We start from the raw sequence: 288,358 nt of genomic DNA, 5'->3' as shown, positions 1-288,358 counted from the left end.
GGATGATGGCGATGCCTCCTCCGGTCTGATTGCCGCGGTCCCTCCGGGTGATCTTGTATCTGTCCGGGATGGCGATGGCGATGTCGGGTGCTGAGGAGGCGTTCATCCATGTTTCCGTGAGGAAGGCGACGTCTGGTGCTGTTGTGTCGAGCAGGTTCCAGAGCTCTATGGCGTGTCTGTGGACGGAGCGGGTGTTGAGCAGGATGCACTTCAGGTGGTTGCTGCTGGTGCTCGGTTTGGTGGGTGCTGGTGCAGTGCAGGACCGGAAGCAGGTGAACTTGCAGGAGTGGCAGCTGAAGGGTCTGTGGGTGCGTCTCGGGGTGGCTCGGTAGCATCCAGGGATCCGGCCGGCGTTGAGTGCGTTGAGTTCGGTGGCGTCGTAAGTCCGGCGGGTGGGCTGGTGTCTTCGGGGGCCAGGGGTACGGGCGCTGGGCGTGGTACAGGCGCGGACGGGAGCAGACGGGCTTACCTTTAGCGCGCTTAGGGCGCGCCCGCTGCGCGTCAACGCTGCGCGTTTGCCACTCTGCCATATGAGAAGAGTGGGGGGGCCGAGCGAGGGAGGAGCAGCCGGGATACGGGAGCGGGGCGTCGAATGGGAAGGGAGTGAGAGGGAAGGGGGCGGGGCCGCAGGGGGGCAGCGGCGGGGAGCGGGCGGGAAACGCGACCGGGGCTGGGCACACCAGAGGGGGAACAAAAACGAAAATCAGAGGGCAGGAGCACAACAAGCGGACAGCAGAGAAAAATACAATACAATGATACTTAGAACAGGGAACAACGCAGTGACAAAATGATAGAAATTACAACGGGGAACAGCGCAGAGACAAAGTGATATAAATTACAACAGGGAACAACGCAGAGACAAAGCGATATAAATTACAACAGGAGCACAGCTGCGGGCAGCGACGGCATTCCGCGGGATCGGGGGCAGCCTGGGCTCACTCGCAGAGAGTGTGCGCGGTGCGTGGGGTGACCGGCCCAGAGGGTCAGAGGTCACTGCCCACCACTGCGTGCCCTCTGCAATATATCGCCCAGTGGGAGAGAGGAGCAGCTGGGAGGCGGGAGCGGGGCGGCGAATGGGAAGGGAGTGAGAGGGAAGGGGGCGGGGCCGCAGGGGGGCAGCGGCGGGGAGCGGGCGGGAAACGTGACCGGGGCTGGGCACACCAGAGGGGGAACAAAAACGAAAATCAGAGGGCAGGGGCACAACAAGCGGACAGCAGAGAAAAATACAATACAATACAATGATACTTAGAACAGGGAACAACGCAGTGACAAAACGATAGAAATTACAACGGGGAACAGCGCAGAGACAAAGCGATATAAATTACAACAGGGAACAACGCAGAGACAAAGCGATATAAATTACAACAGGAGCACAGCTGCGGGCAGCGGCGGCACTCGGCGGGATCGGGGGCAGCCTGGGCTCACTCGCAGAGAGTGTGCGTGGTGCGTGGGGTGACCGGCCCAGAGGGTCAGAGGTCACCCCACGCACCACGAATTGTGTGATCACTGCACGACAGTGGGTTTCAACCAGTGGAATACCAAGCGTGTGGAGCAACGGTCGTGTGATTAACTCTATCTGTTATACTTGAGCTCGTATGTGTATAGAGAAAAAGGACAACCATGAACAAAAAACAAACCTCCCCACCACCCCCTCCCTGCTCCCCTGCCAGACGGATCCCAAACTACCCACCACCCCAACAGTGCAGAGTGCTTCATTCCCATTAAACAGTACTTGCGTGTGAGGGGAGAAAGTCCGGGAGGCGCCTCGGTCATTCCCTTACTCGAAGACAAACATTAAACTACACATTTTGGCTTGTTAGAGCAGTTCCAGAGTCATGTTGTGCTGCTTCAGGTTGGTGTTCTGGACGACTTGGTTGACCGGGTCATCCGACTCCCTTAGAGTAAACATCCCTCTTCGTGGCATCTGCTGCACGCATGCCTTCGCGTCGGGGCCAGACCCAACCATGTGATGCTGCCTAAGTTTCACACTCCCGCCTCTATCTGTGAGGAGGCCCCTTCTTCGCCTTCGCATCTGCGGTCCCGAGCGTCGTCTTCTTCACTGAGCCCCTGTCGAAATCTCCCTGTCTGGTGTGAACCTCCTGCGTGTCTCCAGCCCTCGAGCCACTCCTGGGCCTCCTCCGGTGTGTCAAAAAACACGTTTTCCCATCTGCCACCACACGTAGTTTAGCTGAAAACAGCATGGAGAAGGGTAGCTCTCTGCTTCTGAGTTCCTTTTTTACCTCGAGGAAGCTCCGTCGTCTCTTTGTAACTGCCGCCGTGCAATCTGGAAACAATGAGACCACAGAATTTTGTATACGTAGTGGAGGTGCCACCCATGCCGTTTGCAGTATAGCGTCTCGATCTCGTAAATTAAAGATGCGGGCCAGGATGGGCCTGCGGGGGCTCCGGGCTTAGGCCTGCCTCCGGGTATCCTGTGTGCTCTCTCCACTGAGAAAAAGGATGAGAGCCCCCTGGGTTAAAGCCTAGATTTTATGAGGTCTTCAATATAGAGATCCATTGCTGTGCCTCCTTTGCTGGAACACCAGTAATTCTTGCGTTATTGCGCCGGGAGCGCCCCTCCTGATCGTCGAGCTTGGCCGCCATGAGCTTGTTCTCGGCTTCTAGTTGACTGACCTTCTTTAGCAGGGTGGTAGTGTCTTTAGTGAGGGACTTTGTCACCTTCTCAACCTCCGTGACCCTGGTGGCCATTTTTTGACAGTCTGCCCTCAGGAAAGAAACATCAGAAGAGATTGACCCCACCGTTGTTTGGACCTTATTAAGGGCAGACATGATATCCTCCAGTGTGATCTTGGCAGGTTCCTCCAGTGGCGGGGTTTTGTCAGATGGGGCTTGTTGTTCTGGTAGAGCTGGGAAGTCTTTAGAGTAAGGATACAAAGTGAGGGACTAGAGAGGCTGTTTTCCACTCACGAGTGAGTGGGAGGTCCAGTAGGAACAAGGCCCCTGGTACAGAGATAACAACAAGTGTTCCTATAGTTCCTCAAAAAGGAAGAATGGTGTCAACAAGAAGGCTGACATAACCTAGAAGCACCGTGTAGACCTAATTGGAAAATCCATATGTCGGATTTGAATGCCCTCACACACCCTTGCAGGTGTCATGCTTCATCATTTGGGCTGCTCCTCGTCGGGCCGGCGGTGCAATGCCCGACGGGCTCCCTCGAAGGGGCACTTTAGCGGAGATCTTTTATCCGACTGCCGTATTGGTGAAGTGCGGGTGTGGGGCCTCGTATTTGTAGATATGGGGTAGTGTTGTTAAAAAGAGGTAAGGAGTGCCAGGTGAAAACTAATTTTATTCTGGTGGCCTCCTACCTAGGATTAAAAAAGTGTGTACATAGCACTCATACGGGTGTAATGTCCCTAATTAAAGTGGCATGTAGCTGTCAGGAGTTGGTCAACATGTTTCTCGCAGTGAGTATCTCTACTCGCGATTCTTCAGGACTTTAAAAAAATATATATTATATCTACAATGTATGGACCTATTCAGGTTGGGGTTGTAAATTATCTACAAATTTAGACTCAATACCTGTTGATGTCAGGAACTACCCTAATCGGTCATTAACCTGTCATCATCAGTACTCGGTGGACTGTACAAGGGAAAGAATTCCTCAAAGTCATAGGAATCTCTGCTTCCCAAGTAGCGTACGTTCACCTACCTGGTGTAGACGGATTGTATACCGGATTATTGGGGGAACTCGTGCCGTCTCCGGAGCTCCTCTAAGCCGTGGCCATTACGATCGGCTGCAAGCCACACCCAGAATTGAATATCTTAGTATTTGGTTTTCACCTACTATTTCTAATATTATATACATAATTTTGATGTTCTAAAACTTAAAATGCAAGCATTACTTTCATCATGGTCCCCTTTACATTTATAATGGTGGGGTAGATTGGATACTCTTTAAATCATGACTGTACCATTTATTCTATGGACTTTATCCATGTTACCATTTAAGATTCCCAGTTATTATTTCTCACAAATCAATTCTATTTGTACAAAATTTCTCTAGAATAACAAACATCCACGTATTGCTCTATCTAAATTACAAGGTCCAAAGAATGAAGGTGGTGTTATTTTCCCAGATTTTAACCTGTATCATTCTGATTTTTTAATTAGACAATTTTTGCCTTAATAAATGATTTCATGATTCTCCCATACCAAGTTGGATTATACATGAAAGGTTCTTTTAAAAAGATTTTTCTTTCAAGGATGTAATCCATATATCTAATAGTACTTTTATTTCCAAACACCCTATTATGAAATATTCACAATTTATTTTACATACTGTGTGTACAGCCCGATATGATTTTCAGCAACGCTTTTTATCTTCCTCACTATGGTAAAATAAGTTTCTCAAAACTAGGTATAAATCTTTTTATTTCAAACATAGGAAAGAAAAGGGTATTATGTTTGTTTACCAACCAATAAAGGGTGATCCCATTACACCATTTACACAGTTGCAAGCACAATATAATTTACCAATTACTTTTTCCAAAGAATATAATTTGATTTCTTCTGCTATTCATTCCTTTTTTACTTCTCATAACCTCCAACCTCTCTCAGTTTCACCCCTGCCCTTGACACTGATTGATACCATTCAACATGACTCTACTTCTAAAGCTGCCTACTATCCTGTTGGAAAGACGCTTCTAAGTTATCTGAGTTAACATGGTGGAATTTTATCTGTGATGAACATAGAATATCTACAGTTTCTTCACTGACATTTCATCATAAAATTAAATCGAATTTATATTGGTTACCTTTTACTACTTATCTATACTTGCAGTCACCTTTTCCTTAACTTGGATTGTTTCTTTCTTTTTCTAAATTCCCTCTCATTTATTTCCCCCATCTCTTCTTACTACCTTCTCTCTTTTTCTCACTTCTTTATTTTTCTAATTTCTTTTTAAAAATACTCTCCTTTCTTATTTCATAGTTTTTATTGTTCTTTCCATGTTTTACAATTTGCAATACCTCCGATTTGTTAGTATAGTATTCTTGGTTGATATATCTTCAATAAAAACTATTTAACAAACAAAAGAGATAGATAGGGTTGATAAGATAGATAGATAGATAGATAGATAGATAGATAGATAGATAGATAGATAGATAGATAGATAGATAGATAGATAGATAGATAGATACTGACCAACAGGTAGAAAGTCTGACACGGAGACAAATCAAGAGATAGATAGACAGGTTGGTAGAGAGGTAAATAGAGGGCATGTAGATAGTAATAGTTAGATAGGCAGACAGGCTGATACCTAGACAGACATGTAAGTAGACAGGAAGATAGATAGATCAGACTGGTAGATAGGTAGGTGGACAGGCAGATAGGTAGGGTTGTTAGGATAGATAGATAGATAGATAGATAGATAGATAGATAGATAGATAGATAGATAGATAGATAGATAGATAGATAGATAGATAGATAGATAGATAGATAGATAGATAGAGATAGGATTGCTTAGTTACAAAGACAGATATACAGACTAACAGAGCTCTGAAGATAGGTAGATAGGTAGATAGGTAGACAGACAGGTAAACAGATAGGTAGGTAGACAGTCCCACAGGTTGATAGGTAGGTAGACAGACCAACAGGTAGATAGACAGGTTGGTAGACAATCAGAGATAGACAAACCAATAGATAGTCGAACCAATGTATAGATAGACTGATAGATAGATAGATGGACCAATAGATAGACTGATAGATAGATAGACCAATAGAAAGGTCAATAGTTCTGCAAAGATTGACAGATAGCTGGGCAGACAGGTAGACAGATAGCTATGTAAGTAGACAGACCAACAGGTAGATAGACAGATAGATAGACATGTAGGTAGACTGACAGGTAGACAGACAGGCACACAAATAAAGCTGCGAATATAGGTAGGTATACAGACAGGTAAACAGATAGGCAGGTAAGTAGGCAGGCTGACAGGTAGATAGACAGGAAGATAGTGTGAAAGAGCAAAATGCAGTCACTAAAAGTGCAGATAATCAGAGGCTGAAGTAGGCTGACCCACTGCTGTGTGCTGTATGCTGTATGGACAGAAGCAAAATGTGAATGACACAACAGACCAAGGGATGAAGAGAGCTGACTGAAAGCCCCTTTAAGTAAGTATATTATACTTACAATCATTTTAGTAAAATCTAAAAGTCGTGGCTAATGCCAGGCCTAAAAAGGAGGGGAGAGTTTGAAAAGGATGTTTGGCGGGGTTCATATGATATTAAAAGGTTTGGGATGAGTCGGAGAGAGAAGGGATGGGACAATGGTTGAAAAGAGGGATTTGTTTGATCAAAACTGAAATTAACGTAGACAGGTACATATGCACATGACACTTTGTATGGTTGTACTGGCTGGAGAAAACTGCTTTACATAAAATACGCATATGTGCACAAAAGCAGTAATATTTAATACAGTCTGGTGTTCACAGTTATCTTATGGATATGTATGCACATTTTATCATGACATTTCTTGAGAGTTTTAGTAGCAGGCATAAACTTTTCTATAAATGTACCTATATGTACACAGAAGCTGGAATTATGACATTGTCTGATATACACAAGTTTCTTGTTGTGTACTATACCTGTTTTCTCTTTATATGAATGTATGTGCTTATAACAGGAAGCACAGTTCAATGTGCTATGACACATGTATAACAACAACTTCATCTCATGCCATGCAACGCTTAGTTGGGCATGTCTGAGTATACTGTAGTGGTACTGTTGTATTGTGAGTATAGTTGTCATGTGAGGAAAAGCCAACTCTTGAGTAATTTTCTGAAGCTAAGATGGCTATCAGTGGATCTTATGTATGTGGGTAGTTAATTCAATATTTTGGCAGCATTAACAGAAAAAAATGTTCCACCCATTTTTTTTCTTGTATGTTGGAATGTTGAGGCGGAGAGCCATTCTGGAGTGTGGGTTCCTTTGTTGTATGTATTTGTTGATTTTCTTCCTGATGAACAATGGTCCTTTGCCACATATTACTTTGTGATACAAAGCAACTTGAAGGTGGATCTTCTGGCAACAGATAGCCAATGTCGGGTCCTCAATGCAGGGAATGTGTGATTGTGGCTTTACATGTAGGAGTAGTTTAGCGGCAGTGTTCTTAATCTCTGTAATCTGCCCACAATTGACAAAGGTGATCCATGATACAAACCATTATCGTAATCCAGTTTAGATAAGACAAGTCAGATGGTAGCTTGAACCTTTTGAGGGAATCCTTAAATGTAGGACGATGCCTTGCAGTGTTTTCAATGTGAGAAGCTTGATTTGGCTACCTTATCCACTTATGCATTAATTAATAGCTTGGTGTCCATTGTAATTTTGAGATTTCTTACCTCCCTAGATATTTTTGTTGGTGGTCCTAGATCATCAGGTCAGGCACAGAGAGGGTCATAGTCCAATCTCCACAGTTGAGTATTTCGGTTTTTGATGCATTCAATTTGAGGTGGCTCCATGTCATTCATTGGTCAGCTGTTCGGAGACAATCGAAGACTTTTGATGTTCCAATATTCTTTGGAATTTACAATTCCAGAAGTATCTGAAATTCATGTGCGTAGTTATAGCAGGTGAAGTCAAACCTTGTCTTGAGGGTCTCCTGCTTTAATTCTGATGGTTTAGAAGAGAAAATAGTACTATGTATAATATGTGACCAATTGTGTAGGTATGATGTGATCCAAGTGAGTGCTGTGCTCTCTATTCTGGCTTCCTCGAGTCTTTGGATTAGTGTGTCACGATCCCTTGTGCCAAAGGCTACTGAAAGGTCCAAGAAAGAAGAAGGTCAGCAGCTCCGTTCTGGTGTACCGTGTTTTTGAGGTCATCCCAGATTGAGATAAAGGCCGATTCAGTGCTGCTTCCTGAACTGAATTCCATTTGGAAGTCTGAAAGTATGTTTTTTTCTTCAAAGAATTGTGGCATCTGGGCAAAAGCTGCTCTTTCTATAAGTTTTCCCAGGAATGGTCCTTTTGCAGTGAGTCTGTAGCTGTCGGGGTCTTGATTGTCCAGGTAGGATTTTTAAATAAAAGGCATAAGTATGTCTTTTTTAAGTCTACTAAGAAGAAATCTGTTGTTAAGGAGTTGTTGATGATTGTTCTAGCTGGGATTGCCGCAGAAGTTGATGTAGAATGTTTTTGAAGATTAGAGGTGGACACGGGTCAGAGTGGCAGTCTGCAAGCTTCCTTGCTTTGATAAGATCCTGAAATTCAGTCGGTGATAGTTCTTTGAAGAAATGTAGAGACAGTGCTTGTCTTTACCTGGTATGTTTTGTAGGAAATAGGTTGTGGCTGTTGTTTTTGTTGTTGTTGCTTAAATAGGAATTCAGCAGGTTTGCTCTGGTTGAAATTCTTGACAAATGGTGTACGTAGTTTCTGTACATTTTGGCTTACAGAATTCTGTGGGTATTTTAAAGAATTCTTTATTAACACACATTGCATTGTGGATAAGGTTGGAATTATATTGTTTTTTAGCCTTTGTCGTTGTAGACTTGTGCATTCTGTGTGAGGGTATAGGCACATCTTGTCTAGAGAGTTGTTTATTTTGATCCAGTTGCATTGAAGTGTAGCAATTTGTTTCTTTATCTGTTTAAACTCAGCATTCATCTAAGGGGTGTCTTTTCTTTTGTTATGTGTAGATATTTTTTTACGGAATTAGGATATCAAAAGCTTTTTGGAGCCTTTCATAGAGTGTTTGTACAGAGTAGATTTTGACAAGGTCTGTGTTTGAGGTAAGCAGGCTTTCTAGTTGCTGCAAATTTAGCTTGTTCCGAAGTAAATATGTAGTTGAGGGAAAGATGAATTTAGCTTAGATGAGGTATGGTGTCTTGTGGTGTGATCCTTGTGATATAAAATAAAACCCTAGGATCACACAAATTGGTCAAGCAGGAAAGCGGGTATTAATTACAGGATTTTTTTCACATTGTACAATTCAGCCACAATATGTATATGTCTTTCGCTTTCCTTTTGGCATCAAAGCTTTGTAATTTTTGGTGCATGAGGTTTGAGCGTGGGTGGCAGGCAAAAGCTTCACAAAAGTTCCTCTTGGATTTCTGAAAGATTAATTCAGTTAGCTCAAGTCTTGAAAATGTTTAAATGCAAACTGAAATGCTGAGAGGAAAGAAAATATGACATTTCGAAAATCCTAGTGACATATAAGTATTTAGCTCCCCTCCATTACTTTTTCATGTACTAAAAAGGAGAAATTGTTGGGTTCCGCTATTCACAAACTTCTGAAAGTCTCTGGTGAGGAAAAGTCTTTGTGAGCTCCACCTCTCAGCCTAGGAATTCGATCTTGTTTAAAATATAACATGTTTTTGGTCTAAGATGCTAAATGTCAATTTTGACTTCTTAATTGATCTAGGGATGACCTGAAAACACCCAAAAAAATCCTCTAAAAGATATTGGATGCCACTAAAGCTTTTCAGATTGGAGCTGTCAGATGAAGATAGTTTTTTTTTTTTTTTTTTTTTTTTTTTTAAAAACCTTTATTTGTGCATATTAAAAGAACAAATACGGGCCTACAACCATCAGGCCGGCCACAAAACGGTTAAGCACTGAGACAAACATTACATCCCCTGTGCATCAATGGTCAAGATTAGCAACGATTCAGGAGTTATACACTGGAGAGATCCTTGACACCAGGGGAAGGAGAAGTGAAGGTTAATTTTAAGGTTTTCAAAATAATTTTATCGAGGAAAAAGTCAGTAGAGGATAGAACCAAGGAGATTCGAGTCCGCAAGATGGCTTCATCACACGGGAGAGCAGCAGCATCATTAAAAACGGCCATAGAAAATCTCAGACAGTGAGGCGATGCAGTTATATAACAGGATAGTCACATGAGTAAATACGCACCCCTCCAAAGCCGCCCCCACTCAATCCACCCCACACCCGGACCCCGAATCGGAAACAAGGAGAGCGCAGAGACATAGAAGAAAAAGGCCCATAGAACTAAAAAGAAACAGTAAATTACCCCCCCACCCTACACCAATGCGGAGGCTACGGCCTGCCCCCCCCCCCAGCATAGTGCCTGTCGCCCAATGAACCCGAAATATAGACAAGAGAGAAAGTAGGAATAAAGGAAAGAAAATAAGAAAACAAAGAAGAAAGCGGGGAGGAGCCCACGTAACCTCGGAGCGCCCGAAACCACCGGCCAACTACGTCTCCACACACTGAGAACCCACTACACACAAAGGCGGTCGTGTGAAGATAACGTGTCACAACAATATAATGAAGGCAGACAATTCGCGACGAGTGCGCACAACATATGCAGACAGTTCCAGTCCCAGTCCAGCCCATCCGTGAAACCATGGTGATAGAAATCAATCTAGCCCTGGCCCGATCGCGGGCGTAAGATTAGACTAGCCCCCACATGAAGGCCCCGCAGCCCGTGCAGACAAAGACAATATGGCCGCTGGGGAGAAGATGGAGAAGTAGAGTCACAAAATGGCCGCCGATCATCTATTGAGGTCCCCTTGTGCACCATATAAAATCCAGACCTGGCCTGTAAAGTACAGGAGTTCCACATAAAAGAAGCGGTAGGCCACCGTGAACGGTTCCTCGAGGACGTCAGGTGTCGCTCAGCTGGATACTCTTGCGGGCGCGGTGAGGCAGGCAACAACAAAGCAGGCAGCAATGAACGGGGAAACAAAGTGTCCACAATTGAGCAGGAGATCGATTGATCCTGGGTGCCGGGAAAGCCAGATGCAGACACCAGTGTAGCACGGTTATACCCAGTCGTTGCGTCCCCGCAAGAGGACAGAAGCACTGGCAGACCCACGTCTTGTTGAGAACAAACGGGGCGCTCACGACCCGCAGCCGACAGTATGGAGTCGAACCGCTCACTCAGCGTTTGCAAGCCAACACACAATTGCAGACGAAAGTCCCGCAGGGCAGCCAGAACGGAGCCGCATGTCAGCGGAAGCTGCGCCCCCACATCGGCAGCAATCCGGGACGGCACTGTGGAGCTGGAGTCTGGTAGAGGGAGGGCGAAGCGGGCAGCGGGCGAGACCGGAGCATCACCCCCCAGCAGCGAGCAGGCAATCAACGCCATGTTTTACCGCTGAACGGTACAGTGGCCAGGGGGGGGATCGTAACAAGGAGGCAATTCCCCGCAGGTCTGCGCCGCAACAGGTGAAAGCCAACAGTCGCTTCCCCTCCCTCGGACTATCTTTGCAGCCGACTAGGCAATAGAAGAAGGGGGTCTGCAGCCTTCCACAGCGCGGGCCACAGAGCGGGGCAGGAGACCCGCCACACCGGGGCTTACCCTATAGCTCCAGCCCGTCAGGTGAAAGGTGAAGGAGGTGTCCGGGCGTCTGTCCCCCGGCTCGTCTGGCGACAGTCCGTGGTGTGAGGCGGGATCGGGGCCGCGGGGCTCAGATTTGCGCCGGGGGTCCAGTGACTGCGGAGCTTCCAGGGGGCCGGCCAAGGCCACAATGGAGCAGGGGTCCAGCGCGGAGAACAAAGGCACCAAGAGCTCCGGCATCCGGGCGGGCTCAGACTCCGGGAAAGCGGCGGCGCGGTCAGCGCGTCGTCGCGCACGTTGCACCTCGAAAATCGGCGAGGATAGGAATCAGGATGATAGTCCGAGGCCAAGGGCCGGCGGAGCCGGGCGCTCAAGCGTCTGCTCCGGTCGCCATCTTGGCTCCTCCCAGGTTTTGAACATATAACCTTGACTGTGGTCTAACACATGTTCTATGAATTTGGACGTGCATTCATCAAGCTTATCTGGTGGGTTTTGGGAGCACAAATAATAATCTCTAAAGCATTGATTACCCTAAATTAGGATCAGGGTTACTAGATTGACACTATTCTGTGGCTGTGTCATTTTCTGCATAATTGTAGATTTTACCACACTTGCATATATTACAGCATATTTTGTAGATTTCAAGAAATAAAGACAAATGCATCAAAACTACTAAAAAAAGCCACAATTAGTTACCCACAGTGGCTGCCCTTTGCAAAGGTCAAGTGGTCATCTTTCTACTGCTTATTGCTGAAAACCTCAGACTTGATATGATGTTTAAAATAGATCTACCCACAAACCCTCAGAAATCACTATTATGATGAGCAATAATAAGGGCAATGAGGATCATTTTGGGAATAGGGTAGATGATAGAATCCCTAAAATAGAATCGCTAAAATGGATGAATGGATTATTGACTTGTGTTCCTAAGCACCACTTGACAAGCTTTTGTAAACAAAGGGGGCACAAGCTGGATATTTGATAAGATATGGAAACAATTTCTTGAAACATGTATATAGAATGAATTGCACATTATTGCAAATCTTAGACTAGATTTGTGAATTGATGCTACAATATACATACCTTTTGCAATTTTCAAAGGACCTTGACATTTATCATTTTCACATTTACATGGAAGCTGTTTTTAATTTATCTGAAACCATAAATAAAAGGTTTATAAAAAATAAAATATTCAAATTACAACCTATTATTAATAAATAGGATTAGCTTAGTTGGTACATTTCATAAATGGCCATTTTCAGTGAGTAAAACAAATGATTTTCATGTAATATTTAAACGCTTTGGTATTAACTGTCTGATAAGTGAGAGATGGCTGCCAATTGCAGCTTTAAGTGTGTCACCCACTCCCCCAGCCCTATTTTCTAAATATGTCCTGCTAGTGCTCCCTTTTCCTGTGCTCCCTTTTCCTGTGCTCCCTTTTCCTGTGCTGGTACACAAACAGGCTGCTTTTCACACACCTTTCGGTCATCATCGTACAAAGGTGTGTGCATGATGTCTGGCATAGGTTTTGTACTGTAGGTATTCCATTTCAGTACATAATCTTATGCCTAGAGAATTTTTAAAACATTTCACACATTGGATGCATGCTGTACAGTGCAGCACACATGCAATGTGTGAACTATTTTCAGAAAAAGATATATTTCTGCCTTGTACCTGCCTTATGAAGGTGTTATTTTTGGATGCAAAGCCCTGTCTAACAATTTTAGTTGATAGGCCTATGCGTCACAAACCATGAGTGCTTGCAAAGGAATGGCCAAGTTCCAACAATGTGGCCCAAAGGAGCAGAAAAAGGGTCACTTTTGCAGCCCCAAAACGTTTTGCACTGAAAAGTAAATACCTGCTCAAAACTTAGCGCTGCTTTGAATGACTTTGCACAAAGTCTTGCAAAATCTTTACCTCAATGTCCATCTTTGATAGTTGTGTGCCCTCCAATCTTCCTTATAGTAGCTTGATCATCTCATAAAACAATGAGGCCAATGTGCAGTCTTCCTCCCTTTAATGAGTTCCTCCACATGTTTAACAATTGGCAAATCAACCTGAATGTTTCTTGGGTACCAGGCTCAGATTGGATACTTTGAATGCTGAAATACCCCCTTGAACATTGGGGGTCAGGTTTTGTAAAATATAATGCAATGCAGCACAGCGCAGCCATACAAAATCACATGTCTAGACAATTTATAAAATATTTCACACTTTTGTTGTGTGCTGTGTGCTGTATGGTGCTACACACATGCAATGTCTGAACTATTTGGAGAACTTAATATATTTCTTCATCCAAGAGCGTTATTTTGGACACAAAGCCTGGTCTAACATCTTAGTACATTTGGCTGTTCGTCTAAATCCATGGGTGGTAACGTTGTATGCCCAAGTTCCACACATGGACCGTCTCTTGAAGCAAAGTAGCGTAAGACGCTATTTGCACAACTCAAAGGGCAACTTTACAGTGCAAAATGGTTTGCACTGAAAAGTAAGTGCTAAGGGCCTCATTTATCAGAAGCGACGCATCGCTGCGTGAAATCAGCGATGCGTCACTTCTCAGTGCGCCCTCCTTGCGACATGATTGATGCGTCATATTTACTGTATGACGCATCATGTCGCAAGGAGTTACAGATACGTCAGTATTTCTGACGTATCTGTAGGCGCAAAAGTGACGCATTGCTGGAGTGTGTCACAAAAGTGACGCAACTCCAGCAATGTGGCAGGCGTAAGATATTGCTGCATTTGCACCCTAGAAGTGGCGCTGTGAGATCTCGTAGATTTCACTGCATCACTTCTACGAGGCTTACATATGTGGGAACGCCCACCCTGCATACATTATACCTGATGCAGGTATAATGTAGCGCTGGGGTTTACAAAGTGACACTTCTGCTTAGATGCGTCACTTTGTAACTAGGGCGCAACAGGAGGCATGTTTTACGCCACCAATACGTCACAAAAAGTGACACAACGGAAACGCAAAACTGTCGCAAGTCCTCATAAATAAGGCCCTAAGTTTAAGACTTTGCACCACTTTGCATGACTTTGCAGCGAGGCAAAGTCTTGATAAATCTACTCATAAGTATTTACTGTGATGGTTTCAAGTTGCCCAGTGCCACCTCCTAAGGGACACCGAAAGCTTCTGCAAAATACTGCTGCTAAAAGACTGCCACTTTGTCTTCAAACCCTCCATTGTCTTTTCCAGCTCCCCAGTCCTGAATGGTGACGAAAGGAAGCCACTTGACCCTGCCCTGTCTCCTTTTAATTTGTCCCAAGTCTGGCTGCTCATACAACCCCAACCCAGGTCCGTAGCCATGGGGGGGGGGCAGTTGAGGGCCAGGCCAGCCCAAATTAATCTTTGCCCCACTAAATGACCGAGGCAACTGGCACAGTATAAAGGTGTGGGATTTCAGAAGCTGAATGAGCAATAAAAATGTCTTTACATTTTGTTTTTATCTAGCTACTTTTGCTGCATGTTTCCAAAACAGGTTAAAGGTCAGGCTATGCCTTCTGAAATAATGCTGCTTATTCTTTGAAGTGGAAATGTTGTTTACTTTTCTTTCTTTGACTGCAAAGTGAAAGGATTTTGTAAATTGAACTGTGTGACAATCTCATTGGGGTGCAGCTGGGATAGAGACAGGGCCATTGACATTATGTGGCGGGGGACTAAAGTATGCAGTAATGTTGGCTAAATTATGTGACATGAACATATTATGCATCTTAGTGTGGAACATTTTGTGCTAGTATCACTTCATTTTTTTGTCATTTGTAGACATGTTAGTGCTGCCGGGGCAATATTTTCGGTTTATTAGTACCAGTTCCACATCCAAATACAAAAATAAGTAACTAAAACATGACTAGTCAACCTTGCAAAGGACCTTCCACTGTGCTCCATAGACTACCACCCCAGAACTTCTCTGGGACCTTTTGCACTCTTAAATCCACTTCATTGGTCTGCAAACCTCTTGTCCACGTCATCACCTACAACATAACTGGGCACCAAATCTTTGGGTATCCTGCCTTTGACTGATGTGAAGACACTGCAGGTATGCTGTCACCATTACATTTGCTGGAGCCCACTTGTAGTGCTCAAATATCCATTTCAATGAGATTGAACACCCCTTTGTAAGTTTCATTTCTTCCAGAGCCATCCTTCTCTCGTCCAGAGCTTTGCTGTTTTCCAACTTTTGCTTTACAAGCTCCAGTTTGAACTTTCTTTCCTCCCTCCAGTTCTGCTGGGGACAGGTTCCTGGAGGAGGCACTGCTCCCTGCTCTGGGAACCCCTTCTGCTCCTGGCAAATTGTGACCCCCTCCCCAAGCAGGTCTAGAGCCACCTCAGACTCCAAAATCAGGTCATCCTCGTCCTCAGGAATTTCTGGCTTATCCTCCTATAGCCCTTCCTCCCCTGCAACCTGGACCTCTTCCCATGCTCTCAAGCCTCCTGAAGCTCCACATTTCTATTGAAGCCTTACGTGGAGACTTTAAATTCCCTGCAATAGCTCTTCTTCTGAGGCACAGTATAAGACTCTAACTGGGACAGCTCGAACTACTCTACTGGAGGTGCAGGTAGTGTGGCTACTTCCCTAGAGGTAGACATTCTAAAGTGTAAAAATTATAAGGGTCAAATCAGGGTGAATTGAAAACAATTGCAATGAGTTACTGAATGAAATTGCACAAATACAAGTCCTGTCCTCACTAATGTTAGACATGGGGTGTCTGGTTGGCTAAGGTAGGCAACCAAGTCAGGCAAAATGAACCATTCTAGTCAGGGTAAGCAAAATACACAACTGAGATAACCTGAGCTCACCCTCTGGTAGCTTGGTGCAGAGCTGGGAGGCTTACTATATAAAGAGGCAATATGTAAAGTATTTGTGCAACACACACACACACAGTAACACAATGGATAAAACACAGAAAGACTCCACACCGGTTTATATAAATGGATATTGTACTATCTCTATAAATGAGACCAAAGCGATAAAATCTGATGAATACTTCTCAAGTTATTACACACAGTGCACAAGGGAATCACAGTGCAAAACTATGCATGTGCTACTATTACTTTCCTTACGGTAGTGCAAATGCGAATTTCAAATGCTATCGATCCCAAAAAGGGATTACTCAATGCACACGGGCACCTGTCGTATCCAAGCGGCACTCGTCGATGGGTCTGCACAGGTCCTACTGGACCGGTGGCAGCAGAAGAGCAAGTGGCCTGCAAGTGTACGGGCAGGTGTAAGGACCTCTCAGTTGGAATCTCAGTAAATTTCTTGAGTAGCTGGGGCTCGCATTGCTTTCAACACACAGTGCCGGAGCTCCTCCCGGGGGTGGGCAGTGCTGACACACTGACTGTCATCGTCCAGGAAATCTGGAGGGGCTGCAAAGCAAAGGCTTCTCTCTTTGCTGTGGCATAGGGTAAAAGACGCTGGAAGTGTTACAGCGGTTGTGCACTCAATCTTTCAGTTGCGCTGCATTGCAGCAGAGTTGTTTAAGCTTGATCCCAGCGAAGCGCTAGGAGTTAAGCCACGCAAGCTGGCAAACCAGCTCTGGAGAGTTGTAGATGCAGGGTTAAATGCCTTACTCCTCGTAGAGCAGAGCCCCACAGCATGAATTCGATATCTTTGAAGGCCCTGAGACTTCAGGGAGCAGGGGCACGCCAACAAGCCCTTGGAAAGCACTTTGGAAGGTAGCACAGCAAAAGGTAGCAGGTAGCAGTCCAGCCCAGCAAGTTCAGTCAGAAAGTGGCAGCCTCTCCTGCAGCTCAGCAAGCAGCAGGCCAACATAGCAGAGCAGTTAGCAAACGCCGCAGCGAGACTAGTCCTCGATATCCCCCGGTGCAGCCACATCACGCAATACCTCCAACAACTCCACTGGCTCCCAGTCAACAAGAGAATCACCTTTAAGCTCCTCACACATGCATACAAAGCTCTCCACGAAGGACCAGCATACCTGAACCACTGCCTCGCATTCCACGTACCTTCCAGACAACTCCGTTCCATCCAACTCGCCCTTGCCTCCGTCCTCAGGACCCACAAGACCAGAACCGGTGGAAGTACATTCTTTTACCTCGCTGCCAAGACCTGGAACACCCTGCCCCTCCACCTTAGGCAATCTGTGTCGCTGATGCAATTCAAGAAGGACCTTAAGACCTGGCTCTTCGAATGAGCCTATACCCAGAGGGACCAGCAGTCCCGCCCCCCAGCACCTTGAGACCCTCACAGGTGAGTGGCCGTGCTTCACAAGCCCCTGATTGATTGACAGATTGAATGAATGTTTGAATGAATGAATGAATGAATGAATGAATGAATTTATGAATGAACCCGATTTGTAGAGCGCACGGCTACTCAGCAAGAGTGTCCCGGCACTAAAGTCTCACACTAACAGAAACCTGACCCACAGACCTAGCATTGAAAGAGCCAGGTTTTGAGTTGTTTCTTAAAAACGTTCAGGTCAGCCGTAGATCTGAGAAAAGCCAGTAATTTGTTCCACGCTTGAGCTCCCAGCAGCCCGAAAGATCTGCCCCCCACCCGGGCAAGGCATACTCTGGGAACGCAGGCCAAGCGCATGGAGGTTGACCTCAGGGATCTGGCAGGCAAGTAGTGGCTGACTCTTGCCCTGAGGTAGCAGGTTCCCCTACTTAGAAGGGCTTTGGAAAACATTACCAGGGTCTTAAACTTGATCCTTTTACTCAGCGGGAGCCAGTGTAATGCCTTAAGATGAGGGGCCATGTGGGACCTGGGCGTAAGCCTAGGGATCAGTCTAGCTGCAGCATTCTGAACAGCTTGGAGGCGCTGGAGGAGATACCCTCGAAGGCCCAGGTACAGAATGTTCGCGTAGTCCAGAGCCTGGACCATGGTTTTCCTGGTGTCAAGTGAGAGAAGGGGATGGAACTTTCTTAGCATGTTATTTAGCATTTCTAACGTGCACAGATACTAAGAGTGTCCCGGTGCGAGCCTTGAGAGAGAGATGAAGCGCCAAGAGCCAAGATTAGGGAATTACGCGGCCTGCCATAGCAGATGCCCACTAAGGACTGGACTTGGGGTCTCATAGAGAGTGCGCGGTCAATGTGGATGCCAAGGTTCTTAACCGTAGATTGGGCTGAGAGGGGCGGAGACATCTCCTCCAGCCACCAGAGTCTCCAGTCGACGAAAGATGGAGAGTCAAAAAAGACAATTTCCGATTTCTCTGAATTACATTTAAGTTGCTTCCTATTGAGCCAGTTAAACACCTTCGTGAGGCATGATCTGATCCTTTCACCATCAAAATCAGCTCCCTTCTCGCAGGTGAAGATCAACTGTGTATCATCGGCCTTAGAAATTATTTTGGCCCCACAGGCTTCCACCAGAGATGCGAGGGGCGGCATGTAAAGGTTGAAGAGAGTAGGGCTTAGTACGTAGCCCCTAGGTACCCCCACTTTCAGGGTGGGCATGGGGGAAGCAAAAGGGGCGCACAGATTTTCTGGCTTCTATCCTCAAGAAAGGAGGTTAGCCATGCGAGCATAGATCCACTGATGCCAATATCACCCAACATCTCCAGGAGCCTGTCATGTGGGACCATGTCGAAGGCCACCGATAGGTCAAATAAAATAAGGATAGCTCCGCCACCTTGGTCAAGCTTTTCCTTGAAGTGCTCCGTCACCTCCAACAGAGACGTTTCCATACTATAATTAGCCCTGAAGCCAGATTGAGTGCAGGAGGTTATGACTCTCAGCGTAGTCTGAAATAGCTCTGTTCACATGCTTCTCCAGCACCTTAGAGAGAGAAGGGAGATGAGAGATGGGCCTGTAGTTACCAGGCACCTTCGGATCAGCAGATAGTTTTTTGAGGAGTGGAAGACTTTTTGCATGCTTTCCAATAGAAGGCATGAGGCCCATTGAAAGAGGTGAATTCATCACCTTATTTACCACAGGGTTAACGACCGAGGGCACAGAGGCTAGCAATTTTGCTGGACAAGCATCCACGGACGAGCCAGACTTAAGACCCTTAACAATCTCAAAAGATGTCTCAGCCTGCAGAAAAGGTATCTGCAGTATCGCAGGGGGGTGCCGGGAGACACCCCCCCCCCACCCCAGTAGGGTCAGGACCAGGAGCTGGGTCCTCCGTAATCCCCTCTGTAAAGGATTTTTGGATCCTGACAATCTTATCATGTAGGAACGATGCCAACTGGCTAGTCCATTCAGCAGACTGCAGAGACTCCTTAGTGGCAGCCTTAGGGGTCATGAACAAATTCACAATATTAAAAATCTCCTTTCCCATATTGTTAGCGGTCAAGATCTTATTCTGCAGATAGCTCTTCTTGGCAGCTTTAACCTTACAACAATGAGATTTCAAAGCCTCCTTAAAAGCCAGTTTGTCCTCAGGTTTATAGGCTTTCCGCCACTTCCTCTCCAAGCGTTTACATTTGCTTTTACTATTTCTCAAAGACTCCTTAAACCGAGGAGCAGAAGGGCTGGCCTTCTTGGAACTACGAGTTGTCAGAGGGGCTAAAGTATTGACATTAAGCATTAAGCTTTAGCCAACATTCAAGAGCAAATGTGTCTACTTTCGGGGTTTTTGTGTAGTGAGGGAGCCAACACTACATGTCGTCTTCCAGGGCTGGGAGAGAGGTCTTATGCAGGGCTCTGTACCTGTGTTCCACCCTTTTCATTGAAAACTGGGCTTTGGCCCCTGTACTGGGAACCCTGAAATTAATAAGGCAGTGGTCCGACCAGGTCAAGGGAAGCGGCCGGTCACCCTCTAGTTCAGCATTAGAAAAGATTTGGTTAGGGTATGGCCAGGGCTTTAAGTGAGATGAAAAAACTGGGGGGGTCTCTCAAATGGGCGCGGCCAATGTAATTAAGGGCATGACATAAAACCACATAAGCTAAAAATCTGTGCTTAGCATAGTGTGCTACCTGACTTTTATTTTGCTGTTTCTGTCATTGCATCCAGACATATGATACAGCAAGTAACATCATACCTACAACAAGTCAGGACTATTGGCTTTGTCAATTGTTGTTAGGTGCATAAGATAAATAAGCAACAACTATGGCTAGTATATAATATTGAAAAAGCTTCCACTTAAAGCCTTGGTGACACCACGACAATGTTGCTGCTCCTGAGTTTCAAAAAGAGAAGGGAATTCCAAAGATAAAATGAGTCTCTTTAAAGGATTTCCCTTTCCCTTCACCTACAATGCGCACCTAGCATGATGTCATGCCATAACTTATCCACTAGTGAGAAGTGAGCAGTGTGAGCACGTGCACATCGATGTGACTGCTGTCACTGCAGTCCAGAATAAAACGGACCGCCTGTGCCAGGGCACAAAACAGAGCCCGAAAGAGACCCATTTTGAGGCCCCCTTTAAAAAACTGCCGGTGCTCAGCACCGGTGAGATCCGGCCCACCTAAAGCCCTGGGTATGGCCAAGGCTGGGCATGGGAAAGGAAACAAAAGGGGCAAGGTTAAGTGCTGTCATCGTTTCAGACAGGGAGATGACATTAGGTTCCATGGGTTTATCCATGTATTTATTAAAATAACCTAAAACCAGAAGATGGTTGTATCAAAGGGCAAGGGGGGGCATAGCCTCATTAAGTGACTTAGAAAGGGGCCAGGCAGACCAGGGGGGCTATAGATTAAGACCCCAGCAAGGCATTCATGGGGGGATAGAATGCAAAGGAAACCAAGACATTCTGCACCTTCAACGAGATCCATTGGGATGGAAATGCAATCAAACTCCTGTTTGAACACAATGGTGACACCTCTCACCTTCCCTGCCACATGGTCTTTCCTAAGCACTTTGTACCCGGGCGGGATAGCCGAAGCAATAGTGGGGTTAGAGGAGTTGGGCAGCCATGTTTCAGTAAGAGACAGAAAATCCAGGAGGGAGTCTGAAAGAAGGTCATAAATCTGAGCTACGTGCTTCTGGAGAGAACGAGTGTTAAGCAGCGTTGCCTTAAAGGGCCTCACCCGCCTCTCTGTGTTATGACCCACCGTTCTAAGACCTGACATCTCAGAGGAGCCCTCCACAACATGGGGAAAGGCCCAGTTGCAAAGAGCGCAGCGAAAAACAACTCAATCATCACTGCTAGCCACTTTGCCCTGACAGGAGCAATAAGTGCCGAGGCTGCGCAGCTGTTCTCTCCCATACTGGATTCTCGGTCTCAGGTCCAGGGACCGACAAACAGCGTGGCCGTCGCCGGTCGCCTCCGGGACGCAGACATGCGCAGACGGGCTTGCCTTTGGCACACCAGCGTCTCCGCTTTTAAGCATAAGAGACTAGAGCGTACACCTCCCCAAAATGGCGGCACGCTCGGTCTCGCTCGAGTAGGGAAAACCAAGCCTGCTCGGGAAAGCCCGCCCCCTCAGTCCCCGGTGACAGCGGATTCAAATGTGGCACCAACACAGTAGATTTAAAAGACAGTCATTTTTAAAATACAGTCATTTTAAATGAAAAACACAGTCTTTAAAAAGTGAGCACAAACTTTAGCGCAGTCTTTAAAAAGTGAGTGAAACAGGAGTTCAACGCGTAGGGGATGCGGTCAGCAGTGAGCTTGAGACCAACTGCGGCCGTGTAGCATCTCCGCTTTTAAGCATAATGATTGATTGATTGATTGAAAGTGGCAGTCGCTCCTGCCGGCACAGCAGTCCTTCTGGCAATGTGCAGATGTATAGCCAACAATGTTTGGATTCAGGTCCAAAAAAGTCTGATTAGAAGGGGTCAGATACAAATCACTTATAACCAAAAGTGCCTTTAAGGAATGACTTCAAAATAACTCTCTGAAGTACACAGGCCCCCTTTCAGCCCAGTCCTATCTGCTAGCCTAGCTATGGGGGGGTACATCCGCCCTTTGTGGGGAGACAGAACACTACCTATTCAAGTGAAGTGTTAACTCCTCTCCTCCCTCATGCCCACGATGACCCATCATTATGCAGATAAATGCAGATGCAGTTGTGTTTCCTGTGCTGTGGTAGTCTAGAGGGAATGCACAAACGTAGCTGTCACACATCTCAGCCCAGATGTGTATTGGAGACAGGCTGTCAGGCACACAGAGTAGTAAGTGCAGAGAATTGTCCATTTTCTAATAGTGGCATTTTTAAAATAGTAAAGTTAAATCCATCCTCACCAGTAAGTAGGATTTATCAATACCATTCCAAACATATGTAACCTCAAAAGCTACTTTTCTCTGATCAGGAATCACAACTTAAAAGATTATTAAGGAAGTCTTAATGCTATCCTATGAGAGGGGTAGGCCTCACAGTAGTGATAAACTAAATAAGCTGTTTGTCACTACCAGGACATGCAGAACATAAAGGTGCATGTCCAACCTTTTACCTACATAGTCCTTAGGGCCACCTAGGGCCTACCTTAGGGGTGACACATATGCACTAAAAGGAGAGCTTAAGGCTTGGCAAGTAGGTTTTAAATGGCAAGTCGAAATGGCAGTAAACTGCGCACAGAGGTCCTGCAATGCAGTGGCAGTTGCTATTATTGCTTAGGGTTGAGACGGAGGGGCGACGGGGGGGACAATTACAACCAAAAACAAAACACATAAAATAATTAAAATCCCTCTTACCTGTCGATCCAATGGCCATCGACGTCCTTCTCTCCTCCGATCCTGGAGTCCAACTACGCAGGCTTCTAGATGCAAAATCCCAGCTCTTCTCTCATGCTGGGAATACTATTTCCAGCATGAGAGAAGCGCTGGGATTGGTCTGAGTAGCTTTGCTTGCCGCTCAGACAGTGCATATAGCCTGGGGTGTTTTTCCAACCTGGCTGTGCAACACAGACGGGTTGGAAAAACTTAAGTGTTCTTGTGTGTTTGGCCAGCCTAGGATGGCCGGCCAAAGAAACAAGTGCACTTAGAAGTGCTCACCGCTCCTCCCCCTGCCATGCCCGTATGACTGGATTGCCTGGCCCCGCCCCACTGAAGACTCCTTCGTCAGCAGTTGGGCAAAAATAAAATGATAATAAAATGCTTTTATTATCAAATAGGAAGGGGGTGGGCACACACTGCCTCACACTCCAGCACTCAGTTTGCCCCGATGCATCATAATAAATGCAGTGCAGAATAACACTTTCTTCGATGTCAGGCTTTCGTTTTTCACCCTTGTTGGTGCAGCCAGTGCTGTGTATCTCTAGACACGTGTTTCAGGATAATTGTCCTTCTTCAGTAGAGAGCAACACTTTTTTTGGGGGTGCTGGAGATGCTGCCCAAAGTCTTCTCAGGTCTCAGTACCGATCGCTGGGCACAGGTGCATCAACCAGAGCTCGTCAGCTCGTTAGCTCAAGGAAGCCTTTTCAAATAGGAGGGGGGTGGGCGCACACTGCCACACACTCCCGCACTCAACCTTTCAAAAATGATAAACCTGCCAAGCTCAATATGCTGAGGATTCATCGCCTTGATTCAAATACTGTAATTATTCTAATTGCATTCATATAGCGCTTAGTACCCCTGATAAGGAGTCTAACCATTTTTCGGTCACACTCCGGAACCCAAAAAGGATTAGAGGTGAATTAGTATATGGAAATATGACATAAGTTTGATGGGTGGACATGTGAGTCTGTTATTTGGGTTGAAAAAGGATAGTGGAGGGATAGAAGAGAGAAAGGTTTGCATTTATATAGCGCTTGTTACACCATATGAGGCATCAAAGCACTTTTCCGCAAGTAGCATGCTACTCCGGAACCAAAAAAGGATTAGGGGTGAATTAGTATAGGGCAATATGAAATTAATTTGAGCAGTGGACATGTGAGTCTGTTATTTGGATTGACAAATTGTGTAACCATATTCAGGGCATCTGAGGCTGAAAGCGTTTTTATTATATTTGACCTCTCTACACATCTCTGCAGATGATCGACTAACTTTTTCTGAGTTTGAATATTGTAATGTAAGATGTGTGTAGTATGAATTTTTTTATTCCTTTGTGATTCTGCTTTACCTTTGTCTAATTTATGATTATAGCAAATACATTTCTGTTATGAGGTCCTGTGTAATTAATGTACTACATGCATTATGATTGGTGATCGTTTGGGGTAGTGTTTTTATTAAAGGAAGTGAGGGATCACTGGTTGAATTTTAAGGACCCTCACAGATTCTGTATTTATTCTAAACAGATATAAGTGGAAAATCTGAGATCTAGCTAAAGCTTGGTGTTTGCAAGGCATTCTGCAAAAGAAAAGGTATTTCTATCCATGGAACCTACACCACCACAAACTAACCTAGGTACCTTGTTTTGAGAAATGTCTGGCCGAGGTGTTTCACCTGAGTGATGACCAAGCACTGGCCTAAATACCACAGCTACCCAAATCGCCAGAATTGGTCAATATGCAAGGTATAATCTCGATGTTTCCTTGTGTGTTAGGAGACTTAGGAGCCTTTACTCTGATGGGCGATAACTCAGTCACACAGGTGGGGTACTACTGTTATCCGGAGGAGTGTAGGACTGCTCTGTGGTAGGACATTGTGGCTCCCCGCAGATTCAGTTAGCATAGTCTACTTTCACTTTTGTTTTACTGTGTAATGTCAGTGCAGAGATCATGCTATGCTATACAGCAAAAACAAAAAAGTCCAACTTGGGACTCATGGGAAGAATTTCCCTTACATGCCAACTTTGATTTTGGAAAAGAAAATATTTCTGGTGTTTTTACCAGAAACATCTTCTTTTTCAGTACTATGAATGACCTGTTGAAGTCTACCACACTGTGAAGGTAGTGTGCGGATGTCAACAGGTCATCGTCTGACCTAAAACAGTAACAAGCATTTGCAATGCAATAGGTCTCGCATTTATAGGAGTTTGAGCTATTGGCATTGTAAATGACAATGCTTTTTATTTAAGTTTGTTTTTTTTAAAACATAAATAAAAGGCACTGTCATTTATAATGCCAATAGCTCAAACTCGTATAACTGCGAGACCTATTGCATTGCAAATGCTTGTTTTCCAAAGCATTCTGGGAAAGATGCCAACTAGAGCAAACTGTTAAAGAACACAGAGTGTAGAGGGACGCGAAAGAAGGATTGCAGGCTTTGAGGAAGAGGAGGGCCACGGACAGAGATCATGCGGTGAGAAACAGGAGGGGCAAAGGCAGATATGGAAGACGACGATCCACGGAGGAGGTCAAGCCGTGGGGAGGCGGGGAGGCACAGGCAGAGAGCAGACACAGAGCAAGGGGAGAGCAGGCGACAGGCAGCCAGAAACAGGAGGGGCACAGACAGCGTGAAGGGCAGAGGGAGCTAGATTGTAGGCGCTATGAAAGAAGGAGACGAGTTCAAACATTGGGAGACTGTGGAGAGAGGCACTGTTCAGGGCAAAGATATGTATTTAAAGGAGACACAGGCAGAAAGAGGTGAAACCGGGAAGAGGCCGAGGACAGATAGGGGGAAGGGGACAGGAAGTGTGAAAACAGAGTGTGGAAGGGGCAAAGATGCACGGGCAGGGAGAAGAGTGGCAGAGGCGGTGAGAAAAGGGGAACAGGTAAGAGAAAGGCAAAAACAAAGTGTGCGGGGAGGGGGAAGGGAAACATGCATGTCCAGGACAAGCAGGGTTGTGCAGAAAGTGCTGATTCTGCGTGACAGGCACCGCCACAGCTCCGCCCCTCAGGCTCCGGCTCACATTTCACTTTAGTTCCTGTCCAAGCGATTCAGTTATAGCTAAAAAAACAAGCATTGGCCGGGATGCCTTTTGTTCCCGTCCATGTGCAGTACACGTCATGGCAAAAGTTCCGTATGCGTGTACGGTCTGCGGTAAAAACAAGGCAGTGCGTGATTGGCTAAAATGCAGACAGAAAAACAGTATTTGCAGGGATCACTTGATCGCTGTGCAGGCTAACGCTTTGAAATATAATTCAAATCAATATTTTCGGAAAAATCTTTGCATATAAAAATGGTGTATAGCAGCTAGCCAGTGTATAAACCACGGTCAAAGATCTGCAAAATATGCAGCTAACAGACAACCAAACTTTAGAAATGGACACATCACAAAGCACCCTGCACCACACACGCACCACACACACCACCCACCCCTCGGTGATCCGCAACGGTTACGCCTCACCTCCATGCGCGGCTAGCCGAAATAAACAACAAGCAGGTGAGCTTAACTAGCCCAGGTGCAGTAGTCACTGCACCTAAAACGCAAAGTGGATAGGTGTACAACCACAGTATCACGACACTATACTGGTGTACACCTCGTGAAGTAGATGCGCGGAAATGACTGCGGTCTGGTGGAGGCGGGAGTCTCCTATATGACGTGGTTGTGATGTAATTGCGCACTGCGTCCTCTGCCATAGGTCGACTCTCAAATGTCGTGCTCCAATTATCGTTCTCTTGCAGTCACTGCTATCCGATCCAAATAACTACTGGCAGGTGGGTTTATGCGAGGTAGTCGATGATGGCAACATCCTCACAGGTTTTTAACAGGTTTATAACAAGCCCGGCGGAGCGTGGCGCGCGCGCGCGCTTGGGGGCGGGGGAGCGGACCCTTTGAAGTGCTCCCAAAAGGCGGATTGCATGGCGGCACGATGCGCGGGATTGTGCGCGTGCTAGCCATGCAATCCGCTTTTTGGGAGCACTTTTGAAACCCGTATTCTATAGTCTCGCTGTGCGATCGCTTACGCGATAGCAAGGCGAGACCTAAAAAGCCACCAAATCCATGCAGCCTGATGTCTTCTCCAACAAGAATTGACAACAAGCTGCAGGGATATGATGGCCACATTACACTAACTTATTTGTACCATGAGCGTAGACAACGGTGGTTTTTTCATGAGGGCGGGTGACCATCGCCCCCTCCCCTGCAAGCTGTGAGCTGACTGTTAAAAATAAAATGACAATGAAATGATTTCATAGCAATTTTATTTTTCACAAAGGCGAGCCGAAGCCATCAGCCTTCCCTCGAGCCGTGAGAAATTGGGGCATGTCCTCTGTTGCTGATTGGGAGCATAGAGGACTGAGGCAGTGACTTTACTGGACACTTCATAGTGCGCATGTCACTTTGGCTGACAGCCTTGCACCGGCTAAAGTGGCATGCACACTTTGAAGCTTTCCACTCAGTTATCTTAGACAGCTGGGTGGAGACCTAGCACAAGCCCACAGGGCATGAAGGAGCGTCTAGTCAGCCCACTCCATGCAATCCTGTCATTGCTCTCATGCTTTATTAACGCATAAGAGCAGCGTCTGGATTGCTTAGGGAAGTTAGCTCTTTGACTCATGCTCGGAGCCAGAAACTGGAAAGGACGCAAAGGACGCAGCCCGGGTAAGTAATATTTATTTTATTCGTAATGTTTCTGAAATGCATGCCAGTCATTTTGAGTTTATTTATTGTGCATTTTTGTTTTATTTATGCCTTTTGGGAAGTGGTGGCGCTCTTAGCTCTCCCCACCATTAGGGGACTTCTGCAGTTTCATGAGACCCCCAGAATGGTAGGCTTCTGAGATTGGGGAACAGCAAAAAGCACAGTGGTCAAGGAAAAGTGGCAGGTACTGCTAATGGCCATGCACAGCCAAGAGAAAGCTTCAGTTGCCATACATGGTCTATGGAGAAGAGGGCTAGAGAGGGGTGGTCAGGGCACAAACACACATATAAGCACTCACATTAAAAATATAAACATACTTACCTGCTTTGCCACTGAGATGCCACGAGGGTTGGAACTGCTACCTTCTCTCATTGGCTGACCTTATATCAGCCAACGAGGGAAGGCAGCAGTCCCTCAATCGTCACAGAGTGGGATGGGGTCAGTGAGATGGCTGACCCCACCCCACTCTGTGACAAGGTATCAGTGATTGACACTCAGCCCTGGGCACTTCGGGGCTTAGAACTGAAGCACCCAGGTCCGAGGCAATCATTAACACTCCCCTTCATCACAAGGGGGAGGGCCTTGAGTTGCTTTGCCAGGTGAAAGATGCAATGCCCACAGGAGCTGTGACCTCTTCAGCCCTGCAAAGTTTAGCTCAGGCTGCTTGACCAGAAAATTAAGCATATCTGTCAGGCTGACCTTTGCTCAGCCTGATAGCAATGGATAGATATTGACCAAAAGGTGAGGGGTCATTGCTCCTCAGTCCATTGGGATGGGCTGCGGCTGATAACAAATATTGAGAAGATAGAGAGAACAGGATCTAGAAAAGGGGAGAAGATTGAGAGAGAGAAAGTAGAGTAAATAAAAAATCAGAGAGAGAGAAGAAAATACAGGAATGGGAAGACAGATGCAGCAGTAAACCGGAGGCGATAGTGGAGAAAAGGTCGAGAGAGGCAGTGGGGACAGCGAACAGGAGATTGAGAGAGAATAGAAAGTGTAAGAGCATGATTAAAGGAGTAAAATGAGAGATAGGTACATGTAGAAAAATGGTGATTGGAGATTTTAAGTGGAATATATAGCTTATCATATTTTGTCCAATACACCTGGCCCAATGTGATTTCAAAGCTCTTTTTTGCATTTTATTTTCTAAAAGAAATCTTAGTGTAGGATCTAAAAATCACCTTACATAGTGGTCTTTAAAATCCTTGTAAGGTCTAACTATTTTTCTTGATCCTCATTGCTTTTTTAAAATTGCTTAACAATGGCACACCCTTCTTATGTTAGTATATACTGTTGGTGAGAAGTATTGATGCCTCCTCTTTTAATGCATATCAGCCATGTCTACATTTTCTGGTATAGTCGCTGGAAAGAACAACCTACTTGCTGAGAAGTCCAGGTTCTATTAAGCAGGTGATCTGGCTTTTTATTGTACATTTAAATATGCCAGTCTCTTAACTGTTTCATAATATGAAGCTTGACTTCTATGTGCACCTTTAATTATGCCTAAAAATACTTTTCTGATACACATGGCAGGCTTCCATGCATTCTACAATCACCAGTCAGAAAAGTGCATGCTCGCCAAAGTAATGTGAGCCACATAGAGGGCGCCACCTTGAGGATTCTATGCAAAACGTTTACTGCATGTTGAAGAGTAGAGAATGCTCATAATTCTGGAAGAGGACAACTCTATAACATACAAATGGGAGGTAGCATGCAATCAGCATCACACAGAGATGTTATCATAAAGCAGGATCCTAGATGCAAACCCTGAAACCACTACGCAGAGCCTTAGAAGCAATGCTGCGCTCTGCCCATCTATGGCTCCTCTCACTGGCAGTAGTGTTCTCAGCCAGGCACAGGCTGCAAATGAACCCATCCTGGGGACTCGCAATAACCTATCCTTTACCTTGCCTACCTGTCTTTTTGGTCGATGTCTAACAAAGGTCTCCTTTTGTACAACACCTTTTGCACAACCATGATGTAACTATGAGGGGTGTGTGCGATGTAAGAAATTGTTTCAAGTACATGTAGTTTTGAATGGTGCTTTGATCAAATGTAATTGAACTATCCATCTTTTGTCACAACCTTATAGTGAAATTCATTGTGGGACCTTCCTAACTTTCCCAGAAAAATGACACTTAAATTCTATTTAGTTTTCACCTTCGTTGCAGCCCTTAAATGTTTAAAACATACAATTTGCGACTAATTTCACAAAATGTTCTAGATGAATATGCTCCAATCTCTTTGAAAAGTTATTTTAAATTAGTGCCAATTTAAATTAAAACTTCACCCACAAAATTGGTTAGAATTAGGAAACCCCACACTTTAAAAAACAGATGAAATTTCCAATATTTGCGTTAGGTAGGGTTAATCCTTTCGGACCTTCTAGGTGTGATGATTTCTTGATATATATTATCACAGAGAAGACATCCTAAAGCAAAACAAAATTGAGTGCGGAGGCTGGACATCCTCCACCTAAGCTCAGAGATATGGGGGGAGCTGTGAGCTGGAACCGGCTTATTTTCTTATAAAATACCTTGATAAACTTTGAATTTGCAGAGCTTGAACATCTAATTGATAGTATTTATAGGTGTATTGTGAACAATTGTGTGTGCTTTAATATGTACCTGAAAAAAATCCACATATTCCTTCACATAGTGTGCACCTGAATATTGAAACCAGAATATCGCTGTAACAGAATATTGAGTGCAGAATATCAAATCCAAAATATCAACAGCTAAGCAAGTATAGTTGTTCTATACCTTACTCCACTTATGTACCTACATGATACATACATCTTCAAGGTATGCATATGTGGAGTTAGGAGTAGTAAAGCTATACTACCCTATATTGTATGTATTGTATTGTAATTGCATTTATATAGCACTTACTACCCCTGACGAGGTATCGAAGCGCTATTTTGGCGAGCAGCACGCTACTCCGGAACTCATAAAGGATTAGTGTTGAATTAGTATAGTGAAATATGAAAGTATTTTGAGTGGTGGATAGATTAGTCAGTTATTTGGATTCAGAAGGATAGCGGAAGGATAGAAGGGATAAAAAGGTTTGTATTTATATAGCGCTTGTTACCCCTGATGGGGTGGTGAAATACTTTTTTTGGCGAGTAGCATGCAACTCCGGAAACCCATAAAGGCTTAGTGTTGAATTAGAATAGTGAAATATGAACTCAATTTGAGTGGTGGATATGTTAGTCAGTTATTTGGATTGAGGAGGGTAAGGGAGGATTGGAGAGGGAAAAAGGTTTGCATTTCTATAGCGCTTGTTACCCCTTATGGGGTGTTGAAGCGCTTTTTTTACGTGTAGCAGGCTACTCATGAACCCATATAGGATTAGTGTTGAAAATTTGTATAGTGAAATATGAAAGTAATTTGAGTGGTGGAAATGTTATTCAATTATTTGTATAGAGAAGGATAGAAGGGGGATAGAAGAGGTAAAGGGGTTTGCATTTATAAAGCGCTTACTACCCCTGATGGTGTGTTAAAGCGCTTTTTTGGCGAGTAGCGCGCTACTCTGGAACCCATAAAGGATTAGTGTTGAATTAGTATAGTGAAATATGAAAGTAATTTGAGTGGTGGATATGTTAGGCAGTTATTTGGATTGAGAAGGGTAGAGGAGGGATAGAAGAGGGGAAAAGGTTTGCATTTATATAGCGCTTGTTACCCCTGATAGGGTATTGAAGAGCTTTTTTGGCGAGTAGCACGCTACTCCGGAACCCATAAACGATTAGTGTTGAAAGTAGTATAATGAAATATGAAAGTAATTTGAGTGGTGGATATGTTATTCAGTTATGTGGATAGAGAAGGGTAGCAAAGGGATAGAAGAGGGAAAAAGGTTTGTATTTATGTAGTGCTTGCTACCCCTGCTGAGGTGTTAGAGTGCTTTTTCGGCGAGTAGCGCTACTCTGGAACCCATGAAGGATTAGTGGTAAATGAGTATAGTGAAATATGAAATTTGAGAAGTGGACATGTTAGTCTGTTATTTTGATTGAAAAGGAAAGTGGAGGGACAGAAGAGTGAAGGATTTGGACCTTTTTTGTTTGTTTGTTTGTTTGTTTTGGAGGTCATTACCTTTGGATATTCCATCCTCGACATTCTTCTAGACAATATTTTACTACTCGTACAACCAGTACTTGGGAAATAATGCACCTATAGTGCACAGCTTTAATGTTTGGTCATAGCTAAGGGCCATGTCGCACAAAAACTAAACTTCTGGCTATGCCTGCACCCACCTGTGTTTTTTATTCCAAATTAGCATGGATGAACTGCTAGCTCTGTGTCTAAGCACAACCCAGAGTAGGATCCAACTCCCCAAATGCTTAACCCACACAAGGTGAGAGGCTGTTGTAGTATTGTGCCTCATTTCCTTTAGCATCTTTTGGTAAGTATAGAGTTAAAGTTGGAGCTTTACATGTGGCTCTAGAGTTATAGAATTGTAGGATGCATTTTGGGTTCTCTATGTGGGGTCAAAACTGCTGGGAGACCATTTGTGCCGGATGTGTCCTTTCCAGCAGGGGTTGGAATAAAGGAAACCAGTTCTTAATTACATCATGTTTGCTGCCTTTATTCGGAAGACACTACATTGTTTTGGAGAAGATTGATGGTCCAACACCTGCCCGCAAGACCTCTGTTTCCACCCTATGCGTGCAGTTTGGAGCCTCCTACTATTTTATTCACACTTCTTCAGCAAGGAAAAAAAGGAGGATTACTGCGAGGGAACTCAGCCTGCGGTGTGTGAGTCAAGAACTCCCTTTTACCTACAGCGCTTGCTACTTTGGTCGCTATTTACCTTTGAATTGTCTTTGGCTGTTGCATTCCTCACCGTTCTCCCTGGAACATGAAGACTTTACTGCATCGCGAGCGCTCCTCGTAAGTTCCATGCTCCAACATGCGCATCTCACATCAGACTCCTTCCCTAACTCTGACATGCACCAGGACGTATGAGGTTACCCCTCGCAACCTTACGTGCGACCATCTTGAATTTTGTTTTTCACAATCTCTTCAGTTCATTTCAGGTAGTTACTGATCGCTCTGTCCAATGCTTGTGTCAGCTGCAGTGGGAGAAAAACTTGGTCTAAACGGAGCAGAGCATCATTCACCATGGAATTCCATGTACTGTAGTAGGAAGTTTTCAAAAATAAATACTGTATTTTTTTTCACACCTTATTTTCTCCTTACCTTTACTGCATTATATCTTTGACTGTAGCTGCATTTTATCATTGGCTGTATGTGTCTCTCTCAAAACCTGGAATGGAGGGAAATTCTGCCAGTACATCCTCAGTTGCAGTGAATCCCACTCCTGCTATAAATGTCAGCATTAATCTTAATACTCCCATGGAATTTTTAACTAATCCTGGGGAACCTACTGTAAAATGGCAAGAGTGAAAGGAGTATTTTGTTAATTATATCGCTACCTTGGAGGACAATGGTTGTGTCATGTCACCTGAAAGGAAAAAAATAATTTGAATACATTGTTTAGGACCTGAAGGCCTCAGCGTATATACCCAAATGCAAAAAGTCGAAAGAAGTGGTGATTTTGACATATTTAAATGTTCTATTGCAGATGTTGATGACCATTATTTGCCGGTTGTGTGTGTAGCTGTATCCAGACGTGCATTTTACAAACACAAACAAGACTGTAACGAGTCTATTGAAGACTATGTTTCGGCACTTTAAAATTTGGCCATCAAATGTATATTCAGATCTGTACACGATGATATGATCAGGGACCAGATTGTTATGTGTACAAAGAATAAAAACATTCAGGACAGGTTGTGGATTGAAGGTCAGGTAAGCCTCAAGGATATCATTACTTTAGTCAAAAAGGCAGAACTTTCTGAGAGATGAGCTAAAGCGGTAACTCCGACAAATAACTCCTTGTCTGTCAACAAGACAAATGGCATTAAAAGAGGGAAGACCACTCCATCCAAATTTCAAAAAACATATCAAAAGTTCAACTCCAAGAAAGAAGAGAACACTTTAGGAAATAATACTGGTTTTGTGTGTTTTCGATGTGGAAGTACCTCACACACTGCCAGGTTTGATAGGTGTCCTGCAAAAACAGCTAAGTGCTTAGAGTGTGGAATTATAGGACATTTGGCAAATGTATGTAAAAAGAACGTAATAAGAGTCGCGTAGAATGTGTAACAGAGAACAGTTCAGACATGTCGGGTAATGACTCTGATGAGTCTCCTGAGAATCATAATACCATTTCCACAGGTGTAAAGAAAAATGTTGGTTTGAATGTAAATGGAGATAATAGCAATAAACATGTGAGCGTGATCTCCTTCGGTGGCATAGTTGAACAAGTTGCAGCAGACTCTGGTTCACCATTCACTATTATTGTACATTTATGAATACTATAGGTCCTTATTTGTAACAAACTGATGAAAATTCAGAAAGTTTCACTGGAGAAAAAATTGAACTGTTGGGGTGCAGAACTCTTGTTTTCGAGTTCAAAGGCAGAAGAGCAATGTGTAAGCTATATGTGGCTGCTGATGGACCTTCTGTATTAGGATGGAAGGATAAACGTTCATTGAATATCATTCTTCATCCAAATAGTCCTGAACAAGTGCTGGTCATGTGTGATGCTGAGGAAACAAAAAAATGGGTCTTAAAATAATTTAAAAGTGTTTTTAGTGGTGAAATTAGAAAACTGGAAGGATTTACACACATGATTCATATTAGGTCGGGTCCTAGGGCAAGGTCGAGGCCGGTCCAGAGGCTGCCGTCGCTCGCAACAACAAGTACACTGGAGCTCCCCGATCACCCAGCGGAACACGAGGAGCATGACCAAGACCAACCAACAAGCAGGACCGAGCTGGGACCCAGCCTGATTGTCAAATTGAGCAAGCGGGTTCTCACACATGAAGAAACGACAATACTCAATCGAGGCCTAGGTTTTGTACCAACAAATAATGGTGACCCCTTCCGATTTGGTACACCAATTTTTCAGAAAAGTGAGACTACACTTTTTCTTCACAGACAAAGACCAGCAGACTAATAGTCAACAGACTACTAACACAAATTTACGCCCCAAGTCAAAATTCAACCCCCTGATTGGCATTGTCCCATCTGAAGTGGCAATGTTGGAGAAGGCTGTCCTCAAGGACCTGACCACTGGACTATCCACACCACCGAGGACCTTCAATAACATTTCAAAAAGAGAACTAGCAGCACTAGGTACCCTGAACACGGACAAAACTATTACCATCAAAGCTGCCGACAAGGGCGGAGCAACTGTAATATTGGACACAGACACCTATAGGGCCGAATGTCTTAGACAACTTAACGACAACACCGTTTATCAACGACTGGCTCAAGACCCTACAGAAAGGATCACGGACACCATCTCTATCCTAACCAAGGAAGCTCACGACAATTTCTGTAAAACGCAGAAAGAGGTGAAATTCCTCTGTACCAAGGCACCTACAACCCCCTATTTATATGTATTGCCAAAGATACATAAGCCACAGAGGCCTCCACCAGGGAGACCCATCATTTCAGGGACAGGGTCCGCCCTGGAACATTGTCACAGTTCGTTGACTTTTTTCTCCGCCCCTGTTCAGCCAAATGCCCACGTATCTCAAAGATACAACCGATATGCTGCGCCTGCTGGATGATGCGATCTTTGACCCCCTAACCGACTATCTGGTCTCGTTCGACGTGGAGTCGCTGTATACTTGTATACCTCAGGACCAAACCTTGGATACAATCGAACTACTACTGACAGAACATCCACCTGACACGATCACACCGATTTCATTCATAATGCAGTGCGCACGAATGGCCAGGAAAGAAAAAAATTCAATTTCGAGACGGAGCTATACCTACAAACCTCTGGTACTTCCATGGGCAGCACCTTCGTGCCGAGTCTAGCGAACCTCTACATGCATGTGTTCGAAGAAGGTGTTGTCCTGGGAGGCCAGAACCCATTTCTCACACACATACTCCTATGGAAGAGATATATAGATTACAATTTTGTCATCTGGGGAGGAGATGATATCACCATCAACCACATTCACAACTGGTTAAACAACAGCAATGAACATCTTTGCTTCACCTGTGAGTATAGTAAAGAGAAACTGGCTTTCCTTGACCTCCTGATATATCTAGCAGGGGGCACTCTGGAAACTGAACTTTATCAAAAGCCAATGGCCCACAATGCACTCCTCCAATATGAGAGTTATCACCCTAAGTCATTGCGGGACAACCTACCATACGGACAGTTCTTGCGAGTCCGCCGCAACTGCTCCACAACAGAGAAATACAACACACATGCAGAGAAACTCAGAAGTAACCTATTGGACAGACACTACCCTAAAAAACTGGTGAAGAAATCAGCCAAACGGGCACTCAACACCAATCGGGAGGCCCTCCTAGATCAGCCCTCTGTCAAACCAACACCATCACAACTTGTCTGTGTTAACACCTACAGCTCCATGTCCAATGTAGTCAAAAAATCCATACTACACAATTGGGACATTTTGAACAAAGGAAAACTGACCCTTGAAAAACCTCTTTTTGCATTCAAAAGAGGCCGCAATTTAAAAGAAACTCTGATCCACACAAGACCCTCTGTGCCAGAAATAACTAGACAAAACACACTTTGGAACTTACCTCCTGTCCAAGGGCATTACCCCTGTGGGTCATGCACAGTCTGTGCCCTAACCAGTATGACCAAAAGCATTGACATAGGAACCGCCAGACCTTGGATTTTACAAAAACACACCAACTGTAACAGCGAACGGGTGGTCTACCTTATCACTTGCCCTTGTGGCTTGAGATATGTTGGCATGACCACCAGGAAAGTATGCACCAGGATTTTAGAACACAAAAGTACCATTAGGTGTGCAAAACAAATGACTAAGATGACTAAACACTTCTTTGACATGAAACATAGCCAAGACTCTTTGAGCTGGACGGTCCTAGCCAAACCAAACCTGAATACGAACACTCCCGATCTCACGACTAAACTTCTCAGACTGGAACAGAGACGGGTGTATAGGTTGGGAACCTCAGTAACGGGCCTCAACGACGAGATTCCTTGGTTGGCACTCTCTTGAATCCCTGATCGCGCTTCCAGGACAGGTCTTCAGCAACGTGCAACGCCCTGGTCGCCTGCTACTCACCGACCCAGGCCGTACTCCAACACACCTGGACGCCCCTCCCAGGCCATCCCAATCCAGCGGCTGGCACCCGGGTCACTTTTACCTTCTCCTCCTCCCCCCTCTACTGTTCTGAGCACATTTACTGCAGCTATGCTTACCAGGGGCACAAACTTTTTGCCCGCTCCCCTGTGGATCACACCATTACACACGCTGCAGCGCCAGCTGTTTAATTCCCATCTTGCGTGGTTGCAACAGTTCCACACCCTCCTGGGTTTTCCACTCTTTTGATACTCCATGGGCATGTGCCACAGCTTGCTCTGGTTGCTCGAGCCGAGCACACCTCTTGGCACGTGCATCCCCCCCCTACTGGGCGTGTTCAACCACATTGCCCGTCCTGTCTGCCGGCAGTCCTAGTTCCCGATTAACTCCCTCCCTACCAGCCAATCACTTTTGGCATCAAGCGCCGTAGCACCAATGCCACGACACGACCCTGACCATATTATTAGGCACATTCGACAGTGCAGCTACCAAGCCAATCCGTATTGCATCACGGTTTTGCCTGGCTTTAGTCACCATCCCCGCTTTACGTAAAGAAACCACAATTCCCATAAGGCGCCCACTTCCGGATACGTGCCTTCCATCTCGGCTGCTCTGAGTTTCCGAATCACACCAGGTGTATTAATACGAGAGCCGTCCCAGCACTGATTCTCCTGCCCCCGATGTGTTGACCGGCGAGATTCCTTGAACTCCTGGTAAGGTTTATGGCACCCCTGACTGCACTACTGAGGCACTTAGCCTCCACTACCGCTCAGGATACGCCGTGTTGAGCACCCCCGCTCTGCAGCTTCCATAGCTTCACGTGCCGATCCTGGCTTTTCCAGATCCGAGGCGCCCTCCTTATACTGCCAGATAGGAGACACCGCGTAATACACCGGTCTTATCCCTCCGCCCACCCGCTGCCCCCTTCCCAGGCACTTAGGGTTACACCCACCATGCCTGATGGGACACCCCTTGTAGGCTTCCCACAGGCACACCCTGTAGGCACCATGGTTTCCTACCCAGGCGCGCATCACCATTACCACCTCACCTGTAGTACTTAACATGGCAGGCCACCACCAGGTACTTTTGCCTCGCTATCCAGGCTCTTACATTTACAGCGCCCTGCCCACCGTTTCCGGTGGCTGTGTTACCGAGCCCGCCGTTTCCGCAGGCTGAGATACCGAGGACACACGTGCCTCGCCACACACCATCTAGTCACGCTCACCACAGACACTTGCTGTGCACACACCCATGCCATCGCGCTATCAGCCATGGCACGCGGCACCAGCAAGTACCATGGATTAAGGGGACACCCTTCCATCCACAGTCCCGGAAAGCAGATCCACCTACTGCCTGTCAGTGACTGGCTAGCCCCCCTCTCTCTGCCCCACGTGGGCATTGAAATACCACCCAACCCCCTGTGCCTCCACCAGGTCCACGTATGGCACACGCCTGGGGGCCCAGACCTGTGCTCCACTCATTGTTAAGCCCTTTGGCTCCAGTCTATGAACCAAGCCAATTTTTTGGCACACACCTAGGGCTTTTTCTGCTCACACTCTAGTCTGAGCTTTTACCTACACCTGTGACCCTTGGTGATAGCCATTCCACATCAGAAATCCTTCCTCTGAAGTCCACACACAGGCCATCTGACAAAATCTAAGTCACACTTATGCTCTAGCTTTAAATCCCTCCCTCGGGTTCGCTTGTTTTTAATTACATATACCTCTTTTGGCAGGTCTTGGTGCACATATCACATGGCTCATATGCCGGGACAGACGTTGTGAATTGCACAACCCACTGTGGTGAGTCACACGTCCTTGTTAACTACACATTGATCTAAGTTGTGTATGTGTTACAAGAAATAGTTTTATTCAGGAGGCTAGAAACTGTTTGTTTGACTCATGCTATGTATAAATACACTATATATGTATTTGGTGACAACATGCTCTTTTTTTCTCTAATATAGGTTGTATGCAGTACATACTGAACAGTCAATACTACTGGTTCAGTATTATACTTTTGATTTACCCACGTGTTTTTCATGTTTTTTCACGTATTTACACTTTATCTCTGCAGTAGCTGAATAATCTGACCCTGAAGAAGGCCGTGACACTATCTAGGTCCTTCTGGCCGAAACATGTTGGTCTAGAGATCTACACATTTGTCTCTAATGACGGCACTTGTGTTACCAGCTCCTCACTGTTTTTAATCCTCATCACACCTGGTAGCTGAATAAAGTTACAAGATAGCTAACCCTGTAGCCAGTCTTAAACTTTCACATCACAGCACTGCACTCTCTTTTTAGACACACGCCAAGCTCACAGAGGGGTTTAGTACACCCTGCCTGACTCAACAAAAAACATCCCAGAGCTCCTCCCTCTTAGAGAGGGGGTTGTTTTACGCCCACACCAAGACTAGGTCTTTCATGTGAGGGGGCACCCCCATGATGAAGCATGACACCTCTGTTGTGTGCGGGGAACCGTCCTGAAAAGGGCTACCCCCGTCCTGCATGACAGATCACATTCAAATAGTTTAACTAACCTCCTCCTGATCTGGACCCGTGGCTCTTTTCTTGTGTGATATTAGTTTGGTGGGGAGTCAGCTCACGCAGGTCCTTAAATCTCCTCACGCAGGTACTTAAATCTCCTCAAGCCCTCAAGTGTATTTAAAGTCGGGTGCTGGTCCCAAAATCCATAAAGTATGTCATATTCCCCTCATTGTACGAGATGAAGTTAAGAAAGAACTTAAAAATTACAAGGTGCACGCATTATTAAACCTTTTGAAGCCTCTGAATGGGTTCCCCCATTGTTATTGCTAGACATTCCAATGGCAAAATTCGAATGTGCATTGATTTGAGGTATTTGAACGATAACATCATAGTAGATCAATTTCCATTACCCAGAATTGATGAGATGCTGTCCCTAACGAAAGGCGCTAAATGGTTTTCAACCATTGGCTTATCCTATGTATATCATCAGATTTCTCTACATCCATCTAGAAGACAATTTACTGCTTTTTGCAGACACTTTGGTTGAATTCAATTTCTCTGCATGCCACTGGTTTAGCATCTGCGGCGGCAGTATTCCAAAGGTTGATGTTTGAGTTATTTGGTGATATGCAAGAAGTGGTGTTCGTCCAGAATGATATTTTGATAATGGGAGGCAATAAGAAAATCCACGACGAACGATTAAGGAAGGTGATGAATATCCTGCGAAATAAGGGCGTGACAGCAGAAATTTCTAATTGTAATTTTCCAGAAAAGAAAGTTACTTATCTTGGTCATGAGATTAGTTCTTTTAGGTATTAGACCAAAAACTAGCTTAGTGAAAGCTATCACTGATGCCCCTGCTCTTAAGTCTAACGACGATCTCAGATCCTTCTTAGGACTTGCATAATTTTATGCAAAGTTTGTAAGAATGTTTTCCAAGAAAGCCCATACCATGAGATCATTACTAAAGAACAAAGTGCAATTTAACTGGTGTGATGTTTGTCAAAGATCGTTTGGAGAAATTAAAAAGGCAATTGCCCTGGCACCTAATTTACAAGGTTTTGATCCTTTTGCTGATTCCATTGTCACCACGGAAGCTAGCAGCAAAGGATTGGGTAGTGTCCATACCCAACTGGATGGTAATAACAAAGAAACAGTAATTGCCTTTGCATCTCGTTCACTTACTCCTACTGAGGATAGGTATTCGGTGATTGATCGAGAGACATTAACATCTGTATGGGCACTGGAGCATTTCAGGAAGTTCCTATGGGGCAAGAAATTCACCCTGCGTTGTGACCACAAACCCCTTACTAAATTTTTAACCACTGAAGGGTTGACTAATGCCACTGCAGGAATTGCAAGACTCTCCATGAGATTAAAAGACTTCTTGTACAACATACAATATGTACCAGGTGTAAAAAATGTCACTGCTGACTTTTTTAGCAGAATGTCCTTACCATTGACTGAGGTAGACAATGATTCTTGGAACTAACTTTCTATTGCTAATGTGTCATTTGATAGAGCTCAAGGCAGTTTTAGTAAGGAAGAATGGATTGAAGCTGAGGGTTCTGACCACATATTACTTGAACTTAAGGAACTGTTTGTAAATGGTTGGTATGGTATGGATAAGAAATTGGTAAAAGATGAGCTCAGGGGGTTCTGGGAGGTGCGCAATGAACTTATCATGAGTGATTCATTGGTTTTACGAGGGGATAAAGTAGTTCCTCCTAAAAATCAACAAGAAAAAATCATTAACTTGTGTCATGAAGGCCATTCTGGCATTACGCGCACTAAACTCTGACTGAAAGAACTGTATTGGTGGCCCGAGGTTGATATGGACATTGACACATGTGTTAGGTCGTGTGTCAAATGTAAAGTATCTGCTAAGACACTGAAAACATTTAATCTACCTTTAGTATCTCCGGGTTGTCCAAAACTTCCATGGGAGTTAGTTGCATTGGATTTCATGCGGCCCGTCTCATGGCAAGATGGTTCACAGAAATACATCATAGTTCTTGTAGCTACTTCTTCCAGGTGGCTGGAAGTTCGTGTTTAGAAGCAATCAGCACAAGAACGGTAATCATATTTTTGGATGACATATTATTGAGGGAAGGGTTCCCAGCCGCTATCCTTTCTGATAATGGGGTGCAATTCAAATCCTCTGAAATGAAATATTATTTGTCTGTTTCAGGAATTCAGCAAATATTCACTGCCCTGTATCATCGGAGCGGAAATGGCATTGTTGAGAGGGTCAACCGTAGCATTAAGGGTGTACTCCAGTTGGCTAATTAAGGTGGTGTGTCCTGGGATGATGAACTGAAGAAAATGATTTGGGCCTATAGAAGCACAATCCATGGCAAAGTTGGTAAAAGCCCATTTTCATGTATGAGAGGCAGAATACCTCATTCCAAAGTAATTCCTGGCTGGTTGAATAGAAGTGAGATGATTGATTGGGACACGAGTGAGGTAAGAAAGTGTATCAATGAGTCTCAAATGAAAAACATTATGATCATAAACATGGTACCAAGCAAGTTCATCTGCCTGAGGGGCAATGGGTACGAATTAAAAGTGTCAAGAAAATTGCCAAAGGTGAAAGCAAATTCAGTGAACCTAAAAGAGTTGTTAAAGTTATGAACAGCACAGCCTTGTTACAAAATGGTGAGGTTTGGCATTTTAGTCATTTGGCTCCGGTTAACTCAAGTGTGAATGGAAAAGAACAATGAAAGCAACACTAGAAATATTTGGTGGTTGAAAGTTTCTGATTTGTCCCAGGATAATTTTGTAAGTCAAGATACTGATGTCAATGATTTGGATGGTTGTGATCCCATTCCTTCGTACATTGAGAAGAATGGCACTCAGAATAATTTATCAATGTCGAAAGCAACTCCTTATGAGAATCTACAGTGTTCCTCTGACACCAATGTACTTACCTGTGACACCAACGTAATCAAAACATCAAAAAGAATTGTAAAAAAAAAACTAAGGGGCTTATTTACAAGCCCCTTGCGCCACTTTTGCGTCACTTTTCACATGTTAAAAGTGGCGCAAGGGGCTTGTAAATCTGCCACCAAGTGTTTAGTAATGCTTGATTGTAGTTAAGTTGTTTTTTGGTTTTTTTAAGGGGGGGGGGGGTTGTGTAGTATTGTGCCTCATGTCCTTTAGCAACTTTTGGTAAGTATAGAGTTAAAGGGGTCGATTCCGATCCTGGAGAAACCGGGTACGAACCGTCAGTCGGAGCGTTTTCTCCGTCCGACTCGTACCGGGTAAAAACAACATACAAACATGCAAGTACGATTCGTACGGAAACACCATTTCCGTACAATTCGTACAAAACACCGACCGACACAAAAACACAGACAAATGTGATCCGGGACGGCGCGTACGCGACATGCGGACGGAGTTAGGCAGCTTTTTACGTACCAGCAAGTACGATTCGTACCCACAGCACTCCGGACGGCTATATTTTTACGGCACACAAAAAGTGCCGGTAAAGCTAAGTACGCCGCGAAGCATGAGGAAAAGGGGGCCCGGTACGCGTGAACACCCCCCCCAGGCCCCCCGTATGTCCGCGCCGTACCCCCAGCCCCCGTATGTCCGCGCCGTACCCCCAGCCCCCCGTATGTCTGCGCCGTACCCCCAGCCTCCCGTATGTCTGCGCCGTACCCCCACCCCACCCCCGTATGTACGGTGCGCACCCCCACCGCCGTATGTACGGTGCGGACCCCCACCCCCGTATGTACGGTGCGGACCCCCACCCCCCCCGTATGTACGGTGCGGACCCCCACCCCCGTATGAATGGTGCGGACCCCCAGCGCGTCCGCACCGTACATACGGGGGGGTGGGGGTCCGCACCGTACATACGGGGGTGGGGTGGGGGGACGTCGCGGACATACGGGGGGGCTGGGGGTACGGCGCGGACATAGGGGGGGGCTGGGGGTACGGCACGGACATACGGGGGGGCTGGGGGTACGGCGCGGACATGGGGGGGTTGTTCGGCGCGTATGCGGGCACATGTTTGGACGTCTCCATGGTTGCTGTGGAGGTTCGCTCCGTACGGTGTTTTTACCATACGGTTGTGGATTCGGACGGACGGGACGGATCGTACTTGCGCGTTCGGACATTGGTTTACCGAGTCGTACGTAAAAACGTCCGGGGATGTGTCGGACACTTTTTCCGACCCGAGGACGTGTCGGGGTATATTCCCAATGCGATTCGTATGGTGTTTTTTACATACGAATCATACTTGCCAGTTTGTACGGGACTTGTACGATTCGTACGTAAAAAAAATCCGGATACGATTCGTACGTGGAATATTGCTCCAGGATCGGAATCGACCCCAGAGTTGGAACTTTACATGTGGCTCTAGAATTATAGAATTGTAGGATGTATTAGTGTTCTCTATGTGGGGTCGGGACTGCAGGGAGACCATTTGTGCCAGATGTGTCCTTTCCAGCAGGGGTTGGAATAAAGGAAACCAGTTCTTAATTACATTGTGTTTGCTGCCTTTATTTGGAAGACACTGCAGTTGTGGCCTTAGGGCCAGAGCTGCTGACTTTGGAGCTGGGGACCAGGTTCGAGGCTCAGCTTCCTGTGATTCTGGGCAAGTCACTAAACCTCCCAGTGCCCACAAAAAAAACAAGCATTTGCAATGCAATAGGTCTCGCATTTACACAAGTTTAAGCTATTGGTATTGGAAATGACAATGACAGCAGATTGGTTTGAATGCACTTTGAACCTGACAGGCAGTATAAAAGAGGATGATCGCTTCCAACTACGATCAGGAAGCACCGGGTGCAACCAAGGGAACGAAAGGCTCAAAATGAGGATAGCTGTGACATGGGGGCCTGAGTGCTGCTTCACTGTGAAGCTGGTTTCAGCAGCGTATTAGCGTAACAAATATACAAAGGGCCTATTGAAAACAAGGGAACACTTGTTCTTTTTTTTAAAGGCACAGAGTAATTAAGTGATTTGCCAGAATCACAGGATGTTGAGACGATGCTGAGAATCAAACATGGTTCCCCAGTCCCTTAATTGCGAACTCTGATCATTATGCCACATCCTCTCCCAGCAAAGGAAGCCTCCGGATCAAACATGCCAATCTGCAGCAGCAGCTGTCCATGCCTCGAGGGCAAAAGTAACAGCCCTTTGATTGAGAAAATACTGCCCGGATGTTGGTGTGGAGAACTCGGAGGCGGGAGGACGCAATTAAAAGCCGCAATATAGAACAAGTTTTAACTGCTTAACAGAAATAGTAGAAATTATTCCTGAAAGGAAAGGAGGTAAGGAGGTAAGCCTGCACACAGGGATTGGGGCAGGTTACCTAAGGTAGATGGGTTTCCCAATATTGAATGGGTGGCATGCTAACGTGCAGCAACACAGAGAGGTACACAGGCACATATCAAAAACATTGAACATGTGTAATGAACGCCCTTCAGCATGGCGGATGCCAACATCAATTATCTGCTCAGCCGGACTAATATCATTTTTTAAAAGATGCGGATGCAAATTACGAAATTACACCTAAGTCGACCACCTAACCTAACATGAAAAAGAATTTAATCTCCACCGTGTATACAAAATAAATGACCTTTTGTAATGCAACTGATGTTCATGTAAAGTGCTCTGATACCTACTTTGCGCTTTACCAATGTACATTAAATAAACGGTTGGGAGAAAAAGGAGGGATGCAGAGAGGGAGGGAGCGAGAGGGCAAAAATAGGAGGGGAATACAAGGAGAAAAATGAAAAAGAAGGAGTAATACGAAGTGGCAGGGATAAGAGAGCAATATGGATTCGGGTAGGGGTTTCACAGAAGCACGCAGCAGTACTGGGAGGGAAAACAAGGAAGCAGACTGCAATGAAAAATAACGCAGGCCAAAACCGCCACATTTAATCTCCTATAAGCAGCTAAACTGCTTTTCAGAGGGAGTTGGTCTACCATTAACCACACTCCAATGTCCAGCACTGGTAGGAGTTCTAAAACAAGCAGGCTCTCTCTCACTCTCCACACAAATGCACGCATGCACACACACTCTTTCTTTCTCTCTCTACACACACACACACACACACTGTCTCTCTCTATCAGATATGAAGGGACAAAATAATAAATACATTTAAAGACTATAAAAATCAACACGTTTTAGAATTAAAAGGAAGGGTCTAGAACATAACGGTGTGGGAAGAGATAAGAGGAAATAGAAAGTTTAAAGAGTGTGTGGATTAAGGCATTGATACTGGATTGCAGAAGGCCAACTGTACATAGATGAAGGCGGACGTAAAGAAAGGAGTGATATGTAGAAAAAGATAAGCTGGAGTCTCGGGATTCGATCGGAAGAAAGTCAAGCAAAAGAAAGTTCCAAGTTTGGCAAGGGTGAGAAACAGAGAAAGTGTGTGGTGAGGAAGATATGGATGTGCAAAAGATTATGTCAGGACAATGACCTTCAAGGCTTTGGTCCTGGACGGCTCAGCTGAGCAGCCAATGAACGTTCAATAAAGATACGACATTTACATCAAATCGTGAAATTTTTGCTGTGTTTTAGCATTTGGCAGCAAATACAATCGGACAAACACGACCATCGAGACACAGTAGAAAAACACGAAAAAATAAAATTAAGAAAAATGCATCACATTGGAAAGAACCGAGAAAACGTTGAAAATTAAATCCCAAAAATATCAATCATTAAAATAACAAGTAATGGACGACTGTAAGCCTCAGCAGTAACAAAACATCAGTGCGCGCCTAGCGCTGAAAGTAAAAAGCAGCAGTGTGAGGGGATAGAGGAGGGAGCCTGGGCCTGTTTCCCTTGTGGGAGCAAGCGAGTTAATTACTAACATATGGTTTGAAAGCTCGCTCCCGCAAGGGAATCGCCAAACGTACACACGTTGCTATTCAAAGCAATGCAACGCGTGCACGTTTTTGCCGCAAATCTGTGCTGATTACTAAAGGTCTTTTTCCTATGCAGCGAATGCGCGTTGCGTAGGCGAGACCAAATGAACGTGTCCTTGTGTAACGTAACTGGTGCCTCATGTAAAGAGCTTCAAGAACTTCAGGTCGAGTTGGCGCAATATAAAATCTGCAGGGAAAAAATAGGACTATATTATGATGCCAGTACGGCCTCGGAAAGTCTTCCCCTCGCTAATCGTTTCTCCCTATCTCGAACAGATGGTTTGTCTTCGAAGGCCGGCTTGGTCCTGCCCCTCGCGCTCATCCAGTACACCTGGTGACTTTTCCCCAGATGACTGCTAGTTTCGCTTCCTTGTTGCTATTGTAAGCCCTCGACCTTTCACCGTGGACACGCCAGCGTCTTCGCCTCCTCAAATCGTCCCTGCAGATAAGGCGTTTCCTCTGGAAGGATGCACTTCTTGATTGGCAGCCAATACGTCCTGTTCAAGCACTCCCTCCCTACACACCTGCTTCCTTGAAGGTCTTTCCACGCGACCAATCAAGTGTCAATACACAGAGTAGCGCATGCACGACTTCTCTCGCTGACCCAGGCAATATTGCAAATATGTGACAAAGTTCACTTCTCTTTTCCCTCTACTCGTGCAATTTATTTTAATTTTTTTTTGCATAATAATATAGCGCGAACTCGACCCGAAAGTATTGGAGCGCTTTACACGAGCACTGTATTTACATTACACATTCAGGCACGGGGAGATTAAATAACTTGCCCAGAGTCACAGAATGTGGACGCGACCCCGAGGCTCGAACCCTGGTTTGCAGCACCAAGGTCGGCAGTTTAGCCGACGGACCACATCCTCCCCCCAATACTCCCCGGCTGTGTCCCAGTCACGGTCAACCCAGCACAATCACCTCTTCAGCCGCTTGCCAAACTGAAATCCCACGCAGGCAAACTCCCTCAATCTGACCCTCGTCTGGTGGGCGAAATTCATGGAATTTGCTTGTGTATAATTTAACAAAGGGGCATATCAACAAGGGCTTTATCTCTGCTTTTTTGGCTTTAAAAGCCAAAAAAGCAGAGATAAAACTAGCGCCCTATCAACAACAGGGTGCTAACACGCAAATTTGCATGTTAGCACCCTTTTACTCTACGCTTCCCCTTACATCTCTAATGAGATGCAAAGGGGGCGTTCCAGAGTAAAATAATAGAAGAAATGTCGCTAAGCGACATTTCTCCTATTATCAAGAATGTCGCTAACCCTGTTAGAGACAAAAAAAGCAGCGCTAACCGCGGTTAACGCTGCTTTTTTACGTCTGCTAATTTTCAGACTTAGCCATGATATCCTATGGAAGGAGGATATCATGGCTAAGTTTGCCTGTCCCTATCAACAAGGTAACGTGTGATTATCGCTGGGTTTCCAGCGATAATCTCACGTTAGCCTGTTAGCGTGTAGATTTTTATCGCTATTGAGATAAGCGTTGCTAATAGCACGCTATCTCAGCGATAAAAATTCACGCTAGCCGGCGATAATTATCCTCACGCTAAGAGCGCTGAGCGATAATTATCGCCGGTTGTTGTTGATATGCCCCTAAGTTTTGTAACGATTCAAAACGATGCGTTGTTACACAAAATGTAAAACCAGTATATGGCTCTATATTTTACTCCATTTTACACACAAAGACGCAAAAAAAAAAAAAAAAAAAAAAAGCCAAGTGCCTCAAAGCAGCAGTCGCTCGCATACTGGTTATTCACGTTGTTCCCGTGTTTTTGCGCTATCTTTTTGTTGCAAATGGTGGAGGTAATTACATAACGTGGCATAATCGGGTAATTTCAGGAATATTTCATCAAAACTGTAACAAAATTACTAAAATGATTACAGTGTCACGGAAATTTCACCCGGGCTTTCGCTTCCCTTGCCATGTTGCACCATTTTCCCTTCCTCTGTCGTCAACTGTATTTTGAGTCATTGCTACTACTCAGCCTACCGATGTACCTTGACCCTTCACCCCCTTTCAGCTCTAATATTTCCTGTCTTAACTTTCACTGTCAGTACAGTGATGTAAGCATCATCGTCATATCTTATTTCCAAACTCATCTCTCGCTCTTCTTCCAGCTCTGAAGAAAGGACTGTCGGAGCCCAAAGAATCAAGGGGCATATCAACAAGGCCTTTATCTCTGCTTTTTTGGCTTTAAAAGCCAAAAAAGCAGAGATAAAACTAGCGCCCTATCAACAACAGGGTGCTAACACGCAAATTTGCATGTTAGCACCCTTTTACTCTACGCTTCCCCTTGCATCTCTAATGAGATGCAAAGGGGGCGTTCCAGAGTAAAATAATAGGAGAAATGTCGCTAAGCGACATTTCTCCTATTATCAAGAATGTCGCTAACCCTGTTAGAGACAAAAAAAGCAGCGCTAACCGCGGTTAACGCTGCTTTTTTCCGTCTGCTAATTTTCAGACTTAGCCATGATATCCTATGGAAGGAGGATATCATGGCTAAGTTTGCCTGTCCCTATCAACAAGGTAATGTGTGATTATCGCTGGCTTTCCAGCGATAATCTCACGTTAGCCTGTTAGCGTGTAGATTTTTATCGCTATTGAGATAAGCGTTGCTAATAGCACGCTATCTCAGCGATAAAAATTCATGCTAGCCGGCGATAATTATCCTCGCGCTAAGAGCGCTGAGCGATAATTATCGCCGGTTGTTGTTGATATGCCCCTAAGGGGCATATCAACAAAGGCTTTATCTCTGCTTTTTTGGCTTTAAAAGCCAAAAAAGGAGAGATAAAACTAGCGCCCTATCAACAACAGGGTGCTAACATGCCAATTTGCATGTTAGCACCCTTTTACTCTACGCTTCTCCTTGCATCTCTAATGAGATGCAAAGGGGGCGTTCCAGAGTAAAATAATAGGAGAAATGTCGCTTATTATCAAGAATATCGCTAACCCTGTTAGAGACAAAAAAAAGCAGCGCTAACCGCGGTTAACGCTGCTTTTTTACGTCTGGTATTTTTCTGACTTAGCCATGATATCCTATGGAAGGAGGATATCATGGCTAAATTTGCCTGTCCCTATCAACAAGGTAACGTGAGATTATCGCTGGGTTTCCAGCGATAATCTCACGTTAGCCACTTAGCGTGAGGATTTTTATCGCTATTGAGATAAGCGTTGCTAATAGCACGCTATCTCAGCGATAAAAATTCACGCTAGCTGGCGATAATTATCCTAGCGCTAAGTGCGCTTAGAGATAATTATCGCCGGTTGTTGTTGATATGCCCCATAGGGGCATATTTACAACAAGGGGATACAAAATTATCGCCGCTTTAGTGGCCCTTTTCGGCCGAAAAGCGGCGATAATTTTATCGCTATATTAGCAAGGCCACGCTAACGCGTGAAACCTTGCTTTAGCGTGGGGATGTCTAACGCCCAGCTTTGCATCTCTAATGAGATGCAAAGTGGGCGTTCCTGACCTGACATGTTAGGAGAAATGTCGCTATCATCAAGCCCCACGCTATGAAGCATAGCGTCAGGAAAAGTAGCGATAACACCTGTTATCGCTAATTTCCTAACACCTGCTTCAGGACTGACTTAGCCATGATATCCTATGAAAGGTGGATATCATGGCTAAGTTTGTGAGTCCCTATCAACTAGCTAACGTGAGATTATCGCTGGGTTTCCAGCGATAATCACACATTAGCCAGTTAGCGCTAGGATTTTTATCGCTGATGGGATAAGCGTTGCTAATAGCACGCTATCTCAGCGATAAAAATCGGCGCTAGCCGGCGATAATTATCCGAGCGCTAAGTGCGCTCAGCGATAATTATCGCTGGTTGTTGTTGATATGCCCCATAGGGGCATATTATCAAGAAACAGCGTTAAAATTATCACCGTTTTAGCGGCAGAAAACTGCCGCTAAAGCGGCGATAATGGGCTTGATAATATGCCCTTGAGAATTCCCATAGAAGCCCATGTTCTGGTGTCAACATGGGATTCTATTGGAATTCTCACGGGCATATTATCAAGCCCATTATCGCCGCTTTAGCAAAGCGGCGATAATTTTAACGCCATGCTTGATAATATGCCCCATGGTGCTTTGCTTTTTAGCACTCTCACTCCCCAGGTATCAAATCCGTTTTTAATTGACATTTAATGCAATCTGCTTCTCTCCTGTGGTCTCCTCTGATGGTGCTTCCTGGTTTAAATATAGCGTTTGACCGACAACATTCGCTTTCCTTCACTACGGCTGTATTTTTCCCCTCTCTCCCTTCGTGCGCCCTCCTACCTCTTTACTTGTCTGTATATCATATCTTCTCATGTATCCTTGCTCCTTTTGCCCATTTACCACCTTCACCCAGCGGTGGCCAACAAGGATCGGAGGTAATATAGGGGCGGCGGTAGAGGGGGAGGTCGCGGGGAAAGCGGGCAGCAGAAGAAAAAAAACGTACCTTCTCAATGCTTCCTCGCCGCGTCTCTCCTCTGTAGTCCTCCCTCGCTGACAATTGGTTTGGATGAGAGTCAATAACAGCAAGAGTAATCAAACATACAGTAATATATCAACAAAGAACATTTCGCATATGTGGGTTTTCTGGTCTTTTATTTTCTTGTTGCACTTCATATAAAAACAGCCAGCCTCCCTCGCTGACCCAAACAACAGGAAGCACACCCAGGTTCCCAGCCAGCCAATCACAACGATGCCTTAGCAGCGTTGTGATTGGTCTGAGCGCCGTGTTTCGGTGCTCAGACGCTGACGGGGAGCCTGGGCATGTTGTCCTCGGAGCCTGCTTGGAGAACATGTGAAGTGCGCAAGACTGTTTTGGGCGAGTTATTATCATTTTATTTTCTCTTTATTTCACTGCTAAAAAGCAGTGGGGCGACGCTCCTCCGCCTTAGCGGAGGAGCTGCCACTGCCACTGCCTTCACCTGACCCTATGAAAATGTATTTTTCCCTTCGCTTTAGCCCTACCCATTTCGCTTGCTTTTTATCTCTTTCTATGCCTATTTCTAGTCTTCTCCTCTACCCTGTCTACTAACTTTTTACAGGTCACTCACCCAACTTTCTATCACCTGACATGTCTTTGCTATGTAACACAAATTCCATCCTCTCATTTGAGGCCCTCTTGCCTCCCCACACACCAATCCCACGTAATCTTACTCAATAAAAACCCCTCCTTTAGCCAGGGTCGGATTGGTAAGGCGGGCACTAGGGCAATGGCCGAGGGGTCTGTATCCGAGATCCAGCTGTGAGCCCCTTATTTGGGCAGCCTAGGGCTGTCTTTGCTGTTTGGATGCTGCCTGCGGCCCAGTGGGTGCCTTAGTGGCCTTTCTGGAGGCAGATTAGCGTCCATTACCTCCCTTTTATCAATGGACAGAGGTGTCACTCCCTTTCTCTCTCTGGGCCGGACCATTCATGTATGCATATTGAGCTGGGGCAGGGGGCCTGAGCATAAGTGGTCTCACTTGTTTTTCAGGTGTGTTTCACCAGTGTGAACTAATCAGTGCACTTTTTTACTATAAATAAAGTTAAGAAAACATGCCTCTGTCAGAGACTCCACCCCCCCCCCCTTCTTTTTAGAAAACGTTATCGAAGCAGTGCTTTGCGGAAAGGCAATATGCAAATGTGTGTCACTTTTTTAAATGTGCCCGTGCCCATTTTTAATCCCAATCCAACTCTGCCTTCCGCCACACCACCTGTCATTAATGAGCACCAACTAACAACATTTGTTAGTTGTATATAGGGAGGGTAGGAGGGACTATGGCTTCAAGCGAGGGAATTGGAGTCAGAGTAATTTAATTACCGATAAATAACTTAGACCTTCCCTCATGAACCTCCAACAATTCCTCAGATGGAATTTCAATGAGATAAGCAATAAATGTGAATGATTGAATGATTTTAAACCTCTGGTACTCTGGCTGCTTTCCATTCGAGTCCATCGTATTTTTTCTTATTGTGCCACAGCGGAGAGTTACCATTAACAAATCAGTCTGGGTCTTGCCCCAAAAGGGATAGTCCAGCCGGAGACCATGGTAAAGAGGAAAGGATTATGAGAGTGCAGGTTGTGAGGCGTTGTGAGGGGCCGACAAATGTTAAAATCCTCATGCGGTATTCAGGAATCAGCAAGCCTAAAAATCAATGGAAAATAATCTTGCAGCAAAGACCTCTGTCTTCTATGCAGGTTTCTCTTGTATCCTCTCTGTACTTGAAGTGGGTGACCACATTGAGGAACCTGCAATACGTCCTGTTGCCCAAGAGATATTCATCCTGACGAATCAGTTACGAAAATGACAAAGAATATTGCATTCAGCTAAAGCAGTACAAAGCGTTCCCTGAAGGCATAGATTTTAAAACCCATGTGCCCCATTTACAATTTCAATTAGAACACCGGGTGAGACAATGTATTCTTCTTTTACGTATGGGAATACTCCCAATAGCAACATACCTAGCCAGTTGGGGCGGTATAAATAACAATAAAGGCATATGTGAATTGTGTAAAGGAGGACGGCAAGATTTATTTCATGTTTTACTAATTTGTCCAAACCCGAGAATTGTAGAGGCTCGACGACGATTTTAAAACCTATCCAATTAAAGCATAAAGTGACTCTAGCTCATGACTTAATTATGCTGTGTAACTCTCCAGCCAATGAATTAGTTTGTCATAACTTGTTTAAATTAGTTAACAGTTTTTTTTAATTGTTTTAAAGTAGAGCACATAATCCTAATATTTTTATTCAATAGAATGTTGCACAAGTGGATTTTAAAGCATTTTTATTGTTCTATTTTTATAATGAATTTTAAAAGTTTTGTGACTGTATCTTAATAAGGATGAGTTCATGTGCATGTATTTGTTGATCTCAGTAGAGGTCTGAATCAAATCAAATATGGTATTGTATTGTATTGTCATCCTGACGAAGAACCAGATTCAAGTTTATGTGTGGGGTTGAAACATATTGATGCATACCATACAACACTTGTGGATTTATCATATGTTATCTGAAGAAATGTATTAACTGAGGCACTCATGACTATGCTAATATGAGGCCACACATTTACGGATTACCACTCAACATGTATATTGTGTTGAGCCACTTTTTAATAGTACTATTATGTAAATCATTGTTATGAGCAGGAGTTGATGAGTACACCATTAGGACAATGTATTTATAAATAGGCCACTTGTTTCAGAAGGTTAAATTTGTTCCATGTTGTAATTTAATTAATTTCTTTATATTTTCAAAACTATCAAAGTAAGTATTTTGGTATCAAATATATCACTTTAAATTCATTTTGAAGGAAATAGCAAAACATCTTTGACTATAAGGTAGTGCAAAGAATGTAGTGTCTGTATGGGACGCAACTGAGGCATTGCAGCCATAGCACCAAATGTTTTTCACTTCAGAAGAGTCAAGCATATTAGCCAGCGGTACTGTTATCATCGGTGCAGATGTTCAGAAGCCATGCCAGATTTTAGGAAATCCCTCTGAGATAAATGATCATAGAATTAAACTGTACCTCAATTCTATATTAACTTTTCATGACATGTCAGTATAGAAAATCAATACAGATTGTGCACACAGTGTAGGGTACAATAGGAAATAATGATATAACGTATTTAAAACTGCATAACTTACACTAACACCAATATAGAAAAGCTTCCCTTTAATCCCCTTTTCCATAACCCACAATTATACAGTTGAGAAAATACAGCAACCCAGCAATGCCTATTGGTCATTTGCTTTCATTCAACATCATCACATGTGGATTCTCCAGAAGAAAAAGGAGCTTAGGAGGAGAGGAAGGGGAATCATTGTGCAAGATCAACATCCTACCGTCGGGGTTAGTTAATCCGTCCTCAATGTATTTTAGATTTATTCCCAACACCCATTCCACTCCTGGACACACCCACAAGATATATACGACATCATTGTCCCTCGCCACACATCCCCAACCTAAAGATTTGGGCGAATCTTTGCACTTTGTCACCAGGCCGGGCTCCAATGCCAATGTTGAGAATTCTAAAAGTAGCTGCATTTCAATGGTGCCTCCCTCAGCCCCTATCATGTTTCTTTCATGGATTCACCCAATCTTCATCCCAAAATTGCGCCTGTAAGTATGCTTCCCATCAGGTTCGGAGGCTATAGGGACTCCCTTGTGAACAAAAGTGTGTCGATTAGAACAGAATACATGCTCAATACCGCCCCCATACTCTTTCCATGCGAGTTAGATAATGAAACTTGGGGGAATCTCGTTAGAGAAGTGTGTACGTTACCTAGTTTATTTTTTTTAGGGCTTGAGATAATTGAGTATAAATCCGAGGCTGTGTTTGTGGGATGTTGTATTCCTGTCTCATCTCCAGGAACGTTTTTAGTGAGCCGCTTTTAAACATATCATCTAAGCAATGTATCTTATATTTTGTCCATAAGGACTTGCTAATTTCTGCTCCCCCTATACTAATATCTGTATTCCGCCACAGTACTGCTTTAGAATGTAAACATTCTGGGATTTTTATCAGCTTATGTGCTGATGCATATTGGGAGGAGTGTGTTATAGGGTTCTCTTTTGGATTCCTTTGGGGTTGGCGAGTATAATAAGTTGCCAACTCCCCAGTTGCTCTCAAAATGTACCACTATAGGAGGACCCACATTGATGTCTCCCTATGCATTTTTTTATACTAAATTTTACTGGGTTTTCAACTAAATGTCCACTCAGTCATCACATGAATGTATGACATATTTTCCGTATAGGTCATCTTTCACTGCATCTATTACATTACAATACATCGCAGACCATCTTACACATCCAGGCCCCTCCAGTGCATCCTTAGCCCAACAGGCCCAACCACTTGCACCAAACCTTCTTGTGTTTATTCAGACCACCCCGGGCTTCATACACTGGATGCTCTTGTGCAGCGCACCAGTCCAGTCCCCTTCGCTATTGGGAGATCGTAGGTGGACGAGGGCTCTCCACGTAGCGGCAATGCTTCTCTTTGCCACCATACTGGCCGTACACAAGAAGGCCTTGTCTGCTCTTGTTCCTCCCGTGCCTCCCATCACCCCCAGGAGTAAGGTTCGGGGCATAAGGGGACCCCCACCCCAGTACCACAGTCAACTCGGCAACCACTTGCCTCCAGTATCTCGCTATGACCTTACATGTCCATGCCATATGATAAACGTCTGCGGGTGTATCTGCGCAGAGTGGGCAGTTGGGACTCTGTAGGTGCCCTGCTCGATGAAGTCTATTAGAAGTAAGGTACGCACAGCGAACATAGTAAAAGTGAATTAAGCGCAATCTCCATGAGATGGTGATTACTCGGGGGGCCATAATGGCATCCCACCAATCTTCGTCCGTCAGGGGACCCATCCATCCCTCTCATGGGGACCGCAGGTGGTCCAGAGTATTGGGTGAGGTATTAAATAAGGATCTGTATATCTGGGAGACTCCTCCTCTCCTCAGGGATCCCAATAAGGAGTTTAGCTTTAAGGGGGCGAAGATGCAGGTACTTGTAAAATTGTGTATGATTGAGGGAGTATATATCTTTTAGATCTTGAAAGGTCTGAACTTGCCCCCACCATACATCTCCTAGTTTGGAGATGCCAATGAGGTCCCATTTTTTAAACCCCTCTAGGGCCGCCACATCCCCAATCCAAGTACCTTGCCACAATGGGGTCTGGAGTGTAAGCTTGGCTTCCCAGTGAGTGTATTGGAGTGCTGCCCGCCAGGCCAGGCCAGAACCGTTCTGGTAAGTGTTAAGATCGCATGGGAGATGGGTGATCCATAAAGCATCGCCTAAACCTGTGGGAACCCCAACTAGTTAAGTTCTAGCTGATATGCCGGGTCCGACCATCCCCTTGTGAGCCAATATTTGATTATCAGAAGCCGCGTCGCAATGTGATATAGATAAAGATTTGTCGGGCCTAATCCACCATCATATGGTGCCCCTTGGCAGCGGGCCAATGCCACCCATGGCCTGGATTGACCCCAGAGGAACGACTTCAGCAACGCGTCCATGGATCAAAACATTGGCGCTGGAGTTGAAGCGGGAGGTTTTACATTACATAAAGGAAGCGCAGAATTATCATCATTTTATACAGTGCCGATTTTCCCATCAAATGTAGCGGCAGGGTTTGCCATTTTTTTAAATCCTCTTTAGTCTTCTTCACTAGGGGAGTATGATTGAGGGCCCAGGTCAATTCTGGAAGAAGCACTACCCAGATTCCCAGATAAAGGAAGCTAAGAAGTCTGATGGGGAGGTTGGTTTGCCAGTAAATGAGTTCTCTGGAACTGTGAAGGGGCATCAATAACGATTTGGCCGGGTTGAGTCTTAGGCCCGATGCCTCCCCAGAAAGCTCCAGAAGCCGGAGACATATGGGCCCGGTTTGAGCTTGGTCCGCCAAGAGCAGGAGTACGTCCTCCACGTACAGGGCAATGAGATCACTGTGGGAAGTGTTCCACCTCCAGCCCTGGATCTGGGCATCCCCCTAATGAGGCGAGCAAAGGGTTCAATCGCTAGGGCGAAGAGTAGGGAGGACAAGGGACACCCCTGCCTCGTCCCTTGCTGAATCGAGAACTCCTGTGAGAGGGTCCCATTGATCAGCACCGAGCCGATGGGTTACAGTATAGCATTATCACCAGCCTTCTAAAGTACAGTCCGATCCCTGCTTGGTGTAGCACCTCCTGCAGGTAATGCCAGTCCACCGTATCAAAGGCCTTCTTGAAATCTATCAAGAGGAGAGCCAAATCTGGAAACAAGAGATGTTGATGGGCTAGCGCCACATGCAACTGCCTGAGGCAATGTCTTGTGCTACAAGGGAGCATGAAGCCACATTGGTCGGGGTGTATCAGCGAAGCAAGCACCTGCTTGAGGCGGACAACAAGATTCGTGGCATATATTTTGATTTCCATATAAATTAGGGGAATTGGTCTGTAATCCGAACAGGAAGTAGAGGGTGGTTTTGCTTTAGGTATGACCACGATCATGGCCATATCAATGCCTCGCGGGAAGCCTCCGACTCTATCTCTACTGCCTACAGGGTTTGGAGGTGTGGAACCAGAATCTTTCAATATGTCGAGCAGTATTCCGCCGGGAAGCCATCCGGCCTCGAGTTTTACTAGGGGCTAGTGTTAGTATGGCCTGTTCCACCTCTTCCTTTGTGATAGGCTGATCAAGGGCCTGGGCGTCCGCCTCCGATTGTCTTGGGTGTGGGATGCCTCGTATGAAGGCAGTGGCTCCTGGATCCTCTTCTGCCGGACCAGGGCCTCACCTTCTCGCAGCGGAGCCGAGCGGCTCGAGTCACATTGCCTCCACCAGTTTTCTTCTGGGCGATTAGACCGGGGCCACCACACTGTCTGCCGCCCCAGTGTCTGCTGTGGTCTCAAGGCCCCATGGGGGGACATCCCACTGAAGCCCAGGGCAGCAGCAGGTCGCTTCGTCCGGCGTCCGTGAGCGTGGGCGCGCAGGACAGGCTGCCATTGATGGTCTTGGCCACGCCCTCCATCCCTATGCATTTTAATCATTGTTGCAAAGTCATCCTGTGCCCTGGGCACCCCCCAACTTTTTGCTGGCTGGTACTGGTGGTAACAGACTCTGACTGACCCTGGTCTCTGCCTAACCAGGCCCAGGGCCAGTGCCAAGCTGAAAGGAACACATTAGAATACAGTTAAAACACCTAACACTGGGGTACACTGGATGTATGACGTTACAACGCACACTTTTACAACGCATGCACTTACAACGCATTTTTTACAACGCATAATCCATTACAACGCATGACATTACAACGCATGACACTACAACGCATTTTTAAAAACTACCTTTACAACGCATTTCCATTACAACGCATACTACCTTTACAACGCATACCATTACAACGCATAATATTAAATTGCATTTAAGGTAAGTATTAGATAGTATAGGGGTAAAAGTTACTTTTCTAACTCCAGGGGGTGCAACAGTAGGGTAAGTGTTGGATAGTATAGGGGTAAAAATTACTATTCTAACTCCAGGGGGTGCAACAGTAGGGTAAGTGTTGGATAGTATAGGGGTAAAAATTACTATTCTAACTCCAGGGGGTGAAACAGTAGGGTAAGTGTTGGATAGTATAGGGGTAAAAATTACTATTCTAACTCCAGGGGGTGCATCAGTAGGGTAAGTGTTGGATAGTATAGGGGTAAAAATTACTATTCTAACTCCAGGGGGTGCAACAGTAGGGTAAGTGTTGGATAGTATAGGGGTAAAAATTACTATTCTAACTCCAGGGGGTGCAACAGTAGGGTAAGTGTTGGATAGTATAGGGGTAAAAATTACTATTCTAACTCCAGGGGGTGCAACAGTAGGGTAAGTGTTGGATAGAATAGGGGTAAAAATTACTATTCTAACTCCAGGGTGTGCAACAGTAGGGTAAGTGTTGGATAGTATAGGGGTAAAAATTACTATTCTAACTCCAGGGGGTGCAACAGTAGGGTAAGTGTTGGATAGTGTAGTGTAATATTATGCGTTGTAATGGTATGCGTTGTAATGGTAGTATGCGTTGTAATGGAATGCGTTGTAAAGGTAGTTTTTAAAAACGCGTTGTAGTGTCATGCGTTGTAATGTCATGCGTTGTAATGGATTATGCGTTGTAAAAAATGTGTTGTAAAGGTAGTGCGTTGTAAAAGTTGCGTTGTAAAGGTTGTTCCCCGGGTACACTATGGTACGGTGTGGTACCCTTGTAATGGGCATGACCTACCCCATAAGTTCCTAGTATATAATAGGGCAGGGGATTGAAACTATCTAGAAGTCCCCTGTACTCTGGGGCAGGGCAGTTTAGAGGCCAGCAGCCTTTTTCTGCACTTGCATGTGTGCACTGCTGAAGCCTGAGGTCAGTTTAAAAGCAGCACTGGGTGCCAGGACTGCTTTTATAAAGTAAATTGTGCCCAAAATCGACTTTGGTGGTAGGGGCACTTAAAAATGGATAACCTACAATGTTTGGCATATTAGAGACCCCCAGGGTCTCCCATAGGTATCCCAGGGGTGGGAGGGTCAGGTATTTATAAGGTGTGCCCTTATAAAATTAGTTTTTATATGCTTGGGTTAAGTGAACTTTCACAGTTCACTCTCCACATTGTGTTGAAGTGCTGCTCAAATTCGACTTTGATGCTAGGAGCCCTGTGGAAGGAGGATCTGCATTATTTCTGCAGATTCAGAACCCCTAAAGTCTCCCCTAGTTGCAGAGGGGGTGGGGGTCCTGTAACAATTAGGGAAATACTTATAAAATATGTTTTTATAAGCCCTGGTGCCAGAAAACTGGCACAAGTCATTTTCCCCATTGCAAATCCTATGCCCTATAGGTTAACATTGGAGGAAGTTATTAAATAATAACTCCTGATAGGAATGAGATAGAGCTACCGTTCAAAGAATTCTCAGAATGGTATTGCTAAATCCAACAATATCATATTGTTGAATTTCTCCTAAAGTGTACATAGAAGAAGTTATTAAACTTTCTTGTTTGTAAGTCCAAATTCAGCCTTCCAGTGGTCTGCCCTGATTGGTCAGAGTTAAGTGGATTAGCCAGGCTGCCTTGAAGAGGTGATAAAGAGTCCCTGGGTTTAACTAGCTCTGCTGGGAGGGCAGTGTGCTGTTCCATAGGGAAGCCAGGCCAGGGGGAGGAGTCGTAAACCATGGTCTTCAAAGGCAGAGGGATGGCCACAGTGTCAGTTTCCACTTTACACTTTTGACTCCCACCAGACCTAGGATTAGGGAAGGTATGTGCAGATGGTAGGGGGAGAGTCTATGGAAATAGGCCATCCTAGGGGGTGTGTTTAGCCAGCTCTTACCTCCTTGCTGGAAAATCAGCCATTATGGATTTGGAAGATTTGATGTACTCTGGGGCAAAATAATGCCACACTATACAGGATGTGGTCATAACTATGAGGAGTTACCCTGCTCCCATTGGTCAGGAGTGACCTGCTGCTTGACCCAGAGAATTTTGAATAAGTATCTGAGAGGGGCAGAGCCCTCCAGATCTGCTGCTTGAAACTGAAGAGAATCAAAGGGTCTGTCTGCGCTGGAGATTTTGAAGTGCATTTCCAAAGGCCAGGACTCTGAGTTTGCGCCTTTTTGCACCATTGGAAACTACAGCCCTATGGATCAAACCTGCTTCAAAAGGACTAAAGAGTGAACTCCCTGCAAGCTACAGGTTAATAGAGCTCACCTGGACATCCCCACAAAGAATTCCCAGCCTGGAGTACCAGTGGATGTGTAAGGGTTTTGTTTAAGTGGATTGCGGAATTGAAGTTTCACACTTTCAAGGACCCTCTTGGAGATTCCAGAACCTTGGACTGTGTGTTGGATACTTTGGGACCCGCAAGCAGAACTTCAGGAAGGAGTTCTAACTGGACCCCGCCTGCTGTAGAAGGCGGCACAAGACAGTGGTGAGATTCTCCAGAACAATTTCTAAAGGAGTCCATGTCAGAGAAAACTAAATGACTAAAAGGGGCACTGTTGGTTTCTAAGCACTAGAAAGTGACTAATCTTTAAATATTCATATCTCTGGTTCCCTACAGTGGATTTTTTTTCGTTTTGGTGTCATTTAAAAAATAAAATATTACCTATTTTTATAAATTGGTGTTGGATTTTTATTTTGTGTTGTAAATGTATGTATGTGTCTTGTAAAGCGCACTGCTGCCCTGAGGCGTCGTGGCGCTGTAGACCGCTGGGGAACCCGTCCTGGCTATCCCTGTGAGATGGTCCCTCCTGGGTATCTCCAAGGTGAAACCAGGCATCCCCGGCGAATGTGGGGGGCCGTTGTGGAGATGAGGCAAGCTAATGCCCAGAGTTGCCGAGTGTGTTCCTGGTTAGAGTAGGTACCGAGGCGAGAATTATCGTCTTAATTATGTGTCTTAATTATTTACTGAAATGGTGTTTTTAAATGCTTTACATACCTGTCTTTGAAATTAAGCCTGTCTGCTCGCTGCCAAGCTACCAAGGGTTGAGGATAGGAATAATTTTCTATGACCTATGCTGAGTCCTACCATGTGTTAGTGGCCTTATTGCCAGTGGCAGACCTACATTTACCCCTACCAATAATCCACTTTCCAACAATCATATACATGGAGTGGGCTAATTGATGCACTTACCAATAACACTCTATGTGTGGTAGTCTTAAGCCACTAGCCTTTGTGTAGTCTTGCAATTTCGAGATGTTCAGTCGGGGTCTTTCACCACCCCATATGAAATCCTTATTGTCTGTCTCTATACCCTGAGGTATGAGCTTCAAAATCTTTAGCAGTAACACTCCGAATAACATTTTGATAATATCATACCGGAGTGAGGTTCATCAGTAGGGGTATCAACTTCTACAGTCCGTTTGCCATAATTATTGCCAAGATTTTCACCTCGATCTTAATGAGTATATGGGTCTATAATTTGAGCAGTCTTGTAGGTATCTCTCCAGTTTAGGAATTAACAATATCCTAGCTCTTGTAAATTTGTCCGATAGTCAACCTTTTGCCAAAGCTTCTCGGAAAACAGTGACATATGGAGGAACAATCAGTTGCTTAGTGATCTTATAAAATTCTATGGAGAATCACTCTTCTTACTAGCAGTCATATCATCTATTGCGTTTGCCACTTCCTCTTTGGAGATATCTGTACCCATCAGTTCTGATTGCCCAGCAACCAATCTTATTTTCACACGGCCATTGAAAACTTCCATTGGAGCAGGTTAACAAAGGAGACACAGAAGATGAGCTACACTCCTGGGATCGGGTACATGTTATCTCTGCCTCAAGGTTACTCTGTCCATGTCTACCACTATAAACATGAGAACAGGCCTATCTAACTAGGAAGGTATACAAAGGCACATTCATGTATTCATTAAGACAACGAAGCTGAACCTTGGAGAGATACAAAAAAAAATCGAAGCTGCTTTCTGTTGAGGCAGACAAAATGAGACAGAAGTTAATTTCCATCATTATACAAAATGGCGGCTGAATGCAAAATGGTGCCGTGAATGCTAACTTAAGCATAATGCTAACAGGAAAAGTCGACTGGAAGTATTTTCTAGTCCAACAGCTTGCACTGTGTACATCACATTCAAGTCATACTTGGCTTTACTAAGCAATCTCAGATTGTCTGGGGTGGGCGACTTAGTATACTTTGAAGGTAGAATGCAAATGGAAGTTTCAATTTGTATTTAAGGTTTTTTGATTTCCTTTTCACAATCACTGAATCCCTCATTATGTGCCCTCTATTGCATGCTTTCCCAGCCCACCCTGGTGTATATTCCAAGACCACTGCACCATCATTGTCATTCGAAGCCCTTTGTACATGGCTGGCAGCGTAGTCGCTCTTTGCCCAATGGTTCCATAAATTCAGATATGTTCATTTGCCATGGTCCTCATGGCTGTGCAAGTGTGTTCAAATACAGTCTCAGTCCTTTTAGGTCAAGGTCAGACACCCTCCTTCACCAGCTGGTATTGTAGAGGCTTCCAGCAGCTGTCTTGTTATGACAGACAATGTCAGAAAAGAATCTATCTGGGTTCAGGAGCCGTCTTCCCCCAGAGCTGGAGAGCAAGACGTAAATGTAGAGTCCTGTTCTCATAGATTTAGCAGTCGCAAGGACTCTACCAAGGCATTATCCAAGATTATGTCACGGAAATACACCTGTCTGTGTTATGCTGTTAGTCTAGTTTTACTGATCTATGTAGGATTGGGTCTATTGTCACATTCTAGTCACCACCTATCAGTACTTTTGTTATGCCATAATAGGTGAGTAGTCAAGCCAACTGCGAGAAACGAACTGTCTTGCCATCAACTAGGGCTCCTATTGACCCAACAATTATGTAAATGTTTTGTATTTGAAGCTCGGCCAAGATATAGCTGCCTGCAGCAACTAGCCAAATACTTGTTACGGATAATGATATCTGCAACAATTTTGTGACTCCGCTTTCCTGTCGCTCATTGGAGGGTCTTGAAGAGTGTCCACATCTGGTGAAGTCCATTCATAATATGTTTGTCCTAGTCAGTCTCTTTGTTACTTATTCCACTCCTTTTTTTGTCAGACGAGTTTCTAGACCAGAGGTATATCTGCCCGTCCATTTCCTTAGAATGCAAATATTTTCTTGCTCCTTATATAATGTGTTAGTCAATTAAAGTTGAGGGAGACCACTGTCAGAGATTGAGTAGCATTCAAAGTTATGTGTCACTGTACGCGGGTTATTTCCCCTGCCTATTCCCTTTGTAGTAAATTTTCTGGTGTAGATTGTGACGGGTGCAGATGTCCCCTTTTGACTGTACCGTGATGCGTTTTATGTGATTGTGGTATACTGTCAGCATGTGTCAAATATGCTCTCTTCCCATCCTGGTGCTCCAATCCCTTATGCTATCTAGCATAAATATGTATGAAATGGGTAAAGATCCTGTGCTAATGCTATAGCTGAATACCAATGATATTAACCTAGTACGCTAAACCATAAACTGAGAAGTGGAGGCTAGTGGTGATGTCTCCACCTATGATGCCAGAGTCCCCAAACCATATCGCACATTACATAATATCAAGGCTGAGTTCTAGAGTGAAATATTGTGGGTTCTGGTTACCCACATCATAACTATTAAGGACCTCTCGCGAGACTTCCATAATACTCATCTGGCTAAATGGTAACCTTCGTATGCACATATAGAAAACTATATGCGTCCCCTTAAGCACTACTTCAGGTACTGCAGGGAGTCTCCACTCTTAATCAATATTATCATAGTTCCATTCTATCCATCTTGATAACCAAAAAGTTCCAGTTTTCATGAATCGATCCTTTTATTAGTGTTTCGTTTCAACAGTGTACCCAACTTCCAGGTGTGTAACCACTTCATTTCCTAATTTCCATCATTAACAGATGGCTTTACAATCCCATTCTCCCCCGATCCCCAATGCATTCCAGGACTGGGAGGCCTTTCATAGGGGAGAAGTGTACTAAAATCAGAAGAAAACAATAACACAATTAAATATCTTGTATGTAGTACATTTCAGAAATAATTTTCAATCGTAAGTTTAGATTAACACTTAACAAATTCAATCACAAACTACATTTTGTATCAAAAGCATAAGCTTATTTCTTGCACATCAGCATTATTTATAATCATCAATTTAAATCAATCAGACACAAATCAATATATGCTTAAATCAAATGCTATCCTACAACCTAAAGTATGTGTCCATAAGATTGACTAATGTCCCAACAGCGTATTAATAGAAGCCATTTTTTATATTTTTAACTGCGTGTTAATTAATTATGAAACATTCTAAAAACATGGTACTCATTAAACCTTGAGTGAGCACTATGATCCTTCATTCACAAATACCAGACTATTTGATGGATGTAAACTCATACAGAAAAACATATCTACTAATGGCTAGAACAAAATCAGCCCCCAGTAGCCCGCATCCTATGTCACCACTAAGCCTGACTACTCAGAGCTTAAGTGGTGATCTGGATTTGTCTCTTGCGATTGATTGCTTCTATTGTCTCCGTTTATATCCCTGTAACAATTTCTGCATCACTATGTCCCACCTAAATCTTTCCTCCAAGACACCACCATCTTTGGATTCAGAACTTTCTACAGATTTCTCCTAATAGTCTGTGCCTGTCTCTGACGTCTCCATATCTGTTTTATCAGCTTTGTCTAAGAACTTAGGGGCATATCAGCAAGGCGAGGCGATAGAATCATCGCCGCTTTTGCGGCCGTTTTCGGCCAAAAAGCAGCGATAATTTTATTGCCTAATTAGCAAGCTCTTGCTAACGCGTGAAAACTTGCGTTAGCGTAGGAATTCCTAACACCCAGCTTTGCATCTCTAATGAGATGCAAAGTGGGCGTTCCTGACCTGACATGACAGGAGAAATGTCGCTAAGCGACATTTCTCCTATCATCAAGCCCCACGCTATGAAGCATAGCGGCAAGAAAAGTAGCGATAACCCATGTTATCGCTACTTTCCTTACGCCTGCTTCAGGACTGACTTAGCCATGATATCCTATGGAAGGTGGATATCATGGCTAAGTTTGTGAGTCCCTATCATCAAGCTAACGCCACATTGCGTGAGATTATCGCTGGGTTTCCAGCAATAATCTCACGTTAGGCAGTTAGCGTGAGGATTTTTATCGCTTTTGAGATAAGCGTTGCTAATAGCACGCTATCTCAGCGATAAAAATCCACGCTAACCGGCGATAATTATCCTAGCGCTAAGTGCGCTTAGCGATAATTATCGCCGGTTGTTGCTGATATGCCCCTTTGCTTCTTCCTTTTCGATTGTTCTTTCATCTATTGTAAATAGCATTGCTGCTGGCTATGGCAGACTGTTCTTGATTTCCACCTTCTGTAATCCTGGTCTGAGTGCAAAGAATCTTTTCCTCTTTGCGCTGGTTTCAAAGGAGAGGTCCGCAGAAAAACACTCATGGCTGTTTTCAAATAGATGTGGACTATGTTTCTTTTCCTCCATGATTATTTGCCTTGCTTTCTGATGTCTCAGACTGCAAGCCAATACCTGGTGTGGGTTGATCTTATTGCTGTTGTTATGGAATCTCACTTTAATATGTAGTGAATTTAGAATGAGCACCCCCTGTGAATGCTTCTATATCTTCGTTCTCAGTCTGTTCCGGAATTCCAGAGATTTGCACATTGTTCTGGTAGCTTCCGTCTTCCACTTCAATAGTTTTTCTCTGGAATGATTACAAGTCTAGTCACCAGTCTGTTTGACAGTCCAGACTTTTCTTCACATCCATAGGTCTGGCTTCTACCACCAGAGTTGTTTTTGGAAAGAAGTAATCTCTCCTATTAGAGATTGCACTTATGTAGTTGTGGAAGCCGCTGGTGATTTCACCGAAACAATGGAAACTTTAATATTCTCAAGTTCTTTTAACAACATGGTGAGCACCGATATCGATACGCTGAGCTGTCTGACATTTCAGTCAGTGAGATTTTTATCTGTTGTTTCCTGGCTACTGCTTCAGAAAAGAGAAGTTGCCTAATGGGTTTTAGATTCGACATCTGAGACTAAAAGGCATGTTTGGAGTTCAGCAATGAGAACAATATCATAGAAAGGTCTTTCCCTCGCTGCCAGGTAATAAAGCAGTGTTGTTTTGCCTGTGCTCTTATCAAGAGCGTGAAACATTGTGTCTTTTGTCACTGAAATAATGGGCTTTGGGGGCAGCTCACCAACGAGTAGTTTGGGGCAATGGTACAGCCCCTTACCACATTGGGCGGTGCATCTTTGGGCTTCATGCCCAATATTTAACCAGCCATTTCAGGTTGGCGGCCACCATTTTGGTATGTGACACGTTGGCCGCCAAGTTTTAGTCAGGTGAAAAGTTTTTGAGCTGTTTTACTGCGTACTATGCTTTATTATGGAGGATAGAACGGTCCAAGATGCCATGCGCCTGCTTGCTGAGGCAGCGCACATGGACCTACTTACCCTGGGCGCACAGATCGTTGCGTGCCCTACGAGGAGTGCAGCAGGCGGTGGGGTGGCTGTGATCCTTGCGTGCTCGCCACCATGTCGTGGTCGTGCTGGGAGCAGTGGTGCACAGGTAAGCTCCAGGGGACACTTGGTTACCAAGAGAGTGACCCGAGAGGAGCACATGGTGAACACGCTACAAGAGACCCAGTGCGTTGGCCTGCACTCGTATTTATGGGCGGGGTAGAGGGTGAAGCTCTGTCCCGCAAGCAAAGGTATGTCCTGAAGTGTGCTGGGAAACTGCTGCGGTGCCGCTGACGAATGCAGCCTGTGTCAGTTTTGAAGGAAGCTCAGCGGAAGGGGAGTGGGGCAAGCCTTTAAGAACATGAGGGAGGCGGGAGGGGAGAAGGAAAGCGATGAGCTATCTGCCAAAGGGCAGCAGACTGGGAGGGTGGAGGGGAGAGGCGAAGGGTATGACTCCATGTTATTCCAGGAGATAGAGGGTGGGGCGAGTGAAGGGGTGGATGGGGCAAAGGGGGCTGTGAAGAGTGGGGCAAAGCTACCCCAGGTTTCTTTAGCAGCAGGGGGTGGCTGGAGAGGGCCCCCAAAGCATTACAGGGCTTTTGGTGTGAGAACGGGGGTTGGAGCAGTGGTAGTACAAAAGAGTTGGTGTGAAGCAAGGAGGAGGCAGGGGAGAGTTGCCACAGGGTGGGTTCCCTGCAATATGTGCGAGGGCCTGGGGCCATGTTGGAGTGGACAATGAGGAAGCCTTTGGGGTAGAGGAGGAATCAGGGGTCTGGGTGGGAGGGTTCCATGGTAGTGTGGTGCCCCACGGAGGAATTACGCATCGCACAATATTTGTAAGGAAGCAGGTCCGTCCAGGAAGGGGGTGGAAGGGCAGGGACAAGATAGCGGATCGGTGGAGGGGAATTGAGGGGAGCCGTGGGGGGATAGTTGGTGGTGGTCACCAGACCTGAGTAAGGAGCAGGGAGAGAGGGACATTAATGGTGGCATGCTTGACCTGCCTTTTCTTTTTCAGGGCCAAAGTCAAGGATAACATGCAGACGTCGGAGAGTCATACTCTGCTCACAGACCCCGATGGGAAAAGACGGTAGTAGAGTCTAGGGTGGCCAGCCAGATATCAACATGGGACGGCAAGAACACTAACACACGAAGTTCTGGCATGGCCTCAGTAGTGCAAAGCCCTGGACGGGTCAATGTGGCCTCTCTCAGTCAGCGAGCAGCAGCCTCAAACTGCGTCAATCGGGGGTTGAGGCAGTCCCTGTCTGTACCCTGTCCCTTCTTCGAGAGGGACGTCTGTGTGACAGAAAAGGTGGACAATAGGTTTGCTGAAAGGGCCACGGTACCATCAGGGATGGATTATTTTGGTGACGAGCAGGAACACTTAGATTATGACAAAATGAGAGTGGAAACAGTAGAGGAGCTGCAGGGGAATGAGGACAGCTGGTGGTCGAGGAGTGCGCAGGACGGCTCTCATAATGCACTTGTTTGTAGCTCATTGCAGGATTGTCACAATGGAATGGGGACACGTCGGAAAGAAGCGGCTAGTGGAGTCCCTTCACAGCTGGTTGGTCGACTGGATCTATGGAGGAGGCCGACCTTGATACCAGATAAGGATGCCAGGGGTACGGGCATTACACTGCACACAGAAAAGTTCTCTGTAGGGGTTAATGCAGGGATGATAGAGAGAATAGGGACACCCCTTTGAGGAAAGATCAGTATGTTAAGGACACGGGATAGGCGTGGAAGTGAAGGTTGATGATGCTAAAGATGGGGGCAAGCCCCGTGTGGAAGGTCAGGATGCGAAGGCAGTAGACACGACGGGGAAGGGACCGCAGGAAGCCCAGCAAAGGACGGCAGAAATGAAGGATTCAACGGAGACGGCAGTGGAGGACACCAAGGCTAAAGAGAGTAAAAAGATAACGCTTAAGAGACTACTGTATATGGGGATATCCAAGCCACTGAGAGCCCATTTGATGATGGTGGCTAAAGAAAAAGTATGGAAAGGGAAATATGTGGAGTTGTGCAAGCTCCTTCACAGAGAGTTGCGGGCCAAAGAGGGGTCAAAGGAAGAAGAAATAGTGTTGTCAAGAAGGTCAGGAAACTGGACGGTGGCCTTTCTGATTTTCGCAAGTCTATATGGTAAAATATATCCAGAGCTATGTGTCTTATTATTTAAATACATGGATGTAATATGCAGGGCACACATTACGTATGGAGTGTATGCCTGGGCACATTATGACGAGAAGTTCAGGGCTACAATGGCATGGGACACGAAGGCCAAGTGGGGGGAGACTGATACCGACATGTATCAACAGACAATGGAGTCAGCCATGTTCTGCAAGAAGATGTACACAGCAAGCGGATTGCTGTTGGTATATCGGCCCTGTCAGCCCCACCCATATGGAGGTAGGGTCTGCGGCTAAGGTGCAGGGTGGAACATTGAGGAGGAGTTGGTGTTTCAGTAAAGGGTTTTGTACCAGAGACTACTGTAAGTGCCACCACGAATGTTTAACGTGTTCAAGAAAACACTCATTCATAAAGTTTTATGGGGTTGGAGGTAATGCGCAGGGGACACAGGCAGGACAGTGGAACCAACACCACGGGGTTACAACAGACAGCGGGGCAACCAGCAGAGGTGGACAGGGGTACATGGCAATATTGGAAAAGGCTCATATGCCAGTTAAGGCCGACAGCCTTGATGACTGGTTAAGTAATTTTCAGGACAGACGAGTTGCGAAGTTGTTGAGCAATGGTTATATGGAGGGGTTTCATTGGGGATACAGGGGCCCCAGGGTTACTAGATGGGCAGACAATTTGAAAGCAGTGGTAGCACATAAACAAGTCGTGAGGGAAGTCAATAGGGCAGGATGGCTGGACCATTTGAGCAATAGCCCATGCCCAATTTGATTGTGTCACCAATTGGTCTGTAACCAAAGAAAGAACAAGGTCAATTATACAGCACTTGTCATGACAGAGTTCAGGAGAGCGTTGAAGACCTGGTTATTCAAACAAGCGCATGGTTAGAGCATTATTCCATCTGCCTTTTTACTCACCATCTACTATCTGTTTCCTCAGCGCCATGAAACCTCTGGGTGACCGTGCGCTTAACAAATTCCGTATAAGATAAGATAAGATATAAGATGGCCGGAAGGGATCTCAGTGAGTGATTTTATCTTTGAGGAGGATATGTTGGTGTTGTATTCCTCAGTGGATGTGGGCATGACACTTGTGGAACAGATTGGAAGGGCATAGTCATGGCAAAGTGTGGCATTAAGTGAGGCTTCCAGGTGTTACCAGTTCATCCGGATGATTTTCAGTTGCTAGGCATACAGTTCGTGGAACAGTGGTACGTTGATTAGGCTTTACCTATGGGCTGTGAAATAATTTGTGCCCTGTTTAAGCATTTTAGCTCCTTCCTAGGGTGGGTTTTTACATCACACACAGGGAAGAGGATGGTTACACACTACCTGGAAGATTTTTTTTTTGGAAGCATGCCCGGTTCTGTGGACTGTCAGCAGCAGTTGACAAGTTTTCAAGAGCTCATGGGCGACATAGGGGTACCACTGGCTCCGGAGAAATGATGGAGCCAGAAACTGTGCTTTCATTCTTAGGTATTGAGCTTGATTCTGTATCCATGGAGGCACCCCTCCCTGTTGAAAAGGTGAAAATGCAACTAAAGGTGACCGTCAAGGAGGTACGGGTCTTGCTGGGACATTTGAACTTTACATGTAGAGTAGTCAGGATGGGGAGGACTTTCTGCAGGCATTTGGGCACGTCCTTACCAGGGTTGTCACTGCTGCATCATCACATGCGTCTGTCAGCAGGTACAAGGGAAGACCTGTGAATGTGGTGCAGGTTTTTGGATGAGTTCAATGTAATTCCAATGATCACAACCAGAGAATGCGAGTGGGACGTCCAGGTATACTTGTTTGCGCCTGGGGGTTTAGTCTTTGGTCTTTACTGGCAAGGGAGATGATGTGCGGAACACTCGCCGGTGGCCTAGAAGCACGTAGGAGCACGCCTTCCTGGAATTCACCTTCCCTTTAGTTGTAGCTGTGACATTGTGGGGGCAGGAGCTTGCTCATTGGAAGGTTTTATTCAGAGTAGATAATATGTCATTGGTGCATGTAGTGAACAGGCAGTTAGCAGGAGATGAACAGGTCTGTAAACTGCTGCTGGTTTGCCGTGATGTGTTGTTTGAAACATGATGTGGCCTGTAAGGCTAAGCATGTGCCAGGTGTGGACAATGACATTGCAGACGCTGTGTCTCGTTCACAGTGGGAGAGGTTCATTCTATGGGCTGGCCAAGGAGGCCAACAAAATAAAGGAGATGGTACCTGCACACATGTGGCGCATAGGAGAAGGAGGATGCCGCAGTTGGTGATAGGGTTGCTAGCTGTATCCACCAGGAAAGCATAGGCGTTGGTCTGGGAAGAGTTTGAGGCAGGAGGGGCCAAGTGGAGGTTAGAGCAGTGGGACAGGGAAGGGGATGTAGTTCAGCACATCCTCAGGCTGATAGCCAAGGGTCTCTCGGGGATCACCATAGCCGGAAAACAGGCTGGATTGCCTTTATGGGCAAGCTTTTATGGGGATACCCACCTTCAGCTGGGGAACTAGGTAGGAGATTGTTGGAAGGGTGGCCTGTGGAAAGGGATTGGCGGCCTCAGCTGTGAAAGCCTTTATAATGGAGGTTGCTCGGGAAAATAATAGCAGTGCTGCCAGACATGTGCAGTGACTGGGGAGAAGGAGCGCTGTTTTTTACTCTAATGTCATGGATGCTAATTGGGGCTCTCCAGTTCTTGGAGCTGCAGGCTAGGAAGGGGATCCCGAGCCTGGAGTGGGTGGACATAGTGCATGTGGTAAGTGTTTTAGAGCTGTGAATCGAACAATCCAAGACAGATCAAAGGGCACTGGGAAAGACAGTTCAGCTCCCGGTGCTCTCGGTGTTCCAGGCCCGGGACGCGTGCCCAGTGCAGTGGGGTGCAGAATGGAGGGACGTGAGGGGGTTTGAAAGGGGGGAAGTTTTCAGTCATGTACATGGGGCGCTGGTGATTGCTTATCAGTTGCTTTGGGTCTTGCAAAAGGCATTGGCAAGCATCAGGGAACACCCAGGGGACTTTGGAGCACATTCTTTGAATTGGTGCAGCTGTGCAGAGGTTGTGCAGAGGGGTTCTGGTAGGGAGAGCATTATGACGTTGGGACGCTGGTCGTCAGACTGCTACCTGCCTTGTGTGCAGAATGGTGTCAGTGCGGTATCTCACATTTGTGTGCTTTACAAGTGCAGAAGCTGGACTGGAAGCAATTAATTTGTTGATATGGATCATGGGACATTCATTTATAAAATGGGCTGAAAGACATGTGCTACAGAAGGGCCATGACGGAAACCCTGGGCTGGATAGCAGGCTGTTTACAGTAAAGTGGCATGGAAAATTGTATGAAGTGGAGGAATTGTTACCATGTTTGAACAAACTTATGCGTAGGCGCAAATGTCTTGACATTCTTGTGTTACATCTAGGTGATAATGACTTAGTGATTTGTGGGGGCCTTGTCCTGCTAAAGGAGATGAAGAGGGACATGTTGGACATTAGGAGGCCGCGGGCAGGCACATTTGTGAAATGGACAGAATGTGTTCTTCTGCAACACTGGAGGGGGGTGGCTAAGCCAGCCGCCAACGGCAAAGTCCGCCGAGAGATCCACATGGATATGAGGGGTTTTTGCGGAGAGGAATGGTTTGACAGGGTGGAGCATCCTGAGCTGAGACTCGATGCACTATATTTTTTCAGAGGGGATGGGGTCCATTTATCAAAGTATGGGATGCAGCTCTACCTGGTTCAGATCAGAGAAGCGCTTGAGTCAGCGCAGACGGGGAATGGAGTAAAGGGAGGTTCCCAGAGGGGGCGATCAGAAAAGGAGGCGTATGAGATAGGCCTTTTCTGAGTGGCTGGGCAGTGTCACTTGCCATGGTTATACATTAAGATGATGGTGGCGAACAGAGAGGAGCAGGACAATGGCGGGTGGTACTGAAGTTAAACCTGGAGGAAGAAAAGGTAAAGTTGAGAGTTAGGACACGTAGATAGTTAGGTGATAGGAGATGTAGATTAAAGTGTTTGTCGGTGTAAAGGTTGACGTTCAATGTCATGGGAGGACTTGCAATTGCAAGATAAGGATGTTAAGGAGGGGCGGGAAATTTAGGGGTCGGGGGAGGTTTGGTGAAGTACTGTATAGTGAGGCCTAGTTTTGTGAGGCTAAGGTCAAGGGTGAATTTATTGTGATGTGCACCTGTCTTCAATAAAGTGGCGTTTTTCGCACTAAGAAGCGAGTATATGGTCGGTACTCTCCCTTTTGACACAAGATGTGAAGCCCGACACATCAGATAGTCCTGGCTCTATGTACCCAGACAGTAGGATGTAGAAGTAAGGATATGGGGTTGGTCACCAGTCTGATTTTCTGGGGACAAAGACCTGTCTCCCCAGAAGTGTCATAGTATTCATCTCGTCTGTGCCACTTTGTCCCTGCGTTTTAAGGTTATCTAGTTCATATAGTCTGTCTGTGTGGTGCCAGCAGGAAATGGAGTGTGGAGTATGCAGTCCTCCTTCCAGGGGCGTCGGCACGCTATAATACTTGTCGCACGTACTTAGCCCTTTCCAAGTTGGCGCCATGTTGGCGGCTGGTAAGAGCTCTATATTTTCATGACAGCTGCCCCGTGCTCTCCGGCCGACCCAATCTGACCACCTACTGGTGGCCTGCTCGTGCCTTCCCGCCGGAGCCTCCCTCATACCCAGGAGGCAGCCAATGATTGCAGACAGGCTCACGACTGGTCTCAGTCCCCCTGGACTATACTAGAGCTCCCCCCGGGGGCATTTGCTTGCGGTGAAGAGGCTGCGGGTGGCAAGTGTATGCTCAAACCAGTGGCGTAACTGGGGAGTTGAGGTAGGGTGATCTGCCGCGGGCAGCACTCTTTTTGGGGGCGGCAAGTCATGTCCATTGACTACCACCATCCCCACGAGAACAAATCATCCATCGGCCGCCAACCCCCCCACCCACCACAAGTCGTCCGTTGTCCGTCGGCTGTGACCACCTCTCCCCAGCTCTTGCCCTGCACCGGGTGGCAAACTTACAGGCCGCCCAGGGTGGCAGGAGGTCTAGCTACGCCAATGGCTCAAAGCAGCCCTGCACTTTTCATCTCCATGCTCTGTCTGTCTCTTTCTATCCTCAGTCTCTCTCTCTTAACCCTGTCTGATCTCTCACTCTCTTCTCATCCCACTCTTCTGATCTCTCTCTTGAAGCCTTCTGCACTTACCCCGGGGAGGGAGCTGGGAAAGCGACAGAGAAACAAGCAGCGTCTGAGCATCCAAAGCCAGCCTCCACTGGTTCCACCTCAAACCCCCTCCCCACCCCCACACACACACAATACCCCCATACTCCCCCTTCAATGCCCCACTACACCCATGGTAACTTAAAGGCCTGTCCCGGCCCTGAGCCCTGCAAGGCAGACTAAGAATTCCATCCTTACGAGTTGGATAAATAGGTTAACTGTGAAATATGTTATTTACAGCGCTTAGACATGGCAGAAGTGCGGTATTTAGCACTGTATGAAAAACATCTTAGAATTATTATTATAGGTCGGGTAATGATTGGGGCGGAGCCTAGACTGATCGCAGGAGCCTGGAGCTCATTGGCAGGTGTATGCTTTCCTGTTATGGGCCGGCACAAAACGAACGTGTCAACCCCAGGCGGGCTGGTAGACAGCGGGATCACGTCCTGGCATCCCTCGCTCGCAGGGTGCCTAGAGTTGGTCAATTACAAGTTTGAGGACTTGGGCACTGAGGCGTTTTTCCAGAAGGATGCGGTTCCTCAGAATGGTTTGTAAAATGTAAATGTAAATGTGCAGGAATTTATATAGCGCAAATCACCAAGCGGTCTCTAAGCGCTTGCTTAGGGAACCCGTCCTGGTACCCCTGTGAGATAACCCGGCGGGGCATCCGCAAGGTGAAAGCCAAGCATCCCGCCGCGAGGGGCCCATGTGGAGATTAAGCAAGCTATTGCCCAGAGTCGCAGAGTGTGACCCATGAATCGAGTATGCACTGGAGCGAGAATTATCGAGTCCAAGGACATTTATGGACTCAAGACCCAGCCGAGCCGGGAATTGAACCCTGGTCCCGGGCTGACCTCTGCTTCCAGGTCTGCCTCCTCTAACCAGTGAGCCACACTTCTCCTGCTGTCATTGCTGCTGACGAGTCTCTCGCCTAAACTTACTCACTCTCAGGGCAGAGCCATCCGTCTCCAAGGTCTCGAAATTTCTGATATTTTTAGGTCGAATTGCCCCGCTCCTTCGCCCCGGGTTTTTGGTGCGTGTAAGATTTGTAAGAGTTTTTAATTGATAGGTTTTTGATATTGCCGAACGTGCCTCCAGCCTCTCTCTTTTACCTGAGCTCATGATCTGTATATCAATGTATCATTTTTTACTTTGACAGACAACGAACGATGTTTAAAATACCAGTGGTGATAAAATATATATTGTACTGGCCAGTGCTGGGACTATGCCTGTCAGAGGCGCTTTCCTCTAGCTCACGGAAGCCACGGCACACTGTCTTTCGCTCACTGTATCTCTATGTGCGCCATCTGGGCCACAGCACGGAATGGTTACATCTAGCGTGCTACTCGCCAAGAAAGTGCTTCAACACCCCATTGGCGGTAACAAGCGCTATATAAATGCAAACCTTTTTTCGCTCTTCTATCCCTCCACTATCCTTCTCAATCCAAATACCTGACTAACCTATCCACCACTCAAATTACTTTCATAGTTCACTATACTAATTCACCACTAATCCTTTATGGGTTCGGGAGTAGCGTGCTACTCGCCAAAAAAGCGCTTTAATACCCCATCAGGGGTAACAAGTGCTATATAAATGCAAACCTTTTTCCCTCTTCTATCACTCCGCTATCCTCCTCAATCCACATAACTGAATAACATATCCGCCACTCAAATGACTTTCATATTTCTCTATACTAACTCAACACTAGTCTTTATGGGTTCGGAGTAACGTGCTACTCGCCGAAAAAGCGCTTCTTCACCTCATAAGGGGTAGTAAGCGCTATATCAATGCAAATACAATACAACAGAGGGACCTTCCAGTGGATGATGTCTCAATAGGTCTCAGCTGACGTCATCAAATAAAGGAACGTTCGAGAATGCTTATATTTGGGGCTTGTTAGTGAGCCGGGGTTCGGTAAAGAGAAAGGCTTTTTCTGCCCTGGCTGGCCCCCCTATTCGAAAAAAATAATTAACCTGTATCAAACCAACAGAAAAAAACTGTTTCGGTTTCTTTTTAACCGGTATGGCAAAAAAGATGTATCTGCTGAGGCTACAAGAAATCAGACTGTGAGAAGACTTGAGATTAGGCATCCATTCATAAAAACCTCGCTACAATATGATCCTTTCGTAAAAATCTCAACCGTGCTATGAAAGTGTCGGTATGAGATTGTGAAAAAATGTGAGTTATTTTACGGGGAGCAGGCAAGTTTCGTTATAATAAAACTTATGGCGCTCAGGAAACTAATGCCAATCAGAGCGCTACAGAACCTCGCCAGGGCTTTGAAGCGCTATAAAAAGAATACAGTCGGGCCGCCCAGAAACAGCTCCGGAGCTCGCAGGGGACAAGAAATTACATTACAAATATAATCTGTCAGATACATGGCAGAGGGAGGCTGAATAAATGGCTCACTCTCCCTTTGACAACAAAACCGTGTGATTCTGGGCAAATCGTTTTATCTCCCTGTTCATCCAATTGTAAGTATGAGCCACAACAAGAAAAAGTGTGCAAATATACAATAAACCCGTTTGTAGATGTGTGTCGCATAAATTGTAGCTCTAACGAGCACTGTAGGCGCTCCCGGCTACCCCCTGCCATCGCATCCTGTGCTCTGAGTTCTGGGGTCAGCCGGACCCTGCACACAATACTGTTCTCCTATTTAAAGGGGCCATCCATTGACGAGTAAATAGTTCTCTTGACCCCTCCCTAACAATCACCAACAATAGGCGTTTCTTTGATAGATGCGGTTTGCTTGATTTTGGGGTGTATGGGACTCCATTCTGTGAATGCCCCCACGGGTGAAAATGCCACAGTTAAATGTTCTTCTGCACTTTGTGTCCATCCAGTTTCTGATATTTCAAATATCTTAACTAACTAGACACCCTCCGCGGAGGAACGCGAGCGCAAACATTCCGAGGGTGAAATCATTATAAGGAAGGGCGGCTATCAACTGGGCCGCAGGGGACCCTCCTATCCGGGTGACCCCCCCGCAGGTCTCCCTCTCGCCAGTGGCGTAACGAACATGGGTGGGGGGGGGGAGGGCCCCCCCCCCCCCCCCCCCCCCACGCTCCGGGCCCAAACAGGAGCTCTCAGGCTAGTCCCTGCGCAGTGCTGGAAGGGGCCCTCTGGAGCTCGCCCCCTCCCGTCCCGCGGGGGCTATTGTTACGCCACTTCTCCCCCAGCTCCAAAGGAACTCAGACGGACACCGCGGTTCCACCCTGACCATCGACTCACTGAGCTGCCTGAGCCTGCCTCCATTTCCAAGCACGGTTCCTAACACTTACAAATGATATTTTATTTAGGTAGAGACAACCCCAGTCACAATTGATTACCAGAAAAGTCGTTGATATTAATATGAATGTCTAAATAATGAGGTATTTTTATATACTGCGTCGTGCAACCGTTCTGCCTCTTCTAGGTGCCGGATCTTATTTCATGACACCCAAATTATCGACCTCAGAAGGATGGAAGGCTGAGTTGGTTTTCACAGTGTTCGAACTCATCTCCTGCAGCAACTAGAGTTTAACTCGCTGAGCCATTCTGAGAATTTAGATTCCAGTCAGCCATAAGGTTTGGAAGCTTATAGCGACCACCTACCCCTTATAAGGTATAAACCGAGCAGGTTAGTAGTATCATGTTTAATTCACAGCGCTACGAAGCGCTTGAAGCTGTGTGACAGCAAAGTGGAGACGCGAACGATGTAGAAACGAACATTTACGTAACTCCAAGGAGGGATCCAGCTTTTATTAGTAGTAGTACAAAAGTCACCCAGGGTCTTGGGAGCCCAGATAAGTTCCTAATGGTGCTGTCTCAGGCGAGACGCCTGGGATGTCGTATTTCGGTCTTTGAACCATGAAGGTGGCAGAGATCTCTCCCGGCGCTGGCAAGTACAGTACAAGGCTGACAGGGCACGAGGTGACAGCGCCCTGGTAGATTTATTTATACGTGCTTATCGGAAGTGAAAGGAATGCGAGCGACACTCGATGTGCTGCCCCTTGAGAGATGTTCCCACCGGACACCGGCCGTGGGGGGGCTGGAGGCCTCGCCGCGGGGGGAGGAAATAGCCGCTACTGGAGGAGGAGCTCACCTTGACATCTAGCAGGGCCGCCCGAGCCCTTATAAAAAAGTCAGCCGAGAGGGCTCGCGCACCACACTCAGCGCGTCATTGAACCTGCTCCCTGCACTGACAAGCCTCAGGTACACTGGTGATGAAAGCCCCGGCGCTCCTCCTGGTGCTGCTCTGCAGCCTGTGCTCTGCGGCAGACAGCGAGGAAGGTAAGACGCGCGCGGCGCTCTGTAGTTTGAACCCTTAGAAATTAAGTGACAGAATCTAGGCGCTATAATTTTAGTTCGTCTTTCCCCTTATCCCGCGCCACCTGGCCATGACTCCAATAGTCGGCTTTCTTTCAGAAGTTTATAGGGCATCACGTTTGACAGAAGTTGGCGAGTGCTGCTACCGAGACCACGTTGCCTCTCTTCCAAAGAAGTCATGTCATAATGGAATTCAGTCATGAGGTCAGTTATCGATCTGGTCAAGAAGAAATAATTCAAACAATTTTAAATGAGAACGGCAAATTCCAGGCCACAGACAGGTATCCGCGGCAGGTGCACTGTCGCTATAAGGTATCTTACTAGAGTTTCCTGTCTCAGACGGCGCGCGCCGCACAGGTTCAGTAATAACGGTATTTCTTCTGCCCAAAATAACCCGCGCTCATTTTATTGATCAGGCTGGTTGCACCCACCCGATGGTTGGCACAGTTCTGTGCCTGTGGCAGTTTCTGTAACCCAACAGGCTATCTTGCTATAGTTAGAGTGATAGAATGTACACCACATTTCTCATCTTTTAATTGCGTACTTTGTACAGTTTTCATGTTGAGGTTCCTATAAAAATCTAGCACCCCGCGGCTCTGTAAACAGCGCGTGCCGCTAATACACACTTCATGGTACTCTCTTTATCGACTTTAGAAATGAGGGCGGGGTTTAGGTGCTGGGAATTTATCCAGATACTCTCAGGGCGCACAGAGGGCATTGCACAAAGTTCGTAGACACAGGTGCAATAACTCGCTAATAGACTTACCAGCGGGTTCATTTTGTGGTCATGAATTTTAATTATGTTACAAGCAGAAATAAGGGGGCAAATGGGGGGAGGGGGGGGCATTACCTGTTTCAAGGCACCCGCTTCCTTCTGTTAACAATATTGCACATTGGTGTAGAAAAGGTGCCGTGGGACTAGATGCAACAAATGAGATTGGGACCCCACAACCTGGTTAGATAATGATAAGCCACCAGTTTATGAAGTGGGCCCTGGTGCCACTGCACCTGTTGCACTATTGATAGCTACGCCTGTTGTTGCACGACTGTTGTGAAGCATTATCACCCTATCATAGAACGTAGAGCCTGCACTCTTCTGTTGAAGGGATATCAGCCCCGATGAAGAGTACAGATACTCCTGTATTAAAGGCGTACAAGTCCTGCTGATAAGTCCTGGTGTTCTCGTATTACGTCACAGTCCTGATGGGTAATGCGAGTGCTCGCCTATTGAAGGCGTACCAGGCCTGCTGAATAGTACAGGTGCTCCTACATTACAGGTGCACCAGCCCTGCTGAGAAGCAGTGGTACTCTCATATTAAATTGCAGCCCTGATGAATGGTGCTAGTACTGAAAGGGAGAGGGACCCTGCTGAGGGGTACAGTCGCTCTCATATTACTGGTACAGGAGCTCTGCTGAGAAGTGCTGTTTATTTTGTATTAGAGGTATGCAAGATGTGCTTAGAAGTGCAGGCACTCTCCCATTCAATGAATGGCAGCTCTATGGGAGATGCAGGGACTCACTCCTTTAAAGTATTTCAGTCTCACTGATGTGTGATGGTTTTGTCCCATTACAAGTCCAGTACCTCAGTTTCTCATTTCAAGTACAGCAGTCCTGCTGTGAAGTGCTAACACTCGTCTATTAAAGGTATTGCACTACTGCTGAGAAATGCTGGTTTCTCATATTAAATAGCAGTCCTGCTAAGAAGTTCCAGTCCTCTGCAATTAAAGGTATAGCAGTGCTGCTGACTAGTTAGAAGTGCAGGTACTCACTCCTTAAAAGTATTTCAGTCCCACTGGCACGTGATGATGCTGCGCCATTAAATATACACTGATTGTTTCTTATTCCAAGTATAGCAGCCATGCTGTGAAGTGCTGACACTTTTCTAGTAAAAGTATAGAAGCCAAGTTGAGAAATGCTGGTACTCTTGTATTAAATAGCAGTCCTGCTGAGAAATGTGGGTATTCGTCTATTAAAGATATAGCAGCCTTGCTGAGACATGCAGAGGCTTACTCCGTAAAAGTACTGGAGTCACACTGACATGTGAGGTTACTGTCCATTTACATGCATAACAGCTCTGTTACTCAATACAAGAAAATCAAGAGGGCAAAAGCCGACTTCTTCAGATCTCAACTTAATCGAGTCATAAATCGTCCCAAGAAACATTAAAAATTTGTTAATCAACAATCGATCAAATCACCCATCCACCCTGACCCTGACGAAGGCACTCTTACTTGCGACCCCTCCCACCCCCAGCCTAGACCCAAGAACAATGCCTCTTGGCACACCTTTACACCCCTCAGTGAAAATGACATCTACAACACTCTTCTTGCGATCAAACCATCCAACCACTTTAATGACTCTCTACCTTCTCCCATATTCAAAGAAATTAAGGCTGCCATCCTCCCCATTTGGGCAACAATTGTTAACGCTTCACTGTTGCAAGGCATGATACCCGGCTGCCAAAAAGCAGAGCAAGTATCCCCCATGCTAAAAAAAACAAACGCGGACAGTTCTGATCTGAATAACTTCTGTCCTATCTCCAACATCCCCACGCTGGCGAAACTTTTAGAAAAGTATGTGCAATCTCAACTCTGTGTTCACAATGAGAAATTCCAACTGATGAATCAACATTAATCAGGCTTTAGGAGTGGCCACAGCACAGAATCTGCACTCACTCACATCTTGGATGACATTTTAAAGTTGCTAGACCAAAATGAAGCCTGCCTCCTAATTCTCCTTGACCTATCTTCTGCCTTTGACACTGTTAACCACAGAAAATTACTCTCCACCCTAGAACACAGGACGGGTCTATCAGGTGTGGTTTTGGAATGGTTCTCTTCCTTTCTCCACACCGATCTCAAAAAATCCAAGTGAATCAATCCCTATCCCAGCCGTCTACAGTCTTGATGGGGGTTCCTCAAGAATCTGCCCCCCCATACTCTTCAATTTATTCTTAGAACCTTTATCTAATGCCCTGAACTCAGCGAACATTCTCTTTCACATGTACGCGGATGACACCCAACTTTATTTGAAAGTCTCCTCCCCGGAAGACTTCATTTAACTCAAATCCATCTTGATGAACACCCAAAACTGGTTCACTGAAAACTACCTCATGCTCAACATCTCCAAAACAGGATTCCTTCTCATTGCTTCCCCTAACCACGCCCCCAAGATTGACCTCTGGATGCATCATCTTTCAGCCTTCAACTGCTCCCCACACATTATCGAGTCTGCGAAATCTCTAGGAATTACCCTAGACAGGCACCTGAACATGCAGAATCATATTAGAAATGCAACCAAGGGAGCTAAACACCAGATGAGGCTACTAAGGAATCTCAAACCATTCCTCCCACAGGAAGACTCAAATGGGCGGGGCAAGCTCTAGTATTGCAAAGGCTAGACTACGGTAGTTCCACGCTTTGTGGTCTCCCCAAAAAAAGCTTGGCTCCACTTATGGCTTCCATTAATGCTGGAGCCAGATTGATTACTGGTACAAAAAGAAAGGATCACATATCCCCAGCCTTAAAATCCCTCAATTGGCTGCCTTACGAAGCTAGAATACAACTAAAGATCACTTGCTTGACTCACAAAGCACTTTACTTCAAGACCCCCATTTATCTGGCTCACAAATTAGAATTATCAGGGGGTGGCCCTCTGTCTCGAAGTGCAAACTCACTTCTCCTAAAACCTCAAGTCTTCACCAAAAAGAGAACGAGTAACAGAGCATTCTCTGGCATGGCCCCCAAAGATCTGGAACTCCCTTCCACCGGAAGTCCGTCAAATCCCATCCACCGCTTCCTTCAAAAAAGAAGTGAAAAAAATCCTAATGCTGAAGCTCCGTCCCTGAAGTCCTTGGCTCAGCTGCTTCAAAACTGCCCCCTTCTCTGATGCTCTGACTGTCCTTTACACGGTTGTACTCCTGGGATTAACAGTGTGAGCAGGCCACTGCACATCCCTGTATGTTATTTATGGATTTTTTTCTCCCTTTACCTGATTGTTGCCTTTTACATTTGTGTAATCCAGTGATTAATAGTATTGGCAAGCTATGATCGTACTGGTACTGTGTACATTGCCTGTTCTTCTCTATTATTGGATCCGTCCGGACTTATTTTTAAATGATCTGAATCACGCCAATATCGTGCTCTCGTCTTGAACTTAATGGTAGCGATTGCTCTTGTCCCACTGTTTGAATCCTACTTACCCCAAATGTGAAGCGCTCTAATACCCTCCTGGGTCATGTTCGCGCTCAACAAAACTTTATAAATATATAAATACATAAATAAATACAAGTATAGCAGCTCTGCTGTGAAGTGCTGGTACTCTCCTAACAAAGTGATAGTATTCCTGCTGAGTAGTGCTAGTACTCTCCTAGCAAAGTGATAGCAGCCCTGCTGAGTAGTGCTGGTACCCTCCTAGCTAAGTGACAGAAGGTCTGCAGAGTACTGCTGATACTCTGCTTTTAAAGTAATAGTAGCCCTGCCGAGTAGGGCTGGTACTCTCCTTTGAAAGTGATAGTAGCCCTGCCGAGTAGGGCTGGTACTCTCCTTTTAAAGTGATAGTATCCCTGCCGAGTGCGGCTGGTACTCTGCTTTTAAAGTAATAGTAGCCCTGCCGAGTAGGGCTGGTACTCTCCTTTGAAAGTGATAGTAGCCCTGCCGAGTAGGGCTGGTACTCTCCTTTTAAAGTGATAGTATCCCTGCCGAGTATGGCTGGTACTCTCCTTTTAAAGTGATAGTAGCCCTGCCGAGTAGGGCTGGTACTCTCCTTTTAAAGTGATAGTAGCCCTGCCGAGTAGGGCTGGTACTCTCCTTTTAAAGTGATAGTAGCCCTGCCGAGTAGGGCTGGTACTCTCCTTTTATAGTGATAGTATCCCTGCCGAGTAGGGCTGGTACTCTCCTTTTATAGTGATAGTATCCCTGCCGAGTACGGCTGGTACTCTCCTTTTATAGTGATAGTAGCCCTGCCGAGTAGTGCTGATGCTCTCTTTTTAAAGTGATAGTAGCCCTGCCGAGTAGTGCTGATGCTCTCTTTTTAAAGTGATAGTAGCCCTGCCGAGTAGTGCTGATGCTCTCCTTTTAAGGTGATAGTGCCCTGCCGAGTAGTGCTGGTACTCTCCTAGCTAAGTGACAGAAGGTCTGCAGAGTACTGCGGATACTCTGCTTTTAAAGTGATAGTATCCCTGCCAAATAGGGCTGGCACTCTCCTTTTATAGTGATAGTAGCCCTGCCGAGTAGGGCTGGTACTCTCCTTTTAAAGTGATAGTAGCCCTGCCGAGTAGGGCTGGTACTCTCCTTTGAAAGTGATAGTAGCCCTGCCGAGTAGGGCTGGTACTCTCCTTTTAAAGTGATAGTATCCCTGCCGAGTAGGGCTGGTACTCTCCTTTTATAGTGATAGTATCCCTGCCGAGTACGGCTGGTACTCTCCTTTTATAGTGATAGTAGCCCTGCCGAGTAGGGCTGGTACTCTCCTTTTATAGTGATAGTATCCCTGCCGAGTACGGCTGGTACTCTCCTTTTATAGTGATAGTATCCCTGCTGAGTACTGCTGATACTCTCTTTTTAAAGTGATAGTTTCCCTGCCGAGTAGTGCTGGTACTCTCCTTTTAAAGTGATAGTATCCCTGCTGAGTACTGCTGATACTCTGCTTTTAAAGTGATAGTATCCCTACTGAGTAGTGCTAGTACTCTCCTAGCAAAGTGACAGAAGTTCTGCTGAGTTGTGCTAGTACTCTCATTTTAAAGTGATAGTAGCCCCGCTGAGTAGTGCTGGTACTCCCCTAGCAAAGTGATAGTAGTTCTGTGAGTAGTGTTGGTACTATCTTATTAAAGGTATACCAGCCCTGTTGAGAAGTACTCAAACTCTTGTATTTAATAGTAGTCCTGCTGAATTGTGCTGGTACTCTCCTATTAAACAATCAGCAGTGCTGCTGATCAGCGGTGATACCCTTTTAGTAAATATGTACCAGTTCTTTAAAGTAGTTCAGTCTCTCTGGTGTGCGATGGCCCTGTCCCAGTACATGTGCAGCACCTCTCCTCTGTTACTCAAAGCAAGTATGTCAGTCCTGCTGTGAAGTGCTTGGGCTCTCCTATGTAAGGCACTTTTCAGCAGGGCTAGTATGCCATTAAGCATTTCACTGCTTCAAAGTGCCACTTACATGTAGCAGTACTGTCCCATTAAATATAGCGTAGTATACTTTTTAGGAGTACTGGCACTGTAACATTAAAATGTTTAATTTTTGCTAAGCTGTGCTAGCCATATCATATGAATAGCACAGCTGCCCTGTTGACGCGTCCTAGTGTCTACCATTAAAAAAGTTGCAGCCATGTCGAGGTGTGTCGCTACTCCCTCAAGAAATGTAATACAGGCTGCAGAGAAGTGCTGGAAGTATAGCGGCCACACACAAAAGTGCTGGTACTTTCAGTCCAAAGTACTGGACTCCAGCTTCATCTTAGAATCACTGTAGTTCTTCCAAGATGTTACAATACTTTCCCATTCAAAGGATTGCACTCATGCTGAGAAGTGCTGGTACTCTTCCATTAAAAGTACAGCAGATACACAGAGAAGTGCTGATATTTTCCATTAGAAGTAGTTGAATCCTGCTGATAAAATCTGGTACTGTCATTTTAAAAGTATTGTAGACCTTATGACAAATGATGGTACCTTCCCGTTACAAGTATTGCAGTCATGCTAAGTGTCGGTACTCTCCCATAACAAGTATAGCAGCCAAGCACAGAAGTGCTAGTACCGTCCATTAAAAGTACTCACATCCTGCTGTAAGTTCTAGTACTGTCATGTTAAAAATATTGTAGTTCCTCTGAGAAATGATGGTACTTTGTCATTAAAGTATTGCACTCATGCTTAGAAATGTTGGGACTCTCCTATTCAAATATTTGCAGCAGTGCCTAGAATTGCTGGTGGTTTGTCATTAAAAGCAGTGGAGTCCTACTACGAAGTGCTGACACTTTCCGACCGAGTGTACTATAGTACTGCTGAGACTGTGAGAGAAGTCTTTTAAAATGTGCAGCTCTTTCACAAGGGCTAGTATTCGAATTTTAAAATCGTTGTAGCTCTGCTTAGAAGCGTTACAACTGAGACATTGCAAGGAAGCAGTCCTGTTAAAAATGTTATTACTGTTTTGGGCAGTGCTTAATTTGAACTGGTGGGGGGGGGGGATGACTCACCGACACTCCTTTTTGGGGAATGGCACTTATTTTGATGTGGGGCCAGAGAGAGTAAAACTGAAAAGGGGGAAAAGGATGAAAAAAAAGACGAAAAAGTGTGGCAAAGAGAGAATGTAGGGATGACAAAGAACCTGAAAACGTGAGATAGGGAGGCAGGGAGTATCTGGTGGTGAAATAAATAGGAATGAGGTGAAATCAAGACTGCACAGCCTTGGTATTAACTACTGATCCCACCACCCTTCTGAAGTTCAATAGCACATTTGATAGCACTAGCTGAGGGCTTCTGATCAAAACTTGGGGCCCGGCAGTTAATGTTTTATAAATTAAACACTGTTTTTTGCGAAAACAATAGTATTCTTGTTAAGATGTTTTAAAACTATGTTAGTAAAAAATATATCAGCCATGTTGAGAAATGATGATATTGTGTCATTAAAATAGACCAGCTATGCTAGAAAGGATTAGGTCGCTTCCATTAAATGTATGGAGATTCTAATGAGAAGCAACCCAACCCCGCCTGGTGCTGGCATCACCCCGCTGCACCCAGCTCCCCTCTGGCGGCCAACTCTTCACTGTGCATGACCACGCTTCATGAGAGATGTGTGTCTGCGGCAGGGATGGCTGCTGGGCCTCCGTCCAGGCCTCACACCCAGCCCCCCAAATGGCCAACACCCTGCTGCGCACAGCTGGCCTTTTTGGCTGTTCGCAGAAGAGGAACTGCTGCAAGTCCTGGCCTCTGGCCAGGCAATGTGTCCAACACTCAACAGCCAGCCAACCATCATGGATACCCAACCCACATTTGGTTTTATTATTTTTTTCTAACTTTTTTGAGATAGTGGAAGCTTCACAGTACTATAGGGTGAAGCTTGAGCGGTTGCCCTCACAGGAGAGCAGCACAGGGCCCCGCGGTGGTTTGAATATTTTTGTAAAACTTTTGGTCTCTTGGGGATTCCTCTGGGTCCACATCATGAGTTCTTGGGCATCTTGGTATTTCTACCCTGACCTTTACACAATTATTTTTTCAAGAAACGAGGACATAGTCCTGTAATGGTGGCTGCAAAACTTTCTTCCACGTTGCGCTTGCCCAATCAGATCACGAGGTACTGCGGTACCAGAAATGCCAATGCGAGAAAAAGCCACCTCTGCAAATCAGAGAGTTTTATTTTCTTAATTTCCAGTACTACTGGACTTCCGCAGACCAACCATTTGGCTATATCTATTTTTTCAACCCTTTTATTGGCACCTTGAGCACCTTTTTAATACAGAATATTGGCCAAGCAGATTCACACCAAATAATGAAAACACACTTTCTGAGTAAAGATGAAACTTTTAGCAAAATTTGGTATAGTTCTATTTAAAAACTCTTTAGGTTTTACAGCATGCATGTGTTGTCGGTAAAATATTTTGTTAACAAAAAAAAGCTGAAACAAGCTAAGAGCACGCCCATTACTTACCATTGGTTGACTTCATTGTCACTTTTGTTTCCTTGCGTCTTATTGGTTGGCGCCTCCTGTTATCCTCCTGCTACTTCCTGTCAGAACCACCTTCTAACAGATAGCACTGCAGAAGTCCTGAAGTGAAGGGCTGAGTTGGGGATGTGTGAAGAAGTGCATCCCCTGGAGGTGAAGTGGTGTAATTGCACCGAAATGCATTTACTAGTGGTTATTTCTTTTTAGGTGGACTGAAAGTCACATGTGTAAAGTAAAGTACCTGTGTAAGGTGATGTTAAGCTAAATGGAGTTATGTTGCTGGACCTTCCTTCTAGGGGGTCTGGCTGTATTTACGTAATCCCATGCTTTTACCTGTGATTCCTTTTAAAGTGAAGAGGCGCACTGCAGGAGAAGTGTAGTTGCCAGGAGTACTTCTTTTGAAGGGACTGTAAGTCACATGTGTAAGGAGATGTCATAAGCCAAGTGGGGTTATGTTGCCAGACAGTCCTGCTAGGGTGTCTGGCTGTATATGCGCAATCCTGTGATTTCATCTGTGATGCCTTTAGGGGCTGTAATTGCAATGCATTCAAATGATCAACCAAGGTGATGAGTACTGTCATTCTAAAGTGTGCGTAAACATGGATTCTTGCTGCTGCGCTTAGGTGAAGACCCCAGACTGCTAGCCCTTAAGATATAGAGGTGCATACATTATGGTCAGTAGGAGATGCTCAGTCAGGGTCATGGGTCACCAAGGCAGGTTTACCCCTTTTTAATGCTTGTTGAGGTAATGGGGTGGGTCGCCACTGGGATGGTACCAGTGCGCAGGGCCCTCGCTCCAGGTTATGTTCAACTATCTGCACTGGGGGCAAGTAGATGTGCATACATGGGAGTGGTGGTACTAGACCCCACCCCCCCCCTTGTGGGAGGGGTGGAGATGTTATGCAATGTCACAAAGTAATTCCAACAGCTTATGTATACTTGTAAATTGGTGCATAGTATTGAGTAGTGTGTGTATTTAATAAATATACTCTTACTTTTATAAAGCAAAGTACAGACTGGACAATCAATTATTGAGTGTTATTTTTGTGCACCTGCAAATGGCGATTACTAGCCCACACCACCTACCTTGAGTAAGCCTCAGACTGCTCTGCAACGCTACCCTCTGAGAGTCAGGCACTACAATTGGGTGTTTGGTTCCCAGTGAAGGACAAATGCAGTCATGTTATTTGTGCAGGCCTCACAGATGCTGCCTCGTTTTCCAACAAAAGGCTGCTACAAAATGTGTAAACAAGTTTAAGATAAAAATGTGCCTCCAAAATATAGATTTTAGGAATACCAAGACTGTATGAAGTGCACTTGTTTATAAATGTCTTTTGAAAGCACACACTTTACAGCTCAACTGGTAACTCCCTTGAAATACCAACAAAAAAAATAAATCTGTGTTATCAGAAAGCTTCAAGTGATTCCATCAATTAAAGCCAACACCGGCTTCCAAGCACTCTTTACATTTGCAGAATGACCATTATCTACATTTACATTTCTTTCAGGCGGCCGCACCCGGGAAAAGAAGGCTTTTTTTATCTCTCTGCTCCTTCCTCCGTTTCACAACACAGGAGACTCCTTGCCTTACACTTCAGCTGAAGCATTTTAACTGTCAGTGTTAATCATCCAAGAATGACTGTCTTTTCACAAAAAGAAGGGGGACTGTTTTTCTTAAATTTAAAAAGTATAGGTAAGTCGTGCCCCTCAGATCCCGCTCATTTCAAACACTGGTGTACGGTCATAAAATTACATGTACAAAATTACAATTGGCAAAACCTATATACAAAACTTCCTAAAACAGCATAACAAAGATTCTACAAGTGAAAATCATTAACCCAAGGGTTTATCACAGGGTTAACCAACACCAAAACCCTTCAGTCATGTGGTAATTTGTGCGACTACATGTACCAAAATACATGCCTACAAGCTTTACCAAAGTTCAGCCATCCTGAAATGCCTGTTGGCTTTAACGTGCTTTTCACAATAAATAAGTCAGGCCTACTGCCTCTGTCCTAACTTTACATAATAAACAGATCAGACCATTAGTTGTGATAATTAGCTTATCACCATATTCAGCTCAGCCCTTCTGCGTTGAGCATAAGCTTCCCACCACGCCAGAACTGCAATACAAGCAAGGGAGTAGCCAAATAATTGCAACACCTCCAAATTTGGACCATACCCCAAATGGCACCAGGTCAGCGAAGCCCAACCCTCCCTATAAGAGTCTCTTCCACCATTCCGTCCTTCCATCCAACCATTTACCCTTCCCTTCACACTTCCATTCACCAACCCATTCACACACTCATCCATCCAGGATTCTGTCCATACACCTATTCTTTCATCTAGCAATCCTTCCATGTTTTAAATCCATCCATTCACTCATCCATCCTTGCAGCCCTCCCTACAATCGCCCTTCCAGCCATTATTTCACCCTTCTGACAATCACTCATGTATCTAGCCATCTATTCATACTTTCACATTTCCATCCATCCATCCATCCGTTTATCCATCCATCCGTTTATCCATTCACCCACGTTTTCTCCCTAACCAGTCCATTCTGTCTCTTCAACGGTTGGGCAGAGTCAAGGCCCCTCTCTTAGCAGTGCTTCCTAAACCCCTTTATTCGGTTGAACACATAAGGCCTCCAGCATCTGCGCAGTCAAGCCGAACCTAACGGAGTTGCTCCATTTCTCCGTCTGTCGGTGTCAGCAGCTACAAAGGGAGCCCAGACGGCTTTGCTTCATCCTCGAAGTGAAGGTTTATGATTCCTGACCCGGCTAAGTTCGAAAAAGATAGTAAGAGCCATTCCAAGCTGCAGGGAAAGGGCAAAAGGAATTTGCTCCACTGTGATTCTGGCAAAAATGATATGAACCGTGTCTTTCTCCATTTCATGTTAGATAGACGGTACCAGAGGCCTGAACACGTGTTTCGTGTTTGCAAGCTGGGTTGTTTAACATTGGGCCTCGGCCCTGGGCGTCCCCCTACCACGCGCGCAGTGGACGTCAGAGCGGCACGAGGGGACACCTGCACTGCAGGATTCAGCGCGAGCTAATGATTAGCAACATCTCATTAAGGATATCTGCAGGGAAAAATGCGTCCTTGAGCCTGCTCCGGAGCCTGCCTGTGAAGTATCCGACAAGGCCCCGCGCGCTCCGGGGCGGTCCCGCTCCCCAAGGCCCTGCACATCACCCACTGCGGGGCAGTGGGTCTGGGCTCCTGTCTAAGAGCGCGCCGTGTGTTCTGTCGGAAAGGTAGTTGGCCGAGTTAATGTCCCTGCTGCGGCTGAGCTCTGCGCCCGCCGTGCAAGTCACCTGTTTGATTAGTGAGGCCGACATAGCCTTTCAACTTTCTGATGTGATAAAATGAGTTTCCTTGCGTTCATTGACACCTGAGTTTTACAGCCCTATAAAGATGCAAGGCTACGATAGTTAGCGCTATTTGAAACTTTAAATCGGCTGGTGAAGGGTGCACTTCTGCCTTATTGCTTTCATTTGCGTGCTTTCAGTGTCGTATTGTGCTTTAGTATTGTGTCGCGTGACTGACTCACTGTAAAGCCTGCTGGGGCCGATGGGATGAAGGCTTCAGCCTCTACGGTCTTAATTATTTTACTGGGGAAATTGAACTGTCGCTTGTGAGAGTCGTCTACCTCCTTCAGACCATAAATTGAATTATATTTTAAATAATTGGAAATATAGTAACTCCAGTGTTAGATTGTATCAGTCGTAGCAGAATGATGAGACACCCCTGGCGACATTCCAGTCCGTGATCTGCAAGTTACATGCATGTCGCTACAGCAAGCGCTCAACCCACTGTACTGTTCCACCAGCTGTCTATGCAAGCACATCCCAAGCATGCACCGCACTGGACTCGCGGGGACTGGACTCGACAGATAAGACTTTCCCTTCCGTCAATGAACGGCAAAATTGCCAAATCACTGTTGTTTTTGGCGCTGCGCCATAAGATAGAAACTGTTTGCTTGGAGGAGCGGTGAATATTTACTGTACTTCTCTGCTCTCGGACCTCCGTTTGCTTTTCCTCATCATCGTGTCGTGGTGGTGGACTTTCGAGGCTTCACTCGTTAAAAGGGCCAGTGCCTTTTAGTGACAAAGATATAAGCACGGCCATTCGAATTATGCGGCCGGGAAGGATCACATTATGCGACAAAGTTGACTAAATCACGTGATGAGAAAAGGTAAATCACGTGGTGTAATGCAGCATATGTTGAAGCAGTATTACTTCACTATGTTGTCATTTTTATACATGCTTATGCTGTGACTGTGGGCAGAAGTTTCACCTCACCAGTATCTTTAAGACCTAAATATAGTATTAGTAATCAGATTCTGAAAAGTGACCTGTCTCTGTGCAACAACAAACCTTCCACTGCTCAGCAACACCTGTCTTAGCATTTTTAGTAACTGTTGTTCCGGTTGAGCTAGAAACAATTATCTTTTGTTAAAATCTGCAAATTATGGGAAAGATGATAAATTATGTGGTAAATGCATGAGATCTATAATTATGTGGGAAACGCCACAGTCGTAGAATAGCATAATTCTACTGGCCCTGGATATAAATCTCCTCTTCAATGAGAGGTAGAACTAAGCCATTAACCTGTACCAGCTGCACACATGAATATGTGCTTAAAACCAAGTGGAAGACAAGCACAAAGCTATATATACATGTACATTTCGTTTTTAAATTTGTGGCCCAGGGGCAAATGCCCAATTACCCCAAGACAAGCACACCATCTTCTCTGTCCCGTTCCTACCCCAATCCGTCCCCTCTCCCTATGTGGGAACACAGAGGTATGTTTTGCTACAAAAAATGATTGTCTGATGCAATGTTTGTTGAACTGAAGGCGGAGGTCCTTCAGTCTTACCTTTAGGACAGTGTGCACACAATGAAGAATGTCTTTTTGTAGTCATCTCTCCCCTCTCCGCCCCCATCTCCAAAAATGCTCCTGATTAGCTTTTGCAGAGCAGAATACTGTCGAGGCCTCCTCACAAAGTCACCTTGTAACCTTGCTTTCTGATTGGCCATTACTCACTCATGATGTCACTAAGCTGTCTGCATAGAATGGGGCCCAGACAATCAGGCCCTGCTGCACCCTCCTTGTGAGGGCCCCAGGGAGGAGGCAGACACCAAAGTGTGACTGCAAACCCTGCAAGGAGAGTGATGGGAGGGCAGACAGAACAGGGACAGAGCCGAGGACAAGGAAGGGGGGGGGGGGTGAGGGAGGGGTGATGGGTACCATTCTCACCTCTCTCATTGGTCTCTCATTGGTCAAGGTCAGGGACCAGAGTCACTTTGGGAACCAAGATCAGACCTGTCAGAAGTTATTTTCAGACGATGCCCAGATGGCACAGTGATGTAGAGGGGTGCCATGAGCCCTTATGTAAACATAAATAGACACCAGGATCCTGGGTGCGACTTAAAAGACAGCCATAATTGGGATGCAGTGGACCACTCACACCCCGATGTCACCGCTTCTGCTGCACCAATGATAGCTACAACCCTGAGATTGCACCATACATGAATAGCCTGCAAATAAAACTGTGGGGAGGGGGGTATCTGCAATGAAGTGGCGGAGCGTGTCGCTAGCCTCCTGGGCTTAACGACACGCTCCGCCACTTCGAAAACGCAAGGCTGCACCGTATTTACAAGAATGTGGTGCAGCCTTGCATTTCCCACTTCAATGGCGCTAACTTTATATATTAGAATCCTAATGAAGTGATTTTTACAAAGACAGATGTTCCACAAAAAACTCAGTGATTATATCAAAGAAATAATTACTCAATCTTAAAGCCTTGAGAAAGCCCTGCCGGGTGAAACGTGCGTCGGCTGCTGTGTGCATTTGGAATAAAGATTGATTACTGAAATCGTGACATGGATTTGGATCACTTTGCGGAGTTTTCTGTGTCATATGTGAATGTGTTGCATTGATAATGATAGAACTGTTCAAGTAACTTGTACAGTGACTTTACTCTGGTGTGCTACAGTGCTTATGAGGTGGGTGTGGATTGGCTATGTGTAGGTTATGTGTAGGAAGGTGCCCCTTCCTGCACATAAACAATCCTAAAATGCCATTTTGTAACTTTCATGTATGCTGCTTCATGCAGCACACATGAAAGTTACAAAAATTGATTATTTTTAAAAGGTTTGTTTACGTACAGGAAGGGACACCTTCCTGTTCATAAACAAACCATGGCATTTTGCTTTTTCCATGTGTGCTGCACAAGGCAGCACACATGGAAAATGCAAAAACGAGGAGAAATAATTCATTTCTCCTTGTTTTGCCAATTTAAGACTAGGATTTTCCTGGTCTTAATTTTGGCGCTGCCTCCTATGTATGCCACCCTTGTACATAGGGGGTAGTTCCAAATACAATGGGTGTTGCGGTGGAACGCCCACCGCAACATAGCATGAAAGGGTGCCTTATGTACAAGGCAGCGTTAAGCCACGTTAACGCTGCCTTGTACATAGGGCAAGACCCTATCGCCATGGGAAAATGTCACAAAAAGTGACGTTCTTGTGGCGATATGAGCTTGCACATATGCCCCTGAGTTTAATGAAGTGTTATGACCCCCCTCCCCCCCCCCCCCGAATTGTTTTCAAACCGAGGTCAACCACTTTTTTCTTCTCAACTTATCTACTATGTTGCCTAAAAGATCACAGTATTTAGAGATTGTTAAGACAGGGACTGATGAAATATTCAAATGAGTCAAGATCTGCAATATTTCTCTGAAGTACAACATCATGTATGTGCACATAAAGTCAATGTGTTCCAGGGACAAATAATGCTAGACATGCTGCAAGCACAGTGCCACAAAATGCAATGCCTGCTTGACACAGTGCATTTCACTGGATGAATGCAGACACAAACTCACAAGCTGACACCAATAACAGCAGGTTGCTCAAGTATACCAAGGAGTTTCTGAGAATGGAAGCCCGGCAGGGCTGATCACAGGTGCTCGCAAAGGGCACTGCTGCTCCCTGTGAGAGGAGAACACTCACCGTGTCAGGGCAGGGGCTGCTCTGGGTGCCAGGGTTGTCGTTCAGGGTACTGGGACTGGCTCTTTGGTATAGGCCCAGACATTAGACTTATTGTTTATGTCACAGGTACTGCAGTGGTAGTAGTGTCCACCGCCCCAAAATGTAAGGCACACGTAGCCAGAGCAGTTCCAGTATGGAATGTGCTACTGCCATGCCAGAAGTCATATCATGGGCACATGTAATGCAAGAAACTACATTGACTTGGTATGTCAGAATCCACCGTGCTAGGTATGTACACATGTATTTGTAAAGCTCACATTCAGCCCTTTAGTGCATCTTGGCGCTGAGTAACGGGCGTCTGCTGTGTTTTTTTGGCTGGGTCTGGTGGCTCAGCGGACTAGTGCATTTTTCTCTATTGACTTCTGTTTAACCTCATTGCCACAGGTTCATATCCTAGCAGGTCTGCTCAACCTTTCACCCTGCAGAAGTCGATATAAGGGGCACTGAGATGCCTAACAGTACACAACAATCTACATCATCATTGTAACGTTAGAAACACAATTGCCACAGTGTGTAAAGCTTCATTGCTTTGGTGTGTGCAGCAACATTTGCAACATAGCCTGACTATATTTTGATCAGGTGTCGACAAAACCACTGTCCTGCGGAATCCAAGACACTCGTATGCGAAGAGCACTAGTTTCATGCCAGAAACCAACCTGCCTTTTTGGGCAAAGCCTCTTTTTAGCACAAGCACCAGTGTCAACTTGCTAGCCAGCCCAAGCCCCAGCCCCTTGCTGCTCGCCTCCTCTCCTCCCCAGGTGCCAGGGGCTGGTGGCCTGGAGCTCCGCACACTTGAAACCGAGGGGATCTGCACTTGACTGGACTTAATAGAAACTGGCTTGAAGCTGAAGCTGGGTAAAGGCGGACTCCTATGGTGCGCCCTGGCATGGGGGGCGTCGGGATCTGGTGGGCAGTGGTCTGGAGGATAAACAGACTTGCCAGGAAGAGATACAGGTTGGCACTGGGACTTGGTTAGCCAGGGAACACCTAGGAAACAAAGACCCAGCGATTGTCCAAACTGATCTTAGAGTTGCAGGGGTCGGTTTGGTGTTCCTTACTTTGCGTTAAGAGGACAGGGGAGCTTCACAGACTTCAAATTTTCTATTTTGAAAATATGAACCCCTGACTATTTAATCCAGAACTGTAGTCAATACCCAAACACGGGCCCTATTACAAATTGGTCGCACTTTCCCTGTTTGCGCCATGGCCCACCTTTAATCTGGTGCGCTGGGTGCAAAAGTGTGCACTATGATGAAGAATGCGCTGCCCTCAGGGCAGCGACAAACTGGCGCTGCCCCAGGGCAGCGCATTCAAGAAAAACACGGAGCAGTAGTTTAAAAGCTGCTCAGTGTTTCTCTGTGCAGGCGGCATCCGGCCTTCACTTTTAAGAGGGATTACAGATCCCCTTGCAGGCGGGTGTCTTGGGGGGTCCATGGGACCCTCTTTTATCCCTAGGAGGTGCACTGAAAGTGTTCTATCTTTTTGTGGCACACTTTCAGTGCGCCTCCTAAAGGTATGTTTGCCTCTGCCCCCATGTCGGTAATAGAGGTAGAGGTAAAGAGATTCCTTCATGTGCATGGGGAAACCCCCAGGCAAATGATGGAAAGCCCTATAATGATAGCACTGCCGATGAATGTGCGCCAGCGCTATCAGTATTACAGAAGGGGACGCACAAGCACTTACGGCCCCTTCCGTAAAACCAAAGTGCTTCGAGGGCACACAAAGGGGGTTCAAATGTCTGTTGCTCCCCCATGGCAATTCTGTAATGTGGCCCATGTATTGAGCTATTTCACTTCAGGATCAATGCGTTGGATGAAGCAAGAGGTAGGCACACACTCAGAGGAGCAACTACTTTTTGTCTCTCCGACTGCCACCGGAGCTCAGGTTAACATCGTAGTCTAAAGTACTAGAGGGTGAAGTGCTGAGCTGCCCTTGTGTAGTCAGGTATATTCCTGGAAATGTAGTTCCTTTGGGCAACCTGAAGTTTCCCGTGTGTGACTGACTACGCCATAGACCTGGCTAAGTCCTACCAGCCTGTCTGTACAGTGGATTCTGGCTACAGGATGTCCCATAGGTGGGACATTCTGGACAAACCAATTCAGAGAAAGGTACTCCAACCCCGCTCCGCACAGCTAAGACACCTTTGGAGGTGGAAGTGGATAGGGTGCCCACCTCACTCCAGGTCATTACAGAGACTGTCTCCAGTCCTGAAGTTTCCACCACAGATCATTGATTTCAGGTGTGTTTGCAGTGGCATAGGAACCCCCACTCTAGCAGCTTAAGCAGTGCTGAAAGGTATCAGAATGCATGGAACCCTATCTAAATCCAAGTGAAAAGATGGAGCAGAGGGAGCTGGGACAAAGAAGGTAGACAAGTATATAAAGAGACAATACCAACTTCAGGAGACTCGCGGTTACCACAGGAAATCACTGCAACCACAGATTTCAAGTTGGCGATATTACCACTCAGAAAGTAGCTAAACGTGTGCAAACTGTTGCAGTATAACACCAGTTTTACCAATTATCTTTCACTGACCACGAGGCAATTCATAAAGGCCGTGGGTGGTATGTGTTCACTCCTCAGATGCAGTAGCATTGGTAGCACGCTGGGATATTTTACGTGATAATAGCCAGAATTTAAAATATTCCTCCACCCTGTAGCTCCCGCCTATAACTCGAGAAGGGGGTCTTCAGCAATAGCTATAGCCCTCCGCAGCAGGCTTTAATGCTACATTGTAAAAAAAGTTTTTTCAAAGGGGTGCAGTGGGCCCTAATGCAAGCAAGATAAAGGGTCTCCCGGAGTGGTGGATTTAAACAACCACGAGGCAGCGAGGCATCAAGACTCGGAGGCATTAAGTTCTGTTCTTGATCCCACTCTACCATAGTCATCTCTTTACGTAAAATGTCAACCGAGCATACTGTCTCGCTTACAGGTGATCTTTTGTGCTCCTTCAAGGTCCTAAGATGTCTTCCGGAAATTGATCTGGGCATATCACAACTATAACTGGTCCAACTCTCTTGGCCGGTACCCAACATACTGAAACCAAGGCACAGCAGAGATTTCCTGAAGAAAGAAGGCAGACACTAGTGCACAAACCTCAGCAAAAACAAGGCTACCTAGCAAAAACATTGTGCTATTGTAGCAGGAAGGCAATGAAGACCTAAAAAAAAATAGAAAGCTACAAGTGGCTGCAGTTAATTGAAGTATTCCAGCCATCACTTATTGAGTCGTCCATAGGATTATAGGAAATCATGGGGAAACATTTGATTACGGCAGGTCTAGATCTAACCTTTGCCTGCCCAAAAACCTAATCCACTAATTGCAAAACTCTCCAAACTTTGCAGCCAGAGCTGTAAAAGGCAGTCCCTTGTCCAGTCCTACTCCGACCCTTTGGGAAGTTGAATGAAGGATCAAGTTAAAAAAGAAGCGCCGGTATGCTCACAAAATTAATAATGACACCAAGGGCATTTAGAGGTGAGTTTGGTGGATGTGGGACATCCAAGAGTAATTTGCAGATGTCCCAACCACCCTATTCAGAGTATATACACCTCACTATAAATTATAAATAATATAAAACATATATCAACCACCGCCTGAGTTTCCACCAACCCTCCAGACTTCTGCGCTATGCCGCCCTCCCTCTCACTCACACCCCCAGCATTCGCCAAAGCAACAGTGGAGGATGCGCCTTCTACTACCTCAACCGAAGTCCTGAAACAGCCTCCTCCTCCATCTCTGGAACCCACCCTCTCTTTAAGAATTCAAAGGAGCACTGAAGACCTGGCTATTCAACCGATGCCACCCGAGCAGCTTGGCTCTCAGCCTCTGAATACTCTCGACAAGGATTAGATGCGCTTTATAAATCCTGTTTGATGTGAATCCTGTTTGATAAATAGGGCGGATGCAAAATCCACTGTTTTTGGAGGAACGTCTGCTTCCGCCAGACTCTAAATAACCCCCAAAGGTATAAATCTAAGCGCAACAGCTTGGCAACATTGTGTAGGAAACAAACCATAGGTGGGCTAAAATTCTAAAGTTTCTTTGTCTTAACAGCATTTAGGCAGGAACTTGACTTTCTGTCGGGGACGGTATGAGGACTTCTGCAGTGCTATCTGTTAGAAGGTGGTTCTGACACTATGGGCCGCCCGGATTTTTCGCTTTTTGAGCACCTAATTGTTGAGCTTTTACTGTGGGGGAGCCTCATAGGTTGGGACTCACCCACAGTGAACTCAGGATGTAAGAGACTGCATGGGGATTTTACTGGTGTTCCCCTGGCTTGACCAGGCCACTGCGCAGCAGCTGGAGTAAAGGACACCAGGCTGGTTACATGCATGTGCACACATGTACGGGCTGCGCAGGGGAGATTCCTAGCGTGCGCAGTCCAGGAGCAGCTACAAAGTGAATAGTGTGGTAGGACTTATGCAGTATTGGGTGGTGACATGGAATAGGCTTTATACAGTGGAAAGAAACATGCCAGGGAAAGTCAGTGTGTTTTACTGTGTTTTCACTTCATTATTCCCCTATGGGGATGTGGGGCCCATGGCTAGATTAACTTCCATTAGGCCTTCAGATTCCAGACACGCACTTAAGTCCAATGTAGCGGATGTGAAAATAAGTATTCTGCAGAGTCGAAAGTCATATTTGTACTGCTTTTGGGTCATCCAGAACTGTCATATTTCTCTAAGCCAACCATGACCAGACCCAGGCTGAGGGCTGACCTCAGCTGGATGGATTGATAACCTTTCTTCCACAAGCTAGGGCCTCCTCTCCACGAAGAGAAGATGGGTGGGGCTACAGGCCAATCCATCAACCGCTGTCGATGGGTGCCAGGCACCAGGCTGCACCAAGGAGGGAAGGCAGCGTGGGAGGAAGGGGCTTCCGAGATATGTGGCCAGAGACACTGGACGACGCCATTTTGAACAAACCCAGAGGCTGGACAAGAAGGAGGGAGCAGGGGCAGGGAAGTGATGTGTCGCTGTTTGATAGGACCAACAGAGACTTCCTGCCAGCCCCCTACTCAGCTTTTAAAAAGTGCTTGCACAGGAAGAGAAGCTCTCTCTGGGGTGTGGTCTGCAGAGGCTGAAGGTGCTGGAGCCTGGCGCAATGGGCAGTTGGAAGGAGAGACCCCCTGACTGACCCTAACAGCACCAGAGGAAGAGCCCAGGACCAGTGCGCAGGAGCAGTGGCCTCTGCGCAGGGAGAAGAGAGGCCAAGGAGGAGAGCCAGGTGAAAGGCTGGTGCAGGGAGCCAGTGAAGACAGCTCCCTGCTGAATCCACCCTCTCAGAGACCCCGAGGGCGGAGGAGAAGAAGAGCCCAGGACCAGTGCGCAGGAGCAGTGGCCTCTGCACAGGGAGAAGAGAGGTCAAGGAGGAGAGCCAGGCGAAAGGCTGGCGCAGGGAGCCAGTGAAGACAGCTCCCTGCTGAATCCACCCTCTCAGAGACCCCGAGGGCAGAGGAGAGTGTTCCCAGTGGCTGCGGCTGGTAAAGAGGAGCATGAAGCGCCCCATAATGCCTCGCCAGGCATTTGGAAATCTGCCGTTTTGGTGCTTTGTGGCCCCCAGAGGAGGGGGGTCACCCTCACTTGTGAAAAGGTGCTGGGGGGAGCTGCTGGAGAAGCGCAGTCTTCCCCCCCAGCACGAAGAAAAGTCCCACCCTCAGTGTCATGGGGACCTAAAGGAAACTACCCCTCAAGGGCTTAGCTAGCGTTTAAACACCTTCTAGGCTGGAACTTTTGTTCTACAGCTGAGGGTGTGTGGAGAAGTGCATCATGAAGTGAAGGGCTGAGTTGGGGATGTGTGGAGAAGTGCATCCCCTGGAGGTGAAGTGGTGTAATTGCACCGAAATGCTTTTACTAGTGGTTATTTCTTTTTAGATGGACTGAAAGTCACATGTGTAAAGTGAAGTACCTATGTAAGGTGATGTTAAGCTAAATGGACTTATGTTGCTGGACCTTCCTGCTAGGGGTCTGGCTGTATTTACGTAATCCCATGCTTTTACCTGTGATTCCTTTTAAAGTGAAGAGGTGCACTGTAGGAGAAGTGTAGTTGCCAGGAGTACTTCTTTTGAAGGGACTGTAAGTCACAAGTGTAAGGAGATGTCATAAGCCAAGTGGGGTTATGTTGCCAGACAGTCCTGCTAGGGTGTCTGGCTTTATATGCGTAATCCAGTTATTTCATCTGTGATGCCTTTAGGGGCTGTAATTGCAATGCATTCAAATGATCAACAAATGTGATGAGTACTGTCAGTCTAAAGTGTGCGTAAACATGGATTCTTGCTGCTGCGCTTATGTGAAGACCCCAGACTGCTAGCCCTTAAGATATAGAGGTGCATACTTTATGGTCAGTAGGAGATGTTCAGTCACGGTCATGTGTCACCAAGGCAGGTTTACCCCTTTTTAATGCTTGTTGAGGTAATGGGGTGGGTCGCCACTGGGATGGTGCCAGTGCGCAGGGCCCTCGCTCTTGGTTATGTTCAACTAACTGCATTGGGGCAAGTTGATGTGCATACATGGGAGTGGTGGTACTAGACCCCACCCCCCCTGCGGGAGGGGTGGAGATGTTATGCAATGTCACAAAGTAATTCCAACAGCTTATGTATATTTGTAAATTGGTGCATAGTATTGAGTAGTGTGTGTGTTTAATAAATGTACTCTTACTTTTATAAAGCAAAGTACAGACTGGACAATCAATTATTGAGTGTTAATTTTGCGCACCTGCAAATGGCGATTACTAGCCCACACCACCTCCCTTAAGTAAGCCTCAGACTGCTCTGCAACGCTACCCTCTGAGAGTCAGGCGCTACAATTGGGTGTTTGGTTCCCAGTGAAGGACAAATGTAGTCATGTTATTTGTGCAGGGCTCACAGATGCTGCCTCGTTTTCCAACACTATCATAATGCCACAATTGGGAATACAAAAGACACACAGATGATGGACGGAATGCAGAGCAAATCAAACATTCACCCCAGTCAAAAGATCTGCGCTAAATCCGTTGTTCTTTTGCTCACCATGCCAACCCAGTTTGGACCCAGCTAAATGCAAATCAGTCTTGACCCTGTGCCACATGGTAACAGTCCAGCCCAAACTGCCAAGCCAGGTCCGCTTTGGCAGTTTGGGCTGGACTGTTCCCATGAGGCACAGGGTAAAGACTGATTTGCAGATAGCTGGGTCCGAACTGGGGTGACGAAGTGAGCTAAAGAACGATGATGCATTCAACCCAGATCTGTGACTGGGGGGGTGTGTCTGAAAAGTTTTGGTGCTCCGTCCATCATCTCCTTATGTTTGCTTTGTTCACCCTGAGTTGGCAGGGTATGCCCAGACGTGGGCCCCTTGCTCACTTTGCCACTGGGTTCAAGCTAGCCTGGCTGATGAGGGGTGTTGCCCAGAAACCAGTCTCAGGATGCTTATTTCTGGTCCAGGGAAGGCCTGGCTTGGCAGTTCGGGCTGGACTGTTCCCATGAGGCACAGGGCCAAGACTGATTTGCATATAGCTGGGTCTGGACTGGGATGGCGAAGTGAGCTAAAGAATGATGATGGATTCAACCAAGATCTGTGACTTGGGGTGAGTGTCTGAAAAGTTTCTACATTTGGGAATACTTCATTGTTTTCCAGAACCAGGCTCACCAAGTCAAACCTGGAGGGCTTGGTGCTCTGAAAAAGGCCTGAAATCACTGATTCACGTGCATGTGGCACCAGTTTCCGTGTGTTATGTTCCATTCAATAAGGGTCCCTAGGAGTACAACATGTGACTCCCCTAGTCCTACCACGAACTTGATTTGTGGAATCGCCATTGGAAAGGGCCTCATTAATACAGACATACTCATTTCATTGATCATTATAGTATGAAGAAGGGATACACACCTTTTGTGAGCTTCCAGTTGCACGCAGATGTCTTCTAGAAATAAGTTAAGCCACTGAACTATCTTAACCCATAAGGGTTACGCTAGACCCCTTAATCTTCATGTTCAATTGTCACGGTGCCGTAAAACGTGGAATATTCAGACACAAGGGATGCAAGAAAAGCTCACAGTGCACCCAACACACTAAGGGGATTATTTACAAGCCCCTTGCGCTGCCGGTACGTCACTTTTTCCCATATTTAAAAGTGACGCACCAGTGGCGCAAGGGACGTGTAAATAAGCCCCTAAGCTATTTCATAGCTTAAGTCTACATTACTCCTGGTTATACAGGAGTAAATTACAACTAAATCAGACTTAGCTATTCAAAATAAAATATTTGTGACCTGGATACTGGATCCCTCACAATGTGAGGACCAGCGGCGGGCGCTCCATTAGGGCTGAGCAGCGCCACCCCCCCTGCCACCACCAGTACATAAAACAATAATAAAACGGATTATAAACCCGTTTTATTTTGATCCCATGGACCTGTGGATCCAGGGGATGACACTGCTGGTGGGGGAGTGGTGGGCACTCCCTTCACTGCGAATTAGGTGTTTGGCCGGCCGTCATAGGCTGCCCAAACCCCTCATGCGCAGTGAGCTCTCTCCAGCCTCAGCTGCATTGCTGGGGCTGGAGAGAGCAGGCACAGGCTCCCAGTCTCAAATACAACATAGGGCCTGGCATTTAAGAGGGTAAACAGATTTTTTCAGAGGAAAGGCTTATGACGTGAGGATATCTACCTCCAACTAATCTCTGGCAATATGTCCAGTATAGACCAGTCCTAGAGCCCTCGACCATTTAATTTTCCTAAAAATGAACTGCATTCAGTCAATCCGCCACAACAAACCCTTAACCCCAGCGTGTGAGTAAAGGACACTTATAAAAATAATAAGTGAAAAAGTGAGTAGGCACCTCACGTACACAACACCAGGGAGGCTACCGACAGGTTCTTACCAGCATGCCCACGTTTGTCATCATTGGTTGCTTACTCACAGAAAAAACAGAATCGTGTCCATCAAGAAGATAGAAAGAGTAGAAGAGAGAATTTTAACTAACTCCAAAACAGAAACCCTGTGATGCGTAAAGGATAATGTGCTCCTTCAATTAAAATTGAGGCATGACTCACAGTTAGATGTGCCCTCTTTATTCATAGTCGTGAGCTTGCTCAAATTAAAAGCAGTACATGTTGCAAACCTTGTCAAAGTAGGCCAACATGTTTCATTGCCTTTGCTAAGTCGTGGCAAATTCGTCAGGGCGCGAGGTTTGTTATCCGCCTTACTAGACAGTAAACCTTGTGATGCGGATTGGCTGATAAAACCACTATTATTAAAAACTGACCACCCAGACACAGTATCCATCAATAAATTTCATGTGTAACACACAGCCTCGATCAAGTTCAATCTGTAATTACCATGTGGGAGCCAAGGGCATTTGTACCAGCTGCCAACATACCACAAGGGGTTGTATTTATCGAAGATTCCCCTATTTTAAAGCACTTCTGTTGCTTTTTGTTGTATCTGTGGAGACATATATCGTGATTACATGTATGATTGCTACAAATTCTCAATATCAAAAATGAGTCCCATGCCTCATAAGATGTTTTCGTGTTAGGAGGTTTATTACACTCCTCATTCATACCTTTGGTCGTGCCATCATATATTCATTCATGCTTTAGCTACCGGAGCCCCCGTTTCCTATTTAAATCTCATATCATCTTGAATCATTACAGTACCCCTTATTGTCATACCGGGTACTCTACGGGATACCACATGAGGTATCACATTACCGTTTCAACTCCTTAGCCAAGGTGAGGTATATCGTGCAGCGCCTCAATTTCCCAACAGTGTACCATATTACAGTTAAGAGCAAAAATACGCAACAATACGTCCGGTATCTCACTGCCGTTTCTAAATCCCGTCACCATAAAGAAGCCTGGGTCCACGCTCTTACCGCGTATTTGAGCTTCGTGAGCGTTGTCTCGTACCAGCTTCACCTTGCCGAAATGTCAGAGAAATTTTAAACGGAACGGAAAGCTCTCTGCATGCATCACATCACCAACGTGATTAGACATTCTAGACCGGTCGGTTCTCCACCCCACAGCGGGCACCATCTTGGAATGTGCTTTAATATCATTAGCTGCTTATTATACACTATAATACTGCACAATCCATCATACTCCAACCCCTAAGTTGGCCTTTAAATGTATTCTTTTATCTTTGTGTTTGTTTTTCCATGTATAAGCAGTCATGATGGGTTCAAACATGTATATTCAAGACTGAATATTTAGACGTGTATGTTTAAAACATTCCTCATGTCTACTCCAGCTGGCGGGTGCCATCTTTAAATGTGCACCTCTAATTATGACAGCTCCTACATAGTCCACTCTCTTATGTTCTTAATTTTCAATTATTGAGTTTATAAGGAAATCTTATGTCATCTGGTGAAGTAAATCACTTCTCTCAAGCGAATCCTTGATATTTCATTTCGGCACCCTCCAAACTCATATCCACAAGCCTGGACAGCAACCATCACTGAGACCAAGGAACGTACCTCTTAGTTCCTGTATACATAGAGACAGAATTCTTTATATCTCTATCTGCTGACTTTAATCCACTCAATAAAGTCATTTACACCCAGTTGGTCTGCCCTCTCAGAGAAAATCCAGCGTGCTTACTTTTGATGCCACTATCCTGTCCACACAATCAATGCCAGCTGTTACCCTCTCTAAAATCACCCACTTTAGTGCTCTTAAATCATGTTTTTGTTCGCAAAAATTCTACACTAAACGTGTTGTCAGTTTGCCTGTTTTAATAATTGCTCAGGTGCTCTCGGATGCGAACCTTGATCTTACGTGACGTCAAGTCAATATAATGAAGTCCGCATTGACATGTGAGTCGGTATATTACATTCACTGTGTTACAGTTGGAGAACTTATTTAAGTGCCACATCTTACCACTCCTCAACTGCACAGTACTAGTTTGCATGGGACACGAAGTTGTCGACGCTCAGGCCAATCCTGAAGTTGCTCTCATTTGAGAGCAACTCCAGGATTGGCTGCAGGGCAGGCTGGGAGCCTGCGCCCAGCCCCAGAGTCAGAAGCAGGAAGATCCGATGCACGGGAGACGGCGGCAGGAGCATTATGTTAAGTTTATTTAGTTATTTTATTTTGGGATTTTTTTGTGCCCAAACCCTCCCCACCTCCTTCCTCTGGCCCGTGCCCACACTTTGGCAGGGAACGGGCCGCTACTAGTGAGGACTTTATTTCTAAACGCACACAATGTGGTGGGAGTCGCTCTGGGAAATCGATAATGCACAAAATAAGGCCACAGTCATAGTTAATCATTATTTTGTCCTATCACAACCCACAGGCCATTTTAGTAAAGCTAATAAGTGTGCATAGCTCTAGGTCGTAGTTAGTGTGATACATATACAGGGCTGGACTGGGATAGCAACTAAGCCTAGGCACTAAAATAAATGTGGCCCCCATTAGTGAACCAGGCAGGTAAAATATTGTCCCACATTTGCAAATCAGGGAATTTTTGAATTTGTAAAGACAAGCTGTATACGTATTTTGCAAGATATGTACATCTGCATACATTTGCGCTTTCTGACGGCAATGTTTGTGGCAATGCCATAAACAAATTAGCCCACGAGACCATGAAACAGGCCCACAAACAGCATAAAACTGGCCCACACATCGACCAGTCAGACCAACCCTTCGGTCACTGCCAGATTGCCCTATAGGCCAGTCCGAACCTGTATATATATATATATATATATATATATATATATATATATATATATATATATATATATATATATATATATATATATACAACAGTACCACGACGAACAGGCACACATGCATGAGAAAGGCTTCAAAAAGCTCTCATGGGGGAAATGTGTGGCTCTTATTTGGAGTTCTTTCTAAAAGAAGTGGAATAAGGAGGGCCTTTTTAATAAACGGAGTGTGAATGTGGTCACTCTAGGTGGAACACATTTACAATTGGAAACTCTAAACCCTGACCTCTAAAACCACTCACCGCCACTAAAGTCCACCCATTCCTGAATCCTAAAAACCCTTCATCGCTTCTAAACTCTACTCATCACTAAACCATAAAAACCCTCCTCAGCCTTAAATATCGCACATCTGTGATCTAAAAAAACATTGCAAATCCCGACATTCCCCCATCCCTGAACCCTGAAACCCCTCACAACCCCTAAACTGTTAACCCTCAAAACTTTAAAAAAAGATTTCTTTACCGTAGCTTTCCTTTCGCTGCCTCGGTGCGCTCCCATCAGTCCCTGGGAAAGCAGGCTCCCTATCCAATCCAGACCCTGCTCTCATGCTATGAGAGCAGCTCCGGGACTGGTCTGATGTGCTAGGTCTTCTGATCATACAGTCTCTGGGAGCCTGCGGCTTTCCTCCAACCTAGCTGTAAATACAGCTGGGTTGGAGAAATAGAAACGCGCATGTCCGTTTAGCCGGCCTTAGATGGCCGACAAAACTTACATGTGCACTTCTAAGTGCCCACCACTCCTCCCAGCCCTGCCACACCCTACATGCATGCCTAAGACAGTCACAGAAAAATAAAATTATGTTTTATTATAATTTTTTTTTTCTGTGACAGACGAGTTGCACAACGCTTCTCCGCCCTTGCGAAGGAGCTGCCCCTGCACACAACCCAATGACTCCACCCATCCTTCAACATAAAAACCCTTTCCTATATGTGAACTCCCCTCATCCCTGACCCCTATAAGCCCTCATCACTCCTAAACATTACCCATCCCTGAACAAAAAAACCCTCAATACCACTAAACTCAACCTACGTTTATTATAATTTTGGATTTTTCCTTGAAATTATATTTATTTTAAAATGTTCCCTTTATTTTTCAGTTTAAGATAGCTATGTGGGTTGAGTAGCTGCTCCAGAGATTTAAGGGGCATATTTACAAGACTCTATCGCCACAGGAACGTTACTTTTAAAGATGTTCCTCTGGCAATACTGGCTTTGCACTATTTATAAAGCCTTGTAAATAAGGCACCCTTTCACACTCCACTTAGAGTGAAAAGGGAGGGCAATGGGCGACGCTGCCCCATATCTACGAGGGTGGCGTAAATATAGGACAGCGCCAAAATTAATAAAAAAGAACCCTGGTCTTAGCATGGCACAACGAGGAGAAATGACTTATTTCTCCGCATTTTTGCTGGGGTTTTTTTTAAAACATATTTATTGACATTTTATGAGTTTAATATATTTACACAAGCAGTATTTGCAAAAATGTTTGGTATAATTCTCATTTATCACTTAGACAGGGTTACATACATACCAATCCTGGGGCAGTGCATAGTGTCACATATCTTGCATGTAAGCTTACTGACCACTAATCCTTACGTGCCCACCAGCCCCCGCCTCATTTTGCTGGCGATTTCCGTAACCCCCATCTACCGCTTTTTCCCTGCCCTGTCTCGGTGGGTGGTTTCGGCCGGCGACCAGGATTTAGGTATTGTCCTAATCAATGTTACCCGTATTATGCAGCACACATAGAAACAGCAAAACGCCATGTATGATTGTTTATATGCAGGAAGGTGTCACTTCCTGCACATAAACAATCATTTTCAAAAGATGAATCGCAACTTCTATGTGTGTTGCACAAAGCAGCACACATAGAAGTTAGAAATCTCCATTTAAGATTGTTTATGTGCAGGAAGGGACACCTTCCTGCACATAAACAATCATTCCCACAACGCAGGCACCCTTGCACTGTGCTTCAAGGGTGCCTTCGTTGGCGCTAGGCAGCAGTCATAAGCGCCAGCACAGGGGGAAACGCAGAGCTGAACCACATTTGCAGTAAATACAGTGCAACCCTGCATTTCCAAAGTGGCGGAGTGCGGCGTTAAGCCAAGAAGCCTAACGCTGTGCTCCGCCACTTCTCTTATAAATTATACCCCTAAGTGTCTTTGTGGATGCCGAGCAGGAGAGATTATTGAATGGTTCCTGTAATGATGGGTTGACACGAATAATTTTTTTTATGAGTCAATTCACATTTCATCTTGGGCTGTGCGCTATGTAAAGGATCACACGATAAATGGTGTTTCAGTTATCCAGATCTAATTTAGGATTTCACTGAGAGAGGAACCCAGTCGACGTCTGGCTCATGTCACATGACGTAACCCAACACAATTTTTTTTTAATGTTTACTAAGCCATGCAAACCTGATTTGCGTAAATTTACGCGGCTCAAAAAAGTAAAACATAAGGCCTTGTGATTATTGTACCTATCATCCCTATGACAGTACTTTTGTGCGTTATATGTCACCCAAGTGACTAAGTCTGTGCCCCCTTGGCAGCAGTCTGGACGGGCGCGTGATACCGGCCGTGCCCAGGTGGAACAGCGGAAGTCGCAGCAATGGCGCGCAACATAATTCTACTTTGGCAATAGTGCTCCCCTATCATTACTATAAATTACAAACCAGGGGTGAGGCGGCCAGCCAATCAGAAGCGAGCTGCTGAAGGTTCAAACAAATGAACGGACTCGTTGAATCGTCGGAGCAGCCGGGCGAAGAGAACAGCAAACAGACCCCTGCTGCCTATTACTGTGAAAGCACATAACGCTTTGTTGTTTTATAAAGGGTGTTTGTCGCTGTGCTGGGCTAAGAAAGGAGACTTGATGTTTGTTGTTGTACGTTTTGTCGGGGCAACAAGTGAGATACAGAGTGCCTAGAAAGGACCCCCGTGTCCCTGAGGGCTGTTGGACTAGTCCACTGTGTGCTTCCGTTCCGTTGTTGCATATTTATATAGCGCGAACCAGGCCCGGCTCCAGGAATTTTTGTTTGGGTGGGCCAAGTGGGCATTTGGGTGGGCCACTACTGGCCCAATTTGTTGCTTCAGGAGGTAGTCTACAAGCCATAGATTACATCATATCTACTTGCAAACAGTCACTATGATAAAAGGATTGCTTGTGTGTGGATACAGAGCATGTGGAGAGTTATTTATTGGCGTCCCACCACTGACCTCTTTCTCTGTAGATACCTTCACTACCACCCTCCAGCAGTGCCCCTCATCTCTCCGTATCTCCCACCCTGCCCCCATGACCTCCTCCTCGGATTCCCTCACTACCACCCTCCACCAGTGCCCCTCATCGCTCCATAGCCTCTCCCCATATTGACCTCCTCCTCGGATTCCCTCATTGCCACCAGTGCCCCTCATCCCTCCGTAGCCTTTCCCTCAATGAGCTCCTTCTCAGATTCCCTCACTACCACCCTCCACCAGTGCACCTCATCTCTCCGTATCCCCCACCCTCCCCCATGACCTCCTCCTCGGATTCCCTCATTGCCACCAGTGCCCCTCATCCCTCCGTAGCCCTTCCCTCAATGAGCTCTTTCTCAGATTCCCTCACTACCACCCTCCACCAGTGCACCTCATCTCTCCATATCCCCCACCCTCCCCCATGACCTCCTCCTCGGATTTCCTGATTGCCATGCTCCACCAGTGTGCCTCATCGCTCCACAGCCTCTCCCCCTATTAACCTCCTCCTCAGACTCCCTCACTACCACCCTCCAACAGTGCACTTCATCTTTCCGTAGCCCCCCCATGACCTCTTCCTTGGATTCCCTCATTGCCACCCTCCACCAGCGCCCCTCATCGCTCCATAGCCTCTCCCCCCCTATTGACCCCCTCCTCAGATTCCCTCATTGCCACCCTCCAACAGGTTCCTTCATCTCTCTGTAGCCCCTCTCCAATGAACTCCTTCTCAGATTTCCTCACTGCCACCCTCCAACAGTGCCCCTCATCTCTCCATAGCCCCGCCCCTCATGACCTTCCCTCAGACTCCCTCACTACCACCCTCCACCAGTGCCCCCTATCTCTCCATAGCCTTTCCCCCTCATCACTTCCTCCTCAGACTCCCTCAATCCACCCTCCAACAGTGCACTTCATCTTTCCGTAGCCCCCCATGACCTCCTCCTTGGATTCCCTCACTGCCATCCTCCAACAGTGTTCTTCATCTCTCTGTAGCCCCTCTCTCATATTCGAATTAATTTGTTGTATAGCGCTACTCATAGTGTAGGGTGTCACAGTACTTACATCATGCACACATTATGCAGAGACAATGAATCCTACAACTATGTAAATCAGCCTATGGGGAATGTCACATAAGCCAATGAGGATTACAAGGTGTAGGAATCACATGTCATCCATACTGGTGGGCAGTATGTTTTAAGAGGGTTTGGTCTGGAGACGCACAAACGCAGGATTTAAAGCATACCTCAGTGGTTACGGGGTTGTCTTTACTGATTAAAATGTATATCTGACAAAACAAACTCTTTATAGCAACATTAGAGTAATGAAAGACTGGGAAAATTCTAACTGTATTGCAACACAAAAAAAATATGATCTAATTATACCATTCAGGTTTGTATGCAGCTCTTTGATGTCAGTTCATAGATCACTGTCCTATTTTAGGATTGTAACTTCTGTACTGCAAGTAACCCACTGAGCTATCCACATAAAATACAGTTTATCTGCATTTAAAAATTACGAACATACAAAATATTGCTCTCCAGCAGGATCATTAATCGCCAGAGTTATCTGGACATTTTAGTAGTTGTGTCTTGCATCCATCATGATAACGATACAATGATATAAATTAAATATACACGGCATACACGAAGTATGTGTCTTGCTAGGCCCTCACAGATTTTTAAAACATTAACTAATATACACACAACCTCGAAGCATAAACGAAGTATGTATCTACCTAGGCCTGTGCAAATTTAAAAAAACAGAACAATAGCCACAGCTACATTCAAACTCTGTCACAGATCTGATAAGCACCTGAGGTGGTCTGGAAAGGTGAATCAGGATCAACAAACTCCTTTTCTCCAGCTCTGAAAAGAAGGATATATCCACGCAGCAGGACGGTACGCATAGATTACAGGTACCAAAGAGGATTTCTCCTATTCCATGTCCCTGTATCTGCACCAGTGGGCGGGACACAACCACCTTTCTAAAAGGAGATGCGTGATTGGGGGTGCCTGTGAGAAAGAGCCCAGGCCCAATCACGCAGCTCCTAGAAAAATAGCGTTCAGAGGAACATTTTAAATTGCAGTGGCCATTTTCTGTTGGCCTTCCTGACGTCACTGCGAGGGCCACGGTTCATGTTTGGGAGGGCCAGGCTCATGTTTGGGTGGGCCTGGCCCACCCGGCCCACCCGCTAGAACCGGGCCTGGCGCAAACTCGACCCGAAGGTATTGGAGCGCTTTACATAGCACCGTATTTACATTACACATTTAGCACAGGGAGATTAAGTGATTTGCCCAGAATCAGAGGATGTGGACGCGACCCCGAGGCTCGAACCCTGGTTTCCAGCACCAAAATCGGCAGTTTAAGCCGACGGAGCACATCCTCTCCCTGTCGTTGGCGTTGACCCGGTCACAGGTGTCATGACTCTCAAGTAAATAATACGGTCAAGACTTTGCCAAATAATCAGTCAAGCTATTCGTTTTTCACCACCAAATTTGCGATGGTAAAGGTTAAGTTACACTTGATTCTCGTCTGTAATCACCTTTTCTCGCACCTCCCCTTAAGTATAGACGTCTTCACAGCTTCCAGCAGCACTTACCACCAGGCCCGGCTCCAGGAATTTTTATTTGGGTGGGCCAAGGGTGCATTTGGGTGGGACACTGCGGGCTCGATTTGTCGCATATATATCTGGGCAGGCCTGCTTTAGGACCACCTGTATCTCTCCTTAGTCTTACAAGGCCCAGTAAAACGCACTCTTTTCCCAGTCTCTTTCTAAATGTTATCACTCTCAAAAAGTGCTTTTCCATGTAATGTTCCTTTGATGGGAAGAGGAGGTTTCTGAGGTGGGAGTATCAGGCAAGTGACACTACTCAGGCTCCCTCTGTGGGAGCCTTCAGGGAGAATCCCTCTTCATTGCTACCTCCACCTGACCCCAGACTCTGCAACGCACTCCCTTACAGGCTCCCTCTGTGCGAGCCTGCAGGGAGAATCCCTCTTCATTACTACCTCCACCTGACCCCGGGCTCTGCAACCCATTCCCTTACAGGCTCCCTCTGTGCGAACCTATAGGGAGAATCCCTCTTCATTACTACCTCCACCTGAGCCCGGACTCTGCAACGCACTCCCTTACAGGCTTGATTATCCACTACTCCTCTCCAGTACACCTTATCTCACAGCTGACCTTGGGCCCCAGCCCCATATTAGGCACCATCGGGCTCCACTTTCCTTTTTCCCGGTAAAAACATTAGTAAAATCACCTTCAAACTTAAAACATTGAATATAGCAGTAAATATAATTAGCATGCACTTTAAAGTATGTTCCACAGTAGCCCTTATGTCCCCACTGCTAATTATATAAACAAAAACAGAAAGGCCATGACAGGGCTGGCTTTAGCGCTGATCCGAAAGTCTTTTTTGGCACCACACCAATAACCTCTTTCTCTGTAAATACCTTTACTACCACCTTCCAACAGTGCCCCTCATCCCTCCATGGCCCCCCCTATAGACCTCCTCCTCAGATTCCCTCACTGCCACATGCCACAAGTGCCCCTCATCTCCCCATAGCCCCTCCCCATCATGACCTCCTCCTCGGATTCCCTCACTGCCACCATCCACCAGTGCCCCTTATCTCTCTGTAGCCCCTCCCCCTCATGACCTCCTCCTCAGACTCCCTCACTACCACCCTCCACCAGTGCCCCTCATCTCTCCCTAGCTCCCTCTCCACCCCATGACCTCCTCTTCAGATTCCCTCACTGTCACCCAGGGCACAAGTCCTAAAAAAAGAAGTGGGGGGACCCTGCCGTCACAACAGGAAGTGACGTCACGAAAGGTGACTCGCACCATCAGACTCATTGCCTCCCCTCACTCACCCCTTAGATGCCATTGCATCAGAGAAGCCAGAGCGTGAGCAGCGTTCTGAATGAGCTCCGATCTCGCCCCAGAGAGGCCAAAGAGTTAATGGGTGGCTCCATTTGCTCCAGCTATCGAGCTCCCGGTAAAATAAGTGGGGGGACGCCGTTCACCCGCGTGGTACCCCGACTCGAGCCCTGCTGTCTCCCTCCACCAGTGCACCTCATCGCTCCACAGCCCCTCCCACTACCTCCTCCTCAGATTCCCTCACTGCCACCCTCCACCAGTGCCCCTCATCGCTCCGTAGCCCCTCTCTCATATGCATTTCATTTGTTGTATAGCGCTACACATATCAGTGTAGTGTGTGTCAGTACTTTACATCACGCACACATTATACAGAGACAATGAATCAAACAAGTATGTAAATCAGTCTACAGGGAATGTCACATAAGCCAACGAGGATTACAAGGTGTATGAATCACATGTCATCCATACTGGTGGGCAGTATATTTTGAGAGGGTTTGGTCTGGAGAAACACAACCTTAGGATTTAAAGAGTATTCCACGAGGGCCAGGGCTCCTGTTTGGGCGGGCCAGGCTCATGTTTGGGTGGGCCTGGCCCACCCGCTAGAACCGGGCCTGCTTACCACCAAATACCAGACTTGAACCCCCAACACACCACATTAAACAGAGCATATCACACACATCTCGCTTCAGACACGCTCACCATCACAATCTCGGCTGACAGCACAGACGTATTTCTGGCAATTCTGTTTGTTTGCGCGTATCCATGACTCGCTACTTGCAATCTTTCCTTTGAAAGTGATTTTTGTTAAATCAGAACCGCACCACCCTTTTTAGTAAATTCAATTAAGTGTCCACAAAGTTCTCATCAAAAAGTATTCGATGGAAGAGAGGTCACATCATCCAATCGTTGATAAACAATTTTCTTTTATTATCCAAAAAGATTTCTTCCAGCCAACGCGCTTCGTCCTACACTGCTAGGACTTCTTCAGGGCAAAAATCTTGACGATCTGTGAACCAGGTATCCACAACAGTACTACAAATCCAATTATGTCGTATTAAATAATATTCTCTGTTGGAAGGCGGACCTTGGGGAGTCGGAGAGACCACCCAGAGGGGCCCCCACACTGTACGAAGTAGCCGAGCGCTGCTGAGAAGCCTCCGGGGAGGTCCTTCTCCTATCTTGTACTAGCACAGTAACACAACCACACCGGACTCAAGGAGGTTGTCTCAAGACGAGCAATTCTTTATCAGCACTTAAAGGTTACGAGATCAATATTTACACAAGAGGGATCAAGGGATCCACAAAGTCTCAGTGTCTCTTTAAAAGGGAAGGGGTAGCGGGACAGTCTTTGGCCGGGGCTTGGTACGAGGGTACCTGGGGCCCAGTTCTTATTCTCACGCTGGAGGACCTCCGGGTCTCGGAGGGGTCGAGCCGCGACGGCGTCAGCAGGGCTCTGGCGTTCAGTTCGTGGAGAGCCGCGACCAGGTCAGCGGGACTCTCAAGATGGTTTCTGCTCAGCTCGAGCCGCGACGTCGTCAGCAGGGCTCCGAGGGAGGTTTCAGCGAGGTTGGGCCGTGACAGCGTCAGCAGGGCCCCGATGTTCCGGGGGGGCTTCAAGGTTTCAGCAAGAAGGAGCCGCGACGCAGTCTGCAGGGCTCGTGGTGGTTTCAAGCAAGAGTTCTTCTCTGTAGGTTCGTCCGCGATTCGATCAGCAGGACTCTCGACTCCGGGATACAACTGCCGGTCTGTTGCGGGGTCGCCCCAGATATAGGCCTGGAGCCCTTTGATGTCCGGACCCTTGCGCCCGGGGGGTGGAGAGGCCGGGTTGGGAGCGGCCAGACGCCCAGCAGGAGAGGCGCCCGGCCCAGGAGAGATGGAGGCCGATCGCACCTTGGTGTGTGGGGACGGTTGGGGGTCCCATCGATACCGCCCTCCGCCAGGGGCGAGGAAGTGTTCACGTGATACCCCCTGGCCAGTTCTTGGTGCCTCAATGTCTGGGCCTTGCCGGGGCCGAGGCCGGGTTGAGCGGGGTCATGTGGGCTGGTGTGCAGGGTCACGTGGCAGGCAACAAAATGGTGGAGCCCTGAGGTGTATGTGACCTCGTGCGGCTCGAACGGGTGGCCCGTGGAGGCCAGGGCGGGGAGCGGGCCCAATCCCAGGGAAGTCAGGACCACACCACGGGGCCGGGTCCAACAGGCGTCCCCCCCAGCCGAAGGCAGGGAGAGTCACCCATCTCCTTGGGGATTCTCCTCGTCAAGGCGGAAGAAGCGGGATAGGCCGTCAGCGTTGGCGTGGTCATTGCCGGGCCGGTGCTCCACAGAGAAGTCCATCCCTTGCAGGGCAATGGACCACCGCAGCAGCTTGGGATTCTCGCCTCTCATTTGCATTAACCACCGCAAGGGCCGGTGGTCGGTCTGGACCCGAAAGTGGGTACCGAAGAGATAGGGCTGGAGCTTCTTAAGGGCCCACACTACTGCGAAGGCCTCGCGCTCGATGGTGCTCCATCGTTGCTCCCGGGGCAGCAGCCGTCGGCTGATGAAGGCCACTGGTCGGTCGAGTCCCTTCTCATCAACCTGAGACAGGACGGCCCGATCCCATATTCGGAGGCGTCTGTCTGCACGATAAACTCTTTACTGTAGTCCGGGGCCTGGAGCACCGGGGCAGTGCACATCGCTGCCTTGAGAGTCTCGAAAGCTGATTGGCAGTGGGGAGTCCAGTGCACTTTCTTGGGCTGTTTCTTTGAGGTGAGCTCCGTGAGAGGCCCAACAATGCTCCCATAGTCCCGGATGAACCGCCAGTAGTATCCGGTGAGGCCCAGGAAGGCCCGTACAGCGGTCTGGGTAGTGGGGGGTTCCCATGCCTGGATGGCATCGACTTTTGGCTGGAGGGGGGCCACCTGACCGCTTCCCACCTGATGGCCCAGGTAGGTCACCGATCCTTGGCCGATCTGGCATTTGCTGGCCTTGATCGTGAGCCCGGCCCTTTGGAGGGCGGCCAGGACTGCTTTGAGGTGACCCAGGTGCTCAGCCCAGTGGTTGCTGTATACGGCAATGTCATCCAAATAGGCCGCGCTGAAGGCCTCGAGCCCGGCCAGAACCTTGTTTACGAGTCTCTGAAAGGTGGCCGGGGCGTTCTTCATGCCGAAGGGCATCACCCGAAAGTGGTAATGCCCATCAGGGGTGGAAAAGGCGGATCTTTCCTGGGCGCCGGGGGTGAGCTGGATCTGCCAGTACCCGGCGGTGAGGTCCAGTGTGCTCAGGTAGTGGGCGGACCCCAAGCGGTCGATGAGTTCGTCGGCCTGGGGTATAGGATGGGCGTCCGTCTTGGTCACAGCATTCAGAGCTCGGTAGTCTACACAAAATCGTAACTCCGGGGGATGGCCTGGTGCGGCGGCCTTCGGTACCAGGACGACAGGGCTGGCCCACGGGCTGTCGGAGGGCTCGATGACCCCGAGGGCCAACATCTTCGCTACTTCGGCCTGGATGCATGCCCGTACTCGGTCGGGTACCCTGTAGGCTCGGTGTCGCACGGAGGGACTGTCCCCGGTGTCGACGTCGTGGACGCACCAGTGGGTCACCCCCGGGGTGAGGGAGAAGAGGGCTGCGTAGTCCTGCAGCAGTTGTTGACAGTCGTTACACTGTTCCGGGGTCAGGGAGGAGGCGAGTTGGACACCCTTGATGGATCCGTCGTGGACGTCGTTCTGCAAGAGGTCGGGTAGGGGCTCGGAGTCGTCCTCGCCCCCTCGTCCGTTGCCAGTAGCAGGCTCAGTTCGGTCCGGGCAAAGTGGGGTTTGAGCCGGTTAGCGTGTAGAACCCGGAGGGGGTTCCGGGGAGACTCCAGGTCGACTAGGTAGGTGACGGGGCTCTTCTTCTCCACCACCTTGAAGGGCCCGGTCCACTTGTCCTGGAGGGCGCAGGGCTCAACAGGGGCCATGACCCAGACCCGCTGGCCTGGCTCGAACTCGATTGTAGAGGTGTTCCGATCGTACCACCGCTTCATGTCCTCCTGGCTGGCCTCGAGGTTGGCTTCGGCCAGGGCTCGGAACTTGCGGGTCTGGTTTCGTAGGGTCAGGAGGTATCGGTAGACGTCAGGAGGGGCGCCTTGGAGCTTCGTCTCCCAGCCCTCCTTGACCAGGCTGAGGGGCCCGCGGACCGGATGCCCATACAACAGTTCAAACGGGCTGAACCCCAGGGACTTCTGCGGGACCTCCTGATAGACGAACAGGAGGCATGGCAGTAGGACATCCCATCTCCGCCGGAGGGGCTCTTCCAGGCCCTGAATCATCCCCTTTAGGGTTCTGTTAAAGCGCTCTACCAGTCCGTTCCCCTGAGGGTGATAGGGGGTGGTGAATTTGTACGTGACCCCGCACTGCTGCCACAGGGACCGCATGTACTTGGAGATGAAGTTTGTGCCCCGGTCGCTCACCACTTCGTGAGGAAATCCCACTCTTGAGAAGATTCCCATTAAGGCCCGGCCCACCACGGGGGCCGTTACAGTTCTCAGAGGGACAGCCTCCGGGTACCTGGTGGCGTGGTCCATGAGGACCAGGATGAAGCGGTGGCCCAGGGCGGTCCGGGGGTCCAGGGGCCCCACAATGTCGATCCCGACCCGTTCGAACGGGGTGCTGACGGCTGGAAAGGGCTGGAGGGGGGCCTTGACCCGACCCCCCGTCTTCCCGCTGGCTTGGCAGGTCTGGCAGGACCGGCAGTGGTTGTCCACGTCTCTCCGCATCCGGGGCCAGTAGAAGTGGGTCACCAGACGGCTGTAAGTTTTGTCTTGTCCTAGGTGTCCGGCGAGGGGCACGTCATGTGCCAGGTTGAGAAGGAACTCCCGGAAGCGGAGGGGGACCACCAACACGCGGCTGGCCCCGAGTTCTGCCACTTTCTGTTCACTGTACAATAGGCCCTCGGCCCAGTAGACCCAGTGGGTGCCGGTCTGGTCACCGTTGGCTTGTGCGGACGCCTGTTGTCGGACCCCTTCGAGAGAGGGACAGGACTGCTGTTCTTGCTGGAACTGCTCTCGGGTGGGGCCCCCTTCGTGGCGCCATTGTGCAAGTTCTGGTAGGGCGCCGAGGGAAGCGATCTCTTCGGGGGAGGGTTCAGTAGGTCCAGTGTCGGTGTCCGCCTCCCCCTCGCTGCAGGCGGGGGGTGGTGCGAGCCCCGCGGGCTGGGCGGAACCGGAGGCCAGGGACGAGCGGGGGGCCTGGGCGGCCATGGACCGGGTGATGGCGCAGGCCTATTCGGATAGTCCCAGCATTCGGAGGTGCTCTCGTCGCTCCACTTGAGCCCAGGGGGAACTCTCTAGGTCGTTCCCCAGGAGGCAGTCCACTGGTGCGTCGTCGCGGACAGTCACTTTTAGTAGGCCGGTCACCCCTCCCCACTCGAAGGGGACCAGGGCCATCTGGCACAGGCTTTCACTGTTGTCGGCCGTCCGGACGGGGCACAGCACATTGGGTAGGATTTGTTCGGGGGTCACCAGGTGGCAGCGGACAGCGGTGACACTGGCACCGGTGTCGCGAAGGGCTTCGGCACGTCGTCCATTGATGGTGACCTGCTGCTGGTATTTCTGGGTATTGCTTGGGATGGGTGTGCGGGGCACCATTTCTCGGCTGCCCAGGCAGACCAGGGACATGGCCGCCGGCTCCCACTCGGTGGTTCCTCGGTCGAGGGGTTCTTCCTCTTCCTTTCCTTCCCCCAGGGCGGCGGCCGCCAGCTGTCGGGGCGGGGGCCCGCCGGCCCCGCTTCTTCGGTTCAGGGGGCAGACCGGATCGCTGGCATAGTGTCCGGTTTGTTGACAGCCGTAGCAGGTTACTGGGGACCGTGGTCTGGTTCTGGCTGGGGTCGCCCCTCTTCGGGCTAGGTTCGGGGAGAGGTGGCCCTCGAGGTGGGCTCCGGGGGGCCCCGGCGGGGGGGTCCCGGTTCCGGTTCGGCCCTCCCCCTCCACCGCGTTGGCGGGGAGGTCCGGTGGGGTTCCTCTGGTACTCCCCCATCGAGTTCCGGGGGACTCGGGTGTTGACCCATCGATCATCCTCGACGGCGAGTTTTCGGGGGTCGGTCATCTTGCTGTCGAGGAGGTGTTGCCTTAGCTCCACGAAGCAGTGGTTGGAGAGATGTTCCCAAATAATGAGGTCGACCAGCTGCCCGTAGGTGGTGACCTTGCTACCCTTGATCCACCCTTCTAGGGCCCGGCTGAAAAAGTCCACATATTCTACCCAGGTGGTACCAGGGATCTTCTTGCAGTCTCTGAACCGCTGGCGGTACATTTCCGCGGTTAGCCCGTAGCGGGTGAGCAGGGCCTCCTTCATGTGGTCGTAGGAGGTCATCACCTCTTCTGGCAGCTGGAGCAGGGTGTCTCGACCCTCACTAAGGAACCGACCCCACAGGCCGGCACCCCAGTCCTTTCGGGGCACCCGATGGGAGGTCATGGCCACCTCGTATGCTTTGAACCATTGTTGGATGTCGTCATTTTTATAGTACTCCTTGACGACATCTTTAGGGATATGTACCTTGGCTTCGGCAGGCGATAGGGGGTCTCTATTACTGGGGGTGTCGGTCCCCCCTTTCTCTGCCTTGAGCTCGAGCTCTTTGAGACTTCGCTCGTGCTCAAGGGTCAGTCTCTTTTCTTCCAACTCTTGATGCCGTCTCTTCTCTTCTATTTCCTCTTGTAGCCGTAGTTGCTCTAGGGCCAATTTCTTTTCCGCTAGCTGGAGTTCGCCGTCCAGCCGCAGTCGTGCGAGCTCTAGTTCATGGTTCCGGACCTTCTCCCGTTCTCGTATCTCCTCTTCGGAGAGGCCGGTTTCCAGGCTGTTTCTTCCTCCGGTTGCCGGAGTCGGTGCGGTTGATGTGGCCACAGTCAGGGGCAGGGGATCTTCGTCCTGGGAGGGGCCTGCCCCGGCCTCTAGCCAGGTCCTCAGGGCTCTCTGCATCTCCTCTTTGGTACCTAGGCCGGTGGTTGCAATGCCCTTGTCCTTGCAGAACTGTTTCAATTCTTTGTGCGTGTATTCCTCCAACCGTTCGGGCTGGAACTCCGTGGTCGCGTTGTTCTCTTGGGTGCTCATGACTTCCGTTTGTCTGGATGGGTTACTGGCTTGTACGTACTGCGTTCGGCTCGGATCCCGTCGCTGGCCAGCAAATGTTGGAAGGAGGACCTTGGGGAGTCGCAGAGACCACCCAGAGGGGCCCCCACACTGTACGAAGTAGCCGAGCGCTGCTGAGAAGCCTCCGGGGAGGTCCTTCTCCTATCTTGTACTAGCACAGTAACACCACCACACCGGACTCAAGGAGGTTGTCTCAAGACGAGCAATTCTTTATCAGCACTTAAAGGTTACGAGATCAATATTTACACAAGAGGGATCAAGGGATCCACAAAGTCTCAGTGTCTCTTTAAAAGGGAAGGGGTAGCGGGACAGTTTTGGCCGGGGCTTGGTACGAGGGTACCTGGGGCCCAGTTCTTATTCTCACGCTGGAGGACCTCCGGGTCTCGGAGGGGTCGAGCCGCGACGGCGTCAGCAGGGCTCTGGCGTTCAGTTCGTGGAGAGCCGCGACCAGGTCAGCGGGACTCTCAAGATGGTTTCTGCTCAGCTCGAGCCGCGACGTCGTCAGCAGGGCTCCGAGGGAGGTTTCAGCGAGGTTGGGCCGTGACAGCGTCAGCAGGGCCCCGATGTTCCGGGGGGCTTCAAGGTTTCAGCAAGAAGGAGCCACGACGCAGTCTGCAGGGCTCGTGGTGGTTTCAAGCAAGAGTTCTTCTCCGTAGGTTCGTCCGCGATTCGATCAGCAGGACTCTCGACTCCGGGATACAACTGCCGGTCTGTTGCGGGGTCGCCCCAGATATAGGCCTGGAGCCCTTTGATGTCCGGACCCTTGCGCCCGGGGGGCGGAGAGGCCGGGTTGGGAGCGGCCAGACGCCCAGCAGGAGAGGCGCCCGGCCCAGGAGAGATGGAGGCCGATCGCACCTTGGTGTGTGGGGACGGTTGGGGGTCCCATCGATACCGCCCTCCGCCAGGGGCGAGGAAGTGTTCACGTGATACCCCCTGGCCAGTTCTTGGTGCCTCAATGTCTGGGCCTTGCCGGGGCCGAGGCCGGGTTGAGCGGGGTCATGTGGGCTGGTGTGCAGGGTCACGTGGCAGGCAACAAAATGGTGGAGCCCCGAGGTGTATGTGACCTCGTGCGGCTCGAACAGGTGGCCCGTGGAGGCCAGGGCGGGGAGCGGGCCCAATCCCAGGGAAGTCAGGACCACGCCACGAGGCCGGGTCCAACATTCTCCAAATGAATAACAATTCTCAATTGCTCCACTTGTAGCCTTATTGGGAATAATAAATAAACGCAAAAGATGATTTTCTTCGAATCTCAAGCAATGTTCCAGTATGATAGCCAGATAACCAATGAAATGGATCAAAGTGCCATATTACTGTGGTCTTTTGGTGGATATTTTAGTAGCTATTCCACACCCCACCACAGATGAGTCCCATTGTGCAAACTCGTCCATGCATTCTGCTATTATTCCCGAACAGCGATAGCAACTGTCCTTTTTTTGTGTAAGACTTTCCTTTGAAAGTGCTTTGAAGCAGGCTCTGGGATTTCTTAGTGCTGCATAAAAAATAAATTATCTAAAATAAAAATCTAGCCAACAGAGCACAGCTGTGCCATAAAACAGGCTGCTGCCGGCCTCCCAACAGCAGGTACCACTAAAATACCCAGGGTCGGATTGGGATTACAATTCCGCCGTGCACTCCCAAACAAGTGGCCCACATTTTTAGATCACGCCCGTTCACGAAACAACATTTGGCTAGTCTCATCTGGCTCATGTTTAGAGAAATGTTTGATAAATTATGTATTTTAGAGCTCATAGAATCAGAAACATTGGTGAAAACTAGAAGCACTACATTTTTGCCAGGCGGGCAAACTGAAATAAAGTGTCCCAAAGGCCACAACTCCTAATATGGCTGTTTGCCACCTTTTTTTTTTTAACCAGCATTTAAATGCCCTTGCCAGTATGAAAATGAAGAAAAACACCTACAGCTGGTATTTTCTCCCCTGAGCGATATGTACTTTAAAGTTTGAACAGTACACGTAAGGTGAAAGCAGTTTTACAATGTGGTCTAAAGCTTCTTTAATGATCCGCGACTGATAGTTAAAACTAAATAAAGGAAGAAAAGCCATGTTGAGAAGGAATTCCGACTTTTTTATTTTTGAATAAAGAATCCTCTCTTATTATTAAGTTCCAGCCTTTGCCGATTCTTAAAAAATGAGCAAACAGAAGGTTATTTTTTTTTATTGTAGTGTTATATAGCGTAAACTCAGCCAAAGGGAGCAATTATATAAGCACCAGTTACATTACAGAAGATCAAATTCATTTTTATTTTAGGCCTTGCGCAATTAACTCATTTGCCCAGAATCACAGGATGTTGAGTTGAGGCTGGTACTCAAACCCATTTCCATAGTTCCACATTCGGCAGCTCTGACCCTAACATTACATTATCAAACTTTTTCCGCTCAGGGAAAGGTGCTCCACAGCTAGGTTTATGCAAAAATACACACCCTGCCCCCAAGCTCCCCCCCCCACCCCAAACCACCAAGGCCTGAAAGACACTGTATCCGAGACAGGCCCTCAGCAAGACCATTCACTTCCTCACCCCAGCCCAGCCAACTGGGTGATGGCCTGGCAGGGGTGGTGTGAAGAAGAGCACAGAGCTGCTGCTCCTGGGGAGTAGAGGTGATAATGGCCCACAGCAGGGGAGTGGGGCATTGCTTCTGGGCATCTGCACCGGCCCCATGGGTGCCAAGATAAAGTCTGCAGCGGACAGACCAATATTGGCCAAGTGAAGCCACTGAAAGCCACCCCCTCGGAGCCTCCTTGCTCCTGATGCTGCCCCCACCCCCTTACGGTGGCCTGGTGGGGAAGACAATAAGGCTCTCTGGGCCCGTTGACAAAAACCGGCCCACTGGTGACCCTTAGGCACCAGCCCATTGACCAATGCCCCACTGCCTACCTTCCCAATCCGATGCTGAAGATACCCCATACACAGTTCTAACACAGCAAACAGGTTATGCCACATCGACCCAATGACTCGCATCACATATCAGTGCAATACTAAATCACCATTTGCCAACCAACAGATTATTTTAGACTTGTCCAGATACATCCATCCATCTATCAACCCCCACACAACCTTTTATTGATGCTGTCAGGTGCACCAAGGAAATATGGTTTAATAGACATTGCCATCCAAACCTCTCACCCAGTTCAAGCACAACCACCCCCGCAGAACGAACAGAGCGGGCTTCTTGGACACATACCACTCACACGCAGAAGGCTCTGAAGCTGTATAGTAGGCAAGCCATGCCAAGCCCCAGGGGAAGCGCTTCAGGCTCGACAGTAAAACTGCTTACAGCACTCTCAGCCATCCCTAAGGTGCTCTGTAATTGCCCCTCAATATAAGTCCTGTGATCTTTACAGGTACGAAAACAATCCTAGGTAAGAGCGCCAACTAAAAAACAAACCCTGTACAAGGAGGGGGTGGGGCCTTGTGTTGAGAAGTAACTAAGAGGCACTAACTACTTGAACCCTGACACAGGATGTGATCAGTGTTTAGATGTAAACATCCAACTGTGATTTCCACACAATGATAACACAAGTGAGTTAGAACCGTTTACTCACCTGGCCAATCAGCAGGTTCGCCTTAAAACACCTGCCTTTGACTCATGACTGGTATCTGTTTTGAAAATGACTAATGCTAGGCAAAGGGAAGGCAGTTACTTTAAAGCTTTAACGTTTCACCCAGTTATTGCTTCCACTCTGCCATCTTAACACTGATTTCGGTCTGGTAAGGCCCCTCATGTGCCCACACTGAATGACGTGCTCATCGCATGCGCCAGATGGACATTCATAAACGGCCTCTGCTGGATCCAGGGCCGGTGTTTGGGTTTTAACTACTTTGGCTAACACTCCATGTGACTCCAATTGCATCTGGCACTGGCTGGTGCAGTCTGATGCCACCTGTAAGTGTTGGTTGGTAGTTTTATTTCACCAGCAAAGTCTTGTTTAGTTTTTTACAGCAGATTTGTCAGCAAATCAAAATAAGAAAAGATGATGGATGGAAAGTTTGCAAAAATGTTAGCCATTGGCAAGCGTACGAGAATGGATGGATTCCAGTCCATCTTTGTTTGCCCACTACACAACTCCAAAAAAGGAGAACCACATAAAATCAGGCTTCTTCCTGCTCCAGTGGCAACAAACCATTCCAAACTTCTAAAAAAACACGCCTCTGAATGGGAACACAGGCAACCCTGGACCGGTTTCAGGTTAGTTGGGTGTCATCAGTGAAGTGCAACTTGGATCCTATGGCACAATCAGCACGCAGCCCACATCTGGGAATTCCAGATAGACATAGGGCATTACATTAAAGCAACAACGCTAGTTGGCACGCTTGCATATGGAGCAGCCACCAGAAGATGCTCAGAGGCTGCAAATAGTCCATCATCACCTCTTGATTCTTTAGTGAGGCGTAAGGATATTAAGAGAAATGCAGAGAAGTCCGGGACATTGGATGTTGGTCCAGCCCAGAATTATAATGGACAGGTGCCTCAGAGATGCGAGTCAGATCTCACCCCAGAAAGATTCTGGTGATAATTGCACAATCCCCCCTTTTGAGCTGCTCTTAACTTCCCTTACAATGCCTGATTTAATGAGCAGCTACTTTGAATTCTCTTCACTTCTTCAATGAACATCTTCGGCCATGTCCCTTCAGCCGGCTCTGATGTCAGTGCAGCCTCCTGCACAGTGAGGTCGCTCTGTGCTTGTTAGGGATGCCTCCTTGAACAGAGCTGCTTCTGAAGGGGTCTGCGTGGCTTCAGCAACAGCTTCCTCTCCTTTATAGGGAAGCAGGTTGAACCGGAAGAAGAAGGGGACCAAGGGGGCACAGTCACCGCACAGCTCAGATAAAGATACCGTTCAGTGCCGAGCCCAGACACAGGGGGCATCTGCATTTGTTTTCAAGATTTTGCCCTTTCCACAACGCATACATTATCTGGGAAAGTCTCAGTTAGTTAGGGTGACCAGACGTCCCGGTTTTGCCCGGACGGTCCCCGTTTTTTGTGAAATGTCCCCGTGTCCCGACACTGTACTCCAATGGAGTCAAATGTCCCCGTTTTAGAACAGTGTCCGGGTTGAACATAGAAATGTCCCGGTTTTTAACTGTTCCGGTTGCGCGCATGCTCTGTTTGCACAGCTTGGTGACGTCACTGAGGTGAGCGCTGTAGCAGGAAGGGAAATCCTTTGAAGAGAGACATGTTCTCTCGGGATTTCCCTTCTCTTTGTCTACACAGCGCCACCTACGTCATCATGCAGCTGGTTAGAACCACCTGTGACCGGCATGACCCTGATTTTACAGCCTGCAGCAATCCACCGTGACCCTGCTCTGCCTTAAAGCGAGCGAGGGTCGGACAGTCTCAAACTACAGCAGAATCCAGCAGCAGCTTCGTGACGCCTCCCCAGCCCTACCAGCACCGTCGGGACACTGCCTTGCATCAGAGCTGCATCATCCAGGAATCCTTGCCCTCCCAGCCTGCAAGCCCGCAACGTGTAATTTTAACCCTGAGAGTTTTATCCGCACCAGTGCTGGCTTCCTGGGGGCGCCGTGTAGCGTTTCTTTCCCCCAGCAATTACCAGGCCTCACATAAATGTCAAGAGTGTGATTAATTATCTTCCTGGAGAGAGATCAGCATTTTGTATAGTTGAGGTTTTGACTTGGCTGAAGTTAGTGCAGAGGGTTAATATGCCTGCTGCAAAGAACGTGTACCAAGTAGATTACAGAGTGCGTATGATGTAAACAGATCAGGAGGTTACTGCTTTCCCAAAAGAGACATTTTTTTGCTACTTGCAATTTATAACTTAAAGTCCTAATATAGAATAGTGAGCTATTAACTTTCATCCTGGAACTGCATACACACTGCAAAGTATACATTATTAGAACATTGATTAATGTTTCAAAAAGGGTTAATCTGGCTAGAAATCGATTCTTAATATTAAAGAAAACTCCCAACTATGCTGTTTCTTTTTTGACTCTGTGTTTGTGCTTCTCCACACCAAGCACTCTTAAACTATACTGCCTACCAGTATGGATGACATGTGACTCCTACACTTTCAGTCCTTTGGCTTATGTAACATTTCCTATACACTGATTTACACACGTATGATTGATTGTCTCTGTGTAATGTGTGTGTGATGCAAAGTGCTTGGACACCCTACACTGGTATGAGTGGCGCTATATATAATGCATCTGATAGAGTGTGGTTATGGTGACTTGGTCACTGTTAAAGGGTGCTAGTGAGAGAATCCGTGGTGGAGGTGGTCATTGGGGGGGGCGCCAACAAACATTGTCGCACAGGGCGCCACCAGCACTAAAGCCAGCCCTGTCTTATATGTTCTAAACTATTTACTATGCTAATGTGCGTAAATGTTTCCACGTAAATAAAGCAAACATTATTTATATTTCAGTCAACTGCGCTGAACGTAGGGGGAGTGCTTTATGGGAAGGAGTATTCTACAAACAGCAGTATCTGATTTTGACGATGACAGAATGTGTGTGTGTGTATATGTGTGTGTATATATATATCTATCAAACTCGCTAGCGATGCACTCGTTCACTTCCTCGTGGCAAAAACAAGAGCACAAACTCCTCTTCGATTGTGCAATTTTCTTTATTGTTCAGTTAACAATCCCAATATATATACTTATCTAATAAGAAAACAAACTTGGACTAAAGCAAATGTTGAGGCAAAGTCTGTTTAAATGGAATTAATGCTTACTGCCGATAAAAGACCTCTGATTTGTCATCTGTAATGCTTCATCTCCGTCTTGGAGGGAGCTGTCGTAGTCCTTTTTCTATGTTTATCACAGCTGTCAAATAGTCCTACTTTTATGTCGGTGGTTACTGCAAATCGTAGTCCTACTTCTATGTCTATGACCTGTCCCCGTTTTTTGTTTTGAGAATCTGGTCACCCTACAGTTAGTGCAGGGGCCGCAGACCGCACAGCTCGGAAAGCACAGAGCGCTGATTGCCGCTCAGAGCGGGGCCGGCGCTAGGCATGGGCAGTGTGGGCAGCTGCCCAGGGCCTCGCGCTCATGCAGGGGCTTGGACATGTACGTGCTGTAGAGATGGTCATTGCGTGAAAGCAAGTGCACAGATACATAAAGACTTATTCGCACCACCATTTTGGAGGATTTAAAGCAGTGCTCGGACATGGGTTTGTGAATAGCCTGTAAAACACTTGAATGGAGATGAAATGGAAGATTCAAGAATGATACATATGCAATTAGCACAAGTATAAAGGACTGTCACTGTGACCTCATTTCACTTTTACTGATACATAGGGAGTTGGACGTTCCTCCCGGGCACATACACATAAATGCTTTTATGTATCGGCCCTAATGAGTTGGGATGGTCCGCTGCGAGGAGAGTACGTCTGCCGCGCAAGCCCCGCCCATGGACACGCCCCCTGGGCCACCTTTCTCCAAGGTCGATTTATTGAGCATAGCAGGGCAGGGTGGGCCTCTTCCTTCACTGCACTTATACATTTGGAGCAGCATGGCATTATTAGGCGGCCGCGCCGAGATTCAGACCTGTGACCCTCTGCAGCAGACACATTAACACAGTGGGGTATCTCACTGCTGATATGTAGAATACAGGAGATAAAGTGTTGCACAATATCATATGGAAACAAACATTACACTTTCTGTTTCGTGACCGAGAGCAGGTGAGTTCCTTGGATACCTAGGGGCTCGTATGTCACTTTTCCCATGTTAAAAATGACGCAAAAGTGGCGCAAGGGGCTTGTAAATAAGCCCTCTAGTGTCCTGCGCATTAACTACACAGGTTCCTCGATCCCCTGTATGGCCGTTACAGCCCGCCAGATATCTAAAAATAAACGCTTTTCATGCAGGAGAACACAGACTGGGCTACGAGAAGAACAAAGCCTCCCTTATACGTTGCTCTGCAGTAGTTGGCCTTTCCTGGGACACCTGGCCACCTGATATTACTCCGGCCTGCTGCTCCCTCGGTGGCCCAGGTGGACTCCGTCAGTTTTCCCAAACGCTCTCTCGGAATGTCTATGTGACGTCAAATACCGTGAAAGAGACACCACTGTAAAAGTTCAGTGGTGTTTTGTAGTAAATATCACAGTAACTCAATATGACTCCCCCGCACCCCCCCCCCACCCCTCCCAGGTGCCCTGCCACACGCCTCCGCCTCAGCACATGCAGAGACCAGTACTGCTGAAGCCTAGAGTCACTCTGGGCTGGATGACTCCAACTAGAGGCATCTTCTGCCGGGTTTACACAAGGTGGCCCATTCTTCCTTCAGCCCAGGGCCCTGTTGCGCTTCAGATCCCCCTTATGTGACAATAGGGTTAGAACAATGGCTAATTTCCTGGGTTAGCCATTGTTACACCAAAACCATTGTCTCGCAATCCACATATGGGGACAGAAGTGCCAGCCACTGTACAACTTACTCCTTGGTGCCATAAATGAATGTAGGGTGATTAATTTCTAATGATCATACGACTGTCTTTTTTTTTGTGCATATTTATATAGCGCGAACTCGACCCGAAGGTATTGAAGCGCTTTACATGAGCACCGTATTTACATTACACATTCAGGCACGGGGAGATTAAGTGATTTGCTCAGAATCACAGGATGTGGACGCGACCCCGAGGCTCGAACCCTGGTTTCCTGCACCAAAGTCGGCAGTCTAGCTGACGGATCACATCCTCTCCCCATGTTATGTTATGTTATGTTATGTCATATTACGACATTTTGTATAGCTCTTACTACCCTTATGTGGGGAGCTGAAGTGCTTGCCTATGTGAGTAGCATGTCACACGGTGTAGGATTTTGTGGTTGGAGGTGTGTAGTCTTTGTTTTGATCCTGTGTTGGAAGTGTTTAAGCATTGTGTCTGAGGACCACCGAGGTGAGGTTATCGTGTTGGGATGCATCGTGTGGCATATAATGTGTTTTCCCACATGTTATGTAATCACTGGAATTTTAAGCATGAAAAGGCACTTAGAATATTACATGGAGTTCTGGCTGCTGGTGGTGGCTGGGGTGGCCAAATAAACTGTACCTGAACCGTGTGTGTCCCGCTATCCCTTGATGGTTTCTTGTGAAGACACCACACATCGCGTAGCAGAGTGATTGATGAAGAAGTGTGAGAGGCAGTCTCGCAGATTATAGTTTTCAGTAATCTGGCAGCTTTGAGCAGCTCCGTAGGTCCTTTTTTGGCATTTCTTATATTCCTAATCCATTTAGCTGATTACTCCGCTAGATTGTCCATTCTGAGTTATTTTGTTTAAAGTTTATGGTCCAGAGCAGGCATATTTTAAAGGGGAAATAGTGGTGAAATCTGCTGGGATGGACTTTGTTAATATCATCACATATTTCATGCCATGAAGTGGCCTTAGGATGTAACTAGTCTGGTCCTGCAGTGCTGAACTAAATTGGAATTGTCTATTGGCCAGAGCATGTGGCAGATCCCTTACTTTATTCCACACCTCATCATATGGTAATGGGCGGTTTATTGCTGCGGACTAGTACAGTAATGGGTAAGGGCCATAACCCTTAGCTTGTTTGTTTTATGTGAGTCTAAGAGTTCAGCTTCAAGCAGTAAAAGGGAATTGTTAAGCTGCCTGTTTGCACTATAATCGGCTAACTGACTGCCAAGTGTTATCATTTTAGTTTTAGTGTAGGTTCTATAGTGTATTATAGATGTATTTATATAACACTTACTTCCCATGACAAGTCAATGTTGTGCTTTACGCTGGGTACTACGGTGCTCAGGATCCCATGGTTAGTGTTTTTTTCTAGTTATTGTTGGTTATTGGGATTAATCTTGAACTTTACATGAAACAATTCCATTCCTGTAACTCCAGGTTCTATGCAGTAGATTAAGAGAGAAGGAGTAAGGTGCGATCTTTAGTGGGAGTTTGAATTCATGCATTAGTTGGCAGTATTATTAAATGAGTTACAGGACATTTAGAGCCTGATTTAGATCCTAGCAGATGGGTTACTCCGTCACAATGGTGAAGGATATCCCGTCCACCGAAATATAAATCCCATATATAATGGGATTTATATTTCGGCAGACGGGATATCCGTCCCCGTTGTGATGGAGTAACCTGTCTGCCGAGATCTAAATCAGGCCCGGCAGTATGACTTCTAAAGAATAGGTTGTGATCTTTGAGAAAAGGTGTGGGCAATTCGTAGAGGTACAATAATAGAGATTAAGGCAAACACACATGTGACTTAGAGTAGGCTGTGCTCAGAGAACAGAGGCATGCAGAGGATGGAAAGGAAGGAGAGACTCATTTGAAAGAAAAGAAGAGTCAACAATCAGAAGGAGAGAGTTATTTGAAAGAAAAAGAGGAGTCATCAATCAGAAGGAGAGAGTCATTTGAAAGAAAAAGAGGAGTCATCAATCAGGAGAGAGTCATTTGAAAGAAAAAGGAGCGTCCGCAATCAGAAGTTTTAAGTCATGGTCAACTCTCACACAGAGTTTTTAGGAATATTGCGGAGACTGTCTGACAGCATTCAAAACTGTAGTGGGAAATAACGTTATTTGCATGTGTTACAATACTACTGTACACCATGAGAACCCCAGTGTGCACCATGTCACCATCACCCGGGGGCTAAATAGAGTTAAATAAATACGGTTTCATTTTCCATAAAATCCAATGGAGCGAACCACAAAAATAGACATGTTGTATTCTAAATATCCGTTTCCCTCAGAAGATCAGGGTGGATTAGGGCAAGTGGCGGCTGGGGTTGAGAGCGCAGAGGAGCGGTGGATAGAGAGTGGACCAGTGTTCCTGGGCGCAGTCAAGGCACAGATGGGTGAAGACATGCTTCACTTGGATGCTTTTTGCCTGCCAGCAGCACGCCCACTCTGTGGTCTGCTGCGTGTTAGTGCTATCCTTAAGTAGACCCTAGGAGGGCAGAGGAGCGCAGATGGGGGTAAGCAGTCAGAAAGATGGATGATGGGAAAAGTAGGAAACGTTATGGGAATTATGGAGCAGGGTTCACTAAATTGAAAGTCAAGAAAAGACAAATTATTCAGCACAATGTGGCACATTTTGTGTCCGTATTAAATATTTTTTCATTTTTAAACATGTTAACACTATCTGGGTAAAGGTGTCACCTCATTAGTAGCACATTAACATCCAAATATAACAATCAGTGATGAAAGGTGACTATTTAACCTTTGCAAAGACTCTTCCGCACGGCCTTCCACTGCATGGGAGCTTCATTAGCAACTTTTGATCCATTTGAGCATCATTTTTTTGTTAAGATCTGCAAATCATGCAGCAGGTGATGGATAGTGTTGCAAGTTCTGCAAGTTCCTAATTCTGTGGAAAATGCCGCAGAATCATATCATTGCAGTGGCACTAGTTATTCTTATCCAGCTTCCATGTGCAGTCACTCTTTTTTCTAAACTGCCGCTGTAACTTATGTAACTGTAGCAACACTGTTTGTCAAGATAGTAAATACAGAAATATTTTTTGTACACAATGAACGATTTCAGGGATATTTTTTCTCTAGCATTATTCTCATGTTTTCTCTCTGTTTTACCAACATGTCTTACTGGTGACTAACAGCAAGATAAAGACCTTTCCTATTTATTACTCAATAATTACTCATTTAGCTCTCTCCCTCTTCCCTCGAAGCCTCATGCTTTCTGTATACCATACCATTCTGTATACTCTATTCTGCTCCTTTGCATCTGTTTTTGCATGCAGGACCAAATTAAAGTCAGACCTGTTGACTTTGGCAGCGCCTCTCTAGCTCTCCTCCTCCATGGTCGGTCCTTTGGGCCCATCCTTGTCTAACCCGTGGCGCCATTTTCCCTGCTCTCCCTTGTTCACCGTTAGGCAGAATCTAATCTTCTTTTGTTTCAGAAAAGTGCCAAACTCATCATAAGACTTTGTACTTCTCTTCCCTCCTTCCATATTCTAGCAGCCATCAATCGTTTATCTTATCTGTTAGCCCTTGTTAAGTATTCCTCAATAGTTTTGCTTATTTGCGGATGCTTCAAACATGTCACAGTTCTCCATCTTTAAAAACGTAGCTTCTTTCACATTTCTACAAATTTCAATTTCTTTATTTCTATATAAACTCTTATTCTTACCTGTATCTTCTCTTCATTTTATTCTTTTTTCATGTTTTCAGTCGTTTTTCCTTACGGTGCCAGTGCTGCCCAAAGGGTTCTTCAGAGCTCTAGGCAGCAATGGGCAAAGTTTGCAGAATGGCTGGGTGCAACCTACAAATGATCTATTTATAGATTGGAGTATCTTCACCATACTTACAGGAGCCCATGCTGAAACTGTTGAAGAAGTTTGCCAGAGGAATCATTCAAACATTGGAGAGAGAGAGAGAGAGACAGAGTCAAGCTGATTTGTCAACCCCAGAAATAGGAGACCAATGCATTAACCCTTGCTTCTCCACTTAACCACACGGTGTTTATTAACTATTTGAACATTTTCTGTAAAGCTCTCCACTGCCCATACCTGGTCGGAAAATTCATTAGCCTGCCAGTTTACCTTCTGGCACCGGTACTTTGGAAACATCCCTCCTCCTGAGCGATGCCATTGGACCTGGAGCCTGTCACTTGCAGGTGGCACCGTTTCTGTGGCATATGCCCAACTCGCCTATCACTTGCCAAGTTTCCTTCAGCTCCTCGCATACAGCACACAGAGGCCGCGGTGTTTGGAGAGCTTTGAATGACCTCACGTGGCCCTTGCTATCCAGTGCTTTATAATCATAGCGCTTGAGCTTTGCAAATGAAACCACAATTGTGCAGCACTTCTAAAGCGAATCCGTTTAAAGCAGTTAATAACCAATGCTGTTGTCAATGGTCATCATGTATATCAACCCAGGAAGAATAGACCGTGCACTTGTCCCTTTTAAAGTTGCAGTGGAAATATTAACCTCTGAGCTACCTCACCAGGAGGATGGCGCGCTTCACCTGACATCTGAAGCAAACTGAGCCCAATGAAGTTTTTAGAGTACTTTAAGGAGTAGATTTGTTAACAAATAGCACAAGGCAGTGCGGCAACCAAAGTTGCTGCTCTGCGCTGCGTTGCACTAGGTGGACAGAGCAGCGTAGAGCACTATCTGTTAAATATGACTCTCGCGCCGCGCGGGGGCACACAGAGGCTGCCTAGTGCCCTAAACACATTGCCTGTGTGCTGTCTAGCATAGGGTTTGTGCTGTGTAGCACACATCCAATGAGGGAAATGTCAAAAGAAATTGAACATTTCTCCTACTTAACGCCTGTCTCACAAAGGCATTATGTGTTGATGCAAAGCCATGTCAGAAAATCTTTGTAGATCAGAGTTTAGCCCCCAGAACTCCCAAATAACACCCATATGATGCCCCCTTCCTTGACTCAAAGGAGAGCAATTACTTCTGGGATAACTTTCCAGCGCAAAAGTTATGAACTGCAAATTAAATGCTTTATTAAGACTTTGTGCTGCTTTGCATGGCTCAAAATCTTGATAAATGTATCCCTAAGTATCTCAGCACTGAAATCCCATAATGTACTATGAGTCTGAAGTCAACTGCTTTGTGAAAAATCTGTAGATGTGTCAGTACTGGGGCTACAGTGTATTCTGCCAGTCAGGATGGCGGTGCATCACTAGAGCTCAATGGCTTTTTCAGTGGTGGTACTGTTGCATGTGGTGTGGTGCAAGCCTGCTTAGAGGTGTATTTTGAATGCACTGTGACTCTCTCCAAACCATTTCAGCGCATGGTGCAGGTCATAGCAGAGACATAGCGTGGTGGCCCCCATGCTTAGGTGAGGTCCCAACACCTCGTCAGGAAGTCAGAAACCTTGGGGTCTGGCTTGATGCTGACCTGTCATTTGGACCCCAGATAGACCGGGTGGCGGGTGTCTGTTTTAGCGTTTTAAAAAGCCTACGGAAGGTCCTAGTTCTCCTCCCTACGTCCGCCCGTAGAACGCTGGTGCACGCCCTCGTCACATCGCGTCTAGACTACGGCAACCTATTGTACTTGGGAGCAACCTGTAAGGCAATAAATCGCCTTCAGGTGTTACAGAATGCGGCAGCCCGCCTCATTTTAAAATTCCCCAAAAGAATGGCCTCCAAGGCTGCCCTTCAGACCCTCCATTGGCTGCCAGTAAGGAGCAGAGTTGAATTTAAAGCCCTCTGTACTTGTTATCGCATCCTCACTGGGAAGGCGCCTGCACCACTCCAGAACCTAGTCACCAGGCATGTACCATCACGCGCTTTGCGCTCCTCACATGGAGGCCTATTAAAGGTCCCTAGGGTGAGAAGGGCCCGCATGGGAGGAAGATCCTTTCGCTATTTGGTGGCGAAGAGCTGGAATGCTCTACCTCTTAACCTTCCCATGGATCCATCTGAATTTAGTTTTCGGAAGAAACTAAAAACACATCTATTCTCTAGATAACCGGGCCCACTCCTCACTTCTGCTACAATCTGATCAATTCCTGTATTTACTTATGTTCTGACGCTTGTCACTATACAATAACAATATAAAGAATGCTGTTTACCTTGCACAATATTATCCAACCTTCCACTGACATCCCAAACACCTTGGTACACTTTCCCTGCCTGCACCTCAATTCAACAATATTATTTTAGTTCTGCACTCAGTTACGGTTGTCGGTAGACCTCAACCTCACCCCCCGGAAACCCTCTCATCGGCTTATCTCCCTCTGCCTCTTGTGCCATATCTGCTCAAATGGAAAGTGATGCAAACCAGGTCATATCCTCTAATGAACCCTATAGAAAGACTTGAAATTTAGATATACTAATGACAACCAAGGCTATGAACTTTGGGCTATAAGAATATTGTGGACAAAGTATCGAACGGTAAGGAAGTATCGAATTACTATTCCTAACTCCACATCTATGTACCTTGAATGTATATATATATATATTTTTTAATGGAGTTTTATATGGCACGAACTTGAACGGAAGGTATCGGGTATCAGAGCGCTTTACATAGCACCAGTTGAGTAATATGAGGACACATTCATTTTTTTGTTAGGCAAGGGGAGATTTAGTGATTTGCCCAGAATCACAGGATGTTCAGCATCATTGCCGAGACACGAACCTGGTTCCCTGGATTCGAGGTTGACCGCCCTAGCCGTTAGGCCAACTACTCTCCCCATATATATATATATGTATAATTGCTCTACTCCGGAACAAACCGGAGCACACAGCGGGTTTCTGGAGATCTGATTTATTAAGGAAGCATTACGCATTTCAGCTCCAATGCCTTTTTCAAATGCTAGTGACATAATGATATGCAAATTTGACTCTTTAAAAAGGATCTTGACGAACTTCTATTGGCAGATACATTATAGTCAGTGAAAAAGAACTGCACTTTCTCACCACTTTCAGATAGTTTTTAAAGCTGCCATCCACATGCATATTCTCAATATCTGAGTGGCGCCAGTAAAATCTGTTGGCCCATAAATCATCAACATGATGATGGCGCTTCCATTTACTTCGCTGCGCTATCTTTTAAACAAGCATTTACAATGCAATGGTTTTGGCATTGGTAAAGTTAGAGCTATTGGCATTGCTTATGACATTATTTTTGTTTAGGTTTTTGTTTTTAAAACATTTAAAGAAACGGTATTGTTATTTACAATGTCAATAGCTTAATCACTCTCAAATGCGAGACCTATTGCATTTGCACCCACACACAGAGCCACCTACACACACACTGATTAAGCTATTGACATTGTAAATAACAATGCCGTTTCTCTACATGTTTTAACCCCTTCAGTGCCCATGACGAGATGGTCTCGTCATGGAGCGCGGTTGCGCTGTGCCCATGACGAGACTATCTCGTCATGAACCCCGCCCGCTAATGAAACGCCCGGCACAGGGCGTGGAAAGGGCGGGGCACAGAAGGGGTTAAAAACAAAAACATAAACAAAAATAATGTCATAAGCAATGCCAATAGCTCTAACTTTAACAATGCCGAGACCGTTGCATTGTAAATGCTTGATACTTCTGTTCCGACATCAAACAAAATGCCTCCACTGACTTTAACTGAGTCATCAGCTTTCCAAACATATCACCCACAAAAAAAGTGTTAATTCACTCTTGACCTTTATCGGACCACCCTCAAACACTTGACTTCACCCTCATTTCTGAGGCAAGAGGTTTAAAGGTTTCACAAAGCAAATGTCTCCTATTCCAATATTGGCACCCATACAAACCTCGCCTGATCCAGTAGTTCAATCGGTTAAGCAGTTGATTCTGAGATATGTATTTATCTTGCAAGTCACACGGGCTCTCATTCCTGCCGGGCTAATTGAGCCTTTCACACCCTTCAGCATATACACCATTGGTCATTAATTATAAATATATATCCCAAACGTGTTTCTCCTTTTGGGACTGTAGGACCCGTGGAAAGAGGCGCGCGTGCCGGCAGAGCATACCGGCTTGCCATCATTATTGTAAAAGTTCAGTAAGCACGCTCTCAGAATACAGCGCAACCGAAACGTGTTGTGTGATTAAACAATTTCCTGCAATAACTGGGTCTATTTGTGCTGTATCCTGAGAGCGCGCCTACTGAACTTTTACTATATATTTCCAATGTGATTTAAAGTAAACCATTGTGCACAATTTACACACTAATCCATGGGAAAGACCGGTTTGTTAAAGCAACCTTTATACATCCGTTCAGAGAATTGCGATTGGCCGCCGGTGCTTTAAAATGGACAAATATATAATATTTTCTTGGATAGGACTAACATATGGCGTTTTATTACTGTGCAAATATGCACACTTTTTTTTTTATCACAAACGTTAACAAATATGTTATTAGAATGTATTATTTCAAAATGTTAGAATGCATAAAGTAAAAATACAGATGATTTGCTATGTTATTTTACTGCGTATATTTCATATAAATTGGTAAAAGTGTTTTTTCACTTTTTTTTCCCTAATCTGCATTGCTTCATTATTAATGTGACCTACACATTTGCTCTCCCCGATAAAGTGGTACAGTAGCCTCAGAAGTAAAATATTTCATCATAAACCTACTGCTTGTGATGACCCAGAAGTTCGTTATTTGACTTGGTTTAGTCGTTTGATACAATGAAAAAAACAATTAACAAAAAAACAGAAATAACCATCCTTGTTACCACACAGCTGTATATATATATCTCTCAGAGGCGCAACTAGAGGCAAAGTTCGGGGGGAGGGGTGTGGGGGGGGTCGCTGAATCTTTAAGCGAGAGGCAGAGTGGAGCTGCAGGGGTTCTTAGAAGGAGTGAAACAACAGCAAGGCCTCATTAACATGCAAATGGTCTTTTAAAGACCTGTGAAGTGCTCGGTGCGGCTGTGTGTGTACCCGGGAAGCTGTCTCTTCCCGGACTGCCACACACGACGGGGGGGGGAGCTGAAGCCCTTTGTGTCCATTGGGTGTTGCGCGCCTGATATATATAGATATAGTAGCCTTTTCACGCAGTGGCATGCCAGTGTGTCATATTCCCTAGAAGGAAAGCACCGTGCCCCACTGCACGCTTTGTAAACTCTGAATACAGCGACAACCATCGTTCAGTGACCACCAATACTACTGCACCTGCTCCTCCAAAGGACGGGATGTGTTAACGGCAGTGCCACCCAGATACACACTTTATTCAAAATACGAAGTGACCTCTTTCCTTCCCGCCAATTTCAATAGCTCATTAAACTAAGGGACTGTAATTTAAAGTACTCCTTCGCATCTTCAAAATAAGAGGGTCTCGCGCGCTCTCTGGAAGCCTCTGCAGTGGTCTTCGCGAAATAAACACTGTCCGTCGACCCTCTTCCGCCGACGAGCTGAGAGCGGCCGCCAGCAGTAGCGAGGTCTTTCCGGAACTAACTTCCCCCAACAAGAGGCAGGGTCGGTCCTCCGGAGACGCGCGATCCTGTTGTCCAATAACTTGCCTGAGCAGCCTAGCCATATCCAACCTAGTACGAAACACCGTGACTCACGTTTTACTGAACTAAAAACATTCAGGCGCTACTTTACGCGATTAGTCATGAAAGAGTACATTATTTTATTGCGAAAAGTCTCGAATACGATCCTATACTAAGAGTCCAATCAAAGAAAGCTTTCCTCTTCTACACTTAGCTTTGTAGGCGTCTTCACTTTTACGGACCAATCACGTGAGGCCGCACACAGGCTACTCTTGCAAGACATTGCTGATTGGTACAATTTTCAGTTAGTCCGCCTCTCTGCTATTACAGTATGTTTGTAGTTAATGCAGTAGCCATGTTGGAATGAGAAGCCTCCTGCATTCGATTTCAGGAGTAGGCAGGCTTTTTTATTGATGGAAGCTTTTTCAAATTTTAATTCAATGATGTACATGGTAATCTTGTCGCACATGATAATCTTGTTTTTCAGCATTTCTTTCGTACTTTAAAAATAATGACCTAATTGTTGTTAGCTTTTAGTCACATTCTTTTATAAAAAAAAAGTATAGCGTCGTTACGCTTTTTATAAATTACCCAATCTCAATAATAATGTCTCATGAACGCCTTTTTAAAGCACTAGAACAGATATCTTCTTCAGGCAGGTGAGCGAGCCACTGTACGGTAACGCTATTATTTTCAGATCAACCCGGAAATACATGTGGTGGAACGATGTACGGTCGGTGCAGCCGGAAGTACAACGGGAAAATCTTGCTGGGTCGGCTGATGTGATTAGAACCAGAGTTGGGTCTAAATGCAAGAAGGGTACAATATACCCGCGGAGTAGTGGCCGGCGTATCTCTAACTGTAAGGGATAACAAGGCAGAGCAAAAGGCACACCACTGCCTTTCTCCGAGGCAGAGCAGAAATGCCTCGGAGAAACGCAGCGTCCTTTTCGGATTCGGGGGCGTGTTTTGCTGTTATCTCCTCCAGCCAGTGGCTGGAGGAGATAATTAGACTTTCTGCAAAAAACACGCCCCCCGATCCGAAAAGGACGGGGCCTAATCGGAGTGACTGACCTCTTCTCCAGTGGCTGGCCAGCATTCAAGAGGCCAGCCAATGGAGAACAGGGGAGAAGAGGGGCGGGTGCAAGCCCCTCTTCTCCAAGTCATTAAATCTCGCGAGCGAGACTGCGCAAGCGCAGCCTTCGCTAGCCGAGACCTAAAAACAGTGTCACTTATTTAAAATTCATTAGTCACTGTCCACTTTTCATACAGCTGCATACTACCATCAATAGCGTATACCTGACGGCTCTAGTTTAGTGACTAATGCCACTAATACAGTCATGATCCGACTCATTGTCAGCAGGTAAGCCTTTGCTTCCTGGCTGAGGGGATTCAGCAATTTCCAACTCCTTGAACACTCCCACAGAAGGAGATATATATATATATATATATATATATATATATGTATTTATATATATATAAATATATAAATCGCATCGATCGTCACAAGACAAAAAGCTGCACGCTCAGGCTCATCGTCAATTTCAGAATTTAAATTCATGCTTCTCAAATAATGAAACTGACAAACGCGTTTCGGCCACCTGTCCTTCATCAATGCAGGACATTGACGAAGGCCAGGTGGCTGAAACGCGTTTGTCTTTTGACGATTGATGCAATATATTTCAAGAGACCGCTTTCGTGAGCTGCAGAACCCGCTGTGTGGAGAGAGACAATCTGTAGGTGGTACACGTGTTTGTAATATATATATATATATATGTATTCTCGCTCTCTCTCTCTCTCTCTCTCTCTCTCTCTCTCTCTCTGTCTCTCTCTCTATCTCTCTCTCTCTCTCTCTCTCTCTCTCCCTCCATGTAAAGCTAAGTGTATAAAATCTATACTTATCATTTATTTTATCCTCGCTAATTGTATACCTCAATAGTCCAGCTTCGATATTAAGGCGGCATGCCGCCATTTACATATATTTCCCATATGAAGCGAGGCAAATTCGTCAGTGCAGATAGGGGGAACTTTTAAAAAACATAATATTTTCAGCATTAAATAACTGAATTTATGGGTGAGAGTTAATTGTCTACAATAATACCCAAGGACAGAGAAAGTATTGACTGAAGAAGGTGAAGCTGGAAGGAGAGAAGAAGGCATGGATGGCCCAGTTTAGAAATAAAGTCGGAAAAATCTTCACTGTATGCAGATTTCCGAAATCGTACAATTCTCAAACATTTTCAGGGTTTCTACTGGAAGTCTGCAGCTGTCACAAGTTCCCAGAAAGGCAAATAGAAGTTTTTGAGAATTCCTAATCACGCTTTTAGAGCACATAGAGTGAAATTACACCTGTGAAGATGCCACGCGAGAGGGCAATTGTACTTCAAAACTCTATTTCTCCATGGAGAAAAGGTTTTCTGCCATTGAGAAAACCATTTCCCTCTCAATTTTGGGGATGCCCTATTATCACTCCCACCCTGCACACAGATTCACTCTGGCATTTCACAGGAGTAACTTCTTAATAGTTTACAGGGTGGGAATGTGGCACGAACAATTGGGTTATTTGTTACAAACAAGAATATTATGAGGTGTTCCCAAACTATCTGAGTGCTCCTGCTTCTGCTAAAAAATGTATTCACTCAGAAAAATACGCAACTGTGTGTTTTTTTAGTTTAAAACCTCTATATGTGAATAACATAAGTGGGTTTGGACTGTTTAGAGGGCTATTTTAGTGTGTAAATTGAGTTGAGTCCAAAACCAGAAATTACAAATTAGCTACAATCTGTGCGGGCCAACTCATGGCCAGATCACACAGGAAGGACCGTAGGTGCAGGATTAGTGACCCGGTGCCCAATGCTTCCATGCTCATCACCCCTATCTCTGAAAGATTACGATGGGCCTCTGTGTCACGGTGATACTAATCGTAGTGAACACAAAAAGTGCACCAGAGTGTTAGAACTGGGAGTGTAGTTAGTTTGGGCCTCTAGCACAAGAGGAAGGCAGTGCCTCTGTACAAGTAGCGAGAGAGTGAGTAAAGGAGGAAGTGTATATTTAGTGCTATAGCCTAGGAATGTACACAGAGCTCCTGTAGCATCATTGCGTTTCCCAGCTGCCTAGGTTGCAACTCACTGCTTGTCCATTTGCTACCGTGCTTAATTTGAGCTGGTGGTGTCTGGTGCTCGAAACCGGCACTTAATTGTCAACACTGGCCCTTATCACCTTGTGTCACATGGATGCATTGTCTGTCAAATTTAGAGATGAGCACAACAGTTGTGTATTAACTCAATATACATTATAAGTCACTAATACCAGCACCTCAACCCACTCGTATATCTTTGAGGGCCGGAATAGTGGTAATTGTCCCATTTGTAAGAGTGTGATGGTTAGTAGTTGTGTTACTACTGTTATTGGCAGCTCTGGCAGGGCAATGGGTGGTGCCAGCTGCAGTGGCCTCCTAACAAGGGCCCTGGCACTTATTTGTTTTACAAATGAAACACTGATTTGCTCCCAGAGGAGCATGTCTGGCCTTTTCACAAGAGCCTTACAATCCCAGTGTTCAATATTTATGCGCAGACAATTGGCAGATCACGAATTCCTATGAAATTAACACAACCACAGTTAGTGACCCCCTACAAATAACTCCAAACCTAAATAACCTGGAATTCTGTCCAAATAGAGTGAACAGTGATTAGATTCATGAAAGACTATTGACAAGATTGTCCACAAACACCTCCAAATCAAGAAGTGTGGGGCCGATATGGACTTTGACGGAAAAGGTACTTCACCACACACGTGCCGGTGGGACCTGTCCATCAAACCCTTGACCCGCCTACTCGGTTATGCTTCAGGCTCACTGTCCTCTTTCTGACTGTGGCGCCTCCACTGACTCTGCCATCAGAAAACTGACTTACTTACCTGTCATTTCAGCAAGACTTAAAGCACAGAAGGGGCAGTCGTGAGGAGGGGAAGACAGACAAGTGGAGGACTGATTCATCAATACAGTAAGCTGGAAAATGAATAGACAAGCACTGCTTATCTGTCGCCTGCATCACCGAACCATGTCGTTAACATTGAAATAGGAAGTTTCAAACCTTTTAATCATTGTAACATGATATGGGCATTTATAGGTTATAAATAATTATTTGGTTATGTTAAATGAAACGTTCTATTCTTGTGTTTATGTAGTTGTAACAATTGTAAGTAATTGAAACAAAAAACTTCAACCTCAGCTTCCTCTGTATCCGTGAACCAATGTAAGTTGCCCCATCTTGGTGGCACCAGGGGCATGAGCGAACCTCTTTTCTTGTCAGCTGTCTTTCCACCATTCCTGACTACTCTATGGCACTGGCGGCGATGGCCGCACCATTCGGACATCAGTCCTAACTATATGTTTAGGTCAATACTCGGTTCACTACAACTATTCCTGTGCATGCCCCCTGCTGTCACAGTGTAAACACCTAGACCAGCCTTGGGACCACATCCTAGGTTCAAGCAATGCCAGGGCTTTGGGCGAAGCCCTGCTGTCCATTGTGGTTTGTGTTGTTTTGAATAAATTGTCACAGAACAGGCCAGGGACAGACAATGTTTGGATGGCAGTTACCAGAGTGTGTTGCACAACTCTGAGGGATCGTGTCACTGCAGACTTCATGGGATGATCAGTGGACCTCAGTGCAGCCCTTGACTGACCCTTGCACACAGCATGCAACACCCGTACAGCTCTTGTAGTAGGAGGGTCTGGGGATCGTTTCAATGTATCTATACCTCACTCTTTTTAGGTCATTAATTGTGTAGACTTGCAACAGACAGAGCTTCTAACTGATATCAGTCAATACATGCCCCAGTTGTTTTAAATGCTGGTTAAAAATCATTCTTTCTGTACCTGAAACAGACCGATTTGATAAATTCTCACTTCCCGTCTTGCATGGGGTCTCATGAAGCACCTTCCAAGAGATTATCTGCTCGGATCATTGTCTTCTTTTGTAAGAGGGGGCAGGACACGGCCATCAAATGTTCCTTTTTATTAAGCAATTAGGTCTTGGAGGATTTTGCATACAAAAATGGAAATTATCATATGAAAAGTGATAATAGGGTCCTGGATTCCATAGAGGAAAGTATCCTAAGGGTGGCGGAAAGTGAAAGGACAGGTAGGGGTACGAAAGAGTCTCGACTGTCCTGGTATTTTCTATTCATCATAGCGCCACATCCACTCTTTAAGCCCTGACCAGTGTTACCAGCAAGAAATAGGTTCTTCTCCGTGTAGTATGTGTTTAATGCATCCGGTAGCTTGCCTGGCAGGATTTATGTGTAGGATTAATTAGGATTTTGCTGGTGGGATAGCACAGTGAACTCAAAGCTTCTCACTGACAAATGCTGCCAGGTGAAGGTGACAAGTCTGAGTTCTGGTAAGCAAGTCTCAGCTTTCCATCCCTCTGAGATCGAAACATTAAGGGCCATATGTAGGAAGCCCAATACCGGTCGGTAACGGCCGATTTTCGGTAAAAATCCCGTTACCGACCGGTATTCAGGCTTTTGGTATGTAGGGGGCACATTTCAGGATTCGGTAATTTACAGAATCGGTAAAATTACCGAATCAGTAATTTTACCGATTCGGTAAATACCGAATCCTGAAATGAGATTTAGGGGGAGTGTGTGGGTGTTGTGTGGATTCGTTATTTACCACCAACTAAAAGTTGGTGGTAAATGACGAAGGGCTTTAAAAAAGCATTTTTTTGCACTTAGAAGTGTGCAATGTGGCAGACATACATGCCCTTAGGGCATGTATGTGTGCCACATGTGCACACATGCAGGAATCAGGGGTGCAACAGGGTGTCACTGTGACACCCTGCCACCCTTGATTGTGCTCCCCCCATTACCGAATCGGTATTTACCGATTCGGTAATGGTAACTGGCTTCCCATTGATTCCTATGGGCCTCCTGGCCCATAGGAATCAATGGAAAGCCAGTTACCATTACCGAATCGGTAAATACCGATTCTAAAATACCGACCCATTCCGAATCGGTAAATATTACCGATGGATTACCTACATAGCATTTACCACTTCATAAATACCGAATCGGTAAAATTCGGTATTTATGAAGTGGTAAATGTTAGGCCACCTACATATCCATTGATATTGACTGTGCGTCGCGTCCTGTCTTACAGGAAGCAGAGGTAAATCCCAAGCATGTAAACACGGCCGCTTCTCCTGGGATTCAGATTTCACTGACAGCTCGATTCACTTTTGAGCGGGGAAATACTAATCATAAAGAAGATTTGGTGAAGTTGTCAACTGTGGAAGGAAAATAAATGAGTTTAAATCCCAGCTTCACCTCTTAGCCACACGGTGTGATCCTGGACTTTTGTGCCCTTATTCTCTCTTAGAGAAAGGTGGATGGAGCAACAGGGTAACCTCCAGTATTAAGTATTGCATAAAAAAAACACACTGAGGAAAATTACGGTCCATGCAGGGACATGGCTTATTTAAAACAAATCTGCCTATATAAGTCAAATTTAGTTTAGTAGTCGGCGTCTTATATACAAATCTTATTCATCAGTTGAATCACACTGGTGATGTCCTCATGCTATGGCAGCAATGATAGGCTGTAGAATACTCAAATATAAATGTAAAGCCAGGGCTCTTTATGTTTTGCGTATTTATTCATTCTGTCTGTTCATCTGATGGGCAATAATGTGGAATCCTCAGAAAAAGCCCACCTTGGTAACCGACTTTTTTTTAAAGCAAGGTGACGCCATGTATTTTTCCTCCAAATGTGGCTATTCTGAAATTATTTTAAACTGTGCATTCCATTACTTTTCCATTACCTTAGATGCTACTGCATTGCAGCTTTGCAGCACTTTAAGTAGCAAAATTTACTATAACCCAACTAAATTGTATATATCTCATCGACATCAGAAGGATGAAAGAGTAAGTCAGCCCCCCTGAGATTGCAAAAAGTTTTATGAAGCAGATACTTTGGCCCACTACAATCTGCTTTTTGTAATTTCAGTGAATTATTATAAATGGCCTGATGTGCAACGAGCAGGTCACAAACTGATACACTACCAATCAGTGGCACCACATAAATGCACATTTGAGAAGATCGCAAAATGTCCTACCTCATTAATATTTATGAGGCAGGAGGCATTTTAGGACCCCTATGTATGCCCTGCATTCGCGTTCTCTAGACGTCAGCATTTTTTGAAGCAGCCCCCGTCCCCTTAATGATAGAGGCTGCTTTTACAAACGTTGCTGTCCAGGGAATGACATGGGAGGAGGAGGATGACTGGTACCCCGACCTCCCACGGCCACAGATGTAATTGACAAGCGGGCAGCTTCCACTTAGTCAATCAATTACCATGCAATGTCAGGCGTTCATAGCTAATGAGCGGGTTGTGGCTGTAACTGGAGCCTCAAACCCTGGACTCGCTGCATTCCACATCACAACTAGGAAGGGGCTGCCGCTTCCACGCACCCTCTGCTGTTTGCGATCTCCAATGAGTCGCAAACAGCACTTTTCGAGTCAGAAAGACTTTCGTTTGCCAATCCCTCTGTTGCACTCACCAACACTTTGATTTTGCAATACACAGGCTTTACGATTGCAAAAGAGCTTTGTACATCTGGCCTGCCGTGCACTGCAGCAGTGACTGCTCTGGTAATCCACATGATTGTTTCATGAGTTTGTGATCTTGCACTGCCCCCGCCTCCCCCCCCCCTCCCCCCAGCCCTTCTTATAAACCTCACTCGCACTGGAAACATTGTGAGCAAAATGAATCGCTGCCAACCCACGTTTTGGTTTTTTTTCTGCACAGGTAGACGTGCGGGCCTCGTGCACAGGATTGCCAAAGAATCCCCCTCCCACCCCGGTCGCCCACTTGTTCGTGATGTTATTGTCCTGGTTTCCGCACACTCCATCCTGCAACGTATCTTTTCTCAAGTGTCCTCTCCAGCAACTGAATGAACAATGACGTTCGTTTCCAGACAAGCCACTAAATGTTCGGTTCCAACAATATTTATTTTCGTCGGTGTTTCAGCCCACCAATGGAGCCTCGTCTGTACAGCTCAGCAGGGTGCAGATGGGAAGCAGATTGATAGTTACTGAAGACCAGACAAGATATAGACTCATAAGGTGACTCTAGGATGTAGCGGCAGCTCGTTGCACAGACCAGAACCAGCCACCGGTGTCTAGCATCACCCATCATAGGGGGTCATCTTCAGTGTACCGCCATGCAGCAACGGAGGCTTGTCATGAGCTTTTGGGAGGCCCAGGAGAAAAACTACAAGCAGGACCCCACATTTCAGGATCATGTTTCAATGTAAAAAATATGTCCTAAATGCAAGAATGAAAGGCCAGAACATAGCACTTCCAAGATCTGGCGCCATCCAGTAGTAGTATCAGTTATATCTGCCATATAATTCATAAATAAGGCAGGCTTGCTTCAAAGACTATAAATAGATGGTGGACCTCTAAAAAAGATGGTGGCCTGGGGAATACTACCCCATCCACCCCTCCCAATGCGGTACTTCGGTCCTAGATACCATCAGATGCTAGACCACTTGATCTCCTCTGCAGGTGGACATGCAAGAGCCCTGTGTGGACAAGGTTTATGGGGGAGATGGTGAGGTGGGAGTCTGAAAGCGATGGTTGGATATGTTTGTAAACAGTCCTGTCCTACAAGACAATAGAGGAGGACATGTTTGTAGTTTCATCCAATTCAAACAGCGCTTTTCGGTGCAATCAGAGGCCTTTTAGACCTTAAATCCTTTTCCTGGTGCCTCCCAGTGAGTTCCCCATGAAGGCAGTCCCTTTTGTATCGCTTCTTAGTTTGTTGGGGGTTGCACCAGTTTGTTTCTCAACAGGTGTCATTATCTGCTTGTTAGCAGTATTTTTTACCAGCGACAGGCCGAGTGTTGCAGAGCACTGGGCTAGGACACGCATTGGCATGCTGCCTGCATCCACACGCTTCACATGCTCCGCAGAATCTTCAGATAGATCCCAACTAACACCAGAAAGACTGTCCCTCAGGCCCTCGTCACCAGCCGCCTCGACTACAGCAACGCTCTCTATGCCAGCATCTCCTCTGAAGACACCAGACAATATAGAACTCGGCAGCCAGACTCATCCTGAACCTCCCCAAACGAACCCACATCGCCCCCACCTGAGAGACCTCCACTGGATCCTCCTCCAGAAGAGATGCCAGTTCAAGATCCTCACTCATGCCTACAAAGCCCTCCACGACCTACGACCTGCCTACATGGACTGAACTTCCACCAACCCACTAGATCCCTATGCTCCTTCTCACTCACCCTCGCACACACCCCCTGCATCCGTCACAGCCGCAGAGGTGGCCACTCCTTCTCCTACATCGCTGCCAAGACCGGGACCGACCTTCCCCTCCAGCTCCATATGGCCCCCTCGCTGGCAGACTTTAGAAACAGATTCAAGGCCTGGCTCTTCGACAAAGACACAGCGCCCCGATACCCCTAGGGGTGACAGTGCAAATGCTGATTGGTTAGCGCAGCCTGCGCTGCCCTCGGTCGGGCGCTCTTGAGGAGTGGCGTTTTCCGTGCTGCAGTGGCAGCCTGCATGACAGTGAATTCCATAGAGTGAAGACGGCTATTTGAATGCTATGCCTCATCAGACAACTGGCCAAGATGGAGCGTTTTCCCCACCATCCAGGATGTTTCATCATGGTCGGACTGGAACAGAAAATAGGCCGGGGAACCAAAATAAATGTGGCCCCCATTAACGAATCAGATAGCTAAAAAAAAGTGGCCCACGTTTGGAAATCAAGGCAGTTTTAAGACATGCTGTATACGTGTTTTGCAAGGTATGAGAAACTGCATTCATTTATGCTTGCTGCAGGCAATGTTTGTGCTAATGTCACAGAAATCAATAGTAATCCAGCTCACAGGACCAAAATCAGGCTCATAAACAAACAAAAAACTGCCCACATGCTGATCTGTGAGACCAGCCATATTCCTGCTAGATTGCCCTGTAGGTAAGGCCACTGGAATTATGTGAAGCTGCGGCCACTCCTTGTTTTGCATAATTATGCATTTACGTCATTTGCCACATAATCTCTCATCTGCTGCATAATCTGCAGATTTTAACAAAAATACAATTTGTTTCTAGCTTAAACAGATCAAGAGTAAGAAAAATATGATGCCACATGGTCCTGCGCACTGGAAGGCCCTTCGCAAATGTTGGCTGGTCTTCTTTCAGATGCTTATTGATGTACTTGGGTGTTAAATTGGTATTAATAAGGTGAAATCTTTTCCTAGAAAGTGTCAAAATGTGTAAAAGTGACAAAAAAGGAAGTAATTCGATCACAACATATGCTACATTATGCCACATAATTTGCCTTTTCTTGCAGCATAATTTAGTTAACCACAGAATTCCCACGACCCTGCACCTAGGCCAGTCTGCCCCTGTGTTTCATCATGCTGTGCTGGGTGGATCGTGCACTGTGGCTTCTAGTGGCAACGTGCAAAGTATTCTGTCTCATCACAAATCAATGGAAATTATGAAACAACGTCACTCTGGCTGCAGGAAGAGACATCATTTGTATTACTGTGGGTCTATAGAAAGCGAACTGCAATCGGGGAGTCCTGCTGAAGGAGGGAGGGAAATATAACTCAAAATTACTGCACAGCACACGGCACAAACCGGATTTAGGTAATAATTCGTGGAGAGTTGTCTAATTGAGCACCATCTGATTTCTGTGCACGTGTCGAGGGTCTTGTTTGTGGTGCTCGAACGATTAATGTTATTATTACAAAGGCAATAATAGTGGTGGCGTGTCAGGTGAATAGAATGTTATTTCAGCGCACGCAGATTTTCACCTGTATATTTACAACGTCGACTTTTTAATTTTTTTAAACTTTCTGATGGCAAATTAAGAAACCAGTAAAGGAATATTGATTGAAGGAGTGCTGAAGTAAGAAATATCAAAAGCTGGTTGTCTGGTCTTGGTTCTGGTCCCACATAGCTCTCCGAGGAAAGCGGTGACGAAAATACAGCCCAATGGTGTGGCTTGTCTAGCGCGACCGGGTGTTCGGGTGTGCCAGGGCAGCATGGTTTTTCGTCCACTCTCCGTTAAATTGAGCACATCCCAGTTTTCATTTAGAGTCAAGTGAACACAGATGAAGGGTGGTTTTCGAGTCATCCAGGACAGAATTAGTTAACAGCCCCTAGCAGAGGACAAATTAGCATATACAGGGGCGGCTCCTCCTCTAAGGCGGAGGAGCGCCGCCCCACTACTCTCAGAGAAGGAAAAATAAAAATAAAATGATTCTAACACGGTTATTATCATTTTCTTTTTCGTAGCTACAGGGCTGGGTTAGGGCGGGGCGGGGCAGGTGTCACAGGGGGAGGCATTGTTTGTGCACAATAATTGTGCTTGACTTTTTGGCCGGCCGTCTTGGGCTGGCCAAACAGTCATGCGCTCTTTGCATATTCTCCACCGCGCTGTAATACACACGGGTAGAGAACATGCACCCACTTCTAGTCCCCATCTGAGTGCCGAACTACAGCGCTCAGACCAATCACAACGCTGCATTTCAACGCTGTGTTTGGCATAGGGGAGCCTGTGTGCTTCCTGCTTTCGGGACTCGTCAAGAAGCAAAGCAACGACAGAGGAGAGACAGCAGCCGTGAGGAGATAATTGTGTTTAAAAAAAAATATAGGGGCATATCATCAAGGCGGCGCTATAAAATTATTGCCGCTTTTGCGTCCGTTTTCGGGCGAAAGCGGCGATAATTTCATTGCCTTATCAGCAAAGACACGCTATCGCGTGTTTTGCTTACTTAGCGTCCGTTACAACAACGCCCAGCTTTGCATCGCTAATGAGATGCAAAGTGGGCGTTCCTTCCGAAAATAACTGGAGAAATGTCACTAACCGACACTTCTCCAATTATCAATCGGCACGCTAACAAGCATAGCGATAAGAAAAGTATCGCTAACCACGGTTTTCGCTACTTTCCTTACGCCTGCTTTTAGTTTGACTTAGCCATGATATCCAATGGAAGGTGGATATCATGGTTAAGTATGCCGTGCCCTATCAACAACGTAGCGCCAAACGTTGTGCGATTATCGCTGGAATCCCAGCGATAATTGCACATTTGGCAGCTAACTCGGGTATTTTTATCGCTCTGGAGATAAGCGTCGCTGATAGCGCGCTATCTCCGCGATAAAAACAAGTGATAGCCGGCGATAATCATCCTAGCGCTAAGTGCACTTAGCGATAATTATCGCCGGTTGTTGATGATATGCCCCACATTTTGTTTCCCCGCCCCCCCCGGCTCGCCACCCATGTTCACTGCCAGCCGCCACTGGTATATATGATACTGTGTGTAAAAGTTGCTTTACATTCCACTTAGTGCTTCATTGCCTATGTTTTCTATATTGCAGAGCTTTGTCAATGAAATCATTTTCTGCCCCTTGGCTGATACAAAATTGTAGTCCTCCTGCTATCTTGAAGGAATATCCCAGGTTTTGGTTTTAAAAATCGGGTCACCCCACCGATGACTCCAGTACATAATAAGTAAACGAAAGTAGGCTGGTGCCCAAAACTCTGCCCTGAAGCCTGTGGGTGCTATAAAGTGTCGGTGTCGAATCCACACTGGATGCACCGTCTGAATCCACCTCATGCCTCTTTAACCAGACACTCTCTGCCACTTTGTTTCACTCTTGCAGGTTCCTGCTTCTCCCTTTTTGACCTTTTTCTGTCTTTCTCTTTCTTCTTCATTCCCATTTGTGTGTTTTTCTCTCTCTTGCTCTGAGGAAAAGTCCAATGAGGAAAGATACGTGCTGGTCCCCAAAACTGAGTGCCAGTGAGGCCCACTGGCAACCACAGGCTCAGTTTAAGCACTGCAAGACTCACAAGTCTGAATACACGGCATAGGTGAACTTGACAGCTATGCAATAGACACCATTATCAGTTAAATGACTACAAGATCCGAATAACACAGCAGCATAGCACAGTCCGAGCATGTCTAATTTAGTCCATGTAAATACTTATCTATATGTGGATATACCATGCAATGGCTATTTTTTGGCATAACATGTTTAGCAAATGTATTTCTCCTAAGTCTGTACTGTACTCACAAAATATTACTTTTTTTCGAATTTCAGCTCACTGGTGTTATGAATCCCAAAAAACCCCGACCAACGGTTGCACAGGTAATTGACGACAATATAATCCAGTCCTGAAATCTGTCTGTGGCAAGCACATCCTTTAAGGCGCACTATGGGCGGTCTATAGGCTTACTGCTAGCAATCCAGAGCAGACCCCGCTTGATGTTTCTCTTGTGTCTTTTCGTGGTGGGTCTGTATGAAAGTTCACGTAAGCCCTGAGGTACTATTCATGGTTGTTTACAAGAGACAGTTGAGTCAGCGGAGGTAGATTTCCATCGTGTATGGTGGTAATGGTCTCTGAGAAGGTAGGTCTTGAGGTTCTGGCGAGCCTTCAGGAAGTAGGAACATTGCTGATGTTCTGGGGATGTGGTTCCAGATCCTGGGTGAAGTGCATCACGTCAAGGACTGGGTCTTTGCGGGTCTAGGTGTTGACAACATTTTGGTTGCTCTTGGCAGATTTGGGGTTGGTGATATGTATGCGCAGCAGAGAGACTCACCTATTGAGAAGATGGAAGGGTTCCAGTCAGGCACCTGCTGTGCCTGCCACGTCACCTGGTCCTCCAGCCTATCAGAGGCATTAGCTTCTAATAAGACAGGGCAGGGCAGAAGCCGATACCCCAGGCATGGTTCTTTCACAATTGCCCAATTCACAGTCGCAGAAGAGCGGGATATATAATACATTTGCACGGCAGCACCATTTGTGAACCTGGCTCAATGTTTTTTTGAAACTATGAAAATAATTGGTAGAACAGTCTAGAAAACAAAAGTGAAGAGAGGAATTAATAGTAGCATGTTAGGCTAAAGCTGAGATAAAGTGTTCTCCAATTGCAGCCAAAATTGATACAAAATCTTCTGCCGCGCAAAGTGTGTCTTGTATGAGTCCCCAAATAGGTCACCAGTAGTGTTAGTATGCTTTGTGAATGTAGGGCGTGGCACGTTGGGGTGACCACCTCCTGCCATGTCATTCCAGACCTGAGCTCTTATGGACCAGTCCTGAGCTTTTATGTGGAATGTACTCTAGAGACTGTAGTCTTGAACTGAACGAACAGAAAACTATTTGCACACCTGCTGTTTTTGTCTTTACCTAGAACCCAAGGAATGGAAAACAATATACGGAGAATGTGGAAAAAACAGCCAATCTCCTATCAACATCCTCACCAAAGACACAATGTTCAAGGAGACGTTGACACCCTTCACCTTTAATGGGTACAATGACCTGCACTTATTGACGATAAAAAATAATGGCCATTCCGGTATGTTCATCATGTCTATATTTCCATTTTTATAGTAATTTTGAATCATGTGAGAGGATGATATTGAATATAGAGTTAATTTCCTTACCTCATAACTGACTGTGGACTACTCACCAAACCTTGCTGTCATTTGATTGCCCCTACATTTTTCATGGAAATGAAAAACCATCCACGCTTCTGCGTCCATGGAGTGGGTGGGTTCTCATGACCTACCTGCTGATGGTGGTTCTAGATGATCTGAGCTATCGCCCCAGCTTCCTTACTTGACAACATTGTGTGATGCTGAGCAAATCACTTTACTTCCTCCCGTCTCTCTTCCCTGATCAGTCCAAGATGGGAATACCTCCAGAGAGGGAGAACACTAGAAGTCAACTCCATGTACTAGAGATCTAGGACATTTCTTTCATATACATTGAGCAGAGAGAATGATAAAATGTGTAAAATAGTGACAAAATATTTTAAAAAAATGTTCTCATAGGTATCTACTCTAATCAAACCCCTTTAGACGACAGAGGGACTGAGTGAAAAAAACACAATACAAGAAACATCTCTACAACATGTATGTGGACATAACAAAGCAGTAGCAGGCAGTTGATCGAATTATTGCCTTACAAAAACAAGTTATATGTAAGTGTGGATTGTTATGTATCATATGTCCAAATAGCTTCCTACATATCCCATAATTCATTGAAGTGATGTCATGCATATAATTTAGAGCATGTCTCCAACTCCCTTTATTAATCATGCAGTGTACGTCTCTGCAGATCTTTATTAATTTTATTACAGTTTTATGTCCCTTGTATTTCTGTAGTGATAAATAAAGAGCATCCCCTGGTTTAGGCGCTAACGTAGGCACATAGCGCCACCTAACAGTGATGCATTACTGAAACCGTGTATTGCTCTTTTATCTTTACTCACGCCTGAAGAAGGGAATCACTATCATAACTTGCATTAGTTGTGGACTGGCGACGAGGCCAGTGAGAGATAGCTTCACACCTGTCTGTGCCTAGCCTCCTGGGGTTTGGTTCTAGTTCCCCGTGGGTATGATCCTTGCGTGTGTGTCACCTATGCCCTCCTCGTGGTGGTAAGTAGTTCTGGTGGTTGTGTTTCTTTTTGACTGCAGCCTAATCAAGTGGGTGCAGGTTTGTGGTGCGACTAATTCCTTAAATGATCCTGACGCATTTTTGTGGTACTTTTTGACTCTGACCTGCGGTCCCAAAATATTATTTTATTTTACTACATTATGCTGTAGCTTATCTTAGTTGTTAGCACTCCTAATTTAGGGAAATGAAGTAAGGGACCCGAGGCACTAAAAGTGGAAGTGATTCTCCAAGGATAACGCAACGGCGTAAAGTGATTGAGCCAGATTAAAATACGTGTCACACAGTTACGCAGATAAGAACTCAATTAGTCATTTAATAATTTAAATAATTTTATGCGGTGCAAAAGGGAGAACAAAATCAATGTACATTTTGCTCCATATGTGATTTGATATGGGGTAAACAGAATTTGCCTCTCAGTAAAGTTTTGCATCAGAGTAAAAACTGGTGCCTAATGATTTTGAACTATTTTGCTGTATTCACTGAGTCAGAAATGGAGGGAATACATGAGTTCTTTCCGTTTCCGATCAAAGTAAGCAGATAAAATATGGCAAACCGTTCTGCACCGTTTTTAACAAAGGATTAGCTTTTCTTGGATAAAAGATATATTATTATACGTGTAAACTGCTTATTAGCATTGCATGCATCGTCTCTTCTTTTAGCAGTGGTTTCTCCATCCGAGCGGGCGTGTGAACATTCTGACAGGGTCTGGACTCCCGCTGTGTAGCGGAAAAATATACCGCGGTAGAGATATGCTTCAGAGAACAGACACCAGCAGGGGAACGCCAGACATGCTGCTTCTCGCCCAAATCCAGCATAGCAAAACAAACAAGGCCAGTATGAAGTCTCCCTCTATGCCGACCCACAGAGGATGTGTGTTACACGAAATTGAAAGCTCTGATAAAAACGTTTGTTTTGTGTCGACCTCTGCCCGACACTCAAGAGTTATAAATACACTCAAAGACAATGGAAGATCCGAACAGTTGCTTGAAAGCAGAAACCCAAAAAAACGTGTTAGAAACTTTAAAAAAAAGATTGACTCATTTGTTTACACATTGAGAGGAAGAGGCCATTTCAAGAGGTCTCTTCAATCTGGCCCTTTTGTCGCAAAAAGGCTGCTTAACGCCAACTCAGACCAAAGATTTATTATGCGAGTATTATTCTAGAAGTATAGCGCTTCCATACACCTTGTGAGGCCTAACCGCTTCACTGATGTAGGGGTAGATTTACTAACATTTTGCGCTGAGTTAGTGTCGCAAAAGCTAACCAGCACAAATCGTTTTTTTCCAAATTTACTTCCCAGTGCAAAACTTGTTAAGCACTGGAAAGTACCCTGAAAGTAAAGGAAAACAGTGCAAAGGGGGCATTACATGGGTGGTACATGGGCGTTCCCATGCTACCACCCGTGCCTTTCGAAGCAAAACCCCAGCTACAAACAATAGTAGACCGGGCTTAGCGCCACGAGTTAACGCCATTTAAAAGGAGGCGTTAAGAGGGAAAGTATTAAAGTGTGTCTACGTATAGGATTTTGTCATGCACGCACCCTAGCACTATGGTGCTAAGGTGTGGGCCTGACGCATTGCAGCTGAAACCAGCGCCGGTGCTAGGAAGAGAGGAGGAGAGGGCCATATCTCTGTAGGTATGGCGCTCTGCTCCCTCCTTGTCACGCAGCGCTGCATTTTTGACTGCTGCGTTGCGTTCTGCGACTTTTTGTGAATCTGGGCTGTAGTGTCTTACACTATTCACCTGTCCACCACAAAACGAGCTTTGGTGGAATAGAGTAAAGTATCTCCACCAAACACAAAATGCTGCAATTCTCGGAGGGACGGCCATGATAACGTGGGTGTCCAACATTAGTTCTTGGGGTGGCTCTTCCATGCCAGAGTTTCAGGATCATTGACAAAGAATGGGTCAGGCTGGCAATGCCATCTGGGCTCTAAACACGTGAAAATGGCTGTAATGTGCCTGTGAGTTATCCACAAACGAAGACATAAAGGACTTTATTCCTGCCAGCAAGGGGCAGATCCAGATGTGGTTTACATTGTGAGTTAGTGAACCCCTAAAACACAGTTGTTCTGGATAGTCACAGTCTGTCTCCTTTTCTCACCCTGGAAATGGTCAGAGAGTTGCTTCAGGAAGAGGCTAGAATACAGTGAAAAGCGTTTTCATAAAGGAACTAAAAAGAAAAAGGAAACGAGTGCAATTTCAGAGTGGGCTGATGGTCCCCAATGTAGTATAGTAATTTCAGTGCTTAATTTGTGCCAGTGGTTTCCAGCGCTCGGCACCGACACTTAATTCTCAGCACCAGCTCTAGTGACAGTCCACCACATGGTGGCGCAGTCTTTTCTTAATTTTGAGATGAGCACAGCAGCCCTGTTTATTAAGGCAATACATTGAAAATGAATAATGCTAGCCTCATGCCATTATTATCGCTGTGTGTGGCCTGAAATAGTCTGAATTAACACACTTGTAGGAAAGCCATTGTTAGGTGTTATGTTGGTACTGCCATTGTTAGCACTGGCAGGGTATGGGTGGTGCATACTGCAGTGGCCTTCCGAGAAAGGCCCTGGAACTTAATGTTTTACAAATTAAGCACCGGGTAATTTGTGTACAACTTTTCATTGGAGAAGTAGCAATGAGTAAAAAACATGTCGGATGATGTTGCCAGTCGTAGCCTGCCTCCGTTTTCTAGGCTTTCTCCTGGCAATGAATGTGATGTGGAAACAAGAGGAAATCTGCAATATTTCATGGGAAAACTTCTACAAGAGTAGACTTACTACTTTTTGTGAATTGGGCCCAATGAATCCAAATCTGAGCCCTTTACATAGTCATCATTTGCCTTTTAAATGTGCCATCAATCAAACTACCATAAACTACAATTAGAAACTGGGCATTGTAAGACTATCAAACAACGAGGTCACATCCAACTTTGGACATTAAAAAAAAAAATACCTTTGTGAGCTTCACAAAGTCTTTAGAAATAAAATGTCACATAATTATTCAGAATTCATATATTTCTTTTAAAACAGCTAATTATTTTAAAGATTGCTGTGCTTCTTTACCCTTTTTTATTAATGTATTAAATGTTTCCTTTTCATGCAAACTCATTTAATGCAAATGTTTTGATTTGCATTTTGGATTTAAATATTTTTAGAACAAAACAATGGAATATGGTGCGGAACAGGTGAATTATGGTCCTAAAATGCCATTAGTGGAAAGTTTAGGACATTATAATAAAACTTGAAGCTGAAGTCAGGAATGTGCCATCACAACCCTGAAAAGGCGGTATTGGTCCGTACGCTCTAATACGTTATGGAGCTTATTTACAAGCCCCTTGCGCCGCCGGTGCCTCACTTTTAATATTGGAAAAAGTGACTTGCCATCAGCGCACGGGGCTTATAAAAAAACCATATATGTTTTGTGTGATATGTTAAGAAAAACACAGTTTTGCCTGCCGTAATTTAAGGAAATGTAGGATTTGTGATCTTTAATTCTTTTTAATAAAATGCAACTAAACGAAGCACTGAGTTTAAAGTCATGATGCTATTAGACTTGGTCAAAAAGTGTGCATTGGTTTGTTTTTATTTTTAATAAACTCAACGATCAATTACACGTTTGTCTCTTTTTGTCTTTAGTTCAGGTTGAGCTCAGCGAGGACATGGACATTTCAGGCGGCGGCCTCTCCAAGTCGTACAGAACTGTCCAGTTCCATCTGCACTGGGGTACCAAGGAAGGAATGGGATCAGAACATTTGATTGACAGCAAGAGATACCCAGCAGAGGTGCTTGTCTCGTGCATGCTCTATGATACTCCTCACTTAAGAGGGATTGGGACATTTCCAAAGGGGCACAATAGCCTCAGCTTCCCCTGCTCATAATCAAAGCAACAAGGAGGCCTGAACCTGACAAAATTCACCTAATACCTATTCCCTATCCCTTCAATAGGGATGAAACAAGTGATCCGGTTCTTACATGGACCCTCACACACATACTAGTCGTGTGGCATGCTTCATCATCGGGTCCTCACCCGGCGAGATGCTAAAAAGTGGGCGGGCTCTTATCTACAACTTCTGTTTTTACCGTGCCACACTGTGTGAATGCCATATGGCCCACACCATGCCGCATGCTTAAAAGCCTTGGCAAACAAATTTTGTGTATTTTGCCTTAAAAATTCAACTAATTGGTAATCGCTTAACATATCTGTAGTTTTAACTCTTCTCAGCACCATTAACACGTTAAAGGCATCTAATCCAGATAAACTGTATGACATCTGTTCGTTTATCAGAATTAGCACCAGTCTTTCTAGCCATTGGAGACTCGCAATCACATACTTTGCCTCAACGAACAATGTATGTTTTGTATAAAGAAAACTAAATAAATCTTAAAATAATCTGAACAATTTCACAGGAGTGTCCGGTGCAGGTCAGTGTGGTGGGGTGGGGAGGAGTCAACAGACGACGACGAGCTAAAGTAACACTAAAAAAAAGAAACCCACTAACCTTGCACTCGCCTCATCGCCACCGCGCTTATCTGCATCGGCTGCTCCTGTAATCGCACAGCTCTCATGAAGGAGGAATGATGCTAAAATACTCCGTTCAGTGCTTACCCTATGCCTAAATAGTTTTTAAAATAAAAGAATAGTTGCTGGTGTTCAGGGTTTAGAGTGCCACAATCTAGAATACATGTTTAGTTACGATGTTCAGCCTCTGACCCTGCTTGTAGGCAGGTCGCCCCCACGCCGCTGCTCGTCACCTGACCGTCTGGTTGCTGCCTCCTTGCTGCCTCCTTGTTCCTGGGCTCTTTTTCCTTCCCCTCTGCCCTGCGCGCCAGTTCCCCCCTGCCGCTCCCGATCCGGCCCTTCCCGCCGCTGCTCCCTCGCGGCCCGCCCCCCTGCACACCCATTGGCCTCCCCGCTCCCGCCTCCCAACTGCTCTTTCCTCCCAAGCCACCTCATATGCAGGCCGAGAAGCGGCCGCGCAGCGGACATGTGCAGAGGGGGGGCCCTAAGGCAAGCCCATCTGCTCCCGTCCTCGCCTGGACCGCACCCAGCACCTGGACCCCGCGAACGCCACGACACCAGAATCCACTACGACGCAAGCACCCTCCACGCACTCAACGCCAGGCGAAACCACACCTGCTTCCAGGCTGCCCCGAAACGGATCCACGGACCCTTCTCCTGCCACACCTGCAGCTTCACCTGCGACAGAACTACCAAACCTCCAAGGACTGGACCCAACCACCTCCGCTGCATACTCCTCAACACCCGCTCCACACACAAATACTCCATCGAGCTCTGGGATCTGCTCGACACCTCCGCCCCAGACGTGGTCTTCCTGACCGAGACCTGGTGGAACAACTCCTTGGCGCCCGACATCACCATAGCCATCCCGGACGGCTACAAGATCCCCCGCAGGGATCGCGCCAACGGAATCGGAGGAGGAATAGCCATCGTCCACAAGTCCACCCTCAAGGTCGCCACCCACGCAGATGACACTCTCAACACCGCCGAACAGCTGCACTTCCGGATCCACACCGACCCCAACACCACCCTCAGAGGAACACTCATCTACGGACCCCGGGCTCAGTTCAGAGACTCCATCACTAACCTCGCCAGCACCCACGCACTCGCCTCCACGGCCTGCATCCTCCTCGGGCACCTGAACTTCCACCTCGAGAACAACAACGACGCCAACTCCGCCACCCTGATCGACAACCTCGCCAACCTCGGCCTCGGACAACTCGTCACCGCACCCACCCACACTGCCGGCCACACACTGGATCCCGTCTTCTCCACTGGCTCCCACGTCGCCATCAACCACACCACCGAACTCCACTGGACCGACCACCGCTGCATCCATTTCACCTTCAAGAAACCAACCACGCACCACCGCACCCAACAGCTACCTCGCTGCGGCTGGACCAAAGTCACCGAAGACCAACTGATCACCTCCCTCGCCAAGAACCCACCCACCGACCCCACCAACCCAGACGCTGCAGCCCGCAATCTCAGACAGTGGATCGACGACTGCGCCAACACCCTCGCCCCGCTCAAGAAACCCTCCAACAGCCACGCCAACAAGAAAGCCACCTGGTTCTCCGACGAGCTCCAGACCTCCAAACGCGCATGCCGGAAACTGGAGAAGACATGGCTCCACGAACGCACACCGGACAACCACGTAGCCCTCAAGGACGCCACCCGCAGACACCACCACCTCATCAGATTAGCCAAGACCGCCTGGATAACAATGCACACGACAGCAAAGAGCTCTTCTGCATCGTAAAGGAACTCTCCAACCCCAGCGCCAATGACATCCCGCCCTCACAAGAACTGTGCGACTCACTAGTCATCTTCTTCCACTGCAAGATCGCCGACATCCACGACAGCTTCAACACTACGACCGCCCGACTACGCCAGACTCCCCCCCCCCGTGAACACCACCAGCGCCAACCGTCTGACCTCCTGGTCCAACATCAACGACGACGAGACACGCAAGGTCATGAACTCCATCCACTCGGGATCTCCGTCTGACCCATCCCCACACCACGTTTTCAACAAATCAGACACAGCCATCACACCCCAACTATGAAAGGTCATCAACATCTCCTTCATAACAGCGACATACCCGGAAACTGGAAGCACGACGAAATCAACGCCCTCCTCAAGAAGCCCAAAGCAGACCCGAAGGACCTCAAGAACTTCCGGCCCATCTCCCTGCTCCCCTTCCTGGCAAAGGTCATCAAGAAAATCGTCAACATGCAACTGACCCGCCATCTGGAAGACAACAACATCTTGGACCCGTCCCAGTCCGGATTCAGACGAAACCACAGCACAGAGACAGCCCTCATCGCCGCCACAGACAACATCAGGTGGCAACTAGACAACAGCAAAACATCAGCCCCCATCCTCCTGGACCTGTCAGCCGCCTTCGACACGGTCTGCCATCGCACTCTAAAGACACGCCTCCTAGCAGCCGGAATCCAAGAGAAGGCTCTTGACTGGACCACGTCCTTCCTCTCCGGCAGAACCCAGAGCGTCCGCCTCCCACCCTTCCGATCCGAAGCCACCGACATCATCTGCGGCGTCCCCCAGGGATCTTCCCTCAGCCCGACGCTGTTCAACGTCTACATGGCCCCCTCGCACAAGTGGCCCGCCTTCACGACCTCAACATCATTTCCTACGCCGACGACACCCAGCTCATTCTCTCCCTCACCAAGGACCCACACACCGCCAAAACCAACCTCCACGAGGAAATGAAGGCCGTCGCAGACTGGATTAGGAGCAGCCGTCTGAGGCTGAACTCGGACAAGACGGAAGTCCTCATCCTCGGACCCACCCCCTCAGCCTGGGATGACTCCTGGTGGCCGACCACACTGGGAACAGCACCAACACCCACCGACCATGCACGCAGTCTAGGATTCATCCTCGACTCCTCCTTCTCCATGTTTAAGCAGGTCAACGCCGTCTCCTCCTCCTGCTACAACACCCTCCGCATGCTCCGCAGGATCTACAAGTGGATCCCGACCGAAACAAGAAGAACGGTGACTCAGGCCCTCGTCAGCAGCAGACTGGACTTCGGCAACGCACTCTACGCAGGAATCCCAGCCAAACACCTACGACAACTACAACGCATCCAAAACGCCTCCGCCCGACTGATCGTCAACGTCCTCCGCCGCAGCCACATCACCCCCCACCTGAGAGACCTACACTGGCTCCCCGTCAACAAGAGGATCACCTTCAAGCTCCTCACCCACGCACACAAAGCACTCCACAACACCGGACCAGCCTACCTGAACAGCAAACTCAGCTACTACACCCCCACCCGCCAGCTCCGCTCCGCCAGCCTCGCTCCGCCAGCCTCGCCGCTGTCCCCCGCATCCAACGAACGACCTCCGGTGGCAGATCCTTCTCCTACCTCGCCGCCAAGACCTGGAACACCCTACCTACTCACCTACGGCAGACCCAAGACCTACTGGCCTTCAGAAGACTCCTCAAGACCTGGCTCTTCGAGCAGTCGCAGCACCCCCCCATCCCCTCAGCTCCTTGGGACCCTCACGGGTAAGTAGCGCACTTTACAAGTACTCTGATTGATTTGAATGCCCTGCTCATCCAGTGACGTCCTAAAATGGTTGTATGACAACATTTACACAAACCAGAGGAAAGTGGAGATAAACTTTTACCTTCCCAGGTCAAAACTTGTTTCTCGCTAGAACGTTGTATTAATGTAACTGAAGTAGAGCTTTTCATTACTTTGCATCAAGGGAGAGGACATTGTAACCAGATGTAGCCATCCCTGGTTTCGCACGCAAAGCCCTATCTACTAACAGTGTTAGACTGGGCCTTGAAGCACAAAATGAACCTCCTTGAGGCAGGCGCAAAGTAAAAGGTTTTTTTCCTCAACATTGTTGCAACTTGGCATGTGTGCCACACTGTACAGTACAAATAATAAGTAAGAAGAGATTTAAAGTATTTCTGAGCATAGTATTTTGTACTGAAAGGCGTCCTTCCAATACAATCCTATGGTAGACACCACAAACATACATTTGCACCAGGAAGCAATGGTGTGTGCATGCTGCTGGGCACCTTGAAAGTACACCAGGGCTTGGGAACACAGCAGCAGCGCCACATCAAGAAAGATGGATACTGTCCCCGTGTCCCCCTCTCACGAAACGCAGCAGCTTCGCTACACTGCCTTGTGCAGAATATTAGTAAATCTACAACTGGATCTTCCTGGAGATATATCTGCTACATTGACATCACCATGCCTCTTCAATATTAGCAAAATTACGAGGAGTGCATGAGAATCAAACACACATTCAGAACTTTGAAGTTGTTGGAAGGAGACTGTGGCATCACCTCCTGACAAAACAATGCTGGCTTCCTCCAGCTTTCACCCCTCTTTCGAGCTAAATGGTGCAGCACTTTGCCCACAGTGCCTCACTGTTGTGCCTTGGTGCATGTCATAAGTAGCACATTTACAATTCACAGGGTTGGGAGCTTTGACGGAATTTCTGCAGCTTGCAGTTTCACAGCTGCATGAACTTGAACTCTTATCCCTCTCCTTCAGTATGAACTATGCGGTATTAAAACCAGACTGTCGATTTACCGCCTAGACATGCCAGCACAGTGCTCAAAGACTATGCTGCAGGCGTGTGGTGGCATCAGCGCACTCCTTCATCCTCATTACAGGCTTTTTTTTAAATTCCAATCCCTGTGCAAACTGCAGTTTGTACAGTTGCGGCTGCTACCGGACACGGGTGGTGGGGCGGGGTGGTCAAAGGACATAAGACAAAAAAAATAGTCCACTTACCTGCAACGGCCGGCCCGTCTGCCGGTCGGCCACCGCCTGCCATCTGCCTGCAGAGTCTCAGCCAGCAGCTCCCCTGAGCCAATCACAACGCTTCAAAGCAGCGCTGTGATTGGTCTGCGTGCCATGGTTGGGCGCTCAGACTGGGACAGGCAAAGTGTATATTTTTCTTCAACTTGATACCGCCCATGAAGCCCAGGAACACAGTTGTGCTCTTTGCCTATTAATTTTCTAATCTAGAACTCAGAGGATAATTTATAAAATGATGACACTATAGACCACTTTATATTTGAGATTAAAAGTTGAAGTGAGTCTAAGGACAGTTTTAAGCACTGGCCCGTGCAGGGGTTTATAGAGCTAAAACTCAAAAACGTTGACCCGAGAAATCTTGGAGCATATGTATGTTGTATGTTACAATATTGTATCCCAGTTTGCTGGTTGTTGTTATGAAGCATATCTGTGGGAAATACTTACGTGAACAATTGTATTAAGTAAAACGTTTGTGTTTTTTGCCACGCTAAAAGAGAGGGCTGTGTAGTTTGTGTATACAAAATTGAATAAACATTGCAAAAAAAGAAAGACATGAATTCACTAACCATGTATGCATTTTCTTATAGCTTCACATTGTCCATAAAATACAAGGCACTGCTGCTGCAAACGAGAAGGCCCTTGCAGTGTTAGGATTCGTTTTTGAAGTAAGTCTTTCAGATATGTTGTAGAGAACCTCAGCTGCATAGGAAAAACCACTTGGACCTGAATTTTACGATTATCCAAAATGTTGATATTATCAACAAAAACATGTATGTGAACTCTGACTGCAAACTGACTGTCATAACAGGTGATGAATTATAATTTAAGTTGAACTCTGAAATAGGTTTTCCAGATTTCTTTTTAGGGCTTTGGCTAAATAGACTTTATTCTCTGTTAATGTGATTTCCATAATAGTTGCAACACGTTTGCTCAAAGAGCTGGTTAGTGTAGTCTTTCTTTTGTTTCAATGGACATGTTTCATGTCAAGGGATACCGGCTGCTGGCATGATTTTCAATAACATCAGGCTTTGCTGTGGAGCTTTCACATTGCATGAGCACTATTGATAAGTGGACAGGGATTGATATTTCCTAGAGTTTTGTACTTACAAAATGTGCTGTAAAATGCAGATGTGAAAATAAAAATGCCTCAACACTAAATCAAAAAGAATCGCTCCATATCTGTCTAACAGCTTTACTTGTTTTCATGTAAGTTACCTTTACAAAAAACAGTAGTCATAATGTAGTTTCAGGTACATGAGAAATTGGTAATGTGCTGGTAGGCAAGAAATATGGTATTTGCTGTCTTTTTTTGTTGCTAGCATTTATTTAAATGTGATCAATGGGCAGACATAGTACAACATGTGGGTGCAGTGCACGTGAGCTGACAAAGCTTGGAAATCTGTGGCTGATGAAATATTTTCTTCACTACTTAATATTTATGAACGAGAAAGCAGCTCTTGATACAGAAGGCTTCGCAGCCATAACGCGTAGTGGTCAGTGGGAAGCAAGCGTTGCTGGGGTGGTTGTGCTGAGCCATAACGCTTAGTGGTCAGTGGGAAGCAAGCGTTGCTGGGGTGGTTGTGCTGAGCCATAACGCTTAGTGGTCAGTGGGAAGCAAGCGTTGCTGGGGTGGTTGTGCTGAGCCTTGATGGGTGTAGCCTTCAAGTAGAGGTCAGCACTAGCTTTACACTCCAGCTCTCTGCAAGGGTGACATTTCGGTGCTTTTGTGAAAAAGCAGCCACTTAATCTTGTTCCACTTGTGCCCTGCTTCAATGGCATAGTACAGGGTCCCCAAACCATCCGCATTATGTTACAGGTCTTGGCTACAGACAGCTTTAGCGGTTGACATGACCTCTTGATTGGAGGACTTTTGTTGTCTCTCTGACTTCCTTGCTTCTGATTCAATGATTTTCCTCGCTATTTCTTCCTCTTAGTGTCTCGATTGGTTGTAGTATGCTTCCGCTGCTCATGTTAGAATTAGCCTTAAAGTGCGCGTGACAGACTATTTTGCACTTCCCTCGCTCCCTGTTTTTCTTTCCACCTCTTGTTTCCACTCCCTCCCTCTCTTATTCAGCCCTTACCCCTTGTATCCCCACCTGTCCTGCTTCCCGCTCACCAGCCGTGTTCATTTTTGGCCCCTGGCAATGCTTTTGGCGAATGGCTATCTTAAAATAAGCTTCTGACCATTTCAACATGTCCGCCTGCATGCGTGCATGTATACACATCTATGACAGGCCCCTTTTACTATATATTTGTTTATTTTTACCAATCCCATTCGAGGATGGCCATCATGGAAGTGCATGCATTCGCAGCAGCCATCTTTGAGCAGGATTTGTAAACATTAAATAAAATGATTTTGAAGATAGCCAGCATGGATGCATGCTCGTACACAGTGGTCATCTTTGGCTGCATTTTATGTTTTTTAAATCCAACTAAAAATGGCTGCTGCAGATGTGTGTGTATGTGCAGCAGCATCTACCAATAATCAACATTAATTAGTAAAACCAATAGGTTTCTCAACTGAGATGCTATTTAGCTTTATGAGATTCTTAGAATTTCTCTGACACCTACAGGCTCACATTACCACAATATGATATTACCACCGAAAACAAATTTGTTGAACAATGCTCATTTACAATACAAATGGGAATTCAAATCCTGGCACATCTTTTCCCCTCACTGTGAGTTGCCTGGTATCAGCCCTGCCAAGTTTCCCAGGTTCATGGGAAATGTGCTGCTGCAGTCCAGTTTTTTTCTTTGAATTCTGGGACTTGCAGTCTTCTTTATTGCATTATAAAAAAAGGTCCCAGAATTCAAATCAATCAATCAAACACTTGTATAGTGTGACTACTTACCTGTAAGAGACTCAAGGCGCTGATCAAATTAAAAAACCTGGACTGGATTCGCACATCATGCATGGACCTGGAAAAAACAGCAGCTATGTGATATAACTGATGTGGCCAAAACTTACCTGAAATCGCCACCGTCTTTTTTTCATCCTCTGTCCCTCCGACATCTTCCTGCACTCGCGGCCAGCAGCAAGAAGCTCCAACCCTCCCCATAGCCAATCACAATGCTGCAATGCAGCGTTGTGATTGGTCTGAGCGCCTGAATGGCGTTCATACGGGGACTGGGAGGCTTTGCATGTTTCTCACCAGGCTGTCGGACATGGTGGGGGACATGCTAAGTGCGCAGGCCTGCTTGAGCTGCCTGAAACCGCCGGCCAAGCAGTCGTGCGCACTTGAGGAGTGAAAAACACTCCTCTCCCTACTCCGTCAGCCCCCCCCCCCCGAGAGCCACTGAAGTATAAAGGAAAACTAAAGTGATAATAACAATATTTCTCATTTTGTTTTTCCTTTTGTTAAGTGGGGCGACACTCCTCCACCTTAGCGGAGGAGCCGCCACTGGAAATGTGGCTGGAATGATGAGTTCAAATGCCGAAATCAGTGTGGCAACACAGATTTCTGCGTGTGTTAGAAGGTGGTTCTGACACTATGGGCCGCCCGGATTTTTTGATTTTTGAGCACCTAATTGTTGAGCTTTTACTGTGGGGGAGCCTCATAAGTTGGGACTCACCCACAGTGAACTCAGGATGTAAGAGACTGCATGGGGATTTTACCGGTGTTCCCCTGGCTTGACCAGGCCACTGCGCAGCAGCTGGAGTAAGGGACACCGGGCTGGTTACATGCAGACACATGTGTACCTGCGTGTGCACACGTGTACGGGCTGCGCAGGGGAGATTCCTAGCGTGCGCAGTCCAGGAGCAGCTACAAAGTGAATGGTGTGGCAGGATTTATGCAGTATTGGTTGGTGATATGGAATAGGCTTTATACGCTGGAAAGAAACATGCCAGGGAAAGTCAGTGTGTTTTACTGTGTTTTCACTTCATTATTTCCCTAAGGGACTGTGGGGCCCATGGCTAAATTAACTTCCACAAGGCCTACAGTTTCCAGACATGTACTAAAGCCCATTGTATTGGAGGTGAAAAGACGTATCCTGCAGAGTCCAAAGTCATATTTGTACTGCTTTTGGGTCATCCAGAACTGTCATATTTCTGTGAGCCAGCCAGGACCAGACCCAGGCTGAGGGCTGACCTCAGCTGGATGGATTGATAACCTTTCTTCCACAAGCTAGGGCCTCCTCTCCACGAAGAGAAGATGGGAGGGGATACAGGCTCATCAATTAGCAGCTGTCACGGGGTGCCAGGCACCAGGCTGCACAAGGAGGGAAGGCAGCGTGGGGGATGAGGCTTCAGACATGTGGCCAGAAACCCTGGAGGACGCCATTATTTAACACCTTCTAGGCTGGAACTTATGTTCTACAGCTGAGGGTGTACTATGAAGTGCATCACGGATTGAAGGGCTGAGTTGGGGGATGTCTGGAGAAGGGCATCCCCTGGAGGTGAAGTGGTGTAATTGCACCGAAATGCATTTACTATTGGTTATTTCTTTTTAGGTGGCCTGAAAGTCACATGTGTAAAGTGAAGTACCTGTGTAAGGTGATGTTAAGCTAAATGGAGTTATGTTGCTGGACCTTCCTGCTAGGGGGTCGGGCTGTATTTACGTAATCTCATGCTTTTACCTGGGATTCCTTTTAAAGTGAAGAGGCACACTGCAGGAGAAGTGTAGTTGCCAGGAGTACTTCTTTTGAAGGGACTGTAAGTCAAATGTGTAAGGAGATGTCATAAGCCAAGTAGGGTTATGTTGCCAGACAGTCCTGCTAGGGTGTCTGGCTGTATATGCGCAATCCTGTGATTTCATCTGTGATGCCCTTAGGGGCTGTAATTGCAATGCATTCAAGTGATCAACTAAGGTAATGAGTACTGTCATTCTAAAGTGTGCGTAAACATGGATTCTTGCTGCTGCACTTAGGTGAAGACCCCAGACTGCTAGCCCTTAAGATATAGAGGTGCATACTTTATGGTCAGTAGGAGATGCTCAGTCAGGGTCATGTGTCACCAAGGCAGGTTTACCCCTTTTTAATGCTGGTTGAGGTAATGGGGTGGGTCGCCACTGGGATGGTGCCAGTGCGCAGGGCCCTCGCTCCAGGTTATGTTCAACTAACTGCATTGGGGGCAAGTTGATGTGCATACATGGGAGTGGTGGTACTAGACCCCACCCCCCCTGCGGGAGGGGTGGAGATGTTATGCAATGTCACAAAGTAATTCCAACAGCTTATGTATATTTGTAAATTGGTGCATGGTATTGAGTAGTGTGTGTGTTTAATACATGTACTCTTACTTTTATAAAGCAAAGTACAGACTGGACAATCAATTATTGAGTGTTATTTTTGTACACCAGCAAATGGCGATTGCTAGCCCACACCACCTCCCTTGAGTAAGCCTCAGACTGCTCTGCAACGCTACCCTCTGAGAGTCAGGCGCTACAATTGGGTGTTTGGTTCCCAGTAAAGGACAAATGTAGTCATGTTATTTGTGCAGGCCTCACAGATGCTGCCTCGTTTTCCAACAGCGTGTGATCCCTCATTCCATATGGTCTTACAGAGGTTTTATCTGTGATCCCATGATTGTACCTGGACCCAGAAGCACCGATACCTTTGGTATCAGTAATGCTGAGTGCAGTATTATCACTACTCAATACCAGTTGTAGGAGAGTGGCATCGACTGCATAGTTGCCCCCAACTTTTTGCTGATGTTTTGACTGTTTTATGACTCTAGCCAGGCTGTGGCCCAGCTATCCAGGACCCCAGCCTATCTGCTTCCTCTCTAAACCAATGTGAGTACCCTAGGTACATACCAATTGGATACTGAGGACACCCTATGAGGCCCTTGTAGATGGTACCCTAGGTACCCAGGGCATGGGTCCCTCAGGGGCCTACCAGGGGCTGCAGCACTTATTGTGCCACCCCTGGGACAGCCATACAAAATGACACCACCAGACCACTACTGTAGTCTGGGTAACGTGGTGCTTGCACCCCTTACAGGGATATAGGTACCCTGTATCCCACTTAATTACAACACATATATCCTCATAGGTCACCCCTAAGGCAGGCCTTGCTAATCCTACAAGGCAGGGTGCTGAGATATGTGTGAGGGGGAACCCCTACCTGAGTAGGACCTCTCTGCAACCTTCGTTAAAACTAGTGCGAGGTTGTTTGTAGTGCAGCCATACCATATACTCTTAAGCGCATTATAAGTTATCGCGATAGCGTGATAAGTTGAGAATGGCTGCACAGAACCATGTCATGTTTGGTGTCAAACATCATGGAATCATACCCCTAAGCCAGTCATGGGAGTGAGTGCATGATTCCCCCCTGCTAGAGGGGTGATATGGTAAAAGCGGCAGATTTTAGACACCAATTTAAAAGTGCACACGTAGTACCCGCCACCCACACGACTCTGGTTGCCTGTTGCTGGGCAGAACTCCAGCCACGGCAGCTGGACAATAGGGATCTTGTTGCAGGGAGGTGCTCCCACCTCCCCAGACAGACTATGTGGATTGGAACTGGGTGGGTGCACCATAGGATGTCTTTCAAACTTGCACGTAGGCTTCTCCAGTGCCTACTTCTGCATACACCGCCTCAAACCGGTTCAGGGGCATCCTGTCCCCTGCCCAGGTGGGAAAACATACAAAGGGGAGAGGGTGTAGCCACCCTTTCCCGCCTGAACTCTCATTGGTGGGCTCTGATTTAGACACTCCCATAATGTCTGGATAAAGGTGGGTGCAGGGTCCCCAGAGCCTCAGATTAATCTTGGACTTCACAGATTTGAACCTTCGACTTGCTGCAGCACAGCTGAATGAAGAAATCTCCCTTGGGGTAAAGGAGTTACCCCCCTGCTTGGCAGGCACCTGAAACACTGTAAGTGACCCGGTTGGAACTCCGCTGCTCCTACGGACATCAAAGACATCTGCCTACCTTGACATGGGTTTCCAAGCATCCCAGAGGCCAGTGAGTGTGCACAGTAAAGCTCAGCACCGTGGACCCCGTGGGTGCCGAGATCCCCAATACCCCAGGACACCGTCCACCTCTTGCACAGCACATGAACCCGCCGAGTGGGGAAGTTGTGCTTTGGGCCATTATTGAGCCAATCTCTCAGCATCATCTGTGCCAAATATCGACACCCTAGCCCGCTCCGGCGACCCGTGGGCGCATCTTTACACACGCCAAATTGCTGCCTCCCGCGGTCCCTTGTCTCTCGACTCGTGGGCCCTAGCGGAGGTCAATCTTCACATCCAAGGGCTCCCCTGGTTGCAACAGGCCTGCTCTTCAGTCTCCTTGCTGGAGACCTCGCGGGTCTGCACCAGTAGCTGTTTCTTGATTCTTGCGTGGGTTGCAGTTGCCAGGGCTTAGTGGATCCAATCCGGACACTAACACTGCAGCGACCCTCATCCTTTGTGGGACAGTCGCCCCCCAGCAGCTGGCCTTCCTTGATGCCTCCTGGAACCCGTGGCTGTTGATCCAAGCTACTCATCTTCCACCTGGAAGCACCCGACATAGAAGGGCTCTTTCTCCTGAGCCCCCTGGTCACTGTGCATTGACCCAGACTCTGTCCCCTCTGCTTTCAGGTCCTTCTCTTCAAGATCTACATCTTCAATCTGCACATCGACAACGCTTCTTGATAGCAGCAGTTTTTCACGTTTTTCCATTGAAAACCAGATCGCGACCCGACATCGAAAACGACCTATGCACCCGGCTTCCCTGGGGCAGGTAACAGTGGTACCTCGGTACTCTCGTGGGTGTGGGCCCTTCAAAAGCTTAACTCTAAACTCTTGAACTTGAACTCCTCCTAGAAGTGTCTAGATTCTTGCAAATTCCAACTGCGACATTCCCCATAGAGTTTAATAGAGATCCCAACAGTAGTTTGTACCACTGCACGTGTCTCCCGTGGGTCCCCTTCCTCATTACCTTGGGTGATTTCGTAAGGGGCCAGCGACCCTAAGTGCCCTAGGCACTGTCTGTAGAATTGTCGTTGTTCTTATACCACTTTTTTAATATATGGTTTGGTCCCCCCGGGGCCCTACGATTCCAGTGCTATTTATTGTAACTATCAATGCTTATTTGAATTGTATCTTTACCTCCAGCCTCATAAAGAGACTAGTGGGATTATTCTTAGAATAAATACATACATTTTGAATATATACCTGTGTGGACTACTCTTTCATTTGGTCATTCAAGAGGTTATCTATGGTAAAACAATAAGCTTAACACTCCTTCAAGACTTAGCCTGAAGGCTGCTCTCCACAGCTACCACTAGGATAGCTTTCTTTAAAGGTTGTCTTTTAACCTATCACCTTAAGAGTCGAATTGGACTGGTGCAAGGCATCCCCTATAACTAGTGGACAGCATATGCCAGGCCAACTTCTCACATTGGTGTGCAGCTGTTGGATTCAAGCTTGCCATTGTTTTACCAGATAACAAATTGAATTTCTAAAGTGAAAGCCACTTTGGTACTAAAGGTACATATAAATTTAGCTTAGAATACAATAAGTTCTACTGAACTTAGGAGTTGTGTGTAGAGGGTTTAGCACACCTTGACTCTGATGAGGACCAGGAAGAGGAAAATGAACTTGACCTGGATGAACCAGACCACTCACAACATGGAGGTGATGGCCCAAGGGGCACTCCCTCCATGCCTAATGGGAGAGTGGTGGATCCAAACAGAAGGGACAGATCCCCCTCAGAGGAATCTAACCATTCTAGGAGATCCAAAAGGACCTCTGCCTCTTCTCAGAGAAGAGACTCCTCCCAAGAGAGGAAATGCAGACTGATCCAGTTTGAGCAAGCTAAGCTTCAGCTTAGGAGAGAACAGCTAGCATTAGACAGGGAGTCCCTGGAGCTTCAGAAAGCTTCAAGAAAGTGGGGTCTAGAGACCCCTGGTGGCAGTAATAATACCCCTAGAGTTAGAGAGAAAGCTCCTGACCATAGGAACCTGCATAAGATTGTGCCCCCCTATTAGTCAGGGGATGACATCCATAAATGGATCACTGCACTCGAAAGGGCCTGTAAAGTTGAAAGGGTCCCAGTAGATCAATGGGCAACACTCTTATGGCTCTCCTTTGCTGACAAAGGTAGAGACAAGCTCCTCTCTGTTAGGGAAGAGGATGCAGATGATTATTATATCTTGAGAAGTGCTTTGATAGATGGGTTTTGTCTAACCACTGATCAATACAGGTTAAAGTTCAGAGATACCCAGAAAGCACAAAATCAGGATTGGGTAGACTTTGTAGATTGTGCTACCAAGGCTCTGGAATGTTGGTTAAATGGCAGTAAAGTAAATGATTACCAAGGATTGTACAATCTCATCATGCGGGAGCAGATTCTTAATAACTGTCAGAATCAACTATTGAATCAGCACCTGGTGGACTCAGATCTGACCTCTCCCCAAGAATTGGGAAAGAAGGCAGACAAATGGGTCAGAACCAGGATCAATCAAAAGGTCCAGCCCTTGGGGGGTGCAACTAAAAAGGAAGATGCCAACAACTCTGAGAAGGGTGGGGAAAAGGGAAAAGACCAGCAGTCTTCAACAGGCCCCCAAAAAGCAGCATCTGATAATTCCCAATCCAACAAAGCTAAACAGCCAAGGAAGCCATGGTGTACAATTTGCAAGCAGAAAACACATTGGACTTCAGACTGTAATAAGGCCAGAGACTCCACAAGTACCACTACACCTGCCCCTAAGGCACCTGTTCCCCCTAGTCCAGCTATAGGTGGCAGTACACAGAACAAGGGTATAGTAGGGTTGACCCTGGGATCTGGAGAGGACTCTGGCCTAGTCAGAATGCCTACTCAGGCTGTGTTGGTTTGTGATGGGGACCTGTCCCTATTTGTGAGTCCCAGTGGTCTGGGCAAATACAAACAACAGCCTAGGATAAATGGAAGGGAGTCTCTAGCATACAGGGACACAGGGGCTAGTGTCACCATGGTGACTAAGGAACTTGTGGACCCTAGCCAGTTCATACTTGGGGAAACTTACCAAGTGACCAATGCGAGCAATGTCAGTACTAACCATGTTCTGGCAGTTGTTAACTTCTCTTGGGGAGGGGTAACTGGCCTAAAGAAGGTTGTGGTGAGTGCAGATCTACCATTAGAATGTTTGCTAGGGAATGATTTGGAGACCTCAGCATGGGCTGAGGTGGAGCTGACTACTCATGCAGCAATGCTGGGTATCCCTGCAGAAGTGTTTGCCCTGACAAGGTCAAAAGTTAAGCTGACAGAAACTGAACAGGCCTTGGATCCTGGAAAAATGGACCAAGGACCTCCCAAGAGGAGGAGTAGCAGGGGTAAGGCAGTGCCTTCCCCCCAGGATCAGTCTGAAGAGACTCTTATAGCAGAAGAGGATCTGACCCCTGAAGAAGGAACTGTCTCAGATGAACTTGAGCCTGATCAGGTTGAGTTTTTGGGGACAGGGGGACCTTCTAGAGCAGACTTGAGCCTGGAGCAGCAGAGCTTCCCCACTCTTGAACCCCTCAGACAGCAGGCTGCTGCTGAGGCTGCTGGGAATGCTGGTGGAACCCATAAGATATATTGGGATGATGGACTCCTTTACTCTGAGGGTCGAGACCCCAAGCCTGGTGCAGCCAGGAGGTTGGTCATACCTCAGAAGTTTAGGGGTTTCCTGCTCACACTAGCCCATGATATCCCCTTAGCAGGACACCTAGGCCAAAATAAGACTTGGGACAGACTTGTCCCTCACTTTCATTGGCCTCAGATGAGTGAGGACTGTAAGAGCTTTTGTAGCTCTTGCATTACCTGCCAGGCCAGTGGCAAGGCAGGTAAGTCCACAAAGGCCCCCCTGATACCACTACCTGTGGTGGGGGTTCCCTTTGAACGGGTAGGGATTTACATTGTTGGTCCCCTTGACCCACCAACAGCATCTGGGCACAGGTTTATTCTGGTGGTAGTGGATCATGCCACCAGATACCCAGAAGCTATTCCCCTTAGAACCATCACAGCACCTGTGGTGGCAAGAGCCCTCCTGGGAATCTTTTCCAGGGTGGGTTTCCCTAAGGAGGTATTGTCTGACAGAGGTACCAACTTTATGAGTAGTTACCTCAAGGCAATGTGGAAGGAGTGTGGTGTTAACTACAGGTTCACTACCCCTTCTCATCCTCAATGCAATGGGCTTGTTGAAACATTTAACAAGACCCTAAAGGGTATGATCAAAGGGCTCCCAGAAAAGCTTAGGCGAAAATGGGATGTTCTTCTGCCCTGCCTTCTCTTTGCATACAGGGAGGTGCCACAGAAGGGGGTTGGTTACAGCCCTTTTGAACTTTTGTTTGGCCACCCTGTCAGAGGGCCACTCTGTCTAGTGAAGGAGGGATGGGAGTTACCTCTCACACCCCCTAAACAGGATATTGTGGACTATGTACTTGGTCTCCGCTCCCGGATGGCTGAGTACATGAAGAAGGCAACAAAAAACCTTGAGGCAAGTCAGGAATTACAGAAAGCCTGGCATGACCAAAAAGCTGTACTGGTGGTGTACCAGCCAGGACAGAAGGTATGGGTGTTGGAGCTAGTGGCCCCAGCAGCTCTCCAAGACAAGTGGAATGGACCCCATACCATATTGGAACAGAAGGGAGAGGTCACCTACTTGGTGGACCTTGGCACTCCCAGAAGTCCCCACAGGGTACTTCACGTGAACAGACTGAAACCATATGTGGACAGGGCTGACATGGGCTTGCTCATGGCAACTGATGAGGGACAGGAGGAGGAGAGTGACCCTCTCCCAGACCTGCTCTCTCACAACCCTGATGATGGGTCAGTAGATGGTGTAGCCTTGGCAGGCAGCCTCACTGCCCAACAACAGTCGGACTGCAGACAAGTTCTCCAGTCATTCAGACATATGTTTTCACTGACTCCAAGTCAGACCACCTGGTGCACTCATGAAGTGGACACTGGGGACAGTTTGCCTGTGAAGAATAAGATCTACAGGCAACCTGACCATGTCAGGGACTGCATAAGGACAGAAGTCCAAAAGATGTTGGAATTAGGAGTTATTGAGCCCTCAGATAGCCCTTGGGCTAGCCCGGATGTATGACGTAACAACGCGAGTCTTTACAACGCGTGCAGTTACATCGCGGTTTTTACAACATTAGAAAAGCGTAGTTTACTATTCCAACTCCAGTCCACTTAACAGTAGGGAAGGTGTTGGGATAGTAAACTACACTATTTGTAATGTTAGCACGCCATCTAGCGCAAGTCGATGTAAAGACTTGCGTTGTAATTGCATCGCGTGGTTACATCGCGTTCGTTGTAAAAGTTTCGTTGTAATGGTAGTGCGTTGTAAAAGTAAAGGTTGTTTACCGGCAAGCCCAGTAGTCCTGGTACCCAAACCTCACACCCAAGATGGCAAGAGAGAGAGATGAGGTTCTGTGTAGACTACAGGGGACTCAATGCAGTCACTAGGACTGATGCACATCCCATTCCCAGAGCAGATGAGCTCATAGATAAATTGGCTTCAGCCAAATATCTGAGCACATTTGATCTGACAGCTGGCTGCTGGCAGATAAGGTTAGCTAAATCTGCAAAATCCAAAACAGCATTTTCAACCCCTGGTGGGCACTATCAATTTATTGTAATGCCCTTTGGTTTGAAAAATGCACCTGCCACTTTTCAAAGGTTGGTGACCCAAGTCCTCACAGGCCTGGATGACTTTAGTGCAGCACATCTAGATGATATTGCTGTCTTTAGCTCCACCTGGGAGGATCACCTGATCCACCTGAGGAAAGTTTTGGAAGCCCTGCAAAAGGCAGGACTCACTATCAAGGCTACTAAGTGCCAGATAGGGCAGAGTCAGGTTGTGTACCTGGGTCACCTTGTAGGTGGAGGCCAGGTTCAACCACTACAGAGCAAAATCCAGACCATCATGGACTGGGTTGCTCCAACCACCCAGACTCGGGTCAGAGCTTTCTTAGGCCTGACTGGTTATTACAGAAGATTTGTAAAGGGATATGGATCCATTGTGACCCCCTTAAATGACTTAACCTCTAAAAGGATGCCCAAGAAAGTTCAGTGGACTGTCAGCTGTCAAATCTTTTGATGACCTAAAACAGGCCATGTGTTCTGCTCCAGTGCTCCAAAGTCCCAACTACTCCAAAGAATTCATAGTTCAAACTGATGCATCAGAGGTGGGGGTAGGTGCGGTATTATCACAACTGAATGAAGAGGGCCAGGATCAACCAGTAGCTTTTATTAGCAGAAAGTTGACCCCCAGAGAGAAACGTTGGTCAGCTATAGAGAGGGAGGCCTTTGCTGTGGTCTGGGCCTTGAAGAAGCTGAGGACATACTTGTTTGGCACTCACTTCCTTGTTCAAACAGACCATAAGCCCCTCCTATGGCTAAAACAGATGAAGGGTGAAAACCCCAAACTACTCAGGTGGTCCATTTCCCTACAGGGGATGGACTATACAGTGGAACATAGACCTGGGAGCAACCATGCTAATGCAGATGGCCTCTCCAGATATTTCAACTTAGAACATGAAGACTAAACTGGTCAAGGTTAGTTTAATGTCCCTGCGTTTGGGGGGGTTGGGGGGTTATGTAGGAGAGTGGCATCGACTGCATAGTTGCCCCCAACTTTTTGACTGTTTTCTGACTCTAGCCAGGCTGTGGCTCTGCTATCCAGGACCCCAGTCTATCTGCTTCCTCTCTAAACTGATGTGAGTACCCTAGGTACATACCAATTGGATACTGAGGACACCCTATGAGGCCCTTGTAGATGGTACCCTAGGTACCCAGGGCATGGGTCCCTCAGGGGCCTACTAGGGGCTGCAGCACTTATTGTGCCACCCCTGGGACAGCCATACAAACTGACACCACCAGACCACTACTGTAGTCTGGGTAAGGTGGTGCTTGCACCCCTTACAGGGATATAGGTACCCTGTATCCCACTTAATTACAACACATATATCCTCATAGGTCACCCCTAAGGCAGGCCTTGCTAATCCTACAAGGCAGGGTGCTGAGATATGTGTGAGGGGGAACCTCTACCTGAGTAGGGCCCCTCTGCAACCTTTGTTGAAACTAGTGCGAGGTTGTTTGTAGTGCAGCCATACCATATACTCTTAACCGCATTATAAGTAATCGCGATAGCGTGATAACTTGAGAATGGCTGCACAGAACCATGTCATGTTTGGTGTCAAACATCGCGGAATCATACCCCCAACCCAGTCATGGGAGTGAGGGCATGATTCCCCCCTGCTAGAGGGGTGATATGGTAAAAGCGGCAGATTTTAGACACCAATTTAAAGTACACACGTAGTACAAAATGGATGCTACCCGCCACCCACACGACTCTGGCTGCCTGTTGCTGGGCAGAACTCCAGCCACGGCAGCTGGACAATAGCGATCTTGTTGCAGGGAGGTGCTCCCACCTCCCCAGACAGACTGTGTGGATTGGAACTGGGTGGGTGCACCATAGGACGTCTTTCAAACTTGCACGTAGGCTTCTCCAGTGCCTACTTCTGCATACACCGCCTCAAACCGGTTCAGGGGCATCCTGTACCCTGCCCAGGCGGGAAGGTGCCTGAACTCTCATTGGTGGGCTCTGATTTAGACACTCCCCTAATCTCTGGATAAAGGTGGGTGCAGGGTCCCCAGAGCCTCAGATTAATCTTGGACTTCACAGACTTGAACCTTCGACTTGCTGCCACACAGCTGAATGAAGAAATCTCCCTTGGGGTAAAGGAGTTACCCCCCTGCTTGGCAGGCACCTGAAACACTGCAAGTGACCCGGTTGAAACTCCACTGCTCCTACGGACATCAAAGACTTCTGCCTACCTTGAGGTGGGTTTCCAAGCATCCCAGAGGCCAGTGAGTGTGCACAGCAAAGCTCAGCACCGTGGACCCAGTGTGTGCCGAGATCCCCAATACCCCAGGACACCGGCCACCTCTTGCACAGCACACGAACCCGCCGAGTGGGGAAGTTGTGCTTTGGCCCATTATTGAGCCAACTTCTCAGCATCATCTGTACCGACACCCTAGCCCGCTCTGGGGACCCGTGGGCGCATCTTTACGCACGCCAAATTGCTGCCTCCCGCGTTCCCTTGTCTCTCGACTGGTGGGCCCTAGCGGAGGTCAATTTTCACATCCAAGGGCTCCCCTGGTTGCTCCAGGCCTGCTCTTCAGTCTCCTTGCTGGAGACCTTGCTCAGACCTCGTGGGTCTGCACCAGTAGCTGTTTCTTGATTCTTGCGTGGGTTGCAGTTGCCAAGGCTTAGTGGATCCAATCCGGACACTAACACCGCAGCGACCCTCATCCTTCGTGGGACAGTCGCCCTCGAGCAGCTGGCCTTCCTTGATGCCTCCTGAAACCCGTGGCTGTTGATCCAAGCTGCTCATCTTCCACCTGGAAGCACCCGACATTGAAGGGCTCTTTCTCCTGAGCCCCCTGGTCACTGTGCCGTGACCCAGACTCTGTCCCTTCTGCTTTCAGGTCCTTCTCTTCAAGATCTACATCTTCAATCTGCACGACATCGACAAAACTTCTTGCTAGCAGCAGTTCTTCACGTTTTTCCATTGAAAACCAGATCGCGACCCGACATCGAAAACGACCTATGCATCCGGCTTCCCTGGGGCAGGTAACAGTGGTACCTCGGTACTCTCGTGGGTGTGGGCCTTTCAAAAGCTTAACTCTAAACTCTTGAACTTGAACTCCTCCTAGAAATGTCTAGATTCTTGCAAATTCCAACCGCGACATTACCCATAGGGTTTAATAGAGATCCCGACAGTAGTTTGTACCACTGCACGCGTCTCCCGTGGGTCCCCTTCCTCATTACCTTGGGTGGTTTTGTAAGGGGCCAGCGACCCTAAGTGCCCTAGGCACTGTCTGTAGAATTGTCGTGGTTCTTATACCACTTTTTTAAATATATGGTTTGGTCCCCCCCTGGGGCCCTACGATTCCAGTGCTATTTATTGTAACTATCAATGCTTGTTTGAATCGTATCTTTACCTCCAGCCTCATAAAGATACTAGTAGGATTATTCTTAGAATAAATACATATGTTTTGAATATATACCTGTGTGGACTACTCTTTCGTTTGGTCATTCAAGAGGTTATCTATGGTAAAACAATAAGCTTAACACTCCTTCAAGACTTAGCCTGAAGGCTGCTCTCCACAGCTACCACTAGGATAGCTTTCTTTAAAGGTTGTCTTTTAACCTCTTCTGTGCCCATGACGATATAGTCTCGTCATGGAGCACGGTTGCGCTGTGCCCATAATGAGACTATCTCGTCATGAACCCCACCCACTAATGCAACGCCCGGCACAGGAGGGGGAAAGGGCGTGGCACTGAAGGGGTTAACCTATCACCTTAAGAGTCGAATTGGACTGGTGCAAGGTGTCCCCTATAACTAGTGGACAGCATATGCCAGGACAACTTCTCACACCAGTCCACTCACAATCAGAGCCTAATGGGGAATTCTCCGTGTAAATTGCTCTGGAAGTGTCCAACGATGGCAGCAGGCAGGTCGCACATCATTAAAACCATGTTTGTTTTGTCTTTTCAGAAAGCTGAGAACGATAATGAGGAATACGAGCCCTTGATTGATGCACTTAATGATATTCCATATAAAGGTAAACCATCTAAGTGCCAGGTTTATTTAATTATTGAAATACTTCATTCTGATAAATTCCAGCCCTGTTATGGATTGTTTCATCAGCAGAGAGGAAAGCTACAGACTGCAGGTATATGGAGTCCTCTGAGGAATGATAACAGCATTTTCTGCAAGCTTCAAATAAACAGTATAAGTATTAAGAAATAAGCTGTTTTGGTTGGTGGAGGGTCTTTTAAGCCTTAAGTACCAAGGCCAATACTTAAGTGGTTCCCCGCTCTCAGATTAAATAAGCATTGGCAAAGTGAATAGGTCCTTCCCTGATTGCTGTCCTTTTTATTTTGTCCATGCTTGTTTGCTTTGTCATGTTCTTGTAGAACTTTAGTGTTGGGGGAGCTGGTGAGCCTCCACCAATATAACAAAACTTACTGTGTCTAAAAGCGAAAAAGAAATTGGGTGTAAAATACACACACATTGTCATAGCAGTCCATAGCCCTGATGGGAAAGTCTGTGGACCTCATTTACAAGGCCATTGCGCTTCACTTTTTTTGACTGGGGCAGCGCAGGCGCAGTGTGCCTGCCCATATTTACAAGGCCACGTAAAGTCACCTTGCCTGACTTTTCATGGCCCTGTAAATATGGGCCCCTTTCACGCATTACTCTGAGTGAAAGGGGCGTTCCATCGGGTGTTGCTGTGGGTGCACCCACAAAATATCCACGGAACCTGATGCATTCCCAGATTTACAAAGGTTTGTAAAGCTGGAAATGCATCAGAATCCTACGCCTCCTCAGAGTGGCGCAACGAGGAGAAATTATTTTCTATCTCCTTGTTTATTCCTCCTTCTATGAGTGCTGCATTCTGCAGCACGCATAGAAAGAGGAAAAAGCCATCAATTATTGTTTTTGTGCAGGAAAACAACAACCTCAACAAAAACAATCTTCTCCACAATTCAGGCAACCTTGCCACATGATGCAAGGGTATCTGTGCTGGTGCATGGCATCCAATTGTGCGCCAGCAGAAGGAAAGCACACGGATGTGTCGTATTGTTGCTAATACGACGCATCCCAGTGCTTTTAAAATTACGGCGCTCGGCACAACGAAATGGCTTGTGACGCTCAGTTGTGTTATTTTGTTTATAAATGAGGCCCTTTGTGTGCAGATGTGCTCCTTGTGTTAGAGCAGAATCCTGCACTCATAGCGAAGTTAGACAATGGGTCAAGTGTTTTGGCCCATAGCCCCATACTGTATGCTGTAGTGGGCAGAAGAAATTGTGAATGAGACAAAGACAGACCAATATATTAAGAGGGCTGGCTGAAAGTCCCTATAAGTATTATATTTAAAAAGTTTGAAAATCAAAATGTTTTGGCTAATGGCAGGCCAAACAATCATTGGCAAACTCAATAGGTATCACGTTTTCAAGAGCTGTTGGATTTGCCAATATGTTTTAGCCATGTTGCTCACCAGCATGGCTGCTGTTCAGGATTGCTAAAAGTTGGCGGGGTAAAGAAGAGTGGCCTGAAGTGGAGTGTCATAAACTGGAGTGTCGTGGAGTAGAGTGGAGTGTTAAGTAGTGGCATAGAGAGTAATGTAGTGGTGTAGAGTAGAGCTGAGTGGCATAGTGGAGTGAAGTGATGTGTCAAGGAGTGACGTAGAGTGAAGTGGCGTAGAGAGTTGTGGAGTGTTGTGGAGGGAGTAGAGTGCCTTAGAGTAGAAGAGCGTAGAGTGTCATAGAGTGTCGTAGAGTAGAGTGCCATAGAGTGTTAGAGTGGAGTAAAGTTTCATGGAGTTGAATAGAGTGTCACAGAGTGGAGAAGAGTGTTGTAGAGTAGAGTGGTGTATTGCATAGTAGATTGTTGTGGCGGGGTGTGGCATAGAGTGGAGGAGTGTAGTAGAGTGGAATGGTATAGAGTGGAGTAGAATGGCGTAGAGTAGAGTGTCATAGTGGAGTGGACTAAAGTGGAGTAGAGGGGTGTAGTGTGTCATAGAATAGGTGGGGTAAAGTGGCATAGAGTGGCATAAAGCAAAATGCATGGAGTGTTGTAGAGTGGACTAGTGTTGTAGTGTGGCATAGAGTAGAGTGTTGTAGAGTGGCATAATGTGGAATAGTGTCATAGAGTGAGGTAGAGTTTAATGAGGCAGAGCGTCATAGAGTGGAGTTTCGTGAAGTGTAATGTTGTAGAGTGGAGTGCCATAGAGAGGAGTAGAGTAGCCTAGAGTGAGGTGATGTAAAGTACAGTGTTGCAGAATAGATTGCAGTAGAGTGCAGAGGCATAGAGTGCACTGGGTTTGAGTAAAATGGTTTAGAGTGCATTGGCACAGAGTACAGTGACATAGAGTAGAGTGGCGTAGAGTGCAGTGGCGTAGTGGTGCAGAGTAGAGTGGAGTGGCGCAACGTAGATTGCAGTGGCTTAGAGTGCAGTGGCATAGAGTGGAGTGGTGAAGGTTGGAGTGACACAAAGTGGAGTAGAGTGACTTAAAGTCCAGTGGTGTAGAATACAGTGGGATAGAGTAGATTGTTTCAGAGTAGAATTAAGTAGCATAGAGTGGAGTAGTGCAGGGTAGAGTGCAGAGTAGAGTGTTGTAGACTGCAATGGCATAAAGTGCAGTGTTGTAGAGTAGGTTGGAGTGGCTTAGAGTGCAGTGGTATAGAGTGGAGTGATGCAGAGTAGATAGAGTGCATAAAGTTCAGTGGCGCAGAGTGGGTGGAGTGGCAGAGAGTGGCACAGCATAAATTGCAGTATGTAGAGTGCAGTGGCATAGAGTGTTATGGCACAGGGTGGAGTAGAGTGGCATAGATTGCAGTGGTGTAGAGTAAATTGTTTCAGTCTAGAGTGGTGTAGGGTAGAGTGCAGTGGCATGTAATAGTGGTATAGAGTGTGACGCTGTAGAGTGGTGTGGTACAGTGTAAAGTGCATTGGCAAAGAGTGTTGTGGCACAGAGTGGAGTGGCGTACAGTCGAGTGGTGCAGAGTAGAGTGGAGTGGTCTAGATTGGAGTGGTGCAGAGTGCAGTGGCAAAGAGGGCAGTGGTACATAGTAGAGTGCATTGGTATAGAGTAAAGTGGTGCAGAGTAAAGAGGCGCCGAGTGAAGTGGTGTAGAGTGCAGTGTCATAGAATGCATTGGTGCACATTAGATTTGAGTGGCATAGAGTGGGATTAACATAGAGTGCAGTGGCATAGAATGGAGTAGTGTAGATTGTAGTGGCGTACAGTGCTTTGGCATAGAGTGCTTTAGAGTGTTGCAGAGTAGAGTGCAGTGGCACAGAGAAGAGTGGCGTAAAGTTCAGTGGTGGACAGTGCAGTGTTGCAGAGTAGAGTGTCCGGGAGCAGTGGTCTAGAGTAGAATGTATTAGTGTAGAGTATAGTGGCACAGAGTAAAGTAGCATAGAGAGATGTGGCTTAGAGTACAGTAATGCAGAGCAGAATAGAGTGGTGTAGAGTTCAGTAACGTAGAGTGCACAGGAGTGTAACACAGAGTGGCGTAGTGTCCAGTGGCATAGATTGTTGCAAAGTAGAGTATAGTGGCGTGCATTGCAATGGTGCAAAGTAGATTGGTGTAGAGTGCAGAGATGTAGAGTGTATTGGTTTTGAGTAAAAGGGTGTAGTGTGCAGTGGTGTAGCGTGCAGTGGCATCGAATAGAGTCACATAGTGTGCAGTGGCGTAGATTAGAGCGGTACAGAGTTGAGTAAAGTAGAGTCAGACAGGGTAGATAGCAGTGGCATGGAGTGAACTGGTGTGAAGTGGAATAGTTCAGACTGGAATAGAGTATTGGCGAGTGCCGTGGCATGGATTAGATTGTTCCTGAGTAGAGTGAAGTGGAGTAGAGGGCAGTGGCATAGAGGAGGGTGTCATGGAGTATAGTGTAGATTAAAGTGTAGATTAAAGAGTATTAGAGTGGATTGCAGTAGAGTGCAGTGGCGTAGAGTGGACGATGAAGAGTAGAGTACTGAAGAGTATAGTGGAGTAGAGTGCAGTGGTGAAGAGTAGAGTTGCAGAGAGTTCTATGGTGGAGAGTGCAGTGTTGCAGAGTAGAATGGCGTAGAATGAAGTGGCATAAAGTGGAGTGGTGCAGAGTAGAGTAGAGTGGAGTGGTGCAGGGTAGAGTGCAGTGGCATAAAGTGGAGTGATGCAGAGTAGAGTGCAGTGGCATGAACTGCATTGGCGTAGAGTGGCACAGAGTAGAGTGGTGCAGAGTAGAGTGCAGTGGCGTAGAGTCTAGTGGCATAGAATGCAGTGATGCAGAGTAGAACGCAGTGATGTATAGTACAGTGGATGCAGAGAAGAATAGCGTGGAGCAGAGTGCAGTGACATAGAGTGTAGTGGCGTGAGTGATGCAGATTAGAGTATAGTAGTGTAGAGTGCAGTGGTTAGAGCAGAGTGCAGTGGCATAGAGTAGAATGGTGCAGAGTAAAGTAGAGTGACACAGACTGGAGTGGTGCAGCGTGGATGGCAGTGGTATAGAGTACAGTGGAGTGGAACAGAGTGTAGTGGCACTGAGTGTAGTGGAGTACAGTAGATTGTTTCAGAGTACAGTGAAGTGGCATAGAGTGGAGTGGTGCAGGGTAGTATGTAGTGGTGCAGAGTGGCTTAAAGTGCAGTGGTGCAGAGTAGATTAGAATGGCGTGGAGTGAATTGGCATAGAGTGCACTGGCGGACAGTAGAGTGGTACAGAGTAGAGAGGCATAGAGTGGAGTAGAGTGGAGTGGTGTGAGTAGAGTGAAGTGAGGTTAGTGCATTGGCTTAGAGTATAGTGGTGCAGAGTAAAGCAGAGAGGCGTGGAATGAAGTGGCATAGAATGGAGTGGTGAAGAGTAGAGTGCAGTGACACAGTGTGGAGTGTCATAGAGTGCATGGCCTAGTGTGAAAAGTGCAGAGTAGAGTGCCGTGGCGTGGAGTGGCATGAAGTAGTGCAGAGTGGAGTGGGGTAAAGTGGAGTGTGCATGGTGTGGTAGTGCACTGCCATTACAGACAACACATCTGCAATTAAAATGACCATTACATTTGCAGAAACATGGAGTTTTACTGATTTAAGCATACAGCGCACAAATAATAATGTGTGGAAATGTCATCACCCAGTGAACTGATTTCTTTTGATCATATTAAAAGACTTGTTTCCCCCACACTTCTGAATTACCCAAAAATTTGCTTTGTTTGTGCTTTTCTTATTCGGATATATTCTGAAATATCTGCACAGTTCATTAACAGATATTTAAATTTTGTGTGCTAATTGTTTTTTACATCATACAGCCTTCCTCCAGCACCTCCCCAAAAGGCAGCATGATTGTCACATAAATTCTCTCACTTTGAAGTCAGAGAAGGAAAACCCCTGGCTCTCTCATAAGACAGAGCCTGACATTTAACCACTGTCTTTGAATGCAAAGCAAATGTGACAAGACAAGAACAAGATTTAAAGGCCTGTCTAAGAAATCGAACACTGGGGGAAGGATACAGTAAATGGGGATTGGGACATTGATGGGAGAAACTCAAGCTGGATAGCCTAAAACAAATAAAGCCAGCAAATAGAAAGCAAGCAAATGTAAGTTGCAAACCACAAAGCCAATGGTAAGCAATGGGCAGAATGCATTCCCAGGGAAGCTTTCCAAATGTCCTCAAGATGTAGATAGCAAATCAGACAGCTGTGTTGTCTGGTAGGCTATGACCTAAAAAATTACCATTAGGCAGTATTAACTGAAAACAGGTACAGGTCTGGTTACGTGTAGCATGCTACATTGATAACTCTCCGCCTTTATACAAAGCTTGATTGCTTCCATTAGTATTACTGGGATATTTTTTCAAATGTATTCAGCTATTTCAGATTTCAAATGATGGCAGAAAGAATGGATTCCTGTTGTAGTCTACAGAAATTATAGTTGCTAGGGTTTTGAGAGTCTGATCGGGATAAGCCGGCAGCATTTGTGAGGTAAGAAGTGAACCAGTGCACAACTGTGTTCCTAGGGTGAGGTGTGAATGTTTCTAGTGTATGGAGCAATGTTTGGTTGAAGGCTGAAGTGAGGGTGAACAGGATCAGGTTGAATGAAGAGTGATTATCTTGGCTATTCCTGTCAGGCGCGGCCGGTGCAGGTAAGAGCGGTTGGGTGGGCCGGAAATCGATAGACTATGGAATAGGGAAAATAAAATAAATAAAACCACTTACCTTGTTGTCCCTACATCACCGAGTCTGCGATGCGGTGAGCGCAAAGTAAGTGGTATTTATTTTTTTTAAACTTTATTTTCCCTATTCAACTGTGTGTCGACTTCTCCCCTCTGCCCACCGGTCGCAGCTGATCTCTCTGCTAGCCAGACTGGTGGTCTTTTAGAAAGGGGTGTGTTTTGATTTGATCCTGTACTTGGGTGGATGTTGCTTTTTAGATGAATCTGGAGAAAATATGTATGTGGTGTTCAAAGAATCTGGCGGAAGAGGTTTTGTTTGGCAATGTTTGGTTCTTTTGTATTATTCGGGCAAACACCCTCAGCGATAACCATCCTTTGGCTTTATTATGACAAATATTGTGTGTATAATCATTGCCTCTTTGAGTTATAAACTGTTGTCTTTTATTAGTTTTAGTTTTTTAAGTTATGATTTTAATGTTAAATGTGTGTAATATCTTTAACATAACTTCTGTTTATATCTGGTAATAAATGTGAGGAATTAGTTGTTCACTTATTATTTTAGTTGTAAGTCATTTAATAGAGACTTTCAAATACAATGGTAATTATGAATTTGAATTGTTAATTAGATTATTGGTTATGTGAATTCTTTAATTGATTTTAATAATTAGTATATTACTTGATTGTACGGTTTTTTAAACAAATTATGTATTTGTATTATTTGGTACATTAATGTGTTAATTGTTTTCAAGTATTATTTTAAGTGTTTTTTAATGGGTGTTAGATGTTTAGGGTAGCTAGTGGAGAAATACTTTAAAAATAGATATTTTGTAAAGTTTTCAACAGATGAATATTTGTAAGGTATTTTTCTATTCATACGTGTTAATGCATTAGCTTAATTGGTAATTATTTTGTATATATATATATTTTATGTTAATAATATATATATAGATAGATAGATAGATAGATAGAGATAGATAGATAGATAGATAGATAGATAGATAGATAGATAGATAGATAGATAGATAGATAGATAGATAGATAGATAGATAGATAGATAGATAGATAGATAGATAGATAGATAGATAGATAGATAGATAGATAGATAGATAGATGGATAGATATTTGTTTAAATTGTTTAATTTAGGGGTGGAATATCAAAATATTTTTCTAATCTCCCACACATTCCCTACCATTGAAGGAAGCACATTTACTATTCCCATTCCAAAGTCAACCACTTTCCCTAACACTTTCACTTACGTTGGAGTGGGAATAGTACATCAATCCCCTCCAAAGTCCAACACATTCCTTGCTGTTGCCAGGTTGGAGTAGAAATAGTAAATTTGACCCCTTCAAAGTCTAACCCTTTCCCAACTGTTGCACTGGTTCGAGTGGGAAGAATAAATCTGACCTCTCCAAAGTCCAACACTTTGGGGTTTATTACGAGTCTGGTGGTCCACTGACCGCCAGACTAGTAAGGGTGCAGCGGTGACGATCTTGCGACCGGCCTATTTGGACCAGGGCGGTTGGACCACACTGGGACCACCGCAACTGCCAAGGAACAGAGACCCCTGGCCGTGGTGCGCTAGTCTTGAGGCCACAATATGCTGGTGGAGCCGCTGTAGCCCCGCCAAATGCACCATCATGAAAAGTGATGCAGTGAGGAAACGAAGGGGGCCCTGCTGGGCCCCCTTGTGCCTCTGCACCATTGGGTGCAAGCAGGGGGTACATGCACATGTTGTGACCCCTGTGTGCATGCACCCCCAGTTCCTGCAGTGCCCTGCAGGAACTGCCTTTGACACTCCAATTGCGGTGCTTTTTTCAAAGGCACTGCAGTGGGACCGCCAAAGAACCGCCCGACAGAGAAAAAATAAGTCTTTCTATGACAGGTGGTCTTAAATGGCTTTTACAGTTTCGGAGTGGGGCAGCAGCATGGTGGCCCCACTCTGAGACTGCCAAAGTCATAATAAGGCCCTATCTTTACTGTTGCTGTGGGTTGAGTGGGAATAGTACATTTGATCTCTCCAAAGTCCAATACTTTCCATACTGCTACCTACATTGGACTGGGACTAGGACATCTGGCCCCTCCAAATGTCCAACACTTTCCCTGCTGTTGTTTATGTTGGAGTGAGAAGAGTAAATCTGATGCCTCCAAAGACCAACACTTTTCCACATATCTCTTACTTTGGCGTGGGAGTAGTACATTTGAACCCTCCATTTTTTAATGTTAATTGTTTGCTTTTAATGTCTTTTAAGGTTTATTTTTTATTATTTAATTTTAAATGATCGGGTACTAAGAGAAAGCAGCACAAATCTGGTGGCATATGGGACAGATGCATTAATAGGGTAGCGCCTGCCAAAGGTGCAGCTGTGGAATGTTGTTTTTACTGCTGTGAGGTCAATGGTGCATAATAACTTCTACTGAACACCTATGTCACATTGCAGAAGAGAACAATGGCTTTAAGATTCCTCTGCTGCCTTAAGTAAGGCAATCCAATATACACACCTAGGTTTTAAAGTGGTGTCAACAGCTGACTCAACAAGTTTAATATTTGAATTCCTCACCTGACGCTACCTACACATATCTGTGGCACCCTTATTAAATTACGTGGTTATAGGTGTAGGAAGCTTTTTAGCCATAATACCATTGTCACTCTTTCTCTAAGTGGGCTTGGTGCGAAAGAACTACTACATGGGGTAGCTACCACTCGCTACATCTGGCTCACCCTTTGCTATTCCTGTCGGTGCCTTTGGTACCCCCGGTGTCATGGTTTTATGTCAAAATATCATTAGGGGTGAAACATTCCTCCCACAGAATTGGTAGCATTTGGCGACTCTGCATTACTCTAAACCAGAGTTCCCAGCAAATTCTGCCAATCGCCGCATGGTTGAATGTTTACCTGCAAGGCTTCAGAAATGCGAATATGAGCAAGATTTAGCATCCCCTAGCGCCATTTTCTAACAAGGGCAGTCAGTGGGCTGCTTCTCCAGAAGATTTGCTGCCGCTCAAGTACATTTTCTACTCAAACTGCAGCAAAATCAACTCGAATGGTGCACGCTCTTGTGCACCTCATGGTGCGCTTCGCACTGATTTTTCAGCGCTACTCGCACTACTGGTGCTAGATTGCAGCGCGAGAATCACAACATGTATATTTTCCACCCGTTGGTGGAACTCCGCGAGATCTTGCTGAGTTTTTGTGTAACTCCGCCAAGTTCCACAGAGTGAAAACTGCAAGTTCCGCCCACCCCTAAATATCTTATACAGAAATATTGTCTAACATAAATATTGTGTCCTAAATATTATTCACAAAAATGTTCTAGAATTAAATCCAATGCTTTTTTGTAAACGACATTTAGGTCACAGTATTTACGTCTGTCAATATTCTAACAACAATTTTCTAGTACCACAACCTCAGGGTGCATGGAGGCAGCAGCAGAAACATTGCATTCCCTGGCTTAGCTTAGACACATAGCACGATCTAGGGGCCTGAGACTAGGACCAAATCTGTGATGTCATCAGTGGACATGATATCACTGCTACTACACTTGCATTTTGGTGAATTGATATCCATGAGCTTCACTACAGGTGATAATAGGAGTCCAGCTGTGGCTCACTGAGTGGCAGATAGGGACATATATGATTCTGTTAACCCCTTCGCCGCAGCGCAAATTCCGCCGCGGCACTGGGGGGGTGAGCGCGGCGCCGCCATGCTCGTGACGGAACCACGCCGTCATGAGTCACGGGCGAGCTGTGCTCATGACGGCGTGGTTCCGTCACGACTCTGCCCACTCTTCATTTCGCCCGCACAGGCGGGGAATTAGTGCCGCGTGGGCGGAGCGGCCGCAACATGACGGAACCACGCCGTCATGAGCACACGCCGCCCGTGGCTCATGACGGCGTGGTTCCGTCATGCGCACACAAGGGGTTAAAAAATGTATCTAGCAAGAGTAGCCAGTCTACTTCATCCTTGAGTGTTTCCAATGAAACAGGATGTGTCTGCAGCTGGAAGGGGAGAGAGCCCAAATTTTGCTTTCTGTATTTTTTTTTTTTAAAAAGGAATTAAATAAAATACTAAAGTTTAAGATTTGCTCAAATATCCCGCTAATCAGAAAATAGTGAAATTGTTGAATTAGACTGAATTTAAATAACATGTGCAATACAGATATGGGATTTTGAGTCAGCTAAGGGGGCCCTGCTATTCTATACCTGAGAGAGACTAGAACCTGCCAATGGTGACAGTTAAAAGGGTGAATTTAACGATTTCAGGGAGGATTCAAATGTAACACCAACAAATTAAGGGCCCCATAACGATGGCGGGCGGACTTTGTCCACCCGCCACCGTAACTGGAAACGGGACTAGCCGCCAGAGGTGCAGCGGTCCCGCTAGGCCAATTAGGATGCGACCGCCACCTTGGCGGTCGTATCCTGCATCTTCAACATTGTGGCGGACGGTGCTGTAAGCAGCATCCGCAGCAATGTTGAATATGCATGCAGTGCATTGACAGGCACAGCGTGACAGGCACCGCCCGGTGCCTGCCACCTTGTGCGTGGCAATGAAGGGGGTACCATAGTTACCCCCCAAGTGCAGCCACCCACCCCCCAGGGGCCCGCAACAGGCCCCCAAAGTAATTTATCGTATGCCTTTCCAAGGCAGAGTCTCCGCCATGGAAAGGCAAACCCACCGCAAGCATACTAATATGGATGGCGGTGCCTGCAAGTCACTGCCACTATATCATGTGCCTTTTCCACCCGGCCGGCAATCCGACTGGCGGAAAAGCAGCGGACGGACTCTCCGTCCGCCGCGGTACCCCCGCCATATGGCGGGGGGTAAATTGCGTTGTGATGGCGTGAGGATCACCACCGTCCACCACCGCCGGCCGGGTGGTGGCGATCCGCATGACATCCTAATGGGCCCCCAAGTGTCAAAACATTCTAGAGATACAATATCTCATAAATAGTAATGTATTTGTATTATCCCATAACTCTTCTGTGTATAAAATAACATTTGATTGATTCAACGGCAACAATTTATATTCCGAGTAGAGGATTAACATAGACAAAATAAAGTCCAATCTCATCAACTGATTGATGGCTTCTGTGTAAAATGACACAAAAGTAGTCTTCAAGTTTCTTATCAACCGGCAATTTTATTTGGTACACTTTTCATTGGACCTTTAATGCAGTCTGTATGTATTCGACAAGTTCAGAGTATATGTTTCTTTATTGAAAGACTTTTTAATAAACATTCTTGTTTTCAGTGCTAATGGCCTTTTATCTATATGTTCTGCCTAGATAACCATATTATGAAATATTTTATTAGTCATGCTAGTGTTGGGAGGCACCTTCTTTGGTCGTTTGTGTTCAATGGAAATAATGGTTATATTTGCTGACATCTTTTTTTTCCAATTATCTTCAGATAACACCACTGTGATTGGCCGCTTAAAGTTAAAAAATCTGATCCCAGAAGAGGGAAAGCTTGACCGCTATTTTCGATATAATGGATCCCTAACCACGCCTGGCTGCGATGAAACCGTGGTTTGGACTGTCTTTGAGGAACCAATTCCACTAAGTCAAAAACAGGTAATTGCCACCCTGAAAAACTGGGCTTATCAGGCAATGCAAATAAAAATATTTTCTTCATACACTTGTGCACTTTAAGAGACATAGGGCCTGAATTAAAGTTTGGTGGAGAGGGTTCTATGTCCCAAACATGACGGATATCCCATCTGCTGTATTACAAGTGACATCCGCCAACCTCTAAATCAGGCCCCAATTCATATAAATAACAATATTGTTAATACATTCCTATAGATTTGGTATATGAGCTTTGAACTAGTCAATTTCATTGGGTGATGCAGAGGACACTCTTTGTATGATTGGCTGAGTTATGCTTCATCTCCGACTTTGTCCCCATCAAACTGATTAGATGCAGCTTTTATAATTCACCAGTTTGATTGGTTGATAGATGTTGAAAGCTTTAAATCTACACATGCAGTTAATTAACTTAGCTTGTAAGCTTTTAATCAACTTGTTTAGCTGATTCTAAAGGCATCTTATGCGAGAAATCATATTTTAGCTGCAAATAATCATAATAAGGATTTTTTTTAAAACTTCCAATATATGGAAAACAAAAGCAGACCCGCTTCCTTTGTCTCCTTGCGCTACCTCTCTCTTTCCATCCATCCAATCTTTCCTTCTCTCTCTTTTCTCCCTCTCTTATCACGTTCTTTCTACCTCCCCCTCTATTTCACTCTTTCTCTCTAGAATCCTCCCTGCCTTCAGAAATTAATCTCTTATCTGAAAAGAAAGTGACAGATGCACTAAGAGTGGCCTTCGGTTTTCAAAACCAGCCTCCAAGGGCGCCAGCCCACTGGGGAAATGCCCAGTGAAATGCAAGGCCTTTCCAGCCCTGTTCCAGTATAATAAGCACACAATGCTGTTCCATACAATTTACTTTATCCCTCATGCATGTGGTTTGATTTTCAGTATATATGAGCTCTAAAAAACAATTGGTGGTGGTATACTAAACTTATGATGATGCAACAAACGTGTGTATATATATTTATATATACACACACACACACGCATATGTTTGTAGCATGTGTCACTGTAGATACACATGCTTAGCATACTCCTGCCATCTAGTGTTAGACTCAAGCATTTGTAAGTTTCTTTTTAAGGAGTCTTTTGAGCCACGAGATATAGTGGCTTCTCACTTGGGTAGTAAGGCGCATGGGCATCGACTCCATGTTATATTGTTTTTTCACACCATCGGGCTCGGACATGTACTGATGGGGAACTGTGTTTAGCACAGTTAAACACACTCTTCAGACCCTGAAGGCCTTTCACCAATCCCAAATACTTTGGAAAAGACTTTGATTGACCATCCTGTTCTCCTCACGAACAGCACACTAAACGCTGGCTCCTCTCAGTGATAAACCTGTAGAGCCTTAGGCCCTCCTTGTAGTTTTTCCCCAGGTTTCTTCAAAGAATTCCTCACCGGCAATGCAACAGAGGTGATGGAAAGAACTCCTTTTAAAAACTGTCCACAATGCCACGCAAAATATCCCTGGACTGACCACCACTGGGTGTGCAGCACTTAATTCTCCCCCAAGCATAACAAGACAACGTGCAAGGCCTGCCTTGGGTTCCAGTCCATGAAAACCCTTCACTACCAACAGGAACATAGATGGGCCCTTTGGGGGATGCAGTCGCAAGACAAAGAATCCCCTGGCATCTTCAGTGAACAGGACGTATTGGGTGAGGAACAGCATCAGCCCAAGGCATTCAACGAGGAAGCTGCTGTACTGACTTCGAGTGCGGATGCAATTTTCACCTCGGAATCCAAAGAGGAACAACAACAAGTCTCAGGCCACTTATAAGGCATGGACAACAACAACTGTAGGTAGTATGGACTAGTAGGGTCATATTTATCTAGCCCAGAGGCCCAGAATAGAGAGTGAGCAGCACAGACATAGGATGTCCAGCTCATTCCTTAAAACATTTCTACCAGACCACCACTGCCTCTGAGCCGTGGTTGGCACCAAGCAGAAACTTCAGATCCAACACCGTCACTGCATCAAGCATCAAACTTCCTCAAACTTGAAAGTGCCATCATATAAGCTAGAGGCCAGTGCCTCTAAAAGCAGGCAGGCACCAAAACCGGCATCAACGTCGGAAGCTCTATCGACACCTAACTCGAGCTTGGCTCCTTAAACAGACACAGTCATCGAGGGTGTGTTCGGAGACGAAAAGAGTTGCCTCTTTAGTGGCAAAGGAGTAGGAGCCTATTCTCCAGCATCTGCAGGACAAACTTGATGCTTGACAAAAACACCTATTTATCCACCCACTGAGAAGAAAAATCTGCACCAAACCAATGGAGACACTCCCAGAAAAAAGGAGACTCACCTTTGAGGAGCAAAGTGCTCTGAAACAGATACCACCAAAGGAAAAAAAAGATTTAAGTCCGAGGTCCAGTAGCATTTCTTTAACTTGCTGCTCGACGGGAGATACCTCTTTAGGCCACAAGTGAGTCAAATGTTGGAAAAGCTGAAAAAGGGCACACAAGCACTCCCTCAGTGGGGAACACTTCTTCAAGAAGAGGTTCAAGTGCTACTTCAAAAGGGCACCATGGATTCGGTGTCTCGCCGTCAGTGGTGTAAAGCATTCTACTCCCTATACTTCCACATCCTCAAGAAAGACGGCATGCTTAGACCCATTCTAAATGTGAGACCACTTAACAGATACATCCTCTCAGGACACTTTGATATGGTGACATTGAAGGATGTCATACCGCTCCTGCAGCCAAGTGACTATATGGCGGTACTATATCTCAAAGACACCTACATCCACATCTCAATCCACGCAGCCCATCAGTAGTACCTAAGATTTGTGAAAAATGGCAGCGCTATCAATACAAAGCACTACCACCACCCCAAGGGTCTTCACCAAGTGCCTGGAAGTGGTTGTCGTATATCGAAGGAGGAGGGGTATCCACATGTTCCTACCTCGACGACTGGCTGATAATCAATCAAGAGTGCAGGCCGCCAAGAGTGCCTAGAGCACACCCAAGTGACCATCTCACTTCTCTGCAATCTGGGCTTTACCATAAAGGCAGTCTCACACACACTTGCTGCCTCTTTGTCACCTAGACCAGCCGATTTGTCATTGGGCTATTTGTGAAAGGCTTCACCTGATGCAGAATACCTTCTGAGAGTTCAGGATTCATCAACAGGTCCATGAGTGGGATCTCAACCTAAAGATGTTACACCGCTGTGGCACCACCAACATGGATCTGTTCTCTGCTCCAGAGAAAGCGAAATGCCCATACTTTGCCTCTATGTACTCACAACCTCGGTTCCAGGGCAATGCTCTGTGAATGAACTGGTCAGGGATATATGCCGCCTCTCCCAGTCATTCCACCAGTGGTATGGAAGATGTGGCAAATCTTGTAGTTCGCATCCTGGTGGCTCCCATCTGGCAATGCAGTATTGGTACTCCACCCTATTGGAGATGTCCATTAGCCCCCCGAGAAACTCCCCAACAAGCTGGACCATCTCACTCGGCAGCATGCACAGATAAGACACCCTGATCTCAAACAGCACAACCTCATGATATGGCACCAGAAGTCTTAAAATTCTGGTACCTAAGAATTCCACAAGAATGCATGGATGTTCTGCAGAAAGCACGTAGACCGACTACCCGTGCATTCTATGATGAGAAATGGAAACGTTTCTAGACTATTGTAAAGCAAACAATACACAGCCACTCATATCGGCTGTCCAAGACATCATCACATATTTATTTTATCTGGAGAAAGCAGCATTACCTTATATTTCCATACATATTCATTTAACAGCAGTCATGGCGTGTATGCAAAACAGGGAACACTCTTCCCTGCTCCACATTCCAGTGATGAAAGCTTTCCTGGAGGGCCTTAAAAGAATCATCTCTCCAAAAACACCATCAGGAACTATATGGAACTTTAACATTGTGCTCACCAGGCTCATGGCTCCTCCAGTATGGACCCATGCATTCATGTTAACTTCAATGCCTCTCCTGGAAAGTTGCTTTTCTTGTAGCAATAACCTCCCTGTGTTACATCAGTAAGATACAGGACCTCATGCTGCAGGAACCCTTCATAAAAGCCTATAAAGATATTGTAATCCAAAGGACAAGCCAGGTTTTTCTGTAAAGTGGTCGAGCAGGTTCCACCTCACCCAAATCATGGAGCTCCCAGTGTTCTTCCCTCACAAGGACTCAGTCGTAAAGACAACGCTACATACCTTAGATGTAAAAAGTGCACTCATGTATTATATTGACAGATCAATCCTTTCCATAAAATGGCCCAACTGTTTATTATCTTTGCAAAACCACAAAAGGGAAAAACAATATCTAAGGTGGGTATCGCCAGATGGATAGTGAGGTGCATTCATACCTGCTACCACAAGCCTAAAAGAACTCTTCCAGTCAAACCAAGGGCTCACTGTATACATATGAAGGCAGCATCTATGGTGTTTCTAGGTAATATTCCACTAGCCAACGTTTGTAAAGCATCTACATGGTCAACCCCAAACATGTTCACCAAATGCTATTATGTTGATGTCTTCGCCAGATAGCAAGCAACAATCGGCCAAACAGTCCTTAAGACTCTCTTTCAGACATTTAATTTAAATGTGTAGATTTATATAGCACAGCTTATTACCGATGAGGGTATCCAGGCACTGTCCATGGGCACGGGGAGATTAAGTGATCCGTCCAGAATCACAGGTTGTTGAGCTGACACAGAGACTCAAACCCAGATCCCCAGCTCTAAAATTTGCAGCTGTGTCCGCTGCGCCACATCCTCACACTATCCACCGCTCTTGGGAGGTACTGCTAGGCATGTGTGTCTACAGAGACACATGCTATGGGTGGAGAATGTTACTTACCCTGTAAGCATCTGTTCGCAGTGTAGATTATTCGTACATTCACATGCAAGCGCCCACCTCCAGGGACGCGCAACAATGTATTCACAGATGTCTTCAACTTCTACCTTCTCACAATTTACTCCCATGCTTTAGGCAATACACATGTGCATCATAACATATTATGTCACCACCCTTTATAATACTCTCGCCCGTTGTGCGCAAAAACTATCTAACAAGTAGTTGACGCCCACAAGCCCTGCTACGTAAGGGAGGAACCACTATACCTCTTGACTTGAAATACTTTTTTGGCAAAAACAACTCGCAAGTGTCAACGTCCAAAAGATGGCAGGAGTATGCTAAGCATGTGAATCTACAGCACTACACGGTAGGAACAGATGCTTACAGGGTAAGTAACATTTATATATATATTTATATCATCCAATGTGTTTTTAATTAGATTTACCAATCGTCTGTAGATTAGATTCAGGAGTACATGGAGGTCCATGAATTGATGTCCAGATATCTCTAAAACTGAACCTCTTCATGCCCAACCTGAGTAAAATGCTAGCCTCAGGTTAAATTTGATATAGTTTCTTTGAGTTGTTTTTTCTGTATCAAAGAGTTTAAAATTATTATGGTGATTTAAAATGGAAATTACACTATTTTGCACCCCCTACCTATTTTCTTGGCTCATGCTTGACAGACCTGTATGAAACATAAAGAACCAACGTGAATATACGTTTTGGAAAGTTGTATGCAGCAAAGTTATTAAGAAACAAAAAATGGATTTGAAATAGAAAATCTAAACTAACCATAACAACACTGGTGCTATCACTTCCAGTATAATATATTAAAAAAGACTCACAAGAAGCGATGATTTGTGAGGGTCATAGTACCACTCACATTCCCCACAAAAGATCTGGATCTGCTTATAAAGTTTATTAGAACATTGGAATGTTGGAAGCTCCCTTGAAAACAATGGAGTGCTCCGGGCTTATAATGGGTGGTATAAGCCCGGAGCACCAACATTCCAATGCTTTTGTTCACAGCTGTGGCTGTGAACAAAGGCTTCAGGGAATCTTAGGGAATTTCAAACCCTTTGCGCTACCTAAAGCCTTTGTTTAATTTCATAGAACATTCTGCCCTCTAGTGGCAGAATGTTCTAATAGCCTTATAGCCCTTCGTAGCTGGGCTATACCGGCTATTAAATTCCCGCTCCCTTCGGCTCGGGCCTTTAACGCTGGAGCAGGCCTTAAATAGCTGGTATAGCCCACTACGGCGGGCTATACGGCTATATATCGTGCTCTTTATTCATGTATAGAAGTTGTTCTTGGAGGGGACATGTCCCACTCAAGACCTCACCTCACACCTCAAGTGAGACATAATCCCTCTCCACCTCTCTAGCACAGGAAAAGAAAAGAAGCAAAAAACAACTACTAAGGCAGAAGAGGAAAGAAAATGTGTTGAGGATGGAAAGCTGTTGCAAGGGCTTGACATAAGTGTTATTGGCTGTTTCTGACTTTTACTGAGATGGAACTTTTCTTTGTAGATTGAAGCCTTCTCCGAACACCTGTTCTTCCCTGACGGCGAGACCAAAATGAGCAGTAACTTCCGGCCAATTCAAGAGCTAAATAATCGAGTTGTGTTTAGATCAAGCGCAAATGTTCCTGTCCTCCAAGGGGCGACATTATTCGTCACTTCTATGTTGGCCTGTCTCATAATTGGACTGCAGCACTGATTGACTCGGATGCCCTGTGGAGTCTTGTTGTTCTAGCCCTGTGCTGTAAAATAGCCTCACGCTCTCTGTGGGGGATGGACTGAGCAGCCAACTACTGAGGTTTCTATGTAGAGGATACCACACATTGGGGGCATGTCCGGTTGTGGGCTAAAAGCTGATCATATCCATATCACCCATTAACACAAGCAATGCACATCCAATATTAACCCACCAAGAGGCAACATCAGGTGTTGGTCTCCACCCTCAATGATTGTACAGTTGCCTTCATGTAGCATATCCATTGGCACTCCTACAATATACTTTCAAGTAACTCTGCTTCACACACACTTGGGCAATGTTCTGTTGAGTTTGTATCATTCCTAAGTTATTAAAAACACATCAAATACAAAACCAACAAGATCAGATTCTTCCCATTGCAGATGTGTATTGATTACATGTCCACACCACACACACATGCCCTACTTACCAATCCAAGAAAGTCAAAAGCAATGAATTTCCCTAAGCTGTCTTTCCAGTAGGAACTTACTAGTGATGGCTTACAGAAAATCAAGCTGGCACAGGAACACTAAAAATAGAGGGTCCGTTATTTACATTATTCCTAGTTCCAGGTCTGGAGATAATTATCTATTTATTTTTTAATGTATACTTGACTAGTTTTGCAACTTAAAAACGTATTTGTGTCATAATAGATCATATCGTGCGTTTTCTAATATATGGGTCTACTTTAACCATTAGATCTACATTTCAATTAAGTTATATGGCCTCACAACATTTCAATGTTTTCTATTTCTTATCTAATATGTTATTTGCAGAGATAGAATTTATCTCTAACCTCATGACACTATCACCTCATCAACAAGGAAGTATGTTGAGGTGATTCTATTCATGGTGTTGAGCCATACAAAGCGAACCTCACTCTAACCCAGTGAATGAGAATATAAACAATGTGAACAAAGGCATAGAAAATGATATGTAACCACCTAGTCATAACTAACAAAAAGATGGTAATTCAGACAGATGTTCAAAATCTAGGATGTAGATATACATTTGGGAACTCTGTGACTCATTACGACTCCCTGTTCGTTACCCACCTGAATTATATCACCTTCCCCCTGTCTCAGATTTTAGATTTATGCCCACTCTGTGAGGTTTATTCAAGGGTTTTCTGATCTATTTGTGCTGCCTATAGGATGCACTCCTTGTTAGCAAAGCAGTGGTCCTGATGCATGCAGACTTGGAATAGAGATATTTTGCATTGTCAAGTCTTCAGGAGGTGCCACTTTGACATGAGAAGTGAGAATGAACTGATAATTCTCTTTTGCCAACCTGCGTGTTTAGCCAGTTTTATTACTTCCCTGCCAAAAGATTTGTTTTTTCAAACAATATATTTCAAACAATGTTTTTGTACGTTTTTGTTTTGTTTTCAATCACATTTTACCTCTTTCACAGACAGGAAAGGCATTTGTTAGAGGTGTTTTGAGCTGGAAGTCTGTTATTATGTAATTATTACTCATTTTTAGTTCCATTTTCTTTGTAGAACTTTTGCACATAGCTACTCTTGACAAAGAGAGATTTGCCTCTTTGTAAACATGTGCACACCTTACAAGGAAACTTCAGCTCATAAATTCAGAAAATCCATAGCTCTGAATGGTCAATCCAACAATTTCATTATTATATGATGGATACTATAAAGTATTCTTTACTAAACGGAAACTAATGTTTAAAGGAAGCTGAATTAATTTTGTGAGAGATTCCCATCAACCTATCTCTCTCCACAAACGCAAGCAGTCTGTATATTGTAAGATTTTATGTTATCTGCTTAGCTAAATAAATTAAAGAAACTGATTCACTGTTTTGAAGAAGATACTAAATTGCATTTGCCTTGTACATTACCCCAATGTAATCAAATGTTGTTAATTCTTAACTTGGAATCAAATCTGTTACTCATTTACTTGAAATAATGTGAAGGAAGTACTATTTCTGTAATAAATGTGAAATATCCAAAATTAGAAAATGTATTGCAATAAAACAAACACTTGTTAATAAACTGTAAAAACAAAATTTTATTTTTATGAAGTTTAAAAGACTAATGTTTCTAAAGAAAGTATAACATATTGTGTAACAATAAAGGGTCATGAAATATTTGTACATTTGCTTTTTTTGGAACGCAGAACTCGTTTGCTTTCTGAGTGATAATCTTGGTTAGTTTGGTTAAAAAAAAAGTAAAGCATGGTAAGAAAATTGGAGACTGTGGTGCTAAATGAAGTCATGAAGGGTTACTTGGCCTAAAGCCAGGGAGATGTGGCCCTCCATGAAGCTAAAGCATATGGGCCCGATTCACAGAACTAACTTAAGACAAAATCCTAAACTTACTACTTTTGGTATTCACAGAAGTTAGGATTTTGTCTTAAGTTTGTCTTAAGACAAACTTAAGACAGACTTAAGACAGACCTAACCAGACTTAAGACAGACTTAAGACAAACTTAAAACTGACTTAAGACAGACTTAAGTTAGGATTTTTTCCTAAGTTTGTCTTAAGTTTGTCTTAAGTTTGTCTTAAGTTTGTCTTAAGTCTGTCCTAAGTCTGTCTTAAGTCTGTCTTAAGTCTGTCTTAAGTCTGTCTTAAGTCTGTCCTAAGTTTGTCTTAAGACAAACTTAAGACAAAATCCTAACTTCTGTGAATACCAAAAGTAGTAAGTTTAGGATTTTGTCTTAAGTTAGTTCTGTGAATCGGCCCCTGAGACTATATTGGATTGCCAACAATGAGGGTGGCCGGTTGGGAGGAGTGGAGGGTGTTCATGCAACGTTGCATATTTGTATTGCATTAAAGCATGACAAAACCAGATTTAAAACAAAGAATGGCAAGAACATGTTTGTTTCTTTTAATGGATTTCACTCTTCTGAATGGTCTATTAGTGGCATGTCAAACAAAAGTAAAATTAAAATATAATGGGAAACGAAGCCAATAGTCTTCCCAATGATATTATCATCAATACAATTCTGAAACTGTGTGGATCAATCACAGTGAATTGAAGGTGGTAGAGGAGTGTGTCTAATGCGTGTTCAGATAATATAGCAAATTATTAACACAGAGTGGGATATTTTTTTGGTATTTACTGTCCTGACCCACATTGAAGATGAAAATTATCTTGTATTTATAGAATGGGTTAACCAAAGTGATTTATGTGGACCATTTGTATGCAGAATTATTTTACAAAGTATACAATGGTACTCATTTAATGAACCGGGAATAAAGAATGTGTGAACGTGTTGACGCCAAACAATGACTCACTCATATTGAGCTATATTTTCAGCTGGATATTTTGGCTTTGAGAACCTACTTCCTCGTTTGCTCTCTCATCTCTGAATCATTTGGGTGTGTGGAGTTTTACTTTCTTTCTCGGAAATTCCTATAATCTTGCCCCGATAGCCTCTGAATGGGAGCAGAGCTTCCTGAAAGTGATGTTGGTGTCAGCTCCAGAATGCCTGCACCACCTACGGTGATTTCTGAAAACGTTGTGAGAGGCATGCACCTAGGGTAACCTAGCACACTCCTGGAAACTTATCATCTGAGTTACTTGCTCACACTGAAATTGATAACCGTTCACAAAATTAACAGAAAGGTCATTAGCACAACTTTACAGCACACAAACAATCATTTTGCCTCAATAACTTTACATGGGATGCAGCCGCGGTCCCTGCAGGTAACAACGGTGGGAGGGTTGAGCCACGGTGGGGGGATGGGGGAGGAAGGGGTTTCAAGGCACGATGCAGAGGGGAAATGAATTATTTATTTAATTTTCCCTCAGCATCGTCCCTCGAAATCCCCCCCCAAGCGGCCCTACCGCCTGCAGGGACCGCGGCTGATGAGATGTGACACTCCTGTTTAAGATCAGCATTTAATTAGCATTTTTTTAAAACTCTCAGATAAGAGAGCCAAATACAGTAAAGGGAAGTAAATTGTTTGTTAAACGACAGAAGCCAGGTTTAACATTCCTTAGTCATCAACTTAGCTGCTAGACGGCACTTCCATGCAGTAAACTTAATATCGAACATTAAAAGCGCCTCAAGACCCTTACTGGTGAGTAGTAGAGCTTTACAAGCCGCCTGATTGATTGATTTAAAAGGCACTTTGAGCATCCTAGCGATTTTGTTCCATAAATGTATCCTGTTAAAAAAGGGTTATTCTTCTCAATGACGTAACATTAGCCCTGGCAATGTTTAACCCTCTTCTGCCCCAAGCTAGCAAGCCCGTCTCCTATTAAGAGTCCCTTATAAATGTATGTGTAAAAATACTAAGGGACTTATTATGAGTACAGCGGTCCTGGAACTGACGTATTCAGGGAGGCGGTTCGACCGCTACCACCCTGGCGGTCCCACTACCATATTACGATGGTGGTGGTGGGACTGCCACAAGACCGCCGCCTCCGCCGGAATCCAGGATCCCACGGCGGCAGTGATGTGGAAAGGGTCTGTATACGCTAGCGAGGCCATGCCGACACAGCCAAGCACATTACAACTTGCATTTCCACCGCCCATTTCATGGCGGGACCCCGCCATGAAAACAGTGATGGAAATGCTGGAAAGGGGGCCTTAACAGGGCTTTTGGGCAATTCTGCCCATTGGGGTGAGTGCGGGGGTGGGCACCTGCTGTACTCTCCTAGAACAGCACCTACTTTCGCACACTGTGTGGCATGCACCACATGGTGCATGCCACACCGTGCACCGACATGCTGTAGGCGCGGTCACAGCGGTGGTATGCTGTTTAGGCTCTCCTATGAGCCTAACATACCTGACGCTGTGACACCACTCCAGCACCGCCCACCCACCCTGGATTCAGCTTGTGATCCGTCGGGTGGTTCACCACAAGCTTAGCGGTCTTCTTAGGACCCCCGCGGTGAAAGTCCCAGAGGACGACCACCAAACTCATAGTAAGGCACTTTATTATGCTGCACATTTTGTCCCAAATATTGGGTGATGGTTCTAACACAATGTTGATAGCACTCACCATGGGTGGTGAATGTAACCTGGGTTCTGACACAACACCATTTTCAGTAAACCATTCCTGCACATGGAAGATCTCCCATTGGTAGGCTAAAGTGGAGGATTATGATAAATTGCAAGGAAACGCACGAAATAATCGAATTCCCCAGGGTTTCCCACAAAACCATTAAAAGTATATGTCTTGTACAGGAAATCGAGTAAGTGCCTATCAGAACTAAGGGCCTGATTTAGAGTTTGGAGGATGGATTACTCCATCACAAACGTGACGGATATCCCGTCCACCGTATTACAAGTGCTTATTACAAGTGGCATAGGATATAATAGACTTGTAATACTGCGTACAGGATATCCGTCGCGTTTGTACGGAGTAACCTGGTCTGTCAAACTCTAAATCAGGCCCATAGTGTGTCAAATATGATATGTCACATGACGCATATCAAACACATATTCATGTCACAGGAGAAGCTGCATAACCATGACAGTCCACGCCATAACGACAAGAACACAATACATTCTTTGTATTGAAAAGTAACCAACGTTATACATAATGTGCCAGGAGATAAAATGTTTTTGACAGTTTATTATGGTATTTATTAGTGCATCCCATGTCTCATGTTTAAAGAGCTTTATTAAAATATTTAGAAGCATGGGTACAATATATATCAATGCATATGCAACAAGAAGCATTGATTAAGCAAACTGAAAATACAATTTGGCTGAATATCTAATATAATGAAACTATCAGAAAAGAAGGATAAACCAAAAGAGGAAAAGCATTAAGAAAAATAAGTACCTAAATAACAAGTAGCATTTTACATTTTTAATTTTCAGAAGAAGGGAAAGTCTGAATAATGATGAAAGGAAAAAGAAAACAGAGAAAATAGGAAAGATAGAGAAGACAGAAAGAAGGGAAAGAAAAAGAGAAGAGAAAAGAGAAAAGAAAACTGTAGATAAAATAATATCTTCTTCTTACATTATATATAAACATTAATCTTAAATTAAACCCATTGGTTTCCAAAATCATAATATTGACTGTACAATTAATATGATAAAAGGCAATAAACTGAAAGAAAAACGGAGTAAAATACTCATGGTGGTTGATAAATAATGGAAGTGTCTTGCTTACGTAATGCCAACGCTGATAGGTAGTTATTAAGGGGAGCTTCTTTGCGAATAAGTTGTTGAGAAGTTTTAGAAGAAGCTCAAGCCAGTCTGTGGTGATAACATATAAGGTTCCACCAAGCAGAGAAGGAAACCTTGGAGGCATCTTTTCAATTAAAGATAATAACCTGAAAAGCAATGGCAATTAACAAATCCACAAATATGCCCATCTTGTGAGAGCCAAACCAATCTGCAGAGTTACTTCCCAAAAATATGGAAAATGTCAAAAGGGAATTTAATAGCACAAATAGAAGAAATTAACTCACATACCTTAGTCCAAAATCGGGTAATATTAGGGCAAAGAAAAAAGGAGTGCAAGAAGGAACCAGGAGTAGAAGGGCATACCCAACAGTTCGGGGATAACTTGGAACTATATTTGGAGATTGATAAAGGAGTTAAAAATAGTCTATGGTAAAAGTAATAGAGGGTCTGAGTAGTACTAGAGTTGCAAGAGGTTTGATGTATGTGTGTCCAGATTGAATTCCAAGTTTGAACAGAAAGAGTACGTTGTAAATCAGATTCCCATATGAGCTCAACTTTACTTGTAGGACTGATAGGGGAAGAAAAATTTAAATATTTGTAAACTTGGGACGCTTTAATGAAAGGAGAAGTAGTTAAAGGCTCTAACAGAGGATCTTGAGAGGGAGAGGACAATCCAAGAAGTAGGGAAAGCTGTACAGTGAAAAGCAAACGTAGAGACTCATATCTTAATAAAGAGGACGCAGGTAAGTCAAAAGTAGATTGAACTTCTTCTAAGGAAAGACAACGAGAATCCCATATTAAATGTTTAACTTGAAAAATCCCTTTGGCAGCCCATGTCTTCCAAAAAATAGTGTGGTTGGACAGTTTAATGTTTTTGTTATGCCAAAGAGGTGAATCCAAAAATATCTGCAAGGGACTTTGAGATTTACATTTAATAGGATGAAATGTTGAAATAAATTTCGAAATCGTTGGGAAATTAAAAGATCGAAGAGGATGAGTAAAATGAGCTAAAAGATAAAAAGGGAAAGGAGAAATCAAAGAATTCTCTAATCTGTGCCATACTGAGGTGATAGTTCCGTCCACAGCAGATAGATATGGTAACATTTGGCGAATTAGGAAAGAGGAATGATATTGTCGAAAATTAGGAAAATGGACACCACCCCGATCTTTAGGAGCAGAAAGAAGGGCTAAAGAAATACGAGCTTTCCGACCATTCCAGAGAAATTTACTCAAAATGCTATTCAGTATTTTAAAAAATGTCAAAGTTATTTTAACGGGTAACGTAGATAAATAAAAATTAATAACTGAAAACAACATCATTTTAATAATCTACCCCACCACGACAGAAAAAGGGGAGACCATCTGTCAGCCATACTTTTAACTTTAGATAAAACCTCTTCCAAATTGACCTGAATCGTTTTTACAAAAGTAGAAGAATATTTAATCCCTAAGCAGGTAATATTGTTAGTATTCTATTTAAAATCAATACCCTCAAACATACTACTTAAACAATATTTATTTAAAGGGAGCACTTCAGATTTGGAAAAATTCAGTTTGTAGCCGGACAGGGCTGCATAAGAAGAAAGAAGATCGGTAAAAGCAGGCATAGAAGTAGAGGGATCAGAAACATATAACATAATATCGTCTGCATAAGCAGTAAATTTAATTTCAACAGATTTATATGTAAAACCTCGAAAGGTGGGGGAGTGTCGTAAAGAGTGAAGAAAAGGCTCAAGGGAAAGGATAAAAAGTAATGGGGAAAGAGGGCATTCCTGACGGGTACCTCTTTGTAAAGGAAAATAAGAAGATTGAAAGTCATTAACGAAAACTGAAGTAGTCGGAGAGGAAAATAACAATTTAATGAGGGATAGAATAGAAGGACCAAAACCGTGCCATTTGAGAGCATGCATCATAAATAACCAATGAACAAGGTCAAAAGCTTATTCCGCGTCCAAGGTTATAGCAGCTATAGGGGAGGAACTCTTAGAAGCAAGATGAATTATATTGAGGAAAGTTCTGGAATTATCAAAATAATCCTTCCTTTAACAAACCATGTTTGTTCAAAACCAATTAAATTCGGAAGGACTTGATTAATAGGAAGGGCTAATATCTTGGCAAATAACTTACAATCAAGGTTAATCAAAGATATGTGGCGGTAATTAGCACAACGGGAAGGATTTTATCTTTTTTAGGAATAAGACAGATCATAGCTTCAAGAAAAGAGCCTCTAGCTTCTCCGTAAAGAGCAAAATATTGAAAGAGAGATAAAATGTGGGGCAGAAGAAAAGATGAGAAACAAGAATAAAACTCAGCAGTGAGACCATCAGGACCAGGAGCCTTGTCCTTAGGTAGCATGGACAAAGCGGATTTAATCTCAGATAAAGAAATATCCCCTTCTATAATAGAGCAGTCAGGAAGAGGGGAAGAGCGAGGAGGTAATGAATCAAAAAAGGAGTCCAAATCAGCATCAGAAGGGGAAGATTTGGGTGTGTAAAGGGTCTTATAGAAATCTGTAAAGCAAGTTAATATTTCTTCATCTTTGAAATGGGGAATATCATGGTCATCGATAATCTTTACAACTCTAGATCTTTGAGATTTCACCTTCAAGTAATTCGCCAACAGTGTACCAGCTCGGTTACGACCACTATAAAATTTGGAGTTTATTTTTAGCAATGTCCCGGAAGCCTCTTCTGTGGATTTCCTATTAAAGTCAAGTTTTGCTTGAATCAAAGACTTAAAGGAGTCAGTATTTTTAGATGAATAATACGCATGTTCCAATTTTTTGATAGAAGAAAGTAGAGAAGCTGAATCTTTGCGAAACTGTTTCCTTTTTACGAGCTACTTAATCTATAATGAATCCTCTAGCTGTGGCTTTAAAAGAATCCCAGACAGTATGGAGGGACACATCAGGAGTAGAATTAAGAAGAAAGAACTCAGAGACAAAATCTTTAAAGCGGGTAAGAAAGGTGGGATGTTTAAGAAGATAATTATTAAGACGCCAACAACGAGATTTGGGAGACGAAGAAGGAAGATCTAGACTAATCAGGGCTGGAGCGTGATCAGAAATACGAATAGGGCCAATCTATGCATGAATGAGGTAAGAAACAAGGTGTGGGCTTAAAAATATGTAATCAATTCTAGAAGTAGAGTTATGAGTAGGGGAATAAAAAGTATATTCGAAACTATCAGGATTAAATATTCTCCATGCATCTACCAGACCTCTTGCAGAAATGATTTTAGCAACGGTTTTTTTGCATTTTATTGGGAATGTACCTAGAGGAGGATTTCCTATCTGTGAAGGGATCCATAACTTGGTTACAATCACCCCCTACTATGAGATTAGGGCTCAAGCATACATGTAAAGTGTGGGACATGGATTGCCAGAATTGCGAGTTAATGCCTGTGGGGCCATAAATGTTAAGTAAGGAAACTTGGGAACCATTAATGATAGTATGAAGAAGGAGCCAACGACCATCCTCATCCTTTTCTTCTTTTTCTATTGTGAGGGATAAAGATTTATGAAGGAGTATTACAACACCATTTTTCCTATCTTTAGAGGGAGAACAATAGACATGACCCACCCATTGCTTTTTAAGGGAATTAACATCACTTGCATTAAGAAGATGGGTTTCTTGTAACATAGCAAATTTTCACTGGAGTCTAGATAGATGGGTAAGTACCCATTGCTTTTAACAGACATTACAAGTCAAATAAAGGTAATGAAATTATTACTACTAATAAACAATTCAACCAAATTGCATAATAACTACAGCGCCAGGAGACTCCGTTAGGAGTGGCAGTTGCGCTATATAAGCTATACGTTTCACTTAATTTCATAATCAGTGTAAAGGAAACCAGGAACAAGATCATGAATACATTGAAAAATATACAATTGAGCATAAAAATATAGATAAAGGCAATAAAATGAATATAAATGAAGAAGAAGAAGGAGATGTAGGAGAAAAATCGAAAAACAAATGAGGAAAAGAGAGAAAGGGGATAAGAGAAAAACAACATGTAAAAATAAAGAAATAAATCCAGAAAGTGAGGGAAAGAGAATGAGAAGGAAGAAAGGAGAAGAAGAGAGAAAAAGAAAGTACAAGAAGCAAGTGATAAAGAAAGAAAAGTTGACTGGAAGCCGAGAGGCATCAGTTAAGAGAGACAGAATAGAAATCCATAGTGAAGAAATTAACATCTGGAGGCGGGGAGCTGCGGGGGAAGGCCGACGACAGAACCAATACCGGCATCGAGATCCATCGAACAATTGAATATGATAATGAAATGAAAAGAGGGAATCTGTCATAGAATAACAAATCAAGGGAGACAAACAACATAAAATGGAATAAAATCAGCAGACATCAAAGACCAAGATAACAACAAAATACTGAAAACTTACCAAACATAAGAGAAATCTGTGAACGTTAGGATCAGGATGAAAGGGCAGGGAGAACGGAGACATCTGGGAGAAGAACCTATACAAAAGGAGGAGCAGCTACAAGGGAAAACAATGAAAAAAGACAATGTGAAGTATCTACTGAAAAAAGGCCATCAGTCCATATAAAACAAACAAGGGAAGACCAACAACATTAGATCTTAACCTACAACAACATAAAAAGGGAAGAATCTTCAGAACATTTGAATAGAGATATAAATCTCAGAAAATGGCGAGATATGAATTGTCGTAGATCATCAGGACGATCAAAAGAATAGGATCTCTCTTTATAAGTAACTTTGAAAAAGCAAGGGTGAACTTGTCCATATCTGGCGTTCATGGATCGAAGAGCCGGGCGAAAAGAAAGGAAGTCTTTGCGACGAGCAGCAGTGGCGCGGGCAACATCTTGAGAGAAGAAAACTTTTTGACCAGACAATAACATCTGCTTCCTCGACTTTGCTGCTGAAAGGACCATTATCAGTTCTGTGTATTCCAAAAACAAAACAATTAACCTTCGAGGACGATGTACAGACGATGACGAGGATGAATTTGCAGGTATAGGGCCGATGCGGTGAGCACACTGTTAATTGAGATTTGTGCCATCCTTGAGACCAACGATCTTGGAGATGTGTGTTTTTAAGAAGGCCAACATGTCGGACCCCTCTTCACCTTCAGGAATACCATAAATTTTAAGGTTATTGCGCCTGTTGCGATTTTCGATGTCTTCAGTTTGCGTCTTGAGGAGAGCAATCTCTTTGGATATGGCCGCTACTTGAGGTATCAAATCCTGAGCATCACTGATCCTCTGTTCCATCGCAGACACTCTTGAGTCCAAATTAGACCACTTCTCATCTAACCTCTGTAGGGTAGCATTAGTACCTATGACAAAAGATTTCAGCAACTTTATCTCCTCCATAAGGTCTTCCATTGTAATGGGTAGTGGCGACTTGGTAGGCGAGTTAGGCTCTTTCTTCTGTCTTTTAGGAGGAGCAGTAATTTTAAAGTCCTTCCGAGAGGAAGACATAATTGTTGAAGTTGATTTCTGACCAGACGAAGAAGAAGGCTCCATATATAGAAAAATTTTGAGAAACAGAGACCTTCAAAAATGTACTGCGCAAAAGAAACGAGTTGTGAATCTTACATCAGCCATCAAATTTCCATTCCTTGCATCAACACCTCTATATCGGGCGGTATAGTCTGACAGGAAATTCTGGCATATAGTAGACTTTAGGAAGGTCAGTCACAGCATAGGAATATGTCAGTCAGAGATATTAGGGGCAAAATATGAGCAATAACATTCCATTATGCTTGATATTGGTATTATGTGGTATTTGACAAGCATTAGCTAGGCAGAGAAACTCCTCAGAGAAATAAAGAGAAGCATTGTGAGGAGGAATCCTTCACAGGCGTTTAGGAAGTTGAGGAAACACAAAATGGCTGTCGCGAGGTTTATTTGAAGAAACACATCTCATAATGGTTAACTAGCAAGATATTTGGAGGTGGAGACATAAGATTGAGAGGCAACAGTCCAGCTCATAAAGTGCAGAAAAAGCGGCAGAAAAAGCGGCGTACCTGCATATTACCAACTGCCGAGTTGATACGGAGCCGCGATACAAACAAAATGGTGGCCGTGATCCTCTCAGGGAACGCGCCGCATTTCAAAGATGAATTACGGGTGGTTATGGGATCCCAGTCACACAAAAAGGTTATCCTTGAATGCAGCAGACACTCCGATAGTCGAGTTTAACGTCCAATGCCGCCAGGAAGCAAATTCGTCGGCAGCCCGTCTTGAATTAGTTGATCTTGATGTGGAGCAAGATCAGCCCACCGCCATCCCCATCGGCGCCCAAGCCACGCCCCCCAGTGCATCCCAGTTCTGATCCCATAGTTTGAAGTATGTGAGAGCTGCTGAGTCACATGCCGTTGTGATGTCATCGTGTGGTAGAGTGCTAAAAGCAGGCTGCTACTAATAATAAAAGGTTGTTGCTAATGTATTTAAGGTACTCTAGATAATATTATTAAATGCACTGGTCTGCTAAGGGTGCTGTCCAAATCCACCAGTCTCATCAGGCAACGGCTCCTCACTGTGTCATGATGCAGTTTACTGTGCTTATATATTTCTCTAAGTTACAGGATTAGGCCTCAGATGGCAGAAATGTCTGTTAGGTTACACATATTGGCATGTTACCAGTTTCTACATTGGCCAAATAGAGCACTTATTGTCAGGAGGCATTTTTGAACTTTGCACCCAATAAGTACTTTTCACTAGAATAGTTATTTTCACACAGCCTCCCATAAATCACACATTGCATTAAAGGATTTATTTGCATGGTAGACTGCCCTCTGCTGTAGTACATGTCCCCTTAGGAAGTATTAGCAAAGTATGCGTACATGAGCATATTAACCAGTTAGCAAAATATATGTCTCATGACAAGCACATGCACAGCATAGGCACACACTAGGACATGAGTACTTTTCCCACACTTAAGTGCACACCTAGAAACAGACAAATACATTTGGTAATGCCCACCTATGTAAACAGCCATAAAGGCACACCAGTCAAATTACCCTTTCTAAAGGCACACAGTCACACACATAGAGGGGCTCATTTACGAGCCCCTTACACCGCCGGTATGCCACTTTTTTTCCATATTAAATGTGATGCACCAGCGGCGCAAGGGACTTGTAAATAAGCCCCCGAGTTTCACAGGTACACGCCTGTGCAAACATCCACACATTAACACATACATGAGGTGCACTCAGTGGTGGTGAAACAATTTAGAGAATGGATGTGCTGGCCATTACCATCACATTTAGCCAATGGCATGTAATCTTTTTTTCTTTTTTTGTGTGGCATATTCTTGCAATTAAAGAAAAAAAATAGCCTTCACGGCAGGTTGCCAAAGCCTAACCTATTGGCTTTGCCAGTTCTTGTCTACTTTGCTGGTGAAGGACCGAAGGAACATCTGATCCGTGGAAACAGGGGGATTAAGGTACCTGCTACAGAGATCTACTTGTATTAGGTATGTTACAGTGTATATCATTAAGGTATGTATAGTGGTTGATGCACTTACTGGAGAGATGTCTGTGCAACAATGTCTTGTCACAATTGCCCACTTCAGAGTATATATAGCGTGTAACATGATTTGTGTTTTATGTAAAAGAAATCAGTGAATTAATTATGTTTTTGCAGAGAGACTTATGTTACTTGCAAGCCACATATTACAATCATCGTAAAATAGCTGAATGAATAATGCACCAACTTTTAACAATTTCATCCAACTTGCAAGACACACGTTTGAAAGTGTTCAGGTTTTTGTAACTCAATGTTTCCTTTTTGTAAAGTTGAGGGAAAGGGTAGCAATGCTAGGCAGTTCTGAGTACTTATTACTAGCTGACAAAATGCTTTGTGCAGTTTATGAGAGGTTATCACAATGTGTATTTCAGAGCATGCTCAGACATAAACATCTCTCATGCATACTGAGCACAAGTTTGAAACTCTAAAAAACAGATCTCAGTTTATCTTTCAACAACTTGAAAAGTGAATTGTTGGTTTTGCTTTTTAGGTAGAAGACTACCACACAGCACAACTTTCTGTATTACTGATGCTCAGTGCCTAATTTGAGCCGGTGGTTTCCAGTGCTTGGCATCGGCACTTAATTGTCAACCCCGGCGCTTGTGACAGTCTGCCACAAGGTGGCGCTAATTTAGCTACGACCACAACAACGGCCAATTATAAATTCAATATACATTAAAAAGAACTATTACATGCCGCCCAGGCCATTCTTATAGCTTTGGAGACCTGGAATAGCCCAAATTGTCACACTTGTAGGAGTGTGATGGTTAGTAGTTGTGTTGGTACTGTCATTGGCAGTGTGACAGGGGCAATTTGTGGTGCAAGCTGCAGTGGCTTCCTGGCGAGAGCCCTGGCACTTATTGTTTGACAAATTAAGCACTGAGTCTACTTATCCATGGCACTAGGAGTTCACACATGCCTGTGACTATGCTGGAGTTCCTAAGGCGATAGAGCAATGAAGTGCTCTGTAAGTTCTGTTTACATCTTGGCACATCTGCTGTGCATTCAAAGACAGAGATCAAATGTCAGGCTATGTCTTCTGGCAAACTAATCTGTTAAAAAGGAGGTTGCTGTTTACTTTTCTTTCTCTGACTGCAAAATGAGAAGATTTTTGTAAAGTGAACTATGCAACAATTTTGCTAGGTACAGGGAGTGTAAAAGGAAGGGCTGTATAGTGTCATTTTATGTAGCACACATCAAAATTGAAATATCTGTAAATAACTGTACAAATATCTCATAATTATTAGTAGTTGAGAAAGCCCATTTTTTTTGTAATTCTGAAGTGTGATGGAAACAAAGACTTTAATAGGAACAAAACAAATCAATACACTTGGTGATCCTCAAATGAAATATTCCTAGAAACACAATTTCCACACATTATCGTTCATGTGCAGAATAGTTTTATCAGTAAAACTGTATGTCCGTGTAAATTATGTGGTAATTTCAGTGGAAAATGGGTTGCCTGCAAATGACAGTGCTCTATGACACCATGCTTTAGTAACATATTTGTAACGGAGAACGACCTTTACAATGCGGTCGTTACACCACGGTATGTTTACATGGCAGACATTACAACACAAGTCGTTACAACGACTTGCACTGGATGGCGCTCTAAACTAAGGAATAGTATGATTTACTATTCCAACACCTTCCCTACTGTGACATAGGCTGGAGTTGGAATAGTAAATCATACTATTCCTAAGTCCAGCGCCCTCCAGCGCAAGTTGTTGTAACGACTTGCGTTGTAACGAACGCGATGTAAAATACCTCGTTGTGAATGAATGCCTTGTAACGTCATACATTCATTTGTAACTGGGTGCTCCAAAATATAGCACCATCTACATATTACACCCTTGCCACTCTCCTGCTGAATACATTTGCTACACTTGTTCTTTGCGTGACACAAAGGGTCATATGTACGAGAAACTGGCAAAGCACGGTGTTACGCCAAAATTGGTAACGCTGCGCTCCATCAATTTAAAAATCCAGGGACACACTCCTGCATTTCCCCTAGCGTTGGCACTAAAGAACCTGCTTAGAGCCAGAGCAGGTACCCTAGCGCCATTTTGCCAAGGTGCCTGTGCTGCATGGGCGATTGTTTATGTGTAGGAAGGGATACCTACCTGCACATAACAAAATTTACAGGCGATTTGCTCTATTCATGTGTGCTGCGCTCTGCAGCACACATGGAAAGAGCAATAAACGAGGAGAAATAAAACGTTTCTCCTCGTATCACCTGTTTTAGATTAGGTATTTCCTAGACTTATTTTTTGCGCCGCCCCATACCTTGTTAATATGGGGCAGAGTCAAAAAGCAATGGGTGTTATGGCAGAACGCCCACAGCAACACCCATTGCCTACCCCTTTCACGCTAAGTGCTGTGTGAATAGGGGCATTATTTAAGTGGCTTAACTCCGCCTTGTAAATAGGGCAAAGGGGTTAATGCCACCAGAACGTCACTAAAAGGGACTCTCTGACTAAATCCGTGTAAAGATACCCCATATTTTATTCACAAACCCTATGACTTCCCTGATGGAACTTTAATGGCAGCAACCCCACTTTGAAAATTGTTCTAGCATCTCTGGGGCACAGTAATTACAGACTGTCATTTGTGCACGACCCTTGTTGGTGCATTTCTTTTCAATGATCCTGTTACTATGCAGGGTTTGAAGGAAGAAGAGTACTGTAATTTAAATAGCATTTGCTCAAATATCTTGTGCGCACATCTCACCCTTTACTTTAGTATTAAGTGTTAACAACCATGGGGGTGACTGCGATGGTGCACGGACGTAAGTCCATCCGCTATCGTCCCGGGAATTGGGATGGGCCGCCTTTATGGCACATGTAATTACAATGCGACCCCCACTGTGGCGGTCACATTGTGCATATTTACTATTGCGGCAGGAGCTACTGGCTGCAGCACCCGCCGCAATGATGAAAATGCATGTTGTGCATTTCCCTGCACTACGTGGCAGGCACCATGCGGTGCCTGCCACCTGGTGTAGAGACTGTAGAGAGGCACCATAGGTGCCCCCCAAGTGCACGAGCTACATGCCCCTGCAAAAGGGGGACCCACAATGTACATCCCCACCAACCTTTGAATGGCGGTTGAACCGCCATACACAGGCTGACTGGGATGCAGCATCCAAATCTGGCGGACGGTGCCTGCTAGGCACCGTCACCATTTTGTGGATGCGGGGTGGGTCCGACAGGCAATCGTAACAATTGCCAGTGGTGGACCCGTGGCAGATGTGCATTCCGTCCACCAGCACATCGCCCGCCATCCTAAGCTGGCGTGCGGAGAATGACCGCACAATGGCGAGAAACACCGCCATCATAATAACCCCCCAAATGCTAAAAAAGACTAGCCTTCATCAATGAAGCATATATACAAATGACTGTATTACCATCTGTAATTCATATCTCAACTAAATAATTGTGTCCTCTGAAAACAGTGCAGGGACACATTCAGAGGACTTTTAAAAAGAACCTAAAATATACAGTGTTATAATCAAAAGCAATAAAGAAATTATGTGCAGACAAAGAGGTGGGGAGTTCTTAGTAAATTAGTTTTTATTATATTTGCCAGCTCAACTGAGCATGTTCCTAGTGTTTACAGATAAGAGACTAAAGGAATGAGGAAATGTTGAGGCCTAAGATCCTATTTCATTCTAGTTCAATAATCAAGTTACTTCCTTTACACAATCTACGAGCTAATAGTAGTGATAGCAGGCTGACAAGGGTTAGCACAGGGTGCGGTAGATGGACAGCGACCAAGATACAGCATAACTCAGTATTGTTAAACCTGTCTTTTCTAGAGACTGGGTACATCATTTAGAGCAGTGGTTCTGAATCTGTTGTCTTGGGACCCATGAACAGAATGATAGTGTATAAAATAAAGAAGCAAATTGTAAAGTTGAACATTTTTAAATGATCTGTAAATGTGAAGCAATTTGAAATTGGAGTCTAAAAATGAAGTTAGTATCCTCAAATTGAATCAGGGGAGCAGAGCAGGCAAGTGCATCAAACAGATTATAGTATCTACAATGAGTGAATATAGAAAAGCTCCAATCTTCTAATTAAACTTAAAAAAAAATTAAATATTTTTTTGTGAATTAAATAAAATATTTTAACTTTTGTGTATTATTTTGATGCATGCTTATTTCAAATTATTTTTTGCTGTCCAAATCTTCGAAAATGCTTAGACCAGGCTATCTGGCTTCCAAAATTACTCACTGGGAGTCCACAGCAGCCGAAGCCCTGTAGGTAAGAGCTGTGGGGGTCAGGGGGCCAGGTGGGAGGGATTTCCACTGACGACGATGAGGGAAAATGTATTATTTATTTAATGTTCCATTGTGATCGTCTATCGAATCCCATCCCCCAACCCGGCCCCACCGCCCCATTGGTCTTACCTGCATGGGCCGCTGCTTAGCCCCATATTCCAATAAAGATTAATTGGGGGTCCCCGGGTTCCTGTAATGATTAAATGGGGGTCCACAGAAGTCAAAGGGTTAAGAACCACTGATTTAGAAGGCAGTATGGAATTTCTTCCACAACTCACAGTCTACATCATGTACATACTTTGCTCCACCTGCACCCACCTGTCCCATGAAACCCTGCCTTTCTGGCAACACTGAGGCCCTCGGCTACAAGACCATACTTTTTGACCCCTTGTAAAATATTTGTGAGTGCTCATTGTGTACAGCATCCCTAAAAACCATTGGCAACGTCAATAGATGCCAAAGGTGAGCATTGGCTCCTAGCCTGTGTTCCAGGGACCCCTGGTTAGTACTCTCTGAGGGGCAGGTGTTAGACTGCAGATGTGCTCAGGATGAGCTCCATCTACTCCGAGCAAGGACACAACTTGAACAACGGGAGTTGACCATCTTTCAGGGAGGTGCCTGCTAGTCATCACAGAGAATGTGCACTGGAGCCTCTGCTGCAGGTCCAAGTCAGGAAACTTCATCACGTACCTGCTTTTCAATTTCCCGTCCTTGTGGGCAGTAGAGTGCCAGGGAGTTGCCTGGGTCCCGATAGCAGTTGCCATCTTGGAAGGGTGGCTTTCTGATGATTTTATGAATTTAATCTCGCTCAAGAGAGCTTGTGAGCGTAGCAGGAGTAGCTGGACCCCAGTTTACTTTTAATTTGCCCTCACTGTTTTGTTACTTTCTATACATGGCCCGCGTATGCAGCAGCGCCTGTGACCATGCCCCCTCACGGCCTCCAACCCACTCTCAGAGGCCGGCCTTTAAAAACAAACTAATAGCGCATTCAGGCAGCAGAATCACGCAGCGGGCGCGCTGCTGGCGCGCATAAAGGCAAGCCCGCCTGCACCGGTCCGCGCTCGGACTGCGCTCAGCGCCAGCCACGCTGCCAGTGTGAACCCGGATATCTTTTCTTCAGTGCCTAAATTTCACTACTCTAGAGAAGCCCTGCTGAGACTAAAACCACCAGGTAAGACTTTCCCTGACCCATGTTACGGTCCCTATTCAGCTCACAGTTTAATTCACTGCTGTTATTGTGATCTCAGTTTTTAGCACCTTCCTTTGTCCACTTTTAGACTTCCCACTTCCACCCCTCCTTCCAAAGGGGAGTCGAGATCTTTAATCCCCTGTGTGCTCATGAATGCAAGGTCTTTGGTAACGAATGGAATCGCATTTTGTGAACTTTCAGAATTACACCAAATAGAACTTTACTTTGTCACAGAAACGTGGGCTGGTGCTTTATCTACTCCTAGCTATACCTGGAGGTTTCAAAATTCACACAGTTGACAGAGTAGGAAAAAAAAGGCGTTATTATCATTTTATTTCCTTTGCGACTCCGGGCGGGGCAACGCTGGCTCGCTGCAGAGGGAGCAGGAATGATTTGCACTCCCTCCCTACATGCGCATGACATTTTGACCGACCCTCTAGGGCTGACCAAACAGTCATGCATAGTTGGCATGTCTCCATTGGGCCTTGTTGCACAGCCCTGTGGAGAACATGCTTAGCCTCCCTAGTGAAGGCCTGAGCAGCCAAACAGGCTGCTCAGACCAATCACGATGATGCTACAGCAGCGTCGTGATTGGCTGGTAGAGTTCGGAAGCCTGGGTGCTTCCGGTGCAGGCTGCAGGCGTTGGCCGGCAAGAAGACAGAGGAGAGGCGCGTGGCAGAGAAATTAGCATAGTAGGTACGTTTTTTATTTTATTTATCTTTTTATCCCCCGCCTGACCACCTCCGTTCAGAGGCAACCACCACTGATAAAAGAAATAACGGAGCACACATGCTTAATATCACTAATCTGAGAGCTAGGTACTGTAGCATCTGATGCTGGTATCTCATGCTAGCACCGGGCTGCAGGCCACCTCCACTTCAGGCCCTTCTTTCACCTTCACCATTTACCAGTGAACCAGATGAAGAACTGTTAATAGATATTACCTCCGCGTCATTTCTCTCAGTCATTACTTGTGAGCTGAATCCCAGCTACAGAGAAAGGAAACGCCAAGAAATGCTGAAAACGTGGGTCCCACCTATACTAGACTGTGTACCATAAGGGGGCTGCCATACCCAGCATCCCTCTCCTTGTTTCCTGTCTAGACTGAAACAAGGAAGTCAGGAACAGAGGTCCCTTCTGCGATCAGGCCTCCATCTTGATCGCTGGATGGGCCCTCACTGTGGGACTTGGGAGAAGACTGTAGTCCATCAAGGTGCCAGAAGCTTCAGGAGTACTGTGAAACAGGACACTGGCCGGGTATATAAGATTTAGTAAAGGTAACTTACGAGCATAGCTACCAGCTCACAATGATCGAAGATGCGAGTGGCGGAGGTGTCCACACTTAGCACATGTGCAGCTGGGAATCGAGTTCCACACATGTGCTGCCTGTCGGTTTCAGCCAGGAAGACCTATGAAAGCTTTGGTGAGTCTATGGGTTCTGTAGAAGCAGAGTCTTACAGATGTCATGCTTAAGGAAAGAAAGGATCCTCACATGAGAAATAAATCGAGATTTATGTCAAGATCCTATCCTTCAGAAGTCATGGACTCCAAGTTGTTTGAGGTTACTCTTGTTGACTTATTTGTTGCATCTTGTGGGAAAAACTTAATGTCTGAAGAACATTTTCTTAAAAAATTAATGGATAAAAAGGTTGTTTTAGCCTTGAAAAAAATGTATTCAGGTTTCCACCTTAAAATAATTGTTGGCATCTATAATGCTTATACTACACAATTATTAATACCAGATTTCAAGATATTGTACAAAGGAGTTTAATATGGTATCAAATGTTCTGGGGTGGAACGCTGGATTGAAGTTCTTTCTGTTATATCATTTGATGGAATAGGAGCCTCAGCTTTGGACAGTGGGTGATCAGTAGGAGCTACATGTCATTTAGCATTGAAGAATTGGAGTAGAGATACAGCCCACGGATTCAGAGTGTTAGTTACGCCATTGATTGCACTAACCTTTTTGGTTCTGAGCTTGAGTATAAAGTGCATAGTATATTAAAAGAAACATTCCTACTTCTTCAAATGTCAGCAATCCAAATCTCCTGGCTCTTATAAGCATACGTCTTCTTTTAAAAAAACATCAAGAAGGCAACAATAATCAGGGCAGTTTAGGAATCCCAAGGAAAGAACTGATATTCCAATAAGCAGAAACAGGATCTGCTTGAGATGCCGGCTTCCAGGCAGACATTAGACCCAAATTACCTATTGGCTGTCATATTCTGCATTTTCAGCAGGAATGGAAAATTCATCTTCAGATTGTGTGGGTGTTGAGAACAGATCAGAGGGGCTACAGAACAGTGATGGCCTGCAAGAAAATTTAGAGGGGGTTGAGGGGGCCGCAATCACACATGCACACTCACTTACCCCCATACAGCAGAAGACAACCAACCAGCAACACACTGAACACCTGGAACACAACAACCTCTTGGACCCCCTCAATCCAGATTCCGAGTCAACCACATCACAGAGACAGCCCTGATCGCAGCCACCAATGACATCAGGGCCCTCCTGGACTGCGGCGAAACGGCAGCCCTCATACTCCTGCACCCATCAGCTGCCTTTGACGCTGTCTCCCATCACATCTTGATCAACAGACTCCAACACATAGGTATCCAGAGAGAGACCCTCAAATGGATCACCTCATACCTCACTGGAAGAACCCAGAGAATCAGTTTCCCACCATTCGCCTTGGAACCCAAGAAGATAATTTGCTGCGTCCCTCAACGATCATACTTCAGCCCCAACCTCTTCAACACATACATGACGCCCCTGGCCAGCACCATCAAATCACATCCACTCAATATCTCCTACACCAATGACACCCAGCTCATCATCTAGCTGTCTGAAGACCCCTCCACCACCAAAGCTAACTTCCCCGGAAGTATGATGAACGTCGCTGACGGAATGAAGGACAACTTCCTCAAGCTCAATACGGACAAGGCGGAAGTCCTCATCTTTGGGAACAACACCTCTATGGACCAACGCATGTTGGCCTGCTGAACTCGGTCCAACCCCCACCTCAAAAGACCATGCCCACAACATTGGCATCATCCTGGGCAGCAAGCTTTTCAATAAGAAACAGGAAAATGCAGTCTCATCCTCCTGCTTCTACACCCTAAGCATGTTGCACAGGATCTTCAGGTGGCTCCCAGTCCTCACCATAAGGACCGTCACGCAGACCCTCATCATGAGCAGACTGGATTACTGGAATGCACTCTGCATAGGAATCACCGCACACCTCCTGCAGAGACTACAGACAATGCAAAACTCAGTGGGCAGACTCATCCTCGACCTCCTGAGAGGATACCAAATCAAACCCCACCTCAAGAAGGTACACTGGCTCCCGATCCAAAAGACATGGCAAAGCCCTGCATAGCGAAGTACCAGCTTACATCAACAAACGCCTGACCCTCCTCCAACCAATCAGGCACCTACGATTTGCCTCCCCCTTCCTCGCAGACACCCTCCAGATTCACCAAAGCAATAGTGGAGGGTGCTGCTTCTCACACCTGGCGGCCAAAGCTTGCAAGGAACCTCCCCTTAACCTCAGGACCACCCCATTGCTCCAGTAATTCAGGAAAGGACTCAAGGCTTGGCTGCTCGAATAAAAAGATCACCACAAAGCAAGCAGCAACTCCAGTGCCTTGAGACCCTCACAGATGATTTGCCCCACTTCACAAATCCTTGATTGATTGATGCATTCACATGCAGACATGCACACACACATCCCTTCACTACACTCGCTCACAAATAAACATACATTCATACATACACGCACGTACCAAACAGTCAATAAAAACACAACACCTGTTGCAGCTATCGAGGAGGGATGCCTCAGAGGTGCTAGGATGGTTGGGACTACCCTCATTGGCTGACCTTAGGTCAGCCAATGAGGGTAGGTAGCAGTCCCTACCTCACCACAGAGTAGGATGGGAGTCAGAGAAACTGCTGACCCCATTCCACTCTGTGAAGAGGTGTCAGTGATAGACACTCGGCCCTGGGCACTTAAGGGCTTAAAACTGAGACTCCCCCTCATCACAAGGGGGAGGACCTCGAGGACCTTAGCTGAGCTGAGGAGGTCACGCCCACAGAAGGTGTGACATCCTCATCCCAGCAAAGCTCAGCTCAGTCAGCCAGGAGCCTGAACAAAGAGGGACAGATTTACAAGCCCCTTGCAACACTTTTGCGCCGCCGTTGCGTCACTTTTGTGATGCTGCAGTGGCGTGAACAATGAGCCACGTTGCGGCCCATTTACAACGTGACGCATCTAGAGAGATGTGTCACATTGTAAAACCCTGTGCCACATTATACCTGTGTTGGATATAATGTATGCAGGGTGGGTTTCCCACGCAAAAACGTCTCGTAAAAGTGACGCGGTGAAATCTACAAGATTTCACTGCGACACTTCTAGGATGCCACTGCGTCAAACCTTACGCCTGCTTGGAGCAGGCGTAAGGAGTGATGCAGCACAATAAGTATAGGCCTCCCAGAGCATTGTTGGAGTTGCATCATGCTTGCGACACGACTCCAGCAATACGGGACCTTTGCGCCAACAGGTGCGTGACGCATCTGTCAAGCCATGGTGTGCCACATTGTAACTGCGACGCATCCATGGCGGCGCAAGGGTTTTTTGGCATGGCGCAAGGAAACCGCTGCATTTCTGCTATAACGGAGAGATGCGTCAGCTTCTTGTAAATCTGCCTCTAAGTGCGTTTTGCTCTTGCTGCCTGACCGGAAAATAAAGAGTGTCTGTCAGGCTGACCATGGCTCAGTCTGACAGACACTCTTTTGGTCCAAAAGGTATGGGGCCGTTGCCCCTCCGCCCTTAAGGACTAGGGAAGAGGTGTGGCGGTGCGGCCAGGGCGACTGACGCCGGACGCTGGGGATCACGGTTCGATCCCCGGCACTGTCGGCAGGTCAGCCCAGCACCATGTGACTCTGGGCAATAGCTCGCTTAATCTTCCCGACGGCCCCCAGTGCCGGGATGCCTACGGGTAGCTGTGCACTTTACAAATACTGGATTTACATGGCCGCTGCTGCTACAGAACACAATTTCTATCACAGAGAACATAGGGACTATTCCTACTGCTTGGCTGAAGTTCCCATCTGGAAAGAATCAATTAAACAGGAGAAAGCTAGCCTGCTGGAAAAACAGATGGTAATCCCTGTTACTATGTCTGTGAGATTATTTCATAATAATCCTGGTTCAAGGACGAGTAGGACAAAGGGTAATGAATATTATCAATAACTAATCGGACCATTCTTTCTCTGCGTTTTGAACTGGCATCCTTTGCCCTATCTCGATAAATCAAAATACAGGTAGAGAATGGGCTGTAATTCTGCCTCCGCAGCGGCAAGTGTGGCAGGCGATGGCAGTGAAGAGGGTGGTAGGACACCTCCCTGGCAGCCCGCAGTCAGAGCTCCAGACCCCTGCCTCTCCAGGCCGCAGCCCAAGATAAGGTGACCTTGGAAAAGGGTGACTGGAGGGCGTGATGAAAGAGAAAGACAGCACCACACACACCTTTGCTTTGAGGTTGCAAAGCTTAAGTATCCAGTATGTTCATGTTTTGTGATGTGTAATTCCTTTTTTAAATGTTGAAATCTGCATTTCCGAACTACCAAAACAAGTGGCCTGTTTTAAATGTGGCCTCCTGAAGGTACAGTGATCCCCTTGAAAATACTACCCCGCCCCTATTATACACAGTAGGCACTGCATAAAATACTGGAGCATACTTTACAACTCGATTGACAAATTGAAGGGCACTTCCTTCAGCATCTCCCTGTCCCAGGAAATCTATTTGCATGTGTTATCTATTAAACCGAACTACCCATCGCCTGGGAACCTGCTTGTTTACTTCATGGCACTGCCACAAATTGCTGATGCTGAATCATCAAGGCAATCACAGAAGGCGCACACACGCACCTCTGAGGACCACAAACCACCCTATTTCTAAACAAATACCCAGTGGAAAATAATCAATCTTATTTAATAAAGAATGAGGCACAACCTCCCAGCCAAGTGCACCCAGCACAAAACCAGGCAGTGCGCCTGATGATTAATTCAGATTGTGGTTTCAATCCGACAACAAAGATCACCACAAGAACTACAAACATTGTCAATTCAAAACAACAGCAAGCAGGCAGCCAGGCTTTAAGGTCTGAATAAAAAGAGCTTAAAGAGATTCATGGAGCATAGTAGAAACAATAATGGGCTTCAAGGTTATGGTTTCTACTATACGCCTTGGATCTTTGAGCCCACCACTAACAGTATAGCATTCGACACCCCATGATGGACCAGAAGCGATGCCCCCAGCAGCATCAGCTTCTTCCTGGCATGGGCCAAGAAGGAGCTGGAGGTCAACTCAAGCCGGCAGGGAGAGACAGTCCTCCAGAGTCACCATCCATGAGCGGGTGGGACCTGTCTCCTGCCAGGGTAGCCCTGTGGTAAGGAGGTGGGCTCTGTGGTGCTCGCATGGGGGGTGGGGGGGCACCCATATACAGGATAGACCTCAGAAGAGAAAAAATGCACATGGAAGGAAGACAGTTCCATCTGGTTCCTGATATATCGAGAGGTCCACTAACATTGTGGTGTCGCCCTTCTGTTCCTGACCATGAAAGTCTATCAAGAAGTCTGAATATACGCTAAAACTACTTTGACTCATTGAACCTGAAAGTAAATAATTACTTTTAATTAAAAAAAAAAACATGTTGTCTCACAGCATAATATTATTCGTAGTCTGGGAAAGGCCCACACACTGTCCTTCCATGACAAGACAATATTGTTCTCTTTCCAGCTCTCTCTCTGCCTTCGCGACCAGTGTTCTTAAATGTGATTTTTAAGAAAGCTTTTTAGGTCATTCACTTCCTAATCGGAATGATGGCTGCTTTTCCGTGTTTTGGGTGCCACTACCAGTCAACTATCACCACGTCAGAGCTGGGGAGATGTATTACCACATCATTATCTTTAACGTGTGTTGAAACATGCCTGGAGCGCTCTTTCTGTTACTACTTGTGAATTATCTGCTCGCCACCTTTGCACTTCCTGAATGCCCAGCTTCCCTGGTACATCTCGGGCCACCTTCAGAGATGCATCCTAGTCATCAAAATTCAGGAAGAATAGGGAAGGAAGTAGACTGTAGCTCTTGTTTAATTTAAGTACATCGCCAGCAACACAGTGGCTGGAATGCTTTGTTTGGCTTCTTAATTCCTGAATTTTTATTTGTTTTTTTTTGTAATCATGGGCATTAGTACAACTAGCAGCTTCTCGTGAGATACGGGCAACAAACCACCTTGCTGGGGCGTGGTCTATGCTTCTTCGGACCAGGCAGCATTCTTTGTGGCCACATTCTCATTCCAACAAGCCCTAATCCTGGAGAAAGACTTCCAATCCACGCCAGGCATGCAGACTGCATAAGGGGCACATTCTGGGTCCTGCTATAATGCGAGAAGATGGACACGTTTACTACCTCTCGGTCTTATTATGATATATTCCATACTGAGCTAGAACCCTGCCCTTGAAGGTCACGACATTAGGGGCCTGATTCACAAATGGACTTATGTGTAGTAAAGTTATGAGTACAGAATCTCTGCACTTGAGCGGAATCGCACAGTGCAGTTCTCAGTGGAGGTTCCGCCCAAAGGGGCAGTTTACGATGTTGGTCAGAAAGCCTCGTCCCGACAGTCGGAATCTCCTCAACCGTGTTGGAACCCTTCCGACCGACTCGGTTGATTTACAATCTGCCCAACCGATTATGATGTTCGCGGTCGTAAGGAAAACCGCACGGTTATTCCGTATCGGTTCTGACTGCATTGTACACCTCTATGGGCAGCGTTTCCAACCTCGCGATTACTATGTCGATTTCCAACAGCCTTTCCGAGTTGGCCAGTCTGACACAAAAAGGCTGTCAGAAAGTGACTTTGGGGGCCTCTAACAGGGCCCCCTTCATCCTGCGGCCTCCGGTTGGTGGCCAAGGGGGTACCCAAGGGACCCCCTTGAAAGACCCTGTACTGTATGGCAGGCACCATGGGGTGCCCGCGACAGGGTGCAGGGTTTTAAACACACACCCCATGTGTCTTTAGGGGCCTGAGTTGTTGGGCGGAAACAATGGAAATCCGACCAAACAGTGCTCGATCGCATCGTAATTGGGCAGGCGGAACCGCCGACTGCGAGGTGGTCGGCTCCGATTGCGAGTCGGTGTCAGGCAGAAAGTTTCCACCTTACATCGTAATTGGCCCTTAAGTGCGAAGACTCCGCCACAAGTGCGAATACTCTGGACTGGTAACTTTACTACACATAAGTACCTTTCCGAATTGGGCCCTGAGTTTTCTGACCTCTATGCACTGTAGGCTGAGACCAGCCAAATTCTTCCGTGGCCCTCTTTGGGATGGTATGGCTCAACATTGGGCTTCCAAAGGCTTCTCTCAGATCTATCAAACGTAGTGACTCTTTCCCCCATTTGTCTAAGGTGGGCTTTAAGCAACCATAATAAAAAAGATATTAAAAGTATGATTGGTCCTTGGTTGTTGGAGCAGGTCTTTAAGTTTGGTAAAGAAAGGTTCACATTTGTTTATACTCCCTGATGTGCATTAGTTAACCAGATGACGTGGTTATTCAAGAAGGGGAACTTCAACAATTTGGTCTGCAGCTGCAGCCTGCCTCAGTCGTCGCTGTGCTCCTACGGGTTCCTACTTGAAGACCTTCCAACCTGATGGAGTTTTTCTTTAGCATGACTACTCTTATAAAAGTCAGATACCCTGATTACTAGGGTTTCCTTCTCTTCAGGGCATCAGTAGTCAGGCTTCTGAACCCTTTGTCTCTAACTCAGTGGAGGGGAGTCTCATTTTTCAAATTTCTGGCTTGATATCATTCCATCTTTTTGGCTTCCCACTGATCATGCTGTGGCGATTTGTAGGGATGCAAACCTGCAGCCACTGGCACAAACTAAACATTGCATAGAAAGACAGCAAAACCAACATATATTTCCACTTCTGAACCCTTTGATCTCAGCAAAACGAGACAAGAAACAAACTGTGAAAAGTCAATGGTCATAGACTAGAGAAGGAGAGAGGGCGGCACAGACGGAGCTTGAAAGAAGAGTCAGAGCGGGTCTGAGACATGAGGACCTAGCCCTTGTGAAACATGAGATTCACTTGCTTTGAGACTGCCCTACATATGAGGAAACATGAAACTTCTACTGAGAGGAATTCACCCACAGAATCAAGGACCTCACAGGGATTGAAAATGAGTAACAAAAAGATCGAAATTCTGATGTGCCAATCCAAGGGCTGGCAGAAAAGGTGGCAGAGCACTCATTAGCTTGCAACACGACCAGAGATCTAAAAATAATTATGCAAAACAGTTGCAACATCTAAGGAACAAAGCACTGGCAGAGTTTGCAAACCAATGAGTCATTCCAATAAAACATTACATTTTACAGTATTGTTGAGGGTGTGAGTGGGTATGTAAAGGTACGTGATGACAACAGAGCTACAGGTCCATATTGGGTTGGGTGTGCATTAGTGCAAAGAGCGAAGCAAACGCTTTGCATTCATCTTGCTGATGACCCAGGAGCAAATGGCGCAAACACCCCTTGAGTCAGTCTATTATGTAAGGATTTATTTGCAACAGGGAAAAAAAGGAAACCGATTTTAAATCTTTCGTGAAACCATATGTCACACCTAATGCTTAGTCCTGATTTTATGGAGTTGATAACAAGAAAAATCATAGATACAAGCAGGCACCGCCGGCACAGCTAAGAGCAGGGGTGGACTGTGTGTGTGTGTGGGGGGGGGGGGGGGGGGGTTGAAGTCGACAGATGACAGGATAGGTAAAAATAAATTAAAATAATATATAAAACCACTTACTCTGCACTCACTGCATCTTCAAGTCGGTGATGCGGCGAGCACAAGGAAAGTTGTTTTATTTATGTTTTGTATAAAATTTTACCTTATCCCGTCGTTTGTCAACTCCCCCCACCCCGACCTCGCGCCGCCCACCGCTCTTACCTGTGCCAGCCACACCTGGATATAAGATACAATAAAACTTTAGCTTAAGAAACGGTTCAAACTGATTTTTGATGATTCACATTTGTTTTCATAATGTGAAATGCCCAAAACATAACTTTTCTCTTTCACACTTTAAAAGTGCAGATAAATCTATTTTCTATTCTTCATAAGATGGCTGTGAGAAAAGAAATCAAATTCAGTTAGCTTTTTTTTGCCTGGTCCGAAAACCTGTATGGCAAATCGACTACATCAACCGCTGAGGTACACATTTTGGGCCACTCACTATCACACAAGCAGCGAAAACAATGATAACAGAAAGGCTCCATTTTTTGCACAGGTGCCAACTTTATTCTCTACATCACCAAAAAAGAAACATTTAAATATGATTTCTCACTATATGACTACCCTGTAAGCATATTCGACAATCCTACTGTCTGCGAACTTTCTCTATTTTATGTGCCACAAATGGAACACACAAGCAACCAGGACTGGAAACAATGTAGTCTGAGTAAGGACTTTGGTGCTCCTTGACTGGAGCCATCACTGCCAATAGCAGGTGATGAACATTTAATGAGAATGACAGATAATAGTTGTAAATTTAAAGCTTTATATATGAATTTTAGGAAGGTTACAGATATCATTAAGGCAATTTAACAGCAATGCATATCCTAAGTGCAAAGAACTCAGTACAGTTCTATGAGAAATCTGGCATAGATTCACATTCTCAGGTGGGAAAAGGGTATCTCTCTCTCTCTCTCTCTGCCCCTCAAGATCTTCATCCTATTATAGGACTCTAGACAAAGACAGTCACACATTCTTCATGCCTACAGGTTTCTCAGGATATACACCAATAGGGAGCAAGCAATAAGAAACAATTTACTACAGAATACATTTGAGGACTCTCTCGTGGGAGCACTCCTTTCAATGTGCATGCCTTCTCACAGTTAGATCAGCAGGCACATGGATACTTAGTGTGCACATAGGCAGGAACAGTTGAGGTGTCCTTGAAATATAGCAAAGAGGTCTCTGAGAACTGTTTTCAGTTTATTAGTGTGAGTCTCGCGACCTAGCATGTATAACAAGGGAAACGACAACACAGGGCATGTGATCTTGGTGACATGAAACAAGATGTAGGACATTATAAACACAATTTGAGTTAGCATAAGCCAAAAATACGATGCATAAAAAGAAATCAGCTCTCACACCCCCCGACTGATGACTTAAAATCATCACCCCAATTCTTTATTCATTGATTAGTTTCGGGTTCTTCTTTTTGGATCCGCACACGCCTCTCACGGGGTTGTAAAGATCACTCTCCATCTCTCCCTTTACATTAAGTCTCTTCCTCTTTCTTCCTCTCTTGCTGACAGCTTCTAATACTCACAATCCAAGCTACTCTGTGATGAATTTCCTTAGAAAAATTTCAAGGAAATAATCACACAAGCAATGCCAAGCAATATAAGTAAAAGAGGTGTTGGAAGCAGTCTCAGAATTCCTCCTCCTACACTTCCAAGCCCTTCCCCTATGTTGGCAAACGCAGTGCCCCCAGTCATGTGACTGGGGCCGGTCCTTGAGCACCTCAACATGCAACAATCTTTCTCTACCTGGTGAAGCACATAGAGGAATCCAACCTTTTAACCATTTTAAGGTGGCACCCAAAGAAAGTCCAACGGAAGCTGCCACTCCATAAATCATGTGACTGGGGGATCCCACTTCCTGTACCAAGATACAGAGCGATGCAATTGCTCACTACTATCTCAATAATCAGGAATCATAAATAATGCTGCTCTTGTCCATCCAGTGCTTAATTTGTAAAAAAACAAGTGCCAGAGCCCTTGTCAGGAGGCGACGGTAGCATGCACCACCCGTTGTTATGTTATGTTAAAATGGTTTTGTAAAGCGCTCGTACACCAGTTGGTTTCTTGGCGCTAATACTAGGAGGTGCCGGACCGGAGCAGTTATACATAGGCTTGGGTGAACAGCCAGGTTTTAAGGGATTTCCTGAACCTCAGTAGATCGGTGCTTAACCTGATTTCCAGGGGATGGAGTTCCACAGTCTCGGTGCCGGCGCTTCAACTTGAAGGTCGGGATAGTCAGAAGTTGAAAATGAGCCGAGCGGAGGTTGAGTGACAGGGTGTAGCGAGAAATGAGGCTGTCTATAAATTTGGGGCCACAGCCGTTCAGGGATTTGAACACCAGACAGCCGATTTTGAAAGCACAGCGTTGGGAAATAGGAAGCCAATGCAGTTTCCCTAAGAGAGGGGAGGCATGTTGCCATCTGGGTTGTTTTTGAATCAGTCTTGCCGCTTGATTCTGCACCAGCTGTAGCCGTTTTGTAAGGCCGAGTGGCATACCGAGGTAGATTGTGTTGGCGTAATCTAGTCGTGATAAGACCATAGGTATCACGACCTGGATCAGAGCTGCTTGGGTGAGTAGACTGCTTATCTTCCTAATTTTACGCAGCTGAGAGAAGCAAGAAGAGATCACTGTGCCAACATTGGTTTTTAAGGAGAGGTCATTGTTTATGGAAACCCCTAAGCTTTTTACTGAGGAGGAAGGAATTGGGGGGGATCCTAAATCGTTTGGCCAGTAGTGTGGGCCCCACAGATTGCGGGTGCCACCTATCAGGACTCGCCAAAGCAGCCAATGAAAGCACCAACACACTGCTAATCATCACACTCTTAAAGGTACGACAATTCCAGGCTCGCAAAGCTGTAAAAACGTCCTTGGTGGTAGGTATTAGTAATTTATTATTCTGTATTGAATTAATAAACAGCTGTTGTCCTTATCTCTAAATTCAACTGACCGTGCCACAATGTGCAGACTTTCATAAGTGCTGGTGCTGAAAGCGCGGAGTGCGATCCGATGATGAAGCATGCCCCCTAGGTGGGTGAAGGTCTTTGCGTCCTGAAAAGAATACGCCTGGTGATATCTGTAAAATCTACATTGTTAGGCACACTTCCTCCTGTTCTCTAATCTCAGTGTAGGTAAGATAACCTCAGGGAACGTCACATTTTTCTTAAATATGTCAAGTCAGTGACCAGGAAAGGTAAGGGAAGCCAAGGTACACAATGAATATGAGTTAATGAAAAATAACAAATCAATCCCACTTCATAAAGTCAAGACACACAGAGCTAGCCACTCCCTCTGTGCGTGCTACAACATTAATCTACTCAGCCCATGTATAAGCCGCGAGCTGTCATATGTCAAGCAGAGGACAAGGCATTCATTCATTCATTTCTAAAGTAAACTTAATGAAATCAAAACAAGCAGATCTTACTAAACTAAATCGCTGACAGTTTCTTGGCTTTCCCTAACAAAGCAATATTTTCATTTTTTTAACTTGTAGCCATGCTGCTCAGGAGGCGATTCCAGTAAAGATCGGTCAGAGCCAATCACAAATCAATGGCTGTTTCCACCTGAAGCCGGCAGGGGCAGATGGTACCCTTTGAAAGTGGTAGGGCAAGTGAAGTTCCCCACCACTTCCCAAAAAACAAAATAAAACACCCCTCCCTTCAAAAGCACAAAATAAAAGACCTCATCCCCGCAAAAGCCCAAAATAAAACACCCCTTCCTTAAAATGTTGAAAAAAGACAACTAGAATAACATTTTGAATAAATAAATAAAATAAAAGCTTCTTTCCCACGGCTGCACGTTCTCCTCGGTATTCCATTTCTGAATCTGCTGTGGAAGTCGAGTCGTCTTAACCAATCCAGATGCTGCTAATCAGCATGACAGCAGCTCCAGGATTGGATGGAGCTGGCTGGCTGGACACTCCTTCAGGCCCTGGAGACCTGTGCTTGGTCTCCACCCATCTGTCTAAGACAACAGGGTGGAGAGCGTCAAAGTGCGCATGTCATAACATGCGCACTTTGGAGCATCTAGCCAGCCACTACCTCTGTCTTCTGCTGCCGACACGCCCTTCATGTCTCAGGGCCCGAGGTCGGCTGGCTGCTGCAGTGCGCACATCAGAAAAATAAAATGGCTATGAATTTAATGTTTCCCTGCGTGGCTCGCAGTGAGCGGGGGGCGATGCTCACCCGCCCTCGTGAAGAAACCGCAGCTGAAAGCCCATAGGCCTTTTAGCGATTCGACAAAGTGTGAAATATTTATTTTCCATTTAGTCCAAACCTTCCCCCTAGTGGTGGCTAATCTCCTCACCCTTTCCTCTATACTTTGTATGCCTACAATGTCAGGTTACTACACACAGCCTTTCCCAAGGTCACTTCGGGCAATAAGCACGTCCTCAGGCCAAAGTGGGGTAAAAGGCCGCTTTATTGGACAGGTAGGCAAATCAATACATAATCATATACAATTCAGGCCTCACTAATACATATTCCAAACTATCACCCCCCGCCCCTAATAATTTTCCCCAACAACAAACTTCCCCAACATTGTTCGGCCTAATCCTCCTCCCCAAACCTCTATCTACATCTCCTGCCTACCTCTTGCCTCCAACCTCGCTCCCTTGCTTCCCTCTGTCCGAAGCTATTCCTAATGCCCCCAACCCTTCCTGCCTGTCTTAAGGGTGGGCGTAGTTCGCGAAGTAGCACTTCGCGAAGCTACGCAAAGTGAAGTTCGCACTACGCGAGCTACGCGTACCAGTTCGCGAACTGCGTAGTAACATGTTCGCACTGTGCAAGATGTTGTTTTCAATGATTGCACAGTGCGGACAAGCAACCGGCACTGTGCAATCATTGAAAATGGCATCTTGCACAGTGCGAGCTGTAGTTTTCTGCTGCTCGAGTAGATTTTTACTCGAGCGGCAGCTTTCTCAACGCGAACTGGTAGTTTCTCATCGCGAGCGGTCGCGAGCATACGCGACCCCTCGCAATGAGAAACCTGACCTCCTCGCGTTGGGAATCTCGCCGGGAGGTTTATTTTTGATGCTCGCGATCGCCAACTTGATGTTGCTGATCGCGAACAAGGAAAAAGTCTCGCCGGGATGTCATTTTGCTTGCTCACGGTCGCCAACTTGACGTTGAGGACCGCGAGCAAGCAAAAAATGACCGCAGCACTAGGCAACACTACGCTACGCGTGTTCGCACTGTGCTACGTGCAGTTCGCGTAGTGCGAAGTAGCGCGAACTTCGCAAACGACGCGAGCGTAGCGTAGTGCTTCGCCCAGGCTTAGTTTTGATCTCCTCCAACTCTGCCACCAGGAAAAACCCTAACCCAGGTGTTTTTCCTGTCCCCCCCCTTTGGAAAGGAATTCCATTGTTATCTGGATGCTTGTCATCAAATGATTAAAACACCACTAATGTCGCCAAACAGGTGAAACCCATTATTATTTCATGAAGCAGTGCTATATCTAAATGCACACAAAAAACACACACTGTCGCCAAACAGGTGAAAACCGTTATTATTTCATGAAGCAGTGCTACATCTATATGCACACAAAAACCCCACACTGTCGCCAAACAGGTGAAACCCGTTATTATTTCATGAAGCAGTGCTATATCTATATGCACACAAAAACACACACTGTCGCCAAACAGGTGATAACGTATTTTCCATATATACAAAGACCCTACCACAACCCTCTAAGGATTTTTTTTTTTTTTTTATATATAGGAGGGGTGAGGGAAGGGAGAATGTAAAGGGGAGAGGGGGGTGAGTGTAATTAATAAAACCATGAAACAACCTGTGTATCTATTGAATCTAACAATGATGCTGTCGCTCCAACAGCGAATTATCGACACCATGTTTGTAATTGCAGAATTTTAGAGATCCTCTCTTTTACTTTTAATATATATAATTTCATTACCAATAAAAAATAAATGGACGCCATCATGACTAAAGAATTGGTAGTCCTCTTTTGTGATTTTGTCATGAATGAACCAATATATTCCATTACCCGAACAAAAATTGATGTAGATATCTGTTCACTTTTTTTCTTGCTCTTTTCAACTGTCGTAAGTCTCCGTGCCCCTCTCCAAATTCTGCGTGGCATTAATGCTGATGACACGAGCTGTGCTTTGAACCAGGTCTGGATAAAAGTCCTAAATCTGTCTTTATCTCTATAAGTAACCCAAGACCCGATAGCTGCACTAAATCATTTTCCCCCCGGTGAATCAACATAACTTCGTGTTTAATCTTACAAGAAAGCTGGCTCATCAAGATTAGCTGACCCCGCGGCCGGCCGGAAGGTTGTGGGCCCATATTTGTATATTCTTGAGATTTGTAATAAACGGTTTAAAAAAAAAAAAAAAAAAAAAAAAAAAAAAGATTAGCTGACCCCACTTCATGCCACTCTTCCCGAACCATGACACGGACACTTCTTCAGACTAAAACCCAAATTCTTCCCGAAATGCCTTTTTCCCGACTGTTTTGCTGCCCATTTAGTGAACGAATGTCCAATTATCCAAACTTGTCGTTGTGACAGTAATAAACTTGCCACCCAACCTGAAAAGAAAAAACAATTAATATCCTTGCTTATGAACTTCATAATCTAATTCTCTAATATAACGTAAGCAAAATTCTGAGGACCAGTGCTCTAGTTATTTGACATCACTGAGAAAAAAGCCCCACCTGACAACTTCTGGAAGTGGCACCAATGCCGAACAAGTGTGTACCAAAATTGAGGTTTTTTTTTTTTTTTTTTTTTGCTTCTTTAACGACTTCTTCAAGATTGACAGCGATTGGGAAGCTCTTTGCCGAGAACCAACTAGATGCCTAAAAACAAAATTTTAAGTTGCACTTCCTATTACTAGAAAATCTAACCGAGCTTGCTTGTGGCACAGTGGCCCATCTATGTTTTGTAATAATACTCTTGCACCTTTAACCGCTTGATCTGTTTTAGAACGTTCAAGAAAAATACATAGCGATGATCGGACCAGATAAACGTTCTGTACTTTGAGCTCTCTTATCATATTGTTTTTTGTCTTTGTCCAACCCTGCAGGATTCTCCCACCCATCTGCCCTGCTGATGGCTCATATCCCCAACAATTTTGTACTTTTTGCTGATGAGTTTTCGATGAGCTGATGAGCAGTCAGTTCAACCAATCCCATCTCTCGCTGTGTACCTAAGTCTACCGTAAATCTGATCTGGGCGCCAAACCACAGAATCCCTCCCACCGAAATTAAGATAGGGCATCTGTGATGTTAGTTGCCAGTCCCGCATTATATTTAACCTTGAAAATTATGTTAAACTTTAAACATCCTAGCATAAATGTTGTAACAACTTCAACAACTGCCTATCCTTGGCTTTCTACCCATCTACTAAATCCACTACAGTTTTATTATCAACATTAAACATCACCGTTCTATTTGCCAACTTCAAACCCAAGACAGCCTAAACAACTATCAATCGGAAACAACTCCAGTAATGATATGTTTTTCTTTTCTGCTACCCATCTGGCTGGCCATTGCTCTGGGCACTGTTTTCCTTCCCAAAAAGGCCGAAACCATTAGCACCAGAAACATCGGAGAATAACTACATCTGCAAAGCAAAGTCCTCATTCAACGACCAGATTGTGACACTCTTAAAATCTTTCAAGAACCATAACCACACCTCAAAATTGGCCCGCATGCTGGCAGTTATCCTGATTCTATGATGTGGTAATTTAATACCTGACATGGAAAAAACCCAAACTCCTACAAAAAAGGTTCTGCCTGCCCGTATGACTTTGCAGGCAAAGTTCAAATGGCCTAGTAAAACATTGAACTTCAGGCCATGTCAATTTGTCCGCTTGTCTTGCATATTCTAAGAAAACTGGTCAGTTCAATTATTTTATTCTCAGGGAGCCTGGCTTCCATTCTACGCGTATCTATTTTAATGCCGAGATGTTACACAGCAACTAGGGCCTTCTGTTGTGTCTTCCGCTAGAGAAAAAACCCCAAGTCTTGCGCAAACACTTTAAAATCTCTCAATGCCTTTCCACACTGCTGGGAACCCGCACCTCCCATGAATAAAATTTAACAAAATAGTGCATCATAACACTGTGTCCTGTTCGAAAAGATAAACTGCACAGGTAAAAATCTGAACGCTGACTTGATGCCACGTCTCGCTAATTCAGAGTCCTCCCCTATGACTCATATCGTTTCTAATTGCGTATCTACAGAAGCGAATTTGACCATGGAGACTTCCTGTGCTATAAAGTCGTTCGTAGAGGAACCTTGAGGCCATGACAGATGTTGGATCTTCCTGAATTCCCCTTTTGTTTCTTAGGTACCACGCCTAGTAGAGAAACTATGATTGTTCAAACGCCATGAATCGAAAAGGACCTGCCATCCTCCCTTCTCTCCCCCTGTCAACAACTTCTTTCTTCTGATATGTGGAAAGTCATCAGCGGACCCTAAATTTCTTGCAATCTGTGACATCTAGGCCCCTGATATCCCAGTTTTAAAAACCCTTCCCTGAAAACCCATTCCAGTAATGTTGCTTCATGTGTGTCAGGATAAACTTTGAACCATCTAAATAAATTGTCAGCCTTAACTGAAGTAGAAAAGTTTTGTTTCCAGATTGAAAGGCCAAAAACCCCTTCCCCTGTTTGGGACCCCTCCTCCCCGATTGGATTGCTCTCCAAAACCTTGCATAATGGCGTGCTTCCCACCACACCTTGAGCACTCGTGCTTATATTTACAAGAGGTTTTTTGTTTTGTTTTTTGCGCCGAATCCCTTATTGAAAAATCCAGCAGGAGCCAGATACGAAGGTTTGTGGTCAATTCCAACTACCGCCCCCCCCAGGGCGGGTCTGCTCTGAAAAGGCCTATTAGGAACCACTAAGCCACTTGCCGTATGCATGGATGGAGGAGGCAGTTAAGGGTACGTCCATTGAAAACCAGAGTTCATTATCTACTTCCCCCCCCATGGCTTATCTGGGATTAAAAAATAGTCTGGCGCGGAACTCCTTGTTGTAGTGCAACCAGGCATACCCCCAAAATTCTGTGGAAACTTTCTTTATTGTGTCTGAGTATGTAAAATTGGCAACTGACCTATCGGTGCACTTCCGCAGTATATGCTCGCGAAAATAAGGATAGCTGATGTCCATGTATCTATATTGGTTTTCCCCCTTGGTCTTTTCGCCAAATCCCACGCTTCCTCCCTTGAACTTCTTTTGCTTGTATTTCCCTATGCAGAAGTTTAAAAACACATCAATAAAATCCCCCTTCCAGATCTTTTCCTTTGTAGCCTTAGTTAAATGAGCACCCAGTAGCATCGACAAACCCATATAAGGTAAGCGCCTCAAATTTCCTGTGTTTAATACCTCACCTTCAGCTTTGTTACTCTTATCCGAGCTAACCGTAACTTACACCGTGTCATCTGACATCTCACCATCTTTAACAACTGGTCTAACCGTATTTTGTAATGTGACTTTATTATGTTCACTGTCCATTCCTACACTCTTATCTGCACGTCACAGTTTGTGAGAAAATTGTGTGTGCGCCTCACCTGGGTTTGTAGATGTATGTTCTTCCATCAAAGGTCTTTTCTTCATCCCCTTATTCGATGTCCTGTACTGATTCTGCTCTGAGCACCTTCGCTTTCTTTGTCCTGTGAAAATGAGTTCTAGAGACATGTTTAGCAAACCCCCCCTCTTCGGTAAAGATTCCTGAAAGGCTTGTAATAGCATGCCTTCTTCAATAATTTCTTCCTCTTCCAAAGATTCATTATCGTCGTCCACTATAAAAACTACCTACCGCCCCAATACTCCCTACTCTACTCTACTCTAAAACTAGCACCCCTCCTACTGGATGCTCCCCGTCTCCCATACCCCCATCATACACTTTCCAAGTAATAGCCTGTGCGTAGTGAGCCACGTTCCGTGCATCCAACGGCGTGGGAAATTTCGCTTGAAAATTCCCTTCATCTCCGCTTCTTACGTTGCAGGACGCTAGACGCCTGACCGAGCTGTCCCTACTGCCCCTTCTTGCGCTTGGCAGTATCTCGCCCTCGTTGGCTGCAAAAACGCTTGACTTTGCAGCAGCCGAATATCTGTTTTCCTTTAATTTTAACAATCTATTTAATCTATTTTATAATCTAGCTTCATATGAATCTCTTTCGGTATCCACACGCCTTGTCCATCCTGTGCTGATTTTATTGTGCGATTCTTTTGACTGACCTCTGTCCTGCTGTGTATGTCAAGGGGAAGATCTTATCGCTATCTGCAACTGCGTGCTTGAATATGTATCTGCGTCATTCATAAACTGCTTAGACAATGTACTTTTATATCTAAAACCATTGGTTTAGTTTTTGACGTTACGATAAAAAACACACCCCTCATTAGATCTTATGGGAGACAAACATCTAACCGTGGATCGCCCGACTATCAACTACTTATTTTTAGGTCGAGGACTACCGGTCTGCCGAAGGCAGAACCGGAAGTCGGAAGATTTAATGTTTTCTAGAGTGGCTATTTAGCCCGCCTCTCTTTTAGCTTCTCCTCCATTGGCTGTCTTCCTAAACGGAGGCCAGCTATTGGAGGAGAGAGCCGTCCCTCCAAATAGGCTCCGTCTTTTTCAGATTCGGGGGCGTGTTCCTGCTGTTCTTTCCACTTTTTAGCCACGCCCCTTTAGAACAGCAGGAACACGCCCTCGAATCTGAAAAAGTTTCGAAGCTTCCATCCGCCATTTTTTAGGACTCACCAGAAGCTCCGAGGGCGTTGCAGGCGTTTGTCTTCTACAGGGGTAGACTTTCGGACGAAGTGGAACACCAGATCAGGGAAGGCTGAAATGTCAGGTAATTCCTAGCTCTTTATTGTGGGGGTGAGCGGATTGCCGGCCCTGACGCAAAGCTTGTCCCCTGATGCCAAAACATGGCCTGTGACCCGGGGCAGTGAAGGGTGGTACAACGCGTGTGTAAGCAGGGCAAAGTGAAATGATGCAGCCGCCATAAACTTGGATTATTAAACTGAATCCCATCCGTAGTTTTTACACCTAGTTTTACCACAATATAAACTGTTCTTACTCCTGGGCCAGTGTGACGTTTACATCTCATTGGCTGATGCCCGCGCTGAATTGGACCACACCATTGTCCTTCCTCCAATTAGCTTGCAGGGGAGTAAGGGGATCGTGGTCATTGGTGCACACGCGCAGTTAAAGGTAGGTGTGAACAACAACTCGACCTTTCTTACTTTTGTAGGTTTCAGAAGAGAGAGTTGCATCCGCTCATGGTCAGTTTTCAGAAAGTACACAGGACAAGAAAACCCGAGAAAGAGAAGCGAATGGAAACCCCCGCCCGAGCACTGCTGCCTCCCCCTCGGTTCTCGTCAGGCGCGCGCCACATGCCTCGAGTTAGTGCTGGAAAAAACAACTCTTTTCAAGGCGCACGCCACATGCCTCGGGTCACTCCGGAAAAAACACAGCTCTTTTCACACGGCCACAAAACCCTGAACACTAGCAAAGCACGGGGCGCCTATCTGTGTACAAGCAGCGCGCGGCCCTCCTCGTGCTGGGCGGTGAGTCACTGGGAGGACGGGAGGCTCCGGGGCAATGACGGGAACCCGGGGCGACCTCAGCAAGGGGGCGGGACCCCACACTGACCACAGCCTCACTCACCTTCATACAGCTTCACTTTTTCCTCCAACACCATCAACCCCTTTGCAAGAAGCTGGTTCTGAAAACAAACCGAAGGAAAACCAGGTTACTAGCGCTGAAAGAATATTGGCGCTATAGTGAACGTTTCTTAGCGCTCCAGAGACTTGTTAGCATGTACTTTGAAACTATTTAAGGTCAGGGTTCAGGGGCTCCCCGGAATACTCCACCACCTGTACATACTTTGAATCACTGACCACACACGGTCTCAAGCTTTGCCCTTACATTTTTTATTCATTAATTCATTCAGGGTGTTTTATATGGCGAGAACAAGACTCGAGGGTATCAGAGCGCTGCACATATGATTGAAAGAGCACAAAGCTAGACAAATAACTGAAAACAGGAAGGAAATCAACACCTTAACTAAAGCATTGATCAAAAGCTGTAGGATCAAATTAAATGGATATGGCGTGTTGTGACAGAGCCTGTGAGTTACATGTCAGTCATTCATTTATGAGGCGCTGTGCTGGACTCTCCAAGATGGTTTCCCGAGTCTGCTCTGAGCTCCATCCTTTCCAGTCACCAGGGGGAACTATGTTTAAGTGGCGTTCCACTGGGATGCATGCGCTTTTGCCAATACTTCATTTGTGTAAAAAAACAAAAAAATTGCCTGGGCTCCTATCGGGATGCCAGTGCACTTTGCACCACATATGCTATTCTGCCACTAAAAGTAACAACACAACTACTAGCCATCACACTCCTACACGTGTGACCATTCGGACCATGCCCCCAAAGCAATAAGAATAGCTTGGACAGCAGGTGACTCATGTTTAATGAATATGTAATTAATAATTAACTGTTGCTATGGTAATTTCTAAATCAGCGACACAACGCCACTCGTGGCAGACTGTCAAGCTCTGGTGTTGAGAATGAAGTGCCAGTGCCAAGAACCAGAAACCTCCGGCTCAAATCAAGCATTGGCTTCGGCGCTGTATTTGAATTAATGCCATTGTGGCGTCCAGTGCATCAAGGGGTCAAGGTCTCGGAAACTTTATGAGAGGAATCTGTTCATTGGGAACTTTTTCACCTCTTTTTTGAAAATGTGGGTCAATGGGTTTGACCGAATCTTGGTTGGGAGGAAGTCCCAGAACCTTGGAGCTAATTCTGAAAAAGGAGGGGCTGTACATTTTTAGGTCGAGGACTACCGGTCTGCCGAAGGCAGAACCGGAAGTCGGAAGATTTAATGTTTTCTAGAGTGGCTATTTAGCCCGCCTCTCTTTTAGCTTCTCCTCCATTGGCTGGCTTCCTAAACGGAGGCCAGCTATTGGAGGAGAGAGCCGTCCCTCCAAATAGGCTCCGTCTTTTTCAGATTCGGGGGCGTGTTCCTGCTGTTCTTTCCACTTTTTAGCCACGCCCCTTTAGAACAGCAGGAACACGCCCTCGAATCTGAAAAAGTTTCGAAGCTTCCATCCGCCATTTTTTAGGACTCACCAGAAGCTCCGAGGGCGTTGCAGGCGTTTGTCTCCTACAGGGGTAGACTTTCGTACTAAGTGGAACACCAGATCAGGGAAGGCTGAAATGTCAGGTAATTCCTAGCTCTTTATTGTGGGGGTGAGCGGATTGCCGGCCCTGATGCAAAGCTTGTCCCCTGATGCCAAAACATGGCCTGTGACCCGGGGCAGTGAAGGGTGGTACAACGCGTGTGTAAGCAGGGCAAAGTGAAATGATGCAGCCGCCATAAACTTGGATTATTAAACTGAATCCCATCCGTAGTTTTTACACCTAGACTAAATAAATGGGCAGTGTTTAGCGTCTCGCTAGATAGCACCTTCAACTAGACCAGACACTTGAAGAATTTGGATGCCAGCCCCAGAATTGTCATGTTCTTCGTATTGTGTGTAGCAACACAATTTATAATTGGCTCTTTAGCGCCTCGGAATATCGTTTAATCGAGCTTTGTTTTTAGTAATTCGTGGTAGTTTAGAAGTCGGGTGTCTGATTGTGGAGGTATGTACTGTACTGGGTGTTAATAATTCATTAAGTATCGCAGCTCTGCAGCCTCACTTGAACGACCTTTTTTCCTCTGCACTTCAATCTGCTGTTGCTACTTCCCTTTAGCAGAACGCTTGTTTTCAAACATTGGACACTTTCTGCCACGAAATTCACGTTGATTCGGGACCGCAACCAAATGATAAAACCTTACGCTTAAAACTGACTTGTGTTGCTCGTCTCTGTTTAAGATGGATTTAATGGCGGCTTTTTGTCTCCTACAGGGGTAGACTTTCGGACGAAGTGGAACCCAAGATCAGTGAAAGCTGAAATTCAGGTATTTCCTAGCTCTTTATTGTGTGGGTGAGCGGATTGCCGGCCCTAAAGCAAAGCTTGTCCACTGATGCCAAAACGTGGCCTGTGACCCGGGGCAGTGAAGGGTGGTACATCACGTGTGGACAAAGTGAAATGAGGGCTTAAACATCTTTCGGGACAGACAACCAAATGGTGATAAAACGTAATGCTGATCACTTTGTGCCCCCCCCCGTCCAGGTAACCCATCATACCGAGCGTGTCGTAATTATGATTGGTGGTTAAGTCGGTCTTTCTAAGGCATGTCACGTGAGCAATGCATACTGAGTGAATATTTTGGTGTCAACGGCAGTGGCTTTTCTATTCCGTATTTTCTGAGTACGCCGTCAGTCTGCACACTGAATACTTCAGCGAAGAAATTAGCTGTACTGTCGTAATTTCCCCTTGAAACAAACAGTGGTGGGGGCAGTGTTTAGCGTCTCTATGTAGCTCCTTCACCGAGAATGGACATTTGATGAATTTTGAGGCCAGTCCCAGGATTGGCATGTTTTTCATATAAACTGTGTAGCAACACAATTTATAATTGGCTTTTTAGCGCCTCGGCATATCCTCTAAACGAGCTTCGTGTTTATGGTAATTCGGTGGTAGCGACTAAATAACGGGCCTTCTCCACGCCTGAGTAGTTTTCATACTAAATAACTTATAATTAAGAAGTTTCTTGTTCGGTTTGGAGGGAATGTGTCTAATCGTGGAGGTATGTGCACTAAGTAATACTCGTAGGTAATTTCATCGTTGCTAGTATTGGGCGTTAATAATTCATAAAGTATCGCAGCCTCACTCGAACAACATTTTTTCCTAGATACTTCCATCTGCTGTTGCTACTTCCTTTAGCAGAACGAAATTCACGTTGATTGTTGGTTTTGCACTAATCTTTATTTCTGTGTTTAACAGCATTCCGATGTCCGAAGGATGCGCAGTTCGTTCTAGAGGGAGACTATCTTCACAGCACAATTGCGGGTAAATATCAGACCACCTCGGAACTCCCCTAAAAGACTGAATTTCTGTAACGTTCCTTAAACTTTGCAGACTCTTGCGAGGGTATATTAAAGGCCTCACTCCACGAGGACTACACAGTTGTAGTTCATCACTACTTTGTGGCCAACATGCTGTTCAGATATCATTTTAATTGATTAAAACTACCGTGCTTGCTTAAATCACTGCTATGACTTGCGCTCAGTTCCACACGGTGGAAGCATTTAGTTTCCTTTTTCGGTCGAGCCTAGGCAGTGCGCTGTTTTTGAGACATGCGGTGTCTTTGTGCACACCCATCGTTTTCATTGGTTCCTTTTTAGGCGAGGGACCATCTGGTCTGCCGAAGGCAGAACCGGAAGTCCGGAGATTTAATGTTTCAGAGAGTGGCTATTTAGCCCGCCTCTCTTTTTGCCTCTCCTCCATTGGCTGGCTTCCTAAACGGAGGCCAGCCATTGGAGGAGAGAGCCGTCCCTCCAAATAGGCTCCGTCTTTTTCAGATTCGGGGGCGTGTTCCGTGCTGTTCTTTCCACTTTTTAGCCACGCCCATTTTTGAACAGCAGGAACACGCCCTCGATTCCGAAAAAGTTTCGAAGCTTCCATCCGCCATTTTTTATCAATCACTCGAAGCTCCGAGGGCGTTGCAGGCGGCGCCGGGCTCGGGAATCCTGTGCACAGCTCCCAGGTGCAGCCTGCTCCATGCCCGGCTGCCCTGTGCGCATCACAGACCGACAGCCTCCTCCCGAGGATCCCGGTGGCTGCGCTCCACCCTCACCCCGGCCGCTATCTTCCAGTGCCATCCGCGCCGCGGCACCAGCAGCAAACAGCTCTGGGATCGTGCACAACCGGGAGCCCTGTGTGTTCCCGGTTGTGTCCCATATAGTGGCTTTGAAAGTTGACAAATGTTACTGTAAATGACTATGACCCATACTTTCCCCAAAAATGATTATTGGGGTTGTGCGTATCTTTTTGGGGTGAGAGGTCGGTCCGCAGCTTGCCAGTCTACAAACGATTACTATCATCGAACACAGCCACGTATTGAGTGTTTATTGGTGGGGGCTGTTAGAGCCGCAGGTCTGGGTGGAAAGAACCCCCTTTACACTGGAGGTTCATGTACAGCTGTGCACTCACACCGCATGCAGTGCAGGGACACGGCCCGAAGGTGCCTTCGCACAAACAAGGAACCGGTCAGATCGAGGGATGGAGGCACACCACAGCCCCACGGAAGGCCACTACAGAACTGGCTCTCTGCTCCAGGAGCGCCCTCAGCTCTGCGCCCCCCCTGCAGACTCCCTTTTACAGCTGGGAGCGCCCTGGACTTCAGAGCCCGCGCCGTCAGCACAGCGTCTCACTGAGGGCACGGGCGGGGCATTAACCCCTCTCTCCCAGGCGAGCCTGCACCTCCCTTGTGTGAGGCCACCCTCCCATCCACTCCTGAAGCCTTGGTTGGAACTAGTATGAGAACAGTGGTCCCAGCATACAGAATCATTCAATACAAAACATTTAGAAAAACAATGTACCAAGAAACCTTTTTAAAGGGGTTCAAATGCCTATTTAATCACATTGAACACTAGTAATTTGTTATTACTGAGCTCCATAGTACAGACAATATTTGAGTATTATAACAGTGCCCAGAAAAGAGGAGGAGGAGTCAGGAGGTGAGTGATAAAGTGTAGGATTTGGAAGGAAGTGAATACAAAAATTAGATACATTCAAAAACACAATCAAATTAATCGGCAAAATTAACTCTCTGCCGTATTTACATTCCGATCAAATCATGATTCAGATATCTACAATTCTTAGAGAAGCCATATGAAGACAATCACAGTACATCCTGAACTGGTGATAGTATTGGCAAAGATGTTGTGTCGACGTTTCGACCCCTTAAGGCATGTAGGTACTCATTGCGACCTTACGGGATGGGGTCTTCATCAGGACTGGGGTGCAAGTGGAAGGGGGGGGTTTGAGTGTGGGCACCCTATCTGTCAGAAGACAGGACTCTAAGACGTCAAAAGATCGTCAAAGATGGAGGGTAGCAAGCTCCTCGAGGGTAATAACAGAAGCGGGAAAGGAAGTATCCACTGAGTCGCAGAAAAACTTTTCTGTCGAGTTACATCAGGAGGCTCCTATTATTCGGCACTCCCGGAAATAAATCCAATTCAGTATGAACAAGGCATTCACCACCAGGGAATTAATCCTGCTCCGGTCCCGTGTGAAGGATGAAAGGGGAGCTAGGCAAGGACCCTGCATCACGCCACTGCAGGTGTGTGCGTTTCTGGGGATGGGAAGCAGCACAGTAACACCATGCACAATGTGAACAAGCCATTATGCAAATATAAATCACACCCGACAACATGAATTTCAGCCTGCCACCCCATCAATGGTTAATATTCACAGCCGGGTGTATTTACTGCCTTCATAATAAATATGAGTTAGTGAATATAGCACCAATACTCACCCCGCCCCAAAAAACAGCAGAAACAGTCCTTGGCACCCAAGCAGTCCCCAATATCCTAGCAATTTACTATTCGGAAGCCCACCGTCAGTGTAATCGAATTCAAAAAGTTTGTGGGCACACGTCATATTATATTTCAGATTTCATAATGTTTTCGAAAATTCTAATTCGCCATCACAGAGTTTTACATACTTCTGAGATAAAAAGGCTCAGAAATCACATTTGAAATTGAGTTAAAATGTGTTGATGTGTGTGCTGCAGGCAGTAAAACTTTTTTTTAAATCCAGGTGAAAAAGTCTAGTGTTTGGGGGTCTGTTGCCCTTTCGCCAGAATTTTGTAAATTTTTTGCAGTTTTATGTAGCGCTACGTCGACCGGAGCTATTGGAGGGCATTACTGTTCACCAGTTCCATTACACATGGTTTATTCGTTTTTGTAGCCACGAGGAGATTAAGTAATTTGTCTCGAATCACAAGTGGTTGAGCAGACGCCGAGATTCGAAACCGGTTCCTCAGTTTCAAATTCGACGGCGCTGGCCATAACGCCACATCCCTTAACGTCTTCCTAATGTTTACATCTCTTGGTCTTTAGGGTGTTGTAATGTTTCCTATATCTCACTACCTCACAACATCCCTCTCCCTCACTATATCACTGTTTCACTACCTCACTCTCTCTCACTACATAACTCTCTCTACCTCACTACTCCACTCTATCTCACTACCTCCCTATCTCACAACTTCTCTCTCTCAAAACATCACTACCTCACTCTCTAGCTCACAACCTCACAACTTCACTCTCTCACTCACTACCTCAATCATTCTCTATCTCACTACCTCACTCTTTCTATCTCACTAACTCACTTTCACTCTCTCTTTCACTACCTCTCTCTCTCTCACTACATCACAACATCACTCTATGCTTATATATCACTACCTCACAACATCCCTCTCCCTCACTACCTCACTCTCTATCTCACTACCTCACTCTCTATCTCACTACCTCACTCTCTATCTCACTACCTCACTCTCTATTTCAATACCTCACTCTCTCTCTCTATCTCACTACCTCACTCTCTCTCTGCTAATGCAATAGGTATCACATATGCAAAAAAAAGCTAATGCCAATAGAAATGACAATGCCATTTATTTAGGGATACAAAAATGATAAAAAAAATAATGAGCAATACCAATAGCTCTACCTATAATATTGCCGAGACCATTGCATTGTAAATGCTTGTTAAAATGTTGTTTGCCAAATATAAATATATCCTATTTTCTCTCCACACCCTTTCTGTTTTGAAAGGTAGGGCTATGCAGTTGCTCTGAATATCCACTAGATGGAGTATTCAACATTTATTTATTTTTTGGTTGCATGTTTATATAGCGCGAACTCGACCCGAAGGTATTGGAGCGCTTTACATAGCACCGTATTTACATTACACGTTTCAGCACATGGAGATTATCAAAATTTTCATACCCTACCTTACGTAAACAAGTGCGCAATGGGGATTTCGCGCTCTTGGTGCTCGCGCTACTAGCGCCAGCCAATTGCAATTTGCCTCCTGTCCTGGGTCATACTAAATGCCCAAAGCTGCCCGGGGGTGGACAATCTGCGAATGCCACCCCCGGGAGCCCTCAATTAGCATCATCACTAGCACCACTCACTTTCTACAGAAGGAGCAGATTCGTTTCTAGCGTATCCCAACTCTGAACAGTGCTTATTTTCTGCCGAAGGTTGCAGGTAGTGGGAATCAACACTCAATTTTAGAGACAGGGGCTTATTTTTCATCATCAAACTTTGACTCAGAAAGAGCAAAAACGACAGAAAAAGGAGGAAGAAAAAGATGGCAAAACAGTGACAATGGGAGAAAGTAGGCATGGAAAATAATTTCTATCTGATCCTGTGCCCAGAATCCATGGGGTTCCAGAAGGATTCATACTCTCTATCTCCGTCACCCTCTTCAACGTATACACTGAACCTCTGGTCATTATACTTAATCAATCCAAACTCTCTTACCATCTTTACCAGGCTAAATACAACTTTACCTGAAAGCATCCCCACATGACGAGATAGACCGTGAGGACCACACCCTAAAATACATAGAAATCTGACTCACGACAAGAACCTGAATCTGCAATCCCATATAAATGCCTCCACTAGAAGTTCCCAGTACCAGCTCAAACTCCTAAAACCCATCAACTCTTTCATTCCAGAACCAGACTTTAAAAACAAAGTATTATTTCTAGTTATCTCCAGGTTGGTCTATGGAAACACGCTAGTCACAGGTATCCCCAAAACTCATCTGGCGCCTATGAAAGTCCCACTCAACTCAGCAGCATGGTAGGTCTCTGGAACTCGGTGTTTTGACCTCTTCTCACTGGTACTGATCTCAGTAAACTGGCTCTCAATAGAAGTACAACCCTCTTTAAAGTGGCCTGTAACCCTGCACTGCAGAACACTGAAATATCTTGCACAAAAACTCATTCTATCCGGAGGCAGCTGCTCCCTAAAGCACAGATTTCCTAGACCTCTAACCACCAAAATTTAAACAAGCGTTTGCAATGCAATTGGTCTCGCTTTTGTCAGAGTTAAAGCTATTGGCGTTGTAAATGACAATATCTTTTATCTATGTGTTTTGGTTTGGAGTGTAGTGGATGTATGAACAGAGACACAGGTGCAGCACTTACTAGAGGATTTAGAATGAGGAATTACCACTTGAACCAGAGAAGCAGGTGCAGCACTGCGTAGAGGCACATAAAATGAGGAATTACCAATGGGACCAGAGACACAGCTGCAGCACTGCCTAAAGGGTGTAGAATGGGGAAGTTACTGACGGGACCAGAGAAGCAGCTAGCAGCACTGTCTACAGGACAAAGACTGAGTAATTACCAACAGGGCCAGAGAAGCAGCTAGGCACACTGCCTAGAGGACTAACAATGAGGAATTACCACTAGGAACAGAGACACAACTGCAGCACTGCCTAGAGGACTTAAAATGTGGGAATTTTGGACTGAACCAGAGCAGCAGCTAGTAGCACTGTCTGGAATATTTAGAAGGAATAATTACCAATGAGACCAGAGTAGCAGCTAGCAACACTGTCTGGAAGACTTAGAATGAGGAATTACCAACTGGACCAGAGTAGCAGCTAGAAGCACTATCTCAAGAACTTAGAAGGAGGAATTACCACTGGGACCAGAGAAGCAGCTAGCAGCACAGCCTAGAGGACGTAGATTTGTGGCATAATTTGAAATTCATCACAGAATGATAATGCCTGTCTGGCCTCAAGCAAACAGTATGGCAGACTGGTTTTTGGCCACAATAAAGAAGGCAGTGCAATGTGCCAAATTAACCCAAATACCGAGAGGACAAGCCTTCTGTGAATTCCTTTGTGACTATTGCAACATTCAACACCACTCCACAGGGTAGTGTCCCTCTGTATTGCTGTTCGCAAGAAAAAGATAGACTCAACTGCCCCAGAAGGAGGAAGAACATCTGAGACATCATGACAGCATAGCACCATTAGATCAAACTGCCAATGCCAAGACAGAGAGCTACGCCATTGACAAGGGACTGCTAACATCCAACCTGGTGACTTGGTGCTGGTGCAACAATGTGAAAACTGGACAGTGGACACAACATTCCTAATAATACCATTGACAATCATGAAAGTCAAAGGCACCATTTTAACAATGGAAGCAAGGTCACACAATAACCAGGAACATCTCACACTCGAAGAAATACCACACACCAGGAGAAGATGAGAGCTGCAGCGCATAGGAGGAGAACAGGCAGAGATGGTTCTGTCCGACCAATGATGCAGGACTCCAGTCCACACAAGTGCCATGCTCTCTAAGCATGGAGTCACAATAAAAGCCTTGGGCTGAGCAGCACCCAATGCGCAACATCAGGGAGCCCGGAAAACGAAAAGAAGAAATATAACAACCAGAACACATCAGAATTCTTCATCTATTCCTTTCCGTCTCTTCCCCTCTTGTTCTTGCATCTGTAGTCCGGTTCCACCTTACCTCCTAGTAGTACTCCTCTCCTCATCATCACAGCATGCAGTTTAGTTTTTGTGAGGATGTGGAAGATGTGATGCAGAGAAGAGGACACCAGGAGCCAGTGGCCATCATGTCCAGCTGCTGGACAATGGACACCACTTCCTGTGAGGATGGGGAAGGCAGAGGAAGTGATGGAGGTAGAGATCACACACATCAGCAGTAGAGGAGGGCTGGGTAGCACATGCACACAAACGGAATGCTAGAGTCAGTGCCATCAGAAAATGGAATAAAGAACACTGGACCCTACCTGCATGTCTCAGGGTGGTAGATCCAGCAGGAACAGCACACTATTCATCTTTCAAAACGCAAGTGCTCTCCGCTGTACCCTGCTCCCTACTCATGTAGCTTTTAGGCAGCTAAAAGTGACATGCAGCATTTCCAAAAAGCCTTAAATTAAATAGGTAAATATACAAATCTGACCCAGTCTGAAAGAACTTTTGGGTCAAACCTCCACTGAAAGAGGATATGAGCAACTGTTGACACATTTTTACCTTATTGGGTCCCACTGGCAAGATACAGGCCAACTCCATAGGCCCAAACAGCTAGAGAACCCCACACAGACATGCCTGTACCACAAAGGGTGCTTCGCGAGGAAAAACACAACTTTTGGAGATACACAAATGTCGGCCTCAAGTTTGCTGTGCCACAGGGATCCAAGCGGTATCTCCCCCTTTAGGGCAACACGGACATCTGAGTGATGATTGTATTCTCTTGAAGTAGGGGTGTGTTCTAGCAATGTCAGTGCGTAGCCTAGCAATTTGAGATGCACTGCTCCTTTCTGGGTAGGGTCAAGTCTGGTTTGCAACCAGTTAGTTCTCATCTGTAATGGCACAGACTACTGCAGGATAATGAAATAGAATGTTAACCACAGTAGTTACCAGTGATTCACATTAATGCAAGTATACCTGTTACATCCTACAAACTTAAAAAGGTTAGTAGGATTCCATTCTAGAAAGGAATGAAAGAGAGACTGAGAGGAGTTGCAGGAAGACTTCCTCCTGGGTGAGATGTACCGAATAAACACCCTTTCTGATAAACACCCTTTCTGATAAACACCCTTTCTGATAAACACCCTTTCTTCCTCTACATACTGCTGCCTTAACTACTTTATTTCATTGGCAATAAACGAAGCGGACACCGTACTCACAGTCTGCAGGGGGAAAGCTGCCGAAAGAAAGAGCCTGCATCAATACAAGAAAATCTGCACGCCAAGTGACCCATGTCAATTCCCTGAACACTAAGGTTACTGTCATTCATCAAGGTGGAATTCACTAAGGGTTAATATTACCTTATGACCAATAATCCGAAATCTGCTTTCATTTATATCAGGTGAAAGAAATTCCTAACTTAAAAGCGTAAGCGCACAGGGGTGCATGAGAAACCGTTGCATTCCCCATCTGGGTGGATACATATGCTCTTTACACGTCCAATTCTCATCAGGATGACGTGACTGGTGAAATAGTTCCCTAGAGACAAACGCTGCCTTGGCCACAAACTGCTCCAACTATTTAACCCTTGCCGTACTGGAACAAAGTGCATTAGCGACAGTTTCTTTTTCTTTTTTGCTCTATTAGGAATCTTTTTGGCGAATCCAGCATTTCTTTTGGCCATTGTCTCCAATTATTGAAACATTTATATCTGAAAAGATTTTCAAGCATCAATGTGCATGTGGCGTAAAGCCAGAGCGTACGACTGTGAAACTGGGCAACCGGGTTCGAGTCTCAGCGGGGGCCCAACATCATGTGATTCTTAAGAAAGAAAAAATACTCATCGGTGGGCGCTGCAGGGTGACTGTAAACAACTGCTGCGTTTGTTCTCGGAGAGTGGGGGAGGGCTGATAACGCGGCAGGGGACAGCAATAAATAAAAACAGCAACCAGCTTGGCAAAGACGTGTGGGAATGGGAGGGGGCACAAGAAATAGTGCCTGCATCAACGCGGATAAACACTAATTAAGGGATATTAATCTGTAGTTCAGCAGTGTGCCTGAGCTACAAATGGAACTGATGTATCAGGTGCGGGAACCAATGAGGAGGCACCAAAAGAGAGTGACGCTGCAGTCAACCTATTGTAATAGCAGGTGGGATTAAGCTCCGTACTGTGAATACAACATGGCTTGCGGACAGCGCATGTGTGCTGCCTAGGCTCAACCTAAAAACACAGAACCTTGGCTCACTGTAAATTGCCATGCTGTTTAGTAGGACCCTGTGTTGTAACTTGCTGTCTTTAATCACATAGTGCTCCTTGTAAATGACCCTACTCATACTATGTATCCTAATGCTCACACTAAAGAGCTCTGATGCCTCTGGGTCTTGCACGCACAATTTAAACCTACAAAAACAAATCTGTAGGAATGTGATAAAGAGACAGGATGCATAGGGCGGAAGAAAGAGGCAGGAGGTGAAAGCAAAACCAGGCAGCCTAGGAATTCAGTAACCCCAGCATTCCGCAGCAGGCTCAGCGAAAAGCTTTGGACCTCTGCAATTATGTTTTTCACAAATGAAGTGCTGGCTACGAGAGGAAATGTGAAACACTGCCAGCATGTATCTCTAAAAGTACTTACCCAAGCCTAGTACTAGGAAGGCTGTATGTAGGTCAGGTGAGCACTGGCAAAAAAGTTGGGCAAGCAGCAGCTCTTTCTTCGCGAGGGCGGGGGATCGTCGCCGGAAAACATAAAATGGCAATAAAAAGATTTCATTTCTATTTTATTTTTCTGATGTGCGCACTGCAGCAGCCAGCCAACCCTGAGCCCAGAGACATGCGGGCGTGTCTTCTGCTGCCAATTGGCAGCAGGGGACAAGAGCAGTGGATGGCTGGATGCTCCAAAGTGCACATGTCACTTTGGTCGGCTGTCTTGCGCCGGCCAAAGTGACATTTGCACTTTGAAGCTTTCCACCTAGCTGCGTTAGACAGCTGGGTGGAGACACAGCACAGCCCTCCAGGGCCTGAAGGAGTGTCTAGCCAGCCCACTCCATCCAATCCTGATACTGCTCTCATGCTGATTAACAGTATGAGAGCAGCTTCTGGATTGGTTAGGGGAGCTAGACTTCCACATCAGATTCAGAAGTGGAACACTGAGGAGGACGTGCGGCCTTGGGTAAGTACCTTTCATTTTATTTATTTCAAATGTTATTCTAGTTTTATTTTGGTCTTTTGGATGGAGGGGGTATTTTATTTTAGGCTTTAAAAGGGAGGGGTGTTTTACTTTGGGCTTTTGGAGGCCAAATCACTTTCAAAGGGTACTAGCTGCCCCTGAATCCAAGAGGAACTATAAGAGGCATCAGTCATACTATTTTATGATTTGATAAGCATTTAACTCTAAACGCTGCACTTCTCACTATTACACATTTATCAACTGATTAAGGTTTGGTAAAACATGCAAAAAGGGGGCGGACAGTGGACCAAGAAGCAACCAATCCGGCACCAATCCAATACAATCACCAATTGAAATTATTCCACAAATGATATCAATTCTTGTGTGCAAAAACTCCAACAGAGCCCCCTGTCCAAGAACCCTCCCCTAGTACTAGGGGCAACAAAATGCAAAACAAATTTGGAGATGCACCACTTTACAGCAATATAAAAATAGTCCTTTGAACAATAATTCTCTAACAATCCACCAATTCGTTGGACACTGGTCAAGTTTTTTCTTTTCCTTTATTAGTTCTTGCTTTAAAAGACAGACACCCAACGCGTTTCGTCCTAACAAAACAGGACTTCTTCAGGGCTCATCAATTTGAGCCAGTACAAAATCCAAACGAAACCAAACGACGACAAAACGAAGATAGAAGATAGACCTTTAGGCTTCTACTCCGGCCCCGGACATGGCGCCAGCCCCATGCAGTTGTGCTGCTGCTCGCACCCAGCGTGAGGAGAACATAACTTCTTCTAAAGACTACCTCCACAACTAATCACACAGAAAAGAACCTTCACTTCACGACGACTACAAGGACGCAATGCCAGACATTCCTAGATCGCAGGGATATTGGCCACACCTTTGATATGGCCTAGGGAGCAATAATTACCTTTGGGCATCATATTGTTGTGGCTATCATACCACACAGGCCCCGCATATAGTCTTGAAATTATCAAGCGATATTAAGATAATTTGGAAGAATATCTATCTTCGTTTTGCCGTCGTTTGGTTTCGTTTGGATTTTGTACCGGCTCAAATTGATGAGCCCTGAAGAAGTCCTGTTTTGTTGGCTGTCTGTCTTTTAAAGCAAGAACTAATAAAGGAAAAGAAAAAACTTGACCAGTGTCCAACGAATTGGTGGATTGTTGGAGAATTATTGTTCAAAGGACTATTTTTTATATTGCTGTAAAGTGGTGCATCTCCAAATTTGTTTTGATTAAGGTTTGGTGTTTCCAGAGGTACAGGAAACCAACAGTCTCGTACAGCACCCGTGAGGAGACGGGTATGAACATGCCCTTCTGATGAATGAAATATGTCAACTCCACCCTCACCTTGTAGACACCAGACACCAAGTACAGGCCCAGTGGCACAAGGCCTTTGCTCTGGATACAATTATTACAGTCCAAATGCAGTTTTGCTACAACCTATTGCCTCATGTGTTGCTTTCTAAGTGGCTTTAACACACTGTGAGTGATATTTTGTATTTTACAGAAACATTTTTCATGCTAAACTTGCAAAGCTTTGTAAACAGGAATGTATATCTCCTCTTTCACTGATCCTGGGGTTTTTGAGGTTGCTATCAGGCAACACCCCTTTCCTCTTTTTCTCACGTGATTTCAAATGGTGATACCTAGTAGTATTATGTAGCCACCCTTTGAGGGTGTCACAAACAATGGAGGCACAGCAACTCTATGCTGTGGACCACTCCTGTATGTGTTTGAAACATTGTATCACAGGCGCTAGGATGAGCATGGACCCAGTGTAACTGGATTAGGGTGGGGGAAACATGCTTGAACTTCCCTTGGTTACTAAGCACTCCTGCAACTGCACAGAATACAGTCTTGAGTGACTTCAGAGAAGAGTCACACCGACTGGTTATGAGCATTGCATCAAGGTCCATCCATCCACACCAAAGTAGTAGCCTGCAGTCCGGATTTCTTTAGGTCTTTAGTCAAGACCTTTTGGCTACACTAAAATTATATGTATAATACAGGTACCTTTAGGGACTCTCAATCAACTCTCTTAATCCATGGTCTGTTATTGTATCATTCACATTTTAATTCCACTAATGACAGCATACAGCATAGGAGAGCGGGTCAGCCTATACAAGTAAGTGGCTAACTTCACTGTGAGTGATCGCATTCTGCCCTTTCAAAAGGAGCTCATCCAAACACAAAGTAGTTCCCGAAGAGCCAAGTACTGCTATAGCAATGTGTGCTTTTTGAGGGCAAAAGTTTTTAGGTTTTAGCCAATTTCTTTTCTTAGATTGATGTGGGCCCAGCAGCTTCCCCAACAATAATGGTATGCAAAAGCTATGACAAGCCAAAACAAGAAATGAAAAAGCCGACAGGCTAGAAGCCAACAGCAGAGCTGTTGTCTTTGCCAGTGCTTGTTTTTCATGGTACTTGAATGATATACAGAGGTCAATGTGAAAACTCAGGCCCATATTTTCAAAGACTTTGCATCTTGTTTGCGTTACTTTTTTAATGCCAACCCAACGCATAGTCATGGGCTGGTATTTACAATCCAACGCAAATCACGATTTGCGTTGGATTGTAACCCAACATAACGCAACACAGAGCAATGCGTCGCTTTGCTAGTCTTTGCATCAAGGGAACGTTCCATGGCTGGTGCAAGGGTATTCCCATGGAACCACTGATTGGTTTTGACACAAATCCATATAAAAAAGAATTATAGACAAGGATTTGCGCCCAAATCCTCCGCCGACCTGAGGCAGGCGTAACAAAGAGAAATAGCTGAATATTTCCTATTTTTATCCTCTTTGCATGTGTGGTGCATTCTACAGTGCACACACAAAGAGGAAAATGCCTTAAAGCATGGTTTTTGTGCAGTAAGTTACCTCTTTGTGCAGAAAAACGATGCTGACCACAACCCTTGCACTATGCTTTGGTGCATGGCATCCAAATGTGTGCCAGGACAGAGAGAGAGCAGAACAGCTCCACATCTTAGTAGATATGGCGCTGTTCTGCTGTGTCCCATTCATGCAACGCAGCACAACAACTTTACTCGCTGCACTGCTTTGTGTGACTTATTTGTAAATATGGCCCCAAGTTATTTGGCCTCAGGGGAGAGGCAAGTCAAGAAGCTTTCCAAATTCACATCTTTATACATGCCTAGACTTGAGGATGGAGTCTGCCACCATTCATGAGAGTGAAGTAAGCTTGTGTTTTAGTTACCATGAGGTATTTATTTGAGGATGTCAGTGACTGATGACACACTAATGTATAGTTTAGTGTCATCAGCATATTGGTTCAGAGCAATGTCTTTTCACTTAAGAAGAAATGGGATTGGTTCATATACAGGTTGAATAAAGTGGGCTGAGTACTGAGCCTTATGGAATGCTGAAGGTCAAAGTGAATGATGGGGATCTTCCTAAGCACATCTGCCTGAATTGCTTCATGTCTGAGAGGTTAGGGGTAAAGCCTTCAAAATAACATCTGTGCTGTCCATCAACGAGTGGAGGGTTCGAGAACTGTGATCAACAGTGTTAACAGCTGCTGACAGAACAAGGACAGTTCTGGATTACCAAATAGGCAAAGTAGGCACCAGCCTATGGGTCCCACTCTTTTTACAGCAGATCAAAATAATATTGATTTGATCTTGAAAGAAAAATAAAATACAATCAAACTTTCTTAAATTGTCTCCAAAAGATAGAAAAAATGAATCAACTCAAAGAAATGAAAACTTTACATTAAAGAGTCTAAAAATGGTTGGGAAAATCAAAAACATATTAGGATACCATTTGAGAGGGGGGACCCAATATTTCGACTGCCAAGGGGCCTCCACAGGGTTTAATCCGGCGCTGAACAAGGAGCACCAGAAGTCAGTGATCCACAGGACATTGTCTACTAACTGGACAGCTGCTGTTTTGCTATTGTAAGTCATCTGTCATTCCTCGAGACACATTCATCCTGTGTTTGCCAAAGTCTCACGCAACACACAACATTTTCCAACTGGCAACAATTGGAGCTTGGAGACTAGAGCTGCATGTGGCTCCTTGGTCATATGAGCATAAATGCAAGTGTATTAATCCATTAAATGTGTACAAAAACACATGGCGGCACACACTGTGGATGCATACACTACATGTATGTTCAGCGAGGCCGACAGGTGCATATTGGTGGAATGAAAGCAGACATTAATACCTATTCTTTTCACAGAGGTGCTGGTGCCTACAAATCTCTACCCATTTCTGGTCCATTACCAACCCCAACCGAGGTATAAGTAAGAGAGCACAAATACACAATTCTAGTGTTACTGTTCAAACTTTATTGGCAAATCGAAATAAATTATTTCATTGTCACACATAAAAAAAATACAATCCTTCACCACAATATTCACATATCATTATAAAAAAACATTAAAATATTCCACGTAGTTAACATGCAGTTTCCATAGAGGGTCTCATGTACTTGATTAGTATTTTGATTGATCTTTTTGTCTAATGGTCCAAGCTGAAAAGGAGAAATTTGGAAACCAAGACCAATACTACTCGCTCTTGCAAATCCTAAGGGCATTTAATCTTTCAGAAACTGTCAAGATTTTGATTAATGGGACGATCCACCTACTTCTGGGAAGAGCTCATTTGGGACAAAAAAAGTAGGTGTTCCTCTGTTTCATCCATAGTAGGGCAAAATGTACATCTCCTTGAACCCTCTGCTTGGGAAGTCCAAGGCACAGTAAAATCAGCAATGGAAAGATTGCCGTATCTAAATTGTAAAAACAGGCTGTGAGCGTGTATTGGCCTAATAAAGTCCAAGAAATCTTCACTCTTGTGGACAGCTTTGAACATGAGGAAACGAGTGGTCAGTGTGCCTCTGCCACTATCCGTGAGTTTGCAACCTCACAGTTTCTTCGCTTAACCAAGGCCATAGTATTCCTTGGATTAGACCCTGGGTCATCCCCAAACCTGTGAAGTCCTAAGTCAGACAGGATGCCCCTAGATTTACCCAACCACTCAGTATTACTCAAAGCTTTCTTAGACAACAAAACATAACTAAGACCAAGCCTAAAGAACTTTAATTTGTTATTGGTCCTTACTTGCACCCAAAACAGCAGCGGCCTAAGGGCTGAAACCTCAGCCACTGTAGGGATCCCGAGGTCTCATGTTAAAGGCAGCAAAGGGGTCCACTTCTCCACCCTTGTGATGGTTCTAAGGAAGTTATTTTCTTTAACGCTTAAGGTGTTAGGTTAGGCTGCCCCCAGAATGTTGGTGCCCATGCACGTATGTTTGGACACTTTGGGGGATATTTGCAACAAAATGTCGGGGCACGATGTTACGCCAAAATTGGTAACGCCGTGCTCTGACATTTTTAAAACACAGTGGTGCACTGTATTTACAAAAATATGGTGCACCCCTGTGTTTCCCATAGTGCTGGCGCTAATAAAGCTGCAGAAGGGGATTTCGCGATCAAAACGTCGCTGAAAGTGACATTCTGGTGGTGATATCCCCTTGAAGTCAGTATTCACTGCCTAGTTACACCGGCAGAATGCGTCTATCTCCATCAGCATAACTGGGCAAAACCGTATTGTCCTGTTGTATGTTGCACAATATCTCACTGTATCAGGCTGATCCCAGTGCTTAGCTTGAACCACACCTAGGATGTGCCACCGCAGGGAAACAGCCTTTACACTGCAACCGTTACAACGCATGCATTTACCCCGCATGCCGTTGCAACGAAAAAGGTGTGTAGCAGTGTGTAGAAGGTGTTGGATTTAACTCCAACACCTTCCCTATTGTTGCACACACTGGAGTTGGAATAGAAAATTAATCTATTCCAACTTCCAGCGCTCCCCAACTGGGTAAAGTTTGGCGTTGCAATGGCATACGGGGTAATGGCATGCGTTGTAATGTCATATAACCGCCACCACAACAGGCACAAACAGGAGGTGGGAACCAGTTGCTACTATCATTTTTCCCAGTAGTTTACCAAAGAAAGCTGGCCATTGTGTGCCAGTGATTAGAAATATTTATGTGATGTGGAGTTTTCAAAGTCATTAGTGATTAAAGCCCCATGACCGAGTTCACATGGCGCCCAGTACATGAGCGCAGCCCTTGTTTACATTGCACACATGCCTGGTGCCATAGAGCTCTAACACTGCATCATTTATAGAATGCTGAAGGCAAGACAATGTTCCAGAATTCTGGCGCATCCGACAGCTTGGAGAATCCAATGGCTGGAGAACCTGAAAACAGACCTGAGGAGCATACTGACCTAAGGACAAAAGCATCCCAAGGGGGGAGGGGGGAGGGTGGGGCGTAAGAAGTCCATCTCCAACTCCTATGAGATGATCATGCTAGTGCCTACATTACATTATCATAGCATAAATAATGCTGGAACTACAGTTGGTTCCTCAGTGTTGTTTACTCTGAGCCTCCAAATATTGAGGTATTTGTTTATTTATTGATTTGTATTTGCATAATTCAGGGTATTATTCGTTTTCTGTTAATTTGTATATATGACAGATGTCCCTGAAAAAGATGCTGTGCAGAACGTTCTAGTAGACCTGAAATGTATGTGATAGTATCAATAAAATGTTGGTTTTGAAGGGAGGAGAATGTGAGGCAGCTGTGGGTAGAAGGCTATAAGGGCCTATAAGGAACAGGGTCAAGACTGATTTGCATATGTCTGGGTCTGAACCGGGGTGAAAAAGTGAGCTATTGAGCGATGATGGATTAAACCCAGATCTGTGACTGGGGGTGAGTGCCTGAAAAGTTTCAGTGCTCTGTCCATCATCTCTTTGAGAGTGCTGGCTATGAGATAGGAGTCAGAAGTGAAGAAAGGAAGGGCCTGAGGCCAGGAGCAACAGCATGTAGGCAACCCTGAGAGAAGCCTTATTACAGATAACCTCTCTAGCAGGGTCGGACTGGCCGTAGCAAGTATCAGGCATTTTACCGGGAGGCTGGAAGGATAGGGGCCGATTTTCTGTTACTGGATGCCAGTTTTGCTGCGGTGCTGCAATATCGGCCCCTAGTACCAAAGCAGCAATGCTTCATCATTGCACCGGCACCGCCTTCACCCCCTTTCAGGCTGGTCTTACAAAATTGCCAGCGCTGCTTTGGGTTCCCAGTCCAGCCCTGCTCTCTAGCAACTAATATTTAGAAGGTACCCAAGGCCTATCTCAAAATGAGCCTTAGAGAGGTAGAGGACACATGTTCCTGAAATGTCAGATATGTTTCAGTGAGTAAACCTCTCTTGCTGTGGATCAGAAAGAGAACCTGGCATAAAGAGTATTTCAGGGGCACTGGCAGGATTCCATCCATTGAATTAATGGAGCACCTCCCTTGTTTGCCTCAAGTAACATCAGAGGGAGGCCAAGTTTGACTAGCAAAATATTTCTGGATGAGTATGAAGAAGTTAAGAGCTGAGGATCAGTGGACACCATCTGTTTGTCCTCAGTGGTAAATAGTTAGGGATATATTTATTTCCTTGTACAGCAGTGTGTTAGGAATAAACTCGAAATGAATTTTAATGCAGTCATTTAACTAGAAAGGAGGGACAAGTGTCACCCTTGTCAAGGTGGCAGACGGGAAAAGTAATGGAGAAATGTAAATAAAGGCTGTCACTTTCATGTTCAGTCGAGTGTTATACGTAAACAAATAAAAGTATGTTTACGCCCAAGTTAAATGGTATGGAAAATTGATTATTCCAGCACACTTTGTAATTTATGTTCAGCAATTATGTCTTGCTTGTTTTGCACAGAATGAACATGCACCTAATCTAATTAGTCAGAACTAAGTAAAGAAGAGACACTGTACAAATATGTATAATAGGAATCTGCAGTTTCTGCCATCTTGTGTTGAGAAGGCTGTGGTTTCAGAAAACGGCCATACATCACCATACCAAAATGCTATATACCATAAATCCATGTGATATCACTTTATCAACACAGATTTTCCTACTGTTCAGATTGACTTAATCTCAGCCATATAACTAAGAGAGACACCCCATCATCCATTAATTATATTACAATGACAATATGAAAATGGGAAGGTTTGAGCTTTTCCAATACTATTTAAAAAGTGTTTAGCAAAGCACCTCGACTGCTATAAATAGAGATGTTTTAAGGCATGGGCAAAGAAGGTTGGGACCCAGGGCCCCAGCCTCTGTGTTGGGGGCGTGGCCAAGATGGCGACGGGGCCAGACGCTCTGTAAAAGAGCTCATGCATAAACCCAGCAATTATCCTGTTTCCCAGCACTTATTGAGGGCAAAAAGAAACAGAGGGGGAGCGAAACCTGTTCAGTGCCCCCTAACATTGAACTGGAGCCGATAAAACACAGCTCCCTCCAGTATGGACCCCGAGAATGCGGGATGACTGTAGTGTTTGCGCCTGTGACGCAACAGGCACCACACCGTAGCATGAGGGTCAGGTGGCCCGCGTAGTAATAATAAAAGCTGGCAGCGTGCATGCGTACGCCAGTAGGGCTACGACCACGCGACCAGACGTATCATCCAACACTGGCTCCGAGCATTATTTACAGGCCCTACTCCGTAGCCCGTGTCTCCCAGTGTCGGGGGCTCCCGAGCAGCGGTAGCAGCCCCGCGACACCACAAAGTGGCGACGAGGGTGGGCGTGCCCGTTCGTCCTGCACGCTGGTGTGGCGGCCGCGAGTGCTGGAGCAGAGTTTTCTGATGAAAATCTATTGGGTTTTTAAGCTTTGGTTTGTCTATTTGTCATAATTAAAATTATTAATTATTAATTACTAATTATTTGTTTTGTGTAAATGTTTAAACTTACCAACATGTACTAATGAGAAGAAAACCGACACGTGGGAATGCTTTCGGTTGCTATTTAATAAATGTGCATGTTTTATTAAATAAACGTTGCTGAGTGCTGTTTATTTTAAAGCACGAAACGCTTTTGAATTAATGCTTTTCTGTGTTGCAAAGGCTAGATAATTACATACACATAAGGGTATTAGTGGGGTTAACACTATTTAATCACTATGCTGTGGTAACGTTGTTTTTGTCTCTTTTAATTAAGATGGTCTATTTTGGCCTAGAATAAAATGGCCGCCGTTTGCAGCCTGGCCTCGAGTGAGAGATTTGTGATGAGAGGGCCTTGCTGAATATGGTCGAAGTCATCTGACCACAGTCTTCGCCTGGTTAAAATTTTCCGTGAGGACAGCAGCAGTGCTGGGCAAGTCTCCAAGAAACATCCGAATAGCCTTGGAGGACAAAGGAGCCATAATGAATGAACTGAATGGACTCTGAAGTCATCATGTTAGTTCCGAGGAAATGTGGATGTCGAAAGATATTTTTTAACTTTTAGTTCCTGTTCTGTCTTTTTATTTTTGTGATTTTTTCTGAGCGGAGATTTTCCAAATGTAGCGATGCTACATCCTTTCCTGCTCGCTCTGCTCACCGGTTCAGCGGACGTTTAGAACATTTTATGTTTCTATAATATTCCAAGTTTCCCTATAAATATTGTTAGCCTAGAGAGGGTTTAAGGCCACTTTGCCACTTCTTCCCAAACCTACGTTGGTGAGGATCGATGCTGTGAGGACGGTGACTCGGGAGACTTCTACTGAGAGACTTGTCCTGATGACCCATTCTGACATTTAGCTAGAATAGGTAATTATGAAAAATGATTTATTCTGATTGATTTCCTTTGACTAATTTTAGATAAAGTACCATAATTTTAGATACGGTGTTGATGATTATTTCTTGTCAATTATTGAGTACTCTATTTGATTATTGTTGTATAGATTGTTTAGATTATGACTCAGGACAATTACAATAACTAGGTCTTATCGACCTCAGTGTAGATGTGGGGTGTTTAGGAGTTTTCTTTCCACAGGTTCAGTGCTGGTAGAGTATTTGAGTGTATGTTAGTGAAATGGGCCCTAGTGTATGATGAGTGTATGTGCGTGTAACTGTGAAATTACTCTATCCGTGGAAGTAGGGAGATTTTGTACACCCCAATCTGCATCAATTTCCTGGTAGCAGAGTGAGGATGGTTATTGATGATTGTCTTGATCTGATTAGATTGCTTGTACATTAGCTTATTGATTATTGATTATTGATTGATGTTGGTATATGTACTAATACTATATGTTGGAGTCATCATGTTGAGTTATATGTAGTGCTTCTGGAACTTGGGAGCTAGTAGCAGTTCCGTAGTAGGGCAGAGGGAAGTATATGCTGCTCTCGGGAAAGACGGGATTGTAGGAAAAACGTGTGACAATTTAAGTTGCGCGTCACATTGTCTGGGTTCGGAATCAGTGACATTGTCGTATGTTACTATTGGAAATATTTCTGGTATATAAGGAGTGCGTATGGTAGTGAAGGTTATCTGTGAAACTCTGGTCTTAAGTCCCAGGGATCCGTAAGGTTCACCGTTAAAGCTTATCGCGGGAGAAGTAATAGGTATTCTCTGAGCTCGTTTGAGAAACTGGGCAGAGGTAAGCTGCTTGGTTAACGTGTGATATAATTCTGTAGTGGAGCAGATTGTTCGCTGTTCTCGGGAAAAGCAGGATTCTGTGTGTATGTACTATATATTTCCTTGTATGAATGTGCGTGAATGCTCATATATTTAGTTGATTGTAAGACTCTTTGGACAAGTCCTAGAGGAAACAATTAATGAATGTATGTTAGAAGGGCAGAGTAGAGGGATGTGCTACTGTGTCAACGGGATCCTTGTGAAATAGATTTTCTTTACTATTCTGTGGTTAGCGAAGCAGACAATGGAGATGTTTATATGTTGTAACTAATAGATTTTGTAGAAATTTGACATGGAGTCTACTGAGAAATTTTGTAAAGGAGGGGTAGACGAGTGACAAGAGACAGGAGACAGAAGCGACTGCAGCGACTGCTGACGTCAAACAGACCGCGCTCTGATTGGATATTAGATCAGAACAGTGCTCGCGCTGAGATTGGTGCGTTGGTGTGAGCCGCGCAAGGATTGGTAGAGCTATTCTAGTGACGTAGACGCTCCAGGATTGGTGCGTTAGTGTGAGTCGCGCTGTTATTGGATAAAACATCGTACTATTAAGTTGTATTACGGAAGGGATTAGAAAGTTTGGTAAACGTTAAAATGTATTACCAAGAAGAGAAAAAGAAAAAAACATTGTTCGGAAAAATCAGAAAGTGGTTCGACAAGGATAAAGATGTTAAAACAAGAGAGGGTGGATTGTTACCTCCATCGAAAACGCCTGCATCCTTCATGGCTGCGAGATATGGGTATCATACCTGTATATGGTTGGAGAATTGGGTTAGGTATACAAAGGAAGATGGTGTTTTAGCATTTCCAGAACATGGTTCATTTAATCTGGCCGTGTTGAAAAATTTACGGGAAAAGATGTTATGTCTTGACCCAAGACCAAGGCCGACACAGTTTGAGGCTTTAGTGGAATGGGAAGAGGAAGTGCATGAGCGAGAAAAGCAGAGGTCTGGAGGAAACTATAGGTATATGTTTGGGAGGAGACATGGTCGTGAAACTCATCATGATCGAATGACGAGATGGCGAGATGCTAGTATGTCAGAGGGATTATATCCTATGAGTACAGTTGAAGAGGGAACAGAAAGGGTTCCTGAGGCAGAAGTGAGGAGATATGGAGTTAATGAATATGAGGATGAGGTCTTGAATGACATGATTTACAAAAGACCACCTCCATATAGACCAGAACCAGAAGAGAGTACACCAGTTGTTTCTCCGATAAGAGATACAGTGCGTATCATTGAGACAGAAAATGTGACACCTGAGTTAAGAAGTGGTAATCCTTTCAGGGAAAGAGAGAATAGAAGCAGTGGCGAAAATACGAGAGAATTAGCCAGAACTACGTCGGAATTGACTGAAAAGATCAAAGAGCTGACAAAGAATCTAGACACTGTTACGGTGCCCGTAACTATAGGTCCGATTATGCCTGTGTTTGACAAGCAGAGGACGGGTGAGAATGGTTTGGTGATTCCATATGTTGGGAATAGATTGACAAATTTAGCTGGTCCCTCAGGAGATTCAGGAAGAAGGACAGAAAGTAGTGATCTGAGGCAATCCAGACATGACACATGTAGTGAAGGATTAGAGGTACAGTCTAATTCAGGATTGGATGCTGGTGAAGCTAGTTGTTCAGGGATGCCAATTTTAGAACCGCAGAAGAAAGTGGTTCCAGTGAGAAAATCTACTGAAATAACAGCTGAAGATTTGAATGAATGGATGAAAGTTCTTCAAAAGAGGGATAAAGATTCACAAGCAATTGATGTGGCTAGGTTACGTGTAGAATTAGAAGAGCTTGTTGCAGGGACAGTTCCTACAGAAATTCTAAAAAATCATCATGATGGTGAATTGTTATTTATGTGTAAAAACATCACCTGGAGAACTAAAAATACACATGACAGATTAAGAGCAATAGCAAATGACTATGGAGTTGACATTGATAAAGTGAAAGTTTTGCAGAAGTCTTACAGGATGGATTTCACAGACAAAGACATTGAAAATCTGAATGGTGCTGGTAGAACAGGACAGATTAAAGAGATGATCGCTTTATTGCAAAAATGGGGTGATGTTGAGAAGTGGAAGGATAGGTGGTACAAGAAGAGAGAAGAATCAGGAGATAGGACTTATTCAGCATTTCCTGTGAGAGAAAAAGAGAAAGCATCCACTGTTGCTTATCCTATGAGAGAAATATCTGGAGGAGGATATGTACATGTTCCATGGACCAGACAGGATATTTTATCATTTACGAATGATTTCCCTCGATTGAGAGAAAAGCCCGTCGAGTGGTATAGGCAGGTAGACAGGTTTGTGAAATTGTCAAAAGTGCTGTGGATTGACCTGAATAGTCTGTTTGATATAATTGTTCCAGCAGACTTGTGGGCTGAGTGTAAAATAGTTGTAAGTTGGCCTAATGAGGAATATCCAAGAGATCAGAGAACAGGAGCACCAGATCCAGAAGTAATGAGAAAGTATGAGCAGGTGATCGTATACCTGAAAAATAAAGTACCTCCAAAAGAGACAGACTGGGTTAAAAAAGATCGAACACATCAGGAAGCAAAAGAATCAGTTCATGCTTTTTACGAGAGGCTGATACTGGCGTTTAAACAATTCAGTGGAGATGAACACCTGGGTGACAAGGATTTGAGTCATTTTGTATACAGATTTGTATATGGCCTGAGACCTGAGATTAGTGAAAGAATTCGTGAGCATACTGTGGATTGGCAGAGTAAGAAAATAGATGAGATTCTGAGACATGCAAAATACTTCAGTGATGAAATTGAAGCAAAACAGAGAAAGCTGAAAGAGAAAGCAATGTGGGCACAAGTGAAAGTTGCGGAAAGACAGGAAGCACAGTTGGTGGAACAGGCGAATAATGCAGGAAATAATGCAGGGAATAGACCTAGGTATGCAGGGAAAGGAAAGGGGAATCTTGAGGAAGCTAAAAAAAAGTTCCCATGTCACAACTGTGGCCAACTGGGACATTGGAGATCTGAGTGTACCAATCTACCATTAGTGAATAATGAGGGAAAATCCTTAGATCAACAGGTGCAGAACGAAGGGAATAATCAACAGCAGCAACAACAGAAAGTTGTGAGACAGCAGAGTCAAGAGCCAAAACCGCCCTTGCCGCAGAATAGAGGATCACAAAAGTATAATCCGGATTCGGGATTCTATAATGATGAGCAGGTAAACAAACCAAGGCGTTCTAACCAGGTACAACAGTACTTGTTAAAGAATGAAGGGAGTGAGTCTGAGGGTGATTATTGACGGTGCCGAAGAGAGGAGGAAGAGTGCATACTTGGTGCAACTCTAGAAATAGACCAGGCAGGACCATTTGTAGATGGGAAAATAAATGAAGAAAGTGTTACTTTTTTGGTAGACACAGGTGCGACAAGATCAACTGTCAGGTCAACGGATATTAGAAGTCTTCCTCTCTCGGATGAAGCAATCCAAGTAGTTGGTGTAGCCAATACACAAATCAGGACACGTCTTACTGAACCGGTAAAAGTACAAATAGGGACATTTTCAGACATGCACAGATTTATCGTCTGTGACACAAGTCCAGTGAACCTGTTAGGTAGGGATTTGTTATGTAAAATGAATTGTACAATTTTTTGTACACCGGATGGAATAGCTTTTGAAACACCAGATGAGGATGTTTTGTACCGAATGACTCTAGAAAATAGAGAGAGTGAGTTAATTGGTGCATATGCTGTGTTTGATCCGGAGGATTTGCCTCAAGAGCTGAGAGACACAGTGAAAAGGACAGTTTGGGATTTTACTGGAGAGGATGTGGGATTGATGAATAATGTAGATCCTGTGAAAATTTCAGTGAAAGAGGGAATTTCTTATCCTAACATTCCTCAGTACAAAATGACACCAGAAATAATAGAGGGAATAACTCCTATAATTGAGAAAATGATTCAGCAGGGAGTTCTGAGAGAACTACTGAGTAGTCCGTGTAATTCACCGATAATGGGGCTAAAGAAGCCTAATGGGAAGTTCAGGATTGTACAAGATTTGAGAAAAGTTAACCAAATTGTGGTGGCATGTTGTCCTATTGTGCCAAATCCATCAGTGATTTTGTATCAGATTCCACATGATGCTGAGTGGTATACAGTGATTGATTTGTGTCATGCTTTCTTTTCAATTCCATTGCATCATGACAGCCAGCCGATTTTTGCATTTAGGTTTGGCCAGCGTATTTTAGCATGGTGTCGTATCCCACAGGGGTATACAGAGAGTCCTTCGATATTCAATCAGTTATTGAAAAAGTCATTGGAGAGTTTGATCATGCCTGAAAACTCAGTACTAGTGCAGTATATTGATGACCTACTTGTGGCATCAAAGACACGTGAAGCTTGTGAAGTAGATACTATAGCTTTACTGAATCATCTGGCAGATGGAGGGTTAAAAGTATCTCCAGCCAAATTGCAATTCTGCAAGAAAGAGGTGCATTATCTTGGACACAATATTGAAAAAGGTCTGAGAAAAGTGACTGATGACAGGATCAAAATCATCAGGGGAATGAAGGCCCCAAAGACCCAGAGGGAAGTGAGAATGTTCCTGGGAATGGTGGGTTATTGTCGTCAGTGGATAATTAATTTCTCGCTGATAGCAAAGCCACTGATTAAGCTGACAAAAAGTGAGATGACAGACCCATTGGAACTAGATGGAGAACAAATGGCAGCATTTGAAGAGTTGAAAAGCAGAATGTGTGAAGCCCCTGCTTTGGGTATGCCAGACTATGAAAAGGAGTTTGAATTGTACTGCAGTGAGAGGAATGGATGTGCACTTTCAGTGTTAATTCAGAAGCGTGGATTACTGAGAAGGCCTATTGCGTACTTCTCATCGACACTTGACCCTGTAGCTGTAGGTTTACCAGGATGTCTGAAATCTGTGGCTGCAACATGCAGAAGCCTGCAACAGAGTGAGGGAATCATAATGGGATATCCTGTAAGGGTATTCGTACCTCATAATGTGGCAATTCTTTTGACAAGAAGCAGAACTCAATACATGTCACATAGTCGGTTGACTAAATATGAGAAAGTCATTCTGGGAGCATCAAATGTGACTTTGGAGAGATGTGTGAATGTGAATCCAGCGACATTGTTGCCGGATATTGAAAATGCGGGTGTGAAAACAGAAGATGATCACAATTGTTTGGATGTGCTTGATTACTGTACAAAACCGAGACCAGACATAAGGGATCTTCCCTTGCATGAGAGTGATCATGTGTTGTTTGTGGATGGATCATGCCTGAGGAATGATGAGGGTGTGCTATGTGCAGCATATGCAGTGTGCAAGGTTTCAGAGGTTATGGAAGCATCACCATTGAAAGGAGTGAAATCTGCGCAAGTTGCTGAATTAGTGGCATTGACAAAAGCTTGTGAAATTGGGAAAGATTTGAGAACGACTGTGATGACTGATAGTCAGTATGGATTTGGAGTTGTGCATGACTTTGGCCAACTTTGGCTACAAAGAGGTTTCTTGACGTCGAGTGGGACTCCAATAAAGAATGCTGAAGTGATTGGAAAATTACTTGAGGCGATACAGCTGCCTAAAGAATTAGCAGTTGTGAAATGTGCTGCTCATGGACAAGGAGATGATTTTGTGACAGTTGGCAATCGATACGCAAATGACATTGCTCAATATTGTGCTAAGAATAACCAGTCAATTAATCGGGAACGAGAAGGTGAAATGTCTTTTTGTTCTGTGATGTTTACTAATGTCTTGGAGAAGCTGTGCATTACAAGAGGGAAATCCCAATATGATACATATTTTGTTGGGACTAGTGAATGTCATGATACATACTTCATTGCAACAGGATGGGGTTTCAGAGGTGGAGAAGATACAATTTTTCCAGGAGTGTATTATGTTTGTGGGAACAAGGCTTATTACAAGTTGCCTGACCATTGGTATGGCACGTGTTATGTGGGCCTGGTCTTTCCAAAGATCTTTCATATAGATAGAATAGAAGATGTAGAACATATTCATTTACTAATGCGCTTCAAGAGGGAAACTTGGTTTGAAATAGTGGGTGACATTTTTTTTTTTTTTTTTTTTTTTTAAACCGTTTATTGCAATCTCAAGAATATACAAGTATGGGCCTACAACCTTCCGGCCGGCCGCTAGAATGACAGGAGCATATGACATACGTTCAAAAACACTTGGCCTTGCAGAGAAGCAGAATCAGGAGATATCAACGTCGTGGGCCACATCACTCTGACCCCACAATACGGTTTCATTTTATACAAACAACACGAAAAATCACACCCGCAAGGCAACCCGCAATCGAAAGTAACAGCACGTGCTCCCCAAATGGGGGACCCCAGCCATCCACAGGAGTCTAAAGAGGGGAAGGGGAACAGATCGAGGACTGGGGGAACTCTGTGCCCGGGGCTGGGGAAAGGAGTCAACTAAGGGGACGGGGTTGGTGAGGCAGCAGGCAGCAGTGGTGGCGCGCAGATACCCCCGCGGTAGGCGTTCCAGGGGCCCCATACCTTCACCCATGCCCCAGGCTTACCCCTCGCCACATACACCACCTTTTCTCGGAACATGCACCAATCCATGTGTTCTTTCCAGGCCGACACCGCCGGGGGCCTCTGGGATCCCCACAGTTGAGCAATGTCACGCTTAGCAATCATATATCCCAGAGTCACCCATCGCGTCTGCGGAACCGAGTAGTCAGTTGGTTCCCACACATTCAGCAGGCATCTCCTCGCTTCAGGCAGCAACGCGACATGCGTAACCACTCGCAGGACCTCATGCACACCACGCCAGAATCGCTCCACCTTCGGGCATTCCCACAAAATATGCAAAAAAGTAGCCAAAGCACCACACCCACGCTTACACAACCCATCCTCAGCATAGCCCATACGCAGAAGCCTTGGCCCCGTCATGTAAACCCGGTGGAGTATCTTAAGCTGGACGAAGCGAAGGCGAGCCGGTATGGCCACCTCCTTCGGAGAGGCCACCGCGGAAATCCAGTCCTCGTCGTCCAACTCCAGCCCATCGACGTGGGTGACATTTTTAGAGCTTTAATTCCAGCAGTGGGAATTTCTTTGAATGCTTATGGGATTCGGAAACTGTCAACAGTGGTGGATCGCTTATCGACAAATACCGCTGGAGGGTTTCTTTTGGTGAATACGGAACTAATTGCCGTACGTGCCATGTCTATGCAAAATAGACTTGCCCTTGATATTCTATTAGCTAAGGAGGGTGGAGTTTGTGGAATGCTGAAAGTTCAACATTGTTGCACTTACATTCCAGATGAAAGCAAAGACCTGAAGGTCTATATAAAAAATATTACTGATTTGCATGAAGAATTAGTACCACTTGAAGCTGAAAGTATTTGGACTAAAATAGTTAATAAAATAGTTGCTGTTAAGAATTTTATTGCAAAAATAGGTAGTACTATTATAGGTAAGATATTGTTTCCTTTAACTTGTATAATTGTTGCTTTATTGATATTGAGATTGGTGTGTTTGTGTTGTAAAAACAGGGGAGGGAAAAAGAAATTAATTAACAGAAACAATGAAAAGAGAAATAAAAGGTTGAAAAGAGAACCACAAGAAATTGAATTAGAAGAATTGAGGGAGAGTGTCTACTTAGAAACAAAGAGGGATGATGAAAGGGAGTCTGGTGTCTAGTGTTGTGTATAAGAAAAAGACATTTCCAATTTCTCCTAAAAATTGGGACTAAAATTTCACTAAATTTTTTTTTTTTTTTTTTGGGTTGTTTATTTGGTGATAATATCACCAAAGGGGGGATTGCTGGAGCAGAGTTTTCTGATGAAAATCTATTGGGTTTTTAAGCTCTGGTTTGTCTATTTGTCATAATTAAAATTATTAATTATTCATTACTAATTATTTGTTTTGTGTAAATGTTTAAACTTACCAACATGTACTAATGAGAAGAAAACCGACACGTGGGAATGCTTTCGGTTGCTATTTAATAAATGTGCATGTTTTATTAAATAAACGTTGCTGAGTGCTGTTTATTTTAAAGCACGAAACGCTTTTGAATTAATGCTTTTCTGTGTTGCAAAGGCTAGATAATTACATACACATAAGGGTATTAGTGGGGTTAACACTGTTTAATCACTATGCTGTGGTAACGTTGTTTTTGTCTCTTTTAATTAAGATGGTCTATTTTGGCCTAGAATAAAATGGCCGCCGTTTGCAGCCTGGCCTCGAGTGAGAGATTTGTGATGAGAGGGCCTTGCTGAATATGGTCGAAGTCATCTGACCACAGTCTTCGCCTGGTTAAAATTTTCCGTGAGGACAGCAGCAGTGCTGGGCAAGTCTCCAAGAAACATCCGAATAGCCTTGGAGGACAAAGGAGCCATAATGAATGAACTGAATGGACTCTGAAGTCATCATGTTAGTTCCGAGGAAATGTGGATGTCGAAAGATATTTTTTAACTTTTAGTTCCTGTTCTGTCTTTTTATTTTTGTGATTTTTTCTGAGCGGAGATTTTCCAAATGTAGCGATGCTACATCCTTTCCTGCTCGCTCTGCTCAGCGGTTCAGCGGACATTTAGAACATTTTATGTTTCTATAATATTGCAAGTTTCCCTATAAATATTGTTAGCCTAGAGAGGATTTAAGGCCACTTTGCCACTTCTTCCCAAACCTGCGTTGGTGAGGATCGATGCTGTGAGGACGGTGACTCGGGAGACTTCTACTGAGAGACTTGTCCTGATGACCCATTCTGACATTTAGCTAGAATAGGTAATTATGAAAAATGATTTATTCTGATTGATTTCCTTTGACTAATTTTAGATAAAGTACCATAATTTTAAATACGGTGTTGATGATTATTTCTTGTCAATTATTGAGTACTCTATTTGATTATTGTTGTATAGATTGTTTAGATTATGACTCAGGACAATTACAATAACTAGGTCTTATCGACCTCAGTGTAGATGTGGGGTGTTTAGGAGTTTTCTTTCCACAGGTTCAGTGCTGGTAGAGTATTTGAGTGTATGTTAGTGAAATGGGCCCTAGTGTATGATGAGTGTATGTGCGTGTAACTGTGAAATTACTCTATCCGTGGAAGTAGGGAGATTTTGTACACCCCAATCTGCATCACGAGCACTGTCATAGGCTCGCGGCGCTCGTGCCCCAGTGCGCGCGTAGTATCACGGGCCCCCATCGGCGGGCCGTGCAGCTCTCCCGGTGCTGTCGGCGTGGCTACTGAGGCCGATTCTTGCCCGACGCGAGGCGGGAGACAAGCGGAGCACCGAATCGGTGCCCACGTGGTCCGGGCCCCGCTGCCTACTTCGCAGCTGATCGTGTCAGGCCCGGTGGGTTGTGGACACGTGGTGAGCCCGACAGCATCCCTGCAGACGGTGTGTGAGGCCTGGAACTGCCAACTGCCTGTGAGTACCTCTCCCGGTTGCATGGTGGAGGGGAGTGAGGAACCTGAAGCAGGCCTACCCATAAAAGAGGGAGGAATAGCAGGCCCACATTGCCCAAGGCAGCAGCACCACAAAGAGGCCAAACAGCAGAAGGGGCGAGGCGTAGCAGAAAGAACATGAGTCCCAGCACAGAGGGGGTGAGAAGCAGGAGCCCACGAGAAGGCCAGCTCTAGTGTATCCGACCTGCACAGTCATACCGGAAATAAAAAAAATATATATTAATAAAATAAAGAACACCAGAGCAACACCGTAGAGGCCAAGAGACACCTGGAGGACAGGAAAATGGCAACCGTTCCCCCTATTAAGCCATTCATTGTGGATGGGCCGTCATCGTCGTTAGCGGCCAGATGGAAGGACTGGGCGGATTGCCTGCGCATATTCTTCGAGGCCACCAAGGTCCACAAAGACCAGAAGCGAGCAATGCTCATCCATCTGGGAGGCAAAGACATACACAATATCGTAAAAACCCTAGCCGAAGCTACCCCCAAGAGCCACCACACGTTAATAAATGCCCTCAACGAACACTTCGAACCGATGGCCAATCAGGACTATGAAAGATTAATCTTCCGGCAAGCGCGCCAGCTTCCGGATGAATCATTAGAAACGTACCACGCACAACTAAAAAACTTAGTGTCCACGTGTGGGTTTCGCGATGAAACCGAAGAAATCAGGGGACAGATAATACAGGGGTGCGCGTCGGCCAAGCTGTGAGACCGCATACTAGAAGAGTCCGGCAAGTCCCTAACAGAAATACTAACCCTGGGGCGGACCAAAGAACTGTCAAAAGCGCGCGCAGCGCATATGGAGGCGGCTCTCCAAACACCAATAAAATCGGAACCAGTAAATGCCGTGACAACCAAACCCCCACCGAGGTGGAACAGGAAGGGACAAGGGACACACGCCCCGGGGCAAGCCAAGTCCTGCGGGTACTGCGGAGGACCACCGCACTCGGCAGCTGAGTGCCCCGCGAAAGGCAAACGGTGTTCGGGATGTGGGCGATTGAACCACTTCAAAAAAGTGTGTCGGTCAAAGAGGTATCGCAAACCTCGCCAGGCAGCGAACACCCTCAAAGAAGAGGACCCTGAGCCCAGGGACATGGACGATGATGAAGAGGAGGAGAGAGTGGTGCACAAAATCCACATGATCGGCACGGCCACCCGTCAATCAAGACGCCTACCACAATGCAACATTCGGGTAGGATCCTAGGAGGTCACCGCTGTGGTAGACACGGGGGCCACTATCAACATCATGGCGGCCGCCCTGCACAGCACCATGGATCCGAAACCCATGCTCCACTCCTCAACCATCACGGTGTTCGCGTATGGTCAAGATGCTCCTCTGGGAGTACGGGGGCGATTCCGGACGACCATAGCACATGGTTCCCGGACCAGCACGACCAATGTCTACATTACCGAAGACGGCCAGGGAATGCTCCTGGGGTGCCGAGCAGCGGAGGACCTGGGAGTCGTAATGTTCGCCTTCGGAGTACACCAAGAGTCCCTCCAACACCTACTCGCGGAATTCACAGCAGTATTCCAAGGAATTGGGAGGTTCAAAGGGAAGGAAATTCACCTCCACATGGACCCAACAGTCCAGCCTGTCGCCCTACGACACCGGCGAATAGCATTCCACCTGCGGCCCCTGGTGGAGGAAGAGCTCAAGAAGCTGGAGGCGGCAGGGATAATTGAGAAGGTGTCAGGTCCCACGCCATGGGTGTCCCCGATCATCGTCACACAGAAGCCCAAACAACCAGGCGCCGTGAGAATCTGCGTCGACATGAGACTTCCCAATGTCACGATCAAGCGGGAACGTCACATCACTCCCACGATAGAGACCTTATCAGGGAAATAGTGGGAGCCTGTTGGTTTTCAAAACTCGATCTGAGGTCTGGATACCATCAACTAGTGCTGGACGAGGCTTCCCGCAACATCACCACGTTTTCCACACATGTGGGACTCCGGAGGTACACCAGGTTAAGTTTTGGAGTATCCAGTGCTGCAGAAGTGTTCCAAAACGTGATACAGGAGTTGATCGCAGACATTCCCGGTGTCATCAATGTCAGCGATGACATCATGATACACGCGAAAACCATCAAAGAACACAATGAACGCTTACTTCAAGTACTACGCCGGGTGCGGGACGCTGGTCTCACCCTTCACCGAGAAAAATGTGAGTTCTTACGCCAAAAGCTACAGTTCTTTGGATACACATTCTCCATGGAAGGGATCAACCCAGATCCAGAAAAAGTGCGGGACATAAAGAGGCCACCGCTCCCACCACCATCACGGAAGTCCGCAGCTTCCTGGGAATGGTTAATTACCGTGGGAGATTTGGCCAACCTGACGTCCCCCTTAAGGGAGCTAACTAAGGAACCCACCACCTGGAAGTGGGGCCCTGAGCAGGCCCAGGCCTTCGAGAAAATCAAGGAGGCCCTCTCCGAAGCTACCACCCTGGCATTCTTTGACCCCACAAAACTGACACTAGTCGCCGTTAGGGGTGTGCGGAATTTGCGAAATTCACTTTCGCAAATTATCAGGAAATATCGCGAAGATGAGGAAGTTTTTTTCCCGCCCGTTCGCGGTATTTTCTGCGTGGTCGCGGCTCGCCAACTTACCCATGCGGTTGCTCGCGGGCGCGGCCATCTTGTTTTCACCTCTCTCGTGGTGCATGATCGCGAGAAGAAAGACGTGATCGCGTGACGCATGACGTTACTGCAGGCGCGAACTGTCGCGAGACAGCGCAAATGGCTACCAATAATCCTACATCTCGTGGAGAACGCGACCGGATCGGGAAAACTTGTCAGCGAACGCGGGGATTCAGGTAAGGCGATCGCGCGCACGCGAGAATGTATTATTTTACAGCGCGAGCACGAAACAAATTATCGCTAAGCTGTGGAATGCGGAAATTTTGACATTTACGCGCTTTCGTCGGAACGCGAAAATGCCAAATTATCACAATTTCCGCGAACGGAACGGAATTTTGGCCCAGGCCTAGTCGCCGTGGATGCTGGCCCTGTAGGATTAGGAGCGGTTCTCATGCAAAGAAGGAACCCTCAGGAAGAGTGGACCCCCGTGGCGTTCGCCTGCAGATCACTCACCGAGACTGAGCAAAGATATTCGCAAATAGAAAAGGAAGCAATTGCTATCCACTGGGGATTCCATCACTTTCATTTGTACTTGTACGGAAAACCTTTCGTGGTAGCAACAGACCACATGCCGCTGGTGGCCCTCTTCTCAGGAATGTCAACTAAGCCGCCGCCACAAATTGAGAAATGGATGCTGCAACTACAGAACTATAACTGTAAGGTAGAGTACCAGCCTGGGTCTAAAAATCCGGCCGACTACCTGTTGCGCCACCCGAGGAAGGCCACGGCGCAGGAGATGGAGGAGGCCGAAGACACGGAAGAATATGTCAGGTGCGTCACAGCTCGGTCATGCCCCATACCCCTCTCCATGGAAAGCCTCCGAGAGGCCACGAGCCACGATGAATGTCTCCGGCGCGCCAAGGACGCCATCCGGAACAGTAACTGGCACCGAGCCAAGGAGGAGTGGAAGAGTCTAACAGCCACGGCACAAAAGGTGATGGACAGTTTACACCATGTCCGAGATGAGCTCACCGAAGATAGTACCGGGTGCCTGTTGCGAGGACTCTCAGCCTCATGCATCAAGCCAAAATCCAGTCGGTAAAATACCGATTCGCTAATAGCTCCCGGTATTGAGTTAAAAATACCCAATCCCAATGCATCAACCCAAAAGCAAAAATCGCTATTTAAGGAATCCTTAAATAGCGATTCCTTAAATAGCGATAGCATTTAAGGAATCCCAAATTGAGATTCCTTAATTTAAGGAATCTCAATTTGGGATTCCTTAAATGCAATGCATGAAAGTTAAAAAATTAGCGATTTCGCTAATAGGGGGAGCAAATTACCATGAAGATGAACTGCATGGTAATTTGCTAAAAGTTTGAAAAATGCACTTTTGTGCATTTTTCAAAGTTTCATGTTGCGCACACACATGCCCTTAGAGCATGTGTGTGTGCAACATATGTGCACATATCAATTTCAGGGGTGCAATAGGGTGTCATTTTGACACCCTTGCACCCTTGAAATTGCATGAGCAATTTGCGAGAACCTACTGGTACTCGCTATTTGCTCATGCAATCTCCAATTCATTCCTATGGGCCTGGAGGCCCATAGGAATGATTGGGATGGCATTCCTTAATTGCTACTCGCAATTTGCTAGTAGCAATTAAGGAAAGTTAAGGAATCGCTATTTGAATAGCGATTCCTACATGCATAGCCTTTTGCTATTCCTTATTAGCGATTCCTTATTTTTCGCTAATAATAACCGCAAATGGCATTGTTGATGCATGTGCCCCATAGACTAATAATTCCGGCATCGCTGACTCAAAGGGTGGTGGATCTTGCGCACATTGGACATCAGGGTATGGTCAAAACCAAGTCGCGGCTTCGCACTAAAGTGTGGTTCCCGCTGATGGACGATCTGGTGGAGGCCACAGTCCGGGCCTGCACGGCGTGTCAAGTAACTGGGAAGGCACCCAGACCTGCTCTGATTATCGTAGAACCCCGACCAAGAAACCTGTGGTCTCGAGTGAGCCTCGACTTCGGCAGCCTACCGGATGGTCGACACACTCTGGTAGCCATTGATGACCACTCCAAGTACCCGGAAGTGGAAATAGTATCGGTCCTCAGTGCCACGGAAATCATTCCGAAGATTGAAAAAATCATGGCGGCCCATGGTATCATGCAAGAGCTGCGAACGGACAATGGGTCCCCGTTTCAAAGTCAAGAATTTGCGTCATATCTGCAGTCCCTCGGCATTCGCCACCGGAAGATCACCCCTGGCTGGCCCCAGGCCAATGGAGAAGCTGAAAGAATCATGCGCACACTCAACAAAGTGATACAGATTGCGCATGACAAGGCCCAGTCTTTGGAACTTGCTATTTTCCCGTTCCTTAGGAGCTATCGTCAAACACCCCACACTACCACCGGCATTGCCCCGGCTCATTTGTTGATGGGGCGGGTAATCAGCGACTCCATCCCGCATCATCCGGAATGGCGGCCAGAGATTCCCAATGACAGCCTTATAGATGCCCAGCGCCGTAGAACACACGCGCAGGTCAGCCGTCGACGACGGTCCACAGTGGCCAACTTACGCAGAGGGGACAGAGTGCTACTCAGAAATAGGGTCACCCGTGGAAAGTTTCGCCTAACTTTCGAAAAAGAACCATGGACAGTAGTTCATGTCAAGGGAACTCGTGTCGTGGCCACTCGAGGGAGAGAGAGAATAACACGCAATGTGTCGCATTTCAAAAGATATTACCCTGAAAGGTCCGGACAGTCATCTGATCAGGAGGAGAACCGTCCCAATATGAGAGTCGCGGCAGAGGTTAGACCGGATGGTGCCGAAATGGCGCCTGTTCAGGAATATGCCGAAGACGCCGGAGGTCCGGAGATCCAAATGCCCATCCCGCGCCAACGAGAACATGAACCAGTGGCGGGTGAGGCCTGGTCGTCTCAGAGAGTCGTGGACCCTACCCAGGTGCTGGAAAGCCAGAGCGATGACCACGTGGGTCGTGGACTGTCGCAATACAGCCTAAGGGGCAATCCTGAACCATCATGCCGGTTGAAAGACTACCTAATGTAAGACTGTTTTACTTTTGTTTAGTGGGAGCTAGTTTGGGGTCTACGGCTCGACGTGAAGGTTTCAGTCAGCCGCCATGTTGTGTTTCATTGTTGTTGGGGAGGAATGTAGTGTTTGCGCCTGTGACGCAACAGGCGCCACACCGTAGCGTGAGGGTCAGGTGACCCGCATAGTAATAATAAAAGCTGGCAGCGTGCGTGCGTACGCCAGTAGGGCTACGACCACGCGACCAGACGTATCATCCAACACTGGCTCCGAGCATTATTTACAGGCCCTACTCCGTAGCTCATGTCTCCCAGTGTCGGGGGCTCCCGAGCAGCGGTAGCAGCCCCGCGACACCACAGACGACCAGAGCTGGCCTCTGCCAACGAGGTGCTCTGCAGATTACCTGCGATGCCGATGGCCGAGCCGGCCGCTGATTATGAACGAGAGGGGGAGCGCTGCCCCCGAGGATACCGCCATAGCCTCCGGACCACTAGACAGAGCTATGGGCAGGGATTCTTGCCAGCCAACGCCAAGCAGAGATCAGCGATGTGAACAGCGCCGGCCATAGATGCTGGGCTGCTGTTTTCTATTCACATGAGAACCGGGGCTGGAAGGTCAACATTGTCGGATGTAACTCAGAGCTGGCCCCCACTAACGAGAAGACCGGTAGACTGCCTGTGAGGATCAACCCGGCTGCAGCACTGGAGCGCGAGAGGAAGCTCTGTCCCCATGGATGCCGCCGATACCCCAGATCCGCAAGACAGAGCTGCTGTACACAGATCCCCGTCGGACAAGCCGGCAGTGACCAGAGAATGACGGGGGTGCTGACCACAGAGACGTTGCGGGCACCGCTGACACACCAGGCGGAACGATGGTGTACAGGTCCCTACCTGTGGGCATCCAGCGTGAAGAAGGGCCGCAATCTGTGCCGGGTGCCAGAACAAGGCCGTAGCACGTGACCTGCGAGGGAGATGAGGCCTAGAGGCCCACCTGTTGCAACCAGGTGCAACAAGCATCAAGAATGGGCCAGCACACCACTCTTGTACATTCGGGGGTAAGGAGCCAAGAGAGGGACGGGGGAGGCCCTGACTCGAAGGAAAGCATTGCCAAGGAAGGGACCCACCACCCCTCCAAGAAAAGATCCCTGGGAGCGAAATTGTCTGGGGGGGGCCCGCGCTGCTGGACTTTAAGTCTGGCCCTGCGTCCTAACCCAAACAAAGCAACACCTGCCCACAGGTGAAGGAACCCCCCTCAAGCCTAACAGAGTCCCAGAACACGGGGCACCTCACGTCGGGAGCCAATGGAAAGTGCTGCTGAGATCACGGTGTATCAGAGGAGCCGGGCCCTCATGTTCAGATCGCACCTAGGTGGCCTGCAATACGCATAGAAAAGAGGTAGGAATCAGAAAAACTTGGCTGAATCTCACACCACGATCGATAAGTACAGAGGAGAGGAACCACAACAGTAACTGAACCCCCGCCGATCAGCGCACCCGGAGACGGGCTTAGCTAAAAAAAAAAGGGCCCTTCGGAACCAGGAGCAAAAGCCGGAAGACCCACACACAACTAATTCATAGTAAGGTAGGACCTCCCCCCGAGAGAACTCAGTCCACACCACGTCGCTCGCGTCGGTCACGGTCTCATACGGGGCTCCCACGGCACCTCGAGAAAAGAATGCAAGACTCGCGGAACACAGGCCTGGGGACTTTCCGAACACAGCAAAACATGGAGAAGACCTGAATGGCCACTGTTGAAATCAAATGGGTGTAACCCCAAACTGCTTGGGAGATAAGAAGGAGCAATCAAATTAGTGGAGCTCACAGAAAACACTGGACACTGATAAGGCTAGGAGAGCATAGGACTCCTGACCCCAACCACAATGGGGAATCCCAGAACTAAGCCAGAGGGAGTCACGCCCGATTCACAAGAACAGACTCAGGATGCAAATTTCAACTTGGAATGGTACGACCCCCCCAGCAGACCCGATAAGACTGCAATTAGATAAGATCCTGGCGGCAATAATGGACACCAGGAATGCCCTGCAGCATGACATGGGCGTAGTGTCCATGGGATTAGGATTACTAAAAACAGAACGCCACAAAATGGCAAACCATGTCAAAGGAGTAAAGCACAAGGTCGAGGAGATACAATTGGAATGCACAAAGCTCTCCAAACAAACGCTGAACTAAGAGAGTTCATTTGCTGGTAAAACGTGCGAAAGACACTGAAGGCCGCACTAGACGTAATAACTTTCCGGTGGTGGGCCTCCCGGATGACACTGAAGCGGGAAACATGGTAGACTACCTAGAGAATTGGCTGCAGACCAAAGTGGCCACAAGATCCCTAACTCCACTCTTTGCATTGGAAAGGGCACACAGAGTCCCAGACCACTAGCCCCGGGTAGGCCACCCAGACTGGTAAGAGTCAGATTGCTGCATTATAGAGATCGCAACATCATCCTGCAGCAGGCCCGCATGAAAGGCCCTTTTGCAGTGTCCACCCAAAAAGTCCCCATATATCCAGATTACACAGCAACAGTGCAAGCCAGGGGGCATCTTACACTGAGTTTAAGCGAGCACTCCGCGAGCACTCTGCGACCAGGGAATACAGTACTAATTAATGTTCCGCTGAAAACTTAGGACCTTGGCAGATGGCTCCACACATTTCTGTGACACCTTGGACATGGCCTGGTCTTGGTTGGAGGACTACAAGGGAGAGGGGGGCGGCCCCAGAGGTAGGAAATTATAGAAAAACATCGGAAAAGGTCCCTCACCATCACAGACAGAAGTGGAACCAGCTGCAGCATTGCAAGCGGTCGCTGAGATAGGAACGACCCAACATACCTCCAAAGACAGGGACTCCTCCTCTGAGCAGAAATCAATAAGATCAGATTCGATATCCTCTGGGAAAGATGACACCGGACTTCCTGAAGTGACACCACAGACAGCGGATAATATAATATGATATCCTTTACGCTGTTCAATTGACCATGCATAAATTACACTAAGTAATGAGAGGTGGGGGGGTTCCGAGAGAACTCAGGACTCCGTAGAATTAATAGAGGCCACAAATGAGGACTGGGTCTACCTCCTTTCTTAGAAGAGATTATCCACAAGCCGGGACAATCGAAATTCAAGCATTATACATTGGGTTAGCGCGCTATGCTGGGAGACTTAAAATATGCATCTTGGCATGCCCCTCCTGGTGAAGCCCTTACAGGCTGGCCAGAGGAGGTATTCTCACGTTGTGTGGCTGTTTCACACTGTTTGACGGCAAGCCTGGTGCTCGGGAGTTGTTATTGAGGTTTGTTTTTTTACTTTTCCCCCCTCTTTCTTCCCCACTTTTCTTTCTCACACACATCTCCATGTGGAGGCATGAATTTAATACAAGAAATTAGGGGGGCAGGGGAGGCCCATGTGGGAAAGACGTGCAAGAACACGAAAATTGCGTACACACTTAATTTGACAGCAGAGGTGATGTTTATTTACAGGAACATAGGAGGCATAATATTCACAGATACATTGAAGGTAGGGGAGTCCAAATTGCAATTCTTCAGGAAACACATCTGGCAGGGCCTGAAATAGATCGTCTGAGCGGCGCTGGAGAGGCCATCTGTACGCCACATCCTACTCAGCATAACCCAGAGGTACACTAATCTGGATAAATGCTGGCATGCCATTTGATCTGATCCACTCTGTCATAGATAAAGAAGGGAGGTATGTCCTGGTGAAGGGAAGATCATATTATATAGCAAAGAAATCACCATAGGAAGCAGCCATGCCCCTAGCCAAGATCAGTTAGATTTCCTCCACTCCCTATCCGCACACTTGGCAAGCTCACCGCCCGACGCATTCCTGCTGGGTGGAGATTTCAATTGTGTCCTTGAAATACACCTAGATAGATCCTACCCCCCACTGAAAGGGACAATAATGAGAAAATTGGCAGTGGGTCTGCGAGAATGGCTTGGGCATTGGGGATTGATGGATACATGGCGAACACAGCTCGACATAGACCGTACATACTCCTATTGCTCTCCGGTACATAAACTCCACAACAGAATAGATAGATTTGTGTGCTCACATAGGACATCTCAGAACATAACACACACTGAATATCTAGAGAGAACCATGTCTGACCATAGCCCAGTAATACTGCGATTTACTCCCACAGGAGAATGGCCACCAGCCCCCACGTGGTGGCTTAATCCAACTCTGTTGGAAGATGCCTGCTACCGTAACTCGCTAGTGGGAGCATTTTTTCTAACTACTTTCTTAATAATCAGGATTCTTCATCCACTAACCTGACCGAATGGGAGGCCTTTAAAGTGGTAATGAGAGGGCAATGCATTAGTCAAACAGTGGGGGCACGAGCAAAGCTGCGTAAAGAACTATTAAATCTGAAACAGAAGCTCTGAATACTACTTAATACCGTAGATGGCGGGGGGAGGAGCCAAGATGGCGACCGAGACGGCAGCGTAGATTCCCGGCTCCGTGAGCCTCCGTACCCCGCACGGATATCCTGCAAGAGATCCTCATTCTGCGCCACGAGATTGTGTTCGTAAGCGAAAGTGGCAACCGATCGTGTGACTCCGAGGTTTCTGACTGCCATACAACCGGAGAAATCAGCGATCGAACTTTGCGGCCCGTGCGGTCCCGAAGCCGGGACCTCGAGTGGGCACCTTGGCCGGGTGGCAGTTGAACAACAGCGGCCTGTGGTGACTGGGTGGAGCCGGTCCACCGGAGTGGAGCTCCCCTCGACCTGCATTTTGCCGTGGCCGCTCCCCCCTACTGAGCGCTGCGGACTGAGGACATGCCCGGGTGTGCGATTTCCGGATTCTGTGGCGTTTGCCCCTGCCTTTGATGGTGAGCTGCCTGGGCGCCGTCCCTGGCCCGCCTTGATCCTTGCGGGCTGCTCCCGGCTTTTCGCGGGAGATGGTCCGTGGCGGAGACGACTGTTGCCTGTGACCGCGCAACGGCTGGATCTGTGCCTGTCCCGGGATCCCTGTCTTCAGCGACGTGGCCCTTGAGGCGTTGTTCCCTGGGTCCTGGCCCCTATACGAGTCGGGCCTTCCCAGCGGCCATTTTGTCATTATGCAGCCGGCCATCCTGTCCGCTGGGACGCAGCGGGACTGGGGGTGTGTGACTTTCGGGAGTGTGGCGGAGCGATCGGTGGGAGCCGCTCGGGGGTATGGCGACCTCCTGGAGGCCCTGGGTGCCCTTCATTACTCCTTTGTTCATGGCGCCGGGGTCCTGGGGGGGAAGCTAGATGGTGTGGTAACAGCGTTGGGACAGTGGCGGCATGCTGGTCCGCAGGTACGCAGTGGCTTTCCACACTGCACACAAGAAGAAGATGTTGCGGCCCCCCCCGCGATTAGTGAACAGCCGGACACTTCGGACAATATGCTACCGTGTGGTCGGCTAACTGTGAACTTAATCTGTTCCGGAGGTATTGGACCTGTGCGGAAGATGGTGGCCTTGTCTCGTGCGCGGTCTCCGGCGGCCCAGGGACACTTCCAGCAACGTGTATCTCGTTTGGCTGCTCCAACCTATCTGGGCCTTGTGGGCAGTGCAGATCCTGGGGCAGCACTGGAAAAGACGCCCCTCCATGAAGCGGTTTGTGCGGATGCTCAGAGACTTACACCCCACCTGTGTGCGGCGTTTCCTGACTGTTTTTGGACACTCCTGTACCTTGGGACATTGAACATGGTGCTGGGTCAAGGGGCAGGTATGGGCAGAATCGCAAAAAGCGGTCAAGGCTGAGGCTGATCCTTCGAGGGTGGTCACTTCATAGATAGGCGGACTCATGGTTGTGCGCTCCCGGGGTCATTCGAACAATTGGTGTGTAATGCTTCCCATTCCCCCCCCCCCCTCCCCTATTTTTGTTGATATGAGCGGCTTGGTACCGCTAATTGTTTGCTGGGGGGAGACCTCACCGTGCGGGAGGGAGAAGCCGGGGGTATGTTTTGATGGCCCTCCTCCAATTTATTATATTCTCTCCGCCCACCCGACTGGGGGGGCCCTTTCTCACTCTCTTTTTCCCTGTCTCTTCTATATTTCGGGTCTAGTTCCAGGGCGACAGGCACACTGCTGGGGGGTGGGGCCATACTCATTCGCAGAGGTGCAGGGTGGGGGGATGGGGGAGGGGACTCTTTCGTCTTTATCTCCTTTTTCCATGGCCTCCTTTTTCTTCACTGTTTCTTTTTGCTTTCTTTTTCTGGGATCAGTGCGACACACCACCCTGATTTTGAATTGTTTGCTCTTTATGTGTGCCACAGTTTCGGGGGGGTTCGCTGGGCTTTAGGTACGGGGACCAGTAGGCGCAACTATTTTTGATGTTTCTCCCCATCCGTACTTTCTCGCGCCTGCGCTATCGCCTCACTGTATTGCTGCTCATTGTTTGTCTCTTATCCTGGCCCTTCTCGCTGTTGGCAAATTGTCTGGCACCTGATCCTATTCTTTCGTCTAATCATAAAATGAAAAACCCTTTCTCTCCTGGTGCCCTACCTGCGCGGCTTATTGGCCGGACTATATTGGACTGAAGATTTCACTCTCCGAGGTGCCGCCTGTGTTGACACTCGCTTTTATTATCCTGATTGTTTAGCGGCCGGCCCCGGGGGGTTGTAGGCCCATACGTGTAAATGATTGAAACATCAATAAAGGTTTTTCAAAAAAAAAAAAAAAAAAATACCGTAGATGGCCATCAGGAAACAATAGCAGAAGCCCAATCTATGAGAAAGCAATATGTTACGTTACTTTAGAGAAGCTGAGAACCCACAACCATCAACAATATATAACGAAGATGCATGAGGAAGAAGGTAAGGCAGGGAGGATGCTGGCGTGGCTCATCAAGCCCGAATCTAGGGGCGCGCCTATAACCAAGATACATACTCGAAGTGGCCAGCCCATACATTCCGCTACACTGATTAACCAGGAATTCTGCAATTACTACAAGACATTATGGGAGAAGACTGGATTAAATGGGTTAGGCTACTGTATAGGGCCCCAACTGGGAGAGTGCGGACTGTAACCACACTCTCACCACTTCTGTTTGCCCTAGCAATCAAACCTCTAGCCAGACAGTTTAGACAAGTGGGAAGGGGCTGAGGTCTAGAAGTGGAAGGTCAAGAACATATCATTTGATTGTATGCAGACAACATACTCCTGCACTTTAGAGACAGACTGGTGGGTATACCCCAAGCTATGGAACAGCTTAAAAACTTTGAAACTGTTTCAGCCCTACGGGTTAACAAAACAAGCGTTGGTATAGCCAATAGGTCTCGCCTTTGGGACCTTATCAGTGTTTAGCCATGCAACAGTTGCATAACTAAATACTTATAAGGTCCCAAAAGCGAGACCTATTGGCTATGCCAAGCGGGCGCAAAAGTGAAAGTGATCGCGATCAAACATCAAAGCGGGCGTGAAAGTAATCGCGGTGCAACGCGGCGCGCGCGAGCCTGCGCACATGCACTGTAGCTCTAGGCTGGCCTGGTTGCACTTTTTGAAGCCCTCTCAATAAGTCTCGCCAGACGAGCGCATGCGCTGGGTCAGGCGAGACCTAACAAAACGCATATCTTCCCTATGCGTCGTGGACTGGAGAAACCCCTGGGACTGCCAACTGACTTGACTTGGTCCCCAATATCTTTTAAATACCTTGAGATGCAGATATTTCACTCAACAGAAGACCTATGGAACAGTAATTTGGGAGGAGCCTTGCGCTCCCTAAAAGGGGGTGAACCTTTTTGGAGGTTGCTGAAACTACCCATTATGGCCCGGATTGCGATCTCCAAGATGGTGATTCTACCGAGGCTGCTCTATTACTTTGCCAATATGCCAATATATATATCAGCTCCCTGGTTTAAACAATTAGACACACTACTGCACGCTCTGATATAAGATGGGAATAGACATAGAATATCCCTGGTGACACTCAGATGCCCGATTGAAGATGGGAGTTTGGGAGTCCCAAATTTGGAACTATACTTTCTGGCATCCCAACTCCAGTGGGTCACGTTGTGGTTAGATGGGGCCAATCAAGACGAGATAAGGCAATTAGGTAAGATGGCACAAATAGACCTGCTCTTGGCTAAACTACTGAACCACTAAATAATGATTCCCAAACCGACCGGGAATACTGCTGGCCACAGCCTTAAAATGCTGGCACAGATGCATAACCAAAACTAGGGGAATAGCCCTTATGCCCCGGCATTGCCCATAGCAGGACTGCCACACGGAGACCCCCTTACTAACTTTACCTGCGGACACTTAACAGCCTGGACAGATGCGGGAATACTCACAGTAGGTGACTGCTACCAACAGGGAAAGTTAATCCCCATGGAGGACTTAATGGACTCCTACCAATTACCCCCGGTCAATTTCTTAGGTACAAAGCGCTAACACAAGCATTTCAAGACCTATGGGGTTGTGAAGGTATGGAACCTGCGATACATGGTAGATTACAACTGGTGACATCCATGAGGGCCACAAAACACTTGGTGACCTGGTTTTATAGGTCCCTTGCGGAAACGACTAGGGGCCCACCAACTGTATTGAGGAGCAGTTGGGAGGAAGCCCTGCAACGAGAATTATCCGATCCAGAATACTTGCCTCACCTAAAAAGATATCCAGAAACACCAGACTTAAATATGCTCAGTGCAATTATATACATATGACAAACATGACACCATACAGACTGCAGGTGACTTACGGCAACGACCCTCGGCCCTGCCCTAGGTGTGAACACCTAGACGCAGGTTTTGTACACATGTTATGGGACTGCCCACAATTGCAACCATACTGGTTGGAGATCCTGGCCAGCCTCGACTTTACACTGGGGCGAACCCTCCCTCGTACACTTGAGGTATGTATTTTGGGATTATACCCAAAACCGAGCTCCAAGAAAGTCGGCACTAGATTCCTGGACTTGACGATAGGACTGGCCAAACGAAGAATAGCCGTGGAGTGGAAATCACTGACAGGTTCATAGGCATAGGCATGGAAAGCAGATGTGAGGCAGTGGGCTAGGGCTGAAGAAGGGGCCCTGATTTGAGAAGAAGCCAGGAGACTAAGACTCCGTCCAATAGTAGACCTGTGAACAAAAATACTAACAATGTGGGAACACCCAGAAAAAGTAGCAGTAATGAGCCACAAATAAACGATGACACAACAGATGATGATAATAATAGGTCACTCCTAGGACTATAGAAGAACCGAGAAACGACCCAAATCCGACTATCCACTAAGATGGCTATCCGCATCTCAAAAGGATACACCCAGACACATCACGCACAACCCCACTAAACACAACACTGTGGACAAATGCTGCATAGCAGGCCAAATACCGGGAAATACTAGATACCCCAGACGCCACTCCCCGTTAGAGAATACGATATCAGACTGAGGCTCTCCCTCCTCTACATCTTTCCTTTCTCCCCCTATTGTTGTATAGAGTTAGATTTAAGATGTATGTGGACTGAAATCCTGAGATTGGATGTGAATACACATCATTGTCTTCATGTATGCACAAAAGGTACTCCCAGAGCTTCTAAGCATTTATATGTTGTATTTTCAAGTACAGTGATATAACATCCTAAGATTGCAATAGGAAAAAAAAGAGACGCAAGAAGAGAATGTGTTAGTAGGCATTGTATCATAATTCATGTCGAAATGGCAAGAATGAAACATTGAGTGTGGATTGTTGACAAATAACAATATAATGTTGTGTATAAATGACAAACAAAAACACCAATAAAAAGATATTTAAAAAATAGAGCTAGCTGTGTCCTGCAGGGAGGCAAAAGTAGAAAAAGAAATAAAGTTATTGCTTGAACAGGGCATAATTGAAGAAGCAAGAGGTCCAACACCACGGGTGTCACCCATTGTAATCGTTCAAAAAAAAGACACTGAAGACATCAGGATTTGTGTGGACATGAGGATTCCAAATACTGCCATTGAAAGAGAGAGATATCCAGGTCCTCACCTAAACGATATGATCAGTAGCATCAATGGGGCGGTTGTGTTTTCAAAACTTGCATTGTGTAAAGGATATCATCAACTAGAAATTGACTATCAATCAAGATATACCACAACGTTCTCTACACATATGGGATTATTTAGATATAAACGATTACATTTTGGAATATGTTCAGCTGCTGAGATTTTTCAGGAAATTATAAAAAATATCATAAGACCTGTGCAAAAAAGCATTGTGTCACGATTCCAGTTGTCCCCGGGAGGGAACTGATCAGGTGGAGGACTGATGGACTATACCTGCTGAAACCGGCCTTCTCCTCTCTTTTCAGCCGGAGGACTGGACAAACCCACAATATCACACGCAGGCAGCGGACACCTCCTTTACAGGTCATGGTCCGTTTGACTGGGATGCGTCCGTAGAAGGTGCCGCCCTGGATCCTGACGTCATTCTCCCTGGGCCAATAGAGGAAGGCCAGGATTGTGACGAGGGGCGCAAAGAACACGGAAGACACTGATGAGAGGTGTATGTCCCTCTACGCGGGAGCCCCAGCCAAACTGCTAAAACGACTGCAACGCATACAGAACGCCTCCGCACACCTCATCCTCGACATCCCTCGCCACAGCCACATCACACCCCACCTGAGAGACCTGCACTGGCTTCCCGTCAACAAGAGGATCACCTTCAAGCTCCTCACCCACGCACACAAGGCACTCCACAACACCGGACCAACATACCTCAACAGACGACTTACCTTCTACACCCCGAACCGCCAGCTCCGCTCTGCCGACCTCGCCACCGCCCCCGCATCTGAAGAGCGACCACCGGCAGAACGTTCTCCTACCTCGCCGCCAAGTCCTGGAACGCTCTCCCCACCCTCCTACGGCAGACCGAAGACCTCTTGACCTTCAGAAGACTACTCAAGACCTGGCTATTCGAGCAGTAGCAGCACCCCCCCCCCCCCTTCAGCGCCTCGAGACCCTTACGGGTGAGTAGCGCGCTCTACAAATGCCTTGATTGATTGATTGATGTCGGGGACCTGAATAATCATGTGGAGACGCCAGAGAAGGGATGACTGCTGCTGCAAAGGAATCCAGAGGGTCCAGAAGTAACGGAGAAGCCAGGAGGCCAACGACACTACGCTGCGCCCAGTCATGCTCCTGGAGGAGCGTGGCTCACACAGGTACGGGACCGCTTCTTGGGGTGGGTGGGGAGGAAGGGAAAAGCCGATGAGTAAGGCGTATCTTTCTGCCCCTCTCCTGAAAACACTTACCCGGTCCCCCAAGCACTGTTTTCACGTCTTTAGTTGTTCGTCACGGTACGGGTGATCCCTTACTCCCTTCCCCATTGCATAAATACATATAGCGGCCCTCACAAGTTTCTATATCTTCTCTTCCTCTTTTCTGAGTGATCTGGGTGATCAGAGAAACACCGAAGACAGAGGAAGAAGGAAGGAGTTGCCCTCAAAAGAGAAGAGAAATGGATAAGAAGCATTATCCAAACTCACAAACTCTGGCTTCACATAGGAGAATAGTATATAGAATAATAAAACCCTCTTTAACTCGCTCTGGTGAACAGTCCTATCCTTGCCTACTGTCACAATTGGTAGAGAATGCGGTCAACCTGTCCGTTAGTACAGACGTAATGGACGTCTTAATTCAACATTTGATAAAAGGACAAGAGAAGTTTGCAATGGGCCGTGGAGCGGCAAATGACGTCGGCCCAGGCTGACAGGGATATATTTAAAGATACCATTGCAGCCCAAATGGAAGGGCTACAGAAACTAGTAACAGAACAAACCCCGACCAGAGCCCGGGAAACCAGGTGTCACCCACAGCGACCCACAGGGGCTTCCCTACAGAAGCATGTAAACGGGGAGGACCCGGATGCCTTCCTCCTTAATTTTGAAAGGGCAGCCAGAGCCTGTGGTTGGCCCATGGAGAAGTGGCCCTTCTTCCTGACTCCGTTATTGACAAGGGAAGCCCAGGCTGCCTACCAGGTAGCAAATTCCACCGGAAACACTCCGTATGCAGAGATTAAAATTATCATACTAGATCATCTGGGAATGGATGCTGAGGCATACAGGGTGCGGTTCCGGA

General features: G+C 45.9%; 1 protein-coding gene and 1 non-coding gene across 2 annotated transcripts; both read left to right on the top strand.

Moving 5' to 3' along the window:
* The first annotated feature begins 77,660 nt into the window (after positions 1 to 77,660).
* CA4 (carbonic anhydrase 4) lies at positions 77,661 to 199,318 on the top strand. Its single transcript, XM_085649442.1, has 8 exons — positions 77,661 to 78,100; positions 150,718 to 150,765; positions 151,809 to 151,973; positions 156,709 to 156,854; positions 162,995 to 163,072; positions 178,874 to 178,940; positions 190,444 to 190,607; positions 196,986 to 199,318. Exons 1-8 carry the CDS (start codon positions 78,034 to 78,036, stop codon positions 197,172 to 197,174), a joined length of 924 nt encoding a protein of 307 aa, XP_085505568.1. The 5' UTR covers positions 77,661 to 78,033; the 3' UTR covers positions 197,175 to 199,318.
* Positions 199,319 to 240,235: 40,917 nt separating this feature from the next.
* On the top strand, positions 240,236 to 240,307 carry LOC146858849 (small nucleolar RNA SNORD2). The gene has a single exon (XR_014980415.1). It is a non-coding gene; the product is annotated as a small nucleolar RNA SNORD2 (small nucleolar RNA).
* Positions 240,308 to 288,358: the final 48,051 nt, after the last annotated feature.

This window comes from Triturus cristatus, chromosome 3_2 (assembly GCF_964204655.1).
Source record: "Triturus cristatus chromosome 3_2, aTriCri1.1, whole genome shotgun sequence".
In the NCBI taxonomy this organism is placed as follows: Eukaryota; Metazoa; Chordata; class Amphibia; order Caudata; family Salamandridae; genus Triturus; species Triturus cristatus.
This window is presented reverse-complemented; position numbering and strand designations above follow the sequence as displayed.

Coding starts and splice junctions, on each gene's coding strand:
- CA4 (XM_085649442.1), top strand. CDS start 78,034: ATGAAAGCCCCGGCGCTCCTCCTGGTGCTGCTCTGCAGCCTGTGCTCT. Junction 78,101..150,717: donor TGCGGCAGACAGCGAGGAAG/GTAAGACGCGCG, acceptor TTCGAATTTCAG/CTCACTGGTGTTATGAATCC. Junction 163,073..178,873: donor TGTTAGGATTCGTTTTTGAA/GTAAGTCTTTCA, acceptor TTGTCTTTTCAG/AAAGCTGAGAACGATAATGA.